At 37.1% G+C, this 288358-nt stretch overlaps 3 long non-coding RNA genes across 4 annotated transcripts; all 3 read right to left on the reverse strand.

The window, feature by feature from the left end:
• Positions 1-117657: 117657 nt before the first annotated feature.
• LOC118144283 (uncharacterized) lies at positions 117658-144073 on the reverse strand. The gene is made up of 6 exons (XR_004728929.3): positions 136489-144073; positions 134119-134277; positions 132821-132913; positions 131950-132046; positions 123974-124849; positions 117658-119195 (listed from the first exon to the last, which is right to left on the reverse strand). It is a non-coding gene; the product is annotated as an uncharacterized LOC118144283 (long non-coding RNA).
• A 1255-nt stretch (positions 144074-145328) lies between these two features.
• Positions 145329-173907, reverse strand: LOC118144285 (uncharacterized). 2 transcript variants are annotated; one of them, XR_013521956.1, is made up of 5 exons: positions 173749-173907; positions 159216-159465; positions 156955-157044; positions 154645-154767; positions 145329-145554 (listed from the first exon to the last, which is right to left on the reverse strand). It is a non-coding gene; the product is annotated as an uncharacterized LOC118144285 (long non-coding RNA). The 2 variants fall into 2 exon arrangements; XR_004728932.3 differs by having other exon boundaries at positions 159216-159333; positions 173749-173899.
• A 55-nt stretch (positions 173908-173962) lies between these two features.
• On the reverse strand, positions 173963-212534 carry LOC144577639 (uncharacterized). Its single transcript, XR_013521957.1, has 3 exons — positions 212260-212534; positions 190015-190079; positions 173963-174087 (listed from the first exon to the last, which is right to left on the reverse strand). It is a non-coding gene; the product is annotated as an uncharacterized LOC144577639 (long non-coding RNA).
• Positions 212535-288358: the final 75824 nt, after the last annotated feature.

A 288358-nucleotide genomic window follows, 5' to 3' on the forward strand; every position in this document is an offset into this window, starting at 1 on the left:
TGCCCAGGGATGGGTTTTAATGCCTGGAATCTATATATATGTTAGATTATATTGTAAAGAATTACCTTAAAACAAGGAGATTACCTTGAATTCTCTGAGTGGGCTCAACGTAACTGAAAAGATTCTTAAATAGAAAAGAAGCAGTCACAACTAAGAAATAGGCAAAAGCAATTGTCCCTGTGCTACGGAGTCCACCAGTCAAGTACCACATTGGTGGTTTGGCTATGTCCCCCCTCCCAAATCTTGTCCTGAATTGTAGTTCCTGTAATCCCCATGTGTCACAGGAGGGACCCAGTGAGAGTTAATTCAGTCATGGGGGTGGTAACCCCCCTACTGTTCTCATGATAGTGAGTGCATTCTCATGAGATCTAATGACTTTAAAGGTGTCTGACATTTCCCCTACTGGTACCCTTTCTCTCTCCTGCTGCACTGTGAGGAGGTATCTTCTGCCATGATTATAAGTTTCCTGAGGTCTCCCCAACGATGCAGAACTGTGAGTCAATTAAACCACTTTTCTTTATAAATTACCCAGTCTCAGGTATTCCTTCATGGCAGTGTGAGAATGCACTAATACAACATTCTTAAGATAGAATCCAGCAAGCTTGCCATCCTCTACACAAAACTACCTACATCATACTCCACCCCACCTCTCATATAGCTTTCCAGATATATGTTCAGTCATTCAGGCTGTCTCAGTCTGCTATGGTTGCCTTAAAAAAAAATGCCATAGACCAGGTCTAAGCAACAGAAATTTTTCTCACAGTTCCAAAACCGGAAGTCTGAGATCAGGAGGCCAGCATAGTCAGTTCTGGTGAGGCCTCTCCTCCTGGCTTGCAGGTGGCTGCCTTCTCTCTGTGCATTACATGTGGCCTTTCTTCAGTGTGTGTGCATGGAGAGAGAGAAAAAAATCTCTGTTATCTCTTTCTCTTTTTATAAGGCCACCAATTCTATCAAATCAGGACCCTTCCCTTTGTGACCTTACTAAAAGTGAATTACCGCCTAAAAGTCCCATCTTCAAATACAGTCACGTTGTGGGATAAGGCTTCAAGATAAAATTTAAGGCAACACAATTCAGCACATAGCACAGTCTCACTCTCATTAACATTCTTTCCCAGTCTCCCTGGCTATATATAAATATTTCCTCAGCTACAAGGCTTCCTGTTGTGTCCTGCTCCTCCTTAGGCACGCCTGCCTTGAATGACTGAATACTTGACCAAATAGAGAAATCAATCAACTTTGTTGTATTCCCCAGCTCAGAAGAGTGAACTAACTGAAACCCTGGAGTATGTAGCAAAAACGGGCCTTTCACCTGCAATTCTCATAAAGAAAGTGGATACATCATTCTAGACTTGTCAGTTGTAATAAAATACACTCCTCTCCAAGTTATTAGGAATCTCCTCTTAGAATATAAATTGGCTTTTGAATACAGAAATTTTGATCTCTTAACTTTTTTGAAATTAACGATAATAAATTTTGACTCCCAGACAACTTGATCAGGGAGTATGAATTATGTAATTTCCAAGATATTAGACCTTCTTCTTGATAGTTAAGTGGAACATCATTTTCTGGTAATCTCACAGTGAACATTACAAGAACATTTAACATGTCCTTATTATATGTGTTATAATAAAAATATTATTATATATGTACATATAAAAAACATGCAAAACATTTAAACCCAGCCCCTAAAGGAGCTGGAAATAGTAGGTCTTATGTTTGTTTTGCTCTTCCTAAAGAGAAATGAAAGATAACACATAGACATGTGAGAGCAATTTCAGATGATGCTTCCTGAAGCTTCACCATTAATTTATGAATCCAGCAAATATTTCTTAAACACTTACTTCAATAGAACTGGAATTATGAAAATTAGACAAGTGGGAAAACATTCATTCTTACTAAAAAACATAAATAAATAATCGACGATGTCATGAGCTATCAATCTAGTAGAGAGAGAACTGTAAACAGACAGGTACAAGATCAGAGGTATAAACACACTGTGACAAGCAGGGACAAATATCAACATTGGAGCAAGATACCTTCAGACTACTAGGGAAGCATTTTTTTTCAGAAGAGACAATCATTGAGTATTTCCCCTCTGCCTGTAAGTGAGGAGAGAAGTTTCTACCCAAGCTTATGTCTTTATCTAGATATATCTTAGCAATTTTCTGAGGAAAAATTGTTAACTGTATTAGTTAAATCTCAGAATATTCACTGGAACCAGCTTTCTAGTAGGGCAGAGTCTGAGTTGTGAAGGCAGAAGGACATGTTCATAGTCTACTCTTCTATTTCTTCCTTTCACTTCCTGCTCCTATGAGATAAGCATGAGAATGTAGCCACTCTCATCCATGCAACTATTCTGATGCTTCAGATATTCTAGATTACATAATAGGAGTAGAAAACCCCTCTTATGCTGGTCCTAAATCACATACAATATCACAGCTCACCAGAGATGATAGACAATGGGACAATAGAAGGTGATTTTCTGGTATAATTATAATTCCCCCTATGGCTATAATTCCTCGCTTATAAAGCTCCCTTACTTTCTAATAGGGAACTTCAAGGAGGAGGATGAGTGGGTGTTTGGATTCAGGAACCAAAACTGCATTTTCAAAACTTCATCATCAAAAACAGCTTGAGCTGAGTCTTAAATGATAAGCAGGATTTTCTAAGTGAGGGGTAGGAGGTGGGGGTGGGAGGTATCTGAAACAGGCAGCATAAGGAGAGCATTTGAGAGCAGAGCAAACAGCATCAGCAAAACTGTGATACAGCTGTAACATAGATAATGTACATGGAGGAGAATAAAGGATGGAAAGGCTGAATATGCCTGGGTCCAGGTCAGGAAAGCTTGGTGGTCATGCTAATATGGTTGGATTTTATTTTGTAGACTGTCAAAAAGCAATAGAAGGAAGTTAAGCATAAAGTATCAGTATCATTGAAAGGTGTCTTTGGAAGTAGAATGGATAATCACAAGGAGGATGAGAGCAGGTAGGAGACAATAAAATAATGCAGACAAAGGAGATAAATGGCAAAGGAGGGAAGAATGAAGTAAATATTTGAGTATCTTTGAGATCGATACCATTGTTCTAGGCACTTTATTTACTTTTATTTCCCCAAAATAACCCTGTGAAAATGTTGAGACTGAGACATTGTATGGTACTTAGCTCAAAGTCTCAATAGCCATAAAACAAGAGAGCCAGAATTTGAAGACATGTCTGTCTTATTTCAACTCTTACTCTCTTTTCACAACGAACTGTCTTATACACCAGAGAGAATTAAAAATCTATATTAATACAAAAGAAACTAATTAAATGTGGTGGAGGGAAGAAGAAGAGGGATGGGCCAGTTGATTCATCATTGAAACAATAAACGGAATAGAGGTTATCATAGAACAGCTCAGTGGAAATGCCCCGTAGAGTTGAATGTTCAATATATGGAACAGCAAAATGGCCTGTGCTAGAGGTATAGACTTGAATGTTGCCATCATACAGAATAACATTGCCCGAGGAAAAGAAGACAAAATAAGAAAATCCGAAGAGAATAACCATAAGGATGGTGGTGTATACATTAGAAACCAAATCAGTTTTGTGGGTTTTTGTGTTCTTTTGAGCATGTAAAATTTAATACAAAGATTCTTAAATTAGTATTGAAGTGCTAAAAATGTCAAAATGGAACACTGTGGTAAATATAGAGGTAGCAACGGCACAAACAGTTGCCAGCACTAGAGGTGAGAGGGCAGGAGAATTGGAGGTTATTAAAATATAGACACTTAGGCTGGGTGCAGTGGCTCATTCCTGTAATCCCAGCACTGCGGGAAGCCGAGGTGGATGGATCACCTTGTGTTGGGAGTTCAAGACCAGCCTGACCAAACTGGAGAACTCCCATCTCTACCACAAATACAAAATTAGCTGGGTGTAGTGGTGGGTGCCTGTAATCCTAGCTATTTAGGAGGCTGAGGCAGGAGAATCACTTGAGCCTGCGAGGCAAAGGTTGTAGTGAGCCGAGAATGCACCATTGTACTCCAGACTGGACAACAAGAGCAAAAGTCCATCTCAAAAACAAACAAACAAAAACAGAGAAGTTTAAAGAATGGGTCCTGAGGCAATATAATTTAGACCTGTGGTGAAGAGCATGCCAGGTATCTCCAAGACTATACTCACACTTAATGATTAGCTAGAAGGACTCACAAGACTAAGAAAAGTTCTTATACTAATAAATATCAAGTCTTAAGGTGAAACAATACAGGTTAAAATCAGCAAAGGGAAATGTATATGGGCAAAAATCTCAACAAAACTAGGTACAAGTTTACAAGAGTCCTCTCTAAGTGGAGTCGCACGGATGCACTTGATTCCCAGCAACAATATGTGATGTCACATGTGAGATGTTGACAACCAATGAAGCTTATCTTATTCATGTGTACAAGTTTTTATTGGGGGTATTTAGTGAGTTGGCCCCCAACCTTCTAAAAGTTATGTGCAAGTCTTAACAGTTAGTGCCTGTGTGTGATTTTGAAATAAGGGCTTTGCAAATATAATTAAGAATCTAAAGATAATATCACTCTCTGAAGATGGGGCCAAGGGTGTGCAGGACACAAGGTTAAAAGATAGTAGGTGTGTGGCTCCAAATTAGTTGGATTCCATAAGGTTGATTGGATCCTATCAACCAACTGAGAAGAATCCAGAAATAAAGATGGGATTATCCAGTAAAGATCTGTCAAGGAAGCTCATGTCTAATGTTGTCTAATATGTGGATCCTATTAGCATGTATGGTATCCTGAGAGTAACTAGTTTTTTATTTTACAGCTCATAGGCAGAAGGGATTTTCCTGTCTCAGTTGAGACTTTGGACTTGGACTTTTGAGTTAATGCTAGAATGAGTTAAGAGTTTGTGGGACTGTTGAGAAGCCATGATTGTGTTTTAAAATGTGAGAAGGACATGAGATTTGGGAGGGGCCAGGGGCAGATTGATATAATTTGGCTCTATGTCCCTACCCAAATCTCATGTTGAATTATAATTCCCAATGTTGTAGGTGGGCCAGGTGTGAGGTGATTGGACCATGAGGGATTGTTTCTTATGGTATAGCACCATCCTCCTAGTCCTGTATCATAATAGAGTTCTCATGACATCTCATTGTTTAAAAGTGTGTAGGACCTCCCTTTTCACTCTCATACTCCTGCTCCCGCCATGCAAGACATGTTTGCTTGCCCTTGGCGTTCTGCCATGATTGGAAGTTTCCAGAGGCCTCCCAAGAAGCAGAAGCCTGTACAGCCCACAGAACCATAAGCCAAGTAAATCTATTTTCTATATAAATTACCTAGTTCTCAGGTACATCTTTATAGCAGTGCAGAAACAGACTAATTAGTTTAGACACATTAGTTTATTTTTCTATTGCTATAATGATCCAAAGTAACCCTAATTATCATTATAAAATGAAAATTGCTTAGAGTGCTTTCTTTAGATTTCCCACATAACTTCAAGGCAGAAGTATAATGTGTTTATGTTCTTATATGACAGACTTGAATAACGCAGAAGTCCTTTAAATGATCAGAACAAAACTAAAGAAGAATATAAAAAGTTGTGACAAAGATTAAAAGCCAACCTAGCAGCAGAAATTCCCAAATTTATTAGAAGGTACTGGAGCACACTTTTTAAGGGAATGACAAATTGCCTTTAATTTTGTTATTTTATGTAATAGTTTAAGGCAATTGTTTTTGAAGTTTAGACAAACTGTGATTTACAGAGGTTAATATACTTCTAAAACACAATAAAAGTAGACAAAGGTATGAGCAGAAGGTGGAGAGACATGGGATAATATTCAGGGAAGAGTATCACCTTTTAATATTTCTATTTAGTCCATTTTTAAATTATATGCTTAAACAACCTATAATAAAAGAGAAACTACAGAAAAGCTTTGGAGAGCCTACTTTTAATTCTAGGCATTAAACTTAAAAATTGTGCATATTATGATGATGTCACTTTTACCTGGAGATTAATGAATTTCCATTCTTAAGTCAAGATACAGTCAAGAAGAAATAGATCAGTCAAGAAGAAATTCATAAATTTTAGATATAGTCAAGAAGAAAATCATAAATTTATATCTGTTTAATCCTATACTAGAGTGAGAAAGATATAATTTTTTAAGGTAGCAACGTGACCTCTAATTATTTAATCTGACCTGCCAGGGACAAGTGCGGTGGGACTAAAACCTATCATTAGATGACTGATTTGAAAGAAAACTACTGGAAGCAAAGTCAACACTACAATCAGCCACTGATAATGTGATTAAAATCCCAGCTTCCAAATATAGATTGTTAGAAATTAAAGATTATTTTAGTGCTTCTCTGATCTGGACCCCACCCCTGCATCATTGCCTATTCTTTTTCCCAAAAAGAATTAATCATCCTCAGCCATAGTAGCTTCCTTTCTTTTTCCAAATACATCTAGCATGGTGATCTAGTGGTTAGGATACAATGCTCTCTTTCAAACACATCTAGCAGGCCCCTGCCTCATGGCCTTTTCAAATATGATAAGATGCTTGGACCATGTGTAGATTCAGATCTTTGTGTAAATGTCACTTTTCTACATAGTACTCGCATTATTATCCTATATAAAATAGTTGCCCCACTTCTACACCCCTCCTGTTATTCTTTATCAATTATTATAGTTTTCTTCACATGTGTTAGCACTACCTAACCCATACCATAGGTTTGTTTATTCATTTGTCTTTCTCTATACCCTAAAATGAAAGTTCTAAGGGCTTTTTTGTTTTGTCCATTGTTTTATCCCTAGAACCTAAAACAGTGCCTAACCCTAAGAAGTCTTTCAATAAACATTTGCTGAAAATTGTTCACATCATCTCATTTTTTAAATCTGTTTCAGTCTTTTATTTTCCAAAGATCAAATGTAATGCCTTGATAAATATAACAAGGATAGCTAGCTTACCCTTATTAAGGTCTTGCTATGGGTGAAGTACCGGGCAAAGCACTTCGCAAATATCTCACTCCCCACAAGCCTGTGAAGGGAGGTATTAATAATACGTATTTGCATTATATAGAGTAGAAAACACAGCCATAGAGACATGATTCCATTCTTCAAGGCCACTCAAGGATCTCAGCCTAGTTCTGGCTGACTCTAACCTTTTGCTTTAGGCACTGATAACTGAATTAAATTCCATTATAAGTAAACACAAATACAATCAAGTAAAGGCTGTATCCTGTCCTACAGGTCTAAGTGATATTTCTTTATGTGCCTTTTCTTTTGTCAAGGCTTCTGCTAGTCTATACAGCATTTTGGTATGATTTGCAAGAAGCACCTTCTGAGTGGCCAAGGTAGAAAAAGGTGTGTGTATCCACTGGGCAGTCACAGCCCTAGGAATAGAAAATGCTTTTGTGAAAAGAAAAAGGTGTCCCTTTTCTCCTGGCTGATCTAGCGCTTCCCTAAAAAATATGGCTTGGGTAGTATCACACAGGTTGGATTTCAGCACCACTTGCCTCTAAGACTAATGCTTGTTTGCACAACACAGATGCACAACTTCCAACCACTTTCTTCTACCTTTCCTTCTTCTTTACTCTGCTGTGTCTACACTTTCCTTTCTGTTGTTCCTTGAACACTCCAAACCTACTCCCCTCTTAGGGCCTGCATGGTTGCTGTACCTTTGTTGAGGAAATTTCTTTCCCCAGATACTCTCCTAACTCACTAGTCTCTGTAAATGTCACTTCTCAAGGAAGGCTTCTGACCATCTTACATAAAAATAACACACCATGGCCATTTTTTTTGCATTGTGCTGCTACAATTTTTATATAAATTGTCACTGTTGCTTGATATTATGTGATAGGTATTTATTTAATTCTTTCATGGGAGGCATCCCCATGTTATTTTAGGTGTAAGGGCCCAGTTCCGTTAACACATTTTTTTCTTTGTAAACTTTAGTTAACTCATCTATACAGCTATCTGTGAAGTTAGGACTTCAATAACTGCAAATACATCATCTATGCCATAAGTTGACATCAGTTCTTGACTCAGTAACCTAGGAAGTGGAAACAAAATACAAATAACCTTGGGGTCATAAAAATAAATGTACCTGAATATCATAGGTACCTATATAATGTAGGATACGCTAACATTAAATTTTATATCAACATGGAAACACAAAATTGTAAAGTGTTCATCAATGACTTGTGGATCCCCTTCTCTTAACTTCCCAAGAAGAATGTATCGTATCTCAGTATTTTCATTCAGAGTTTTCATTCAGAATAAGAAAGGAAGTGATTGGAACATAGTAAGTGAACAATAAATATGAGTCCTTGGCTTTATTCCCTATATACTCCCAAACTCAAACACACATCACACACACACACACACACACACACACACAAACACACACACACACATACACACACACCCCTCATAATACATGTTTACATTTCAGTTGATCACAGGCCATATTTCAGGAAAGGCTGAAATAAAGGCAAATCCATAATTGCAAATCTGTACTAAAATAATTAAATAAAACCAGAAATGCTCTCAGTATGCTCAGATATTTTTATTCCTTAGCATTTATCCTAAGGTTACCAATTCTATTTCTTAGTCAACTAGGCAGTTGCCTTCACTTTGAAATTGTTGCTTCTAAGTTTGTCCAATGAGAACATAAAAAATAGGCTATTTGAAATATCATAAAATTTATTCTTTATGTCTTATGTAATAGTGGAAGAAATTTTAATGTAGTTAATAATATAAACAAAAATCAGACAATTCTGACAAATAAGTTTCTGCATAGCAAATTGTTATGTCCAGTATATCTAAATAGATAAAAACTACATTTTCATAATTTTGTAAGTGTAACAAATAGGACCAGAGTCTCTCTTTCAGATGAATGTAACCCTTTCATGGTTTAAATTATAAGAAAAAATATCCAGAATAAAGAGCCTTTCAGAAAGTTTCTAGAAAAATAGCAAATATTCTTCTAAGAGCCCCAAAATATTTTACAGCTTGTGATGGAAAGTGAAACGTTATTTCTCCTATGTTTTCTGCAATTGAAATCTCTTTGATTAGCTGATTCTGAAATAACTACCAATTACTCAAAACCATCAGGACCCTTTAATTATTTAGAACAAAATGGGTTGATGACCTCTGGTGTATACAGCATAGACTTTACATTTTCTGTAGTTTTTGCTATGATTTTAATGCATTACAAACTGCAAACATAAATTGTAAAAAGATGTCTTGGGGAAAAAGAGAAGAGATACATGGAAAGAAGCATGGTTCATAGAATACAATTACCAAATGTTTATTAACTCCCTGAACTAATACTAATTCTAAGAATAAAACTTATTCCTAGCATTAGTCATTTACAATGAATCTCCATGAGAATGTTCTCTTTGCCCTTAAAGTGAATTTTCATATTACGATATACATTATTGTCATGAATAGTTATGACAGACTTACAAATTTTATCTTGGTAGACAAGGATTGAAATCTACTATAAACAACATTTCAAAGGAGTTGTGACAACTAGGGGTGAAGATAGAGTGTCTTGGACCATGTACTACAGACATATATCAAAAAGAGTATTGCTACTCTTCCTTAGCAGGAACAACACAACTTTTTTGTTTCTGGATGGAATGCAAAGAAGAGTTACATTCCATTCTATACAATCAATAAATGAAGCTATTATTTTAATGATAGAAAATTATATATGTATTATATTTAATATATATTAAATATCAAGTTTTAATATATACAAAAGTTATATATTATATATTTAGAGATATATACATGTAATATAGTTATATTACATAACTATATAACATATAATGTTATATATAAACTTCTATAAGATACTCCAAAACATATAACATATTATTTTTATATATATATATATATAAAGTTTTATATATATATATATAAAAAAAAGTTTTATATATATATATATAAATTTCTATAACATAAGATACCCAAAAATACAGTGGCTTAAATATGATATTTATGTTTCTCTCACGTGGTAGTTCAGAACTGTGTAGATATGGCAAGGGAGTTTAGTTCCATAAGGCTATTCAGGAGACAATCACTCTATCTTGTGGCTCCACCATCATTATGAGCATTGTCGTTACCTGAAAAGTGGAAGCTGGCCACCTTCACATTCCCATTCTACCATATGGAAAGAGAAGAGAGAAGGTCCAGGAATAGAGGACCATCTTCTTTCAGCAGATTAATTAGAAGTTGTAGGCATCACTTATATATGTATATACTAAATATGGTCACATGGCCTCACCTAGCTGCAAAGTAGACTAGGAAATATTCATAGCTGAATGGCCATGTGTCTGTTTTAACTTGAAGGATCCTATTACCGAAAGGAAAGAGAAAATGGAAGCTGCTGATACACTATATTTATGATTCTATATATAATTGCATAACCTGTATAATTCCATATATGTGTGTGTACATGTGTTTTACATATATACACACAAATAGCTTTCGTGAAAACTATTTATATATATGTGTGTGTGTATATATACATATATACATGTATTTTCTATATATACATACTTATTTTCAATATATATTTTCAATATGTGTGTATATATACACATATTTTCAATATATATACATATTTATATATGTATATATGTGTATATGTGTACACACACATTTTCAATATATATGTGTGTGTATATATATACACACATATTTTTAATATATATACACATATCTATATATGTATATATGTGTGTATGTATATACACACACACACACACATTTTCAAGTCAAACTCAGGACTTTGCTAGTGAAATGTAACAAGGGCTTTACCTAGAAAAACAAAATTAGTTTTAAATAAAAAGACGTAAATGTTATTTTAAACTTAGAAAGTATAGATTTTACTTCATAAAGCACATTATGAATGTTTAAATCGTGAATAGATAGATAAAGGTTAAGAGATAGGCCTAAAATCCCTGAGAGGCCAAATGAGTCTACACCATTTAGTGAAGCTGCCTTTCACTGAGTCACACTGTAGAGTGGCAGACTTTGATGTTCTTGTCTGAACATGATATACCTACCGTGTGGGATTTTGTGAAAATTATCTATAACTGATTTACAAAAACACATCAATACAGGTATATGTATAATATATATCTACCCAATGCAATGCCGGGCACATACTAGGTTATCTTATAGATGGTAAAGACTGTTATTAGTATTATTTTCAGCAAATATTTATTTATGAATTATCAGTCATTGATACTTATGCTTTATCAGTCATTGATACTGATGATGACTAGACATAATAAATATTCCAGAATTCAAGAAGCACTCAGAATCTAGGGGTAAAGCTAATCAGGAGAGTAAACAATAATATGTAATAAAATCACAACATATTTAAGTTGTTTGTGTTATATTATCACAAGGAAAAGTTACCCAACTCCGTGAAATTGTGTGTATGTGTATGTTTATGTGTACATTTCACCAGCTCCATCAGTACCATACTGTTTTAAGTATTTATTTTAATACATTTTATTTTTTATTTGTAGTCAGAATATAAAAGTACTGAAATTAGTGGTAACACAATTGAGTCAAAGACTAAGATTATCAAGTTGTATTTAGTAGTAACCTTTAGCTTTAATAAGATTTTCACTATACTATATTAGGTCACTATGTGCTAACCGTAAAAGAAAACAACAAACTTAAAAATAGATGAAATGCTAGATGTATAGTATCAAAAATAGTGGCTAAAACGTGAACTCTCATGATAGAAGATAAACAGATTTTATCTAGAAATCGAAGGGTCCCTATGGAGAAATGCAGAGATAGCTATATTTATAGAGATTAACATTAAAATATACAAAGGAAAAAGAATGTCACACATTTATAGAAATTTAACAGAAATACAGCATATCATCAATTCCCTCTATCAAGAGAAAAGGGCTTATAGTCAACATTTTCTACCCAGATTTCCAGAATAGTTAATAAGCCACTCAAGTCAGCATCAAAATCACCTCCCCTATCTCCTACAAAAGTCTCTTCTAATTTTTTTGCAAAATCACTATCAGCGAGATGATCACTTAAGGCCAGGAGTTCAACATCAGCCTGGGCAATATAACAAGATCCATGTCTCTACAAAAAATAATTTTTAAAAAAAGTCATGCATGGTGGTGCATGCCTGTAGTCTAGTCATAGCTATTCTGGAAGCTGAAGTGGGGTGGTCGCTCATGTCTAGGAATATGAAGCTGCAGTGAGCTATGATGGCACCATTGCACTCATGATACAGGCAAGTTTTTTGGATGTGCTGCTGGATTCAGTTTGCCATTACTTTATTGAGGATTTCTTCAGGAATGTTCATCAGGGATACTGGCCTGAAGTTTTCTCTTTTTGTTGTGTCTCTTCCAAGTTTTGGTATCAGGATGATACTGGCTTCATAAAATGACTTAGGGAGGAGTCCTTCCTTTTCAATTGTTTGGAATAGTTTTAGAAGGAATGGTGCCAGCTTCTCGTTGTACCTCTGGTAGAATTCAGCTGTGAATCCTGTCTAGCCCTGGGCTTTTTTTGGTTGGTAGACTATTTTGGTGTGTCTTTGCAGTGGCTGGTATTACCTCAATTTCAGAACTTGTTATTGGTCTATTCAGAGATTTGACTTCTTCCTTGTTTAGTCTTGGGTGGGTGTATGTGTCCAGGAATTTATCCATTTCTTCTAGATTTTCTAGTTTATTTGCATAGAGGTGTTTATAGTATTATCTGCTGGTAGTTCATATTTCTGTGGGGTCAGTGGTGATATTCTCTTTATCATTTTTATTGTGCCTATTTGATTATTCTGTCTCTTCTTTACTGGTCTAACCAGCTGTCTACTGTGTTAATTTTTTTCAAAAAAAAAACAGCCCTTGGATTCATTTATTTTTTAGGACAGTTTTTCATTGTCACTATCTCCTTCAATTCTTCTCTGATCTTAGTTATTTCTTGTCTTCTGCTAGCTTTTGGATTTGTTTGCTCTTGCCTATCTAGCTCTTTTAATTGTGATGGTAGGATATCAATTTGAGATCTTTCCAGCTTTCTGATAGGGGCATTTTAGTACTATAAATTTCCTTCTTAATGCTGCTTTAGCTGTGTCCCAGAGATTCTGGTATGTTGTCTCTTTGTTCTCATTGATTTCAAAGAACTTCCTGATTTCTAACTTAATTTCATTTTTTATCCAGGAATCATTTGGAAGCAAGTTGTTCGATTTCCATGTAATTATGTGGTTTTGAGTGAATTTCTTAATCCTGAGTTCTAATTTGATTGCATTGTGGTCTGAGAGACTGTTTGTTCGGATTTCAGTTCTTCTGTATTTGCTAAGGAGTGTTTTACTTCCAATTATGTGATTGATTTTAGAATAAGTGCCATGTGGCACTGAGAAGAATGTATATTTGTTGATTTAGGGTGGACAGTTATGTAGATGTCTATTAGGTCCACTTGATCCAGAGCTGAGTTCAAGTCCTGAATATCCTTGTTAATTTTCTGTCTTGTTGACCCTGTCTAATATTGACAGTAGGATGTTAAAGTCTCCCACTATTATTGTGTAGGAGTCTAAGTCTCTTTCAGTTCCCTAAGAACTTGCTTTATGAATCTGGGTGTTCCTGTATTGGGTACATATATATTTAGACTAGTTAGCTCTTCTTGTTGCATTTATTCTCTTACCATTACATAACGCCCTTCTTTGTCTTTTTTGGTCTTCGTTAGTTTAAAGTCTGTTTGTCAGATACTAGGATCACAACCCCTGATTTTTTTTTCCATTTTCTTGGTAAATTTTCCTCCATCCTTTTATTCTGAGCCTATGTGTGTCTTTGCACCTGAAATGGGTCTCCTGGATACTGCACATTGATGGGTCTGATTTTATCCAATCTGCAAGTCTGTGTCTTTTAATTGGGGCATTTAGCCCACTTAAATTTAAGGTTAGCATTGTTATGTGTAAATTTGATCTCGTCATCATGATGCTTTCTGGTTATTTTGCATACTCGTTGATGCAGTTTCTTCATAGTGTCATTGGTATTTATATTTCGGTGTGTCTTTGCAGTGGCTGCTACTGGTTTTTCCTTTCCATATTTAGTGCTTCTTTCAGAAGCTCTTGCAAGGCAGGCCTAGTGATAATGAAATCCCTCAGCATTTGCTTGTCTGGAAGGAATTTTATTTCTCTTTTATGCATATGAAATTCTCTTTTATCTATGAAGCCTAGTTGGGCTGCATATGAAAGTTCTTTTCTTTCAGAATGTTGAACATTGGCCCCCAATCTCTTCTGGCTGTAGAGTTTCTGCTGAGAGGTCCACTGTTAGTCTGATGGGCTTCCCTTTGTAGGAGACCTGGCCTTTCTCTCAGGTTGCCCTTAATAGTTTTTACTTAATTTTTGCCTTGGTGAATCTGATGATGATGTGTCTTGTGGAGTATCTTAGTGGTGTTCTCTGTATTTTCTCAATTTGCATGTCGGCCTGTCTTGATAGGTTGGGGAAATTCTGGCTAATATCCTGAAGTATGTTTTCAGCTTGTTTTCTTCTCCTCATCTCCTTCAGGTACTCCAATCAATCACAGGTTCATTCTTTTTATAAAGTCCCATATTTCTTGGAGGCTTTGTTCATTCTTTTCTATTCTCATTTCTCTAGTCTTGCCTGCATGTCTTATTTGATCAAGGTGGTCTTCAAAAACTTAGATCCTTTCTTTCACTTGGTCTATTTGGTTATTGATACTTGTGTATACTTCATTAAGTTCTCATGCTGTGTTTTTCAGCTTCATAAGGTCATTTATGTTTCTCTCTAAACTGGTATTCCAGTGAGCAGCTCCTCTAACATTTTATCAAGGTTCTTAACTTCTTTGCATTGGGTTAGAACATGCTCTTTTAGCTCAGTGGTTTTTTTAATATCCATTTTCTGAAGCCTACTTCTGTCAATTCATCCATCTTATCCTCTGTCCAGTTCTGTGCCCTTGCTGGAGAGATGTTGTGATAATTTGAAGAAGAGGCACTTGGGCACTGGGTTTTCAGCGTTTTTTCATTAATTCTTTCTCATCTTCATTAGTTTGTCTAGTTTTGATTTTTGAGGCTGGTGACCCTTGGATGGGGTTTTTGTGGGGGCATTTTTTTGTTGTTGATGATGCTGCTGTCTATTTTTCAATGGTCAGGTCCCTCTTCCGTAGTGCTGCTGTGGTTTTCCGGGGGGTTTACTTCAGGCCCTGTTTACCTGGTTCACTCTCACTCCTGGAGATGTCATTCAAGGAGGCTGGAGAACAGCAAAGATGGGTGCCTGCTTCTTTTCTGGGATCACTGACCTCGAGGGGCACCAACTTGATGCCAGTAGGATCGCTTCTGATAGGCATCTGACAACCCCTATTGCAGGTTCTCTCCCCGTTGGGCGGAATAAGGAGCAGGACTCGTTTAATGAAGCACTTTGATTGTCCTTTGGTAGAGAGGATGGGCTTCACTGAGGGGAACCCACTTCTCTGGGCTGCCCAGATTCCTCAGAACTACCAGGAGGAAAGGGTAAATCTGCTGGTCCACAGAGACTGTAGCCACCTCCTCCCTTAGGGGCTCAGGCCAAGGGAGATCCGAGTTCTGTCTCTGAGCTCTGGCTACTGTTATTGGAATTCCTGCAGGGAAGTCCCACCCAGTGAGGAAGGATGAATCGGGGTCAGGTCTGAAGAGGCACTCTGGCCACAGTCTGCCAAGTTGGTGTGTTGGGCTGGTGTGTTGACATCTTGGGATCAAGCTGTCCAGCCTCCCTGGTTCCAGCAGGGGAAAAGCAAGGCCTGGAGCTATAGAGATGAATGCTGCCCTTCTTCCACCCAGAAAGCTTAGCAATTTAGGCAGTTATGAGTCCCAATGCTGGCTGCTACCTCTCCCTCAAGGCATTCTAATGGCTTAGACAGCAAGCAGCCACAGCTGTGGTGCTGGTTGCCCCTTTCCACAGGAGCTCAGTAGGCATAAGCAGATTCCAGCTGGGAGGCTGAGAGGCTGTTGAGAATCTGTATGGATCTGGGGTTGGAAAGCTAGGCCGCAGTGGCAGGGGTTCGCGAGTGGTATTTTCTGATCCATGGGTTGCACAGTTCTGTGGAAAAATCATGGTTTCCCCAACTGGGTAGCATGCTCATTCGTAGCCTCCCTTGGTTTGGGGGTGGGGGCTCCCCTGCCTCAGGTGGTTCTCAGGTGGGCTGCCTCACCACATTGCTCTTTCTTCCTCTTTGTGAATCACGCAGTCCTCCTAATCAGTTCTGATGAGAGAACCTGGATACCTTGGTCACCAGTGAAGGAATCATACACTTATTATAGTTCTTTTCGATGAGAGCCAGGGATTGCTGCTGTTTCTAGTAGGCCATCTTGGCCTCACCACCCTAAACATTTAAAATTAACGATCTCCTTGTTAAGCCCTCTTTGATGGCAAGCTTCAATTCCATTGCATTGTTTGTCAATCTCTGCCTTGATTCCTTGTTTTCTGTCAGGATTGTCTTGAGATTTATCCAGTTGTCTGCAATTTGCAGGGCTCCACAGCGGCGCTCAGGAGTCTCAGCTACTCTGTGGGCCTGGGGATCTGCTGTGCCTGACCAAGGCTGTCAGTCAGCAGCAGGCCCCACGCTTGAGGTTCGGGAGGGAAGGATGCTTGGTATCAGGAAGAAAGCCCACCTCCGGCCTAGACAGCCCCCACCTAGATATTTTATAATGAATTTTAGCACTTCGGAAATAGATATGCCTTTGCTGCTCGATTTTTTTAAATTTTACTTTCTTTTTTTTACATTAAAAAGGGAAATATTTTTGCATAAATATACATAAGTACACCTATGTTTTCAATATATATCTCACGTAGTTTTAATTAGTCTTAAACATTAAACCAGGCCCTAATGATAGAAGCATGAATGTAATCAACATAGTTCCAGCTTTCACAGAATTAATAACCAAAGGGTGGCATGAGATAGAAAACAATCAAACCTATAACAACTAGAGCTAATATCTACATAACTGAGTCCAGCTCCAGGCCAAAATCCTATGTGTGATCTTTGAAGCTCAACCATAGTCAATTATAAAGACTTTACCTGGCAGGCCTTGAGATTCTCCAGCTGCCCTTCCAACTCCGGACTTCATGCACAGTCATCAATCCACTTGTAGTCTCTGGAAGGAATTGCAGTAAATAATTCAGGCTCCTCCAGCTGGCAATGCTCTTACACATATCACATTCCTAACCAGGAGCCTCCATCCAGAGGCCACGACCTTTCTCGGATGTCTCTGCTGAGACCACGGCCTTTCTCAGGTGTCTCTGCTGAGACCGACTTATCTGGGGAGGCTTAAAGATACATTTCCTCACTCTGAGTCAGTATTCAATACTTTCCCTTTCCTAGTCTTTCCCTCTCTCCTTCCTTAATGCCCAGCTCCTATGTCTATCACATGGCAGAAGCCTTTCATTTGGGGCTCCCTCCATGGTGAGAAGATCCTCTGCACCCCACTCCACAAATCTGTTCTGATACATTGGAACCTCACTTACTGCTGCCCCATGAGGAAAAATGGGATATAGGAGCAAGTGGCATTGTTAGTTTCTTGCTTACACTATCACAATGTGAGTAAAGTTTTGACTTGTTACTTTCATTTTGGCTTGTGTCTTCACCTTGGCACCTGGCAGCTCTGCTATTTCCCAGCTCAGCTCTTGACAACATAATGCCTTGCTGACTATAGGCTTTTCACATGTACTAGGGAATCCCATCCTTACAACCACCACTGAGCAGTTAACTAGGCACAGAAAAGCTAAGTGGCTCCCCTGAGATCACCCAGCTAATAAGAAGCCAAGCCAGGGCATGAAGCCAAAAAGTCAAGCTCCAGGACCCACATGCTTAATAGTTATGCTCCGCCAACATTTGGCCATTACAAGAGTGATAGGTGCCACGTAGAAAGTGTTACAGAAAAAAATGAGCAGCATTACAGATAGTGGCCAAAGAATGGCTCTCTCAGGATGCAACATTTTAGCTAAGATGTGAGCAACATGAAGTAACCGAGGCTGGGAACATATGGAAGAAGAATATTGCAGGCAAAGGGAAGTACAAAAGGCTCTAGAATGAGCCTAGTGTACTCTGGAAACAGAAGCAGATGGGTGAGGCTGCAGCCTGGGAGAACATAATATGGGTAGGAAAGATTGTAGATCCTGGATTACAGAGGGTCCTAAAGAACATGGTAAGGAGTTTGATTTTATTCTAAGTGCAATAGAAAGTCACTGGTAAGTTTAAACAGGGGGGTGTCATAATATAATTTTTATTTTTGACAAGATTACATTGACTGCCATGAGGAAATTGATGAAATGTTTTAAAAAATTATTGTAGGGACATCAGTGAAATTGCCAGAAAGGAGAAAAAGGAGGATGCTCACATTAGGCAGAATAAATGCAACATTCAGAGGCAAAAAGCCAAGAAATAAACATGGGGAACTCGAGGCACAGGCCCTATGGAAATTTATGGCTAAATTATTGGTGCATGCTGGGGAGTAACTAGTGGGAAGGCTGAGAAATTCATCAGCATTCATCCAAATGTGAACCATGCTTTGATATGGAGCCTGATCGAAGAACAATGGAGGCCCACTGATATTTGAAAGAAAGTCAAATCTAGCTCTTATGAATGGACAGAGAAAATAAAAACATATAGCAACATACAGATTATATATTTAGATACCCAGAGCTACCCTGAAGGCAATTTCTTATAAATTGAACATTGCCACTCCTGGCCCAGAATACCTAAAGTCACCCAAAACAGTTAAGTAGATGAGCAGGTCTTCTCCATTCAGAGAACCATCTAATCCTGAGCTAGCTTGGCAGGATGTTAAGCATAGATGGGGTGTGTCATGAACCTGGCTGCCCTTAAGCTGAAAGTTTGGCTTTCCTGAGGCAAACGTCATACCCTTGTGCATATGGAATTTCAGGCTTATTCCCAATCCTTGCCATGTTTGCAAAGGCCCTATGATAAGGTCTCTATTTTGATTTCTTAATTATACTTGCTTCCCCCACTGGGATATAAATCTCTTCACAAATTTCAGAAAAAGGACTCTGGCCCTGATTTTCCTGAGGAATGAATTCTGCAGATAAAAATCCTCATTTTGTCTAAAGCTCTGTTTCAAAAACCAATGTGAAATCACAATGCTATCTCTTATTGCAAGTATCTATTCACTGTCTGCATGCTCTGTGTCTTAGTCTATTCAGGATGTCATTACAAAATACCATCAACTGGGTAGCTTCTAAGCAAAAGAAATTTGTTTCTCACAATTCTATAGGCTAGGAAGTCCGAGATCAAGACACTAACAAATTTAGTGTCTGGTGACTGCCTGTTTCCCGGTTCATAGATGATGCCTACTCGCTGGAACCTCACATGGTGGAAGGGGCTATCTTTCTCCCTGTGGCCTCCTTAATCCCATTCATGTGGACAGAGCCCTCATCACCCAATCATTCCCCAAAAGCCCCACTTCCAAATTCTATCAATTTGGAAATTAGGTTTCAACACATGAATTTCGAGGGGACATAGATTCAGACCATAGCACTCGTTACTTTGTACTCTTCAACCCCAAATCAACCTGTTTATATGCCCCTACATTCCTGGAAACAACCCAACATTTCCTCTCTCCCCATGAGCTACCTGTGAGTCCCAGCATTTTTAACAGCAATGCCCCTCAGTCCATTACATTAAGCTCACAGCTTTAGAGAATAAACTACTAAAGAAGGTCAAATCCTTTTCCCTTTAACCAAGAACGTACTCCATTTTCTGGTGGTTTGGTATCTAGATATCACAGACTTTATTGTTGGTAACTACTTTATTTGGCCTACTTAAAAATAAAACTATTATATAACCATAAGAAAAAAAAATAGACAAATCTAATTGAGGGACATTGTGCAAAATACTAGTGATCCTCAAAACTGTCTAGATTATGAAAAATAATGAGAATCTCAGAAATTGGTCACAAATAAGAGAAGCCTTAGAAAACATGGCAACTAATATAATAGCAGCACTAAGTGAGGGTCCAGTGGATCAGAACTGATTTGTGGAGTGGGGCACAGAGGATCTTCTCATTATTTCAGCAAAAATAATAAAAATCTCAGAAATTGGTCACAAATAAGAGAAGCCTTAGAAGACATGACAACTAATACAATGTGGTATCCTGGATGGGATCCTGGACCAGAAGAGAGACATTAAGAAAAAACTGAGGTGATCTGAATAAAGCGTGGAGTTTAAGAACAATTACCAATATTTGTTCATTAATTATTAAAAATATACTATACTAATATAAGATGTAAGTAATAGGAAAACTGGGTATGATGTATAGAAATTGTCTATAATAGTTTGCAAAAAATCTGTAAACCTAAAACTTTTTAAATTGTTATTAAAAATAACACTCGACAATGATTCTAATTCCAGAAATTATACTCCTTGCCATGCATTTCTTGAACTTCATTTTTAAATTAAATGTAACTCCCTCTTTTCTTTTTAAGAGATAAAAAGATTTCCTTTCTCCTGAGCATTTTGATGAGGTTATTTAAGGTCAGGTTATCTATAAATATTAGAACTGATCTCATTTGGAGTGAAAAGGAGAACACCGAAAACCATTTTTGTTAATTATTTATTCTGAAAGTTACTGATTGTTTCTTTTGCATATTGATTTACATGAGCCAAGCAAACATCTTGACCACTTTGTAAAGGTTTCATTATGCTTCCTTTCTGTATCTTCAAAATGCATCCTCTCAACCGACCCATTTTCTATCAGCTAAAAACTTTTAGAAGGAAGATAATGTCCTCACGTTCAGCAATGATGATAATGCAGCATATGGTAGACTTAGGAAAAATAGATGCTGCCGCATTAGTAGCTTTTTGACCTTGGACAAGCTCTGCAATTTAGTTTCCTCTATATTTCCTCTAAAGCAGTAATAATGGTAGTAACTAACACACATGTGTTACAAGAATTAAATTGAAAGCTGCATTTAGAATGCCTAGCATAGGACCTATCACATAATAAGGTCACAGTAAATAGTAGTGGAGGGAGAAAAAAAGTGCTATCTTTTTCTCACCCATCACAAGGTTCAGGCTGAGACCCCTAAAATAAAAGGCAGAGTAACAAAGAAAAGCATGGAAAATTATTTAATGTAAATTGTAGGTGACACAGGAGCCTTCATTAGGAAATAAAGACCCAAAGAAACAGGGAAACCGGGCTATTTTTATGCAAAGGTTGATGACAAGGGAACAGTTGTGGGAAGGATGATTGGACAACGAGAGTATAATCTAATGGTAATACACTGTGGGGGCTTTAATAATGTCTCTTGTTCAGATTCTTCTTGGCATATCTGTGTCTTCAAGATAAGAATACTTCTTTTCATTGGGTATGGGGGGCACCTCTAGATGAAAGTTTTATGACCTGCTTCAGGGTGTTAGTGGCAGCAAATCTGTACAGTTCTGCAACAACCTCAATTCTTGCCTCCTCAGAAGAAATAATTTGATCAAGGGGACGTAAGGCAGAGTGAGGGGCTGAGACAAGTTTTAGAGCAGGAATCAAAGTTTATTAAAGAGTTTCAGGGCAGGAATGAAAGGAAGTAAAGTACACTTACAAGAGGGCCAAGTAGGCAATTTGAGAGAGTCAAGTGCCCAGTTTGAGTTTTGGTTTGGGGTTTTATATGGTGGTATGCTTCCAGGGTCTTGTATTACTTCTCCCCTGATTCTCCCCTTGAGGTGGGCTGTCTGCATCCACAGTGGCTTGCCAGCACTTAGGAGGGACTGCATGCACAGCGTGTTCACTGGAGTTGTGCACATGCTCACTTGAGGCGTTCTTCCTTTGCCAGTTGAATGTCCCTAGAAGTGCATATACCAGCTAAGCTCCACCCTTTTGCCTCTTAGTGCACCGGCTTAAGCCCACTTGCCCCCCGCCTGAGATCTTATCAGAAAGCTGCTGATCACCAGTTTCAGCTGTTTTCTATCTATTCGGAGACTGCCTTTCCTTAGTACCAGCTGTGACCAACTTTTATTTTAGAGCGACATTGTAACAACCGCCTGACCATCACCTGTTGGTTGCCTGACCTTACTGGTTGTGGAGGGGATCCCTTTCTTTCCCTGCTCTTGTCTGCCAAGGGGGCATATTTTAGGGTAGTTTGTGCTAAACCCCATCAGTGGTTATTGTATTTAGGGCTATGAACCCACGTGTGACAGAGAATGCAAACCACCTTAGGTGAAGCATGTGAAACATACGTAAACCTCGGTCCTAAGACTGGGAATCAGAACAAAATGAGAAATTAGAGAAAAGACCAGACATTGGTCAGGCAGTGATGGTGATGCTGCAGAGTCAAGGACACATATGAAAGGATAGAGAAGCTGGGCTTTTGCTAGGGCTTTATATCTGTGCAATGCACAATAGATACTTCCGACTTATTACCTCTTCATATGTGTAAAGAGGTTGCAAAAGTTTTAAAAAATTTCATTATTTTTGAGATTCCATAGAGGCTAAAGCAACTCCAACTTGGATGCTAATCCACCATGTTGGCTTTTGATTAACCACATTTCTGGGAGGGCCTCTAGGATTTCCAGTTTATTTATAGTTCCTTGTATAATACCAGGTGATTACCATAAACCCTGTTCTTAGGTCAAACAACCTCAACATTATCATACTTCAGTTGTTTTACATACCTCTTCTGAACAACCCCTTCCCTGTGGTAGATAAGCACTGGTTCTGGGGGGTAATGGTATGGGTCTTCACCATCTTGTCTCACCACTGCTGGAGACATAAGCATGGCTCTTGTTTGTAAGTCTCTGTTAAGTGTTTTCTTCTAAGAAACTGGGTTTGTCAGGCTCTTTCTTCAGCCTCTCAACTTCTTCAAGTTTTTTTGTAGGTTTGCATAGACCTGCCCACTGTGAAACAGACCTAATCCAATATCTGGGGAAGAGAAAAACAAAAGAGAAGCAAAATGTCACTATCTTGCATACTAGCTCTCTCTGGAGGCCATGTGGAAAATAAATACTGTATAGGATTATTCAGCAAATAAGTAATTGTTGAATAAATGTTGCAAAAGAGGCAACCAACAGTGTATTTATGGAACACTGCATTGAAAATTTTATTGAACATTATATATGTGACATGCTTTCTACACATCTCATCTTGTTTATTGTTCACTACAAACAAGAGGTAGATTTGCACTGCCCTCATTATAGAAAGATGGACTTTACTCATTTAAGAGAGAGAGCACAAGAGATTCAGAAGCATTTCAATTAGCAAGTAATTAAACTAGAAAAAGTGATTGGATGCCAGATCTAACTCTAGATAGACATTGGAATACTTATTTATTGCACAGACACTAGAAGTATAATTGCATGCAGGATAGAACTCCTGCCCTCAAGGAGCCGACAGTTCTTTGGGGAATACAGATGGAGTAAGTGGCGTGTGGGTGCTATGGGATTGCACAGGCAGAAGTCCTCACCCAGAATTAAATATTTATCCGTTATGGCACATACTGAGCCTTTTAAGCACTTGTGGGAAATGTACTTTGCTCAATATATGAGCAAAGCAATCCTTTCAGCTAAAAACCTCCCATGTCTGAGGGAGATTTTTTTGCTGCAAGGATTGCATCTTGGGAGATGGACATGGGAGGTTTTCAGCTGCATGGGTTGCATCTTAACTGTGAGCTACACCACAGTGTAAGTAGGTTCAGTACACCTGCTTTAAGAAGAGTATGTGAGCCCAAATACCACTTAATACCATGTGACTTTCAGTATTCTGTGTCTCAGCTTTCTCATCTATTAAAGATAGATGCTAATAATCATACTACTCCTAGAAAAGTATCTCTACAAGGCACTTAGAATAGTGCCTGTCACATAAGTACTCAAATATATGTTTGACTTCTTCCTCTTGCCAGCCAGCATAATGCCTGGCAACAGCAGGCACTCAGTCAATGTTTCTGAGTCAAAGCAAAGGTTTTGGAAACTCAGAATATATTTTAGACAACCCTGTAAATAAACTCAGACCCAGTGGAATAAAAAGCCAATCTGGCACAAAATAACTAAAACCAATAAAGTAAAAATATATAAATATTCTCTTTTTCCAGAGCCAGAAGGTGAATGTGAAAATGAAGGCAACTGCCAGAGGCACATATGTGACAGAAGTTTATGATGATGCTATCAACCAGTCTTCCAATTTCTTTTTCTGTGGTTCCTTTCTATTGCCTCAACCATTATCATCTTACCTTATTCTCAGTGTTGGTAAAGCTGGAACATTCTCCTCTCTTGAGTAGGGATGGTGGGGGTAGTAGTTATTGGTCTCCACTGAAACAGATGATTTCTTTGGATACAGTCAAACAATTCTATACCAGTTAGCATATTATTTAGGTTTCTGTGAATATTTATCTATAATTAATTGTCGTTTAACCTCTCAGTAAAGGAGACTCTTGCTATTCATTGCAATAGTAGAGACCAAGAGAAGTAAAGTATGATGTGGGAATAGAACTAAAATCAGACATGTCTGAATTTGGGTGTTTCATAAGAACAGCAGAACACAGTCAGAAATCACTTATGAGATTACTTCTCAAACCTTATTCAAGAAGGACCTAGAAAATATGTTAATAAGCAGCACTGTGATAACAAACCAGGATTTTCCAAATGGACCTACAGGTAATAACAATAGAAGAACATTTTTCATATTTTATTTTTAATAGAACAAAAATTATTCCCTTTTCTAGAATGACCCAAACTCTAATTTTGTTTCTGTGGCTCATAAAAATAATTATAATGAATTCATTTAGCATGATTATGGGGTGTGGTACAGCTCTTCAGAAGGAATTTTGTTCTATCATAATTTTATTCCAGAGCACTATATCATTAAAGTGAACTGTTTATTAATGATATTTTTATTACAATTGTCAAGAAAATTATGGACAGGATTCCAAAATCATAAAACCTTGGAATTGTTTTTAAAACCTACTTTTTTAAAATGTACTATTCAAAGACTTTCAACTTCTTAAGAAAATAATGTATGATGGCTCTCATTTATCATGGGTATTTATTATTCCAAAATTATATAAATGCTCAGTTGAATCAAAGAGCAGCAGTAAAAGAATTTATATGAAAGATTAATTAGAACAGAATATTTTCCCTTTAGAACAATTCTAAAGGCGCTCAATGTGTTGGTGTTCATTTTAATTAGAATGTTCACTTTAAGAAAAGTAATAACTTTTTTCACAACTGTATCTACCCTGAGAAAAAGAATCCTTTCAAATCACAGTTCTTTGGGGATATTAAAGTCGGGTTTTTGACTTCCAAATGACTATGTGTAACCTAAACCACAAAAATATGTCTTGTTTTAAATTCCCATGGACAAAATTAGTATGAGTCTTGAACCACTGTTTCCTGTGGAAAATACTAGCCCACATTGGGAATAAATTTTCCCCTAAAACCTCATTGGTATTATGGAACAATTTTGACAATATTACTGCTAGTAAGTAAAATTTTTTTAAATTTTTGTTTATCATTATTTACCACTATGAAGGTCAATAAAGTTATCACCTTAAATTTTAAATGAAAATGTGTTCAAAAATATATTTCAATAATAGGCTAAGAGAAGTTTGTGACATTTATTTTTCATCATTATTTTTGTATTTCTTATGTCTTTCTAAGAGTATAGCTAACGGATGAATACAGTAGGTAGATTAAGTAAAACTTTAATAATGGAATGTTTCTCCCAAGGAGAGAAAGTTGGCCGAGAGCTTAAAAATATATATATGCTTATCAAGAAAGTCAAACCTTATTGATTTACACATTTATGACATGCCCAGAGTTCTTTTGTCTAATAGCACAAAAGGCCAGAATATAGCTAGAATTAATAAGAAAGAAATAAAGTATTTTAGCTGTCACAAAATTATTTTATCATACACAATCAAAGGATACCATTTCAGGACTTTTTTCATGATTTTTTATTCCATTTCAAACACAGCTCAAATCACATTGGTGTTATGTTTTCTGAGGTATAAAGAATCCCAATGGTGATGGGTGCCAGTTTTCCTGTTGTCCAGGATTGTAGAAAAGAGAAAATCTCTAGAAAAGGAATTCCAAACAACAATTATCAACAACAACAACAACAACAAAAAGGCAAAAGAAATTTGAGTACCCAAATTTTTCAGATCTTCTCAGTTCATGGGAACATCAGTCTTCTGAAGAATTGTATAATATGGTATTAGAACATGGTCAAGAGTCTTGTTTAAGAGTTTAAGAGTACATGAGATGATAGATATACTGATATGGCTGGATAAATTTCTATCTTACTTGACCCCATTGATGGTAACACTTGAAACTCAAAATAAAATAGTTCTTAAAACATAATTTGAATGCATGAGAATAAAAAACATAGGCAGATTGTGGAGGGAATCTGAAAGTTGAAAGAATGGATCGCAAGAAGTGAGCTGATGGTTTTTATGGCATACGGCATTAAAATGCCATAAAATTGCCAATAGAAAACCTTTAGTTTTTCTGACCTGAAGATTCAAATAAATCAATTAATCAAAAGGAAAATGAGGAGAAAATCCCAGAAAGAAGAGTTGTAGGGAGTAGGAATTTCAAATTTTGTATGTAAATCTTCCCAATTATCTGACCAATAAGCCATCCATGCATAGAGCAGATTCAAAGCATTCCAGGTAAAGGATTTCTTTTTTCTTTCTTTTTTTTTTTTTGAGATGGAGTCTCGCTCTGTCACCAGGCTGGAGTACAGTGTCGTGATCTCGGCTCACTGCAACCTCTGCCTCCCGGGTTCAAGCAATTCTCCTGCCTCAGCTTCCCGAGTAGCTGGGACTACAGGCGCATGCCACCACACCCAGCTAATTTTTGTATTTCTAGTAGAGACACAGTTTCGCCATGTTGGCCAGGATGGGCTCCATCTCTTGACCTCGTGATCTGCCCACCTCGGCCTCCCAAAGTGCTGGGGTTACAGGTGTGAGCCACCACACCTGGCCGGTAAAGGATTTTTAAAATAAACTGTGATATGAGGTTCCACCTACAAAATGAAGTTTGTATTTTAATTCCTAAAAAGTTAATTGCCCACTAAGACAAGAATAAAAATACTCTGAAAAAATATATAGTATAACAGAATCTATAGTCTTCATAATACAGAATCAAAATACCTATGATACAACCCAAAATTATTTGACATATGAAGATCCAGGAAAATGTGAAAAATCTCAAAATCTGAGTTGTCTCAAGAGGAAAGACAATCAAGACTACCATGAGATAAACAAATTTTTAGAATTACAAGGCAAGAAATTTTAAGAATTTCTTATAACTATGCTCATTGAGGTAAAAGAGAAATACTTGTAGTGACGAAACCTCTGTAGAGAAAGATAAACTATATCAAAGTGGAAATTCTAGATTGCAAAACACAAAAGCTAAAAGAAATATTAGCTAGATGGGATTAACAGCATAATGAGGATGACATAGAAAAGAATTCGTGAATGGAAATATAAATTAACAGAAAATATTTAACCTGAAGACTTCAAAGGAAAAAAAGAAAGAAAATTAGAAAGCTTAAGTGGTCTCTGGGACAATAACAGAATGTCAAATAGAATAAACACTTCAATTAAAAGGTGGAGATTATTAAAATAGATTTTAAAAGCATAACCAAATAAATACTGTCAACAAGAGATGTGCTTTAAATATAAAGACACGTAGGTCTAACATAGGCACCTGGCAAAAGATATTCCACGAAAATCCACTTATGATGGCTGATTTGTCCAAAATAATTTAGGGCAATATAAGCTTTAAGATAATATGGCCGGGCACGGTGGTTCACACCTGTAATCCCAGCACTTTGGGAGGCCGAGGCTGGGAGATCACGAGGTCAGGAGATTGAGAATGTCCTGGCCAACATGGTGAAACCCTGTCTCTACTAAAAATCCAAAAATTCGCTGGGTGTGGTGCTGCATGCCTGAAATCCCAGCTACTTGGAAGACTGAGGCATGAGAATCGCTTGAACCCAGGAGGCGAAGGAAACAGGGAGTCACCGAGATCATGCCACTGCACTCCAGCCTGGCAACAGTGGGTGAGACTCCATCAAAAGAAAAGAAAGAGAGAGAGAGAGAGAGAGGGAGGGAGGGAGGGAGGGAGGGATTCAGTTAGCGTTTGGAGTTAAATTTAACTGGAAATGTTTTTATTATAAAGACAGTAGGTCAAAAATCAATAACCTAGGATTTCAACATAAGAAGCTAGAAAAAAATAACAAATCCAAAATTTGATTATTTGGAAAGATTGACAAAATAATATACAATATAAAAAGACAGAAGACACATTACCAATGTAAAGAATGAAACGGGAACTATCAGTACATATTCTACAGAATTTAAAAGAAAAATAAGGGAGTAATACAAAATTTTTATACTAATATATTTTACAACCGAAATGAAGAGGCAAGTTCTCTGAAAAATACAACTCATCAAAATGATTAAAACATGAAACAGATGATCTGAGTATCCATATATCTATTTAAAAGATTTTTTTTAATCAAAATTTTTACCAAAAAGAAAGCTTCAATCTCAGGTACATTGAATGTTGAATTCTAGCAAACATTTTTACATTATGTATTACCAGTTTTATACAAACACTGTCAAAACATAAAGAAGATTTTAAAAAGGGTATTATTTAAAAGTTCTAAACCAATATCCCTCACAAATAGTTGCTACTTAGCAAAATTATAACAAATTGAATCCAGCAACGTATAAAAGGTTAATGCACCATGACCAAATAGAATTTATTCTAGAACTACAATGCCAGTTTAACATTCATCAACTTAAACTTACCACATTAATAGACTAGAAAAAAAGACACGATTATCTCAATAATGCCGAAAAAGTGTTTGACAAAATTCAACATACATTCATGATAAAGAGTCTCACTAAGCAAGGCATGAAGAAAGCTTTCTTCAAATTGATTTAAAAAAACAAAACATAACAACGGTAAAATATTGAATGCTTTTTTTTCTAAGTTTAGTAGCAGGGCAAAGAAATGCCTATTCTCATAAGTTATATCTGACATGGTATTAAAGGTTTTAATTCTTGCAATATGGCAATAAAATTAAATAAAGTCATAAATATTAGAATTTTTTAAACTGCCATTATATAAAGTTTTGCATAAAAAGAAAATCATACAGTTGGAATGCTCTCATATAAGGCTTGTCTATGATTCAGCATAAACTTTTGGGGATTGATTCATGCCCATATGTATATCAGTAATTTTTTTCTTTTTATTACTGAGAAGTATTCCATTGAATATACCCACAATTTGTTTGTCTATTATCTTACAGATGGATAACTTTTCCAAATGTTTTCTTGATTTAGCTATTTTTAGGTTTTGGGCTATTATAAATAAAGTTGATATGAACATTTTTAAACACATATTTTTGTGAAGACTTTTTTCATTTCCTTTGTGACGAACTTTCTGATCACAGGTTAAATGTGTGTCTAATTTTGTTTGAAACATTTTTCTAAAATTAGTTGTACTGTTTCATACCAAGAGTCTGTGAGTTCTACTTAATTAAAAGTTCACCAATTTTTGAAGTTGTCAGATTTCTCAATTTTAGCCATTCTTGTGAATTATATAAGGGTATCTCATTGTGGCTTTATTTTCCTCTGATGATTAAAAATTTAGAGAATTTTTTCATGTGTTTATTTTGAGTATTTACATTCTTTGATAAAATCCCAGTGAGCTTTTTTACCGAAACTGACAAATGATTGTATAATACAAATTTTATAAAGACCTAAAATTACCAAAGCAACCTTGAAAATGTAGCTAAATATATTTAATAATGTAACATAATATAAATAATAATAAATATAAGTAATGTGTGGTGGTAAAAAGCTAAAAATCTTGCCATTGGGTGAGTTGAGACTGGAGAATAAGTAGGAAAGGGAGTAAGGGAATATTCAAGATAATGATAATATTGTATAAGTTTATAGAAGTTTGAGTTGCACAAGTACATACATTAGTAGAAAATCAGCAAATGTACACTTGAGATTTGGGGATTTTGTTGCATATAAACTTTACCTCAAAAGAAAAATAAACTACTATAGGAGATGATAAATATGCTGACATATTTGTTGGGATGTATACTGATGTCTGTAATTTATTTTGAAATAAACCAAAATTAAAAAGCCTTAATTGTCAAAGTGATAGAGGAATAGATGAATAAATATATGTTAAAGTTCATATCATAAAATGTTAACAGCAGAATCTACACAAGTGGGGTGTAGTTGAATTCTTATAAAATTATTTAAACGTTGCTGTAGATGAGAAATTTAAAATATTTCTTGGAAAGCAAAGACATGAAATAGAATAACACATTTCTGAAATATTTCACATAAAAATAGAAAGAAAATATTAATTTTGGCACTTCAAACAGCCATTTTCCATCTCCTAAAATTCAACAATGTAGTATAACTTATTTTCTTTTATTGGTAACTAAGTAAAGCTGTTTTTCTTCATTCAAGAGAGAATATTTTCCAAAACAAATATTTCTTATTTTCTTACCTTCCCCTCATTGAAGCATTTTCTTAAATAGATTATATTCCAAGACTTATGTAACCTTACCTGCTGTCCTATAATGTGCTTATTGAAACATCATCTGCATATATTTTTAATGCTTATAGAATCTGGAGTGATTTCCCTTTTTTAAATGATTAATATTGGTTATTTGTGCCTACCATGTTTTTAAAAGTCTTACTTGGGTTTCAGCAATTTTGTTAATCTTTTCAAAAACCCAAATATTTTTATTTTTTACTGTCTATTGTATGTTTGCTTTTATTTCATCAATTTGTACTTTTAACATGATTATTTTATTTCTTTTGTTTTTTGGAAGGAGGGAAGTTATTTTTCTGTTCTTTCCCTGACTTTTTGAGACAGACACTTAGTTAATTGTCTTTTCTTTTTATATGTATCTGCATTTAGATTTATAAGTTATTGTCTAAGTTCTATCACTCATGGTTTTATGTCATACTCTCATTTCATTTGATTTGAGATATTCCCCTGTGATTTCCTCTTTGCCCAGTGGGTTTTGTTTTTTAAGCCTATGACTTGATTTCTAATTCTTCCACTGTGGTCAGAGTACATGCTTTGTTTTATTTTAGCACTTCAAAAGTTATTTATTACCCAGCTTTTCTTTTTTTATACCATAATTAATTTAACAAAGTCTAAAGTTAAATACTAGTTTAGTCCCCATGCCACACAATGTATTTTAACAAATGTCTGCAATGATTTAGAGCATTTAGAACACTTCCACAATCATATGATATTTCCAATTTTCTATATGTTGGTTTTACTAAAATATAATTGGTTATTTTCAAAAGCAAAATAAAGTTTTAACATAACTACTAAGAAATAGAAATATTATATATGTGTGTGTATATGTATATATTTAAACGTTGCTGTAGATGAGAAATTTAAAATATTTCTTGGAAAGCAAAGACATGAAATAGAATAACACACACACACACACATATATACTATGAGATAGATTATATATACATACACACAATGTGTGTGTGCGTGCGTGTGTGTGTGTGTGTGCGCATGTGTGCAGGTGTGGTCTGACCTATTAGGGAGAGAACATAACTCCCTGCATATGAAAGTGATACTGTTTTTCATTATTTTAGAGTTCTTTTCTTACTCTACAAACTAGAGATGACTCATATTTTTACAGCAATGTCTGTTAAGGTGTAATTCTAATTAGCAATTTTATTTGTTGATCATTAATTTTTGCATTTCTGACTGCCATTTTGTTGCACTTTTTTTTTCTTCTATGGTTATATTCTTCAAAATTACTTTATATAAGAAATTGGTAGTAAAGTCTCTCTATTTTTATTCATCTGAAGATTCAATATTTGCACTACCTTGTGGTAAACAAACATTTCTTGCAAGAACACAAAAATCACTAACCATAAGGAACAAGAATGATAAATTTAATTTCATGAAACTTAGAAACTTTATCAAATGTTTATCAAAAGACACCACTGAGTAAAAATATGAACAACAGAGTATATTCAAAAACATGTTTACAGTTCATGTAACCTACAGTAAATTAATATCCAAACTATTTTTTAAAAAGAGGAAAAGCTTACAAATCAGTAAAAGACTTTCCCAAAAGATGCAATAGCATTTCCCAAAAGAAGATGTCCAAATAAATATACATATAAGAGAAGCTGTGCAGCTTCATTTGGCATTAATGAAACAATTAAAATTACAAAGGGACACTACTGTACTTTAGAAGAATAGTGAAAAGTTTAAGGTAACAATACAAATGACTGGCAATGATTTGGAGCATTTAGAACACTTCCACAATCATATGACTTTTCCAATTTTCTCTATGTTGTTTTACTCAAATATAATTGATTATTTCCAAAAGCAAAATGAAATTTTAACATAAATACTAAAAAATAGAAATATTATGTGTATATATATGCTATAAGATAAATTTTAGATATATGCACATACATTGCGTGCGTGTGTGTGTGTGTGTGTGTGTGTGTGTGTTTATTCTGACTTATTAGAGAGAGGAAAGTAAAGACATTAAGAAAATGAGTCAACCAGACAACATGTGGAGGCAAAAAAGATAAATTTAGATCCATATTTCACTCCAAATACTATAAAATAAATTCCAATTGAATTAGAAATTTGATAGGGTTTTAAAAAACTTACAAATCTTTGAAGAAACAATATGTAATTTCTTCCATAACCGAAACTTGAAGGATACCTTTTAAACTATGTCCAACATCAGAAAAAAACATACAAAATAATATTGACTAAAAAAATTTACAAGTTATTTTTATCGCCCTTGGAGGAAAAATACCATAAACAAAGCAAATACAAAACAATTAATTGAGGAAAAATATTATCTGAAACTTGTGTGATAAATAAACAGCTAATTATCCATTTTTTAAAGTCAAAACCACATTGAGATATCATCTCACACCAGTTAGAATAGTGATCCCTTAAAAAAATCAGGAGACAGCAGATGCTGGAGAGGATGTGGAGAAATCAGAATGTTTTTACACTGTTGGTGGGAGTGTAAATTAGTTCAACCATTGTGGAAGACAGTGTGGCAACTCCTCAAGGATCTAGAAATAGAAATACCATTTGACCCAGAAATCCCATTACTGGGTATATACCCAAAGGATTATAAATCATTCTATTTTAAAGACACATGCACATGTATGTTTATTGCAGCACTGTTTACAACAGCAAAGATTTGGAACCAACCCAAATCCCCACCAATGATAGACTGGAAAGAAAATGTGGTATACATACACCATGGAATACTATGCAGCCATAAAAAAGGATGAGTTCATATCCTTTTCAGGGACATGGATAAAGCTGGAAACCATCATTCTCAGCAAACTGACACAACAGAAAACCAAATATAGCATGTTCTCACTCATACACGGGTACTGTGTGATGAGAACACATGGACACAGTGAAGGAAGCATCATACACCCGGGCCTGTTAAGGAGTGGGGTGCTAGGGGAGAGATAGCAGGGGGTAGGGGTTAGAGGAGTGATAGCATTAGGAGAAATACCTAATGTAGATGACTGGGTGATGGATGCAGCAAACCACCATGGCATGTGTATACCTATGTAACAAACCTGCATGTTCTGTACATGTACCCCAAAACTTAAAGTGTAACCCCCCAAAAAAATTAATTAATTAATATATACATGGGGAAAATATATGGCAAGGAAATTCAAAGAAGAAAAAATGAAAATGATTCTGAAACACCTGAGAAGGCAATCAACTACTGTGGTGGTTAATATGGAGAGTCAACTCGATTGGATTGAGGGATACAAAGTATTAATCCTGGGTGTGTTTTCATAGATGTTGCCAGAAGAGATTAACACTTGAGTCAGTGGGCTGGAGAAAGCAAATCCACCCTTAATCTGGTGGGCACAATTTAATCATCTTCCAGCAAATATAAAGCAAGGAAAAAAAAAGTGAAGAAGACAGATGGGCCAACCTTCCCAACCTACTTCTTTCTCCAATGTTGTATGCTTCCTGACCTTGAACATCAGATTTCAGGTTTTTCAATTTTGGGGCTCTGACTGACTCTCCTTCCTCTTCAGCTTGCAGACAAACTATTGTGGGACCTTGTGATCATGTAAGTTAATATTTAAGAAACTCCTCTTTAGTTCTATCCCTTTAAGAGAACCCTGACTAATGCAGATTTTGGTACCAGAGGTGGTTCTAGAGGAACAGAATATTAAGGATGGAGTTCTTTTGTTGATTTTTGGTTTCTGAAGTTGACTGCTTAATATGACTAGACCTAAAAATGCACAGGCCTTCACTTCTAATAGTATGGAGAACACTGATAGTCCTTGGCATGAACTGTTTAGAGAGTTAAGTAAAATAAATGCATTTGACACTCCTGATTCAATGCTCATGAGAGGCAAGGATTTTAGTGACTCTATACATATTACCTTTGACCATATGTGGAGAACCAGGGAACATAATGAAGCTGGTTGATTGCTCCTAAGTTAGGTGGACAAAGTGATAAAAGAAAATGATGCATTCATAGAGATTCTGTCCCCCAGCTTCAGAAACAGATATTGATCCTCAAATCTGCTAAGCTTGTCCTGCGTGCATCTTATCTCCAGTAGAGAAAGAGGTGAAATTTTGGAAATACAGACAAAAGCTCCTATAATGAGAGTGGCTGACCTGCAACGAAAGATGCATCCATAGCCTCACAAGGTGTCTACTATTAAAGTCAGGGCATTGATTGGAAAAGAATGGGCCCCTGCAACTTGGAATATGGATGTGTGGGAGGACCCTGATGAAGCTGGGAAAACTGAATTTGGAAACTCTGACAAATCTTTTTTGCCAGAAGGAACAGCTTCCCCATCACCAGTAGTGGCAACCTGCACTTCCTAACCCACACTGCTATCAGCCTTTCCACATTTGTCTGAAGAGATAAACCCTGTGTTGCCTGAGGCAACAGTGGTGGTCTCCCTGAGGCAGTTGCCAGGTAAGATAATGTTGATTAGAAGAGGTCTCTAACACCTCTGTTTGCTTCTAGACCTATAACTAAACTAAAGTCCCAGTGAGCTCCTAGAGGTGAGGTTGAGAGTGTGACCCATGAAGAGGTGCACTACACTTGAAAAGAACTTTTTTGAGTTCTCTATTTTACAGTAGTCTGGAGAACAGGCATGAGCATGGATATTAAGGGTATGGGATAATGGTGGAAGAAACACAGTTGGATAGGGCTGAACTTAATGATTTGGACCCACTAAGTAGGAGTTCTGCATTTACTATTGCAGCTCAGCCAGTTAAAAAAAGGTTCTAGGCTGGTCATGGGGGCTCAAGCCTGTAATACCACCACTTTGGGTGGCCAAGGCAGGTTGATCACCTGAGGTCGCGTGGTCGAGACCATCTTGACCAACATGGTGAAACCCTGTCTCTCCTAAAAGTACAAAATTAGCTGGGTGTGGTGGCACATGCCTGTGTTCTCAGCTACTTGGGAGGCTGAGGCAGGAGATTATCTTGAACCTGGGAGGTGGAGGTTGCAGAGAGCCGAGATCTTGTCATTGCACTCCAGCCTGAGCAACAAGAATGAAACTCTGTCTCAAAAAAAAAAAAAAAAAAAAAAAGAAAAGGTTCTAATAGTTTGTTTGCTTTGTTACCTGAAATATGGGTTAAAAGATGGCCCTCTGTGAGCGAGCTGGAAATGCCTGGTCTCCCTTAGTTTAATGTAGAGGAAAGAATCCAAAGGATTAGGGAGATTGGGATTGTGGAGTGGATTAGTCACTTTAGACCTCTGCATCCAAGCTGGGAGGATCCAGAAGACATACCCTTGACCAATGCCTTGTGAAGCAGATTTGCGAGGGAAGCACCTGCATCTTTGAAGAGCCCTGAAATTGCTTTTCTCTGTATGTCAGATCTAATAGTGGGAAATAGAGTCATTCAACTATAAAATTTAAATAATGGAAATAATTGGATCCCGAGGTGGCAGGGGCCAAGTGGCAGGACTCAGCTGTCAAAGGCAAGGTGGGCATAGCTACTGTAATGGACAGCAGAGGCAAAGCAGCAATCAGAATAGTCTGACTCATGTAGAGCTCTGGCATTGGCTAATTAATCATGGTGTTCCTAGGAGTGAAATTGATAGGAAGCCTACTGCTTTTCTACTCAATTTATACAAGCAGAAAACTTCTAGGTGGAATGGACAAAAGACTAATTTGAACTATAAAATCAGAATGACAGCCCCTCAATCAATTTCTAGACTTGAGCTAGTTTATAGACCAGAATGCTCTACATGAAGGGGAGGCTGGGCCCCTTGAGGAAGGACCCCACTACATTACATTGGCAATTTAGATTACATTGGTGACATTATGACAATTACTGACAATTCATGCAGTGAATCTTTCTCTTAAGAAGACCTCCAGCCTTTTACTAGAGTAACTGTGAATTGGGGAAAGGGAAATGATCAGACATTTTGGGGACTACTGGACACTGACACTGAGCTGACACTGATTTCAGGGGACCCAAAATGTCACTGTGGTCCCCCAGCTAAAGTAGAGGCTTATGAAGGTCAGGTGATAAATGGAGTTTTAGCTTAGGTCTGACTTACAGTGGGTCCAGTGGGCACCTGGACATATCCTGTGGTCATTTTCTCAGCCCCGAAATGCATACTTGGCATAGATATACAAAACAGCTGGCAGAACCCCCACATTGGCTCACTGACTGGTAGGGTGAGGGCTATGCTGGTGGGAAAGCCAAATGGAAGCTATTAGAGCTGCCTCTACCTAGAAAAATAGTAAATCAAAAATAATACCACATCACTGGAAGGATTGCAGAAATTAGTCCCACCATCAAGGACTTGAATGACACAGTGGTGGTGATTCCCACCACATCTCCATTCAACTCTCCCATTTAGCCTGTGCAGAAGACAGATGTATCTTGAAGAATGACAGTAGATTATCGTACGCTTAACCAAGTGTTGTATCCAATTGCAGCTGCTGTACCAGATGTGGTTTCATTGTTTAAGCAAATTAATGCATCTCCTGATACCTGGTATGCAGTCACTGACTAGGCAAAAGCCTTTTTATCCATTCCTGTACATTAGGTCTACCAGAACCAATTTGCATTTAGCTGGCAAGGCCAGCTGTATACCATCACTGTCCTACCTCAGAGGTATATCAAATCTCCAGCTTTCTGTCATAATCTTATTCAGAGAGACCTTGATCACTCTTTGCTTCTGCAAGATATCACACTGATCCACTACATTGATAAGATTATGCTGATTGGATCCAGTGAACAAGAAGTAGCAAAGACATTGGACTTTTTTGTGAGACATTTGCTTGCCAGAGGACAAGAAATAAATCTGACTAAAATTCAGGGAGCTTCTACATTGGTAAAATTTCTAGGGGTACAGTGGTGTGGGACCTGTCGAGATATTTCTTGTAAGGTAAAGGAAAAGTTGCTACTTTTAGCCCCTCCTACAACCAAGAAAGAGGCACAAAGCCTAGTGGGCCTATTTGGATTGGAGGCAACACATTCCTTATTTGGGTGGGTTACTCCTGCCCATTTATCCAGTGACCTGAAAGCCTGCCAGTTTTGAATGGGATCCAGGACAGGAGAAAGCTCTGCAACAGGTCCAGGCTGCTACACAAGCTGCTCTGTCACTTGGTCACATCACCCAGCAGATCTAATGATGCTTGAGATGTCAGTGGAAGATAAGGATGCTGTTTTTAGCCTTTGGCAGGCTCCCATAGGTGAATCATATGGAAACCTCTAGGATTTTAGAACAAGGTCCTGCCATCTTCTGGAGATAACTATGCTTCTTTTGAGAGACAGCTCTTGGCTCGTTACTGGCTTCAGGGGAAAGTGAATGTTTGACCATGGGTCAAGTCACCATGCAACCTGAACTGACTAACATGAAGTTGGTGCTTTCTAACACATCTAGCCATAAAGTGGGTCATACACAGCAGCATTCCATCATCAAATGGAAGTGACACATACATGATTGGGCTTGAGAAGGTCCTAAAGGCACAAGCAAGTTATGTGAGGAAGTGGCTCAAATGCTCCCGGTCTCCACTCCTGCCACCTTGCCTTTACACCTCCAGCCCGCATGGATGGCCTCATGGGGAGTTCCCTATGATCGGTTGCCAGAGGAATAGAAGACGAGGGCCTGGTTCACAGATGGTTCTGCACAATATGCAGGCACCACCAAAAGTGGACAGCTGCAGCACTACAGCCCCTTTCTAAGACATCCCTGAAGGAGAGCCGTGAAGGGAAATCTAAGTGGGCAGAACTTTGAACAGTGCACCTGGTTGGGCCCTTTGCATTGATGGAGAAATGACCAGATGTGCAATCATATACTGATTCATGGGCTGTAGCCAATGGTTTGGCTGGATGGTCAGAGACTTGGAAGAAGCATGACTGGAAAATTGGTGACAAAAAAATCTAGAAAAGAGGTATGTGAATGGATCTCTCTGAGTGGTCAATAACTGTAAAGATATTTATATTCCATATGAGTGCTCACCAACAGGTGACCTCAGTGGAGGAAGAGTTTAATATTCAAGTGGATGGGATGACTTGTTCTGTGTATACCACTCAACCTATTTCCCCAGCCACCCTTGTCATCACCTAATGGGCCCATGAACAAAGTGGCAATGGTGGCATGGATGGAGGTGATGCATGGGCTCAGCAACATGGACTTCCAATCAACAAGGCTAACCTAGCTGCTGCCCCTGCTGAGTGCCCAATTTGCCAGCAGAAGAGACCAACACTGAGCCCTTGATATGGCACCATTCCTCAGGGTAATCAGCCAGATCACTGGTGGCAAGTTGCTTATATTGTACCTCTTCCATCATGGAAAGGGCAGAGGTTGGTCCTCACTGGAATAGGCACTTACTCTGGTTATGGGTTTGCCTATCCTGCATGCAACACTTCTACCAAGACTACCATTCTTGGACTCACAGAATGCCTTATCCACCATCATGGTATTTCACACAGCTTTGCCTCTGACCAAAGCACTTACTTTATGCTAAAGAAGTGTGGCAGTGGGCTCATGCTCATGGAATTCACTGGTCTTACCATGTTCCCCATCATACTGAAGCAGCTGGATTAATAGAATGGTGGAATGGCCTTTTGAAGTCTCAATTACAATGCCAACTAGGTGACAATACTTTGTAGGGCTGGGGCAAAGTTCTCCTGAAGGCCATGTATGCTCTGAATCAGCATCCAATATATGGTACTATTTCTCCCATAGCCAGGATTCATGGGTCCAGGAATCAAAGGTTGGCAGTGAAAGTGGCACCACTCACCAGCACTCCTAGTGATCTGCTAGCAAACTTTTTGCTTACTGTTTCTGCGACATTACGTTCTGCTGGCCTAGAGGTCTTAGTTCCAGAGAGAGGAACACTGCCACCAGGAGACACAACAATTCCATTAAACTGGAAGTTAAGATTGCCACCTGAATACTTTGGGGTCCTCCTACCTTAAAGTCAACAAGATAAGAAGAGAGTTACAGTGTTGGCTGGGGTGATTGACCCAGACTATCAAGATGAAATCAGTCTACTACTCCATAACAGCGGTAAGGAAGAGTGTGCACTGAATATAGGAGATCCATTAGGGTGTCTCTTAGTATTACTGTGCCCTGTGATTAAAGTTGATAGAAAACTACAACAGTCCAATCCAGGCAGGACTACAAATGGTCCAGAAGCTTCAGGAATGAAAGTTTGAAAGAAAAAAACACCACCAGGAAAGAAAACAACAACAACAACAAAACCATGACCTGCTGAGGTGCTTGCTGAAGACAAAGGAAATACAAAATGGGTAATAGAAGAAGGTAGTCATCAATACCAGCTACGACCATGTGAAAAGCTGTAGAATCAAGGACTGTAATTGTCATAAGTATTTTTTCCATCTTTTATCAAAAACATGTTTGTGCATGTATACACTTGTACTAAGAAAATATCTTCATTTTATTTCCTTCACTTTTTTCCTTTATCATGTGACATAAGATTTATTGACTTCATATCAACATTTAAGTGTTGTTAACTTTATGTAACAGTATTTGGGTTGGGGGTTGGGGTCCCCAGTTAGGGACCAATAAATAAACTATCCTTCCCCAATTGGGAACACACTGTTACATAATCAGTGTGTTCCCAGTTGTATGAAAGATAGTTGTATTATGCTAAGCATAATTATGTTATGCTTATGTAACACTGATTATGTAACAGTGTGTTCCCAGTTGTATGAAAGATAGTTGTATTATGCTAAGCATAATTATGACCTCATTATTGTCTTTATTTGAAGATCATTATGTAAGATCTCAGGAAATATGTACAGTTTCAAGTTCACAAGGGGTAAACTTGTGATGGTTGATACTGAGTGTCAACTTGATTGAATTGAGGGATACAAAGTGTCAATCCTGGGTGTTTCTGCTGTTGGATGTTGCCAAAAGAGATTAACATTTGAGTCAGTGGGCTGGGGAAGGCAGATCCACCCTTAACCTGGTAGACACAATGTAATCACCTTCCAGGGGATGTAAAGCAGACAGATAAACATGAAGAAGAGAGACAGGCCTAGCCTCCCAGCCTATATCTTTCTCCCTTACTGGATTCTTCCTACCCTTGAACACTGGTCTCCAAGTTCTTCAGTTTTGGGACTCAGACTGATTCTTCTTGCTTCTTAGCTTGCAGTCTATTGAGAGACTTCGTGATCATGTAACTTAATAAACATATGTATATATATATATATATATATATATATATATATATATATATATATATCCTATTTGTTCTGTAAGAGAATCCTGACTAATACAATTATTAACCAAAAAAAACTAAGTTAAATTGTATACAAATTCCTACTTGTCACCATCAGATTGAAAAAATTCAAGTTTAAGAACATCTGTGTTGGTTATGGATCGTCAGTGTCATATCTTTCTGATAAGAATATAAAGCAATACAACTTTCATGAAGGAAAATTTGAAAACATTTAGCTTGCATAGCTAAAAATACTTCATTGTGCACTTTGATCCAGCAATCTTATTTCCAAGTAATAATCTAAATTGCCTTTAGCTAAAAGTAAAAAGAAAAACCTTTTACACACAATTATTGATTATGGCATTATTTGTAGTAACAAAATATTGGAAACAATTCAAATGTCTAGCAATAGAGAAATGGATGAATAAACTATAGTACATTTACACATTAACATTCTATACCACTATGAAAGGTAGGGAAGACTATTTTTATTGACACAACACGATCTTCAGGGTGTATTTTTAAGTGAAAATAGCAAAAAACTGAATAAGAGTAACATTAACTTTTTGAATAGAAAATAAAGAGTCACAAATGTGGATGTGCACAGCTGCTTATGTTGGCAAAAAGAAATCCTACTAAGGAAAGCTAAAACTAAAATGATTACAAGTAAGGGCTGGAAGAAATAAGAGAAGTCAGGAGAAAAGAAGACTTAAGATACCTATTGTATGCTTTTGTTTTAGAATACTAAAATGTTAATGTACTCCAAAATTAACATAAAAGAATAAAAGCAAACTCTAAGAATAAAAAACAAATGGAAATAAATTAATGTAACTGCATTATCAAGTTGATGTCATAGCCAAATAAGAAATAAAGAAGTTTCATGTAATTTGAGAGCACAGTAATTTGATTAAAGATTCTTGATAGAATAATTTTTATAAAGAAATAGAGCTTTAAAGAAATTTGAAACTTTACTATTTTTAGTATGGTTTATATGTAGTTGCACAAAGTTAATAAGTAATTATGCTAAGGTTAAGAATGTTATTAGGAGCTAAGATTTTCTGTGTAAGATTACTAGTGTAAAAAGATGGCTGACTAGAGACACTGGACACTCACCCTTCCCAGAAATAACCAAAATTATGAATACACAACCATATCTCAAATAGAATATCTAGGGGAAAACACTATAGTTCAATAGAGAAGTCATGGGGAACACCAAAGGCACAGGAGGAGAAAGAAGCAAGCAGCCAGCTCCTCCAACATCAGCCAAGAGCTCAGAGGGGCTAGGCACTTTAAGGGAAGCATAATTGAAAGTTAGCAGTCTGCATTTACACTGCAGACTAGAGAAGTCCAAACCATGAGTGTGCTCCTCTAACCACCTGAACTCTGCTGTAGAGAGCAAGAGATCAAAGCTGTATTCTAGGGACATGGATGACAATCCCACACCACAGCCACCACCAACACCAGTGCACACCACTTAGGACCCAGAGGGTCATTCCACAACTATTATTGCCATTACCCACAGCATGCTGACTCTCTAAGGACCAGGGAATCCACTTATATGTCCAGCCCACAGTTGCCAAAACTCGTATCCAAGCATGCCACCTGGAAACCCAAGAATTAGCCCACCTGGTCCTACTAACACTAGCACCATCACATGCCACACTGGGGCCCAATATCAGGCATACTCTGCCTATTGCTGCCACTGCTTCAACAAAGATGGGCAAACCTGGCATCTCTGTCCCAAGCAAAACTTCACCATGAATTACTTCAGCCCAAGAAAGATGCGCAACCCAACAAACCTGGCATCCCTGTCTCAAGTAAAACTTCACCATGTCCTCTACCTATACCATTGAGGAAATCACAGACACTACTGATGTTGTTTACAGATAAAGAAATTATAAGAAATTACACTACCAGTTGCACCCAGAATTAGTCAAAATGCCATACCTTATCAACACTACTGAGGCATCCTCAGGAGAAAATTCTCCTCTATAAAATCAAATTCAAAAAACTGAAAGAAGCAACTACTACACCAGATGTGCAGACATCAACAGAAGGACACAGGAGGCATGAAATTTGGGAAATACAACACCTCTAAATGAACACCACAATTCCCCAGAAACAGATTCAAATCAAGAAGAAATTCATGAAATCCCTAAAAAAGAAATTCAAAATTGTGTAACTAAAGGAGCTCAGGGAGAAACAAGAGAATTAAAAACAAATATATAAAGAAAACAAGATAACAATGCAGAACATTCAGGATATGAATGAGAAATTTACCAAAGACATAGATATCAAAAAAAAAAAACACACACACACACACAAAATTCTAGAAAGGAGGCATCCCTTGAATAAAATACAAAACACACACAAAACCTTCAACAATAGTCTAGGCCAAACAAAAGACACAATCTCAGAATTTGAAAACAGATTTTTAGATAACCCACCCAAACAAAAATAAAGAAAAAGTAATTTAAAAATTGAACAAATTCTTCACACTATTTGGAACACCATAAACCAACCAAGTATATATGTTTTCATCATCTCCAAAAGCTAGGAGAGAATGAAAAGCTTTTAAAACCTATTTAGTGAAATAATAAGTAGAAAAGTACCAAGTCTAGCAAGAGATTGAGACATTTAGATACAGAAGACCCAGCATTCCTAAACAGTACAACACAGAAAGGTCTTCTCCACTTCACATTATAGTCAAACTGCATAAAGTCAATGACAAAGAGAAAATTCTAAAAACAAGAATCTTTTTTCTAATAACAAGAATTTTGCAAGAGAAAAGCATCTACCCACCTATAAAGGAGCACCCATCAGATTAACAGTGGACTTCTTAGCAGAAAGCTTGTATGCCTGGAGAGAATGGGAAGATATAATAAAAGTGCTGAAAGAAGTAAACTGCCACCCAAAGATACTATATCCAAGAAAATTATCTATAATAAATGAAGGAGAAATAGTCTTTACCAGAAACACAAATGCTAAGAGAATTTATCACCATTAAACCTACCTTACAAGAAATGCTCAAGGGAGTCCTAAACCTGAAAGAGAAAGGGTACCAGTTACTATCATAAAAACATGTAACAATATAAAACTCACTAATAAAGCAAACACACAAATTAGGAACAGAAAAGACTCAAATGGTACCACCGCAGAAAATCAACAAGGACAAACAATAAGAGAAAAGGCAAGAAAAAGGAGTATAAAAAACAACCAGAAAATAATTAAGCCATATGATAGGAATAAAGCATAAGCATCAATATTAACCCTAAACAAACATGAATTATATTATTCACTGAAAAGATATAAACTGGTTGAATAAATTTTTAAATGACCCAATGGCTGGCTGCCTACAAGAAACTCACTTTGCTTGTAAAAACACATATAGACTCAAAGTAAAGGGATAGAAAAAAGATATTCTACACAATTGGAAACCAAATGTGAGCAGTGGTTTATATATTTATATCAGATATTTATATCTATACTTATATCAGATAAAATGGACTTTAAGTCAAAAACAGTTAAAACAAAAAACAAAAACCCAAAGAAGCTCACCATATAATAAATATAATGATAAAAATATCAATCTATCAAGAAAACACAACAATTCTAAGTACATAGGCCCTCAACACTGAAACCCATGCATTCATAAAGGAAATATTACTAGATCTAAAAAGTATATATACTCCAATACAATAATGTACAGACTTCATTCAACACCTGCTCTGAGCATTAAATAGATCATCCAGACAAAAAATTAGACTAAAAGTCTGTTAGTCTAATTTATACTAAAACTTATAGAACTTTATACCTATTGACCTAACAGATATTTACAGAATGTTTATCCAACACCTGCAGAATACACACTCTTTTTATGAGCACATAAAACATTCTCCAGGACTGAGCATATGTTAAGCCACAAAATAAGTCTCAGCAAATTTTTAAAAATTGAAATCATGTCGAGTATCTTTTCAACCATAATGAAATAAAACAAGAAACCAATTTTTAAAAAGGAACTTTGGAAACTATACAAATACATGAAAGTTAACATGATACTGAATGAAGAAGTTAAAGTGGAAATCCAAAAAATTCTTGCAATAAATTAAAATTTATGCAACAAATTAAAATTAAAAACCAAAATGCCAAAACTTGTGTATCTCAGCAAAAGCAGTGCTAAGAGAAAAGGTTATAGCAATAAGCACCTACATCTGAAAAATCAGAAAGACTTCAAATAAATAATGTAATAATGTACCTCAAGCAACAAGAAAAGCAGGAACCCAAATTAGCAGCAGAAAATTAAAGACCAGAGCAGAATTAAACAAAATAGAGACTTAAAAAATTAAAAAGAAGAACAAAATTAAAAATTTATTCTTCAAAAACATAGACAAGATAAATCACAAACTAGACTAAGTAAATAAAAGAGAAGACCCAAATAAATAAATTTTGAGACAAAAAAGGAGATATCAAAACTAATACTGCAGAAATACAAAAGATTTTCAGACTCCCTTTATGAAAAATAAAACATGGAAAATCAACAGGAAATAAATAAGATCCTGAAAATATGCAATCTACCAAGATTGAATCCGAAATAAATAGGGGAGCAAAACAGAACAATAATGAATAGTGAGATCAAATCTGTAATAAAATGTCTCACAACAAAGAAAAGCCCAGGATTGGATAGGTTCATAACAGAATTCTAATAAATGTATAACAAAGAACTATAATCAATCTGCCTCAAACTATTTCAAAAACTTAAAGTTCTTCCTAACTCATTCTTTGAGGCCAGCATTATTATGATACCAAAATCAGGAAAGGACATAACAACAAAAGCTACAGGCCAATATTCTTCATAAACATAGATGCAAAAGTCCTCAACAAAGTAGTAGCAAACCAAATTCAAAAGCACATCAAAAAGATAACACAACATGATCAACTTGAATTTTATTATTGATACAATGATGGTTCAACGTATACAAATCAATAAATGTGATACATAAACAGAATGAAAGACAAAAACCACACCATCATCTCAGTAGATACAGAAAATGCATTTGACAAAATTCAACGCTCTTTATGAAAAAAACTCTCAAACTAGGTATAGAAGGAGCACATCATAACATAATAACAAACTCACAGCTAACATCAGACTGAATGAGGAAAAGTTGGAAGCATTTCCTGTAAGAACTGAAACAATACAAGAATGTCCACTTTCACCAATTTTATTCAACATAGTAATGAAAGTCCTAGCCAGAGCAATCAGGCAAGAAAAAGAAATAAAATTTATCCAAATTAGAAAAGAGGAAGTCAAATTGTCTCTCTTTGAAGATAAGATGATCTGATATCTAGAAATACCAAAATATTCCACCAAAAAACACTTAGAAATGATAAACAAATTTAACATATAAAAATTAGTAGTATTTCTATTTACCAATAATAAAATAGCCAAAAAATAAATCAAGACAGAAATCTTATTTACAATGGCTACAAAAAATAAACTTAACCTAGAAGTAAATTTAACTAAGGATGTGTAAGACATCTGTAAGGAAAACTACAAAGCACTGATGAAAGAAATTAAAGAGAACACAAATTGAAAGACATTCCATGTTCATAGATTAGAAGAATTAACATTGTTAAAATGATCATAGTGCCCAAAGCAATCTACAGATTCAATGCAATTTCTATCAGTAAAAAAAGTCACTTTTCACAGAAATAGAAAAAACAGTTCTGAAGTTATATGGAATCAAAGCGAGTCTGAATAGCCAAAGTAACCCTGAGCAAAATGGACAAAGCTGAAGGCATCACACTATCTCACTTCACAATGTATTACAAGGCTTTAGTAACCAAAATAGCATGGTGTTTGCACAAAAGCAGACACATGAATATCTTATGTAGACAATCCTGTAGACTTCAGTATTTCCTTTATGTATGAGACAGAAAACAGTTTTAGAAATAGCCTCAGGAAGTAGTTCAAAAGATCATTCATAGTCCAAAAAGGAAAAAAAGTAGACACATAGTCCAGTGGAACAGAATAGGAAACCCAGAAATAAATCCACATATTTACAGTCAACTCATCTTCAATAAAACAGTCAAGAACATACATTAAGGAAAAACTGGATAACCTTATGCAGAAGAATGAAACTGAATCCCTGTCTCTCATCATATACAAAAATCAATTCAAGCTGGATTGATTTGACTTACTTGTAAAGACTTACAGTAAGACCTGACATTATAAAAATACTAGAAAAAAATATAAAGAAAACTCTTTAGGACATTAGTCTAGGCAATTTTTTGCAGGTAAGACTTCAAGAGTGAAAAAAAATAGACAAATTGGACTATATTAAACTAAAACAGGTTCTACACAGCAAAAGCGACAATCAACAGAGTTAAATGTCAATCTGTCAAATGGGAGAAGATATTTTTAAATAACTCCTCTGACAGGAGACTATATTCAGAATATACAAAGAACTCAAATATTTCACCAGAAAAAAAAATCCCATTAATAAATAAATATTCACATAACTAGAGAATTCTCAAAAAAAGACATACAAATGGCCAATAGATACGTTAAAGAAAAAGAAAAAAAAGCTCAACATCACTAACCATAAGTGATATGGTTTGGATCTGAGTCTCTGCCCAAATTTCATATGGAATTGTAATCCCCAGTGTTTGGAGGTGGGGCCTGATGAGAGGTTGAGGTGCTTGTATCACAGGAGCAGTTTGTCATGAATGGCTTAGCACCCTCCCCCAGTGCTGTTCCCATGATAGAATTCTCACAAGATGTGGTTGTTTAAAAGTGTGTGGCACCTCCTCTCTCTCTCTCCCTTGCTCCCCCTCCTGCCACGTTAAGACGTCTGCTCTTGCTTTGCCTTCCACCATGAGTAAAAGCTCCCTAAAGCCTCCCCAGAAGCAGAAGTCACTATACTTCTTACACAACCTGTGGAATTGTGAGCCAATTAACCTCTTTCTTTATAAATTACCCAATCTCACGTAGTTCTTTATAGCAATGTGAAAACTCGCTAATGCAATGAAGGAAATGCAAATCAAAACCACAGTGAGATCTCATCTCACCCTAGATAGAATGACCAGTATTAAAGAGACAAAAAATAACAGATGTTGGCAAGGATGCAGGAAAAAAAAAAAAAAAGGAAACTTATGAGCTGTTGGTAAAAGTGTAAATTAGCACAATGCTATGGAAAACAGCATGGATATTTCTCCGAAAGCTAACAGTAGAACTACCATATGATACAGCAACCTCACTGCTAGATATCTATTCAAAGGAAAAGAAAACAGTATATCAAAGAGATACCTATACTTACATGTTTATTGCAGCCCTATTCACAATGAAAAAGGTATGGCATCAACATAAAGTGCTCAACAACAGATAAACATATAACAAAAATGTGCTATATATTCATGATGGAATACTATTCAGCCATAAAAAAGAATGAAATCATGTCATTTGCAAAAATATGAATGAAACTGGAGGACATTGTGTTAAGTAAAATAAGCCAGGCAAAGAAATAAAAATACCAGACATATGTTTCCAAGACTGTGAGAGAACAAATTTCTATTATTTTAATCCACCCAGTTTGCAGTACTTTGTTATGGCACCTCTAAAATATCAATATCCTTGTTCTGATTCCTGACTCACAAAAGTAAAGATAATAAAGGTTTGCTGTTTCAAGATGCTATGCTGAGTTTTAGAATAAATTGTTATGCATCAATAGATAACTGATACACATATTGCTTTGAACTATATAAATGTGCGACAATTCTAAGAGTAAAAGGTCAGGGAATGACATGCAAATTTCAAAGTAGTGTTTACTTGTAGGAGGAAGGCAGACATGAGACAGATAGGAATATATTTTATTGCAGTGAAGATATGATAGTTCATTTTTGCTTTTATTATTTTTAATTGACACATAATCATATATATTTATGGGATATTTATGTGATATTTCAGTACATATGTATAATATGTAATGATCAAATCAGGATAATTAGGATATTCACCACCTCAAACATATATCATTTCTTTGTGTATGAAACATTCAAAATCTGCTCTTCACACTATTTGAAAAACATAATAAATTGTTAATTAATAAGCTGTAGAACAACATAACTTATTCCTCCTATTTAGTGGTACTTTCATATTTGCTAACTAACCTTTGGCTATTCTCTCTTCCCCATCCTTCCCCACATCTAGTAACCACTATTCTTCTACTCTACTTCTATGAGATCTACTTTATAAGCTTCCACATAAAAATAGGAACAGGAAATATTTCAGATAGGCTAATTCTTAAATGTTTTTTGGGTTCAAAAGTGTCCATCTTAATGTTATATTTTATAATATAGATATATATCAACATCATGTTGATTGTCAATATTAAATCACAAAAAAGCAACAGTGTTGTTTAGAAAAATTTAAAAATATAGTACAGAAAAAACAAATCCTCTCTAGCCACATGCTTTGTTTATAAAATAAAACTTGCCACATCTCAATTGGTTATTGTGTATTGATTCTGAGTACCACAGAAATTAGACACCATTTCTTATCTATAATGTGCCAGCCTGACTGAATTCCAGATCCTTTAAATATGATATCTGGAAGGATCACCAAGATGATAATAACCAATAGTTATTGTTATGGACTCAATGTTTGTGTCCATCTAAAATGCATGTGTTCAATCAAGCCCTAAACCCCAACGTGATGGCATTCGGAAATGGGGCTTTGGGAAATTAATTAGGACTAGATGAGGTTACAATGGTAGGACCCTGGTCTGATGGAATTGGTGCTTTTATAAGAAGAGACATCAAAGAGTTTCTCTCCCCACTTGCCTCTCTCCCTCTGCCCTCCCCAACCATGTGAGGATATGGTAAGATGACAGCCACCAGCAAACCAAGATGAGAGGCCTCATAATGAAATTACCTTGCCAGCATTTGATCTTGGACTTCCAGCCTCTAGAACTATAAAACAAAAATGTCCATTGTTTAAGCCACAGAGTCTGGGATATTTTGTTATGACAGCCTGAGCAGACTAAGGCAGTTATCCTTAGCCTAAACATTATAGGTGAAGACACTGACACGCAGAGCTGGATTTGGCCAAGGCAACATATTCACTGTCACTGGGACTCCAGATTAGATCCCTTATCAAAGCTGAAGTTCTCCATGGGGCCCTACCCTGAAACTAATATTCAACTTGATAGTGCCAGAAGCATGACATTTCCACCTTTACTATACTATTTTATCCTGAATTTTGGAAACATGAAACATCATTTTATACAACTGCAGAACAAGTATAGGAAGGTTCCTGGGTGGACTTGGATATTAAATGTACTTGGTTTTTTCTGACTTTTCCAACCAGGGCCAGCTTCATTGGCACACAAACAATGCAGCCCCACAGGGCCTAGAACTAGAAAGAATCTCTACACTTGGAGTTCAATACTCTGTAGTCACCATCTTCAAATTCATAATAATGATTTTCCGTTAAATTTGTGTTTGGTAAGTGAAATCCAGTAAGACAATGGAACATGCACGAGGGGCTTGGAGCCTTGACCACACAGTTTGGCCTTCTGCTCCCTCTCATCTTCCTGGAATAGGCTTTCAATCATCCACTTCCACACATCACTCTAGCAACTGCTGCCTATCTTTGCCTTTGTGGCGTCTTAGAGAGGGTTGAGGTCAGATATTCATGTCCTGAGCAGCAAATTGTAAGACATGATGTGTGTGACAGTCTATGCCTGCTATGCAAGTATCCCTGTGCTCCAGAAAATGTGATATTAGAGCATGTAAAAAACACAATGACAGACCAAGGAAGAGACCCAGAAAAAAAGAAAAAAGCTTTGTATTTTGAACAAGGAACCACACATTTCTATTCTGCACTTAAGATTCTATGAGTCTCTGATTCAGATTTTCTAGTGCTAAAGGAGAGATGGTTTTGTCACACAGAGGATATTCAATCCCAACACAACAGGTTGCATTCTAACTTCTGTTTTGAAAACTCTTTGCTTGTATACATGAGTTTCAGCTCTATCATTTGAAGCTTATACTGTCCAAATGGACAACCAGGAGGGCAGCTTGCCAAGATGAAGAACATTCTATCTATTTAATTAGTGCTGGTTGCCAAAGATTTCACACTCTCTGCCACTTCCAGACCAGGATAGTGTCCTTTCTAGCCTTCTTATTCTTGGATTGGAGCATGGACTTCTTTTAGCCAATAAGTAGAAGATTGAAATAAAGTGCCACTTACAGGATAAGTATGTGTCATTGTGATAGCTCTCTTTTCTCTGTCACAACAACCAGCAACACATAAGACCATGGCAAATTGTATTATTGTGAAAATAATTGTCTGTCTCTTACAGAGTCTCTCCTTAAAATTTCATTCCTATTAAGGGATAAGAAGCCCTCCCTAATGATATCAAGCTTCGGCTGAATGATAGCCTCAGATCAGTGAAATGTGAGTGGAAGTGATGTGTGCCGCTTCTGAGAAATAGCTTTAAGATCAACTGCTTTGTTCAGCCATTCTTTCTTTTCCTTCCAGGATACCAGCATGCCCTAGATTCAAGGTGCTCCTTTAGACGGGCCCTGGAATGAAGGCAAGATGAAGCAGATTATAGTTGGACAAAATAAGACAAGAAATACACTTTTGGGTTTTAAATTACTGAGATTTTTGAGGGTATTACTGCAGCATCCTTTAGTGTAAACTAACTGATACTAAGAGCGTGGTCATTCCATCCACCTGGATTTCTTCAGAGCAGAGTACAACTGGGGAGCCATGATGGATATGTAGCATAAGCAAGAATAAGTCCTTGTTATGTTAAATCACATGTGGTTGTTTACAACTTCTGCACAATCTAGCCTAAACTAATGGATATATAATCCATGATGTAAATGGTAATACTTCCATTTTAATAATGCTGCATTATGAGAGAGTAGAAATACACACATAAACATAATCATATGCAGGAGTTTCAAAACAAATGACTTGCTCTCATTCCACAGGAATTTTTCCAGTGATTTTAAATTGTGCAGCATAAGATATAGGTAATTTTCTTTTATAAATAAAGGTGGAGAAAAGAAAAGAAGAGGAAGGGTGGAGATGGCAGAGTACATCACATATAGTAAGAATAAGTAAATACTACTTTGTGAAATTTTGCTTTAATTGTACATATATAAACAAGTGTGTATGCATAACATTACAAGGCAAAGCATATTTCATACTGGGGATCATGGTAATGCTTGAAAACACTGGTCATGGATTAGGGTATATTTAGACTTTATGTCCGGGAAATAAAATTACAAATTAATAGTGTTTTTTTCCTTCTTCTGACTTGGTTTCATCTTCTAGACATTAGACAATGAATATGTACTAATTTTTGCCAAATAATAAATATATGTAATTTCATGTGCATCTTAAGCTTTTGATTACTACATTGTCACTTAGGTTCCTTCTCTCTTCTCCAACTTCCCCTCTCCACAATTTAAAGAGTAATGTTCTTGTTTTTCTTTTATGAATGAAATGCTGCAAAGCATATTATATATCTTTAGTCTGTCACTTCCCATGATTTTGCCCTCTGTCTGAGAGTATTTATACTCAAGTGAAAAGATTCAGAACTAGCTACCTAGAGTAACAGATCTCTAACCAGATGTGGTAACTCTACCTATTATGTTCAGATTAGTGGGAAAGAATACAGTGGAGTTATAGCTTATCTGCCTGCAATCATACACATCTTTCAACTGATATGTATGCAACAGTCCTAAAAAATTATAAAATTATCACTCTTGTCTGTTGCAACAATAACTTACTATCATTATTATCATCATCATCATCATCATTATTTTGCTTAGATTGGTAGGCTTAATTTTTATAAATTTGTTTATGGTTTTTAAAAAAAAACCTATTCTCATTTGTGTATAGTAATCAGCTGCTTGTTCTACTGCATTATCTGAAATCCAGATATGAAAAGATGCCGGCATATATTTTTTAAAAAGGGGGGGGTCTCCAAAAGAAACTAACTAGAAAAGCACTGACCCTCAACTACTTGGAAAAACAGATATGTTAGTCTGCATACTATCAAGATATGTTTTATGTCTAAATATTGGGTAAAAGAGCCAAGTGTCATATCATAGAGGCAAGAGAAATGAGAACAGAGATAGATGACTTTTTTTGCAGCACTATAAGCAGTGAAGTGGGTGGGTAATAAGCCGTGTATATTGGTTGTTCTACTCACAGCTAGGAAAATACACAGGGAAAACAAATCCAGATATACAATGTTGCAATGGAGGCATTCTATTGGACAAAACCATGCCTTCACAGCCTTTATTATTTTAACATACCTTCAAGAATGTTAAAAAAATTTCCCATGGAGATTACTTTTTCCTTTGTGGGGAGGGCATGAAATGTAGTAACTTACTGGTTCATAGTCATAGCTATAATTCATGAGAAATTCTTTTATGCACTTTTCATCTGCCTGTGTAATAATTCAGCACTGCATTTAACCAATCTCTCTCCTTCCCCACTTGGAGAAGATGCTTAAGTCTTAGATTTGCCTTTGAAGCTTTCAAGCAACTGATGTATTAAAAAGATATATTGAATGTTCTGTTCATCAGAACAATTTCAACTGCAAAAGACTGAAACTCAGCCTTACTCTAGATAGGGGCTCGGGGGAAGGCAGGCAGAAGGCATTTATTGGCTCTTGTACCTGTCAGTTTAGGTTTGACTTTGACTGACTGGATTTAGCATTTCAAACATGTCTCTTCTTTGGTTGCGGTTTCCACATAGCAGGCTGTGCATCTGAAAGATGACTTAGCATCCCAGGGGTGCCATCTGGCCAATTTAGCAGTACTCTTAAGGGTATTCTTTTTCCTTGATACTTTCTGCAACTGTAGCCTGGCTTAGGTGCCATGTGCTCTCAAATCAATTACTGTAGCCAAAGGTTATGATGCCGTCACTTACCAGGTCCATCAATCATCCTTTCTTTTTTCAATCTGGCAACAAATATTTTTTGTTGCATTTTTATGATGACAAATAATTTTCAAGTTTATTTCCTTGTTTGTTTAAATACAAAGCTAAACCACAAACAGGTACAATCAAGACACCAATAGCTTCAGGCCCTCCTGAAGAACATGTGCCAAGATTAGGGGCTAGTGATTACCAGAGGAAAATCCTGTTGATCTTATCAGAATAAGAGCAAATAATACTAGATGTTCTCCACAGTTACTTACAATGTTTGAGGCACTGTTTTAATCTCTGATTGTTCTATTCTACAATCAGCTTGATACTAGCATTCTTCTTCGGATGAAAATCAATGTGAATTTGGCCAGTAGCCCGAAGACCCTTAGAATCAAGAATTGGAATAGAACTTATTCTAGCTCAATTCCTTCTATTACCAATATTAGGACTGAGACCAACAGAGGTAAAGTGACTTAACCTAAGTTATAGACTTAATCTATCAGGGCTGGACCTAGGCTTCTAATCTTTTGACCTCCAATCCTCAATCTTCATCTTTATATTATGTGCAGTTAGCACAAAACCACTGGCTAATTTGAGGGGATGTATTGGAATGGAAGCAGCCAATTGAAATTTTCATAGAATTGATGAAGACTAGATGTGGGAGGAGATGGGACCTGGACAGCTCTAGGAGACCAGACAGCACAAAGCACATAAACCATCACGTAACAAGAATCATCTGGCTTATATATGGCCATTAAGACAAGTATATTTCAGACATTGTGTTGCCCCTGTATTACTTGCTCTGCATTCACAGTTCTTGAAGAAAGTTTCCAGCTGAGCAAAGTTAAATCATTTTCCTTCTCCTAGTTGTACCAGGAAAATGAAAGAATCTTGGCCTTTGGAATTCCAAGGGAGCTAAGTGGTTTACATCTGGATTTACCATTCTGTAAAAGCTACACAAATGCAAGTGGGGTGATTCCCCAAAGAAGCTGAGGTATATTGGGATAAGGCAAAGACACTAAGGGCCCTCAATTCAACATATAAATGTCCTTTAAAAGGAAGTGTATGAAGAAACAACAAAAATGTCTTTGGTATCATTATAGATCAAGAAATCAACACTGTCAACATAAAATAAGGAAGTAGCTTCCCAGGAACTGACAATGTACATGAAATGGACTGGCTTTGAATTCTTCCTCAAATTCCTTTCATTGGAATTCTAGGTTTGGCATTCAGCAATTCAAGTCTAAACAGAGAAGACCAGCAAAAGCAAAGGTTAAATAAAATCACCCTATGCACTCCTTTTATTCTTAGAAGTCTTAAAAGGTTTTGCTTCGGCTACTAGAAAATTTTATCGAGCCCCTCTTTTAGTTACACGGGCATACACATATGGAATTGATTGCAATGCAGCATTGGGCAAAAAAGGTAATTAGACTGATAACATATCCTCCCATCTTAATAAACAGTGCACTCAAGTACCGTATAAATCATTTTCACTCTATTTGCAGAGAAGATAGCACACATCAGGATTACGCTCACTTCATTACACTAGAGTGAATCTTTTTCTGTCCTTGATAATGACCATTTCAAGAAGAATTCTTTCTGGGGTGTGTGTGTGCATGCATGCACACGTGTGCTTCTTATAATAATTAAAGAGCTAAGTAATTAAGCAGCTGAATAAATAATAGAGAGAAAAGGAACAAAGCATTGTTAAGCCATCTGATAAAACTTACTACTGGTTAGTTTTCTGAAGTTGAATCATATTAATGTGTCACAAGCCACATGTTTTTAAATTCCTGTTGCATCACAGAAATTGGCATTCTGATGAAGGTATCATGCACCTTACACTGGTATATTCCTGAGGCATCTGAATGCTAGCAATTTCATAACCATAACCGCCTGAGGTTAATATCCTAAGCCAGTCTTTAAAGGCTTTTTTGCTTGCCTGTCAGCTGCCCACCTCAGGGAACAGGCAGTATCCCACACCCTGGCAACACAAGTGGATTTGTCAGCTCCAGCAAGTGCCACATTCAGCATTCTCTGCTGCAGCCTGTGTATGCACATTGTTCTTTGGAGAGCTTTGCTCTGGGTCTTCAATTCCTTGAAGGCAACCACATTTCCTTCCGATCATTACCAGACAAAATACTCAGATAGTGAACACAGCCTTCTGGAAATGCAGATATTTCACAGAATTAATACACCCCCAAAGGACGCCTTTTGAAGTAATGGGATACAAAATCCAAACTCTGAGTATTTAGCTGAAAAAGAGCTAAATATTGACCCTTTATTCATTAGGCCTCCAATTTTCATTCTGTGCTACTAAAATATAAACATGTTTAAAAAGTAAAATATTGTCTTCTATAGTTACCATCTGTAGGGTGTTTTTTTTTGTTTTGTTTTTTTTTTTTTTTTTTTTTTTTTTTTTGAGTTGGAGTTTCGCTCTTGTTACCCAGGCTGGAGTGCAATGGCGCGATCTCGGCTCACTGCAACCTCCACCCCCTGGGTTCAGGCAATTCTCCTGCCTCAGTCTCCCGAGTAGCTGGGATTACAGGCACGCGCCACCATGCCCAGCTAATTTTTTGTGATTTTTAGTAGAGACAGGGTTTCACCATGTTGACCAGGATGGTCTCGATCTGTTGACCTCGTGATCCACCCGCCTCGGCCTCCCAAAGTTCTGGGATTACAGGCTTGAGCCACCGCGCCCGGCCCCTGCAGGGTGTTTTAAGAAGAAATTTCAAAAACCCTATGAAGCAATCCAAGAAGAGAATGCATTGGGAAAACATGCATGGAACTTATTTACTTCAGGAGAAAAAGGCTCACTCAATTTTTTTTTAAGTTTTGGAAATTGCATAATTATTCCATTTAGCTCAACAGAAAAACTATTGTCCAGTATATATTTTTTAACTTTTATTATAAGTTTGGGGGTACATGTGCAAGTTTGTTACATCGGTAAACTTGTATTATGTGTGTTTGCTGTACAGATTATTTCATTACCCAGGTATTAAACCTAGTACCTACCAGTCATATTTCCTGATCATATCCTTCCTTCCACCTTCCATTCTTTGATAGGCCCCATTGTCTCTTGTTTCCTTCTATGTGTCCATGTGTTCTCATTATTTATCTCCCACTTATAAGTAAAAACATGTGGTATTTGGTTTCCTGTTCCTGCGTTAGTTTGCTAAAGATAATGGCCTCCAGCTCCATCCATGTTCCTGGAAAGGCCATGATCTCATTATTTTTAATGGCTTTATAGTATTCCATGATATGTACTATATTTTCTTTATCAAATCTATCTTTGATGAGAGTTTGGGTAGATTCTATATCTGTGCTATCGTGAACAGTGCTGCAAATGAACATAAACATCCATGTGTCTTTACGCTAGAACAATTCATGTTCCTTTGGGCATATACCCAGTAATGGGATTGCTGGGTTGAATGGTAGTTATATTTTTAGGTCTTTAAGGAATCACCACACTTTTCCACAATGGTTGAACCAATTTACAATCTCACCAACAGTGTATAAGCATTCCTTTTTCTCCACAATCTTGACAGCACCTGTTATTGTTAATTGTTTTACCTTTTAATTACAGACTTTCTGACTGATATGAGATGGCATCTCATTGTGATTTTGATTTGCATTTCTCTAATGATCAGTGATGTTGGGCTTTGTAAAATGGGCTTGTCAGCTGCGTATGCATCTTTTGAAAAGGGTCTGTTCATGTCCTTTATCACTTTTTAATGGGGTCCTTTCTTTTCTCTTGTAAATTTGTTTAAGCTCCTTATAAATGCTGGATATTAGGCCTTTGAGAGAAGCATGGTTTGCAAAAAAATGTCTTACATTCTGTAGGATATGTGTTGACTCTGTTGATAGTTTCTTTTGCTGTGCAGAAGCTCTTTAGTTCAATTAGATCCCATTTGTCAGTTTTTACTTTTGTTGCAATTGCTTGTGTCTTCTACATCATGAAATCTTGCCCATTTCTGTCTAAAATGGTATTGCCCAGGATGTCTTCCTGAGATATTATAATTTGGGGTTAACCATTTAAGTCTTTAATCCCTCTTGAGTTTATTTTTGCATATGGTGTAAGGAAGTAGTCAGGTTTCAATCTCCTGGGTATGGCTAGCCAGTTATCCCAGCACCATTTATTGAATAAGAAGTCCTCTTCCCATTGCTTGTTTTTGTCAGCAGCTTTGTCAAAGATAAGATGTTTCTAGGTGGGTGGCCTTCTGTCCGGGCTCTCTATTCTGTTCCATTAGTCTATGTGTCTGCTTTTTTACCACTACTATGCTGTTTTGGTTACTGTAACCCGGTAGCATAGTTCGAAGTTGGGTAGAATGATGCCTCCCACTTTGTTCTTTTTCCTTAGGATTACCTTGGCTATTCAAGCTCTTTTTTTGTTTCATACAAATTTTAAGATAGTTTTTTCTAGTTCTGTGAACAATGCCATTGGTAGTTGGATAGGAATAGCATTGAATATATAAATCGCTTTGGGCATTATGGCCATTTTAACGACATTGATTCCTCTTATCCATGAGTAGGTAATGTTTGTCCATTTGTTCTAATCATCTCTGATTTCTCTGAGCACTGTTTTGTAGATCTCCTTATAGAGATCATTTACCTCCCTTGTTAGCTGCATTCCTAGGTATTTTATTTGTTTTGTGGCATTTGTGAATGGAATTGCATTCTTGATTTGACTCTCAGCTTGACTATTCTTGGTGCATAGGAATGCTAGTTATTTTTGTATGTTGATTTTGTATCCTGAGAATTTGCTGAAGATGTTTATCAACTTGACGAGCTTTGAGGTGAAGTCTATGGGGTTTCCTAAAGAATCGCGTGTTCTGCAAACGGACATACTTTGACTCCCTCCCCTATTTGGATGCCCTTCATTTATTTGTCTTGCCTGATTGCTCTTGTCCAGTATATTTTTAAGAGAGTAATACCCAGTCTTTTTCTTCTTATTTCTTTAAAATCAACATACTTCAAAAAGTATTCCATATCTCCCCAACCCTGTTTGTTCTACTAACTTCTTGCCTAAGTTATAAAATCACCATCCTTCAGAAATCCAATATAAAAATCTCAAATCTATAAAATCATCAAAAAAATATTCCCCATCTCACTATCAAAAAGGTCATCAAGTTTTGTCAAATCTGCCTTGTTTATGTTCATCTCTCTCTTTCTATCTGTGGCTGCTGGTGCTTTAATAAAGGCTCTTCTCATATGTCTCCTGGATTATAGTAATATCCCCACCCCCAGAAAGTGTCATACTGTCTCCAGTCTCTCCCATCTACAACAGTTAATTCTCCACACTGCTTTCAGAAAGAGTTTTCCTAGAACACAGAAGCACATTCGTCACTCGCAGAGTGAAATCTCTACCAAAGTATTCACACCTTTTGGTTTCCCAGCCCCAGGCGATCTATCCAATGTTATATTCACCTTTCCACCCACTAAATATCCTTCATTAGGATGCAGTATTTCTTTCCTGAATATGCTATGTGTTTCTAAGCCTCTCTGTTTTTGCCTTGTAACAGGAAGGGTCTTAACAAAAAAGAAAAATTTGGACAGGGAAAGTTTAATATAAAGAATGATTAACTGTAACAGAGGATTTGAGTTATAAAGAATTCTCTAGAAAAAGGAAAAGTAAACTCCAAAGAATATAGAAATCGCATCTATAAGGAGTAACCATCACCTCCAGGACTGAGATAGAGCACACGAGGAAGCCCACCTCTGCCAAATGCTGAGATCCAGAATTTGTTGAAGAGGACATGGCAATGAATCAGGGATGGCAGAGAAGTCATCACACTAGAGAAATTCACTGGAAATTCACTCTCTGGGACTTGCTGCATAAGCCACTCAGAAGAACATGTCTCACCAGAGGCACTCTGCTATGAAATGACCACAGGGGATTGCTGTGGGGAGCTGCAGGTTTGTGGGAACTTTTGGCTACTATGCTCTACAGAAGCTAAAAGCTGCAGAAGCCATGAGAGCACCTGTTCAGCCAAGCTCGTGGAAATATAAAGCAAAATATTTTCCCTTTTGCAAAGTTTCTCTAGCATATACTATTGACAAAGCTTAACGTCATTCCATCTGACAATGGAAAATTATTAAGGCAACCATTTCATTGCTATAAGCCATGAATTGTCAGCAGGCTACAGTGTATGAATATAGACCCAAGAGGCGATAAGTCAGTAATGGGCACAGGCCTTTTTCTTTCTCTCAGCATGGAATACCCTTCCCTTATTGTCCATTTAAAGTGTTCCCTCTTCACTTTTTAAAGCCTTTTCCCACCATCACACTCTGATCCTAAACAAAATTAAACAATTATTTGGAATGTTGTGTATACCATTAAAGCAAACTGAATCAAAATTCATTTATGGGATTCTCCCCTGCTATTTATTATTTTCTGTGAGATTTTCAAGGACAGGAACTGTAATTTATGCATCTAGGTGCCACAGCCTCTCACACAAGACCCAAAATCAGAGCAGCACTCAATAAATTTTACAATTCAAAAGAAAATAAAGAAACTAGAAATTGCCAGACAATAAAAATAGTTTAAGTTGCTATTCATCGCGTTTTTTAGTTAGATGAAGATATAGATCTCATATATTTTTGTCTTTTATCAGCCAAGGCCCAGGGAGGTCAAGTCACTTATAAAATATTAGATAACTGGTCAGTGGCAAAGTAAAGACTGCAACTCAATTGACAGATAGGACAACAATTCCAGTGGTTTCTTCATCCTTTCATATTTTCTACTAGGAAATAAAATTCACAAACTATATTATAGTTAGATTTTTATTTCTCCATAATTGGTGATTTAAGTTGCCAGATTTCTATCAATAACTTATTCATCTTGTTGATATTCAAAAATGGGATCATGAAATAGAAAAACATAAAGATCACGTCTCTAAATACTCTATGCTGTGCTCTACAGATTGGCTCATCACTTTTTCCTCTGTAATTCTTCCCACACCTTTTCATCTGTCTTCATTAAGGTTCTCTATAGTTGAAATAATAGACACACATTAACTCTAGCTGAATTAACAGAGATAAAATAAGTCTCAATGCAGTGAAAATAAAATCTAAAAAAATTATAAAGACCATAATACTCTGTGTGTGTGTCTCTTCTCTTCTTTTCATCTACAATTCTTACATATTCTTCACTCTTCTCTTTACATCTAACCAACCTTCCTTGCCTCCATATGTTCATGGTAAAATAATAACAAAGTTGTTCTAAATCCCAAGTTAACATTTTCTAAAAGGACTAGGACCTGCCACTATCTGCCTGGGATTTTGAAATTGCAACTACAAATGTCAGGAAGACAAAATTGATTAGATCATTTTGGATTGGGATGTCAATTTCGATCCAATCAACTGTAGATGGTGGGCTAATGTGGAGATCTGCTCTGTCCACCCATCAACACACACATAAATGCAAACTAGGTGTCTCATTTGACAGAATAGAAAAAATATCAATCTCACAGAAGGAGGTGTGATCTAAGTCAGGAACTTCTGTGTTTACTCTATTTTACTATTGAAATCCTAGATAGTTTTCAGGCCCAGTTTAGTGCTTGAAAAGATCTCCAGTAACCAGTCTTGCCTGAATCTTGGAAACAAATTAGTTACTTCTGGTTGTTGTGCCTCTGTTATAAAATTCAATTCATTCTGTAAATTATTGTAAATTTTTACTTACATATCTATCTTTTCCAACCATTTGAGCTGTCTGTTTATTCCCCAAAGTACTTAGAACAATACCATTAGATAGTATGTGTGACACAGTATCAGTTGCGCACCGAAAGGGTCTCTGAGCACCTATGATCTACTCATTAATTACTTTAACAATTACTTAGTGAGCATATACTATATTCTACACACTGTGGTAAATAACATATACCTACATAGTAATGAACAAAACAGTTCACCTGTTTGAAGCTCATTCCCTACTGTAGGGTTTAAACAATCAAGAGGGCTTTAAGATGGCTTACTAACAGCATCTGACACTCACCTCCTCCACAAAGAAGAACAAAAATAGCAAGTAGCTAATCACACTTTAAATAGAGCATCTAAGAAAGAACACAATTCAAGAGAGATATGACAGGAAACACCTGAAGCACAGAAGAAGCAGGAGGCAAGGCAGCCAGCTCATTCAATATTGGCTGGAAGCCAGAAGAGGCTCCCCAGTGCAGGCCAAGGGTAAGTGAGAGATTCCAGGGGTCTGCCTTCCCACTGTGGACTCCTGCAACATTGCCACTAGAAAATCCCTTGAGGGTTCTGAGAATAGCATAAGGACATTCCTGGAGCCTACCTGATGGCATTGCTCCAGAAAGGGAGCTTATACCAGGTTCCACGTACCCTGAGTTCTAGGCAGCTGCAGCGTGTTACCATTTTGAGAGTCCACCCCCACCATGCTACATCCTGCCCTGGAGCTCACACATTCCTGGAGCCTCAGGATATCTCCCTATGTTCTTCCAGAGGTCCGCACAGCACACCACCAGTCAGACCCAGTAGAGCAGCGGGCTCCCCAGGACTCTAGCAAACACAATATTCTGCCTCATGAGGAATGGACAGTACAGTGTGCTGGGGAAGCTATCCCTGGGACAGAGGTAGCCAAATCACATACTCCCTGGACTCAGAGAACCACCTACCTGGGACTACTACCACAAAAAGCAACCCAAACCCACGCCTGCAGGAGTGATGCTGCACAAACACTCTGATAACAGGCTCTACTGTCTCCCACCTCAACTGCTGCTACTGCTGGGGACTAAAGTGCACATCACTAGCGGCAACCCACTATCCCCACTAGCAGGACTGCTGTCATGCACTGGCATGCACCCTGAGGACTAGTTTACCCACTGCTAATGCTTCCACTGGGGGCTAAAGAGCACACTCCAAAGAGCCTGAGAATTATCTACCCATGGCTACAGCCATGGTTAGCAACCCTGCTCACCTTCCCCAATTAGGAGGACTACAGGGAATTTTCATCCTCTCTGAGAACAGACCCCCCTGCATTCCATTAATGCTGCTGCAGCCACATAAGCCCTCTACAGAGGAGCCTGAGATCACCCTAATCTGCCCACCACAACTAGCATCCAAATGCACCGCCACTGGGCCTGAGGACAGGCCTGCTCAGCCTGATAGTGCTCTCCACCCAGTATCCAAGCACGTGGCACAAGGGCTTAGAGATTGCACTGCTCTGTCCACCACCACTGGCATCTGTGCATTCCTCCTGGGAACCTGAAGATGGGTCTACCCAACCAGCCACTACGGTCACAGCAAGCTACTGTCGCCCACATGTGCCACCTAGAGATTGGCACACTCAGCTAACTGCAGCCACTGCCAACACAAACACGTGCTGCTTCAGAGCCCAAGGGTTGACTCACCACCACTACTTTCATCTCTTTATGCCACACACATTGTGCAGGAGAAAAAAGACCTATCACCTGCCCAGCCCATCACTGCTACTGCCAGAATCCCAGAAAGTTAGAAGGCCATCAATTGGCCCATATGTACCCAATAAAACCAGCAATTCTGTATGATGACTAGAGGCCCAATGTCACACATGCATAGCCCACCACTGCCACCACTGGGGCCAAAAGACCAGCCCACTTTGCATCTCTATCCTCAGAAAACCCAACTACTGCCTCTGCCAACAACTGTAACACAAGCCACTAAGAAAATCATAAGCACCACTGACATTGTTTACAGCCAAAGAAATCATATGGAGACTATACTACTGCATGCACCCAGAATTAAAGATGAAATATCCTATTCAACGAACACCATAGATACAGCTTCAGGAAAAATATTTCCCATGAAAACTAAGCCTCAAAGTTTAGAGAACGAACTATGACACCAGATATCAATGTAGGGACTCAAGAAACACAAAAAAAAAACAAGGAGAATTACACTTCCATAGGAACACAATAATTATTCAGCAATGGATTGTAATGAAAAAAATAATTTTATGAAATCCCAGGAAAAGAATTTAAAATAATTATATTTAAAAATCTCTATGAGATGAAGAAAAACAAAACAGATAAACAATACAAAGAAATCAGATAAAAAATTCAGGATATGAATGAGAAATTTATCAGAGAGATAGATAACATTTAAGAAACCAGAAATAAGATATCTTAGAGATGAAGAATTCAGTGAATGAAACAAGAAACTAATTTAAGAGCTTCAGAATACACAACAGTAAGCAGAAGAAAGAATCTCAGAACTTGAAGACAGTCTTTGGAAATAACCCTATAAAACTAAAAACAAACAAATAAAAAGCACTCCAAACAAAAACGAAGAATAAAAATGCATAAAAAGGCCTATGTGACACATAGGACACTATAACATAACTAAATGTAAACTTTGGATGTTTCAGAAAGTAAAGAGATCAAAGGCTTGAAAAACGTATTTAATGAAATGATAACTGAAAACATACCAAGTCTTGCAAAAGATTTAAACATCCAGACACGGGAAGCTCAAAGATGTCCAAATAGATGCAACCCAAAAAGGTCTTTTCCCTGACACACTATAATCAAGCTGTCAAAAGTAGGTGAAGAGAGAATCATGAAAATAGCAAGAGAAACATGTCTAGTCATTTATAAGGGAAACTCCATAAGACTAAGAGCAGATTTCTTAGCAGAAACCTTCCAGCCCAGAAGAGAATAGAATACTATATTTAAAGTGCTGAATAAAAGGCCTACTAACCGAGAATACTATACCCAGAAACATTTATCCTTCGTAAATAAAAGAGAAATAAAGTCTTTCTCAGATAAGCAAAACCTAAGGTAATTCATTACTCCTAGACCAACCCTACAAGACATGCTTCAGTGAGTGCCACCCCTGAAAGTGAAAAGATAAATCCACTATTATGAAAATCCATAAAAGCATAAAATTTACTGGTAAAGAAAACATACAAAAGAAGAAGAGAAAGGACTTACCACCATAGAAAATGACCAAACCACAATGATAAGTAAGAGAGAAAGAAAGATACAAAGAATATACAAAACAACCATAAAACCAACAACAAAAGAATGGGAATAGGTACTCATCTACCAAAAATAACCTTGAATATAAATGAATTTTCCACTTAAAAAATATAGACTGACTGAATAGATTTTTTTAATGACCCAACTATATGCTCCCTATAAAAAATTCACTTCTCTATGAAGACACATATAGATTCAAAGTAAAAGGATGGAAAAAGGCACTCCACACAAATGGAAATTGAAAACAAACAGGAGTAGCTATACTTATATCAGATAAAACAGACTTGAAATCAAAAACAGTATAAAAAAAAGACAAAAGCTTATTACATAATAATAAAGTAATCAATTCATTAAGAGGACATAACAATTCTAAGTATATAATGCACTCAACACTGGAGCACCCATATTCAGAAAGCAAATATTACTGGATCTAAAGAAAGACATATACTTCAATACAGTAACAGTCAGTGACTTCCATACCACACTCTCAGCATTAGACAGATTATCTAGACAGAAAATAAAGAAACATTGGACTTAAATTGGACTTTAGATCAAATATACCTAATAATCATTTATAGAAAATTTTATCGAAAAGCTACAAATACATGTTCTTCCAATTAACATGTAGAACACTCTCTTCCAGGATTTATCATATGTTAGACCACAAACAAATCTCAAGTAAAAAAGAGAGAAGACACAAATAAACAAAATCAGAAACAAAAAAGAATATATAAAAATTGATACCACAGAAATACAAAATATTATTAGCAACTATTATGAAAAACTATACTCCAGTAAACTGGAAAACCTAGAGGAAATGAGTAAGTTCCTGTAAACATACAACCTACAAAGATTGAATTAGGAAAAAATAGAAAATCTGAATAGCTCAACAACTAGTAGCAAGATTGAATCAGTAATAAAGTCTCTCAACAAAGAAAAGCCCAGGACCAGATGGCTTCACTACCTAATTCTTCCATGCTTTTTAAGAAGTAAAACAAATTCTCCTCAAACTATTCCAAAATATTGAAGATGAGAAAATTCTCCCTAATTTATTGTATGAGGTTAACATCATCCTGATACCAAAACCAGAAATGGACACAACAACAACAACAGACTATAGGCCAGTATTACAGGCCTGATGAACAGATATGCAAAAAATCCTCAACAAATTATTAGCAAACCAAATCCAACATATGTCAAAAAGATAATACTCCATGATCAAGTGGGATGTCCTTGTTGATGCATGGATGGTTAAACATATGCAAATCAATAAATGTGGTATATCATATTAATAGAATGAAGGACAAAAACGATATGATCATCTCAATAGATACAGAAAAAGCACTTGGTAAAACCCCATATCATTTCCTGATTAAAAAAGAAACTCAACAAACTAGGTATAGAAGAAACATAATTCAACATAATAAAGGTAATATATAACAAACTCACACTTCACATCATACTAAACAGGGAAAAGCTAAAACGTTTTTCTCTAAGGACTGGAACAAGACAGAATGCCCACTTTCACCATTCCTATTCAACATAGTACCAGAGGTCCTAGCCCAAGCTAAGGCAAGAAAAAGAATTAAAGACATCCAAATTAGAAAATAGGAAATCAAATTGTTCCTCTTTTTAGCTGACATGATCTTATATTTAGAAGACTCCTAAAAGTACTCAAGGAAAACTCTTAGATCTGATTAACAAATTCAGTAAAGTTGCAGGATACGAAATTCACATGTAAGAATCAGTAGGGCTTCTATACACCAAAAATAAAATTGCTGAAAAATAAGAAAGCCATCACATTTACAAGAGCTACAAAATTCACCCATGAGTAAATTTAAAGAACTCTGCAAGGAAAACTACAAAATCCTGAAGAAAAATATTTGAAGATAACACAAACAAATGGAAATACATCCCATGCTTGTGGATAGAAAGAATTAATATTGGTGAAATGACCATACTGCCCAAAGCAATTTACAGATTCAATGCAATTCCTATCAAACACAAACATAATCCTTTACAGAAATAGAAAAAAACAATCCTAAATCTGTATGGAACCAAAAGTGAGTCTGAAAAGCCAAAGAAATACTGAGCAAAAAGAACAAAGCTAGAGCATCACACTACCTCACTTCAAAGTATATTACAAGGTCTGGTAAGCAATACAGTATGGGTACTAGTCAGTTCTTACACTGCAATAAAGAACTACCTGAGATGGGTATTATAAATAAAAGGAGTTCAATTGACTCAGAGTTCCATAGGAGGCATGGCTGGGGAGGACTCAGGAAACTTACAATGATGGTGGAAGGCAAAGGGGGAGCAAGCATATCTTACAATGATGGAGCAGAACAGAGGAAGATAGAGAGAGTGAAGCTGGAGGTGCTACACACTTTTAAACAACCATATCTCATGAGAACTCATTTTCTATCACAAGAACGGCAAAGGGGAAGTCCACCCTGTGATTAAATCACCTCCCGCCTGGCCCCTCCAACATGTGGGGATTACAATTTGACATAAGATTTGGGTGGGAACACAGAGCCAAACCATATCAGTACAATAGTGATATAAAAGGAACACAGAGACCAATGGAACAGAACAGAGAACCCAGATATAAATCCACATAGTTACAGCTAACTGATCTTCAACACAGCCACCAAGAATATACCTTGAGGAGTGGACATCCCCTTCAATAAATGATGCTAGGAAAACTGGATGACCATATACAGAAGAATGAAGCTGGACCCTTCTCTTCCCTTATGAAAAATCAACTCAAAATGAATTAAAAACCTAAAGGTAAGATCCAAAACTAAAACAACTAGAAAAACAAAACAGGAGAAAAACTATAGTCATTAGTTTAGTAAAGATGGGTACACCAATATTTTGCAAATCACCACTAAATAACCTACTCATATAACCAAATATCACCTGTTTCCCAAAAACCTATGGAAATAAAAAATTTAAAATATATAATAAAAATAAAAGATTTTATGGGAAATATTTCAAAAGCACAAGCCACAAAAACAAAATATAGACAAATTGGATGATATTAAACTAAAAAGCTTCTGCACAGTAAAGAAAACAATCACAGAATGAAGAGTCAGTCAATTGAAAGGGAGAAAATATCTGCAAACTATTCATCTGACAGGAGACTAATATCCACTATATACAAGAAACTCGAATCAGCATCAAGAAACACTAATAAACTTATTAGAAAGTGGGTAAAGAATGTGAATAAACAATTCTCAAAAGAAGACATACAAATGGCCAACAGGTACATGAAAAAATGCTCAATATCAGTAGTTATTAGAGAAATGCAAATTAAAAGTACAATGAGGTATCATCTTTCCCTAGTAAGAACGGTTATTAAAAACACAAAACAGATTCTGGTTAAGATATAGAGAAAAGGGCATTCCTTTGTACTGTTGATGGGAATGTAAATTAGTACCACCAGGATGGATTACAGGATGGAGATATTTTTAAAAACTAAAAAGATTACAGGATGGAGATATTTTTAAAAACTAAAAATAGAACTACCATACCCAGCAATTCCACTACTGGATATATATCAATGCAATTATTATATATGAAATAAGATATTGTATATATAAATTATTACTTCAAAGGGATACCTGCACCCCCATGGTTATTTCAGCACTATTCATAATAGCCAAAATATGGAGTCAACCTAAGTGTTCAACAATAAATGAAAAAATAAAGAAAACACAATTAAATACTACTTGGCAAAAAAAAAAAAAAAAAGAATGAAATCCTGTCATTTGCAGTAACATGGATGGAACTGGAGATCATTAAGTGAAATACACCAGGCACAGAAAGGCAAATATCACATGTTCTCACTCATATGTGGGAACTTAAATAGTTGATCTTCATGGAGGTAGAAAGTAGAATGATAGATACTAAAGGGTGGGAAGAATGTGTTGTGGTAGTCCAGGAGGGGGATGAGGAGAGTTTGGTTAATGGACAAAAATATATGCCTAAATAGAAGGAATAAGTTCCAATGTTCGAGAGAAGAGTTGGGTGACTATAAGTAACAACGTATTATGTATTTTAAAATAGCTAGAAAGAATTCTGAACATATAGAAATGATAAACACTTGAGATGAAGGATATCTTAAATACCCTGAGTTGATATTATACATTATATGCAGGTAACAAAATACCAAATGTACAACATGACAATGTACAAATATAATCCATACAATAGTAATTCCCCAAATAATAAATAATCATAAGTAAATATAAAGTTACAAATTATGGTTTTTCTCTTTGTTTTTTGAGACAGGGTCTCATTCTGTCGCCCAAGCTGGAGTGGAATGGCACAATCCAGGCTCACTGCAATGGTGACCTCCTGGGCTCTCACAGGTATGCACCACCATGTCTGGCTAATATTTGTATTTTTTGTAGAGATGGGGTTGTGTCATATTGTCCAGGCTGGTCTCAAACTCCTGTGCTCAAATGATCCATTTGCCCCAGGCTCCCAAAGTGCTAGGATTGCAGGCATGCACCTGGCATTATGATTCATTTTATTAAGAAAATATATAGTAACTTGTCATTACAACGAAGGGATCTAAGTTAGATTAAATGATCAGAGAAGTCCCCTGTGAGTAATGACATATAATTTCTGGTGTAAGGGATGACCAGAAATCTACAGTTGACTAGTGGCAGTGGGCAGAGCAGGACAGGTACTGGATGAAATGTTATCAGAAAAAGGAAAATATGCTTGAAGGCCCCAGATGGAAAGATATTTGGTCAGTGTGCCTACAAAGTTAACAGCAATCAGATAAGTGAAGCAAAGTTTAGCTGGACAGGTATGGCAAAATCAGCTTATATAGGACAATGCTTGGTATTTGATCCTGCAGGACATACGAGTGCTAATGGGAGCTTTAAACAGGCCAGAACTATGATTCATATTTGAATTCTTAAAGGTAAACTCTGAATTCAGATTGGAAAATGGATTGTAAATTGGACATACTACAAAAATAGAAGCAAAATGTGAGAAGTTCTATAAGGGAGGTGGCACATATATTCTGAGTCTCTGCAGAGATTTTTCTCCATTCACAATGACAAATTTCTCTTTCCACTTTCACCTTTAGGACTCCTATTATTCTGTTATGGTTTGAATTTTTGTCTCCTCTGAAGTTCATGTTGAAACTTAATTTCCAGTGTACCAGTGTTAAGAAATAAGGCCTTAAAGAGGTGATTAGGTCATGAACACTCTACCCTCATGAATAGATTAATCCAGTCATGGATTCATGAACTAATGGGTCCATGTATTAATGGATTGTCATGGGAATGTGTTAGTTATCCTAAGAGTGGGTTTTGTTGTGAAATAGATTTTGGTTCTCTGTCATATACCCCTCACCATGTGATGCCCTGCACCACCTCAGGACTCTGCAGAGTCCCCACAAGCAAGAAGGCCTTCACCAGATATGGTCCCTAGACCTGGGACTTCCTACCCTACAAAACTATAAGAAATGTATTTTTTAAACAATTACCCAGTCTGTTATATTCAATTATAGCAACAGAAAGTGGACTAAGACATACCATCAAAGACAGTTTTTTTCTCTTCCTTGTGACTGAACTGTGGATTTTTTTCCTTAGCATTCCTCTCTCTCTCCTACTTTTTCCTATGCCAATTGTCTGTCCTCTTAAATGACAACTTCCATATTGCTCTCTTTGACTTTGGAATTTCAGTCAACCTTAATTTGTTCAAAAAGTTTCTTATTGATTTACATACTTTTAATTTTTTATTTTATATATATATATATATACACACACATATATATACATATATATATACACACATATATATACATATATATATACACACACATATATATACATATATATATATAAATAGAATTACACTGCAGGTTCTGGGGTACATGTGAAGAACATGCAGGATTGTTGCGTAGGTACATACATGGCAATGTGGTTTGCTGCCTCCATCCCCATCAACTATATGTGGCATTTCTCCCCATATTATCCCTCTCCAACCCCCTACCCCACACTGTCCCTCCCCTAATCCCCCTCAATAGACCCCAGTGTGTCAGTGTGTGATGCTCCCCTCCCTGTGTCCATGTGTTCTCATTGTTCAACATCCACCTATGAGTGAGAACATGTGGTGTTTGATTTTCTGTTCTTGTGTCAGTTTGCTGATAATAATGGTTTCCAGGTTCATCCATGTCCCTACAAAGGACACAAACTCATTGTTTTTTATGGCTGCATAGTACTCCATGGTTTATATGTGCCACATCTTCCCTGTCCAGTCTATCATCAATGGGCATTTGTGTTGGTTCCAGGTCTTTGCTATTGTAAACAGTGCCGCAATGAATATATGTGTGCATGTGTCTTTATAATAGAATGATTTATAATCCTTTGGATATATACCCAGTAATGGGATTGCTGCGTCAAATGGAATTTAGGTCCTTGGGGACTTGCCATACTGTCTTCCACAATGGTTGAACTAATTTACACTCCCACCAACAGTGTAAAAGTGTTCCTATTTCTCCACATCCTATCCAGCATCTGTTGTCCCCAGATTTTTTAATGATTGCCATTCTAATGGACATGAGATGGTAGCTCAATGTGGTTTTGATTTGCATTTCTGTAATGGCCAGTGATGATGAGCATCTTTTCATATATTTGTTGGCCTCATATATGTCTTCTTTTGTAAAGTGTCTGTTCATATCCTTTGCCCACTTTTGAATGGGTTTGCTTTTTTTTTCTTATAAATCTGTTTTAGTTCTTTGTAGATTATGGATATTAGCCTTTTGTCACATGGGTAGATTGCAAAAATGTTTCCCATTCTGTTGGTTGCAGGTTCACTCTAATGACTGTTTCTTTTGCTGTGCAGAAGTTCTGGAGTTTAAATAGATCCTATTTGTCTATTTCAGCTTTTGTTGCCAGTGCTTTTGGTGTTTTAGTCATGAAGTCCTTGCCTATGCCTATGTCCTGAATGGTTCTGCCTAGTTTTCTCCTAGGGTTTTTATGGTGTCAGGTCTTATGTTTAAGTCTTTAATCCATCTGGAGTTAATTTTAGTATAAGGTGTCAGGAAGGGGTCAAGTTTCTGCTTTTTTCACCTGGCTAGCCAGTTTTCCCAACACCATTTATTAAACAGGGAATCCTTTTCCCATTGCTTGTTTTTGTCAGGTTTGTCAAAGATCAGTGGTGTTGCCTCCGAGGCCTCTGTTCTGTTCCATTGGTCTATATCTCTGTTTTGGTACCAGTATGATGTTGTTTTGATTACTGTAGTCTTGTAGTATAGTTTGAAGTCAGGTAGTGTGATGCCTCCAGCTTTGTTCTTTTTTGCTTAGAACTAACTTGGCTATGTGGGCTCTCTTTTGGTTCCATATGAAGTTTAAGGTGGCTTTTTCCAGTTCTGTGAAGAGGGTCATAGGTAGCTTGATGGGAATAGTGTTGAATCTATAAATTACTTTGGGCAGTATGGCCATTTTTACAATATTTATTCTTCCTAACATGGGACACTCAGCTAAGAGCATCAAGGGGGCACTGAGAGGCAAGGGGCAGGAATGGGCGGTGGCTCACCTCACTATGAATTATGGCAATGCCCAAGTACAGCTGGTCATTGGAATTATTTAGGGAACTTTTTCACTCTCATGATAACCCACTCGCATGATAATCCATTAATACATGAACCTATTAATCCATGAATTCATGAAAGATTAATCCGTTTATGAGGGCAGAGCCTTCATGACCTAATAACCTCTTAAAGGCCTTAGCTCTACTTCCAAAGATTTCTTAGCTCTACTATTTAAAGATTTCTTAGCTCTACTTCCAAAGATCCTTAATCAGCAGGCTGGTGGTGAGTCTCAGACACTTACAATTTTAAATACGTCATTTATGTATGAGAACCTTTATTGGACTATTGTCAAATTCATGTCATAGAAATTTGATTCTAAAATTGTTCTAACATTGTCAGATTTCCATAGGCCTATCCAAAGGCATTTTGCTTATGTAGATTTAGAATTCACAATCCAACCATTTTTCAAAGATTGTCTAAGGCTAGCAACATCCTTTTTCTCAGTGACAATAGCTCATTAGTTACATACCTGTCCCCAGTAAAAGAGAACTGTCCTTTAGATCTAAGATTACATCATGAATTTTTCCAGATCTTGCCACCACATTTTATTAACAATTTGATGCCAGTTGCACATAATCCCAGCAGGAGCAACAGCATTTTAATACTGTTTCATATGAGGGAAAAAAATGCCTGATTTCTTATTACTCACTCAATTATAAGGCAAATATCAGGTCATATGAGAGAAATGAAGGATTTAAGTTTATGTGATCTGCATACAAACAGAAAGCAAAAGCAAATTTAAAAACCCTGAGCTCCCAAACTCCCAGTCTTCTGTTTCTTGCCCAGAGCCATACTACCTCCCACATTGCACATGTTGTAAACTTTATGTGGCCCATCTGTTAAGGAGTTTGTTTTCCAAATTTGCAGGGGCTTGGCACTTCTGTACTGAGTACCAGAACTATATGTGACACCGATTTTTACCTTTTCAATCGTTTTAAATTGCATGGGGCTGGTGTTGGAAAGGGTCAGGGAAGCAGAAGAAATACAGAAGCAGTAAGGCAACAATTAAACATCATAGGTTGGGCAACCCTGTACTTAACATCCGCCATGATGACAGCAGTAGCAATGCTAAGGATATATTGAGTATTTAGGTTCAGTTGTGGGCTGAATGTGGGCACAGCTTGGCATTTGAAATCAGGCAAATTCAGACGATGATGTTTTCTCACAGTTAATGCAGAGACTATAGATAATAATTATGTTGCTGAGCCTACAGTGAATCTTTACGATGGATCCTCTATTAAACTGGCAAAATAAGAGGATAATGTCTCCAGCACTAACAAGTTGGCAGGGAAGTAACTGGCAACCCCTCCCACTAATGTTCCATCTGTGCGAACCTTCAGTAAGATCCAGGATATTGTTTCCCCACACAGGTTGTCCCCACAGTGTAATCAAGAGAGAGAGACCAAGCATAGATATCTTTATTGTTTTTGAAAATGACTGCCATTGGAGGGAGAGCTGAGGCTGGGATTGAGGGCTAATGCTGTTATGTCCTTCTAAGAAGTATCCATGCAGCGATGTGGACAGAAAAATAACCACTTCTAAGCACTGGCTTGTTGTCCAAGTGACATAAAAGTCACAGAACAAGAACAGTTTCTAACCAGGATTCATGTTAGAAAAACCTTTTGTTTCTTTTCCTGGAAACTTGGAAAATTGTTTTTGTTTAAAAATATCTTTTCTGTTGATTGCTAACACAGTGCATGTTACTTTCCCAGCCTTGATGCTCCTCCGGCATCCCCAGTCTCTGGATCAGATTTTGCTCTAAAAGCACCGGGGAGAAGAAAGGCTTGTGAATGCAAAGAAGGGTGCACAAACCAGCTGAGGCGAATCCTGACTCCAATCCTTGAAATGACGTCTGTCATCGTGCACTTCTCATGCCACCCAAGAAGTGTCCCCTGATGTTTCAGGCAGCTGTCACATCTGCCTCCTCTGAGCTCCTAGTCATTTGATATTTAAAATGTACTGCCTTGTGTTGGAATTATTGTACTTCATGGCTTATTTATTTCTTCTTTCATATAGTTCACCATGCCTGAATTAGGGCCTTGTTGGACATACTTTTGTATCATGACAAAATAAGCAAATTTGAAGCCACCTCTATTGAAGACCATGCACAGAGAAGCACCCTCATGTTACTCACTAACGTAAGGAGGCATATCACCTTACTCACCTCACCTCAGTGGTGGACTCTCCATGGAATAACAGATAATAATAACTAATATAATATTAATTTAAAATGCCAATGTGCTTTTATGCACTGGTTCTGGGCACTTTATGTCTTTAATACATTTAAATCTCACCATAGGAAGTAGCTATTGTTATCATCACCATTTTATAGATGAGAAGACAAAGGCACAAAAGAGTTTAAATTTTTTTAAGATCTTACAACTAGTAGGTGCTGGTGTTAGCATGTGAACTGTCTTCAAAACTCAAATTCTTAAGCACTCCACACACTGCCTCTGGATGGAAGTCCTAAACGTCCATGAAGGACATGAATCCTATTATATCATTTTTGCAGTATCTCTAAGATCTTGTACAAGACAGAAATTTAGAGGAGGCAAAGGAGGTTTTAATTATCTGCTTTTTCATGTGTTTTACTTCACAAAATTCACTTTGAATACATTTTAGGGGTTTGAAGAAGCCCAGGAAATTATTTCCTTCTATCTTCAATTCATACGCTTAACTCCTACCCAACATTTGTTCACTCCTTTCCTCCTCCTCTAAACAAAGCAGAAGCAAAGAAAAATATTAATGCTACAAGAGACATTTGCAATGATCTATGCAACCTTTTCTCTGGAAGGCTCCATCATTATTGGATTCACCTAAAACCTCCTATTCCTCCAAGCACTGTCTCAATGGAGTTTCTTTTTACCTGACAACAGCTTAGGTGCCTCCCACTGTCTCTTGTTCATAGCCACATCCTAGTGTCAAACAGTCTTTTTAGAAGAATGATGTTTAATTGCATTGGGATTTCTTCACCTAGACTGTAAACTCCATGAGAACAAAGACCAAGTATTTTATTTATGCAGTATTCCTAGTTCTGTACATTACAGTGGGCGCTTAAAATTTATGTTTTGAAGGAATTAATGAATTCAATACAAAGCCCTCATTTTACAGAGGAGGAAACTGCTGTGAAATTGGAAACATAAAGTGGCTGATCACAATCACATATCTAGTCAGTAGAAAAGCTGACCTCAAGTCAGCTGTGTTTTCCATTATGAGAGCTAAGTTGTCCTTTACAGCCTAAATCAAACCTGACTTTATTACTACCTGAAAACAATAGCCCAGCATTAATAGCTATTTTCTTTATATCTTATAATGCATATAATCTGTAGCACTCATTTAATTCTGGTGCATATGTCTATATTTTACTTTTCTCTACCTAGATTATAATTACTTTAAAGTTAGAAATGTACCCTACCTTTTCTTTTCCATTCATGATGCTTTGGTTGCTTGAGTGTTTGAGCTTGGAAAATTAGGAGTTGACCATCTTATTCACTTTTTCCACTCCTATCATCACCTCTAATTATAATCCCAAATACATCCTCAACTGCCAATCTTGCTTCCAGCTGTTTGAATAGTTCCATGTCTCCATGTCTCCCTTAGAACCTGAAAAACACTGGACCACTAGCAACTGTCACAAAACCAAAGGCCATTGAGACTGGGTTAAGTGGACTTACATTTTTTTCCCTTAGAAGATCTCTGTGAAACTGCAGGAAATAATTACTGTGCATGAAGACTGTTGTTTTTTGGTGTGCAATTTACAAAGGCTCATCACAGAGAATGTCTTGAGTGTTGGTGTCTGGAAATGTAAGCAGGCCTCAGAAGGCCTGGAGACAGATCAAAAATCTAAATAGATACTCTTTTTTCATTCTTTCTCTCTCTCTCTATTACTTTCTCTCTCAACCTACCTCTATCTTTCTCGCTTTCTCTCTCTCTCTCTCAAGGAACACATGATCTGTCTTTCTTCTATTTGGCTGCTTTATCATTCTCTCTCTCTCCCATCTGTTACCTTTGCCTCTTTATGTACATACTGGACATCCATTGCCTTACATATCCCAAGTATACAAGTCACAGGTATCTGTAGATCCCAATTCCAAGATCCTGAAAGAACCAATATGATTGCACCAACTTGGGTCAGGTGGCCTGTACACGGTCCACTCAGTAATGGCCAGGAGTCATCGTCACAAAGAATAGATATGAGTTTCTGCCATTTGACATGGCCTCTGCTAGACTTCATGGAGAAACATATAGGTGAGAAAGTGAAAGTGTTACCTTCAAAAATTTAATAATAGGTTGCAGAATAAGATCCAGAATTAGAGATTTTTAATAGTTTGTATTATCTTTCTTACTTACTATGAAAGAAGACAGAAAGTGCCATCATTATTTGATAGAAAAGTGGAGGAAAGACCATTATTTTTTTCTTCATTATTTTACCATTATACACACCTCAAAATATTGGAGCCCTTTGGTTTCTTATTCAAGCTAACCCCTTCACTGAGGATAGAGAAAATAGCGGAAAGATGTATAACTTCTTCAAGGTCCTTGTAATGTTAGACTGTAATATCCATCTTCTAGGGTCTACCATGATTGCTGGACCCTGTAGCACAACACCAACATTCCAAGCAACCAACTAAATAAAGGAAATAAGAAAGAAACATTCCCTTTTTTTTTTTTAATAGCACTTACCAGAGGCTCCACTTAATAATTCTTACTTATGTAATTGGTCAGAACTATTCATATGGCCCATAAAGATGCAAAATAGGTGGATATATATAATTCTTTTACTTGGGCTCAGCTGAGAATTAGGAATCCATTTGCTTATAAAAGAGAAGAGCAGAATGGGTCTATTTTAGGTCAGTAATCTGTACCACAGTCTTCAGCTCTTATCCTCAATCTATTTCTCTTGTCCATAGCTTCTGATCCTGGTGACAGTCTTTCTTGCCTCTTTCAAATCTTACCTTCCTTTGAATATTGTGATACTGAACTATGCCCACACTTTTTATTTCCTGGTTACTTTTTAACTTTACTTTCATTGATTTCTCAATTTCCTCCTGCCGTCTAAGGATAGATGTCCCAAACATTCTGTCATTTTCTCTTTGCATCTGCTTTCATCCACCCCCACCATTTAAACTACCAGCACTGTTTTCTAGCTTGCTTCCCCCCGCCCTCTCTCTCTCCGCACCCCCTAGCTCCATCCCTCAACTTCCATTTTACGTTACCTGCTGGTCATTTTTAATTAAAAGCCGAACATCTCCCAAAAATCTATTGAGGTCTAAGAAACAAATTTATACTCAAAATGTAATGCAGAGAAATTTCAACAGGAAACCTAGGATTTTCTATATATTACATAAGTTTATTCAATACCGACATCACACCCTGCAATTTTTCTTGGGTCCTACAATAATTATTAAAGTTAACTACTTGCACATGATTTGTTCTATGTCTCTGTTTCCTAGTATACTAGGTCTTGAGAACAATAAAAATATCTTTTGTTATAGCACTGTATCTGACTATGCCTTTTTGCTCTGATTCTCTGATCTCCAATGAACTTTCTAAATATAATTTGACTCTGCATAGTGCTTTGCACATAGTAATCATGAAGAATAGCAAATGGATAAGTAAATGAATGAAGATATCATTTGGTTGCCTTCCCAGAGTTCTCATAGGGTGAAATTACCTTGGTCCTCAATGTATTATCTTAGTTTTTAAGCAGACTAAGAATGAGTTTGTGCTCATTGGTGGAATCAACTCCCACACTCAAAAGGTCAATGTCTATTTACCAAATAATTGGAGTATGTAGAAGAGTTGTGTCAGCCTATGTAGTGTTGGAAAACCTACATGAGAAGTCAAATTATATTTAGAAAGTTCATTGGAGATCAGAGAATCAGAGCAAAAAGGCATAGTCAGGTAATTTAAAATTTATTGTAGTTGGGCCCAGATATGCTGACATCTCTACCTTCATAATAGGGGTAATTTTGACCATAGGGGCAAAACACTTGAAATATGTAACATACTTAGTTGCCCTTCCACAGTCCTTAAGAGAATAATAGCTCTGAATTGAAATTCCAGCTCTGTGTGATCTTGAGCAAGCTTCTTTTCTTCTCAGCTTTCTGTTTTCTCATGTGGAAAAAAATATATCAATACATGTTGTAAGAATTAGTAAGATAATCAGGTAAAATATTTAGCATAGTTCTGGCATTTACAGTGTACTCAATAAAGAATATTATTTCCACTCTCCAGGCTTTCATAAATAATCAATGTTTTTTAATCAACAGATTTTTCTGTTATTTAAATTTTTTTGACCTTCCAACTTTTATTTTAGCTTCAGTGGGTACATAAGCAGGTTTGTTACATGTGTAAATTGCACATCCCAGGGTTTTGGTGAACAGATTATTTCATCACCAAGGTAATAACCATAGTACTGAACAGGTCATTTTTCTACCTTTATCTTCCTCCCAAGTTTTACTTTCCCAGTGTCTATTGTTCTCTTCTTTGTGTTTATGAGTACTCAATGTTTAGCTCCCACTTATAGGTGAGAACAAACAGTATTTGGTTTTCTGTTCCTATGATAATTTGCTTAGGACAATGTCCTCCAGCTCCATCCATGTTGCTGTAAAGGACATGATCTTGTTCCTTTTCATGGCTTTGTAGTATTCCATCAAGAATATGTACCATATTTTTTTTATCCAGTTAGATATGTCAAGATATATCCCAGTCTTATAGGTCAGGAAACCCATTTTTATATCTCTTTTATGATTTATTGTGTGTTGATTTAATAGTTTAAGTCTCAGAGGCTCTTGGTATCCAAAGCTCAGATATCTCCAGTAATCATCAGCCTGTTGTTTAAAAAAGTAACTTTATAGTAATTTCCCCTTTCTCTATAGTTTTTCTGTTTTCAGTTTCATTATTCCATGGCCAACTGTGGTCCAAAAATATTAAATAGAAAATTCCAGAAATTAGCAATTCCCAACTCTTCAGTTGCTTATCTTTCTGAGTGGCATGATAAAATCTTGTGCTTACCTACTCCGTTCCACCCAGGATGTGAATCATCCCTTGCCCAGGATATCCATGCTGTCTGTGCCACTCACCAGTTAGTCATCAATATTATCTACTCCTGACATGCTACCATCAACACTGTCATGGCTTGATAATCCAGGATCACTGGAAGCAGATGATCATCTATCTGATATATGGTCAGAAGGTCAACATTGTAGTAGCCTAACACTGCATCACAATGCCTATGCCATTCACTTTACTTCATAACATCGTTCAGACATTTCATCATTTCGCATCATCACAAGAAGGATGAGTACAGTACAATTAGATATTTTTAGAGAGATATTCCATATTTTAGAGAGATATATAACTTTTATTACAGCATAGTATTATAATTATATTATACTATTATTGATAATCTCTTACTATGCCTAATCTCTTATTGTGTCTTATTATGCCAAAAGCATAAACTAAACTGTATCACAGGTATGTATATATAGGAAAATACATAGTATATATATGGTTTGGTACTATCCATGGTTTCAGGCATCCACTGGAGGTCTTGGAACATATCTTTTATGGATAAAGAGGAACTACTGTAATGATGATAATAATAATTACATTTCCTGATTTCTGTCTCCATTCACTAATGAAAGACCTTCAGCTCCCAAAAGAGCTCCTCTCCCACACACAGAAATATTACTGAGAGTCCCCAGGGTGAGTCTCACATGAGCTAAATGAATATTCCAATGGCAGTGAATGGTTTCCCTCCCTCTCTTTCTTCTTCTTGCTTTCTTTTATTGATGGGTTTTGCTTGCCCTCTTTCTATTAAAGATAAATGTAAGTCCTAGCAGCTTGTCCTCTTATTTCTTCTCTCCAAGTTCACTTTCACCAGTCTTTCCTCCCCTCTTCAGCCAAAACTCCCAAAATCCCACTTACCTATGAACTCATGAACCTCTGGTAGACAGAGAATAGGTTTCCTTGGCTACAAAATTATAATTCTTGCTTAGATTCATCTGGGACATCTGCTGACTTACTTATATTACTTTAACTTGTCAGGTCACATGTCACTGCAGTTTCTATCTTCCTCTAATTTCTATCATATAACTTCTCTTTCTATAATCCATAGAACAGTACCAGGCCAAAAAAAAAAAAAATCTCCCAGTAGTTGCATGTTCTCTCTTTCCTTTGTTTCTCACAATCAATACCAATTTCTGCAGATTTTACCTCCAGAATCTCTTTTATTTCTACTTACATCTTTGTCAGTTTTCACAGCTGCTAACCAAAATGAGTCATTAGCTACTCTTGCCTGTATTGCTAAGTTCTCTTCACTTGTCTCTTTGCCTTCTATCTCCTTACCTATCTCCTTACCTTTCATCTATTCAACAGTGTTCTGGTCTACAAAACTTGAACACTGGATGAAATCTTGCAGCTCTAAAAGTCACTGAATCCATGAAAACCAAGTCGAACTAACAAGATATTTTTGTACCAATGTATACCACTGTTTTCTTCCATTTTAGGTAAATCTGATGAACTGGGTCATTTTTTTATCAGTTCAGACTGAAAACAAATTGTTAGAAGCCAAGCTATACTCTTCTTTGAAAAACACAAGTAAATGTCCTAGACTTCAAATGTAGAAGTTGCAAAGAAGTACACCAATTGAAGGGGTTGCTACAGGACTACTTTTATCCTAACTAGAAAAAAAGTTAAGTCTGAAAAATATCTGGAATTATCCATAGAGAATTATGAGTAGCTGCTGTAGTGCAAGAGCAAGAGGAATGTTCATGCCACCCTCCTCGAAGCAATAAGCTCTAGAAGAACAGGGTGGGCTTTGCCTTGTATACCCAGCACACAGCATCTAGGACCTGATACAGAGTTGATAACAGATAATTATTTATTAAACATATAAACGAATGGATATATATTCAAAGTGCAATTCCAGTGCTCTATATGGTTTATAATTCTATGAAATTAGGAGTAGTATTTTGCTTATCTTTCTATACCTTGTAGGGCTCTGTACAGTGCTTTACACAGACAAAGCATTTGAACAGATTTAAATGATTGGTTTTTTACATATATGTAGATACACTCATGCATATCACCAAAGGAAGTAATTCTCTCAGTATGAGCAATGTACAACAGAATCTGAAAATGGAAGAAGCAGCCATAGAAGGATGGTGGAAAACCTACAAGGTAAAGAGCTTCTCAAATTCATTCCCAACCTGGCCAGAAACCCTTGAATGAGGTCCCTCAGGAGGAAGAAAAGCAATCTCTCTCCAAAGAGATTTCCGTTAAGAAAAGAGGTAGTACCACCTCCTTCCCAGCTTTGTGCACACTGGCTTCAAACTCCAATATTAATTTGGACCAAAAAAAAGCAGCTTTCCCTTCTCTCGAAGAGAATAGAAATATTGTTAATGAAAGAATATTCATTCACCACTAGCCGAGTACTTTGGAAAAGTTCAGACACATTTCAGAGCTCAAATGCCACATCTATCAAAGGGGCTGATGCTACCAGACCTGTCTTCCAAACAACCTTCTTTAGGAAATAGAACATTACATACATTAAAATGCTTTTGAAAACACAAAATGAGGTACATGTGAGGTGGCATTATTTGCTGCTGTTGGTGACCCTGGTGCAAACTATAAGAATACCTAAATATCAGTAATCACCTAAGCGCACATCCCTAAGGTGTGGCTGCTCAATATGATTGATTAAAAAGAGTGCATAAGAATAAAATTCCCTAAATGAATTTTCAGTTTGGGGCACAGTCCATTTCTATGATTCCAGGTGCAAGTTCAAAAGTATCTCAAGGAAGCCAAAAGATAATTAAAACTATTTTAATGAAGAAAAAAAAAGAAGGACCATTGGTATTAGATGTATAAAAGGGAAAAAAAATGGCAAGGAAAATGAGTTGTACATCTAGGACACTGGATATTTCCAACTATGTTAAATTAAACAAGGAATATGCCACTCTGGTTTTATTACTAAAAAAAAAAAAAACAACAACAACAAACTCAAAGTTTCTTCTTCCAAGATTAAGCTCTCAGTTCATTCACTTTATTTCATTCAACATTTTTCTTTATCTCTATTGGTGTTATCTATCCCTCTGTATTTTTATGTTTGATGATTTCACAATTCCACCATGGTTGTTTTATCTTCTATTGCTTAAAAACAAACAAATCCAAAAGCTCCTCTTTCTTTCATGCTGTCTTCTCTTATCTTTGCAGCAATTTTTCTATTTTCTTCTATTACCAATAATGTTTAATTTCCACTACTTTTGATCTTTACTTTTCTTCATCTAATTTACATGACTGCTCTGGTTTCTGCCTTATATTGATGTCTCTTCTGTCATTTAACCCTTCTCTCTCTCAATCCGAGCATTCTGTCCTCCTTTTTTATTATGATTTTAAAGCATGTGATGGAGGCTTTAAAATGTCACAGAAAGAGTTTGCTACCAGGATATTTGGAGTGAAGAAGAAGCCACAGCAAAAATCACTTATTAATTAGCGTATATCTGTCAGTTTGTGGGGGCCGATGGTGGACTCAAATCACTAGGTGGCAGTAGTTCAGATCTGACTCTGTTCAGATAGCTGTGTCCTTCTCCCTTCTTCCTTAATGTTTATGTCCTATATACCAACTTTTATTCAAAAACTCATGTGTTCCTCTGCAGCATCTACATTTGAAATCTAGGACATATCACATTAGTTCTCAAAAATAACATAACTTAACACTTAAGGATTTATGACTGCTGATTGCAGCCTAAACTGGGGAAGAAATGGTTTTGTTAATTTGCTTTCTTTTGTTGTTGTTGTTGTTATTTAAAAAGTAAATTTAAATATATTTATATGCAAATGTGCTGATGAATAAAATTCCACTTCAAACATTCAGTTTATAAAGTAGAATGCATTAATGAGCGTTTCATAGAAACAAGCCTTTAGATACTTCCAAACCTTGATTATTAGATAATCTGGGTATTTCATAGTGTGACCTATTAAATATATAATGCATACCTGCTACATTTTGCCTACCCTTCACCTTTTCCTTTTGAGAACTGACCTTGCTATAACATTTACTAGCTACAAGACTTTCAACACATTGTGAAAGCTCACTGTGCCTTAGTTTTTCCAACTTTAAACTGGGAATGTTAATGGTACATACCTAATAGGGGTACTGTGAAGTTTAAGTGAGTTAAATATGTAAAACATTTCGAATGGTATCTGGCATGAATTTCTCCATGTTAGCTATTCGTTCAAGATATCCTTAGATCACCTGTTATGTTTAAGCATTAGACTGGGGGATACAGATTCAAAAGGAACTTTCCCAAGTAAATTTTAAAGCAAAGATGCAGATAAGTAAGCACATTATTAACAATGCAATTTGGTAAGTGGGATTTGGGAGGAGAGGCACAGAATTCTATAGGATGAAAGATCAATTTACACCAGATTTGGGTATACAAAGGAGAGATGAAAACGCTCTCAGATGAAATTACATCTCAGTTAAAAATCTAAGGCTGAGAAGGTTTGAATGGATGTATTGGGGGAAAGAAGATTAGAAAAGGTGTTTCTGGGAGAGAAATGAGCACATATTCTTCCTACAGCCAGACTAAGAAGGTAATACCGGCATTATTCAGAAATTAGGCCATTTTTTCTTAATGCTCACAAGTATCTTTGAATAATTCATTTTGGGTCTCTATAAAGCAGAAGAAGCAAAGGAAGTATTTCAAAAGCCAAGAAGAAACTATTATAGACCGGCCTACTGAAGTGTGACTGTGAAGTAATGAAACAGATTTTTAAACAAAATGTGACATGAATCTTTTCTCTGATAATATGCTGATCTCCTCCCTATGAAATGCTACTAAATGTTTTTGAATAAGGAATGCATTCATGAATCATATTTTCTAGGAGTAGTGATGGGTTTATACTGAGTCATCAATTATTCTCTCCTTGGGAACAATTGTGTGAATTTGCAAATCAACTTGGTGTGGGATGGGAGAAGGGCACAATCTGGAGCCAGTCACAAGATGAATCTACTGAAAACAAAAGCAATAAAAGCTTGAATTAAGCTTTTTTTGAAAAAAAAAAAGTCCATTTACAATCAACTGACCTGAGGTTTTACTCACTAGAATGAGATCACCAGGGGTTGGCATTGGAGGGAATGAGTTCTCCACAATCTCTAGTCTCATATAAAGATGTAATCTTGATTTCTCAAATGGATAAAACAAACTTCCTACAGTATGCAAAACCTGAGCTGGCCTCTCCTTTTAACAGCAGACTGCAGAAACACAGAAGAATGAGTTTAAGAGTCTAGAAATTTAGTAGGAAAGCCACTTACAAATCCTTGTAAGAAACATGCTTATGCAAGGCAAAGAATTGTGGACACTTTGTGTGATTAAATTTATGAGAAGCCCCAGGGGTCTCTGTATGGATGCAAAGGGATTAAGTTGAGCACTTACTATAATTGATTTCTACCATTTAGTTAAGCAGTGATTCAAATGCAGCGGTATGGTTTGGTTGGCAAAAGGGTCATACACATTCCTAGCTAGGGGTATGTCCTTAATCTTCAATGTCTTTTTTTATCTTCCTGCTTATAAGCCTTTACCTTTTTGTATTATCCCTATCAAACTCCAGAGTTAACACTATCAGGTCTCAGAATTCCTACTCTCTACACACACACACACTCACACATGCGCCCACGCTCGCGCACACATACACACTCTTTCAGAATTCAGATTCAGAAATGAAGTATGAAGTATAATCAGGGACACTATGTAACTTTTCCCTGACCTAGAGCAAAGAAAAAGTTTATAAATATGGGCAGTTTGAAATAAACCTGAGAGTCACATTTGCCTGTCAGCAGGTTTACGTACTTCATCTTGAAGGTTAGCTATTGGCAACCACTTGAGAAATTTTCCTATACAAAGTTTATGAACTAAAGGTCTCACTCTTAAAGACAATCTTGTCTTTCAGTGATCTTAATCCAGTAATTACTCCCACACTTCCTCTTCTTTCTCCTATTTGAATTATGAAAACCCTTTCATCTCTTCTGAGTAACTTTTGCCATCTGGTTTTTCAGGGATTTCCTGGAATAGTGAGCAAGGAGATAGTGAAGCTGGGTGTTTGTTGTTGCTGTTGTTTTCCGTTTCCCCATCAAACCATCCAAAGTCATAAGACTCTGGTACAGTCCGCACAAAAGTCCTCTCACTTCATAAACCTGATCATAGTATCTCTACTTGAAAAAGAAACCTATCAACAACAATCATTACTTTCTTATGATAGTTTTTTGCTTCAAATCGGCTGCAATAACCACGTCTTTACTATCATGCCCCATAAAGTTCACATAGTATTAAATATACCACAGTGCCCACCCCCAGCACACCGGTATGTATAACCTATTATAGCATTCATTTTGTCCACTTTTGCCTCTTCTATTACTACTATTTCCTTATATCCTTTCTATTTAAAATAAATCCAATCAACTATTTCTGGGCTCTTCCCTATTTGGGTTACTGCCTTGCGATGCATAGATGAACCTCCCTTTCTTCTTAGGTGCCACTCAGATTGGCTTTTAACCTTTTTTTTTTTTTTTTTTCTGTTTCTCTGGACCCATTTTTATCCTCCACTCCACTCTCCTATCTTTGCTGGCTAACTAGTGGCCCCATCAGTGACTCCCTTTTCTCTTTTTCATCCTCTCAAGCCAGTCACTTAGCATGTAACCACAGGTTAGTCTTTTCCCATTCACTGCAGCCCCACACTAAAGCCTACTGAAAAACTTGCCCACTTAGGAAAAGAAAAAAAAGACTGAAAGGAAATCCCAAACAAGTCAAGAATATTAAAAGCAAAAAAAAAAAAAAAAGGTTAAAATAATTATTGAGTGAGGACTTTACAATGTCACCATCCAAGCATCTCTAAACCATTAGGTTTTGGAGTTGGGACATGAAAATTCAGAGATAAATGACTGACGCTCGTGTACATTTATTGTGTGTGTGGATATGGTGCTATACATTGGATATTAAAGGATAATCGATCTGCACCTAACATGTTGAAAGAGTTTTTCAATAATAGACAATCCACTATTTACAAGTTAACTCACTGCATGGGGAAATCAATGTCCATTCTCAAGCAATCTGCTGCCCTGGTTACAGCAGTTCCGGTTCAAAGGAGGCTTACATTTAGATGCTTGATCTTTCTGTCCCACTCTAGATTTTTGGAATGGTGCATTTTGTGATCATGAGTTTTCCCTTGATTCCATTTCCTTATGTCATTTAAGAACATGAGGCTTTTAGTATGACTCACTGAATAGCAAATATAGCATCTTAGTGAACTGCAATTTTTCCTAATCAGAACATAAACTTGCTCTGTAATATCAGGCTGAGTCAGGAAAGTAAAAAAAAAAGAAAGAAAGAAAAAAACAAAGAAAAATGGCCATTGAATCAGCTTAAGCTCTGAAAGAAAGGTGTCAAGGTACTTATTAAGAATCACACTATACTTCTTTAATATTCTCAGTATTATCAGGTAGTTATAACACTTCAATTTTTATCCCAGATCCTAAGTGAACTGAGACATAAATTGTCTTTAATCCCAAACCACCAAAGTCTGTTTTAAGTAGAAGCTAAGAGGCAGATACATTCTTCAACAGTCTTTATATATCCTGGTAGAAAGGAGGCACACAAGAAGAATAACCAGGGATTGTCCAGACACAGTGGCTCACGCCTGTAATCTCAACACTCTGGGAAACTGAGTTGAGGTCAGGAGTTCAAGAGACTAGCCTGGCCAACATGGTGAAACCCTATCTCTACTAAAAATACAAAAATCAGCTGGGCATGGTTACAGATGCCCATCTGTAATCCCAGCTACTCAGGAGGTTGAGGTAGGAGAATCTCTTGAACCCAGGAGGCAAAGGTTGCAGTGAGCCACGATCATGTCATTGGACTCCAGCTTGGGCGACAGAGTGAGACTCCATCTCAAAAGAATAAATTAAATAAACAATTAAATAACCAGGGATCAAATGTAAAGCAGGCTTCCAGCAAGTCAATAGTATCAGGAGAAGACCTAACCTGGGCAGCTATTCTGGGATTGAATTCCAAGAGCCAGTCCAGTCATCTTTTTTTTTTTTTTTTTCTCAGATTCCTCCTTTCTCTCCATTAGCAGGAAGGATTCTAAATGCTGATCAAGAAATTCCAGTCAGGATAAGCTCTGTCTTTAGCCATGGGAGAAAAGCTCAGCTTCTCTGGCTCCTTGCTTTGTGGCATTTGCCTAGTAGCAGGATTTCCAAGAATAACTACTGTCTGTGGTTTTCTAAAACCCTACTCCCTAGAGAAACCAGGGAGTGTAAACTTTTTTGGTCCCAAGGTGGTTTTAAGCATCAGCAAATGTTTGCCTTGAGTTTTAGCCAGCATCTTATTTTATCCAAATGAACTCTTGGATCTCAATTTATACAAACGAAAATGCCCACCAGACAGATCAGTAAGTTCCTATTCTGTAACACGAATAGGAACGGAAGTAATTAAGTGGAAGCTATGTGACCTCTAGAAAATCTTTGGTTGAGTGGCAGGTAGAGCAAGTTGGATTTAAAATACTATTTTGAGTCACAATTGATGTTGATTGCTAGTGAAGGGAGCTCTAGAAGTGTTAGAAACACACTTCTTTGACTAACTCACAGAGAATTTTAAGAAGGAAAACAGAGTGTCTCTAAAAATTCATTTGTAATAGAAAATGAAAAACAGAAGGACACTAAGGAAAAAATTCCTGACTTCATTCAGCCCTGCACACATAAATAATCTTTTCGAGGAAATGGTTTTTGTCTCTTGATTCAAAATTAGAATTCCAAATTAGATGGAACACTTATGAATGTCTTCACAAACTTGAGTTGTAAATAAGCCATATAACTTTTATTTCTTAATTTGCCAACTGAAGCCTTCACCTGTCATATTAACAGGAAGCTCACCAGAAAACCAGCATAGTAGCAGGAACATGCGTAGATGCTGGGACCAAACTGGCTCCATTTCTCTCCTCATTTACCAGTTCTATGATGTGGGGAAGCTTAGAAAGATTAACTCCCAATTTTACATAATGATTGTTAAGATGGGATTGTCTAAGCAGTCAGAGCATGGGGTTGGATTGATTCACTTCTGTTCACCTTTATTTGCCACATGGTACAGCTATGGACACATAGCCTTATAAACTGGACAGAGAAGGCTATTGACAAGTCCTAACAATCTGACAGATAAGGCAAGTCTCTACAGATACAGGTTCCTAAACAGGCCACCATGAAAACTTTAGGAGAATGACTCCCCTCCCTCCAAGGCTGTCTCTTTGATAGAAATGGTGTATTCATTTTCTGTGACTGCTGTAACAAATATATAGCTTTAAAACAACAGAAATATACTGTCTTGCAGTCCTGGAAGCCAGAAGTCTGAAATCAGTTTCACTAGACTGAGGTCAAGGTGCTGGCTGGTCTGTGTTCCTTCCAGAAGCTTTAAGGGAGACTCCCTTCCACACTTTTCCCAGCTTCTGATGGCTTCCAGAACTTTGGCTTGTGGCTGCTTCATTCCAGTATCTGCCTCTCTGGTTATATTACCTTCTCCTCGTGTGTGTGTGTGTGTGTGTGTGTGTGTGTGTGTGTGAATTCTCCATCTGATTCCCCCCTTTAGAAAGATACCTGTGATGGCATTTGATGCCCATCTGGATGATCCAGGATAATCTCCCCATCTTAAGATTCTTAATCACATCTTTTATTTTTTTCTTTTGAGATGGAGTTTCATTCTGTCGCCAGGCTGGAGTGCAGTGGTGCAGTCTCAGCTCTCTGGGTCAAGCGATTCTCCTGCCTCAGCCTCCCGAGTAGCTGGTACTACAGGCATGCACCACCACACCCAGCTAATTTTTGTATTTTTTTAGTAGAGACAGGGTTTCATCATGTTGGCCAGGATGGTCTCAATCTCTTGACCTTGTGATCCACCCGCCTCAGCCTCCCAAAGTGCTGGGATTACAGGTGTGAGCCACCACGCCCAGCCAATCACATCTTTAAGAAGCCTCTGTTTCCCCCATATAATTAACATTCGTAGGTTCCAGGCATGAGACATGGATTCTATTTTCCAGTCTGCCACTAATGGATTACACACCTTCACTTTGAAGACCTAAATCATCACCCTATTCTCTGCCCCCAGTGATCTGCACACTATCAGGGCCCAGCAGGTTTTTATTTTCAAATTTACATAACAAGATTTTTTTTTTAAATCATACTCCCTTTCTGAAAAAAATCAAAGCTATCATTCAGCATGTTCAGTGCAGTTTTTGCCTCAAAGCCTCAGACCAAACTCAGAAGGCATAAGATCATTATTCACTTTCCAAATGATAGACCTGTCTGCCTGTCCTACTACTTGCAGACACAATATTTACATCTCAGGAAAAATGATATCCGTCTGTAACATTATCTTTGTAAAATAGGAAGACTGTCCAGTGCTTCAAGAATTGTTAATCCCTCTAAGGACACCCAAGGTGATTCTCCAGCTTCTCTCTCACCAAAGCAAAGCAAATAAAAAGCAACATTGTCTATGCAATGCTGAAACAAATAAATACATAAATTCCAATCTGTGCTGTGAAGTGGTGTGAAAACCAGGGATCTGACTAAGGAGATTCCTCTTCTTGTTCCTCTAAAATATTTTACAGAAGTTTAGTCCTCTACCTTCATGGTCAATATTCTCTTTCCCCTAGGCTTACCCACTCAATTCATATTATGGTTGGCGGGTGTGGTTGTTAAGGATGTGGACTCAGGCCCCAGAGGCTACGGTTTGAAGCCATGTTCCAGCCTTCTCCTAGCTGCTTAGTCAAGGACAAGTAACTAAATCCCTTCTCTATACTTTTTTCTGATCTGTAAAATAAAAGTGTCTGCTTACTGTCTACTACGAAGAATAAATACATAAGTGCTTAGTATCTGCCTGACACATGCTCTACACATAATAGACATTACTATAATCATCCTCTTTTCCTTCCTCGTTCTTTTCATGTAGAAAGCTACCGTTTGTTCACACCACCCCTTCCACCACCCTATCCCCATTCAGTAAAAGCTTTGACACATAATTTAGAGGCTTCCTTTCTACTTCAAGGACTGGAATGGTGATAGACGATTTTCTCATCTTCTATGACGATTCATTTCCAAGCTCTAAATCTCCGGGGGGGAATTTAAGATTCAAGAACCTCCATTCCCCTCATATACGACCTGTTCAAGGCCTTAGGAACTACTCTTTGTCATTTGCATTTAAAATTTTTGTTTTGTTTTTTAAAGATGTTCTTCCCCTATTGGCATAGGCTTCAGACTTCACAAAATCTCAACCTATATCTGCTCTTTGCAGTGATCTTCGGCACCTCAGCCCCATTCTCCAGTGGCCACTCTGGAAATTAGCAGCAGCCTAATCTACCACTGCACTGAAATCACCTTACCCTGAACATAACACTCTAATCTTTGCAGATTTCTTCCCAGAATTCCTAAGGAATTAGTTTTTGACTATCATTTTGATCTTTATAAATTAATAGTTAATTTTTTAAAAAATTATAGAAACTATGTGATTATATATTTTTAATCCACAGTTAATCAAAAACTGAACTATTCTCCTATGTAAAATGTGCCCAACAAATTTGAAAACCTTGTACTGAAGTTACTAGCCAAGCCAAGGCACAAACCAAGCAGTCCTTATGAAACACAGATCATCAGCTTCAGACTTTTCTGTTTCATGTCAGGACTTTCCTTGCTATGTTGGTATTCATCAGAGATATACACAATGAAATATTTTCAGGAGCTCTCTAACCCCCAAAACATACCCAATTTTACCAATTACTGAGCGCTTTACTTCAGAGAAATAAAAATGTAATATAAATAACTTTATCTATGTTCTTGCTTTAGGCCCAAACCTAATATTCAGTGCCTTAACCATCAAAAATCTAAATTTAAATTTACTGAGTGAAATCAAAGATGATGATATTAATGAGCTCCAATGATCCGCTTGGAGTTTTTTTTTTATTATTGTTCTGGAATAATGTAAACATTAAGAGGGACTACACTGTAAGTGTAGCAGAATTCAGACTGTTGGATTTTATTCCCTCACCTACCGATTACCAGTTGTGAGACCATGGCCAATCTCTCCTTTCTTTAGTATCCTCATCTTTAGAGATACTGCAGAATCTACACAATCAGGTTGTTTTGAGGGTTAAATAAGTTAAAATGTGGAATAGTAAGCACTCAGTAAATGTTAGCTATTTTTATTATGAAATAACACTTTAAACAAGCAGGTCAACTATTGGAGTTCCATTAGAAATATTGCATTAAAATTTTTAATTTTAATGAAAAATTTGTGTGGGTTTTTAATATGATCATATTTTTATATAAGGCTTTACCTTCAATGTAGACTAGACCAGGATTCACTTCTGAAATCAAAGGTTATAAGAGCAGGATCTTATAATCTTGATATACAAACTTTAGTAATATAATCTAAGGAATGAGTTTCAGATAAATTGCCTTTAAAATATGCATTTGCATGTAGAGTATAAACCAGAAACTTCAAAGACTAAAGGCATACCTAAAACTCTGTTACTTATCTTGGAAGAATATTCTTAGGAAGAGTAATTCCCTCTTCAAATGTTTGTTAAAGACAACACAGTGATATAATTACACTATAAAATAATAATAATAAATGTACATTCTCATTAGCTTACAATCTGGTAAGAGAGAACAACTAAGTACACCTTTACAATGCTGTGAAAAGTGCTATGATAGATCAACATATAGGGTTTTAGAGTATTTAAGATTAAGCTTTCACTTAATTGTAAACAGTTCACCCTCTATAAGGCCATGTTGGCCATATTAAACAGTTTAGCCATTTGTTTTCATTATATTGTGTATATATGTGTGTGTGTATGTGTGTTTTCTGAAACAGGGTCTTACTGTTACCCAGCCTAGAGTACAGTGGTGCCATCTCAGCTCACTGCAGCCTCGACTTCCTGGGCTCAAGCGGTCCTCCCATCTATGCCTCCTGAGTAACTAAGACCACAGGCCATTTTCATTATTATCTTCATTTTAGACTTTAGTTATTAATAAGCTTATCTTTGTGCCATCATGACCTGAAGCCATGAAAATGTGTTCCATTCTATTCCTCAGATGACATTTTCGTGTCAAAAAATGTTAACATTACTGGTTTATTTGGTCCTTTAAAGAGGTTAAATACAGAGCTATTCTCTATTAGTTAATACAGGTATGTATCCTAGAGTCTCCTTAGACAGGAAATAATTAAGCCCACTTGTCATCCTTACCAAAATAGTGCCTGGGAAAAGAAGAAATCCCAGGAGAGGATAAGTGCAAATTTACTTCAGATATACAGCTAATCCAGCACCCAAGATAGGATTTGCATTTCAATCAATCAAAGCACAGGGACTTGCATTTTGACACCAAATGCAGAAAGTCAGAGAGCTACAGTTAGGCCTTGGAAGGCTGCTGATTTGGAAATGCCTTATGTGAGTCATTCCACTCTCTGGTGTAAAGAAATTGAGGACTTTTCCCAAGGTGCTAAAGGATGTGGAAGTCATTCTCCCACCCACTAGGTGTGGGTGCAATGACTGATGCATCACTGGGTGTGGCTGAGTTATGATGCAACATAAATAAAGTCCTAGCAATGCAATTGCTCGGAGTGAGCAAAATTCAGCCTCACTTCAGGATAACAGCAAGCAGCAGTTGCTCTCTCTGCCTCCCAAGAGCAGAAATAAAAGAGATTGTTAAAATGCACAAAGGAGGAGTGAACAATTTTCTCCCCCTTATGTTTAAGGAGGGGTCTAGAAGACAGAGATGTAAGTGAAATGAATTATACCTCTCAACCTCCTTCACTCTTATCTGGAGTGAATAGACTGCTTTGTCATACAGCTGCCTAAGGCTAATCCTCCACACTCCCATAATCTTCTCAGTCTACTGCCTGAGTACCTTTGAAGGCAAGATTTAAAATCCTATAAATAGAAACAGGATTACTGGTTGCAGACTGCTGAAAAACTTTCAGTGCTTCCTGGAAATTTCAAGGAAGGATGTATAAGGGCATGAGAAGAGGTGAATGGGGAGGGGAAATGTCAATTTTTAAGAGAAATAGTAAACTCTAACTTAACACAGGATTTCAATAAATCTGACTTTTCTTTTTGTGACCCTAAGAAATTTTTTGGATTTTCACAATTAAAAATTACTTGTAATCCCAGCACTTTGGGAAGCCAAAGTGGGAGGACTGTTTGAGGCCAGCAGTTTAAGACAAGCCTGGATAACATAGTGAGACCCTCTCTCTATGAAAAAACTTTTTTTTTTTAATTAGCTGGGTGTGGCAGCACGAACCTCAAGTTCCAGTTGCTCAGGAGGTTGAGGAGGGTAGATCACTGGAGCCCAGGAATTCAAAGCTGCCGTAAGCTATGATTGTACCACTGCACTCCAGCCTGGGTGACAGAGTGAGACTCTGCCTGTGGAAAGAAACAGGGAGGGAGGAAGGGAGGGAGGGAGGGAGGGAAGGAAGGAAGGAAGGAAGGGAGGGAGGGAGGGAGGGAGGGAAGGAAGGAAGGGAGAAAGAGAGGGAGGGAGGGAGAAAGGAGGGAGGGAGGGAGGGAGGGAGGGGGGAGGGAAGGAAGGGAAAGAGAGAAAGAGAAAAAGAAAGAAGAAAGAGAGAGAAAGGAGACAGAGCAAGAAGGAAGGAAGGAAGGAGAGAAAGGAGACAGAGCGAGAAAGAAAGAAAAAGAAAGAAAAGAAGAGGAAGGAAGAGAGGAAGGAAGGAAGGCAGGAATGAAGAGAGGGAGGGAGAGAGGGAAGGAGGGAGGGAAAGAAATTGCATTCAGTTACTTTGGGTTTTTATTTTTAAAATATTTGATTGTCTTCCACTGATTGAAATTCATCTCTTCTATAATCTCTGCATCACTGTTAAGGCTGGCCTAAGATATCCATCCACAAGCAACAGGAACACTTTTACACTGTTGGTAGGAGTGTAAATTAGCACAACCATTGTGGAAGACAGTGTGGCGATTCCTCAAGGATCTAGAACCAGAAATACCATTTGACCTAGCAATCCCATTACTGATAAATACCCAAAGGATTAGAAATCATTCTACTATAAAGACACATGCACACATATGTTTATCGCAGCACTACTTACAATACCAAAGACTTAGAACCAACCCAAATGCCCATTAATGATAGACTGGATAAAGAAAATGTGGCACATATACACCATGGAGTACTAGTCAGTCATAAAAAAGAATGGGTTTATGTCCTTTGCAGGGCCATGGATGAAGCTGGAAGCCATCATTCTCAGCAAACTAACATAGAAACAGAAAATCAAACACCGCATGTTCTCACTCATAAGTGAGAGTTGACCAATGAGAACACATGAACACAGAGAAGGAAACATCACACACTGGGGCTTGTCAGGGGTTGAGAGGGATGGGGAGTGAGAGCAGTAGTACAAATACTTAATGCACATGGGGCTTAAAACCTAGAAGATGGATTGATAGGTTTTAAGCCCCATGGTTGATGCGAACCACCATGGTACACATATACCTATGTGACAAACCTGTACATTCTGTACATGTATCCCAGAACTTCAAATAAAATAAAAAAAAAAAGACATCCATCCACAAATTCTATTAGCTCATTCTTGCCTGGGTTCTCTCGTCAGCAGCCCAATTCTGTCTACAGATGCACCACAGACAGGGATACTATTGCCTTGGAGTCAGGGTCCAGCAAAGTACCTACCAACAGGTCTCAGGCAGACATGTTGGTGGAACAGCTAAGCCTTATATACACTTTTAATAAATCGAGGTCCTCTAGATGAGCTCAGAGTAAGGACTAATAAATATATCTTAATAATTACATTTAAGACGAGATTTGGAATTGATAATGAAGGAGAATTTTGTGGTACCTGAGGTCTTAGGGCTGTTCACAAATATTCATTTTCATACTTTTTCCATTACATTAGGATGGTACTGCATCACCCTGAATTCAGGTGTGACTATATTATTTTCTTTGGCCAATAAATGGGAAGACCATGATATTTAACATCCAATAAATGGATGTTAAAAGTGTCATTTTCAAGTGGAAGCTTTAAGAGACACAGTGCACCTTGCCACATGTGCTTTTGCCTTTTCCATAGTAAACAGCAACATTCCAGATAATGACTGAACCAGCAAGCAAGGACAATAATGATGTGAGGGCAGAGATCAGTCAATTCTTCGTGGAAAGCAAGAAACCACTGTAGTTTTAAGAGAGCCATATCTGAGGGTTATATGTTTGCAGCATAATCTAACCTCTCTCAAGGAGTGTGTCCATAAAATGCTTCTTGGGTTCACTAAGTTGTAGAATATCATGGTCTTCCCATTTTTTTAATGTCCTGAAACTGTGGAAGTCTTCCGCTTTTAAACACATCTTTTAAGGAAGCTGGCTGTCACTGAATGTCTTCAGAGCAAGTTTACACATCTTGAAAGCAGTCAGGGGAAATGAAAGTTAAGTCTAAATGTAATGAAATCCTGGCAGAGTTAGAACAGAACTCAAAGTTCCACCTGTCCTCTAGCTTCTATTGTATAAATATTTTTGTAGGAAAAGGTTTGCAGACAAAATTAAGCACATTCTTCCTTCACTCCAATTCTTTGCTAGGGCAAAAGCAAATTTTTATTACACACCAAATGTTGGAAAATAAATTTATTCTTAGTTCACCCACACTAGCCTAAATATTATTATTAAACTGATAAATAAACATAAACACATTTGAAAACAGAAAAGGTACATAGGTAGAGGTTTCCAGCTCTACTTTAATGAGACTATATACCATAAACAATTTAATACTTCTAACCATGCTAAGATGACATCTTAATATCTAACAACTCTTCTTTTAATCCCAATGGGATTATTACTGAAATAATTTCCCTTGTGATTAATTGAAATAATTTTACTCCTTTGCAGTTTTTCTCCTGGGTCTATTTTATTTTAAAAATTCATCATATCCCAATTTCTTTCTCAAGGTGTTAATAGAGTAAAACAAAACGTCATTTGTTCATTTGCCAGGTATAAATGAACATTTGAGATTGGTAAATGACAGAAGTATTTATTTCTCCAGAAACAAAAGATTAACTCCAAAAGCCTTTTAAAAGTTGCATGACTTTTTGATAATCACCATTCTGACAGCTGTGAAATTATATCTCATTGTAGTTTTAATTTGCATTTCACTAATGATTAGCAATGTTGAACATCTTTTTATATACCTGTTGACTAAAGATAACAAATGTTGGCAAAGATTTAGAGAAAAGGGGACTGTTGTACGCTGTTGGTGGGAATGTAAATCAACACAGCCCTTATGGAAAACTGTATGGGCATTTCTCAAGAAACAAAAAATAGAATTATCATATGACCCAACAATTCCCTTTCTGGGTATTTACTCGAAAGATTTCAAGTCAGTTTGTTGGAGATATCTGCATTCTCATGTTCATTGCAGCACTAATCACAATGGCCAAATTATGGAATCGACCTAAGTGTTCATCAACGAAGAAATGGATATATAAAATGTGGTGTACTAGTCAACCTTAAAAAAGGAAAATTCTGTTCTCACTCAGAGGTGGGTATTGAACGACGAGAACATGTGGACCCAGGGAAAGGAGCATCACACACTGGAGGCAGTTGGGTGGGTAGGGGAGAGACAGCTGGGGCTGGGGAGGGAGGGGAGGGTGGGGAGAGAGGGGAGGGATAACATGGGGAGAAATGCCAGATACAGTATGCACCTAAAGTAAAATAAATAAATAAATAAGAAAGAAAATTCTGTCATTTGCAACAACATGGATGGAACCAGAGAAGATAATACTAAGTGAAGTAAGCCAGGCACAGAAAGACAGAGACATGCTCTCACTTATATGTGGAATCTAAAACAATCCACGTCACAAGCGAAGGATAGAATAGGAGTTACAGAGGCCAGGGATGGGGGTCAAAGGGTATGAAATCTCAGGCAGGGAATATAATAAGTTTTATGGTTTTTTTTTCTGTTCTATGCTAATAATAGAGTATTATCCATTTGAAACTTGCTAAGAGAATAGATTTCAAATGCTCTCACCATTAAAAAAAGTATAAAGTATTTGAGGTGATAGATATGTTAATTCACTTGATTAATTACATTTTACATTGTATCCATAAATCATAACCACTTTTACTCCATAAATTTATACAATTATACATTGGCAATTTACAATTTTAAAAAATTATTTTAAAAGTTGCATGATTTAAGTCCATAGCATTTGGACTTTATTCACTTCAGAAAGCTAGGAGTAACAACTCTTTATTTCATAAAGCTCTCCCTAGCAATTGGGCTAAGTATGAAACTTACTACTTTCAACATAGAAGTTTCTGTCTACTGCTTAGGGTAGAGATTCTCTCAGAAATGCTCAAAGAAAGGTAAAGACTGGAGACTTAGTAACACAGACTAGAACCAGCTATTTTGCAAAAGAAAAAATAATGAAGTCTGTGTCACTCTGTATGTCTCTTGTATACCAGTTTGCTAGTCTCTGTGGAGCATATCAGTCAAACATTTTTATAATAATGGGGACTTTTTTATGAGTCTGAAGGCAACCAGCAAGGTATTCCATTCATGTTTTCTTCAGCTAAGATTCCTAGAAAACATTGATGCAATCATTATTCTTAGCATCTATAACTTCTTTCCATATTTTCCAGTTTTTGAATGCCTGGTACCTATGTAATAGGTACTGTAGTAGTCTTCAATAATTTAGTGGTGGGTAGAATTTACATCAGCCCTGTCCTGCGGCAGCAAACACTGGAGTGTGAAAGACAACTAAAACAGCAACAATACAAAGGAGGAGAATGAAGGGTGTTTCAGGGTGACAAGAACATGCAGCATAAGCACCTCCTCTAATCCAGGAAGGAGAGCAGAGGTCATGCAAGAGAATTTCCAATGTTTCACCACCAGAAAGAAATTAGTCATACAAAAACATGCAAAACTATCTCAGGGTGTTAGAAGCTAGAGAAAGTAACACTGAGCACAAAATTATGACCAGAATCTTTGGAAATAAACGGGGGCTTTCACTGTGCAAAAGTGGCCAGTCCTGTCACAGTTTGGGCTCCATAGCTCTAAAAGTACAATAAATAAAGCCAAGGAATGGAGAGAAGCAAGCAGATGACCATCAGGTCAGAAAGAAAAGGATCAGAAAGAATTGCAGAAGCAACACAAATACACTATCCCAGAAGTCAGGTGACTCGGCCAACGTGCCAGTCCCTGTGATCAGTTTTCCAGTTTTCTCTCATTCAACTATCAGTACTAAGCTGTAAGGAAAATATCACATTACCCCATCTTAAAGATGAGTAAAAGTGAAGCTTAGATAGGATAAGTAAGCTCTTTCTGCCTTCCAATCCTGAGTTCTACACCACTAGGACTACTACCCCAATTAGAATTGTCCACTTGAATTTTATAACAAGGTTTTTAAAAAATCTCAATGGACAGGACAACCCCAGACCAATTAAATCAAGTTCTCTGCAGTAAACTTGAACATGAGTATTTTAAAAAGCTTTCCCAAGGAGATAAGTCACATTCAGTGTGGTATGGCCATAAACATGGACACGGGGATGGTAACATCACACACTGGGGCCTGTTGCGGAGTAGAAGAGCTAGGGGAGGGACAGCGGAAGGTGGGGGGATTGGGGAGGGATAATATTAGGAGAAATACCTAATGTAGATGACAAGGGGGATGGGTGCAGTAAACCACAATGGCATATGTATACTTATGTAACAATCCTGCATGATCTGCACATGTACCCCAGAACTTAAACTATAATTAAAAAAAAAAAAAAGCTTTCCAAGTGAAACATGTAACTGAAATTGAGATGCACTACAGCCTCTGCCACAAGTCACTAGATGATTTAAAAATATATGCATAATGTTTCCACTCAGGCCCTTATCAATAAACCAGAGAACTAAGACTAGATGACTCCACAGGTCCCTTCCAAGTCAAACCTTCCAAAGAATTAATGACAAGGAATTAAAATTCACTAAAATGAATGCTTCCCAAAGACTTGAAAATGAGTAAGGATATTTATGGTCTAAATAGGTTATTAATTACATAGATCTCATTTTGTCAATAGTTACAGTCTTGAGGTATATGTTTGAATCATCAAAATCTATGCCTTCCAGTATCATAATGAGTTCGCTATTGGAATCCAGTGAGTGAGTAAGATAATCACTCCAGTGTTATCTTTTGTGATGAATTAGAGAAGATGAAGAAAAATGAAAATTACTTCCAATTAGCGATCTTAAATGCTATATAAGGCATTGCAGTAAAAACTATGTAAAATTATAATGCTTGTTATTTTTAGAATTAAAATGTAGCCTATATGCTTTTTCTTCCCAGAATAGCTATTTAACATAGAGTTTTAGAAAGCTATTAAATTGATGCAGCTATGAAATGGAGTTGGATGTTTGAGGAGACAGAACTAGAAACTAGGCCCTCATAAAGAGAAAGTATCTGCTAAAACCAACAGAACATTTGATGGATTTAATGGAATGGTCCAAAGAAGAACTGAATGGAAAAGGAGAACAGATGAATTAATGTTAAGTGAGTCAGAAATGCACATGGATTTATATTTTGAAAATCAATACGTTAATGCCACCATGGGAACTCAATAAGCCCAACAAGAGAGAAATAAAAGAAAGTCATTTCTTGTTTTAAGAACTGAAGCAGAGACCAGACAAACTGAGAAGAATGCAGCAGTTTATGCAATTTTTACGTTTTCAGATTTATGGCAAGCTAGAAAGTCATGTTATGGTGCCATATTCTATTGCATTATGATGGGGCAGAAATATTTATAAGGAAATACAGGCTCCTTTAATTCTAATAAAACAACAATTGGTGTTTAGGCATAATCAAATAAAATCTTGCCAGTTAAAAAATAAATACCCACAATTGTTCATTTGGTCTATTCGTACGAAATGGGTTAAAAGGTGAACTGGATGGCTGGGCGCGGTGGCTCAAGCCTGTAATCCCAGCACTTTGGGAGGCCGAGTCAGGTGGATCACGAGGTCAAGAGATTGAGACCATCCTGGTTAACATGGTGAAACCCCGTCTCTACTAAAAATACAAAAAATTAGCTGGGCATGGTGGCGTGTGCCTGTAATCCAAGGAACTCAGGAGACTGCGGCAGGAGAATTGCCTGAACCCAGGAGGCGGAGGTTGCGGTGAGCCGAGATCGTGCCATTGCACTCCAGTCTGGGTAACAAGAGCGAAACTCCGTCTCAAAAAAAAAAAAAAAAAAAAGGTGAACTGGAATTTGGAATGCTTGTGGCTTAGTCATGGGCATTAATACTGAATCACTAATAAATAGCTTCTGGTGCTTTGCATGTTTCCCATGAATGTTATTTTCTCAGCCAGAAATTGGACATTGAAAAACATTAAGGAATCAACCACATTCTTCAATACCTCAACCCAAGTTTGTAGATTTGTATATTCCTCTTACCTCCTAAACAATAGTACACATATACAAAAATGGTGCATTCTGGCACAGAGCTCAGCTTATTTCACTTCAGATAGACTTCATGACTCAGTACAGTGATAGCTGTCTATAGACATTTTCACCAAGCCTTCAAGAGAGCAAGTGCACAGAAGAGGCATGAGATATAAATTACATAAACGAAGTCATTAAAGTGCAAGAATAGAAGAAGATAAAGAAAGATAGGGAAAGAGAACAGGAAGGAAAGGGAGAAGTAAAAAGGACATAGAAATAAAAGGAAAAATGTCGTTTGTTTTACAAAGCGTGGGAGGTGATGTTAGTGAAATACAAGCAGCCCTGAACTACATTTGGTAAGAATATAGTTCAATTCAACTAATATTTGTTGAGTATCAGCAAAGTGTCAGGCACTGTCTGAAGAACCAGGGATATAACAACATATAAGATCTGGTCCATTACTTAAGGAACTTACAGCTCTTTGGTGCAGGTGGACACTTACATGTGCATTCAAATATTCAATTGACAAACTATTTCTTTAGTGACTACTATTAGGGGCTTAGCATACAAAAATCAATGCAGCATTGTAAGTTCTATGATAGCAGTAAAAATAAAATACCATGAAAGCACAGAGAGAGTGATGGCTGCCATGATGAGATCACAGAAGGCTTCAGCAACTGTTGACATCAGAGGCCTGGCTACTAGGACTGCATCTCACACTTGCCAGCTGTGTGACTTTAGACAAGTTTCAAATCACCATCACTCATGGCAATATTATTAGAAACTGCAGATTTTTTTAATCCTATGAGAATTTTAATAATAGTGCCTGCCCATCCAAACCTCTGGAGGAGCAATCCTTCTCATTCCTCTACCCACAGGGGTGACTCTATCATATTTTTCAAACATAAGACAGTCTGCAATTGAGCAACCACTCTATGTAGATCACAATTTTAGAAAACCAGGGCTGAGGACCAAGGGCACATGTAAAAGAAACAGTATACCTGCTCTCTGCCCATCAACTATAGTGATGACAAGCCAAGAAACATAATTATGATGGACATTACTTAATGGGCACTCCCATAACTATTCACTCCCACAACTTTTTATGGTACATTCAAGTGAGAGAATTCAAATTTTGTCATTTTGTAGAGGCATAGACTGTTGAAACTGCTTAAATATTATCTAATCTAACTCTTTCCTTCATATTGAGAGAAAAAGAAGTTGAACGATATTCCTAAATCAAAGAACTAGTTAATAAAGTATCTAACATTAATGGCTACTCAACTCAGGCAAGTGAATGATCAGGTTTTTGACAGGGAGTTAAAAAGAAAAAGATGATATTCTGCTCCAGGGAAAATAGTATGATGATAATAGGATTAAGGAAAACTGTCTCTCAGGACAAAAGTAGGAGATGAGGAATCTAATTAAACACACACACACAAACTAGCCCTTGAACATTGAGAACCTACCTGCTTCTTAAAAATTCTAAAGAAGATAATGAGTCCAAGAGAAATAGTTCTCAGACTTATGCATTTTCATTTGAGAGTTAACTTTTCTACATTTACAGAAAAGCAACACAATTTCTTCTCTTTGCTTGACATGTTACCAGTTCATGACTAAATAATAAATAAATAGCTGCAGATAAGTAATTCTAAAGGGGCCCTAAAGGTACATCTTGGATGTTTATGTTAATAAGTCTAGTTTCAAAGTAGAACTGGCAATCTCAAAGGAAATTGTTCTGAGCAATTCAAATCTCCAGTCATTGTAACAGGCAGCTCCCCACAAGGGTTTTGCTAATCCTAGTCACGACCATATAATGCAAAATGGGATATGAGTATAACAATCTATATTGGCTGAACATTTCAAGGAACAGCTGTGACTCATGACACTGTATTTTGCCTATAAAAATTCAAACTAACTATTTATTGTCTCTAATCATACCAACTCTTATTAGAAAACTCTTCATCAGTTATCCGTCTTTCCTATCTTGCTACATATTTGCAACTTTTCACCAGAAGACCTTTGCTTATTCTGTATGTGATGGCTTTCTGTGCCAGGTATTTTAAATATACAGAGCTATAAGTATACATATAATTACATGGTCATAATTGAGTAATTACAACAATTACTATAACCTCATTTTACAACAGAGGAAAACTGAAATTCACTAATACTATGTAACTAGCCCCAGGTCACATAGTGAAAAAATGACAGAACTTATTTTCAATCCCAGGTCTCTCTGTCTTCAACATCAATGCTCTGACCTCTTTGTCACGTGACTTCTCATTGTCCTTCTAGTTGTTTATCTCTGTATAAACTCCATGCTGCCAATCAGTGCTTGTTTTAAGGTAAAGAATGCATTAAATCTTAGTAGCTTCAAACGCTTTGCAGTGTCTTTAAAGAAAGAATGCAGAATTCAGAAGAGACAGGAACCATCTATAATTAACAGACCAGAGGAATAGTTGTGTCACAGGGAACACAGATAGGTATCTCAATTAAAAAGAAAAATTATATTCTTTCTAAATGTTCATTCACAGTAGACACTTTGGGATGAATGCATTTAAAACTCTGCATAGAGTTTATACATCATGTTTCAAGAGACTTTCCTTTTATCTCTCTGATTCACTGGACATTTAATTATTCTAATAGTCTGACATCTATCTGGATTTACAAGTAATCTCTTAAGAGTTCCCATCAACTATTTGCTGTTCTCTAAAGCTTCCCATTTCTGGCTACTGAAAGAATACAGTTCAGCAGCTATGTTTATTTTAATCCTTCTCTCAACCTACAAAACCAAAGGTTAGTGACAAGAGGGTAAGTCACACTGCAGACTCCTTCATTTTCTGCTTGTACCCAAAACACGTGGTTTTTAAAAATGGTGGCAGGTTATACTTTTAGGACAGTACTGTAAAGGCCCCAGACATAATGTTGATTATTTTCCAAACTCATTTTCACCTAGTTTGCATGTGTTCTTCTTTCACCAAATGAGTTTAGAAATGGAATGAATTTATTCTGCTTGTTTTAAGAGGTGATCTTATCATCTAATACAAAAATATGACAAATTCTTTAGGGTGTTCTATTAGAATCTAGCTTAAATGAAAACAGGACACATTACTAGAAGCTTTGAAATCAGTGATCAGGAACTTCCTCTGCAGTATAAACCTAGTTAACTAAAACTAAACTACCCTCTGCCCAATTCTTCCAATCCCCATCCCATTTTCCTTAATCCTAGTCCTCAGCCTTGTCTTTTTCCTGCATGTCTACCATTATCTTTAGATTGCTGATGTTTGGAATGATCATCTGAGGACTCTGATACATCATAATATCAGAGTCATCAAGAAAGATCAAGTAGCACTTAATAACCGTATTTCAAATGATAAGAAAGCTAATACATTTTGTAATGTCAATTGAATAATAAGTACTAAAAAAAATAGCCATAGAACTCACTCTTAAATAACCAGAACTCTCAATAAACGGTATAACCCATTTACCAAGAAATCTGGTTAATCATATTTCCAGTGCATTTCATACTTTAATTCACAAGGTCAGGCATATCCTGCTGTCCCAGAAGTTAATTTTGGGTTGATTCATGTATAAACAGGTATTACAGGGAAACCAGGCCAAGTGTTCCTGCAGAAAGCCAGTGGATTTTTATGGCTGTTCTGCCCACATGAAGGGAGGCAGGAGGGGATAGAGAATAAAATGATGCATATAGACCTCTGGGGTCAAATGTCAAGTTCTACTGAGGTTTAGTTCACACTGCTCCACTTATACAACCTGACTACATCATAGCAAAGAGCACGATGCCATGAGCCAGATGTAAATACTCTATTTTGGAGCTGTCAGACATTTTTGGTGGTTCACCAGCCTGACCTTCAAAATCATGCTCGTGACATTTATTTCAAGCCTAAAAGTTTCATGCCAGAGAATTTAAACACTGTAAGCATAGAAGTGGTGAGCTCTTACATCAAAGTTCAAATCTCTGCTTAAAAACAAAAAACAAAAAAAAAACTTTGTCTTACCACTTAATTTTAAAATCTGTCATTTTATAATCAGGGAAAGGGAAAGAAAAAACAGAGAATGTTGCCTTTTTATTTCATGATATCAAATTATAACAATTGAAATTTAAAACTGAAGCTAAGACACTAAATTTTTTTATGTATAAATAGATTTTGAAAAATTAGTTAAGGTTTAGTTTTACAATGTTGACTGTTCCACATGAGGCAACTTTTTTTTCTTTTCCTGTGTGTGTTTTCTATTTATTTTGTGTTTTCAAAAGTACCTAAAAAACTTGGTCATAAAAGTAAAGTATACAGTGTGGATTTTTTTCTAAATACCTCAAGTGTTTTTGTAGCCAAAACTGTCTGCTGTCTTTCCTTTAGAGAACCACGAACCCTGAGTTACCCTCTAAGTAAGGCAGACAACTATCTTACTTCAGTGATGCCATTCCAGAAAATTAGGTTCTATTTTGTCAAAGTAACTAAATAATGCATTTGCAGAGGAAAAAAAAGACAATGCACCTATACCTCAAGTAATAGAGGGGTAGCTCTCCCATAGATTTCTCCAAATGTTTTATCCCTCTCCAGCTCGGATTACACTTCCAAACAGGTCAACGGTAAACAGGTGAAGACTTTCTAATGGTTCATATGTGCCAGTCTCTTTAAACAGCTATATCTAGAGGAAGAAATCTTGTCTTTATCTCCTTTTGTATCTCCCACAAAAAGCGCTCTACCAGGAAGTATTTAAGAAGTACTTGTTGAAGCATTGTTTCTTCAAAACCGCAAAGCCACACACACACTCACACACACACACACATACACACACGCGCGATACAAAGTTGCCCTACCGAGATAGAAGGGGGCTTGTTTTGTCATACAGCAAGGATGATCCATCTAAAAGAAGGAGGCTCAAGGGCTGAAAGTGAATCTAAGAGGTACTTCTCCAGGCACTAAGAAGCTGTCACAGCACTATCCATAGAGTGGAAAACAATGAAGTACTTGTTGACACTTGCACTTAACACCTGCTGGCCCACCCAGCTAAGTGGGCCAGCAGAGTAATGCAATTATCCAGGTGACTCATGGAAATAAGACATTTTTAGCTGAAATATCTAAGCAGCTTAAGCTAAAGTAGGTTGTTACCTAGGTCACTCAGGCAAAAGCAGGTTGTTTTGTTTAAATTTTCTGGTAGTAAAGGAAAAAGTGGAGGCAAACTGAACAAGAAGTTCAGCAAGAAGCTCTCTCAAAACCTCAGAATTGCTGCTTATGACATGCCAGGTAGGCTCCACGTGATACTAAAAGGAGAAGGAATTAACATTTTGTCTCTTATTCTACTGCATGCACACACAGACATAGTTTTAATTTGAAACCAGGAACATTTCATCTTTAGAGGAAATGACCTTTCATCATCAGTCATCAGTGAAAAGAACTCTCTTTTTATATATATATATATACAGGGTCTCACTCTCATATCCAGGCTGAAGTACAGTGGTATGATCATAGCTCACTGCAGCCTCAACCTCCAGGGCTCAAATGATCCTCCTGTCTCAGCCTCCCAAACAGCTGGGACTATAGGTGCAAACCACCATATCCAGCTAATTTTCTAATTTTTTTTTGTAGAGACAGAGACTTGGTACGTTACCTAGGTGGTATTGAACTCCTGGACTCAAGCATTCCTCCTGCCTCAGCCTTGCGAAATGCTGGGAATACCATCCTGAGTACTAAAATTCTGACTGTTCAAGCACTGAAAGGCACTTCAAAGACATTAGTTCATTTAACAATAGCTCCTGGCACAAAAACCATAGTAAAGTTTCTGGTCTTTGCAGAAAGAAACATTTAAGGTCTGTGTTGTTCATGCTGAATACATCTGATGCTCATTAGTCCTTACACATGCTACTGAAAGGGGGACTGACGTCTGCCACTGGGGGAGCTCCGTGCTGGCACAGAGCTCTCCCATCTTAGGGTCTGCCCAACCGGTTTCTCTACTTGTTCATGCTATTATTTCCTGCCAGAGCCAGGAACCATTTTGCTTTTCTGGCTCTCTAGAGCAGCATTGCTTGGATTTTTGCCTCAGTAGGACGCTCTATGTTTTATCTGCATGCTCTGCTCACTATAAGCTCTAAAACCACAGGCTGCGCCAAAGAAACCATCGTGATTTTCCAGACCATAGCAAGCTTGGCTTCAGTGAAAAGGGACAGAGAGTGATACAATAGGGTAGGGCAGTATGAATAAGATGCTCCAAGGAATAAGGACATTCTACCTCTAGAGACAGCTCTTGGCTGCAGATCGGTTCCACCTTTAACACCTTGATAGTTAGTGGTCCACAATATAGCCTCTGGAGTCAGGTTAGAGAGACATGGGATCCCACTTCTTTCATTTACTAGTGAAATTACTTTTTAAAGATTTCTTTAACCTCTCTAAACCTCAATTTTTTTATCTGTAATATCAGAATAACTATAAAAACAGCATTGGTTGGTTGTTGAGAAGATCAAATGAGATAATGTCTGTAAAGTACTAAGCATAGGGATGGCACATAATCTACTTTCTAAAATGGGGACTATTTGATCACTACCATCATCACTTCCTTCTCAGTACTTTAGGACAGGACTTGTCCCACTTACTGCTCTTCAAGAGTTGTATCTGTTCTCTGGAACATCACAAAAGGAAACCCAGGTGAATAGTTTGCCACTTTCTTTTGCAACCCCAAATTAGGTTCAGGGCATGATTGATATTTTCTAATATATTTAACTAGTAGTAATATTAAGAAAATCAGGAATAAAATTCCTTCAACCTATGAGCTGGTCTTCATCTTTTTGGTGTTTTTGATCCCTCTGACACAATCACAACCATCCATTACTGTGATTGTACAGCCAGACTTGGAAAGACTAAGAGACTAAAGGAAAGAGTCATCTTCAGAGACAATACAAAGGCAAGTTGTATAGAACATTTAATTAATGGATTAGCATCCTGGGGATTGGAGTTCAGGTATCAAGATGAGAAAAGAGGAAGAAGAGAAGGAGGAGGAGGAGGAAATTCTAGGTGGTGACAACCAAAAAGAAATTAGAACCCTGATGCCACTAGACATATTTCTTAAAACAAGAGGGAGACATGGTTGTCTGAAAAGCATCAATGAATCTAAAATGTAAGAGAATATTTTATAACAAGACTGTCCTAGAAAATCTGGACTTTGGTGTTACTACCATTGTGACAACAAATCCTTTACATATATTAGAGTTTGGATTGCCTGTGTTTAATCTAGTATGAAGTCCCTTTCTACAGGACCTCTCTATTCATTTGCATTGAGTCCCTACTGCACGTTGTCTGAACCAGGTGTTCATGTAATATTATTGGCCCTTAGAAATTTTGTTTCTCTTTTAGAACTGAAAAATCTGTGATTTATGTTTCTGATTTTTGTACATAGTGGCAAACACATTTTGATATTCACCTCAGTTACATCACAGTTACATATCAGGGTATTTTTAATTTAAAAATTATCAGGTTACATTTCTGTTATTGGGTATTTGGTCACTGATAAGAGATCTGCCACTTCTAAATTCCAATATGGCAGATAGCTAAATCCAGCAGATTTTCTATTTATATGATTTCAAGCTAAGAAGAATGTGGTCCTTCAATTACATACAATTTATCTTCTCTACTATCTGCAAAAGAAATTAGAATGAAAATTAAATTAAAAAACTATGTCTTCAATTTAAAAAAAAACCCTGAAGGAAAATTATTTCCATAATCAACAATAGAATGCTTATTAAAATTCCATTAAGCTGTACTATCATGTTGCTCCCCTGCTTAAAGCCTTTCAACTACTCCCCTTTCCTTTCTCCCAAGTTCATGATGCTCAGCATGATTTAATCCCTCCATATCTCTCCAAACTTACCTCTTGCCATTCTCTCCCTTGCTGCTTCTCTCTCTTTCTCCAGCCACACAAGGCTTCATTTGATTCTACCAAAGGACTAAATCCTGTTCTACCCCAGGCCCTTTGCATGTATAGATATCTTTACTTAGGTACTTACTTCTCAGCTCATCCCACCCCATATTTTTCCTTTACCCTGTTGCACAAGCTCCTAGATCCTGTGCTTACCGATTATAGATGTTCATAATCACAGTTAATCCACTGTTGGAGTGCTATCTCTCTCCCTGATAGACTCAGATTTTCAAGAAAGTAGATACTTTATCCTTCATTACTGTATCCTCTGCTCCTAACAAGAAGGCACATAATAGGTTCTCACTAAAAATCAATCAGCTGATGGAATAAATAATAGAAATTTTAGTGAAACCTAAAACATTATCATATTGCTAACATTTACAACTTCTTCCTTGCTTAATTGAAAGTATCAAAGCTCTTCTATGTAGCTGGAACTCTTTTATAGGTTCCTAAAGATAGCAAATGTCAATAGTCCTTTTTTTAAGTCCAAAAGGAAATGATTACTGTAACATATTCTAGTGGAGAGAACTACCTTGACTCAAATCTGCTTCATATGAAAGGATCCAGTACTTTTATTAAAATTTCTTGGCTCTCTGTCTGTCCATTTTAATTGGAATTCTCTCTACTTATTAACTGGAATTCTCTCTACTTACCTAACAAAGCCCATGAAAAATACAATACTTGCTTTTCAAAGTCAAATGTTTATTTTTTTATCTTTAAAAAGGAAAACACTGACATCTGAGAAACAAGTTTCTTATAAAATTCTTATCCATTTTCCCTCTTTCATTCTTTCTAGGTAGTGATGATGTCACAAATTCAACTCTAGTGTCTTATCAAGTTCTATAGCCAAAAACTAGAAATACATTGCAATTGCTCAAATTATAATGAACATCAGATAAAGCATTTGCTATTTCCTGTTCTCTATTTTGGGAGGCCATAAATGAGCATAGGCAGATCTACCCACTGCAAGCAACACAATTCATTCTGGAAGTATGACTATGGGGAGAATAGTCTTGCAGTTTCAGTAATGTAAGGGGTAGTCACTTAAATTATCTTCTTAACAATCCAAGTTGACCAGAATATCATGACCAGCCAATGTTCATCTTGTGAACAGCATTTTCCCTCCAAAATGTCTACTATACATTGGTGCTACTATTTGCCATCCATGTCTGGTTAACACTGAAATAGAAAGGCAAACCAATCATTTCTCTTGAGACCTTTTAAAACAACTTGCACAATAATTAGACAACTCTCAGATGGCCTTTCCTGAGATTTAAGACACAAGATTCTTTCATATAAATAAAATGGAAACACTATTTCCAACAGCCCAAAGAGAGGTTTGTTGATACTGGTTTCCTTCAGGCTGTCCTGTGATCAAATCAAGTCAACAGCACAGGTACTTCCCAGCCTCAAGAGATGGTTAGTTCAGGGAGCAACATCGTTTGCACAGGATCAATTGCCAAAGTGTGAGCTTCAGCTTGGATCCACTTCCCTTATGAAAGGAAATAATGGAAAGTCTCCTCACATTGGAGATTCAATTAAACCTGATTCAACTACTTAGACTGTGACTACCCAGAATGAAGTGAAACTGAAATATAGTTAATTTCACTAATGTAATCCCCTTTGCTCCTGGACCTCTATGCCTTCCTTCTTCCTAACACACACACTTTTACCTCATTAACTCATATTTAAAGACACGGCTCAGTCCTCTTTTTTGAGTCCACTTCCTACCCCCAATTCTGGTAGGATGGCTCTACTCAGTGTTCCATAGAACTGTGTTCACCACTATCCTATGACTTATAATTTGTTTTAAGTTACCTTTTTGTTTTTCCTTTTGCATTAAAAAGACTGTGAGCTGCTTAATGGCAGATATCTTATTTTATTTATTCTTATAGTTAAGCACCCAGTTTTGTTCCTGGCCAATAACTATTTGATACAAGAATGAATTAAGGAATCATACTAAAAGATTCACTTTGGAGTCTCAACACAGCTAATAAGGTAACTTTCTTAGAACTGAGGATATCTTTTTTCTGTTATGCTGAAACCCACAGCCTGAAAGTACAAACTGAGATTACTGACTCCACTTAACTTTTTGCAGATGCTGTAACTTCCTTCCAATTCTTCCATGGAAAGTGCTCCTCCCCAGTATCCACTCAGCCTGTCACATCAAGGAGGCAGAATGTGCTCTTCCTGCTTCCCCACAGCCATTTCCATGCTTCTGATCTATCATCGTCTTGTCACTTCCTTGAAACTCTCCATTCATTGGCATTGCTCTTATCCACTTTGTCTACCATCTACCAACATTCAGTGCAGCCTGTATATTCTGTCAGGACATTGTTAATTGGTTACGGTTGTATTAGTCCATTTCACTGTTCTAATAAAGACATACCCAAGACTGGGTGATTTATGAACAAAAAGAGGTGTAATGGACTCTCAGTTCCATGTGGCTATGGAGGCCTCACAATTATGGCAGAAGGTGAAGAGGAGCAAAGGTGCATTTTCCATGGTGGCAGGCAAGAGAACATGTGCAGGGAAACTGACCTTTATAAAACCAGCAGATCTCATGAAACTTGCTCACTATCACGAGAACAGAGTGAGAAAAGCCCACCTTTGTGATTCAGTTACCTCCCACCAGGTCTCTCCCATGACGTGTTGGGATTCTGGTAGCTAAAATAAGATAAGATTTGAGTGGACATGCAGCCAAACCATATCAATAGCTATTCTCTTCTGTAGTCTCTCCCATCATCTTAGGCAACTCCACTAATCAGACAGAAAAATCATCTAAGCACCAATTCCTTGACCTCCTCTGCTTCAGTGTCTTATATCCAAGCACTACATCTTGATTCTTTGGTTTACTTGCCTCTTCCTGTCTGTCTTCCCCTGCAAAGGAATGCTGATTAGGAAAGAAGGAAATGATTGTGTAGAGACAGGGGTTTCCCTGAGGCTAGGAATCCTAGGCAAAACATGAACCATGGAACAGAGGGAAAGTGGTAATTCATCTTGGGCAAGGAAGACCAAGAAAGTAAATATGGGTTCAAAATACCAAGTACAGTGAAAGAAGATAAAATTAGTCTGAGTGTAAAAATCTAGAACGATAACATAGAAGTAGTCATGGTTTTCAGCAATCCCTTAGTTGCCAAAAAGATCCTGTAATTGTCAGTTTTTCAACTTACTCTCACATTTGCTCTTTTCACCCTCATTCCCACCTCTGGAGACAAGCCTGACTCTGCCAGTCAGTCTTAAGACTTTTGTGATGTAGAATAAAAGGAAGGGTCTAATGAGCCAGGAGAAAGAACTGGGAAAAATTAGTAGGAGGAGTATGAATAGGGCTGCTCTTCTTGAGGGCTGGATTGACAGCAGGAAATGGTGGAGTGGGAAGTAGGAGGCTCCAGCAGGAAGCTGGAGAATTGAAAAGGAAAAAAAAAATTCAAAAATCAGATCCCTATATGTCTTCCAAGGAATGCAAATGGAATTCCTCAGTGTGTGTGTGTGTGTGTGTGTGTGTGTGTGTGTGTGTGTCTGTACTTCACTTTAGGTCTGAACCATGTAGGTCACAACCTCAATTAACTTACTCTGTAATCCAACATGGAGGGTTTTGGTCTCAGACAGCAGACCAGAATGAGTGAGGATTCAGGAGGCAGAGTATTCCATGGAGTGGCCAGCTCCTGAGTGAGCAGAGAGCTGAGAAGGCACAGAACCAAGTTGGGCAGACTCAACCTCCCACTACTGCTAGTTTGCAGAGTACTAATCCCTAACCTGGATCAACCCAACCATCTGTTTCTGTGGGCTTGCTCCCAAACTACCAAATGTAATTGGAGAAAATTGGCTGAAAAACAAATTTACAATTTTCAAGCTCAGCTGGACCATCCGTGTTGCTCAGCAATTCTTTTACTTACCCATGATTGGTTCCTTTTTCCATTTTCAATAGCAGCTTTGCCAATATCTTCTTCTTTTTCAGGACTCCAACCCACTTTCTCCATTCATTCATGCAATTCAACAACCATTTATTGAGCACTTACTATATAAGGGTTTGTAGACAATAAAAAATAGTCACAAATTCTTCATCAAAAAAGGCAGAGCCTATTTCCCTACTTCCCACATATGGCCAGTCTACCTGATTTCCTTTAACCAATACAGTGCATCAAAAATAATGCTGCACTACTTTCAAGCAAGGTCTCCAGAATGCCTGCAGCTTCCTCTCACCCTCTTGAAACCCTAATACCACCAGGTTCCAAAAGCCCCAATATTGGCTCCTTGAGGATGAAAGACAACAGAGATGAGACACACAGTCAACTCAGCTATCATAGCTAAACCCAGCCACCAGCCATCCCATCACCTAAATACAGCTACCTGAGGGAGCCCAGGTGCGACCTTAGCCCAGGCCACAGAATCCATTATTAGTGATTTATTATGCAGTACTTCACTCTGGCCTGTGAACTCCCCTAGTCCACTGGACATGAACTTCTGGATGTATGACTAGTCAATGTAACTTCTGCTATAACAGAAAAACACTGAAATCACAGTGCTTTTATATAACAGCAGTTTATTTCTTCCTCTTTTAAGTCTAATAAGCTGCTGACTGACTTTTCAAGATTGTTGCATTCCATCCTTTAGGAACACAGGTTTTTTTCCATTTGGTGTCTAAAGATTATCTTGTCTAAATCTTCAGAGTTCCTTCTATTAAGCCAGAAAATGGGAGATACTTAATGGGAGGTAGGCAATATGTGAGAGAAGAAGTAGAAGATTACATGAAAATTTGTTAAGGATCAAGAGTAAAATACCATACCTCTGCCCACATTCTCTCTTCTTGACAAGGGCATCTCAGAAATAATTCATATGCCTCAGAAGAAAAGAGAATTAGTTTTAGTGAATATAGCAGTCTCTGCAATTATCTACCCTTTGTCACCAAGTGGATATTTCACTCTTTTTTTTTTTTTTTTTTTTTTTTGAGACATTGTTTTGCTCTTATTACCCAGGCTAAAGTGCAATGGCACAATCTTGGCTCACCGCAACCTCTGCCTCCTGGGTTCAGGCAATTCTCCTGCCTCAGCCTCCTGAGTAGCTGGGATTACCGGCATGCGCCACCATGCCCAGCTAATTTTTTGTATTTTTTTTTTTTTTTTTTTTTTTTTAGTAGAGATGGGGTTTCACCTTGTTGACCAGGATGATCTCGATCTCTTGACCTCATGATCCACCCACCTCAGCCTCCCAAAGTGCTGGGATTACAGGCTTAAGCTACCATGCCCGGCCTATTTCACTCTTTATTTCAAACATTATCACTCTCCCCAAAAAAGACAACCTAGCAATTCATCCAGTCATTCTAATCAGCTCAAAGGTCAAGATGCCTGGGCCATATGCAGTATTTTCCCTTAGGTGTGAGAGGGGTTTTCATGGACCAGCAATTTATATACTAAAAAACAATCTCTGAATGGCGGAACAGGGAAAGAATTGTTTCACTAAAAATCCACATTTGGAAAAGGAAAGAGTGAAAAATATACAGCAGTCACCAGTTCCTAGCAATTCTGAAATTCTGCTGGGTGGGCAGAAAAGCCCTTTGCCCTGGAGTAAGGAAACATCCTAGATTAGACTGATTTTATTCTCTGAAAAGAACTCCCTTGTCCATTGTTCTCCATTGACCCTGGATCCACCATCTCTGGAAGATTCTTCCTTGTCCACCATTTTCCATGGCTATATATGAGATGGGCTTTTGGGGATATGCCTTCTTTGATAATTTTAGTCTTTTTAAGAACTTCCTGCTAGGGCAAACAGAGTTTGTATTCAGGTTTGAAAAAATCAAAGTCCTTTATTTTTTACTTTAATCTCATGAATTTTTAGCAGAACAATTCACACAAAAACTTAGTAAGCTTCTGATCTATTTGCTTTCAGTCTCTTCCAAATACTAGTAGCCTAACAATTCTTTCCTCCATATAATTCTTCAGCCTACATATTTCTTTGCATCTGTGTATTTCTTTGCTATCTCACTTTCTTGTTATTCTCTTTCATACATTAATGGCAGCTATCTTGAGCTTTTTTGAAACAAAAATTTCAGCATAAGCCTCAGGCTTTACTTTGAATGAAAAGCCTTATTGAACCTCTGTTGCCTAAAATCTCAGTTTTCTCTCTCACTGTTGAGGTACAAAAGCACTCAACGTTCCTAGCCCTTATAAGACCTCTGGTTTTTCCCCATTCCTTCTAACTCTGGTTTAAAAGCAGCCAATTCTTGCCTAATCTCATTTTTTTCTTGTAACACTTAGGGCAGCTAATAGTGGCCATACACATACACTCTCACTTTGACCCTTTTCGACAATTTCCTCTAGTAACAAAGTCAAGGTCCTTCCAACACCCTTTTCTGTCTCACTCTACTCCATGATTTACCAGGTTCATCAATCCTGTCTATGGTCCAGACCTCTGAGCTGCTCCCTGTTGCCCGGACATTCCATGTCCTTTCACATCACACCTTTGCCTTTGCCGATGTCTAGTGATTAAAAATTCTGACATAAGTTTAAGGTTCTGCTTAAATATACCTCCTCTAAAGTTGTCATAGCCGTATCTCATCTAGTAACTTCAGTCAAAATAAGTTTCTTCATCCTCTGTTGACCCAAAGCAATTCGTTTTTAATCCTAGTAGAATACAGAATAACATTGTTAGAGCTTACATATTTATTTTTGTCCCCCAACTTAACTCTTTACCATTAGTTACTAAACAAGAAGCATTTGAGGTTACATATGTTTATGTCCCTGGTATATAATATGGATAGTGAGAGCTCAGTTAATGTCTGGTAAAATTAAATAGATGAATAAAAAGTTAACAGTATTCTAGAAAATTGAATAATTCTTCCCACCCACATCTCATCGATCATCATGACCAAATCAAATATGCAACAATCTACCCTCATGGTTAATTAGGCCAAAACAACCAAGCCAGGATAGGACAATCAGATCATTTTGCAATGAGAAAACCATTCTAATTTTTTTCAGACTATTAAAAGAGAGAAATTCCTAACAATGCACAGATAGCCTAAAAGAGCAAATGCACTCTATCTCCAAAGAGTAGGCACTTTATTTTCTTGTTGCCATCAAGACAAGACTCATTATCTAATTTTGTGTATCTGTCTTAAAGTTATAAGTACAGTCCGTTACTTTAAAAGGACAATTTTTGGCAACTGTTTAGAACTTTTTTATTTAAATGCATGAAATCATGAAAATGTAATGCATTTTCAATGCATGAAATCATTGAGAAATGTGGAGAGGCATAGAAAAATGGATATCTTTAGATGATTCTGGTTGATAGTACTTTGGGTTCCTGTTCATAGCACAAAGTTCTTGAAGAACACAGAATCGCATTTTGTGATGGACAGTTATGTATGTAACATATTCCATTATGTATCTTTCATTTTCCACTCATATTTATCTTAATGATATATTGAATTTTAATAATTTAACATGAGATTTCTGGTTATGCTTTTCTATTTTTTCTTAGACCAATAACTTTTTAGAGCCAGAAGAAAGCTCAAAATCATACAGCCCAATCCCTTTATTTTGCGGAAACTCTAAAAGGTCAAGTAACTTGTCCAAAATTGAGTAATTTGAAAACAGTAAGATTAATAACCAGGTTTCCTGAATCTACTAAAAATGGAAGTGGCATGATAAAACTAACATTTACCAAAGCCATGTTAGGATTTGTTTGTTCTACTTTCAGCTCAGTTCAATTAAATTTTTTTCCATTTATAAGTCATTGGGGAGAAAATATAATACTGCTTTACTAAATTAGCTGAGGACTACGCATAACATATGTTTAACATAATTCTACCAAGGTATCTGTGACTTTTAAAATTCCTGTTCTTAGAGATTTATTTCATATTTCAACACTGCTAATACACACACACACACACACACACACACACACAATTTAGTAGCCCAGGTTAACTGGCAGATGCTTCTTTAACTAATATTCATGCCTAACCAACAGACTTACTCTGCCTGAATGCTTCAGATGCAGCACTTTTTTTCTTGGTGATTTAATCACTTCCTTCCATTTAATTACTTTGAGGATTAACTGTGTGCAAATGTATTCCAATAATAGGCCAATCTACAAAGAACAGGAAGCTTTCCTTATGGTCCCAAGGGAAATTTAGCACTTCCGATTGTAACTGCGTTACAGCTCTCATGTTTCTTTTAGCCCTTAAGCCATGTGTGTCACCTTGCCTCTTTGAGTGTAAAAAAATGTCACGGGTTGCACTGTTTACATGCTAGCATTTGTACACAATTTCTGGCAGAGTAAAGAGGGCTCTTCTTAATCCAGGCCATACAGGAAGCTATTTCTTTCCAAATCAAGTCATTAATGCTTAAACAAGCAAACACTACAGCCAAGACAAAAATCAGTTTGCAAAAATGGGATGCTTTTTTCCAAACACTCCAGTAGTCGTTGGGGAAGATGCTTTTACAATCTAATGCTTTAGAGTATTACAGTATTAGATTAGGTCAATCCTATTTTTCTAGTTGGATTTATTTTGAGAGTCAAGGTGATTAATAGTCTTGAATACTATCAGCAGTGTTTCTATCAGCAATGTTTTCACTACCAGAAGAAATGGTATTTCTTCTAAATAACAAGCATAGAAATCTGCTAGTGACCTTCATTTGACCTCTTGGCCACATGTGTCTGAGTATCTTCCAATGGTTGAATGCTCTATGAGGGTGGTTTCCAAATTTTGCTGCACATTAGAATTACTCAGGGAGCTGTTTAAAATCCCAATGTCTGGGTTGCACCCATCCCAATTAAATCAGAATATCTGAAGGGTGGGAGTCAGCATTATTTGTTAATAAACTAATGTGCAGAAAAGGTTGAGTGCCAGTGACTGTGACATTTCTGACTCATGTTGCTTTCCAGTAGGTAGACTCTAAGAGTAAAAGATAACAAGAATTTTTTTTCTCTGTTCTGATTTCCAGATTTGTAAAATCAAGAAATATTATAAATATATTTATTTGGGAGATATGTTTATTAAAACAGAGGAAACATTTACATCAATAGTCATGAAATGGTTTATATTCTTTGATCTATTTTAATTCAGAACTTTGAAAAAGATAATCAAAGATGCAAAGATGCATGCCCATAGCAATGTTAAATTTTAAAATATTTAAAGAAGTTATTAATATGTCATAATTTAATTACTTATAAAATGGCTGTGTGAAGAACTATATTTTTATTAAATGTGTTTCATTACACAGGAAAGCCCTCTAAATATAATGTTAAGTATAAAAACATAACATATATCTGTGTATATCATATATATGGACATATACACCTACACATACACATCTGTTTATATATCCTATCTATATATCATATATACATTACATTTGAAATTATCTACACAGAAAAATATATATAAATGCCTCAATGCAAAAGGACATATCTGTAAGGTCACACTTTAAATAAGAAAAAGGCTTTACTCTGTACAGGTTAGTGGTGCTGGGCAAAGTAAAGAGAGACTTTTTCTTTGTATTACATGTACTTCTTTATTGTTTGCATTATTATAATATATACATGAGATTATTAAAATATAAAATAAACAGAATTAAAACCAGCCAGAAAAGTAAACATACTTTAATACAGAGAAAAAGACCCAGCAAAATATAAATGTAAATGGCATCTCTGATTTATCAGACAAAAGTATGTTTTTGTTTTTATTATACTTTAAAACTTTTTTTTGTGATTTTACTAAGCATCTATTATTTTATGATGTGAGAAATAAAATGTATTGGCCCTAAAAATAGATTACTGGATAAACAGATCCTCATGTTTGAAAGGATTAATGACATTTCAAAGGGGCCCCTGCACTACTAGCCAGGCCAGGAACAATTTTGTTCCCCATTCAGGTTTTTCCACTAAGGAGTTTAAAAGCACATTAGAAAATATTATTCAAATCTTGATAATCCAATCATCATCTTTAGTCTATTTCAAAGGTGCCTTTTTCAGGGCCATTAGCCTGCATATTTCACAATTCTAAAAAAGGAAGAAAGGTTCACAGTGAAGAGACATCTGAACATTTCATTCTAATATTCCCACAGTTGAAGCATACAGATTCTTCACATGAGAAAATCATAACTAAGATAAGCACCTACCAAATAAGTAAAGTGTAAATTATACCAAAACTGTGCATATTAGCATAACTTTTATCAAGAACACTTGATTTTGAGGATTTTCAATAAGGCATGGTTTAAAGAGGTAAAGGTCCTTTTATTTATTTGTTAAAATTTACTTAAAATTTGAAGATACACTCTCTTGATATAATAATGGCTACTCTAATAAACAATTCAGAAAGTTTCAGTGGTTTAATGCCATAAAAATATGTCCTGTTCATACAATAATTCATTGTAGGTATTATTAGGATAGTCTTCTAGGGAGTGATTCATGTTCCCAGGCTCCTCCCATTCCATAGCCACACCATCTTCTGGGGCCTGGGAATCTTTCACTTCCAGCCAATAGATGGCAAAAGAGAAGATGGAGAAGGTTCACTGATGGACAGAGAAAACACATCACTTTTGCTCATATTTCTCAATGGACATAGAGTTGTATGTTTGTGTTCCCTTCCCCTAAATTTATATGTTGACATTCAAACCCCTAATATGAGAATATCAGGAGGCAGGATCTTTGGGAATTGATTAGGTCATGAAGGTACCACTCTCATAAATGCAATTAGTCACCTTATGAAACAGATCTCAGGGAAATCCCTCACCCTTTCCACTGTGTTAGGACACAGCTGCTTACAAACCAGGAAGTGGCCCTTCACCAGCCATGGAATCTGCCAGTCCCTTGATCCTGGACATTCCAGACTCCAGAACTGTGAATAATAGGTTTCTGTTTTGTTTTTTGTTTTGAGACAGAGTCTCACTCTTTTGCCCAGGCTAGAGTGCAGTGGTGTATTCTCAGTTCATTGCAACTTTTGCCTACTGGGTTCAAATGATTCTCACACCTCAGCCTCCCAAGTAGCTGGGATTACAGGTGTGCACCACCACACCCGACTAATTTTTGTATTATTAGTAGAGACAGGGTTTCATCATGTTGGCCAGGCTGGTCTTGAACTCCTGACCTCAAGTGATCTGCCAGCTTCAGTCTCCCAAAGTACTGGGATCACAGGCGTGACAGGCATGAGCCTCCATGTCCAGCCCATTTAACTAATATTTTGCAATCAATAATATGTGGTTATCAGGCAACCCATTTATTTGGCTTCCAAATCTCTATAATCACAATTATATATTGCCTTATAGAATTGTTATCTTTGTAATGATCACTCACCTTCCTGGTATTTTAATAAAGATAGCATTTACACTTAAGATTATAATAATCTCATTGGTCACTCCATGCCTGTAGAAGTAGGTCTTATAATTTCTTTCCTGCCCCTGTACTTCCTGTAAAGCAGTTAAACACTGCTTGTCGCAAAGCCCCAGTAAACACAAATGCCACCAGGGACTATTGCTGGGCAAGAGAGTAGAAATGGATCTGGTCTGACCTATTACTGCTACTGGAAAAGCATATGCCCTCCTGAGGGTGAGTCATACATTAGGACTAGTCTATTTTTATATCTTTAACTTTTATAGCCCAGATGAATCTGGTGTAACTTTATTATAATGATTTTAACCCTGTTGTTTAAGTCCATCATCATTCACTGTGGTTGAGATAGAAGTCCTTTGGTGGTATGGAAATATCTGAAAATACTGCCTTTGAATGAAGACCAAAATAAACATAAAATCGTTTTCTATTTCTGTAAGACATAAAACTGCTCTCTATTATCATATCCCACTTCATACCAGTGGCTAAGAAAATACAATACTTAGATGTTTCTTTGATCTACATTTGGCTTATGTCTTTTTGCCAGAGCTGCAGGCATTTCTCAATTGTGTTTAAGAGAGAAAGAGAGAGAGAATCTGTGATCTGTGAACTCACTCTTAAGTGATACAATCAAAGCTCTGGTGCTGTTTTATTTATATGCTCTTTTGTAAGAGATTTGATGCTTCTATTATTTAAGCCCTTGTCTGAGGCCATGTTATGGCCACTGTTTCTAAAATATTCTTAAAATTTCATCGTCATTAACAAATATGTAATAATCACTTATGTAAGGCACTATGTTAGGTAACAGGATAGCAATTGGATGTGGGGAGGCCCTGACAAAGAAAAGTAAAAACTGCAGCATTTTAACAACCCAAATTTTAGGGGTAACTGCCAACATGTAATCGAAACATTGTCCTGCTATTAACGTAAACTGCAGTTGCATAGAAACTTCATTCTCCAAGTTCAAGTCCATTATTCTATCTACTGCCTCCTTATTACCTGCCGTCAGTGTTGGTCTCCTTGATGGCATAGTTGCAGTGTTTAGCATTGAAATTATCCCTAACTTGAGTCATCTAGACCTCTCAATCTTACCCAAAAACTTTCCTCTTTGTTGTTTCATATCATATATAACTTCATCTATTTCATCTTATTGAAGCTGCTATAGGCATGCTTCCTCCTCTTTGGTTTTCTCACTACAGAATATACCATGTGAAGCTTTAGACTGCAGTTTTCTCACTACAGAATATACCATGTGGAGTTTTATTTTAATGTAAAGAGACCATTGGCTATGTACAGTGGCTCCCGCCTATAATCCCAGCAACTTGGGAAGCTGAGGCAGGCAGAACACTTGAGGTCAGGAGTTTGAGACCAACCTGGCCAACATGGTGAAACTTTGTCTCTACTATAAATACAAAAATTAGCCAGGCATCATGGCGCCTGCCTGTAGTCCCAGCTACTCAGAGGCTGACACACGAGAATCACTTGAACCCAGGAGGCAGAGGTTGCAGTGCACCAAGATAGTACCACTACACTCCAGCCTCAGCCACACTGTCTCCAAAAAAAAAAAAAAAAAAAATACCTTTTTTTGATCTATTTATAGGGACTACCATGAAAGTGCTATACAAATCTCTATTATCAATGTAAGAGTATTATCTGCTCACAATAAAACTAATAAATAATTCTAGAATATAAAATCAATTCTATTTTCATCAGGTAGAGCTATCCTTTATAGATTAATTTTCTGGGTAGGACATTTCCAGGGACTGCTTTTTATTGCTGATAAATATAGCTTGCTTATTTAAGCTCTTTACCTTGTTCTAACCATACTGAGAGATCTTCTGAAGCAAGAAGCTTTATAATGGCACAGGCAGGTAATGGGCTGAAAGCACTGGACAAACGCTTATTGGAGGCACCATGATCAGATAATAAAGCAACCACAGTAACTCAAGGTCAAATGATCCTTAATCTAAAAACAATCTCTAAATGACATAAGAACAGCTTTAACTATAACATCCACTGCATTTGAGGTCCTATTTCATCTAACTGCAGAGCAGAGTCCATAATATGAGAATCATAAACCAAGCAGGGCTGCAAATCCTCTTATGTTACCCACTAGAAATGGAGTGAATGGGGGAAACCATTGTTTTGAAATTTCACTTATGAAAAGAAATAAGAAAATAGTTCATAAGGTGATTGTTCTGTGTAAGCAGTGGTCAAATGATGTTATTTGATGGGAATTGTTTTCTCTGCTTGCTTCCTGAAGCCTCCATTTAACGTTTCTAGGAAACCATTCTGATGGAAAAGGTCAAATACATGCAAAAATGAAATTAGCCCATTAATCATATTTTATAACTGGATAACTTGAGCATTTTTATTCAAAGATAAGCTTTCTAATTCTACTCTATACCTTTAGCTCCTCAGAATTTAAAACAGAAATTAACTTCAATGACTCACATTTCTGTATGGAGTTTTATGTCTCAGAATATGTTATACTTAAATTTATTTGTATAACTAAATAGCTAAACGAAAGAAGCAATTATCTGAAAATGTTTTTAAAAACTGGAATTTTAACTTCAGTTTGCTAGAGACCAAAGAACTGCAGACTTATTTCTTCTCAAACTTTAATGTGAATACAGATTACCTGGGTAACTCGGTAAAATGCAGATATCAGTGTAGCAGTTTTGGCATAAGTCCTGAAAACCAGCATTTCTACCAGGCAACCAAGTAAAACCTATTCTCATCCAAGGTTCACACTCTAAACAGTAAGATTATAGAATTTTGTAGTATACCTGCAGGGTTTCTAAAGAGGGGACAAGTGAAATGACAGGACAACTGAAAAAGTAATGTTTTAGATCTATTTTCTTATTCTATACTTTCATTTGCATGCATATACATATCTAATGTTCTAAAAAGCAACTAAGGAGTATGGTTTGTCCTTTTGAATATGTAAAATGATACAAATGCAAAATGATCACTATTATGATTTGTATTAGGCTTTGTATCTAATATACCTCTTATTAATTCATGGACTACAAATTTAATCTTACTGTGATCAGTCAACAACGAAACCATTCTCAGATTGTTGAGGAAATGTAAATTTTAATATAACCAATCAAAACATTCAGTTAGGTTTCACTGAGTAGTTCATAAGTAATAGAATAAAAAGATTGTTTTACATCGGAAATGCATGAAAAGTAACATTTTCTTTGTTGAGCTAAAAAATTAGCATATTTACTTAAAATGCTGACTCAGACCTTGGACAGGCCATTGACTTCACTAAGGAGTTCAAACTATGTTAAAGCTTTTAATAAAACTCTGAGGGAAATTCCACTGCTACACAATGAAATTCCATTACGTATGACTTATTTTTGGCTCCCTAGTTGATAATAAAACATATTAAATGGTATTTCCCTTTATTTTTTTCCTGAGGCTCAGTTATTACACCACTATTTATGTATTCTTCAAGGAGAATGTTTAACTTAAAAGCGTTTTTAATTTTGTTCTTCAGGAAGTACTAAAATATGTAAATTTTGTTATTGTAATTATGTCACAGTATATTAAAAATTATGTATTGGCAATTATCCTGCTTAACAATTACCACAAATATTCTACTGTTTATGGTGTTGAAATGCCAAGGAAGAATTTTATGCAGAAAAGATTTACGTTTCTAAAGTCTTGAATGTAGTTAGTATCCAATATGTATTTCTGGGTGACCCTGATGCTTTGGTGGTTATTTGAGGACGACTGCAGTGGGTCTAGAAGACTATCAACTTTAAGAGAAAAAATAACATACATTAAAGAAAAAAGTCAGGCTCAGTACCCTTGCTCACTCCTGTAATCCCAGAACTATGAGAGTCCAAGGCAGGTAGATCACAAAGCCAGGAGTTCAAGACCAGCCTGGCCAACATGGCAAAATCCTGTCTCTACTAAAAACACAAAATTAGTTGGGTGTGGTGGCACTCACCTGTAGTCCCAGGTACTCAGGAGACTGAGGCAGGAGAATCACTTGAATCCAGGAGGTGGAGGCTACAGTGGGCCAAGATCATACCACTGCACTCTAACCTGGATGACAGAGCAAGACTCAGCCAACAGCAAAGAAAAAAGAAAAAAGTCGGGTTTAATATTTTTATTTATATCAAGGAGCTATTACAGAATAGACCCTTAATAAATATTTGATCATGGTATGAATTATAAAATTAACATTTACAGTAAGTTTTACAGTTAATTTCTCTCACAAAACCAGGTTTAACAGGTAAGAAACACACAGAAAATGTTACCAAGATCCCCTCAAGGAATGACTTTTTGTTTCTACTAGTGGGAGAGCTATCAGCAAGCATCCTTCGACAGACAGCCCCTTCAAGGATCACATCTCCCACATCCTTCCTAGGTGATCCTCATCCAATGATTAATGGAGGCAGGGGTATAAAGGTCCAGCATTTCAGATCAATGCAGGACAAACTTGGCCTTGATTTTTCCCTATGCCATTGTGATTTTCCCTCCTTTGTTTTCATAGGTGTTGACACCAAGAGCTTTCTCTAATAATTCTGCAAATTAACTTTCTGCTTGCCAAAAACTCAACCTGGCACCGTAGGTGTTATCTTACAGATAAGAAAACAAAGGTTCAAACCATGATGAGGCAGCTGGGCCAGCTCTTGTGCTGAGTCCTACTCAATGAAAACTCTAGGTCTTCTTTCATGGGACTTTTATCTCCATGTCTGTCTGAGCCTTGATATTGATTTTATCTGCACTTCAGGAGATGCGCTCTGCTAAGGCAGCTTGAGGTCCTCTTAATTATCTTCTAAATGTTTGATGTCAGTTCTTCTCTCCTCGTCTTCTTTACCTGCACCCCAGAAGGAGCAAAGGAAACTGGTAAACACTCAGCACTTTCTCCAGGCATTCTGCTCCAAAACTCTTATATCACATTCAGAATACCTTTGGTCCCAGGACCCTTGGCTGTAGGGAAAGCACAGGCCCTAAGACAGGCGAAGAGGTAAGGCAGAGTCAAAGGCAGGTATAAACCAAAGTTGGACCAAGGTTCACAACAAAGGAGCAGAGCTGGAGTAAGAGCAGGAGAAATATCTGGGCAGAAGCAAATGTGAGGGCAGGGCAAAGGCAGGAGCACATGGCAGAGACAGAGGTAAGAGAGGACAGAAATAGAACACCCCCTACCCCCACTTCTGGGTTTCTGCAGCTTCTCTATCTGAGCCTTCAGACCTATCAGGTCCTGGTTATGCTATGAAAAAGATCTACTCTTACTACTGTGAGCTATTTTACACTTCCCCAGTTACACTTCTTCAGCCCTTAGGGACAGGAAAGTCCTTAAAAGCCACACATGGAACCTGTTCTGTAGATGTGAATAAGTTGGAGCATGATGTAGCATATTTAGTCAAACTGGACACCAGTCACAACTCAAACATATTATAGGTCTCCATGGTAAGAATCATTATAGAAGAATTTTGCAAACTTACTCTATAGGCCCTGTTGTCCTAATGTCATTTGAAAATACACATTCCCAGTACAAATAAGAAAAATGAGAATTGTTTCTTTTGCATTGGTTGTAATAAGATTTGATTTATTTTCCTAACGAGAAGAATGTGTTCACTGGGGATACGTCTCTTGTTTTAGAGGATTTAAAATTGAAATAGTGGAAGGAAAAAAGAGGGAAAAGCCCAGGTAAAACTCTAAAGTATGAAACCAGTGTATAATGTACCTAGTAATTCACAGCAGAAAGTAAGAGGCAGTAGGACATAGCACTTAAATTCCTAGTGTTTGAATACCAATATACCAAAAATACAATTTGATGTTTGCACAAGAAAATGAACACTCCCTCATAAACATCATTGCATCTTGGCAAAATAGAATTCACAAGAAGCATCTTTCATGGAATGTACTACATTGTGCAAATGGAGTGGCACTCTGTGTCAAGAAGATATATACCTTTGCAAAAAACAAAATCAGCGATGGCAGAATGATAAAGAGCATCTGGATAGAGATGAAAGAAAATATTGCCAAAATGATATTATTATTGGTGATAGGGTTGGGATGTTTGGTAAAACAGCCATTCCAGGAAGAAAGAATGGGCAATCATGTCCTAGCATTGATTACAAAGCTGGCACCGATACAGAGGCAAGATACAGAAGTGATGAAGATTCTGCTTATCCAAATGTCTCCAGGAAGTCACAATCAGCTAAGAGCAAAGCATGGGGTACATCATACTTAAATCTTTATCTTTCAGAAGACAGAAAAAGTAATGAAGGGAGCTGCTTAGGACATAATTCTGGCCAGCAGAAAAAGTAGTCATTGGCAAAATGAAAATGGTAGAATCCTTTGCCAAGAAAGGGGTTACCAGTAACAGAATCTTACAGTCTGGAAGCTCTGAAGCCTGAGCAAAGCTATATATATGCTTCAAACTAAAAGAAGGTGGCTTTCCAGAGGTTCAGAAAGAAGATACACATGATCTCATAGCCAGAGAAGCAGAGACTGGAGAAGCAAAAGACTCTAGGCTTTTAAATACACAGATCTGAGAGTCTAATCATGGAAGATGAGGGAGAAACAGTAAAGAAACCACTTGGACAGCTCAACCAGCTCTTCAATAAACAGAATAATTTTAAAGATGCCATCTTCAAAGAATAGAAGAATCAAAACAGCGAAAACTAATACCAAGAGAATAAAGAAAATATTGCAAAATTACCAAGAAAGATGAAAATCGGTTTTTTGAAAGTATACAGAAAGCAACAGAAAGATTTGGGGACAGTAGTGTAAAGTCTGCAAAAGACAGGTAGAATGAAAAGCTTTTCATGTCCTTTCTCTGTTGTAGCAGACCACTGTTTCACAGTTCTGGATCCCTCCTGAATCTCATGAGGTCTAATGAACCACAATGCCCAGCCTGCCTGGCCATGGCCACGAGCATATAACCAAATATGCCAGTCACATTCTCCCCAGGATATTTGATTCATGGATACTGAGAGAGAGTTTCTCATCATTTTGGATTTGAATCAAAATCAGTAGTTATCTTCCCTACCAGGTCAAAAGCTCACTCACAGGAGGAATAAGAGCTCAAATATGGCAAGAAAACTGGGCTCCTGGGGACATCCTCTGAATCCCTGAATTCAGCCATGATTGAAATAAGCCTTACCCTTGAATCCCTCAGCTATGTAAGCCAAGGTATTCCTTTTTGTCCTAAAAGAGTTTAAGTTGGATTTCCTGCATTTTTAATCAAGAGAGATTTTATTAATATATTGGTTAAGAAGTTTAATTGTCAGATTGGAAATGGGAAAGCAAATACTGGGAGGAGGAAATTAAAGTTTAAGCTAGGTAAGAAGGTTGAAAAAAAATGCACATTTCAAAAGACTTTGATGACCAAAGAAGGCTCCATTCCACAAGACCAAAAGATGGCTCAGATGACATCCTGACATCAGTGAACTGCAAATAGTCATCTTTGAAGAACTATGGAGAACAGAAGTCTTGCTGGCAGGTAGAAAAAGGGCAAATACATGTTTCCATTTCAAAGAAGTCAAAGCAGTTCAATTTACTAAACTATATGCCAAAGACATTGGATAGATCCCTAGCAAAATGTTAGAGTATAAAAGGCTGGTAAACACTTATGATGTAAACAGATGATCACTAAGGACCAAATCATGCCGGGATTATATAATTTCCTTTATATCTATATTTACCAGAGAGGTTGCGGGAAATGTTTATTATGCCAGATACTGTGCAAGACATTGTTCTGATACAGTTGAGTATCATGTGTGGTGGCTGTAGTCATAGTTTGACTTGTTAATTTTAATATCTGCTGTTTATTGACAATTTAGTATGTTCCAGAATACAGATAGCTACATGCACGCATAATCAATACATAAATATACACACACCTAATATGCAGCTACACACATATACATACAAACAGAAGCATATACATATACATACACATATGTAAATATACACATAACACATATAATGTATGTGTATACATTTCAAGACTTTGATGACATATACATACAAACAGAAGCATATACATATACATACACTTATGTAAATATACACATAACACATATAATGTATGTTTATATTTACATATGTGTATGTATATGTATATGCTACACACAAAATATACACATATACATAAACATATTTATGTACATACAAACCATGCATAAACATTGGCATATACATAGAAACACATACACACTTGCACATACATGCACATAAACATATGTACACACAATACCAGAACAATAATCTAATGTGGCCAATAAATATCCCCATATTTTAAATTATTTATAAAATTAGAGGCAATTTGTTCAACGTCACACAGGTAATAACAGAAAAATAAGGATTTTAACCTAGAATTTTCTGATTCTTTAATATTCCTTGTCAATAAAGGGTGTCTTTGTGCACTCTTACCCAAAGAATGCTAACCAAAAGAAGAATGTCAAACTGAAGAAAGGTATGAAGTATCTTTGGCCTCTTTCAAAAAGTTGATTGACAGTAGAGAAATTATTACAATGAAATCTGAAAATAATTAAATTTTTATATAGCATCTGTAATATGTTATTGAAACAATTGAAATCTAAGCTGAATAAAATAAGAAAAAAATAGAGATAAAATGAATATTCAGACACAGACTACACATAACACAAGTACCTTAAGAAGAATTTTACTTGTCTGTGAGTTCAAGAAATTCACATGAGATGTTGCTGCTAAAAAAGTGAATTCATCCCTGGGCTGCATGAATAGAAGTCTGAAGTTCAGGATAAGGGAGATAAATATCCCTTTTTACCCCTGTGTGGACTAAATTAAGAGACTGGTGCTTGCCCAGACAGAACTGATTATGATGATGAAAAATCAAAATATCATCGGATAGATCAGAGAACAATCACCCCATGTCTGTGTCTACATGGCAGGTGTATGAGGATAATTCATTGCACATTTCTCCTATTATCCAGAGAGTTTTAAAAGACCAAGAATTAATGGAAAGAAGTTACCATGAGTCAGAAGTCAACACAATAAAATATAAGAGGTCTCTGTTAAGGCAGTGATTAAATGCAATGCCAGGCGAAGGAGTGATTAAATGTTGTAGGAAGATGATGCTTCCCTCATAAAGGAAGTCAGAGCCACACTTCAGTCCTAAAAGGAATCAAGTAAGTGGGCTCTGTATATAAATGTAGACAGAGCAGGTATCCAATGCCCTAAAGGGTTCCCCAACAGAACCCATTAAACCATCCCTGTGGAAGGAAGTGAAGCTACTGTCACAAGAAGTGCAAAGTTTTCAGGGAAAGAAAGAACTTGGATCCTGAGCTGTGGATCCCAAGAGTTGAAATTAGGGGAACCTAGAACCTAGAACCAAGAAGTGACTTTCACCTCAAAGGGAGCATTCATCAGAAGGATAAGAGAGAAACATTTATTGCTTTAAGCTCCCACATAGAAGTACATGTTTATGGGAAAAGGCTAGTGGTGGCATAATATATAGCTTAGGGACAATGCCTTTGAGCTATAGAAGCACCCAGGAGAATCTCCCCATTTAAGTTTGCTGAATGTTGCATTTGAAGAGTAATTAATGAACACCAGGGCAACTTCCTTGGCATCCAAGTGTGGCACACCTGTTGGACATGGGCTAACAAAGGCATAAACGAGATGAAGCAAACATCAATTCATCTTTGCAGAACAGTCTTCTGCAGGACACCATGTGGCAGACAGCAGCAAAGGCAGTAGGGAGCTGATTGCCATCTTCACTTCTATGTCTGACTCCCTGCCCTTCTTTGTACTGACTAGCCTTTAGAATTCCTAGCTAATTGGAATGGATGGTGATCATTTGGGGGTCAGTGATCAAACAGGAGATATTGCGCTTAAAGACAGGTGAGTGCAGCCAGGCAAGGTGGCTCATGCCTGTAATTTCAATATTTTGGGAGGCCGAGGCAGGCAGATCACCTGAGGTCAGGTGTTTGAGACCACCCTGGCTAACATGGTAAAATCCCATTTCTAATAAAAATACAAAAAATTAGCTGGGCGTGGTGGTGTGTGCCTGTAATCCCAGTTACTCAGGAGGCTGAGGCAGGAGAATCGCTTGAACCCAGGAGGCAGAGTTTGCAGTGAGCCAAGATTGCACCTTTGCACTCCAGCTTGGGCAACAAGAGGGAAATTCTATCTTAAAAAAAAAAAAAGAGAGAGATAGGTGAGTGCTAGGAGACTTCTTAAACTTTAATTTCTTAATCACAAAGAAATTGAAATTATAGGACTAAAGAAACAGAAATCAGTAAAAGGTTTTCACACAAATTTTATTTTCTTATTAATTCAATACCATCAACCATACTTAATATTACTCACACTGCTTTGAGACCTGTGCCTAACATCAGACAATTTTAGGTGTTCTAGGAGTCCTGAGTCTGGCCAGTGTTTCTTGCTCACTGGAGCTGATGAACAGGGGAGGGTGTTTGCAGTTGTTTTCATTCCCTAATGTTGCCGTAATGAACTAACAAAACCTTGTGGCTTAAAACAATGTAATTTAGTATCTTACAGTTCTGAAAATGAGAATTACTAAATGAATCTCACTGGGTTCAAATCAAGATGTCAGCAGAGTTGAACACCTTCTGGAGGCTCTAAAGGAGAATCCATTTTCATGCCTTGTCTAGCTTCTAGACACTGCCTGCATTTCTTGGCTCATGACCTCCTTGAAGCAAACTCATCACTCTGATCTCTGTGTTTGATGTCACATCTTCTCTCACCTGCCTTCTTCTTGCCCTTGTTAAATAAACTTCTAAATACATTGGGCCCACTAGAATAATACAGGATAAAGTCCCCATTTCAAGATCCTGGACTTAATCACATCTGCAAAGCATTTGCCATGAAATACACTCACAGATTCCAGGGATTTGGGTGTAAATATGCATGGGACATGGATGGGGGCATTAATTCTGCCTAACACAGTAGCCTGCTAACCCTTAGCAAGAATTCTGAGTTATAATACTGGAGGGAATTGAAAGGAGTGTCCTGGTTGGTTGGTTGGTTGGTTGGTAGGTTGGTGTTTTGTTTTATTTTGTTTTGTTACCTCTAGCAAAGCTAAAAGAAACAGTGATTTGAACATTTATTGAAATTTCCACAAAACTTAATCCATTAGACTTTGAAGAGGAGTAAATTTCAGGAAAATACTTAAAGACATACCCAACTAAATGAAGAAGTAGGGTACACATAGATAAAGAGATTGTTTTTAAAAAATTCTCCCTTTGCGGGGCACAGGGGCTTATTCCTGTAATCCCAGCACTTTGGGAGGCCAAGGTGGGTGGATCACATGGTCAAGAGATCGAGACGATCCTGGCCAACGTGGTGAAACCCCATCTTTAGTAAAAATAAATGCAAAAATTAGCTGGGTGTGGTGGTACACACCTGTAGTCCCAGCTACTCAGGAGGCTAAGGCAGGAGAATTGCTTGAACCCAGGAGGTGGAGGTTATACTGAGCAGAATTCTCGCCACTGCACTCCAGCCTGGTAACAGAGTGAGACCCCATCTCAAAAAAAAAAAAAAATTATCTCTTTCAGTATAGATGCACAACATCCTATTGGAAGATAACAATGACCTTTGGCTTATCTGGTTTTGGAAACAGTTTTAATTTTTTTTTTTTTTTTTTTTTTTGAGACGGAGTTTCGCTCTTGTTACCCAGGCTGGAGTGCAATGGCGCGGTCTTGGCTCACCGCAACCTCCGCCTCCTGGGTTCAGGCAATTCTCTTGCCTCAGCCTGCGGAGTAGCTGGGATTACAGGCACACGCCACCATGCCCAGCTAATTTTTTGTATCTTTAGTAGAGACGGGGTTTCACCATGTTGACCAGGATGGTCTCGATCTCTTGACCTTGTGATCCACCCGCCTCGGCCTCCCAAAGTGCTGGGATTACAGACTTGAGCCACTGCGCCCAGCCAACAGTTTTAATTTTGACATTTTCTATTACCATAATAGATTAACTTCTTTTGTCAGGGCATCAAGTGGATCAGGCCTTCTTAGAAGAATCTTCTCCAAATGTTCCTTACCAGTGCTCAAGAAGTTCGCTGGGGAAACAAAAAGGAAGTGGCCTTAATTGAAGCCTAACTTGGTGAAGTGAGTCAAAAAAATTATATGAAGACAGACTTTTAATTTAGTGCAGTTACCAGTAACACCTGCCTCTTTGACACATTTTTCATTTCTGTTCCTGCCAACACCAGGCAGTAGCCAATCCCAGATTTTGTTCACTTTATGATGAAGACAAAAGGCCAGTCAATAGTACCTATTTCTTTCTATGGCCTGACTTGCCTCTTAGAAGTTAGAGATATCAGATATCCCATGATATCCCATGATCAGATCAACCAAAGCCAGAAAGTTGGTAGACACTTTGACTAGCAGTCATAAGAACTGTGAAACCAGACTGTCTTCACCCATTTATGTTGCTTTAAAGGAATACCTGAAGTTGGGTAATTTACATAGAAAAGAGGTTTATTGGGCTTATAGTTTTGCAGGCTGTACAAGAAGCATGGTGCCAGCAGCAGCTTCTGGTGAGAGCCCCAAGCTCCTTTCATGCATGGTGGGAAGAAAAGGATAGCCAAAGGCATGTAGAGATCACATGGCAAAAGAGAAACCAAGAGAGAAGAGAGGAAAGTGTCAGGTTCTTTTCAATAACCAGCTTTTGTAGGAACTAATGAAGAACTCACTCATTCCCCACCAACCCCAGGAAGGGCATTAAAATATTCATAAAAGATTTGCCTCCATGACCCAAACACCACCCTTAGCCCCCACCTCCAATATTAGGAATCACATTTCAACATGAGGCCAGGCACAGTAGCTCATACCTGTAATCTCAGCACTTTGAGAGGCTGAGGCCAGAAGATTGCTTGTACTCAGGAGTTCGAGACCAGCCTCGGCAACACAGTAAAACCCCACCTCTACAACAAATAAAAAAAATTAGTCAGGCATGGTGGCATGTACCTGCGGTCCCAGCTACTCAGGAGGCTGAGGTGGGAGGATTGCTTGAGCCCAGGAGGTCAAGGCTGCAGTGAGCTGTGATCATGTCACTGCACTGCAGTCTAGCCTGGGTGACAGAGTAAGACCCTGTCTCAGACATAAATGAATAAATAAATAACATGAGGTCTGGAAGGGTCAAATATCCAAATCATAGCAGAAACACGTGAGGTTTTTATTTTGTAATCACTTATATGGGAGAAAAAAATCCTACATCTTCCCTAACCAGTGAAGGCCATTCATTAATCCCTCATCTGGACCAGCCTAGGCAACTCAGTATCATTAGCCATGGAGAATGAATGCCTAGCAATGTCAAAATAGATATATTTTTTAAACACATATCCTATTCTCAAGAAACTATTTCTTATTGTGTTGGTAGCAAAAAGTTGAGGCTGTTAACTTTCAATTTTGGTAGACATAAAGTGAGGAAGTCACCTGATATACCCCAAGAGAATGGCATAAATCTGCTAAATAGAGACATATAAAATTGCCACACAGCCATTTTCCTGTAATCCCAGCACTTTGGGAAGCCAAGGCAGGCGGATCACCTGACATCAGGAGTTTGAGAACAGCCTGACCAACTTGGAGAAACCCCATCTCTACTAAAAATACAAAATTAGCTAGGCATGGTGGCATATGCCTGTAGTCCCAGCTACTTGGGAGGCTGAGGCAGGAGAATCTCTTGAACCTTGGAAGTGGGGCGGAGGTTGTAGTGAGCTGAGATCAAGCCATTGCTCTCCAACCTGTGCGAAAGAGCAAGACTGTCTCAAAAACAACAACAAATGCCACACGTGAAATAAATCATGAAGCAGTGATTTCTAGGAGCTTTTATAATGCTTTTGTAATCTCTCCAAGTTTTTCTAATAGTATATATAAGATTGTATCATGTCAATGTAGTAGTTTTTTCCCAGCAGATATAAAACAATTAATTTGAGCATATTTTTATTTAAGAATAAATTTTGCAAATACAAGAAGAAGAATGTGATACCAATGTTAAATTAAACCCGGGCAACCTCCACCCCTGATTTTGCCTAATTGGTACACCCCATAGCATAGGTGAAATTATGACTGAACAAATCTGCACTTCTTGTGGAATCTAGACAAAAGGGAGTAAAACCTTACTCATCACCTCAGAGGAAGGAGGAGGATCAGAATCAGCTCTTCAGGCACATACTCTCTTCATTTTTGGCTGCTAAGTCCCATGAGTGACTACTGAGCTTCAGAAGGTATCAGATTTATCCATGATTTATTTAATAAATAGATATTAACAGATTACTCCCGTAAGAATCTGAAAGACACCCCCCAGTCCAAGACTTTAATTATTTATAGCACTCTGAAGATAAAACTTTACTTTTCAGTTATAGAACAATATTTTTGTCCCTATTTTTTATCCCTATCTTCCGACTTATAAATAGAAAAGAAGTATAATTTAGTTTTTAAATTGTTGATCTAGTTTTAAAATTAAAAAGAGATATACAAAAACATGCTGCTATATCTACTACTATTATATTATCTTAGGCAACTGACTTAGCTTTATTAAGCCTCAGTTTCCCAATCTATAAAATAGAGAAAATAATACCTCTTAGGATAGTTTTACAACTAAATGAGATGATCTATGCTTTCCACAGCATAAGCACCTGAATATAGTGGGTCTCAGTGAAGACTCTGATGAGCCTGTTTGAATCTAACCTCCCTTGTACTACTCATCAGCTATGACCTTGAACATGTTACTCCTCTTAAGTTTAATTTTTTTTGTCTGTAAAATATAGAAATAAAGAAACTTACTTCACATGGTTTTAATGAGAGTCAATTGACTATATTCATATGAAGTACTTTAAAAAGTGCCCAGAACATAGTTCTTATTACCATTCAGTTTAAGTGTCCAAACCCCAACTAAAAGTAGCTTAAACACAAAAGGGAATTGTAATTGGGAAATTTAAAAAGCAATTAGTCTTTAGGCACAGATGGCTCCAGGAGCTCAAAGTCAAGTTTCTGTCTTGCCATCTTTTGGCTCTGCTTGTTTCTACCTGGTTTCATTCTCAGACTGGCTTCTATCCTACCCTAATAGAAAAAGAGGGTTCTCTCAAATTATCCTGGAGGGAACCCAAAGAAAAACTCTGATTGGTTTTGTTTGGATCATATGCTCATTTCTGAACCAGTCACTATGACTAGAGAAAAGAATGGCACACTGATAGACTCATCATACCCACTCTTCGATCTTTGAGAAAAAGCCAGGTCTATTTCATCATATTTGCAATAAATGAACTCCTCATAAAAAAGAGGTATTCAAAGCTAAAGGGGGGAAAAGGTGCTAGACAAACACAAGTAACAAATATTCAGTTCAATGAACAACAAATGTTAGCCATGACTTTTATCATTATTAATATTGGTATTGTTCCATTATTTACATAATAGTGTATTCATCTGGATTCTCCAAAGCAGTAGAACCAGTTTCTTATAAAAATCTCTTTCTATAGAGAGAGATTTATTAACAGGAATTGGCTCATGTGATTATAGAGGGTGAAAAGTCCCAAGATCAGCAGGGTGAACTGGCAAACTAGAGACTGAGGATAACCAATGGTGGAGCCCCAGTCAGAAGGCTGGAGGGTTCAACCAGGAAGAAGCAATGTTTTTGTTTGAATTCAAAGGCAGGAAAATATCAATGTCTCAGTTCAAAGACAGACAGGAGGAATCCTCTCTTGTTAGGAAGAGGGTCAGCCTTTTTGTTCTATTCAGGCTGTTCTATCCAGCTAAATGGATGAAGCCCACCACATTAATAACCACAATAACATTATAAATCACCCAGCATGAGAGCAATCTGCCTTACTCAGTCCACCAATGCACATGTTAATCTCATCTAAAACACTGTCACAGAAACACCCAAATATTGGAGCACCCCATAGCCCAGTCAAATTGGCACATAAAATTAACCACCACAGATTAAAAAATAATAGGAGCCTAGGATAAAAAAGCAAATACTGAGCATTTAACACTAAGCTCCAAAGAAACATAGTAGCAGAATCTTCTGACATTTATGGTTTGAAGAAGTCCCCACATGTTTAATATGTCCCCCTCTTTTGAGCACTATTAAGTAGGCCCATCTATTAATGCCCAGTGAATTCAGAGACCATCACCCAAGCCCTCTTTAGACAGTCTTGATAAGCATTTAAACTTACTGAAATGCCAAATGAGAATCCGACTTATGCAAAAGTTATTCTAATGAGAAAAATATAAAACACTACCCAGGTACAAATTTACCACGAAAGCAATCAAATGTCATCAACAGATGGACATGATAACTATTTTCAAAATATGTATATAATAATCAATGTAAAATATATATAATAATCATCACCAAAGATACATAGTTATATTTTTGGAAATACGACAGAAGAGAAAATGGTGATAAAAGCTTTAAGATAATTTTTCTCAAGATTAAGCCAAATGTAAGATCTATGACAACGTTTTAGACCACCATGAAACTGAAGCAGTTACTTACCTTAAATGTAAAAATAGTAAGTCTATATATATGGTTCCTGGGTTCAAGAGTCAGCAGATTAGGTTTCAAACATTCTCTCCAACAAAGACTTGGTGTGCAAACCACCTACTTGGTGTCTTCCAAAGAAGTTCAGGGATGGAAAGAATTTTGGTCATATATTTAAGAGAGACTGCTGGCTTATTTTGAGCAGTGACAGATGTCTTCAAAACTAACATACAAACAAAGGCATTTCCTCTCAAATTGGTTGGCATGTCTGTTGACATTTTAGGCTGGGGAATTCTTTGTTGTAAGGCACTGGTCTGTGTATTATAAGACAATTTGCAACATCCCTGGTCTCAACTCACTAGACGCTAGTAGCAACTCTCTCCAGTTGTGACAACAAAAAAAATTTCCAGACATTGTTAAATGTTTTTGGGGGTCAAAATCACCCCAGTTTAGGGACCACTGATTTAGGTAACATGCCGGTTGTGACTATTTTAAAAAAGGCCCATGTTGCCCTTTTTTCTTGGTATTCTTTTTCTATGCTACCTGCTAACTTATAAAACATTTTGCTATCTTGCTTCAATAAATTACAATAGTTTTATTATCTGATTTTTTTTGAGGAAGCCAAAAGTCTAAGTATATTAAATAATTCTTTAGGTTTCACTTTTTATCTGTTAAAACACACACATACGCACACACACACTCACACACACACAGCATCCATGATGTATTACCACAGAAACATTGCCTTTTTGCACACAAAAAAATTGCAAATCACACACACAAGATCCAAGCTCAAAAACTTTGGAGTTTAGCAAACACCACATGTTCTCACTCATAAGTGAAAGTTGAACAATGAGAACATATGGACACTGGGAGGGGATCATCACACACGGGGGCCTGTTATGGGGGTGGGAAGCAAGGGGAGGGAGAGCATTAGGACAAATACCTAATGCATGCAGGGCTTAAAACCTAGATGACAGGTTGATAGGTGAAGCAAAACACCATGGCACATGTATACCTATGTAACAAACCTGTATGTCCTGCGCATGTATCCCAGAGTAAAATATTTTTTTAAAAATGCAAAAAATTTTAGAGTTTAGAAATCTTTAAATACTGATTAATTTAATGTAATTTGGAACTTGGCACTGGCTCATACCTGTAATCTCAGCACTTTGAGAGGACAGGCAGGAGGAGCACTCAAGGCCAGGGTTTCAAGACCAGCCTGGGCAAAATGGCAAGACCTCATCTCTACAAAAAATATTAAAAATTAGCTGGGCATGGTGGCAAGCAACTGTAGTCCTACCCACACAGAAGACTGGGATAGGAGGATTGCTTGAGCCCAGGAGTTCAAAGCTGCAATGAGCTATGATTACATCACTGTACTCCAACCTGGGCAACTGACAGAGATTGTATCTGTAAAAATTAATAGTAATAATAATTTATTTTATTTTAATTTAATAATATACATTAATTTTTTTAATTTTAAGAGACTTTAAAAAAATTTTAACTTACATCATTCCAAAAAATATAAAGCAAAAATATATATCTTTTTTAGAAACTATTTCTTGATAATATACTTTCTAAAACTTACAGAAAAATTATTTATAACATTTGCCATTTTTAGGTCTTGAATATCTGACTTAGAAGGAGATGATGTTGTACAACTTGCCACTGAATGAATTTAAGCCACAGTGAGTTATTTCACAATGCCTCTATCTACAGATAAGGTGTTATTTCTGATGACGCTACTTACCATAAACAATCCAGGAACCTGTTTGTTCATGTGATACACCAGCTTGGCAAGTAAGTAAGTTCTTCATTGTTTGTAGAATAAAATCAAAGCCTGCAATCCACTATTCCAAAGATTGGTTAGGTCTAAGAGATATTGCTAAGTGAAGGAAGCAATTTCCAAAATATTATATGTATGTATAGGTTTATTTTTTTTAAATAAATATATATATAATAATCAATGTAAAATATATATAATAATCATCACCAAAGATACAGTTATATTTTTGGAAATATAATGGAAGAGAAAATTGTGATAAAAGCTTTAAGATAATTTATCTCAAGATTAAGCCAAATGTCAAATCTATGACCACGTTTATCCTTTTATACCTATGCACACAAAAATGTGTGTGCATAGGTATAAAAGGATAAACATAAGCATATAAGGATACAAACCTCGCTGAACTTAGGAGCTAGAGAGAGAACACAATAATTTGGTGAAAATTCAGATTTGTTAGAAATGAGTATTCAAAGTTTTTTCATATGTATTTGCTATTTATATGTAATTCATTTAAAGCCAATCATTTCTTCTCTGCCATACTTATGGTAAAGAAATCTGCACCAATGCAAGTCGTCAAGAACTGTCAGATTGGTTTAATGTAGTTGGTTATAATAGCATTTAAATGTGGTTCCTACATACAAATTAAGAACACTTGCATTTAAAAAGGATATTAAAAATATTCACAGAAATATTCATAATGAATATCTCTGACTAAATCATGAGTGCACATTATGTTATTTTGCTTGTCTACATTTTGTTTTTTTAATGAATATGTATTGCTTTTATAATGAAGGACTAAAAATAAAGGAAAAGGATTTGAGGAGTGGGGAGTGAGATGAAAATGAAAAAGCAGTTGACTTTCAAGAATACTGAAAAGTATGTCAGAAAATGTTGTCTGAATAAGTGGTCTTAAAATGTGTCAGATTGGTTTTGAAATTTGTCTCGGAGATAGTAGTCAAGACCTGCGGGAGGAACTGAGTCATACTTTCACAGGAATCTCTTAGTAAAGGAGAGAGAATGAATTCCAGAAGATAAAAACAGATTGGTGGAAAATGGCTCCTGGGGATTTGTTCTCTTCTGAGTATGAGTTTTATTTCATTTCAAGATTTTTTATTGTATATGGACATGGGAATATACCTTCTTGTGATTAGAAAGATAATATATATGGGATTAAATTCAAGAATTCATTTCCCATTGGAATGAACTTCCTAAGAATTAAACCACCCTGTTCTGCCCTGTGCATAGCCTGGACTGTAAATACACAGGACAAAGGTGGGAAATTGTGTGTGTGGGTGTGTGTGCATGCGTGCGCACACACGCTTATGTGTGCAAACACCAGTAAAGCTTTATTTGGAAAATAATTGGTATCCCAGGGATATAAACAAAGCCCTTGACATTGTGCCTTCAGAATTGGAGTTGATGCTTTCCCAGGTTGTCTATTCTTTTGGTGCAAAGGCACAGCAGTCACCCCCTTCCTTGTTTTTAGGTCCCTCCCTTTCTTTTTTTTCACCTCCTCAGAGCCGGAAAACTATACCAAAAGCCATGATTTTTAAGACTGCATATAATATGTAAGCCTTCAAGCTCTTTAAAAGGAGGTTTTAATATGAGTTAATAAATGTATAGCACGTTCTTAATCTGCATTATTTCCCATTTTTTAATTGTTTCTTCTGAACACTCTTAGTTACAACAAGAATAAAAGGTGAAGCAATTCAGTCAAGGACATATGGAGGGCCATAAGGGTGCTAACAAAATTTAATTTGATCTTGGGCTGCTTTTAAAAGAAGTATAGATAATAGGTAAAACTGAGAGTTTTAACTGTTAAAGATGTTAAATTCCAAAGTGAGCTATTGGATGACTGAGCAAAAGCTTTTAATTAAGTGACTTTGAACTGTTTAAAGGCTCTGAACCCCATAAGAACGATATGAAGAGGTATAGGAGTAGCAACTAAGACTATATTTGTAAAGAAATGTTTTGGAGAGAGCTTCTTCAGTGCTGAGTCTCCCTTCTCCACCTTTACAGCAGGAAGTGGGTACTTCCCCCTTAGCTTCAAGCCTAAAGATCGGGGCTTCCGTTGGACGTGCAGAGAGCTTCACTTGTGTCCCCTGGATTGGGAGGCACATTGTGCTAATGCCAGAGGAGCTGGAGGGTCCATAGGTGAGATGCCTGAGGGCAGAGCCAGGAGAGAAATGCTGTTTCATTAGGATTCACCTGTACTGAATTCTGTCAAGATGAAAAGTGAGTGAGTGTTTCGTTGCAATCAGATATGAGCCAGGCATGTACAGGCACCCCATTGAGAGAGAGAGAGAGACTGGTTGAGGTCATTTTAAATGAAATTCTGCTCAAGAGGAATTCACTCAGAGAATAATAGACCTCTACAGGTGTCTAAATGGAATACCAGTCAAGTGTGAAACAGCCTACTTTTTACCTCTTTATCTCCTGACACCTACCTGTCCCGTCACTAGAATCTAAAGGGGTCAGAGCAGCTAGTGGGGATGATGGAGAAGGAGGTGAGCTAGAAACAGTAAGTCCACCAGGACATTCCCCAGAAGATAGGCTGCTTGCCTACAGTCAAGCCCTAGCTTGGGGAAGGAAGAGAACAGAGTTTTATCTTTGAATTAGGATCTAAGGGTTGATATTTTATCAAAGATGATATTTGGGGAATTAATGTGAACAGGGTATTCTATATTACCTAAGAGTGAGTAGAAAATTCAGGAACCTGGCAGATTTTTCATACAGAGGAGAGATGAATTTCTACAAATGAAACATTTTTAAAACAGATTGGAAGATTTTTTTAATAAATAAACAAGCTTGCATTTCGATTATATTCCATAAGGTTTGCTTGTTCAAAATCCTAAGAATAGGTTTCAAAATAAAGAAGGCTATGCTCATGTTCTTAGCAGTACTCAGAGCAGTGTAATTTTCTTTTGTATGTGATTTTCCTCGAGAGGCAGGTTGACACAGCAACCAAGATGGTGAAGGGATGGAAAAATCAATCCACAGAATGGGATGACTCACCAACTCAGGCGGTTTAGGTTAAAGAAACATCAAGTAAAAAACAATAGCTCCTAATTTTTATTTATAAGCTTGCATATAAAGAACAGATTTTGAAAATTATATGTTGTTCTTGAGGGTTGGATATGACCAGTGGAGAAATATGAGTGCAAAATAAGGAGACATGTATAATGCAAGTATGTAAAAACAAATTTTTCAGTTGTTCGGAATTGTCTTGCATTGCAACATATTTCTCATTCCTGGTTGTTCAAGCTGAGGCTGGATGACATTTTTTGTGGTTCTTGTTCAGAGGATCCATTAATCATTTGGCTCTAATCTAAACTGCCAAAGACTAATCTTTCATAAGGCAGTTTGCCAAATAATCAGTCCACCTGAATGGCCATTTTACTGAAAACCAATTTACCCAACACCAATTCGCCTCATATACTTATTTTGTTTAACAATGTCATTTTAGTTGACTGTATTTCATTTTACACTCATAAGAGAGCACTTTGAAATGTTTAACTGACTGTTACCCTAATTTTCTGGAGTCTGAGAGAGGGGAGACTGAGAAGCAGAAGGAGTGCATTCATATTTTCTTAAAGTAATCTTGAATATAATTATTTATTAAAATTGTGTTTTTTAAAAATACTACTATTTCTCCCAGCGCCTCATCCTCTCTCCTCTCTCCCTCTGTTTGTTAGTCTTTGGCCTCAGCACCAGGGCCTTGACACATAAACAAATGGAGCATTTACTGGATATATGAGTGTTAAATACAATAACCCTCTCTTCTAGTTTAGAACCAACTGAACGATAGATACTGGAGTCAGTCAATCAGAGATCAAAGTATCACCTTTATTCCTAGTAATCTGTATTGAAGGATATAGCCTAAATCTGGCCAAATGGCTACAAACTACAGGTTCATGCCTTCTTTCCAGCAGCAGCCGGAAATGAGATTTCTACAGTGCTGTTCCCACACTCACAAAATTATAAACATGTCAATTCCCATCCTGTAGAGCATTATAACAGGCAAAAACATCACCTCAGAACCCAGAACCTAAAAATGTCGGTGGTACCTGAGAGAAAGAGAATATACATGGAGAAAATGTCTTGGTTTATCCTGGTAGGATATCATTAGTTTAGGCCAGTGGTTTACAGCCCATAATTTGTGATTTTAAACTCTTGGAGAAATTTCCCATCAAGTGGTTATTTTAACTTTACTTGAAATCTTGCGGCTGCCTATTTGATTCAGGTTAAGAGCCAAAATCCTTACAAAGGCCTATAGAACTCCCTCATGCTAACACATCTCCAGTTTTATCTCCAGGTCTTTATGTTCAGGTATAGTTAGAATACCCACAGTTAGTACACCAATGACCTTGTGTATGTGTGCATGTATATATAATATATACAGATAATATACATGTATACATGTATTATATGTGTTGTATCATATAATATACATGTATATTATTTTAGCATTTATCTCATTCCATTGAAATTATTAGATTATACTTCTAATCTCTTATTAAATGATAAACTCCTCCCATCCAAGTACTAACCAGGCCTGACCCTGCTTTGCTTCTGAGATCAGACGAGATCGGGCACATTCAGGGTGGTATGGCCGTAGACTAAATGATAAACTCCTAAAATACAGGAACAATATTTTTAGGCCATCAAGTGTCTTAGCACCATATGAGGTACAAAGGTAGATAAATTAGTTAATGTATAAGTGAATGAATGAGTTGATGGATAAATGAATGAACTAGAATACTTTTGTACCACTGGTTATAAACGTCATCATCAAAGTACCCAGTGGAATCTATAATTGGAATCTATAATTTTCATCTGGACAATAAAAGACACAGTTGTCTAGAAACCCTGGGTCTTACTTATAATCAAACTGATCAAAGTCATTCATGCTTTTGAGTCAGTCCTTAACTGGGATGCCTGGTCAACCATGTCCCCTTAGCCCATCATACTGCCATCTGCTACCACCATCCTTCTAGTGTCACTAATCCATATTAAGTTCTTTTAATATTGCTATTGTGAGCCTTCAAATATTGAGCGGAGTTTGTAAAATGTAAAGTATTCTACCCTTTTAAGACATTCATCATATTGCTGCTACAGTGATGCAGTCACTAGACCCAATGGCTACTTGGTTGGACCACTCTCCTGTTTTGATCCAGAACAGATAGTAATTCATCACAACTGCTAACCATAGTGATCTCCAATTCACAACTCTCTTCTAGTAGATAGGCCATACCCAACTTAGCCACTGAGATCCACCAATAAGACTTGGTCCTTGCCATGTAAGATGGCATACCTTCTCAGTATATTCAGGAAAGTGGAAAGTAAATTCGTATAATTAGCAAACTAACATGACCATACCTTAACAACAAACCCCAAGCCCTATCTCCAGTATCAACTGTAAATTAGATTGGGGAAGCCAGTTATCTTTTACCATAAGTAATTCCTCTATGACAGAGGACCGATGACCTTTTGAGTCTCTTTCTATCTTTTTTCAGGGTTACAGTAGATATATGTGCTATAGAGACTGCATTTATATACCTCTGTATAGGTACATATATCACATATGTTCGTATGTGTATATACACATAAACATATATATATATACACAATACATGCATATATACACACACCTCAAGTAAAACATAAAATCCTGTTAGTTGGCATTTTTAATCTTCTTGTTTTTTTCACCAGATTTGTGCGCCTTATATGTTTTCTTTTTTATACTTCTTTTGAAAAATTGTGTGCCTTATTTAGATCGCAAAAATACTCTTCTGCAAGTCTTTTATTTATAAATGACTAATTTCTCTATTCATCCATTTGAAACTAATTTATTTTATCTTTATTTTCTCTATTCTTTCTTGAAACAAATGATTCAAAACTCTGTCAATTATATATATATATATATATATATATATATATATTTTTTTTTTTTTTTTAATCAAAAGCAGAAGTTTCTGACTTATACCACTTCCCATGGAGCTGTTGTAAAGGACATTATGGTCTATTATGACAGATATCATCTACATTTGTAAACTGCCAATATATTTATGGAATTATAGGCAGTTATTATTGGACTCACACAATCTAAATCTCCCCTTCATTTTCCATGGAAGCCAATGAAGCCCAGATAAGTCCATGAGTTTCCCAAGGCCACACAGTAGATATAGATAAAGCTACAACTGAAAGCCAGATATCCTAAGGACTCAATGTTTTTTCTAGTCCAACATGTTGCCTTCCTTAGTATAAACAAGTTCCCTTTTCAGAGTTAAATGACAGAAAGAGCATATTATTGGGGTTCTTTTATGGTACAGGTGGAGCTTTAAGTTAGGATGTATGTGACGAAACAGTAATATTAGGGGCAAAATTCAAAGGTCTCAGGCAATTGTTGTTTCAATAGACTTAAAAGGAAAAATGATTTCATTGAGCTAAATACTATAAAATGTAATTATAGTCCTTAGGAACAACTCAGCAGAACTGGAGCTATATTTTGCTGTCTTAGCTCACCAAAGCCCTGGAAGACGTTCAAGAAGAGGTTGTATAACAAGTGGCATACATCATTTCCTTTAGCTTCCAGCACTCAGTCATCAGAAAATGTGACCATTTTGGATTCATTAATAATGTGTTGATTGCCAAAGTTCAATTGATCATGTATCCATATGCATTGGCTAAAGCTAGGTATTAGTTATTTTTCTCTGTATATATCAGTAAATACTGAACATTTCTTTTACTGTAGCCTATATATTTCTGTCTTAGGGAGATAAAATTACTACTTTGAAAACCAGCTTTTCCAATTTAATCTAAATCTGACTTTTTGTCATCTTTATTTTTAGTTTATAAACTGCTTGAGAAGGGATTTTTTTTTTCCTTGGTTCCTGGCTGAAGTTAAAACTGAGATTATGGAAATACCTCAAGAGCAGTTATTTCTATCATACTGAAATGAGAAATTTGGTGATGTTTAGTTGAACATTCAAATGTTTCAGCTTTTACCCTTCACTATTAATAATACCTTCATCTGTCTTCTACACAGAAAAAATCTTTCTTTAACTTTGCATTTGAGAATTTCATTTTATTTCTTTATGGAATCTTTCTGGTGTGATTCAGAACATACTGAGGTCATGTCAGTTGCATTTCTGTTACACAGGAGGATGTTTCATTCCTAAAACATACCACGAGATCCACTGACATGTGTACGAGACTTGAAATGGGGCCATTTGTACTAAAGATCTCAATGATGGATGACTGGGCTCAGAGTCTGCTTCAAACTGCTGTTCCTGTACAAAAGAATATGGAAAGATTTCTTATAGTGTTAGGCTTTGGGACATATCTCCTCTCCTGTAAGTATTTACTTAATTTGATAATGATAGGTGGTGGACAAAAAATAAGTGGTCTCAATTTCTTTTCCCAATGTCTGTGTCTCCAAAATTAGCTTTTAAAAGCCTTCTGCTTTTTATTCCAAATGACTTTTCCTTCATTTTAACTAGTTTAAATTAGGATATGAGCAGCTGAAAAAATGAATTATAAATTATATAGCTTAATAAGGGGTTACCAGCATTGTGCCAAATTATTCAGTATCCTCTCATAAAGTGAGGTTGTGTCATTTCCTGTGTGGATGGAGATGGGTTAGGAAGGGGTTCCACAGTTTTGGTTTCACCCTCTATTTAATAATCTTTCCCTTTCATGGACATGTCCATATCCCATTGTCCACATAAATCTCACTATAGACTTTTGTAGATGGAGATTAGTCATAGTACAAAGAACAATCAAAGTTGCCTACATTTATTTTCTAATAGAATTTTGATTAAAAGACTGAGTCTTCCTGAAACTTAGCAATGCATTTTATGTAGACATCTCAGCTGAAATAAATACATTCAATTGTAAGTCTCAAATGCCTAGTGTGAATTCACAACCCACCATGACCCTTCACTTCCATTCTTTCCTTCCTTTACTACTTCCTGCAGTAGTGACAGACTCACATAATTTTCAAGCAGAACTAGTCCTTAGAGACTGACCATTTAGTCCAGTTCTTCACTTTATAGAAAAGGAAAGCAGAAGCCCACAGCATTTAAGAGATGCTCCTAAAATGACTCAACTAGCTAGTAGTAGACCTGGAATAGGTACCCAAGACTCTAGACTTCTACTCTACTACTATTCTTTTCCCCAACTCATGATCTCATTGCTCTGGCTTTGCAGCTGTTCATTCTCTTGGTAACATTTTCAGGTCTCTTGTCCATTGGCTTGTCCTTTCATCTTATCCACCTTGCAAAGCACCAGTTGTGCTTAACAATGCCCAACCTATTATTCTTAGAGAAAACTACCCAACTGGGCAAATTACTACTGCTTTCATGTCAGAGCCTCCCCCTCATCTGGTATAGTCATACCTAGATGTCATTCTGTAGTTCCATGTTTCCATGAGGAATGACTTTTCATAGTCAGCACTCATGTTCTGCACAGCAGTGATTCCAAACTTTCTCCACTTCTCTCAAACTCTGACCTGCAGGATACCTTGTATCTTACTTCCCAGAGAAAATACAAGTAATCCACCTTTTTGTCATCTAACCTACAAACGTGCTCTTGGCCCTTTTTTCTTTCTTAATTTTCATTTTTAAGTTCTAGGGGTGCAGACTAGGTATGTCTATTTTGGGGGTATATGAGATATTTTGATACAAGCATACAATGTGTAATTGCCACAGCAGGGTAAATGGGGTATCCATCACCTCAACCACTTTGTGTGTGAATGCTATGAACATTCTAATTATACTCTTTAGGAGGTGTTCTTTTACTAAATTTAATGAGATGTTTCCTATTTAAGCCTAATCCCTGTACTCATGCTGTGGATCATTCCCAAGGTATTTATTCCCTCTATCATTCCCAAGGCATTTATTCTGTAGTATTCCTTCTTTCCTCAATTTTCACGCTGCTGCCTCCACTACCTTCTTTCCACAATTACGTAAACATATTCAAGCATCTTCCTTTATCCACCAGCTCCTAGTAAGCTTCTCTTTTCATTGTCTTCCTTTGCCATACCCTTAAATCTCCATGTTCCTAGGAATCTGTCCTGGATAATTTACTTTACTCATCCATTCCCTGAACCAACTCATCCAATCCCATAGTTAGTAAATTCATATTTTTATGCTGACGATTTCCAGATCAGTATCCCCAAATCTGCTCTCTCCTCCCCATTCTTCCTCTCTCTCTGGACCTTCAGACATTTCCACTTATTAGTGGGAGGCCCAGAGAGGCCAGAGACATTTCAAAATCAACGTATCTAAAACCAAATGCATTATCTGCCCTCACAAACCTAGTTCTTCTCTTTCATTCCTTGTCCCATAAAAAGGCACCATCATCCCAGTTACTAACTAACTCCCAGTCACAAAGTATACTATAAAATATTTGACACAGCAGTTCAGAAAACAGCATTGATCCTGGCCCTACACTTCAATTGCTGCATAATCTTGAAGAAATTGCTTAAGATCTCTAAGTTTCAGTGTTGTCTTTCTATAAAAATGGATACCTTAATGGTAACTATTGAGAATTAAACAAAACAATGCAAACATGACATCCAGCACATAGTAAGTATTCTGTAATTATCATCTATCACTATAAATACTATGATTATTAGGAGTATTATCATAATCAGTATGTATCTAAAAACAAAGTCCACTTCTCTACATGCCTTCAGCAACAAGCCCAGCCCAGGTGCCTCCTCTGTCTTACTCAGAAGCTTCTAACCAATCTCCCTGGCTTCAGCTGTGCCCCTCCAATCTACTCTCCATATTGCACCTACAAGTGATATGCCAAACCTTTCAAGTCCTTTCTTTCTACAAAGGCAATGTCTTGTTATACTTGCTGCTAGGTTAAAGTTCTAATTTCTTGGAATGGTTTAAAAGTTTCTTTATCATCTAGCTCTTCTTTACCTATCCAACCTCATCTTTTGTTTTCTCCTCTCACTCTTCCTCACTGAACGCAAATGATATTTTAAAAATATCCCTTAAACTATTCAGGCCTCTCCCACAACAAGACCTTCACATATGAGTTTTTCTATCTGGAATACTCTGGGTAATCAACTGGCCTTGTTAACTCCTAATCATTTTTCATATTTCAGTTTTTACACCATCTTTTTCAAGAAAGCTTAGGAAACCTTTGCTCCACCTACTCTAATTGGCAACCTACTTATTCACTTAGAGAACAACCTAATCTTCCATCATAGTGCTTACCAAACAGCATCCTACCCATTTGTTTATTTGATGTTATTTGTTTTCTAGGTCTGCTCTAATAAAGTTCCACAAACCTGATGGGTTACAAAAATTCAGGAGGCCAGAAGACCAAAATCAAGGTTTTAGTAGAGCCTTGCTCCCTCTCAAAGCTTTTAGAAGAAAAATTCCTTCCTTGCCTCTTCTAGTTTCTGGTGGTTTCTGATGCTCCTTGGTTTGTGGCAGCATTACTGCAATCTTTGTCTCTGTCTTCACATGGCTTTCTTTTCTGCCTCTTCTCCTCTTCTTATAGAATACCCTAATTCTCAGATCTCATCTCAAGATCTTTATGTATAACTGCAAAGACCCTATTTCCAAATAAGATAACATTCTAAGACTCCTGGTATACATAAAGTGTGAGGAGACACTATTTAATCTATTATACTTGTCAATCATATTCACTAGACTATATTCTACATGAGGGCAGGGATTATATCCATGTTGGCCATCACTTAAAATCAGCTTGACACAGAATCTACATTTAAGAAGTAATTGTGGAATAAATTATATTATTTCTTCTCAGTATTTTTCCAGCTTTTTTTTTTACCATATTAGCGTCATATCCAACAACCTCAATGAATACCCCTACTTTGTCCATTAAAATTCATGTCTCAGCCTGAAAACTAAACAAGCCCCTCTACTGGAAATGAACAGACCCAGCACACAGAAAATAAGAACATGGTCAAATAATAATACTATCAATCAACTGGATATAATGGACATCTATAGATAATTTCATCAATAGCAGCAGAATAAGGCATCCTTCTCAAGCTCACATACAACGTCACCAAAATAGTCTACATTGTGAGCCATAAGCACACATCTTAACAATTGAAAAAACAGAAATCATACAACATCTGCTTTCAAACTACCATGATGAGAAACTCAATGCTTTCCCACTAAGATCAGAAAAAATGTAAGGATGTCTCCTCTCACCACTGCTTTTCAACATCATGCTGGAAAACCTAGCTAATGCAAAAACACAAGAAAAGGAAATCAAAAGTATACAGTTTGGGAAGGAGTAAACAAATATGTCTCTTTGGAGATGACATAATTATCTATGTAAAAAATCAAAAAATCAGCAAAAAAAGAAAAAAATTTTAAACCAATAAACAATTAGAGCATGTAGATACGATGTTCATGTATAAAAGTCAACTACTTTTCCATATACCAGCAATGGACAAGTGGAAATTTAAATTAAAAAACAATACCATTTTCATTAGAGCCCCCCGAATAAAATAAGAACATTATTGAAATATGAACAAGATTTATATGAGGAAAGCTTTATAACACTGATGAAAGAAAAGAATAACTAAATAAACAAAGATATATTGCATGTTCATTGGTACAAAGACTTAGTATTGTCAAGATGTTCATTTTTCTCAATTTGATCTATAAATCCAGTGAAATCTCCATAAAATTCCTACAAGTACTTTGTGGATATTGACCCAGAATAGCCAATACAATACTGAAGGAGAACAAAGTTGGAGACTGACATTACTCAACCTCAGGAATTACTATAAAGCTATAGACAGTATGGCATTGGTGAAAGAATAGAAAAATAGATCAGTGAAACAGAATAGACAGCCCATAAATAGACCCACATAAATATAGACCTTTGACAAAGAAGCAAAGGCCACATTCTGGAGAAAAGATAATCTTTTTACCAAATCATGCTGCAACAATTGAACATACACACACACACACACACACACACACACACAAACAAACATACACATATGAATTTAAACACAGACCTTACAGCCTTCCCAGAAGTAAACTACAATGGCACACAGTCTTAAATGTAAAATGCAAAACTATAAATCTCCTAGAAGACAGCATAGGAGAAAATCTAATTGACCTATAGTTTGAGATGACCTTTTAGACACAACACCTAAGGCACAATCCATGAGACAGAATTGTTGAATTGAATTTCATTGAAATTAAAAATTTATAATTTGCAAAAGACACTGTCAAGAAGACAAAAAGAGAAGCCACAGACTGGGAGAAAATATTTGCAAACAATGTATCTTCTGAAAGATGAAGCAGGGCACAATGGCTCATGCCTGTAATTTCAGCACTTTCAGAGGCTGAGGTGGATGGATCACTTGAGATCTGGAGTTTAAGACCAACCTGGTCAACATGGTGAAACCCTGTCTCCACTAAAAATACAAAAATTAGCCAGGCATTCAAAGACAATAGATGATAGACTAGCTTTAGAATAGCAAAAAAGGAAACCGCTTAACAGATTTTTCTAGTCTTTGATTTAAAACATATCTAAAACCTATAAATGCCAAAGTCTACAAGTCTAAATGCTCTACAAGTGGTTTTGTAGTTTCATTTATTTCCTTGGTGCACTGAGCTTATCTTCAAATTTAAGTAAATTCACTGGCAGCATCCTCACACATATACTGAAAGTTTGTTATCATTGATTTTTTAAAGCCCTTATTTTTTTCAAGTTGACATGAGTTCTGCCCAGATATCCATGCCTATATTCATGTATTTATGACATAATGTATTAACAGAGTTTTATCAGAAAAACAGAAAGTACTTCAGCCATTTGGGGCAGGAGGAAATTTAACAAAGAATTTGGTACTTACAAAACTGTTGGAAGGGAAAAAGCCAGAGAAAGTTACCAATAGCACAGGCTTGCCATTGGATTCAGGCAATCAGAAAACTGCTACTGTAACTCAGAGCAGGAATTCTACTTAAATGCCCCCAATTGAGACAAGCGATAATAATCAGAGGAACATCCAATTCAGACCCGTGATAATAATCAGGAGAACATCCAAAGGCCACTGCAAAACCTCATTTGTCAATGTCTGATTATCTGCCTGCCAATACACGTAAAGGAATAATATTATTTCTATCCGCTAGTATGCAATAAATACCTAACTGACTCATTGTGCATGAAAAAAGTGCTTATTTGTAGCATTTTCCAATTTCTGTGATATAAAAATTCCCACTATGGCTGATTCAAAGCTACTGAATGCATAGATGGAAAAAGGTGTCCACAATCAGTTCCTTTGAACTTGTATGAGCCAACTCAACACATCACTGTTTCTGATACTCTTCTGCCTTCCAAATATTATACGACTGTATCTCACTGATGGAACCTAATGCTAATTCATAAGCCTGCTGGCAATGGAGACTGGGAAACATATAGCTCTCAGATTTCCAGCCCCTGCAATGCAGGGTGGAGCAAAGGAGGAGGTGTCAAGTGTGCCAAGAGCCAACACAGCTAATGTCCAGATCACATAACATACAGATTGATGTTACATGCCATGTTCCCTGTTCCTGCAAATAAAAACAAATCAAACAAATCCTTGGTGATTTCATCTGCATTATGGCTCAATCTCCAAATGACGTCTGGCTCTATATGGGTTATTTGAAAATCACTGTTTAAGCAGGCACAACAATGCTAATTCAAGTTAACGTTGATTAAGCCATTATAATGTGCTAGGTATTGCTTTAAGCTTGGCATACATTACACCACTTAGTCTTCCCAACAATTTTATGTGATAGGTTTACTGTTATCCTAATTTTACAGACGAAAAACCTGAAAATTTATAAGGTTAAGTAAATGCCCAGATCACATAGCTACTAAGTAACAGCATGTTTCAAACTCAATTTGTCTGACTGCAAAGCTACAAACACAGTATTTTTTATGATTAGTTTCTGCTTCTCAGCACCATGTTTGGTTTTAGAGACCTGATAGCATTGAGAATGTCAAAGAATCAAGACACTGAATTGTTTTTAGGACTTCCTTGGATATTAGCAATTATCTGCTAATAGAAATACATAAGCAACTGTCCAGAAGAACAAAGTGGTGAAATTTGCAGTTCACAATAATTTAACCTTGAAGTGCCTCCTTTTCCTCAGTTTCTTTCATTGCCCCTGAAGTTTGGACTCTTCCATTCTTCTGGTTTAGATGAAATGGTGCCAGTGAGCTTCAAGTATAAGAAAGAATAAATAAACAATCTGTATAATTTTCAAAAGGGGAAGAAATGTGTGGGAGAAATAGGATCTGATCTTCCCTTTAGCAAATATAAATTTGCTACATTAAAGACTTTGTATGTTTCCAGGTCCAGTGACTGGTTTTAATGTATAAGTAGTGTTTTTATCCATTGCTTAGAATCACCTCTCCAATTGTTCATGTGCTTTGTCTTGCTTAATCCCTCTATGCTTTCATGTCACATTCACATACCTTGCATTCCCTTTTTTAGATTCTGTTTTAAAAGCAAGTAAACCTATCTCTTTATTACAAACCATTAAATGATAATTTAGCCAGAGTGGTTTTTACCTGCACAATTTTAAGCTAATTGCACGGCTGCATATTTGTCCAAACCAAAGCAATTGTGCTTCCGTTTTCTACCATCAATCTCCATTTTAAAAATGAATAAATTGAAGGGAATATTTGTTGGGGGAGGGGCTGTCCTTCGATGAGCAATGGGCCTGATTTCAGGAGCAGGTGCTGTCTGTGTAGGACACCATATCAGTTATGGCTATGCTTTTGCCAAGGCAGGCTGAATCCATGCCAACTCATTGCCTCAGATGCTTTCAGTGCTTGTCAAATACCAGAACATAAGATGTTTCTCAGCTATGTGATATCTAGTCAAAGCCAATTCAGAGCATCAGATGCACCAAAACATAGCAAGATATTGACGACTCTGAGGTTTTTATTTCTTCCACCAACTTTAACCTGATGATCAATTAACTCAGTTGTTTGGTTGACAGGATAAGAAAAAAAATCTCAGTAGCTGTTACATATTTTTTAAAAAGAAATGACAGTACTATACTGATTAATCTGCCTATTTATCAAGAGACTTTCAAAATTATAAAATTCAGAGATACTTTTCTCAAGCATTAGAGATGTTTTCTCAAGCATAAACAAGATGTTCTCTTCTGAAGGTATTTTCTTTAAGATCTGTTGGGTTTCCCTGATATTTGACATACCTGCTAAAGCAATTCTGTCAGCTATATATCTGGTTATGTCTAGTTGGTGTTAAACTACATTAGTTAAACCTGATTTGACAGTCATATTACAAATCACTGTGGAAGGTTGAACAAAAAAAGCATGGCTCATTGGGCAGGAAAGCCACTAAGAATGACAAAACTGAAAGTTGACTATCACTAGTGCAGATGACATCAACATTAATTTTGGTTGCTATTAATAAACACACTAAAAAATGCAATAGGTTTAATGACTATAAATGCTGTCTCCCATCTCAGCACAAACTGCTGTGTCTGGGAATAAATTAGTATTTATCATTTCCTGACTTCTGTTCTGGCCAGTGGCCAACAGAGGATGTACATCAAATTTAGAAGAGATGGGAGGTGGGACTTGGTTCCAAATTGATCTAAATGATGACAGCAAGCTTAAAAGCTGCCTCTCTCCTTTTAAGGTTCACTGTCTGTTTTCAAAAGTAAAAGAAAACATTCAAGAAAATAAAACAGGAAACTAGTCTACAACTTAGAGAGAATCTTGCTTGATTTGATTACTTTACAGCATTGTATTATCACCGATATTAAAGCAGAGCTGACCCTGCCAAGCCCTGGAATGCATAAAATGGAAATGAAGAGCAAAACTGTCTTTGCCACTCATCTGTTTCTGTCTTAGGAAATGTCTCCAGTTTATCTGCTTGCTGTCTCACGAAGAGGTTTTATGTGACCACATTACATAGCGCAGATGCCATGGAGGGACAGACCTGGATGTGTGCTGGCTTGACCTATCTCTTAGCAAATCCCAGATGCATTTCATCTTAATGAAACACCCACATGGATCTTCAAGCTCAGAAGTCACTTGCTTCCTAATCATGTTATGTGCTATTTGGAATTTTGAGGCAGCTTCCTGCAAAATGCCAAGTTACTACTGGCAGAGTCAGGAAAATGCATAGGTTAAGATCTTGATCATTGTCCTAGAAGCAATGTATAACTAATTAAATTTTTATGAAGGCCAGGCACAGTGGCTCATTCCTGTTATCCCAGCACTTTGGGAGGCCAATGCAGGTGAATAACCAGTGATCAGGAGTTTGAGACCAGCCTGGACAACATGCTGAAACCCTATCTCTACTAAAAATACAAAAATTAGCCAGGCATGGTGACACGTGCCTGTAGTCCCAGCTGCTTGGGAGGATGAGTCAGGAGAATCGCCTGAACCCAGGAGGTCAAGGTTGTAGTAAGCCAAGATCACACCACCGCACTTCAGCCTGGGAGACAAAGCAAGGATTCCATCTAAAAAACAAAAATTATACAAAGGGTATATATTCCAATAGCTACCTTGAACAAGGAGATATATTCTAAGGAGTTTATGAGAGGAATATACTACTATTAGAATTATAATATCATAATTACTATTAAATATTTATTACATAATTTCATTCTTTAAAACAATATGAAGTAGATGGCAGAAATTTGAGGTAGGTGATAACTTCTCTCACATACATGACCCATACATGTACATGTATTTATATTAATACACACACACTCTCTCAAATGTGTGGACACTATTGGTTTCCTAGGGCTGTAGTAACAAAATCCATGAACTGGGCAGCTTTAAACAACAGAAGTGTGTTCTTATTCTCTCCCAGTTACAGAGGCTAGAAGTCTGAAATCAGGTTGTTCACAGCGTCACAATCCCTCTGAAGGTTCTAAGAAATCATCTGCCTTTGACTCTTCCTACTTTCTGGTGGCTGAGATGGGCTACCTCAGCATTCCCTGGCTGGCAGGTGCATCATTACAATCTCTGCCTTCATCTTTACACTGTGATCTTCCTTGTGTGTGTCTTTGTCCTGTGTGTCTTTTCCCCCTTTTATAAGTATACCAGTAATTAGGTTAGAGCCCATCCTAATCCAGTATGACCTCATCTTAATAGATCTGCAAAGACCATTTCCAAATAAGGTGATATTCAAAGGTATCAGCGTTCAGGACTTTACTATATCTCTTTGGGGGACACCAGTCAACCCATGACACACATGAAAAAGAAAAGCAATAACAGCACCCATACAAAATTCAACCAAAAAGAAAATTATTGTAAAAATATATGACAAAATTGTCTATACTTTTATAGGTAGGGAATAAACTTAACAACATAAAAGGAAATCAGATCATGTAAACAATTCAGAATTCTATGAATTTTAAAACATATCAAGTGCTACAGAAAAGTTTCTGATATTAATACCAGAGACAATAAATCTCAGACTTAAGAATATGCATAACAGTCAGGTGCAATGGCTCATGCCTGCAATCCCAGCACTTTTGACAGGGCAAGGAGTTCAAAACTAGCCTGGCCCACATGGCAAAACCCGTCTCTACTAAAATTACAAAAATTAGGCAGGCGTGGTGGCACACATCTATAATCCTAGCTACTCAGAAGGCTGAACCATAAGAAGTGCTTGAACCTGGGAGGTGGAGGTTGCAGTGAGCCGAGATCACGCCACTGTACTCCAGCCTGAGTGACAGAGTGAGACTTCATCTCAAAAAAAAAAAAAAAAAAAGAATATGCATAAGACGATTTCCTTAAAGGCAAAAATGTGATTATACACAAAATAAAACATCATTTTCCTAGTTGCATATACATCCTTTATTTAAAATAAAACATCATTTTCCTAGTTGCATATACATCCTTTATTTTAAAATATAGAATTATAAAACAATAATAAACATGGAGAAAATATATTTTATAAGTCACTGAAGTCCAAAGGTCATATTTAAATATTAGCGGCAGGTGATCATCAAGGAAGTCTAACTTTATTGGAAATTACTAGGTCCATTGAGAAGCACTACAAATATATAGTGCAATGATTCCCCAGTGAAGGAGGCGCTTCCATAATTTGGGGAAATTTTTAGAAGGACACAGGAAAAGCACTGTAACATTCAGAATGGCAGTGTCTGAACAGATACAATGCCCTGAGAAGGGTCCAGGCTCTGTGAAAACACAGTTTCAGTTAAGATCACAGAGAAAATTTTTCTACAGATGCATAATTCCAGTGATACAGTCAAAATCAGTAGCAAAATAAGATTTGATTTCTAGGGATTCACTTGAGAGCGAAATGTGCTGGAATAATTTGGAAAGTAAATGATACTGCATTTTAAAAAGATATCATCATTATTTCAAATCTTCTTCTCATTTTTCCAAATGGTAGTGTTTTATTTCAGGTGCTTATCTTTTGGGTTCCATTCTTAAATCTGGCAACTAAGTTCCCTGTTTTCATGTGCACCATTTCCTTAGCCCACTTTAAAGCAAAATCAAACTGTTTTCTAAAATCTTACTTCTTAGGCTTGATTTTTTATGAAACTTTCTCACAGGATTTATAAAGTTATGGTAGGCAGAAAAAAAATAGCCCCTCAAATATATATATGCCCTTCCTAATCCTCAGAACCTGTGACTATCACTTTACATGAAAAAAGAGTAAGAATTACCTTATATAGCAGAAGACCTGATTAAGAATGATGAACGAGGAACATTATTCTGTATTATCTGGATTGGTCCTAAGTGCAATCACATGGAACCTTATAAGAGAGAAGCAGAGGGAGATTAGACACAGACACTCAGAGAAGACGACTGAAGACAGAGCAGAGAGTGGTGCAGCCACAAACAAAGAAATGCCAACAGCCACCAGAGAGAGAAGTAGAGGATTCTCCCCATCCCTGCTCTAGAGGAAGAACATCTCACTTTTAGACTTCTGGCCTCTAGAACTGTAAGAGTAAAATTATTCTTTAAACCACTAGATTTATGGTCATTTGTTACAGCAGCAAAATTTATACAATGGGTAAAAGCACAGGAAACAGAACAAAAAGACGTAAAAAACAGTGCCCCTCCAGAAAAAAATGAATATATCTTTATAGTGACACCTATCATTTACCAAGCACCTGCTGGATAGGTGCCAGAGAAGGATTTACATGCTTTAAACATATCATCCTAATGCTTACCAAAACCCAGCAATGTAAACGTGATTATCCCCATTTTGCAGATGAGAACATTGACAGGCCCAAGGCCATACACAGTAAGTATGCAGAATTCCCCAGATTCAACCCAGATGCATTTGACTCTAAACTTTCCACAGTTCCTGCAATACTCTGCTGCATCCCATACTTCTCTGTTTAGCCTCCCCTTTCTGTCCCTGTCAGCCCTCTCTCCATCCAATTGCAGAGCATACTTGCAACTGTTTATTTTACTCTTAACCAGCTGCAAATGTTTCCTTCCACATGCCCAGGAGCCAACCAATTGGGTTCCTGGCATTTGTAGGAAACACAAATCATAAAAATAAACCGTTAGGCAATATGCCTCAAATACTATGGCCTGTAATCTTTTTTTTTAATATCTTGGATTCCTCTATCTGGGTCCTAAGCTATCTAGACAGGTTGCTTGCTCCCCTACCCCACACTAACCCCAATTTACCCCAGATTGGACACATTTCCAGCAACTCCCTGGTTTCCAGGGTTACAAACTTGTTTAGGTAAAAACTGAGTTTGAGATTACCAACAGGATCTTATCAATCCTGCTAAGCTCTCTTTCTCCCAGCTTCATCTACTCCCCTGTATCCTTTCCACTGGTCCATCCATCCCTGATCCACTGTAATGGGGCCTCACAGTGTTTTCCTAGGTCAGGGAATCAGTAACAAAATCTCATTATCTCTGAGACTTATACATTTATATATACACACACACCCCATGGCTTTAGCAGGTATTTATTTCTTGAGTCACAAAAAGATAGGTGTACAGGAATAAAAATGTTAATTTCTCTATAGTTAAAATAACCTAGGACACAAGCCCCTTTTGCTTTTAATGATGTGAAAGGAATACTGCTCCTCCCCATCCTCACCCTGATGCCTTTCTCCTTTCTGCTATGAGAGATCTAAATTCTCAGGGCTTATGTATCAGCCTGACTTGGGGGCAGGAGTTTCTGGTCTGAGAGTCCTCCTCTGGCTTGTCCTGTGTAGTTTAACCTCCAGATCCTAGGTTTTAGCCCACTTCTGCTGCATGCAGGAGACAGATGGTAATAGGGCTCTGTCTCCAGACTCAAGCATCCAACAGACTTTGCTCAAGAAACTCAGCTGTCTTGCTGCTCTGCTCCACATCAGCCTTTGCTAACTGCTGATCCTCTGAGACCCTCTAGCCTGGATCTCAACCATTGAGGTCCCACCTCCCAATCACCCTGCTAACCCCTGGCAGACAGACAAATCTCACAGCTTTCAATTATAGTTTAAATAACCTCAGGCACAATGTTTCAAGCTTCCTAGATACATCCAGGGAGGAAGGGATTTGAGGGTGAGGCAGAGGAAGGGGTGACTCAGACCCTTTTGTATGAAGTAGCACATCACTCTCTCCATCTACTAAGGCAGCCCCACATGGATATAAACTCTGGGAGGTGTCTCCTTCCAGAATTCCAGACAAGAAGCAGAGCAGCATGCCAGTCCCTCATTTTCTCAGAACCCTTCACCCATCTGGCGGTCTTAGGGGGTCTCCTACTTCAGGCTTCAATTGCAGGGGGACTTGGAGGAGGACCCTCTCTAGCATCCATACTCAGGCTTTTCATTGAAAATCCTCCCAGAGCTTCTTCCTTAATTAAGCCTAGCAAGCATTCAAAAGTCCTCTCTATGAGGGAAGGAAAGCTGCCCCAAAGGCACGGTGAATCCTCCATATTCTCTGGTTCAACGTATAAACTCAGCACATCCACCTACCTGGCTTTGCTCTTGGTTTATCATGTGAAGTTTTGAAATTTCAGTGAAACATTTTTTCTTCCAAGTGCCTCCTCAAAGTATTTTGGCTTTTAGAGTATTCTGTGTCTGTGGTGGTGGGCTTCAAAAAAGGAGACAAAACTTGAGGCCAAGTGAGAACTACTTTGTCCATGTGGTTGGATCTGAATTTCTTCAAAAGCAGTAAATGCATTGCTCCAGTGGATGGAGGAACTTGGCATATAATTAGAAATTACTGGCAACAAAAGATGCATCAGTGTGTTTTTTACAGGCACTATTTTGCAACATTATGTAAACACTATAATCTAGGCTTAGAATATGGTTTATAATTTTATATATTATTATTGTAATGGTGTTATTTAGCAATATATCTGGAAAATAGTGCTTACATTTCTTTGTTTAGTTTTGAAATCAAAACAACAAATTTATTTGCTCATTTTTATTTCAAAGTTGAACAGGTTGAAGTAGTTTATACATTTAAAGTCTGATGTGATATGGAATATCAGGAATAATAATGGGACTCACAAAATGCATGTGTATTTTGCAGATTACTCTATTATTTTTACACTTTGTCACATTTTATTGTTGAAACATTATAACAATACTTGAGTACAAAATTTTAGAGTTACTCTTGGCTTCACCATCCTAAGGGGCTAAGAGGATATGCTATAAATTATTAAACTAATTTCATCTTATTGGATATTAACTTAATTTTTTAAAATTATACATAGCTTTGGATGATGCTGCAATAAATAACTTTGCATGCACATAGTTTCTTTATTACATTACTTACTTATCAATCAAATGCCAAGATTTCAATTACTGAGCCAAAGGGCAGAGTTGGCACTAATCAACGTGTCTTCACAAAGCACAAAGGTTACCTCAGTGCCTTTCCCTGCTAAACTCAATGCCCTTTAATGCTACCCATGAGTTTTTTATGAAGCTAAGATTACTGCAATAAAACAAGTTTTTATAAAAGTCTTTACTTTTTTCACAGCAAAGTGACCTTTTTATGTTTACACAATATATCATAAAACAACCTCAGAAGTTCAATAGATCTAAACTCAGTAACCTATAATGTTATTTGCTATCATTTTTTTTCTGTTTCAGGGTTTAGGTGAACTTACTGACACATAGTATGAGTCAAAGTGCAATATGAGACAAGTTTTGCATGTGGCTTCACATGTAGATAAGGCATTAGTATGAAAATAAGTACACCTTAAAACAAGTAGCAAATTATAAAATGAGATTGCTTCTATAATTTATCATATTGAGCTTATAGCATTGTGGTTAATATTAGACCTGAATAACCAAGGAAAGCTCTGATAAGGAGGGGCTGCGGGGGGGAAAGAGAGAAAGAAAGAGAGAGAGAGAGAGAGAGAGAGAGAGAGAGAGAGACAGAGAGACTGACTTCAAATAGAAAGAGTTCTTAGAAATTTGAAGCCTGGTTCTTTATATCAAGGCCTTCCTAGAACTTCAAGAATATTTTTAAGCTTAATTTCATTATGCAAAACTATTTCATGCATATCTAAATCTGTTGATAAGATGTAAAGACCAGTGTTACAATGTCTTTAACACTGTTATTTCAGAAATATATTTGTTGGTTCATAGTAGTCTATGAGGAACAAAGCAGATCAAACTAGCAAGTTATTTAATTGCTACAATTACTACACATACTATAGATTTCAGTAGTTGAGAGACATGTAGATATACTAAACGTTATGAAAGATGTATTTTATGCCCAGTAGAATTAATTCTAGGAAACTGAGCGCAAGAAAACCGAGTTAACATCCGAGTTCTACTACAAAGGATGAGACCTTTCCTCTCTCTGGACTTCAGTTTGGACATCTACAACATAAGGGAAAGGGCTGTGCAAGACCTTTCCAAGCCTTGTAATATTATCATTCCACACAAAGGGCAGCAGCAGCAGCACTACTCCAGCATGAAAGGATTCAATGACAGTAACCAATGAAACAGGTAATTATAACACAAACCTCTTCACAGTTAACTAAATGAGCAATATACACAGACATCCTTTTATCTCCCTCTTAAAGTATGATCAGCATCAGATGTAGCTAAATATTCACAGCATACAAATCTGTATCTTATTTTTATACTCAGTGACCAGCAAATTATTGGATGGCAATACTACCCGACCCAAGCATTACTTTATAGCCCTTTAGGAGTTTTTTTTCTTTTTTCTGAGTCTGCTTGCTAGGGAAAGAAAGTTGTTTTTTAACAAAACTCAGGAATGGAACTCTACAGACAAAAATTAAATTAAATTAAAAATTGATTGCAAAATCATAAGATCACATCATTTGCTTTCCTCACCCTTTTTGTTTCATTTCTGGTTCTTCCTCCTTTGTGAAGCCTTTTCTGATGTTCCCAAGTCAGAAGTGAGATCTCTCCCCCTCCACCCCCACACCTCTCTTCTATAGTTCTACCTTCTTCAAGGACCTTATCATAACTTCAAAGCACATAGCTCGCTCTCTGTCTCTTTTGATAGCAGTGAGTAAATACTTGTCCTAATGTCTCCTACTAGATTTTAAAGTTTTTTTCTGAGGATAAATTTTCTTCTTTTATTATTCACATATTGCCCATAATACATAGTATCTTAGCAGTACTATGTTACTTGTTGACTCGATTCAATGATTTCTTATTTAGTTCCATGTTATTTTACTTCCTATAATACTATTTATATGATTGAGGCCAATATCAAGCCATCCTGATAGGTCTAAGTGGTGTGATTATACAGGAGCCTACAATAAAAACATATTTTTCATTTGATTCTCATTGAACAGCTGGACAAACATAAGCTGTGGTTTCGAAGTCATGGGAACCATAAAAACACTTGTGCCGATTCACAAAGAGTTTACATTCCTAGTACTCCTTACAGATTGTCCCCTCAAAGAAGCACAGGAATTCTAGGTTCTATATAGCTCTACGAGGCTGGAAAAGTGCATATGCCCTGATCTGCTGCTCTCACAAAAACGATTTTGTCTACCCTGAAGTTTAGGATCTAACCTTTTTAGGCCTCACTGCCCTGCGATATCTGGATGAGCAGGTACCTTGGAGGCACTATTCCCATGAAGAATAGCCCCCAAAAGACCTCAAGGACTACCGAGAGATTAAAGATAGAATAAGGGCCACTAGTCTCTAATCATAATGACTCTCATAGGAATGTATTTTCCTGACATAAGTCAGCATGTATCAAAATCATAAAGCATTTTAAGTCATTATACTTAGCCTCACAGAGAGATCCAAGATGGCTGATCGCTGACAGCTCGGGATTGTAGCTCCCAGTGAAAATCGAAGACGCCACACTTTCAGATGAATTTTTGTCACTCACAGACCAGATTCCCAGTGGAGGAGCCCAACAAGTCACCAGCAAGACTCTTGTGGCCGGCACAGCGGTTTTGCCAGTGCCTCAGCGCAGCAGCTCTTGGTGCAGAGTAAACAGGACTGGTTCCCCTTCTGACTGACGTTTGGAGCTCCGGGGAGGCAGAGTCGCCTATTACGGACTCAAGAAGGAAGCCAGACTGGAGATTCCTGGGCTGAAAAGCACCATGAATCTTAACGCCACTGTTTGGCTGGCACAGTGGGTTGCTCAGATTCCGGTGCTGGGAATCAATAAATTGGACATCCACTCAGAAACCTAATTAGAAAGGTGGTAATTGTAAAGATGACAGATGGATAAATTTATAATGAAGGTAAGAAACCAGTCTAAAAAGGCTGAGAATCAGAACGCCTCTCCCTCTACAGGGAATTACAGTTCCTCATCAGCAATTGAACAAGGCCTGATGGAGAGACTGTGTTCCATTAACAGAGATAGGCTTCAGAAGGTGGATGATAAGAAACTTCTGAGAGTTAAAAGAACTTGTTCTAACCCAATATAAAGAAACTAAGAACTTTGAAAAAAGATTTGATGAAATGCTAACAAGAATAGATAGTATAGAGAGGAATATAAATGAATTAATGGAGCTGAAAAACACAACACGAGGACTTAGTGAAATATGCACGTTTTAATAACCGAATTGATCAAGCAGAAGAAAGGATATCAGAGGTCGAAGACCAACTTAATGAAATAAAACAAGAAGACAAGATTAGAGAAAAAATGATAAAAAGGAATGAGCAAAGTCTCCAAGAAATATGGTATATGTGAAAAGACCTAATTTACATTTGATAGGTGTACCTGAATGTGACGAAGAGAATGAATCCAAGCTGGAAAATACTCTTCAGGATATTATTCAGAAAAACTTTCCCAACCTAGCAAAACAGGACAATATTCAACCCCAGGTAATACAGAGAACACCACAAAGATATTCCTCAAGAAGAGCAACCCCAAGGCACATAATCATTAGATTCACCAGGGTTGAAACGAAGGAGAAAATACTAAGGGCAGCCAGAGAGAAAGGTCACGTTACCCACAAAGGGAAGCCTATCAGACTTACAGCAGATCTCTCAGCAGAAACCCTACAAACCAGAAGAGAGTGGGGGCCAATATTCAACATCCTTAAAGAAAAAAACTTTCAGCCCAGAATTTCATATCCAGCCAAACTAAGCTTCAGAACTGAAGGAAAAATAAAATCTTTTATGAACAAGCAAGTACTCAGAGATTTTATTACCACCAGGCCTGCTTTACAAGAGCTTCTGAAAGAAGCATTACACATAGAAAGGAACAACCAGTATTAGCCTTCTAAAAATATACCAAAAAGTAAACAGCATCAACATAATGAAGAATTTACATCAATGAATGGACAAAACAGCCAGTTAACATCAAATGGCAGTAATCCTAAATTTAAATTGATTAAATCCCCCAATCAAAAGATACAGCCAAAACCAAATGGTATGCTACATCCAGACACATTTCACATGCAAGGATACACAAAGACTCATAACAAAGGGATGGAGAAAGATTTACCAGCCAAATGGAGAGCAAAAATAAATAAATAAAAAGCAGGAGTTGCAATTCTCACATCTGATAAAATAGATTTTAAAGCAACAAAGATATAGTGGTAAAAGGATCAATGCAACAATAAGAGCTAACAATCCTAACACCCAGATACATAAGACCTATAAAGAGACTTAGACTCCCTAGACTCCCACACCATAATAGTGGGAGACTTCAACATCAAAATTAGATAGATCAACAAGACAGAAAATTAATAAGGATATCCAGGACTTGAACTCATATCCGGAACAAGTAAACTTAATAAACATTTATAGAGCTCTCCACTTTAAATACACAAAATATACATTCTTGTCAGTACCACATCACACCTACTCATAGGTTTAAATGAAATATTAATCGGCCATTATTAAGCACAATTATTGGCATAAAAGAGGTTTTTAATACCCATTTTTAGAATAAAGCAACATTCCCATTCTCTCTCCCTCTTTTTCTTCCTCTTTCTTCCTCTCCTTCACTCCTTTTTTTCTTTCCTTTTCTCTTTCCTTAAAAAAAAAAAATTATACTTAGCCTCTAGCTATAGTGTTACACAAGACTGGATTAAGATATTTTGCATAAATAACTCCAATAAAGTGACTGACTTAAAATGCCCAATTTTTGTTTTGCCGATAAAAGCATATAATTAGCCAATAAGAACAAAATAACATTTACTATCAAATAGAAAATGTTATGTTCAAAAATACTTGTAAAACTCTATGGCTTTATATAAATAATAACTCACCCTGAGTTAAATAACTCACCCAAAATGTTGGCTTGCCACATTTTGCCCAAAAGTTAATCCAGTAAAAGTTTTTGGATTGTTCAAAAACAATTCAACCTACTGTGCAATATTTCCTGAGTTGCGAGTGGAGAAAATGCTAGGAAGGTTAGTGCCATATAGTCCATGTACTAATGGAGTTAAAATACAGATAACAGCAAAGTTCTTTACCATGTATTTGTTGCCAAGCAGCTTGATGGTTCTATTTTCTATGGTTCACCTAGATCACACTGGGGGGCTATGCTTCTTCTTTTGAATCTTAAAAGCAATATGTAGTTATCTATAAAGGTTAGATAGTGCTGGTTAAATAAGCAAATGTAACATAGCTCAGAAAATAGAAAGAAAATCGAATTAAAACTAAGCCACAAAACACTTGTAAATATTGAGAAATGTCTCTGATACCTAACTTTATCTACAAATTCTCTTAACCTTCAAACTTCAGCTCAAGCTTACATCTTCTACACATCCCTCCTGATATCTTCTCTCCAAATTCCTACCCCACTTAGACTCTCAAAATTATGCAACTTAGAAAAATTAGACAGATGTGATATCATTTGTTCTTCCTTCCTCTGTTTTGTCCTGTCTCCACCTCCAACAGAGATGTAACTCTCTTGAAGGGAAGCAAGCAGTGACTCTTTAGTATGTCCTCCAAAGTGACTAATAGTGTATTTACCACAGAGTGAGTATTCAGTTGAATTCAACAAATTACAAAGATGATACATAACTTAAGATTCCTGATGAGAGCTCTCGTTTTGGTAAAATGTACTCCCAATTATCTCAGTTACTGATATTTTTCAATATTGAAAAAGCGTATGCTCAAGGGATACCTATATATTTGGCATAAATACTAGTATTCATGTGACTTTAATGACTACCTAAGGTCTATGCCACCTAAGATGGCATAGACCTAAATATAAGGGGTGGGAGAGAGATATAATTACAAGCTTCAGGTGATTTTATGCCTTTTCTTGTGTGCAGCTGCTATTATAAATCTACTTATCATTGACGTATCATTTTACATTCTGGCAGCAATGATTATTTCTAATTATATATGGGAAAATAAATTGCAATATGTGTTTAATACAAACAGTCTGTCATTTGGGTAGTCTTGTAAAATGGTTAATCATTTTTAAAACTAACAGGAACTAATTAAGGGGCAAAAATATCCTATGAAAAGACAACCTTCTTTTTCCATAATCTTTACTTAAAATTTAATCTAAAGGTCAGAAAAGTGGTCTCAAGACACATATTAGTATTTTTAACAAATAATAGTTTCTCCTTGGAACATAAAGAATTCTTTTGAATCAGATGACACATGACCCTACACTTGCTTAAATAGCTCTGCAGATAAGAATCTTTTCCTTGTGAGGCTCATCTCTCATATTCGACCCCTTACTTCTGCCCCATGGTAGGACAAGGCAAAAGAATCCAACATTTTAGCTGCAGCTCGGCCATTTTCTAGCTGACAAGAGGGAGATTCAGTTCAAAGCGAAAGCTTAGTATTTTGTCCCAAATCTCTTCTGTAAATGTGATTATTCTGGTTTTTCCCAGGCATAACTCTGCCTTGCAAATAAAAACTATTCCATCAGACAGGTCCAATGTAATTAAATAGATTAAAAAGCAAACAAACCTATATTCTGCAATCAACCCGATAGAAAGAACTATTTACCCTGGGTGATTTGGACACGGGCTATTTACAAAACAGGCTTAGATAGTATTGTTTCTTAGCCAAATGCTATCACTTAATAAATTTAGAAAAAAATCAAAGGGAACACAAAAGTAACAATCATATCTATGAGCCCTCAAAATATTTCCAGACTTGTACAAATCTACTTGTGGTCACATGGCAGCTATGTGTTTACAAATGCGTCTTTTGTAAGAAAATGTTAGGGTTTCCATCAATTATTGCAACATTTCTTTTATAAAATAAGATTTCCAGCTGGTAAAATTCCGGGAAGAACTGCCAGTCTTGAGAATCTCTCAGTGACTCTTGTGTCAATTGCCGAGGCCATTCACACCTCTCCAATACTTTAAACATCATGAAAGTCAAGTATTTAACATTATGAGACTCTGTATTGGAAAATAATGCGAATCCACAGCCATCCCATTGAACTGGAAGCTACTATATATATTAACCTATACCTGCTATGGATTGATGCCTCTCCACACCCATCTTGGAGAGCACCAAAGAAATGTTTAAGGGTGAGTAAATTTTCTAAGATTTCAGAAGAGTGAACCTGCAGACAGAGGCTAATCAGGGAAGAACAAATGAAGGAAACCCGAGTGTAAGATAGGTGAAAGCACCCAAGATGGGGTGAGAATGACCACAAGTTGTGCTAAAATGAGGGAAATTATAACAGCTGTTTCCAGAATCTGATCACAAGGCAGCATTTCTCCAACGTGTAGATGACATTTTACATCCCAAGAACAACTGAGAAGAAAGTAGAGGAGGATGTTCTAGTGATGTTAATTCAAGATCCTGAGGCTTTAGGGACCTGATAGTCCCAATGACCACTGACCTATTATTATAAGCCCAAAATGCAGAAACAGGGACTACATTCTTCATCTTCCATAAGTTGACACAGCTATTCATCTTCAGTAAGAAGGAGGTCATAAGGAAACCTGATTTTATGAGCAAGAGGAGTCTAGAAATAAACACCCACAATTTGCCATTAGCCATTATGAATAAGGCAGCAAAATTAATTTATTTTAATGTTATACCCAAGAGGCACTTGTTTTCATTTCTACGTGATTACAAAAATGCTGGCTGTCCCCTGAGGACAGAAGTCCTTTTTTAGACTTCAAGAACAGACAACCCAATTTTCTCTGAGTTTGTTTTTTCCCCTTTGAGAATGCACTTAATTTGTTAATGCAGGAGTGCATTTGTCACCAATAAAATTCATCTTCACTCTATAAACAGATGCCTGAAATTAGTCCTGATAGAGGGAAAGCTAGAGGGAGTGTACTTGGTTGCACGTTATGATAATATAATTCAATGATTTAATTTGTGATAAGCTTTTTTCTGTCCAACAATTGCATGAACAACACTAAAGGATCCTGAAAGACTATGATTTTATTCATTTCTACCAAGCATTGGCTTTTACAATTATAGATCAAAAAAGCAAATTCTGTTTTTGAATAGAGGCTTCACTGCTCTATTAAAAAGGGCCAAAAAGCTGTCAGAGTATATTGCTTTCAACATTGTTATTTATCAAAAAGAGTAAAATTGTGACTATTTGGAAGACATTATTTTAAGTGTTTTAAAAGAAGAAAAATGGATGGGACATGACTGCTGCCCTCAAGTTATGCACCACCTAATAGGGACACCTACATTGACATAAAATAACTGCCTACAAGGCAGTGTAGGGACATGTTATGAGTGAGTTTGGTTAGAATGCTTTTGTCTGCAAATAACAGAAACCCAAATTAAACTAACTTAATGATAAAGAAATTTAGTAAATGCAAAAGAGGAATTACAGACTTGGGGCAGCTGCAGGAACTCAATCATGTCCATTCCTCCCATTTCTCCAAGCTGCCCATCAGGGCATTGTTCATCCTATGGCTGGTTACCTTGTCCTGAAATGGCTGCCAGCAGCAATCAGAGCAACATGCTTTGCTGTTCACATCCAGCAGGAGAGAAAGGCTGAGTTCTTTTTCCCAAATCCGTTTCCTTGTATGGCACAGGCCCATACTGAGCTCATGTCTGACAAGGTGGATGAGATTACCTTGATTGATTTAGATGGATCCAAAGGGTGGGATGGAGGTTGGAGAACCAGTCACAACGTCCACCAAAGTGTGGGAAACAAAATCCTGAAGCAGATCCTGTAATTGCCCAAACTGGGTAGCTTCTTTGGGGGTTGGTGGGTGATCCTGAGGTTCAGAACTTCCAGCAATAGGCAACGCCTAGTTTGGGAAAAATGTTTTTAAAGCCTCTGAGGGATGATTCATTGAGCCTTCATGACATTTCTAAATTTGGATAAGAGGAATACCTCAGTATTCTCTCTTTCTCCTAAAGTCAGATAATCATTCTAAAGTGGTTGCCAAGCATTTTTCCAACTGATATTTCTAGCTCCTTCCAAAACAGTCTGTCACTAAACTCACCCACTCTACATAGGAGGAGGAGGAGGAGGAGAAGTTGCAGTGATATTACTTTATATAGAGACGTGAATTCTTCAGTTTTGTCAGCTTTTGAAGGGTAATAAAGTGCTTTCAATCTTCTTATGCCTCTTGTTTGTGGGCACCCTGCCCCATTCTGAGTCCACACCTGGTTCTCGCACTTAATTGCGAGACTACGTTTTTCTTTTTAATGTTTACAATATGTCATGTCCTGTTACAAGCTCATTACAGTTGTTATAAGCTCACTGCATGAAAATGTTTATTCAATTTTTATAACAGTTCCCAAAATAAGAATTATTACCATCCCCAGTTTACAGGTTAGAAAAACTGCACCACAGAGACAGTGAATAACCCAAGATCACACAGCAGTCAGTGGCAAAGCTGGGATTTGAATCTAACTAATAAAGGTTACAAGTCTGAATTCTTATCCAAAATACCACAGTTGCATCTGCAGCCAGTGGATGAGGAGTACAGCTGGACACAAGAAATCTAAAAAAGGTCATGTGAGGGAGTTTGAACATTGTCCTAAGAACAGTGGGTATAACCTGAAGGGCAATCAGAAAACTTAAATGATCAATATTCAAATGAGTCAACAAAGAAGAAGAGGATCCCATTTCTGAGAAAGTTGAAGGAGAAAAGGAATTAACATTTACTAAACACCTACTGTACACAGTACAGGTACCTGATGCCTTGGGCATGCGATATCATTTAGTAAGAACTTTCCAGGGCTTAGCTCTCCCTGTTATACAGCTCAGAGAAGCTAAGGTATCCCACTTATGGTCTCAGGGAAGACCTGGTATTTGAACCTATACCTGATTCCAAAACATATACATATATATATATATATATATATATATATATATATATATTTTTTTTTTTTTTTTTTGAGATGAAGTTTTGCTCCTTTTACCCAGGCTGCAGTGCAGTGGTGCAATCTCGGCTCACCGCAACCTCCACCTCCTGGGTTCAAGCAATTCTCCTGCCTCGGCCTCCTGAGTAGCTGGGATTACAGGCACGCACTACCATGCCCAGCTAATTTTTGTATTTTTAGTAGAGACAGGGTTTCACCACGTTGACCAGGGTAATCTCAATCTCTTGACCTCGTGATCCACCCACCTCGGCCTCCCAAAGTGCTGGGATTATAGGCGTGAGCCACCGTGCCCGGCCATATATATATTTTTTCTATTGTCTACTATAAAGATTCCAGAGATCCTCCAAGTCAAAGACTAAAAAGGAGAAACAATGGCTACTTACAAATCTTCATTTATCCTATGAAGTAATATTTCCTTTAATACTAATAATTGTGTATGACAGAACTAAATATCACTCTAACAAATTTCTATTCTCTCAGATCTTTTAATTAAAGACACCAGGGAATAATAACCTGAATATATGAGCAAAGCTATTAAGAAGGAATACACACACACACACACACACACACACACACACACACACACACACCATCTGATATCCAGCCAGGATAGACAGAAGAGAATATAAAGTTTCCTGGGGCTTCATTGAGTGATGCTTAGTGCATCACTTTTTTTCCGTATTTGCAAAGTCCACCAATTCTAAAGGAAATGATGTCCAGTTCTGCTTCTGACAGAGTGACCTTGCAGACTGAAGCTCCAGCAGGAGAGGAAGCTTCAGGAGAAGAATGCTCATTATTTGGTAAGGCTAAGACTTTGTGTGGTATGTTCACATGAATATCTTATGGCTGTGCAGCCTTATGAACAGATGCCTGGACATGGCTGACATACAGCATCATACACTGAATCATAGTCCACCTTCCTGGGAGAAAATGGAATATTTGCTCATTTCACATTTCACCAAGACAGACTCTTCAACTATTTATAAGTTGAATAGAAATTTTCACTACTCCAACTGACACAACCAGCTCTACCTAGTAGCTGATAAAAGAGATCCAACCAGAGCTTTTAGGAAGTTGGCTCTGGCAAAAGCCAGGAGTGGCAGGGAAAGAGACAAGGTCTACACCAAGTGGACTTCTCCTCCAATAGATGCTGCTCTCTTCCTCCTCATTCAGTCTTCTCCACTACCACATTTGAGACCCTACATTTACAGCTTATCTAGAATATGTTTTGTTAATAACTTGGCAAACATACCTGTAGATAGATGCTTGTCTCTCATCAATACTTATTAAGGATTCACTGAAATTGACATTGATCAATATCACAGTGTCTTGATTCTGAAATAAAGGCTATTACCTCTAATTCAGTCCTATTCAATTCAAAACAGATGTATTGAGGACCTTCCATGTACTGGTTCTGGCAATTTAAAGATTAATAAAGTTAAGTTCTTACCCTCCACATTTTAAAACTTGGAGGGGAGTAGACACATCAAGAGAAAAATATTGACTAGGATAATTGCTCTGCCAAAGGAAAGCTCAGGGGCTACTAGCAAGCAGAGGAGGACACTTAACCCAGATTGGAGGATTATTTTATTAACAACACATGCAGATTCAATGCTGCATGCATTTCTCATTTTATTTAATCCTCAAAACAATTCTCCCCATGAGGCTAGTCCTATTATTAGCCTAATTTTTTAGGTAAGGAGACCCGGTTCAGAGACATAAGTGATTTACTCAATCTGACATAATAAGTTGCAGATATAAAAGTCAAACAGCCCAGTCTAACAACAAAACCAGTCACTTGCTTATGGTAGTGTATTGCATCTCACTGGCAATTTACAAAGTTTAATGTTCATTACCATATTTATTTATTATTCCAAAAATACTTGCTAATTGTCTACTGTATTGATGACATACAAGACAGGATACAACTCTACTGGGGTGGTCCTAAATGTCTGGTGCTTGCCTTTGAAGATCATCAAAAACAAAGAGTTTGAAGGAGATACATCGTCAGTTATTCCAGAAATATTTATAGTGCAGTGTTACAGACCAGAACATGCTTGGTTCTGAGAATATGAATTGGTCTAAAACAAAATGTCTGTGTCCGCATGGAATTTATAGCCTAGAAAAATGTGCAAAGAAATACACATTGCATTGAAGGTAGTAAGAGCTTTAAAGAAACATAAAGTAAAGGATTAGAAAGCATGGATGAAGGATTGAAAGTAGCACTCAGCATTTTGAACTGAAAGCTCCTCTGAGAATCTGAGGAAAAACCTGAATAAGGAGAAGAAACGAGTTACATGATAATCTATGTGAAGAGCGTGTATAGACAGGCAGAAGCAACAGCAAATACCACAGCTCCAAGACAGGAACTTGTTTAGAGTTTACCAAGAATGGTAAGAGGCCAGATTACAGTGAGAGGTTGAAAGCAATACAAGACAGGTGAAAAATCAAAGGATAGATCATCCAGGACCTTGTTGGCTATGTAGGGAGTTCCATTTTCTTGTCAAGTCAAAGGGAAACCACTCGAGAACTTTGAATAGGAGGAATGACATGTTCTGATTAACTTTTTAACTTCACTCTGGTTGCCATATGGAGAACCGATTATAGGGGCACATGAGTAGAAACAGGAAGACCAATTAGATGTCTATTATACAAGCCTAAATTTAAGATGATGGTGGGTTAAACGAAAGAGGAAATGCAGAGGTTGTCAGATTGGGGATATATTTTTCATACTAGTGCTGACAGACTAGATTAGATGTGGGCTGTGAGGAAAAGATGAGGAGCAAATGCACTTGAATTCCTGGAACAGTGCCTAACACAGAGCTCATACTCAACATGTGGAAATTCCATCCCTTTCTCTTGAAACTCAACATGGTTTACTTGGGGAAAATAAGTCACACACGTAACTATACACAGGCTCTATAAGAGTGGCCCCAACATAAGTCAAACTTCAGGGATACAACCCAGTCATGAGAAAGTAGACAAGAATCTACCTCACTTGTTTTAATCAAACTAGTAAGTATCCTCTATTTGTTTCAAATAAATGAAGTGGAAGAATTCCTAAAAGAATTCTGGTTATAGCAAGTGTGAGGAACTCCTATTCTTGGTGAAAGTGCCTGTTGCTATTCCAGGTAGAACATAGTTCTATCTATGGTAAAACTCACATTGCTTTCTAAGATAAGTCTTCACAGAATTCCCTGAGACTAGGCTAGATCTTCTTATTAGAGCCTTTCAACGCTCCTGTACCTTTCCAGTATGGCTCTTTTCAGTTTAAAATTTGATACGCATTTATGTAATATTTGATTAATATCTGCTCCTCCCTCACCTACCATCTCATTCTTCTTAACTTTGAAACAGTTTGCCTAGAAAAAAAAAAGCATATGGCATTCAAAACTTTCCGTTGGAAAAATGAAACATATGTTTAAAATACATTTTATTCACAAAGAGAGCAAAAGACCTATGAAGAAAAAATGGAACGACATTTTATAAAGCATAGGCACTTAATTCCATTTTTAAAATTCTATTTATAATCACTAGCTATCTTTATAGCAATACATGGCATTCACTTCAAAAGAACCAAAACTGGCATGGGGAAACTACTTCTGAAGAGCCATCTTGAACTTTAGGCCATGATAAAAGTTTGTTTTCTGACCAGGCGCAGTGGCTTACACCTGTAATCCCAGCACTTTGGGAGGCCAACGCAGGTGGATTACCTGAAGTCAGGAATTTGAGAACAACCTGGCCAACACAGTAAAACTCCATCTCTACTAAAAATATAAAATATTAGCCAGGCATGGTGACATACCTGTAATTCTGACTTGGGAGGCTGAGGTAAGAGAATTGCTTGAACCCAGGAAGCAGAGGTTGCAGTTAGCTGGGATGGTGTCACTGCACTACAGCCTGAGCAGCAGAGCAGACTATCTCAAAAACAAAAGAAAAAAAAGGTGTGAGATACATTTAGGATTGATATCAATTCAGAACAATTGGCCTATATAGCCAGATGACATGTCTCTTACCTGGATTATGGTAAATCACTTTCACCAGAGAGGCCAGGGTGATACTTTTGGACTAGAAGCCACTTTGCTGTATCTCTCTCCATCTCACTCAGAATAAATTCCAACATCCTTACAATGGTCTTCAATGCCTTTATCATTTAGGGCCATTGAAAAAAGAAATAGGTGACATAATTAAACTGGTCATCAAGGAAAATTTAAGCTTTAGTCCATTCATGCTACTGTAACAAATTAACATAGACAGGATAGCTTGTAAACAACATAAACTCATTTCTTCAGCTTTGGAGACTGGGGCTGGAAAGTCTAAGATCAAGGAGCCAGCAGATTCAGTGTCTGGTGAGGGCTCACTCTCCTCTGCTTCATAGATGTTGTCCTCTTGCAGCATCTTCACATGACAAAGGGAAAAACGAGTTTTCTGAGATGTCTTCTATAAAGACAAACTAATTCCATTTACGATAGTTTCACCCTTATGAACTTATAGGCTCCCAAAGCCTCCACCTCTTCATATTTTTGCGTTGAGGACTATGTTTCAACCTGTGCACTTTAGGGGGACACAAACATTCAAACCATAACAGAACGTTTACAAAGGTGAGGGTGAGCATTTTTAAAAATCATGTATCCATGGTGTGCTACTCTGATGCTAACAACAGTATGAAGCTTTTATGGATGGCAAAGAGAAATGAATGAATCTGGGTCTGGGGAAGCAAATGAGAAACATTCAGCATAAAGCCCTAAGTGATCTGCCCTCGTCTCTTCTGTGTTCCTTCCATGGCCATCACCCTAGTACCTTGATATATCTTGAACACACTCCAGGCACTGTACCACTTGGGAACCTTTACATTTGCTGTTCCCTCTGCTTAGAACACTTTTTCTCTAAATATCCACACAGCACACTAACTTACTTACTTCAAGCTCAAATATCACCTTTCCAACGCAACCTATTTGAAAATCCTATTTAAAATCATAAAAGTCTCCTTTAACATCACAATCCCCTTAACCCTCTTCTACCTTTTTCACATTTTATTTACCACACTATATTATATAGATATATAATTTTATATCTATGTTACATCTATTGTCAAGTATCAGCATCCCCTTCTCCCTCAAAAAACATAAGACCCAAGGAAGTGATCTTTTTTTAATTGATGTAGTCCAAGTACCTAAAATTAGTGCTGAATGCATAAACAGAGGAAAATAATCACCTAATATGCAGTATTCAAATGTTCTCATGTGGAATTTTGTTTATAAATACAGGTAGAAATAGATATATTAAAACCAAACAGTCCTGCTCCCTATCCCATTTTCAAAAGGTTAAGTCTGACCAAACGTTGAATGAATTTCTATCCCACCATAAGAAGTTTCTCATAAAACCATACCTGAGTGGGAGCTCATTCTTTTACATTCATCAAACTATATCCATAAATGACAGTGAGCCAAAGACTATGTTCCCCTGAATCTGAGTTCTTTCATCATAGATGTAATGAACATCTGAAACTTCTGCTATACTCTATAAAACCTCTAAGAATCCTCAGGAAGGAATATGGCAAAGTCACTATCAGCAGGGGCTTAATTGTTCTGCAGGAGAAATAAAATCACGTACAGTGTGCAGCTGTATATCTTGGAAATGTCTCAAAGAAAGTCATGGACTTGTACAACTGGAAGAGCTTAAAGAGCTCTCACTTTATAGGCAAGAAGACTAAAGTCTCAAGAAGGCCAGGGGCTTGGTTATAGTCACACTACACAGCAAGCAAGAGGCCTGCGTGAAATGTGGAAACCTACCTGGGTCCAGCCTGGACCAGGACTCTCCAGCCTTATGGGGAAGTAAAACTTTAAAAATTGAGAGACCAAAGACCTTTGAAATGATTCTATTTATGCATGTTTTCAATCTATATTTAACTAGAATGGAAAGACTTGGAACCAAAAGAAAATGTTTATCCATATAAATATATGAGAAAGGTATATTACACCAAACATATATGATTAAAAATGATGGCTCTAAAAATTCTTTTATATGGACAAATATGTGTATAATAGATTTGTGGGGGTAATAAAACTGAGTACTGCAGAACTATAGTGAGGAAAACTACTTTCCAATCAGGCTTCCTACGAATTTAAACAAGGATAGAAGTAGATAATGATCTCATCTTCCCCATCAGATCTTCCCCCACAAAGCGGGGAACTCTGGAGCTTATGCAGATGTACAAATCCTCTAGAGTTCTTAAAATGAAGGCGTATTTTTATAGTGTCATCGGTAGCCATAAAAGCTTTGCCAACAGTATTTATGTGCATCATGATAACATGTTTAAATGTTAGTTCAGCCTCCAATAGGAAAGTACAAGTAGGTAGTGTTTAAAAGCAGAGAACTGGTCTTTTTAAAATATCTAATTTCTTCGCAAGCCAAAGGAAGAGCCTCTCTTTAAGAGATAATGTCACAATATTACATTTGAAGTCACCCAAAATGACAAAGGGAAGACCTTCCTAAGGAACCGTGAACCTCATAATAGGAAGGAATTTCCTTTAAATTCTCCACTAAAGGAATATTTTTAAAGTCTATTAGGTATATCCTTGAAACAAGAAAGTCTCTTCAGATGTCTAGTTTTTGTACCCTCCAGGCTATTGTGCCATTCAGCTCCTTTTATCAAATTCACAGAGGTCATGGCTTCTGAGAGGTGATATGGTTAGATAAAGAGCCACTTCTGTAGATCTTTGCCTTCATATGTTTCCACCTCAGGCAGCTCTTTCACAAGCTCACTCCTTGTATAAAAATCTATAGAATCAACCCAGAAAATACAAGGTTGCTTGAAATTGGACATTTTCTTCCTTTCTTCTAATACAAACCAAATTACTTTATATGTGTGTGAACCTCAAGAACTATGACTGTGCTCATCAGTTAGACAATTTGATCTTAGTAAGTTTCTAGGTAGGCAAGGAAGTCATGAGAAGAATAGACGTCTTTGGCATGAGTGCATAGAATTCAGGCAACTCCAAATTTCACTTCATTTGGTGTGAATAGGAGGAGAAAGTATAAGATCAAATATTGGTCCAGAGAAATGAGAATATTTTCCCTGCATTTAGAGAATTAAAGATTCACTCTAGCATGGTAGAAGAATGCATAGACCCCAATATTTGATTGTACACTGACCCTTATAAAATAAATGTGGATTTTTTGCAGATACTTTTCAGATTTTTCTGTCACTTTGATTTGTGTTATGATGCCTAAGTTTTGACAGTGTAAAAGAGCCTTCAATTCAGAATGCTTTAAACTGTTATGAAAAACTTTTATACATTCTTCCATAAAAGGTTTTATTAGATGCATGCAATATTTTGGTAAGCATTTATAGAAAGAATCACCACAGAAAGTAAGGAGCAGCACTACTGAACCAAAGGAAAGAAAAATGTTAATTCATGGAAATAGTAAATGCAGTCCACTAGCGAAACTATGATAATTAAAATATATGTTCCATGCAGGCAAGGACAATGTCTGCAGTATTCATCATTGTGTTTCTAATGCCTAGCACATTTGACACATTATAGTGGCTCAATAAACAATGCTTAAAAAGGAAGTGAACAGTACAATGGATGAATGAACAGTCTTTCCAATCCAAATGTAATATCCCTAGAAAATAGAAGACCAATTCATCAAAAAGCATTTCTAGCTAGATGAGACTCTTTAGGAGCAACCCTTTCCCTTTGCTCTTAATATGCTTTCGTCAAACAGCTACATAGGCCATAATTAGTTTTCATGAATTCTTACACTCACAAGATAATAATTGGTAACTGATTATAAATTGAGAAGTTGGCTTTCTGAAAGGTTAGTCATATAATCTGTGTGGGCTGAAGGAACTAGCTTTCCTAGGGTTTCTTCAGAAAGATATCACCATATAGGTTATAATACCCAAGGATACTTCCCATTTTTCAGATAGCAACATATGAGGCCTGTGGTAAACAGCCAGCCCACTGTACAACATCATATAAAAAGTATTTTTTTCAGCTTGTAGATACTACTTTCAGCGTGAAAAGTATGTTTTCCATGAGCTCCATGCCCTGATACATTTAGGTAACTTTGGGTACTTCTTATTTCTTTAAATTTTCACAGTAGAAGAACTCAATGAATGTATATTTTATCATCAGTAAGACATGTTGAAACATTACTTTTATTTCATCACTACAATTTCTCCCGGTAGTCAACACTGACCAAAGGAAGAAAAAAAGGAAGATGAATTTTATTCACAAGTTATTGTTAAAATCTACTCTATTTTCACACATGCATGCATGCAAATATTTGTTCTTTCTTTCAACTAGTATATATGATGGGCACTTAGTTTCTGTGCTGTTCTTAAGCATATTGATGTGAAGAAGATATTAGTTAATGACAGTTTACTTAATAAATTCTAGCTAACTGTATTAGTTTGCTAGGGCTGCCACCATAAAATGCCACAGGCCTAGTGGCTTAAACAACAGAAATGTATTCGCCCACAGTGCTGGAGACTAGAAGTCTAAGATCAAGGTGCTAACCAGGTTGGTTTTCTCTGTTCTTGGCTTGCAGACAGATGCCTTCTTGCTGCCTCTTCATATGGCCCTTTGGTATACATGCATCTCTTCTGTGTATCCAAATTTTATTTTCTTATAAGGACACCAGCTGATTGAATTAGGGCTGACCCTAGTGGTCTCATTTTAATTTACTTACCTCTTTAAAGGCTTTATCTCTAAATACAGTCACATTCTGAAGTACTGGGTTTTAGGGCTCCACTATAGGAATTTGAAAGGGGCATATTTCAGCCTGCAACACTAAATTAATGCTACAGTAACCCAAGACAATGTAAAGTATTTATTGGAGATGTAGGCTTGAAAAAGTGACAGAGGTACAAAGTACGATCATATCTGTATGAGTTAGGTAGAAGAGAGGTTAGAAAATCATTAAGGTAGATGAATGATTGGTGTTGGAGGAAAGTGATCAATAAAGGCAACATTATCTCTGCTTTAAAAATATCATGGTGATCCCTGGAGGAACACCAGATCACCAAATGTGGTAGGTTTCCATCTTGGTCTTGTAAAAGCTAGAATATTTCTCAAGTAGAGGTGGACTTAACACAAAGAAAATGAAGTTCAACTTCCACACCCCTCAAGACTCATTCCAAGCAGTTGATCCGATCTTATAGTTTTGTGTTATTTTCTTTTAAGGGGGCTTTGGTGCCACGAAACCTGAATCTGTTCCTGATTGCAAGTATTTTCAGCTATTTTCAGAAGGAAAGGTTTGGGACATTTCTTGGGCTGAATGCTTAAAACTGGGTATTTACTTGGAGCAAATAATACCTCACATATTCTATAAAATATAATGCCTTAGTAACAGCTCTTTATTGAAAGAGCAGTTACTACAATCTGTCCTATGAATGTATATCTTCAACCAATATTCAAACCACAGGTGCTCAGAAATGTCTAGGTAATTCACATAGTCATCTGTGTGTGTGCAACATGCTCTGTCACACACAAACACACATAAACACATTTATTTTTATTTCTGCATTCAGATCTGGGCTGCTAATATGTATAATTAATTATAAAAGGGTGTATGTTTAATAACTGAAATAGAAAAAATATTCCTTAGCATGTTTCTAATTTCTTTTCTTGTGAAATCTTCTTTCTTTCACTTCTCCTACATGTTGGGATTAACTCTTGTGAGTTTCCTAGGTGTGCATATATCTAAGCCAAGACAGTGTAACATTTTTTTTTATTTTGACATTAGCCACAGAACGATTCTTCTACTTTATCTAAAACAAAGAGACAAACAAAACCCATGTAAACATCTTAAATGATGCAAAATGATATTGCACAGTGAAATTTTCCAAAGGCATATTCATGGTAAGTTTCATGCTTTTTCCCTTTAGATTTTCTGCATTTTATTTTTAAGTTTTACACATAGCTCTTCTTGAGAAGAGCCTTGCAATTGAAGACATAAAGGTGACTCCTTGGAAAGCAAAAGAAGGAAGTAAGATGAGATTGGTGAAGCAAGACAGTTCAATTTGCCTAACAAAGCAAAATTCCCAAACTGGGTTACTCTTAAAGCATTGTAATCAGCCATGTTTCTTAAAATGCCTGGGTTATATCAAGCCCCACTCACACTATGGTAATTATCAGCTGCCACCACACAGAAGTGCTGCATTCTCCACAAATTTTTTTTTTCTTTTTCAAAATGTCAGCTTGTAACCTGAAGGAAAATTACAAACCCTACTTTTTAAGGAATGTTTAAAATAAACTTACAAAAGCACCAAGCCTTTTATAATTACTGTCCTGCTTAAAGGGAGAAATATCCCAGGTGGTATTTTATCTCTGCAGCATCTATTTCTAAAGGTTAGCCTCAGTGGAAGGAGCAGGAGTGCTTTATATAGCAAACCAATGATAGTTTTTAGAAGAAGCTAAAACTTCTTTGAAAAGCTTTGTGACTTTATTCTAGATAAACATAAACTACCCTAAGGATTATCGCCAGTAGTGATACTTTAATAAAATATTATTATATAGAAAAAATACTTGATCATCTTTTGCATGATGCTGATATAATGCATAGAGGTTTACTCTCTCTTATTTAATAGGAATATAAAGCCTGTATCAAGTGGAGGGTTTTATGTTAATGGCAACATTTCCAATTAAATTGACCATATAAATCATTTTGACACGCCATCATTCTTTAGTTCAACAACTGCTTTTACACCATATACCTTAGAGCCTTAGTATCTTTCAGCTTGTAAAAGAAAAATGAAATATTGGTCAAAAACATAATGGGCAGAACTCTACTGAGAAAACTTTTCCAGCAAAACAAAATCCACATGAATTCAAGGCACACAAGGTTTACAAGAATTCTTGAAGCCCAGAATTCTAAGAAGACTTTTAAATGATGAAAGCAAATCACTGAGAAATCCATAGACTCTCTTTTCTTCATACTTTTCAATGTAGGCCTAGGATAGACTGAGGACTTTGACACAAAAGGTTCAGTTGTGATTGTGGCTCAGCAGCAAATAATCTAGGTGATGCTGAGCAAATTTCTGGCCTCAGTTTCCAGAAATAAAGTTCCTTAAGTTTCTTCCAACTCCAACTTTCTGCAACAAGTCCCATAAGAGATGAAGAAAAACTAGGTCACTCCATGAATTCAATGCAGTTCAGGACACAATTTCCAGCAATAACTTCCTCTTATTCCTTATAAAATATACACGACTGCTATGTTTGTCCTCCTGTTTATATATCCCAAAAGCAGAAAGAGAGGGCAAGGCAGAACTTGGTTTAGATCCCATCGGCAATCCCTCATAGCTGTGTGACCTTGGACAATGTACTTCTACAATTCCAGTTTCTTCATTTGTAAAAACAGGATAATATTCTCTACTTTGTAAGGCTGGGATGATTATAGATGATATTTTTAATCCAACTTTCATGATGCCTGCAACCTAGTAATCACTCAGTAACTAATAGTTATTACATGTATATGTATATGTGTACATATATACATATACACATGCATTCATTTGTATATAATACACATTCTACCAGACTTGGAGAATATTGCCCAGCTCCAGCCAGATATAGAAGTCAGTAATTCTCGTGTCATTAAACCAAATTTGGAAATGGACATTGCTGTGGGCCCATTTATAGTGATATGATCAGACTGCCACGCTAGAATAACAATGTAATGTCATAAATTCTTTGTTATCCTTTTCACTACCACTAGCAGGATCCCAGAATGAGTACTTTCTGTCTAATCAGGGTAATTTACCATCTCTAGCAGGTAAAATGGACCACAACTAGGGGAACTAGTCTGCCATTCCAGTTTGGGTAATAGATATGCAATTATGTTATTTTTCTAGAACAAACCAGAACAGCACAAGGTCTAATACAATTTTTAATGCATCTGCTCCAATTTCACTGCATGAACTCACCATTTCAGAATATTTAATTTAGCCAAATAATATAATCAAAGCATGCAAAATACCTTCATATCTCAAATACAAGCCTGCCTTTAGATCTCCTACATTCTAAGAAAACTTTTCTTCACCTTTGCAGCTTCTCAGACTAAATTATTTAATTACCTTGCCCTTTAGTTTCTTTAATTCTCCCAGACTCTTTCAGAGCAGTCCATGCTCACTACCCTCAGTTCCTGAATATTCCTTAGTGTTATAATTTGGTATCCCATACAACTGTTCTAAAATTTTCCTTGTGATGATTAGTAATGATACCTTATGGCCAAACCCAACAGACCTTAACTGCTGCTCAAGCAGTCCCAGGATTTGAAATTGCTATCACCTTGAATTCCTGTCCCTCTGTGGCTGCAGGACACCAGGAACTTTCTGCCTTCCCTTCTCCCTCTCAGTTCTTGTTTTCCCCTTCCAACCCCAAATTAGAGAATTCTCAAGACTCAGTCTTTGTCCTTCTTCTACGGTCCTTCAAAGGTAATTTTATATATCCCAACATTTTTAACTATAAATCTGTGCAGGTGACTCCCAAATATAAATCCAGCCCTAATCACTGTTTGAGACTCTCCACCTGGGAATCTCAACATGTCAACCTTAGTGAGTTCAAAGATAATTCCTTGTTTCCATCATGAACCTGTGCTTAACACTGTGTCCCCAGATTCTTTCAATATCATCGCCTTCTCCAAGGTCTCCCATGCTAGAAGTCTCTGTGATCTTTCAACCTCTTTCAAATTGGTTTTTCTACAGAAATACTACCTTCATAATATTTCTAATGTATGTTTGCATCCTTGTCTTCCCACAGAAGATGCCCTAAATTATATGTAATACAGATTTGAGAGACAACAGATCACCCAATTCTTGTCACTTTCCGCTCCAGCTTCTCTGACAAATTAATCTTGGGTTAAACATCAGAAAACACATCTCTGGTCACTTTCATTTTCTTGCTCACTTTTGGTAGCACCCCATTTCTTATAGATGAAAAGCTAATTATTAAAATAACTGATTATTAAACAATCGGTTAGTGTTAAGTAAAACATCAAAAACTATACTGTGCATCAATTATCTTACTAACTCTTTGATGTGATTTTTACAGTTATTTATCTGATTGTATTGATTAATACATACCTCGTCAATCAGATCATAAACTCCATGAGGTCAAGGACTTGAAATACAGGTACTGACTGAATAAATGAATGAAGCCATTTTTTAGTCATCACCACTGAAAGTATTCTTTTCTTTTTTCCCCTCTGAAATCACATAGCAATCTCTTATGTCCTTTAGCTTATTGTATACTGTATTATAATTACTTATGCCCATGTTAAATTTAGGGAATGACTGCAAACAAATTTTAGCAATGTGACTTTAATTCCTGCTAAGGAACTATACTAGAATATTTCAGGATTAACAATATATCTCATCTTCCTGCCAGCAAGATTTCCTATCCTCTATGATCTCTCTTACACATCTTTCTTAAAGTCCAGTCCCTTTTTAAAAAATCAAAATTGAATTAATAAGTGGGTGCTCTCTTCTTAGAACTTTCAAGGGAATTTGTTCAACCAAGTTTTTTTAATTCAGCATTTATCGAATAGAACAAAATAGGTTATAAAAATACCAAGGTGTGTTAGACAGGAATCTTGATTTCAATTGACTTATGGATTGGTAAAGAGAATAAAGCATGTGCTTATGTGGTTGTAATTCCAAGGTTGCATAAGAAATATGCAGCTAAATTGTGATGGGAGCTCAAGGTAGGAATCTATTGATTTCAGTTGACAGGATCCCAAAAGCCTTCATAGATCCTTTATATTTGACATGGTTTATGAAAGATGAGTAGAATTTAGGTGTCCAGGGATGAGAATAACTATGTATTCCAAGAGAAATAGCATTAACAAAAATATAAAACTCTTAAAACTCACAGGATGTATTCAAGAAACTGTAGGTGGTAGAATTTATTTGTAATGATTAATTACATTATGACTAACATTCTTTTTGAAATGTGTAAGTATAGTGCTATAAAATAATTATCTATGCAGAGTTCATTGGGTGGTTGGGTTTCTATATTGGTAAAATGACATTTTTACTATGATAACACCACGTTCCAAATACTTGTCACTGACCATTGTTTTTGTTTTTAGCAAGTCTACCCTCTGTAACAGAATAAGGCTTAGGGATTTGGTAATCTCAAATTGTATTGAGCCACAAGGGGACTGAGTTTGCAGAAATATTTAGCTCTTAGATACAAATTCGTAAGTCTGGGCATTGTAGACAACTTAAGTAATTGGAATCCCTCTAAGTCAATTTTTAGTGCAAATCTTGTTTTTAAAATAGTCTGAGAAAACTTGACTTTGGGGCTAAACATCTCTGGTTGATATTTTGTTTTGTTTTCCCTATTGGGTGAGTTGTTATTTTAGTTGATTTTGGTTTAAGTTTCTTCCCCTTGGATGTGTGCTATAAATCAGTCTTATGGCAGTTTGCATTCCGATGATGCCTTATCTTGGCTGTACAACTGTTATCTCATCTAAATCCCACAGCTGTGTCATTTCCTAACGACCACCATCCCTGCAAGACAGCTGTTGCTCTTAATTGGCAGGAATGAAACAGATGAGCATTAAGAAACTAGCCCAGATGATGTGCTACACAAAGAATTTACATTTTTTCCAAACTATTTGAAACTAAAAAAGAAATTTACACTTTTTTTCTGAACTGTTTGAAACTAGAAAAGGCAGGGCAGGAGGCTCCATCATAAATATGTTGATGGAGTATTTCTTGGTCTCCCACCCAGAATTTTACTACTGAGACTGCATAAAATAGAGCTGCCTCTTGGCCAGTCAAAACTAGAGTCCCACCCACAAAAACATTGAAAAGCAATTTTGAAATATCTCACAAAGTTTCCTGATGAGCTGACAAAGAAGAATTCTGTCATAAATCAGGGAGGCTTCTCAAAATCTACTTTTTCCATTTCACCTTCCATAGCACACAGATCGCAGCAGCTACCTCAATATCTAGTAACTTGCTACTCAAAAGTGTGGTTCACAGACCAGCAGCATTGGCATCATTTGGGAACCTGTTAAAAACATGCTCTCAAGCCCCACTTCAGAACTATGGATTCAGAATCTGTATGTTAGCAAAGTCTCTAGGTGCTTTATATGCAATTTATTTATATTTGATTTAAAAACACTGTTTCTGTCTATTAATCTCCTGCTTTAGTATACTGCATGTAAGAATCACCTGAAGGCATTGTTATAATGAAGATTCCTGGGCTGCACTCCAAAAGTTAGTAAGTCAAGTATTTGGATACCACCGGCTTCGATAACCAGAACCTCCAGTTGACCACACTTTTGATCTTAGGCCATGAAAACTAAAATCTCATTAATTCACCCTGCTCTGTTTCTTCTCAATCCATCCCTTCCCTATTTTCTTTCTATACTTTTAAATGTAACTCAATCTAGCATATCACAACTTGTATTTGTTGGTTATCAGCTTATAATTATCTCCTGATTAATCTCCCTATAACTACTCTTAACCCTGGAACTCTTTTAGATAAGTCTCTGTTAAACTTAAAACTTATCAAAAATATAGGAGCCAAAGAAAAAGTGGTAACTAATTTCTTAGAGAAGAGTAATGGAACACTTTAATTGTTCTAGCCTCCCTTCTGCTATGGCTATTGAATCGAGGTAAAAGTTAAAAGGTCAATTCAGAGTTAAGCAAGTAGGGGAGATAGAAGCAAAGAGAAATAAGAGAATGGTGATTAACACACCCTTGAGTCTATGACAAAAAGTGTAAATATATGCACAGAGGTAATGTGGTTTCAGAAGAAAGACCACTGGACTTGGAGTCATGGGATGTAAACTGAAATTCTTTGTCCAATCCTGACAACCACCATGGCTATTAGTATATATTCACCTCTTTTGACTTCAAGTTCTTGTCTATAAAATGCAAATATATATATATATACTACCTTTCTCACAAGGCATTTGATGAAACAAAATTCTAAATAAAATATTAACTGCATAAACATTTGCTGAACAAATTAAGCTGGTGCTATAGAGAAGAAGGAATGAATAAACCATAGTCCTACTTTCAGGGAGCTCACTGTCTAGTAATGGATACAAATACACAGACAACAATTAATGTTGCATTTAAAGTACTTGTAAAATGCTAAGAGAACCCTAAAGAATGAACCAATTATTTAAAAGGAGGAAGGGATACTCATGACAAATTGGCAAGTTAGCTTTTAGGTATCACGTTTATATTCTCTGTACAATTTTCATATGAGGGTTAATCCAGCTGGAATGATGATGATAAACAATGTTTATAATTAGTACCACAAAGATTGTTATGGTATTTAGTTTTTTTAAAAAATGTGTCCTAATAAGCAGGAAGTGCTACAATCTGACAAGAGAAGAATAAGACAAAATCAGAGTGCCTAGGAGGTATTATCCCATTCCATAGCACTCAGAGATGTGTATATTATTAAATATTTAGTTTAGCATTCACTCTAGCTTTATTCCAAAGTAAGAAAATACTAAGCTGTTCATTAGAATATAAATTCTCATTATAAGCAAAGGGAATATCTATATTGTTCACTGCTAAATGTTACCTGATAGATCAATGGAGCTGAATAGCATTTGTCAAGTGACTGAATGAAGTATTAAGTAAGGTCTGCATGGAGCTAATAATTGGCTAGTTACATATGCATACATGTTGCTGTCTATGTGAACAGCATATTTGAAGCCAATAAATGGCATTCTAAGTTTAAAATATGGAATGACTTTTACAAATTGTGAACATTTCCAAATATAATTTGTACCTAAAACAATGACTCTTCATGTAGCTATTATTTAAAAGTAAAGGCAGCCGGAACTTTAGGCTCCCTTGCTAAAGGTATTTAGTTAGCCATTGTGTATTTAATTGCCTTAATGTACATCTCCTTCAATTTTTTTTTTCCAGAAGTACTGGTAATACATCGAGTTAAGTAACATTTCAAAGATGGATTTCTGTGACTTTTCAGCTTAACACATTCTCTAAGTAATCATTTTTTCTTTTAATATATTGCATTATATAACTTCCAGAGACATCTCTTGTCTACAGAACGAAGGTGTTGGACAAGATGATGATAGAGACATTTTTCTCCAGCTCTAATATTCTATGAATCCTGTAGCCTCCTCTACTTTTAAAGAAATTATATTATTAAAAGGCTTTGGAGAGCAAATAACTTAAGTAGACAGTACAGTAATTATGCAATTGTTTTCTCTTAATTTTATGTAGCAATTTCATTTTAAAAAAATAAGAAATTACAAAACAGTTTTTCTTTAAAAGTAAAAGATATAATGATTATTTTGGTTGAGAGAGATCATTGCATATAATGGCAAAAATAAAATATAAATGAGAATACCTATAATCAGTATCACAGATGCTCCCCTTTATTTACTATTAAAAAGAAACTTCTCTTTCAATCCCAATTTAAAAAATACTTTACTTCATATGACTTCTCACAACTTGACTGTTCTCAAAAGCCCAAGGATACATATGTAAGGAAATTGTCATAAAAGGCAGTTATTATTTCTTCTTTTCAGAAACAATTAACCTAGAAATCTTGTTACAAGAGATTTTCAGAAAAAAGTCAAATAACCACAATAATACCCCGACACACACACAAATACATACACACATTCAAAATAGCTAATGAAAAATAATATTTCTAAAAATCTTCTACATGAACTCAGTAGATAAATTATTTTCCATATATATATATATATATATATATATATATGTGGAAAAAATATATATGGAAAAATAATTTAGGGCAAGAGAGTAGGCCCCAGTCCTCAGCAAAGTTCTTACATCTGAGGTAGCAAGCATAGAATGTGGTTGACTTTCCGCAAAGATGGCCACCAACAACTGCTCCCATTCCCGTCCAGTACATTTCCCTCTCCCCATGAATCTGGATTAACCATGTGTGACTTGATTAATTTGAACAGAATGGGAGAAAAGTGGCAGTTCTGGCCTTAAGAGGCCTAGCAGTGTCCACGTTTACCCTCCTCTTGGATCCTGAGTCACCTCATAAGAAGTCAATCATCCTACTAGCAAGAAAGACTACATGGAGAGGGAGCCCTGAGGATTTGAGGATAAGAGGACCACTTAAACCCCAGACTTTTTGTTAACACCAACTGAAGCCACATTGGATCTTCCAGCCCCACCAGAACCACCCCAGCCAAATCACAGAATGGAGGAGCTGCCCCACCAAGCCCTGCTCAAATAGCAGAATCACAAGCAAATAACTGAAATGCCGCATTCCTAAAATAACAAATACAAAAACTGAATCAGTAGATAACTAAATTAGCATATATTTCAATTGCTTGTTCAATTAAATATATTGAACCAATATATCCCAATTCTTGGGCTATTGGCTGGGAACACAGGATGGAACAGAATGCCTGCTTTCAAAGGTCTCATCATACCATGGTAGTGGCACTCACATAAACAAATCTCTGGCAGGGAGTGTGACAGGAGCTGCATCAGAGGCACACACGGTTCTGTGGGAGGGTGTGGACCCAACTTTCCCTCCTAAAAGTTGATCTGGGGCATGGTCCAGGGAAGAGGAGGTGACACTTCAGCCATATTTTAAAATCTGAGTAGGAGTTTTCCAAGCCAGGATGTGTGGCTGAGAAAGAGGAACATTCCAGAAAATCAGATTTCATCTGTACAAAAATGTCAGCCCCTTCTTACAGCCTCAACTACATGTTGAACATCACCTGCTAAGAGTTTTATCTTTTACCTAAGTCAGACAGATAGGAGAAAGAGGAATTTTTTGTAGTAAAAATGTTTGTTGTTTACCCATTTTGCCTCCAACTTCGTAACCTGTAAGTGGCTGAGAGAAAGGAATTCATGTGACAAGCATAGAAACTGCTAAAAACAAGAACATATGTGTTCGCTCTTTCTCTCTCTCATCTTGCTATAGACAAATGCTAAACAAAGAAGCTTGTTTTCTTTATGTTTGTTCAAAAGCAGTTCTCAAGGTTCTTAATGAGAGATCTAGAATCATTTTGCTGCTTTTTATGGAAGGAAAAAAGGAGAAATTTTTTATTGGCATTTGTGATGTTAAAGGTCAAACACATAAAACAATTTCTAAACATTTATTTATAGCTTATATTCAGTACAAGGTGAGCTGGCAGATGAGGAAAACTAGAACTGGGTAAGCTAGTTGATCTCATAGGTGGCTGGAATGTTTATAGACATTTGTTTCCACTTACGTATTAAATCTTAGTGGATTTGCAACTACAAAGTTCAAGTTTTTAAAGACATCTGCAATCTAGAAGCTACTAAAAAATGTAGGTATCAGAACCCAAACTTGGGTATGAGTATGTTTTTTCTCTTCTCTTCATGCCATACCATGCCTACTTCCTTTTTTCTTGGAGTTGAGACATGAGGATCATGTGAGGTTAGAAAATGCCTCAACCTGCCATATGCTACTTGGATTAGAGCCGTGGCTCTTGAAGGGAGCACACAGTTTGAGGTCTCACACTGAACACTTTATACACATCACCTCATATCAGACTCAAAAACTCTCTTGGTTAGGTATGAGTATCCCCATTGTACAGATAAAGAAACAAACAGTAGGAAAGATGATTCTAAATGTTTCCCAGAGATGCTGATCATCACATCTGCCTGATTCCATATTACATGCTTTTACACTCATGCCACAGTTTCTCCCTAAGGTCTTGTGAGATTCATTTTACTCCTAGAATACAGGTTAAATCACTGCACTCAAAAAAAAGAGAAATATTTTTAACAAAGTTAGAAACGTTGACATAAAAGAATGTGGAACATTTGACCTGTGCTTTAAGATAACTAGAGTATGTGATGAAAATAATCAAAAGCATACAATATAGAAGAGGTAAGGAATCAGGTAGAAATAGCATGACTTTGGGACCTTGTAGAACTGTGTTTGAATCCCAGTTTGGGCTCTTGCTATTTTGCGACCTTGAGCAATTTATTCAGGTTCTCTGAACTACAGTTTCCTGAGTTATAAAACAAAAATATTAATACTTGCTACATCCCCCAGGTTATGAAGAGTGCTAAATCGTGTAATTTGTGTAAAAGCACCTAGCACAGCAGTGCCTCATTTGCAGTAGTCAGAAATGGCAGCTTCTTTCCTTTGCTACAGAAACCTGGAAAAGAAAGAATAAAATCGTTAAATATCACCTGCAAGCAGAGACCTCTGGTTTGAAAGATAGGAAAGCAATGAAAACTCAGGAACTCTTTTCTGCAGCCATCAAAATATTTTCCAGCAATGGCTGAAGAAGGAGTTTGATCTCAGTTTTACTAAGACCATATTTGGAACATCACGTTGAAGGCAATAAGCGAGTGTGTTAATGGATAAGGGAGGGAGATGGGTGAGACTGGTTCAAGCGAGAAGACTGAGAGGAACACCGAGGTCTGGTCAAAACTCTGGGCAGAAAAAAGAAAAATGTGCAAGTTAAAACAGCACATTTCCCTCATCAGCCAGAGTGGGGATCAGCTGTGTCATTGATACCACCCAGCAGGGCCAAGCAGCTGCCCAGTTCCCAGACAAGCCATCAGTCAGTTGATTAGAAAACAAATATTCATTAGGTATCTGCTATGGGTCAGGCTGTGTGTGGGCACTGAGGAATCCTGATGAGCAAACCAGGTTAAATACACCTGTGATGATATGTATTTCTGTTCACTGAGTAAGTGGAGGTGAGTCATGAGAAGCTGGGTAACCTATGACATTGATCCCTGAAATATGACATTCTCCCTGCAATTTCTTGCACACAAGCTAGAATGAAGAAAATACTTTAAGAGATAACAGATTTTGAGCACTTATTGTGTGTCAGGCATTATAATCAGTGCTTTATATCTACTCTCCTATTTAATTCCCCCAAGCCTGTCAGGTAGATGCTATTATTTCCCATTTTATAGATGCTTAGAGATACGCAGTGACTTGCTAAAGCCTCAAGATATTATAGTCCTGGAACTAAGACTGATCTCAGAAATACACAACTCCAGAGCCTGAACTCATGGTGGAGGACCTAACACTGGCTTCAACACTCTGATCAGATTTTTCTACTTTAATTGCATCTGTTCCCCATAAAGAATTCCTTATCTTTTTACTCAGAAATCAAGAGTTAGCTATACTTCTTGCTTAACATGTTGGCCAGTGACCATATGGTATAGCAGAATCTGTGCTCTTTCTCTCAAGTTAATTTATGAAAGTCTTTTGGCAAGGTCAGCATGCCTTTTGAATGTACAAACTGCTCTTTTGCTACGCATTTGTAAATTATTCTAGTTATCTTTAGAATACTTAAAATTACTCTCTGGTGTTTATATAATCAGCAAGAGATAATCAGATGATCTCTCTTTTTTTTAACAATGAGCCACTTCCTGTTCATTATACTTATGTTTATTTATGGCATAAAACCCATTTTCTCTGTAGAAGGTCACCTGTGGTTTGATGTGGAGCATTTCTTTCCTCCTATTTAAACGACTTTACCAGTTTTTGGCATTTGTATGACTGTTGATTAATTATGGCCCTGTCTCAATCATTTTAGAGAAAAGAATAGCCTATGCTATGGTTCCTTTTACCCGCAAGTGGGTTATTCATAGCTGCAAAAATGCAAAACTTTTTAAATTCTTGCATATTCAGAGGCTTCTAACAGATAATCCATACCTATGCTATGTACACCCACCCATCTCAGAGGAAAGCCAAATGTTTAAAGACAGAAGCCACCTGACACAAGAGACCCAAACAGTTAATGGTCTTGAGTCACATATAAAATTTGCAGTTCCACTTCTTTGGGGACCAGAGCCTTCTGAAATACCGGTCCAAATGCCCCCAGGCTGCCTCCTAACCTTCATGTACTAAACTTGTTGACTATTCCACAGGAAAAGCAATTACTTCCTTTATTAAGCGAAACAAAGAGACCATGCCTTTCATTCTACTTGCACCTAATATAAGAAGTTGAAAAACTGCAGACACCTTCTATTCCAATGTGAAAGAGCTTATCGCCCACTGCATAAGATTTTGCTGAGGTGTGATGCCCTGTATCTGTTTCTTTCTCCGTAAGAAGAGCACCTTGAGTTAGTTTGTTTTTTTCAAGTATAAGATGCTTCCTAATTCAGCCAATGTGCTTCAAGAGGGAACTGATCTCTCTCTGCTTTGGTGATGGACCTTGAATGGCTTCAGCTAAACAAGACAGCCTATTCCCATGTTCATAGTGATTAAGTTAGATATGGAACTGGTACCCAATGCAGAGCAATAATAAGTAAGGAAATAATTAGATGGAGACCACTAAAAAGAAGATCCCTTGCTCTTCCATTGACATACTCTTTAAATGTGCATATATAGGGCCTCCAGAAGCATTGACAGCCATCCTACATTGAAAGAACCCAGCTATCCCTCAATATAATTTGCCTTAGAGTCACATAACCTTTGTTATTTTAGCAGTTCAAGTCGTGTTTCCTGTTATTTGCAACCAGAAGATTCCCAAGAATACGTCTATCACCTTGACCACGATTACACAGTAACCGTGCAATCATAGTATGTTATGGAACTTCTTTGTGCACTTTCTTCATTTAGTACCCCTCCTATAGCCATAACTTTTTGCTTACTCTTTCCTGAGTTCCATAAGCAAATATAATGAATTATACCCAGAAGTTTATTAGGGAAGTTTAGAATTTTCAGTATGCTAAAAACATCATCTTGTTTTTTTTTATTGTCTTCATGTAGTTGGTTTCAGGATGATTATATTCATATTTCAAGGCTCTCTATAAACCTGCCAGTATTAAGTAGAGATCTTGTCAGCTTCTAGGCAGAAGTAGAGAGAAAGAATGGCTTCCTGATTTTTGCTCTTCCTTTCTAGTTCTGCACCCCTTTTTGTCTATTCTCAGAAATATCAGCTTTGCATACACTTCTGCCAATGAGACTATCCTAATCTGAAATTATAGGGTCCTCTCTTTTTTATGTTTTCCTTATTTTCAGAGCCAGGACCTGGAGGGGACTGGTAAGGACCAGCCAGGGCATCTACTCCACACTTGCTTCCCAGATTGCTTTGAGGTAGCAACGCAACTTTTTTATTATCTAACTCTAGAAAATTTCACAGGCTTCGTTCTCAGGAATAATTTCTACATTGCCAACTACTTTATGTCCTTTTCTCCTATTAAAAAAAGTTCCTTCTCTCTCAGTTGAATGAACTTTCACTTTTTTCATTTTTTAATCACCCTTATCGGTGTCATTTTATCACCTTTCACGATGTGATCATTGGATGTGTCTATCCACTACCATGACTCTAAGCTTTTTCACCATGACTTTTCTCAGGGATTTCAAGTTTAAGTTAACTCCTGGTCCTGTTTCACACTGATGCTTTTGTAGAACTTTAGGACCTCAGACTGTTGAGAGAGATAATAAGGATTGTAGTTAGAGCACAGCAAAAACTGAGTTTTTGGTTTTTGTATTTTTATTGTGTGGTTTTTTTTGTTTTTTTTGAGATGGAGTCATTCCATCACCAGGCTGAAGTGCAGTGGTGCCATCTTGGCTCACTGCAACTCCTCCAGGTTCAAGCGATTCTCCTACCTCCCAAGTAGCTGGGATTATAGGCGCATGCCACCATGCTCAGCTAATTTTTGTATTTTTAGTAGAGACATTTTTAGTATTTTTGTATTTTTAGTAGAGACAGGGTTTCACCATACTGGCCAGGCTTATCTCGAACTCCTCATGATCCGCCCGCCTCGGCCTCCCAAAGTGCTGGAATTCCAGGCATGAGCCACCACACCCAGTCAAGATTGAGTTTGATGCCGGGAAAATAAATACACACATGCTACCGTCTTCATATAACTCAACTAAGTGGCTTTGATGGCAGTGGCCTTCGCAATTTTTACATAGTTGACCTTTGACAGTTTACTTTTCCTCTTAAAAATAGGGTGGTGGGAGGGCAGAGATAATCAACAATCATGTTTGCTCTTATAACATTCTCAGGATCCTAGCCATATGTAATTTAACAAAGAATCATAGAAATGTCTTGCTGAACTACAGAGACATGGCATCTGAAGGTGGGGGTTGGGAGGGACAGCACAGAGAAACTGCCACTCAAGACAAATTTCGTACAAGACAGGTCAAATGACACACACTCCAGAAATACTTACTTAACAAAGAAAAGTTTTTGAGCATCAGCAGATGGCCCATGTCTTTTTTAGAGATATTCTCAAATACCATATATCACATTGTAGTAAGAAATGTAGTTGTCTTGATGGCAGGATACCTTCTAGGGAAAGAATTCTCTCCTGGTTGATGTACTTAATAGGAAACCAAATAAAAATAATTCCACTCACACTTCATAGCTTGGGAAGGCTTTTAATGATAACCAGTCTCTCCCAGAAATAGCTCAAGACCCACTGTCATGTTTCCAAATTACTCCTTACTTTTATTTTATGTCACTCATTTGTTCAATGTTTGTGCCCCCAGCGAGCACGTAAGCCCAGTGAATACGGTCATCACTACATTTCCTAGTCAGTCTGCCATGCCCAGTGCTGCATTCACAATGGCTAACCATAGTACCTGGCTCACAGAGGATGCCTAATCTTCATTTGAAAGAGGAACAGGTGAAAGGAAGGAAGAAAAGGAGGAATGAAGGGGAAGGATTGGTTTATGGCTTGGTGTATTAGCTATTTGTTGCTAAATACCCCCAAAACACACCACTTTAAACAGCACACATCTATATAGTTTCTATGAGTTACAAATCTAGATGTGGTTTAACTAGGTTTTCCAGCTCAAGAGAATGTCTCACAAAGTATCGGTCAGGGCCATGTCATCTCAAGATTCAGCTGGGGCAGGATACACTTCCAAGGTCACTCAGTAGTTGTTGGCAGCATCCAATTACTTGAAGCTTGTTTAACTATGAGCCTCAGTGACTTGTTGGCTGTTGACCAAAGGCTTCTCACCATCACATCCTGGCCACATGGACAACTCAGTGCAACTCACGACATGGCAGCTGGGTTCATCAGAGTGAGTGAGATACCCAGAGAGTACAAGATAGATGAAAGTCATAATTTTTCATAACCTAATCTCAGAAGTGATAATCCCATCACTCTTGCTATAGTCTATTTGTTAAAAGCCTGCTATTAGGTCCAGCCTATACTCAAGGGGAGGAGATTGAGAATACACGGAGCATGAATGCCAAGACATGGAAAAAATTGGGGGGCCATCTAAGAAAGGCAGCTTAGCACACATAAGCATGCAATCAAAACAAGAGGAGTTGATTAAAAGAGTCACCTGTTAATAGAATTGGGCTAAAATAAACTATTGTTATCTTTCTCCACAATAGGGAAAACTACTTTCAATATGGCCATAATAATAAATCGATTTGGAAAATGTATTTTAAATAAATTATTGCATATTCAAATGCCACCTGATATACCAGTATCCTTTGGATGTGATTTTAACAAATGAGACTTATATTCTTAGATAAGCCTCTTCTATTTTGTCCAAAAAATTGAAATCATCAGACTTTGCAACTGAAGGAAATCTGGAAAGAAAATACCTACTCCAGTAGGAAGCAAGCATGCTACATTCTCCATATTTCTCCTGTCCCACAGGACATGCTGTGTGGGCTGTAAGAGAAAAACATGTAAACTTAGGCTAAGTCCTGAACAAAACAAGGAAAGTATTTGTGGGTGGCTCAAAATGGGTGAGTTTGTTTCCATGAATGGCTAGGTGTGCCACAGTCTTGACCAGCAAGTACATGCTAAGGGATCCATCTATAGCTCTGTAAGTCTAATTCTTGCATTCTAAATAAGAAACCAGGATATTATCATATACACTCTAGTCTTAAAACCTTTTAAAATCATTGTTCCTTTTGATCCTCTCTGGTATCAGTTATATATTTGGATGGGGCTAAAACAAGCAGTTCTATAGAAGTCTGTAAAGCTTTCTGATGGTGCACCTCTTTAATTATTAAGCTACTTCAGAGGTCATAAGCCAGAGAGAAAAGAATTAGAGCTGATTACTGTGTGTCCCTGCGGCCCTGAAAATCCTCTGGCTGCTGTAGAGGTGCTTGCAGCATTCTAAAAGCTTTAACATAATCCAACCATCCTCCCAAATTCCAAGTTGCTTTTATCCAGTCACATTCAGATGTCAGTCTATAATCCTATGTCACTGCAAAGAGAAAAGGCATGATCTGCGATCTGCTTTTTAAAGCTCAAACAAAACCTCTAACCTGGTAATACATGTAGAGCGTAAGGATTATGAACTGCCAGAAAGCAAAATCCAACACGCCAAGTAAGCTCTCATGATTTTCACAAACACATTCTGTTTACAAAGGCTAAATTGTATCCGAATAGTTAATGCCACACTATCCATGAGACTTCATCATGGTATGTACCACAGCAAAGAAAACATTATTATTTTACTAACAGCTTTGATTTTTAAGGGTTTGTCTTATCCATGATTATTGCTCTATGCAACAACATGAATTCACTGAACATCCTTTTATATATACTCTGCACTCAGAGGAGCAATTTCATGGATAAATCACAAGGTGACAGCCAAACCATTAAGTTAATGACTCAGGGTGAAGTTCCTACAGGGTGAAAACATCTGTAAACAGCTGGGCAACAGCAGTGCCATCAGCCTTCCAGATGAGAAGTACCATTTTCAAGAAGTGATTTGAGCAGAGTCTATTCTATGGAAAACAATCTTTCAGGTACTAAGGTTCTCTGCACTTAAACTTAAGTGCTAGAAATCTATTTCCAATGAAGTATGCACTTATTGTCTTCTTCTGTTTTTTCTCTCATACCAAAGACCCAGGGTGTATTAAAAATAAATTTTAAAAAACATAAAGGACTCCTTGATTACATTAAGTAATGAACATTTAAATTTTGAGTCCCAAAATAATATTTTAGAAGGAGGCCTGTCCACCACTCTCTAACTTCATTCTTTCCCCTATTTCATAATTTCTCCTATCCACCCTATGCAAATTATCCTTGTCTTGGATTCAAAAAACTGACCATCCATAGGCACACAAACCAAGTCAGGAAAACTCATGTAGTATACCATGGCTAAAGTAATCTATAGCTATTTAGGAATTATTGCCAAGTAAAATCTTAAGTGTAGAAAATTGGATAGGATTTATTCACAATTTCTAAGTCTCAGTTTGTTGATCCATAAATGGGAACAGTAACACTAACCTTTTACAGCTGTTAAGATAAGTTAATAACAACTTTGAAGCTGGGTGCAGTGGCTCATACCTGTAATCCCAGCACCTTGGGATGCCAAGGTGAGTGGATCACCTGAGGTCAGGAGTTTGAGATCAGCCTGGCCAACATGGTGAAACCCCATCTCTACTGAAAATACAAAAATTAGCCAGGTGTGGTCACAGGTGCCTGTAACCTCAGCCACTCGGGAGGTTGAGGCAGAGGTTGCAGTGAGCCAAGATTGTAGCACTGCACTCCAGCCTGGGCAGCAGAGTGAGACTCCATCTCAGAAGAAGAAGAAGAAAGAAGAAAGAAAAAGGAAAAAGGAAGAAAGAGGAGGAGGAAGAGAAGAAGAGCAACAACAACAATAACTCTGTACAGCACATGACACTCAGTTATCTCCTTCCTCTCTCCATACCCACACTACAAAACAAAATGGCAGACTCACAGGCACTGCTATCAGGCACTGCTGAATAGAATCTTTGTGCTGTCGCTTACTAGCTTGGCAGACTTGAACATTTATTTAACCTCTCTGGACTTTGATATTTTAATTATAGTGGTGGAAAACTATTTTTACCCAGTTCGGTTTAGGGGAAAATCAGAGTTCAAGCAAGTAAGAAACTTACCCTCTGACTGCCACGTAGAAGATGTTCAATGAAAGCAGCCCCTCTTTATTACCACATGGTTGGTATAGAAATTCTGAAGTCATAGAGGCAGCACTTCAGCTGTCCCCAACATTATTTCATTCTTTTTTGTTCACATGACACTCAGCAGTTCAGGGAAACTAACAGAATGAGCATGCCTGAACATATACCTCAGCATGGGTCAAAGAAATGTGTGAAACCTCTAAATCTGAGAGCATCATACCTGGGATGACAAAGTGCAGATAGTAAAGGCTTTTCAGACAGCAGTGATGCATGCTCTTCACCATTAAAGGAATATGTTTTGATGCTTCTATTTGTTTCAGCATCCCACAAATAATTACTGACAACTTATTATGTACTCAGCATTATACTATAGGTTGTTTTTGTTTCTGTTTTTTGCTTTAAGAGACAGGGCCTTGCTATGTCACTTAGGCTGGAGTACAGTGTGTGATCATAGCTCACTGCAGCCTCAAAATCCTGAGCTCAAAGGATCCTCCTGCCTCAGCCTCCTGAGTAGCTAGGATTATAGGCAGCATCACTCCTATGTGTTCTTCTCAAGAAAAGGTGACACTGGCATCTGTATCAAAGCAGATCTCTCTCTTTCACTCTAGCAAGCAATCATGGCTGTGGCAAGGTAATTATAGAATACTCATGGCACATCCTGGTTGGAATTATTTTGAAACAATTACTTTTAGCTACAAATGCCCAAATATTAGCTCCATGCCTCAGCCTGAGTGCCTCAATGCTCAACAGATATGACATTCTTAACATGTCTAAATAGACATAGATGACACTCATATAATTCTTATGTTTAACATAGAATGACCTTTCATTCTCATGTTATTCTTATGTCATGACATAGATATGACATGTCTAAATGCACAATAGATATGACATCCTTAACGTATCAAAAAAGCTTAGAGAACACCCTGGAGTCTGCCTGCATTGCCAAGGGAGTAAGACAAGCTCAAATATTAGAATATTCTGTCTACTTAGCAACAGTGGGAAAAGAATAGAGAATCTTGGGCTAGTATAATATAATTAAGGTCTCTGAGTTACTATTCAAAGCCCTTAAATTTTACAAATGGATTTCAAAATGGTGCTCTTTAGAATTCCAAAGTGTTCATGAAAAGGGTTCTGAGGCCCACTCAAGGCTCCCAAATGTGTGCTAGCATATCTTACATCTTGGTTTCCTCATGTGAGGGATGGGAATAATAAGCTTGTTATAACAATCAAAATGAATGCTCTTTATAATTAATCCAGTCCAATAAAACCACACAATTGTATTGCTCTTGTAATTATCCATTGACACAGAAAGAAAACTGCTAGAACCAGTTGTACAACTCAAGCACAGAGCCTTGAATGCCAGACTTAAGGAGTTAGCTCTTGTTCAATCAGTAAATGGTAGTTTTTTGCTTTGTTTTATTTTTAGCAGAGTATTGTATTCTTTTGGCTGAGATTTTAGAAAGATTAGCAATAGGGCAGAAACAGGAATGGTGGGAATAGAGGGGTATGGAGGCTGAGAGATTAGGAATAAGGCCTTTAAAAAAATATTGTTTTAACATCTCTAGAGAAGCCAACCCCTAATGTAGCTTGTGACTGTGATACTTCGATATATGCCAAATTCACATGCAACTTACTGAGCCACTTCATTAGTATCCCCACATGCCATAGCCCTCATTAATCAGAAATGAACTTCAGCCTCGGTGCCAGTGACCAAATGGCCAACAGAAGGGGCAGAGTAACTGTGGTGAGGGTGGGCAGCTACCTGGAGGTGCAGCACAACTGCCGAGAAGCGACAGCCGTGCCATCCAACCTGGTGTGCTGCAAGCAGAAAAGGAACAGCATCTTTGGAGCAAATGAAGCTTGCAGACTGTGAGGAGAACAGGCAGTGACACAAGCAGGAGGCACAACAAGGGACAGCAGAGAGTCACTTAAGGGCTGGGTGTCCAGCAGGGAGGAAGCGGAGGGCAGAGTGTGTTTTGGTCTTCTCAGTGACACTTATCCACATGGATGGGCACACCATCTGGGGCAGCATTTTTTTTTATGGTGGTGGCATTTTGTTCTTTTTGCTTTTTTAAATATAAGAAGCAAAGATCCATATACGGTATAGATACAGATATAGACATAGAAACACACATACATATCACAAATTTAAAGATCCATATACGGTATAGACACAGATATAGACATAGAAACACACATACATATCACAAATTTTACCATTCAAAAACACAACTTTCATCCCTCCACTGAGCCCTGCAAAGAGTTTTCTCGAATTTCTAGCTGATTCCTTTCCCAAGGAATCATCTGCTTTCATAATTTGGTGGAACATTTTCAGATCACAATGTATCCTTTTGTTTTAAGGACCACTTCATTACTGATATCAATGAGGCGGCATGTTTTCACTTTCTGTGCTTGAAAGAAGCTGAATTTTTAATCAAGAAAAAAATGGAAAAGCAGGACACCTTTAAAATACAGAATTCCTTTCCTGCTTAGTTTCTGACATTTCCTCACCCACCTTTGGAACTGTTCTTTGCGTGGGTGGGTGGGGGTGGGCAGGAGACTTAGCAATGACCAGGTTTGTAAAAACCAAATAAATATGTGCTCCTGTTGAATCAGAAAATCAAAATGGCATTTTTTACACTCTTCTGCTCACTTATGCTGAAATACTGTACCAGCCTTATGCCAATCTTTGGCAGATAGACATGACATTTCCTTTGCCACACAGACTGTAGTGACTCTGCCAAATTATCTAAGGTTTTTAGTAGTATCAGAACATTCAACACATCATTTCCCTGGCCTTTATTATGTGGTAGTAACTTTGAATATTCATAAAATATTTATGTTACTGTATATGTTTTCTAGGTCTATAGATTTATCAATAGAAAGATACCAGAAAAAAATCTCCAGTGCCTCATTTCTTTAGAGAAATGTCTCTCTTTAAAAATCAAATAACAAATGAAAGCAAACCTTGGTAGAATAATCTAATTACACTGTCTTAATCCATTTGTGTGCTATAAAAAATACCATAAGCTGGGTGGCTTGTAAAGAACAAAAATTTGTTTCTCACAGTTCTGGAGACTGAAAAGTCTCAGATCAAGATGATGGCAAGTTTGGTGTCTGATGGAGGTCCATATCCCCATAAATAGCAACTTCTCCTTTTGTCTTCACAGGCTGAAAGAGATGAAGTCGCTCTCTGGGGTCTGTCTTAGAAGAACATTAATCTTAATCCTGAAGGCTCTGCCATTATGATCTAATCACCCTCAAAGGCCCTACCTTCTAATGCCATCATTTTAGGGGGTAAGATTTCAATATATTAATTTCAGGAAAAACACAGCCCCTCAGATCATAAAACGTATATAATCCAGATGTCTCCCTTGTCAGTCCTGAGTGACCTTAGGAACATGGTTAATGCCTTTATGTTTGACCAACCGTGATGGTTACTGATTTATCTTGACTATTTGATCAAGTCCTTGGTTTTGCCTCACAGGACATGCTCACAAATTTACCAGGAAACTGTTTTAGTCAGTGATATCAAAACCTGCTTTTCAGCCTTCTAATCATTTGTCATGATGAGATAGAAACCAAAAACCTAAATTCTAATTATCCGTTTTTCAAAAATATTTTGAAGATGCTCCATTTCAGTCTCAGGGGCAACTCTGTTATCATCATCACTGTTACCATGAACAATGATAATAACTGTGCACCTGCTACCACTCTGAAGAAGCAAATGTATTTGTTGATAGCTTCGTTTCTCTTGGGCTATTCATTCATTAATTTATTTAACAAATAAGCATTGATTGAATCAAAGTTGTGTACCAGGCATTGTTGTAAATGCTAGGGGTACAGAGACTAATAAGTTGCCATACTTCCCTTGAGTTGCTTATAGTGTAGGGAGAAAGATATCAAGGAAATCTATGAAAATGTATACCATAGGCCAGGCGCGGTGGCTCACGCCTGTAATCCCAGCACTTTGGGAGGCCGAGGCAGGTGGATCACAAGGTCAAGAGATCGAGACCATCCTGGTCAACATGGTGAAACCCCATCTCTACTAAAAATATAAAAAGTTAGCTGGGCACGGTGGCACGTGCCTGTAATCCCAGCTACTCAGGAGGCTGAGGCAGGAGAATTGCCTGAACCCAGGAGGCGGAGGTTGTGGTGAGCCGAGATTACGCCATTGCACTCCAGTCTGGGTAACAAGAGCGAAACTCCGTCTCAAAAAAAAAAAAAAGAAAAAGAAAATGTATACCATAAATCAATAATATAAAACATATAAATCCAAAGTGCTCCATTTAGACAGACGGCGTATGTAGCTGTCTATAACTGCTAGGAAGCCTTGACAGCCTCATATTCCAGGTGGGACTTAAAGGATGCATAAGGCAACAGAACCTCTATTCTTTCATTCAACAAGTTTTTATTCAGTGCCTACCACATTCCAGGAGCTGTGCTAAACACCAGGGTTCTGCAGTGAAAAAATGAAAACTTTCTGCTTTTATGAAACTTCTGTTATACAGGGAGGAGACTAATTTAAAACAATAACTAAATAGGTCAAATAAATGGTTTTTCAGATGATTATAAATATTATGTTTATGAAGATTTTAAGAAATGAAGAGAAGGGGTCAAGACTGTCAGGCAGGGGTTGAGCATGGTGGCTCATGCCTAGAATCCCAGCACTTTTGGAGGCTAAGGCAGGAGGATTGCTTGAGGTCAGGAGTATGAGACCAACCTGGGCAACACAGTGATACCCCCATCTCTACAAAACTAATTTAAACAGCAGTCAGGCATGGTGGTACACCTGTAGTCCTAGCTACTTGGGAGGCTGAAGCAGGAAGATCATTGGAACTCATGCATTCAAGGCTGCAGGAGCTGTGATCGCACCACTGCACTCCAGCCTGAGTGACAGAGCAAGACCCTGTCTCAAAAAAGAAATGTGTGTCAGGCAGGGGTGAAAGAGGTTGCAGTTTTAAATATGGTAGCCAAAGAAGCCTTTTCTGAGATAATGACATCTGAGCAGAATCCCAAAGGAAGTAAAGGAACAATTCATGCAGGTATCGAGGAAAAGAACCTTCAAAGCAGAGAACATTATGTGCAAAATCCCTGAGGCTGGGACATGGCTCTCATTTTTGAGAAACAGCAAGGAAGCCAGCATGGCTCACGCAGTGTGAAAGGAGATCATGGGGCTTATACTGAAAGTTGAGTAGGACACCTTGGAATTTACTCTAAGGACTCAAGCTTTCACTCTGGATTCTTTAGGAAACCGGTGGAAGCTTGGAGTAGAGTGGAGTCCATGTGCTTTCCATATTGAAGGTATTGAGAATAGACTACCAAGGAGCAAGGGTGGAAGTGAGGGGCCCAGTCAGGAGGCTACTGAAATAATGCAGGCTGGAGATGAGCCTTGCTTCAGGAAGGCAGCAGTGAAGGCAGTGAGACTTGGCCAGCTTCTATATATGTTTTGAAGGTAGAACATACAGAATTGTTGATAGAGAGGAGGAGGGCTACGAGAATAAGAGATTCAGACATGTCTTCAGTGGTTTTAGCCAGAACTAGAAGGATGGAATTGCCTCTTTTAGAGCCCACTCAATTATAAGAGTGAGAGAAAATTTTGTGAGAAAAATATCTATGTGTTAGGGTCTGCACAGAGAAAAGAGGGTAACTCAACAACACTATCTATCATGACCCCTTGCACCACAAAGAGGCTTTTCTCCAAAATTTAATAAGAACAAAAACTCTATCCCCACCAAAGAAAGAAACAAAATGAAAGATCTATGTTTCTGATCAGGGGCTCAGTGATTCAGGCCCAAGAGACAGAAAATGCCCAGTGATGTCAGGAATTAGACGCAATCCTCCCTCCCTAAATTTCCAGATGATTCCAAACTAAAAGGTAAAAACTAAATCCCGAGCTTAGACTACAATCCTGCAATAAATTGGAGAAGTGGTCATACCTCAAATAAAGCTAGTAGGGAATGTCTAAAAAGAAAAAAGCAATGTAGATAAAGTTAATTATATTAGGAATGCCTAAAATAGAAGCGTGAAAGAAAAAGTTCTCAAAGTAGATAATAATAATAAGAGGTATATGCAAAACAGTATTGTGCATGAAAAAGAAAATACCCTGAACTACTAAGTGAAAAGTCTGGGTTTTTTTTCTAACATTGACAATGGGGCAAATTAGTGAACTCGTAACTCCCAAAGATATTTTCACCCCCGGGGAATGTACTAATGTGCTAAAGAGTAAAAGTTTAATATTGCATTTAAAATGTCATTTAAACTCTGCTGAGGATAAGAGGTTTTTCTTTAAAATAAAAAAATACAAGTAGACTATATTATTCAATAGAAAAATAATTATTAGATTTTTTTTCCCATTCATTCATTATTTACTTATTTATTGAGTACTTACTAGGCGCCAGCAACTATTCTAAGCAATGGGCCCCCAGCAGTGAACAAGATAGTCACACTCTGATGCTATGGAGCTTATTATTTTACAGTGAAGACAGACATTGGACAAGTAATTGTGGGGCAAAGCATGAACTTCCAACAAATCTCTTACTTGTGGCAGGCCCCAGACCATCATGGGTGGAGAGTACATATTTATTCTTTTCTAACACCAGGAGTGTTTTGAGGAAATGTCTGATGAAAACTAACTCAAGCTAGGAATCGCAGTTTGGAATGGGAAAAGTATTTAGAACTGTGTTCATTGGGTTTGCTATAAAGCAGCTCCCAAGAGTGGATTAAATGTACAAGCATTTTATTAGGGGAAATGCCTACAAGAAAAAAATAGAGAGGAAGTTGGAGGAGGCTGGCAGAATCGTTGGATTATGATGCAATCTGACCCCAGTAAAAGAGCCAGACTGGGTGAAAGGTTGAGTGGAACCACCCTAGACTGCCACGCAGCCTAGTGAAGATTTGCCCCTAAGCCAAAGGTGAACTGCCTTATTATTCCTGCTGCCCTCAGTTCCTGGCTGGAAGCTGCCTATGGGAGGCCTGGCCTCTGTGAAAAGTGGAGACAGTTGTGCTAAAGTGGAGAGCACAGCAGCTGTGTCTTTGGCCAATGCTTCTGGGGGTCTTTGGTCAATTATACCACTTACAGTAGGAGGTCTTTGGGGTGCATTGTCATGGCTGCTGAAACAATTTTTTTTCTTAATAAGCATAGTATTTGGAATCAGAAATAACCTTAATTGACTCCAGTTTCAGCCACTTAATAATTTCGAGACATTGGGCAAATTAGTTACAAGTTGATTATAAATGTTAAAATGAAATAATAGCTGTAATGTGTACCATACAGTGCCTAGAACATAAAAGATGATCCATAAAGGTTAGGCCTGTCTTCTTTTCCCTTTAGCTGTAAAACACACTCATTTGTTCCATATGCATTTGTGAGGAACTACTTTATTTGAAGTAAGGAAACAGTGATTATACAAAGGGCCCAAGATATAGTCTCTGCTCTCTAAGTTGACTTATTAAAAAAACGTGGAAGCATAAACACAAAATGTAATGAGAAGAAAGCAGGCTCTTCAAACAGAAGAAAGGAACATTTTCATTTTACCACATAAATTATTACTGAAGTTGACAACTTAAAAATTCGTAAAGACAATTCTACCTTCTCAACTGTGATTTTCTGATACTTGGATGAATATGTAGGTATACAATGTGGGTTTATAATGCAACTCTGGCAAGATCCTTAATGAAACACTGATGATGCATCCTCATTTACCCAGCCCCTTGCTATATGGATATCTGGCTTTTCCAGGCCATTATGTTGTGCCTGCCAGCCATCCTATCTGAATTATCTGTAAGTTATACTGGAGAAGATGCTGTGTGTCCTTTACCCCTCAGAATGCTTCCTGAAAGCCCTTTCAAGATCCTTTTATTGTCAGGCAAGAGCACTTGCCTTATTGCTCCAGGCATATGAATTTGTGCTTAGCACATCCAGATGGTACCCAATCAAAATCAATTTAGATGGCTTGATTATACTTCAGTGATGTAAGAACTTTCTTTCCAATAATATAGATAACTCAGTGAATATTCTAGGAAAATATTTGTAATAATAATCAATCAAATAAGGCTCATTTGGAGCTTAGAGAGAATGTCTCAATTTTGAGGAGGGTTATAGACTTGCTGTACGACACCAGGAGAATCATTGGCCCTATCTTAGCCTGTACAGTCTATGCATCCTAGACAGTAGGGGAAGCAGGAGTGGAGAAAAACGGCTGTCATTTACTGAACCCCTCAAATGTGCTGAGTACTAAGATAGGAGTTTTGCAGTCATCACCTGAATTAATCAACAAACAACCCTTTGAGGGAGAATATTCATTCCTTTATGCATTCACTCAGTAAATCCTCATTATGAGCTTACTCTGTGCTAGTCACTATATGAGGTGCAGGGTAGAAGACACAGTGAAGTGAATAAAGTTGCTCACCGCTGTGTATATGATCATGGTTTTACAGTTGAAGATGCTTAAAACAGAGATAAGCTACACTGGTGGTTAGTGGGCTGAGATTCCTAATTAAGTCCTTCTGACTCCAAAACCCAGGACTTTTTCCTCCACACCCAACGATGCTTCCCAAACATTTTATCATAATAATGAAAGTCTCCCTTACCTGCAAAGCTTTCTGAACAACTTTTTTCCTAATTATCCCCATGAAATAAATGCTATATTTTATAACAGGGGTTTCATCTTTGGAGGGTCGCAAACCATTTTGGTATCTAAGGTATTTTCACCCTGCTCCCAAAGTTCATTTTTTCACCTGGTTCAATGTGCTATTCCCCTGCTGAGATGCAAGTTCTATACCATTTCCTTTACATCATGATAGATGCTATTTTTTAGGCTCTATGAGCACTGCAGTAAATTTTTTTTTAATTGCATGAGATATTATCCCTACCTTCAATCACACCATCAGGCTTACAAAACCCCTAGCCGCAGGATCCCATATTCCAATTCTTGGTATATTTAGAATTACTAAACATGAATAACAAAGAGAAAATGAGCTACCTATTCAGTAAACAAGAAAAGGTTTTGCCAGCACAGTTTACTGAGTAACCATGTAGTGATCTCTGAATTTGGAGCCTTTAAAACTAAGGTGGATTCTTACTTCTCGAGGAAAGCCAGGCGAATGGATCTGTTAGCAGCCACCCCAATGGGTTTTCATTGCCTCCTCTCTGTATCTTTTATATCATCACTATCACCTAGAAGACCTTATTGAAATTCATTTGGCTCATGACTCAGCTCATCATAAATAATATAGACTCCTCTCGTATCGCTCACCTCCTCCACATTAATGACACAGAATGGGCACCATTAGGGGCTCTTCTTTTATTCAGAAGAAAGGATTTTGATAAATCCATTGCTTACAGGCAGAAGAAAAAAAAGCAATTCAAAACCACATTTTGAAATTAAACCTTCTGTGGTCTGAACAAGCATGATTGTCAGTTCTTTTATGCATTTCTAACGTTGCCACAATCAATATTTTAAAAGGAGCTTCACCAGTGACATATTTAGAAACAGAAATCTTATTCTTTCCCGGTTTCCACATTCCATTGCTCAGCAATGTGAAGGGAGCCCCGTGGAAGCAGCGGTGGCCCTGCCAGGGGAAACTGGGGATATGACTGTAAGGGCTTACACTTGAGCCTCTTCAAGTCCTTTCTGCCACTCACCTCCGGAGAGACGCCGAGCTTGCAGAGGAAATTGGTCTCCTCTCTGCCCCTCCACCAAGCTCATGCCTAGCACCCGCAGGATAACCGCAGTTATTTATAGATAATCCCCTCTTGGAAAGGTCAGATTTTATGATGTGTTTATGACCCTCTCTGGGCAAATATGTTCACTTGCATTGAATTATCTGGGGTGGGGCAGGAGGGAACTAGTTTTAAGCAGATTCATTTCCAAACCTCTGTGCCTAGTACAGGCAAAGGAAATTTGGCTCTGTAGCCAGCACCACAAACTAAGAAGGAGCTGACACTTTAAGACCCACTTTTGCACCATCTTCTTTTTTCCTGTTTTAGAGAGATTTATCTGTCTCCAACCACTGATTTTTATTCACACAAAAAGATCCTGAGAGATGACTCTTGGCACTCCAGTCACTTGCCAAATCTTTGTTAGACAATGAAGAAGTCTAGGGTCACAAATCAGCTAACAAATATGTATCCGGCACGGGCTGCCATTTCCCGTTGGCCAGTGCTTTCTCAGGCTGAGTTGAGAACCAGCCTATGGGACTAACTAACCCTGTATTGGTTCCTAGATGCCATGCCTTTGACTTCAACCTTCACCTCCAGGCAGATGACTTCCACACGTCTATCTCCATCCCCATCTCTAGCCCGAGCTCCAGGGCCACATTTCCAACTCATCCCTCAATGTTTGGGGAGTATCAGAATCTTTATATTTAAAACTAAATCTGAAAATTCACACCCCAAAAAGCAAATCTGCCTACTTTTATTTCTATAAATGGCATCATCATTCCTCTAAGTCATCTAAGCTCAAGAACTTGGAGTCTTCTTTAAATTCTCCTTTAATAGGTTTTCTAACCCTGCTTTCCTCCTGCTCAGCGAATGCTTTTCTTTCCCTCCTCTCCCCTCACATTTACCCTCTGATTTCTGTGTTGTTGCAGGACAGTAGTCAAAGACCTTCCCTTGTGCTCTGGTTCCAGTTCCTCTCCCATCTCCCCCAGGGCTTCACCCCATTCATTACCCTCATTTCTTTACATTCTCCCTCTCCTACAAGCTCCCCATTAAACAGAGCTTCTAAGTATCTATCCTGCTCTTTCATTTATTCTCAGAACCCCTTCAAATTCTCTAAAATTAGAAATAATACCTTCCTCACATGGGTGTGAGGAGGATAACCCCAGATAGCCAGTTTGAAGTGTCTGGCTCATTAGTGGCCCTTAAATTCACTCATTCAACACAAATCTTATTAATTTCCAAACACTTAGCTAGGCACTAGAAATAATAATCAATAACATTATTGGCCTTCACTACTTGCCAGCCACTATGTGCTTTTCACACATTAAATCATTTAATAGCCACAACAAATGGTTACAATTACTACTAATTATAGAAGGAGTTACAATTATTAGGCCTAGGCATCTTGAAACCAAGACATCAAGAGGGCAAGGTCAAAAAGGGATCAATAATGGTGACTAGTGTTCTCACCACCAAAAAGATATGTTAATTATCTCAATTAGCATATGTTAACTATCTCAATTTAGCCATTCCACAATATATGCATCTTGCAAAATATGCTGTATAGGATAAATATATAAAATCTGTCAATTGAAAATAAATAACTAAAAAAATTTAAACAGATTATTAAACCCAGGCAAATCTTAACCACTGAACCGTATTTCCTGTAAGAGTATCACAGTTTCTGGCCTCTTGTGTTCTATCCACAGTTAATAAGTGCTCTAATTCAAGGCATCCTGGGGCATGATGGGAGCATGAAGGAAGGATAAATATTTGTTGAGAGAGTCAGCAAAGCTAAGCTTTGAAAAACAAATGTTAGTTTTCTCTTTTGGCCTCTTCCTCATTCACCTGACTCTGATCTTATTGCCAGAGTAACCCAAGTACAGCTCCTGCTCAAACCCTTCAGGTTTCCAATGTCTATCCAATAGTTTAAGCTCCAAAAGTTGGCGTCCCTGTCTTCTCTCCACCTGCTGTCCAGATCCCCATCTTTGCTTCTGCATCCTCCCATCAATCCTTTGTTCTCAAGTCCACTGTTCTTCAAAACCCAAATGATTCCTCTTACTGTAAGCTTTCATTAAAATTCCAGCTAAACATTATCCTCTCCCTTCCCTGAAATTTCTTGACCTCATATTCAAACTGGTATTAAATATTTTTGTGTACACATATTATCTGTTCTACTGGATGTGATGCTCCTTGAGGACAAAGACAGTTTCTTTTGCATCTTTGTGCAAGACACAATGCTAACATTATTTTAAATGCAGATCCAGAAACTGGAGAAGCCTGCAAGATCCCTTTGTTTCCCACACCTCTACCCTTCTCTCCAACCCAATCATTCACCAAATTCTAACCTCTCTTCCTCCTAAGTAGTTCCTGCTTCAGCGTTAGTTCAAGGTATTATATTCTATTACTTCAATTCATGCACTATTTAAATTGGCAAACTTTTACTACAAAAGACCAGATGGTAAATATTTTTGACTTTGCGGGCCTGCATTACAGCTACAGTCAGCTCTCCATATCCACAGGTTCTGCATTTGTGTATCAAACAAACCTGGGGTAGAAAATATTTTTAAAAATTAAAAAAAAGAGAAGAAATAATTCAATTATTTCTGAAAATATCCTATCACCGAGTGACATCTTAGCCATGCTCACATCATGGCACAACACATCACCAGGTCTTTGCGGTGATGCTAGTATAAACAAACCTCCTGTGCTGCCACATAAAAGTATAGCACATACAACCCTTGTACGGTACATAACACTTCATAATGATATTAAACAACTATGTTACTGGTTTATGTATTCACTATAATTTTAATCTTTATTTTAGAGTGTATTCCTTTTACTTGATTTTTTAAAAGTCAGCTGTAGAAACAGTCTCAGGAAGGTGCTTGAGGAAGTATTGCAGAAGGCATTGTTTTCATGGGAGGTGACAGCTCCACGTGTTACTAACCCTAAAGACTTTCTGGAGGGACAAAACGTGAAGACAGAAGACAGTGATTTGGATAATCCTGACCCCATCTAGGCTGAGGATAATGTGTATGTTTGTATTTTAGATTTGAGCAAAAACTTTCAAAAGTAAAAATAAATAAACATAGAACAAACCTTATAGAGTAAGGATATAAAGAAAAAAATATTTTTGTACAGCTATCCAACACATATCCAAAGCTAAGTGTTATTATAAGGGTCAAAAAATTTAAATTATTTTAAATGCACAAAGTTAAAAGGTTGTAATTAATTTACATATATGCTAAATTTATAAATTCAGCATAGCCTAAGTGTACAGTGTTTCTAAAGTCTACAGTAGTGTACAGTGATATCTTAGGCCTTTACATTCACCCTCCACTTACTCACTAATTTCACCCAGAGCAACTTCCAGTCCTGTAAGCTCCATCTATAGTAAATGCACTATATCATTTTTTACTTTTTATACTGTATTTTTACTGTACCTTTTCTATGCTTAGATATATTTAGATACACAAATACTTATTATATTAAATTGCTACAGTATTCAGTACTGTCACATGCTGTACAGGAGCAATAGGCTATACCACATAGCCTAGGTGTTTAGTAGGCTATGTCATCTAGGTTTTTGTGTATACCATGATGTTCACACAAGAACGAAATAGTCTTTCTCAAAACATATTCCTATTGCTAAGTGATGTATGACAGCACAAAAACTATTTACATAGTATTTACATTCTGTTAGGTATTATAAGTAATCTAGAGATGATTTGAAGTATATAGACGGATGTGAATCCATTATATCCAAATACTATGCCATTTTATACAAGAGACTTGAACATTGCAGATTTTGGTATTCATGGGAATCCTGGAACCAACTGTATTCGATTATTTTCTGGTAGAATAAAAACAGCCACAGAAAACATATAAACCAATGTGTGTTTCTGTGTTCCAATAAAACCTTATTTACACAAACAGATAGTTGTGGGCCAGATTTGACCCTTGAAGTAGCTTATCAAACCCTAATTTAAGTAGATACTGGTCCCAGCATTGGCATTTGAATCCAGCATCTAGGCTAAGTCAAAGTAATGTTTCTAACTGCAAATCTGATCATGTTCCCCAAAGACCCATATGAACTGACCTCTGCCTTTGTTACAAGTCTCATTTCCTTCCATTCCCTCCCCGACCATCCACCTCCATTTTCCCTGTTATCCATCTGAAAAATACCTACTCATCTAGAACTCTTCCAGAAATTCTTCCTTACTCGCCACCCCCGAAGCTAGTTACAGACTCTTTTTCTCTGTCCTATACTTAGTATAAGCTTCTTTTGATTTGAGAGTCTCACAAATTGGAATTGCAATATTTGTTTGGTTTTTGGGTTTTTTTTGTTTTTGTTTGAGACAGAGTCTCCTCATGTTGCTCAGGCTGCAGTGTAGTGGTGTAATCTTGGCTCACTGCAAACTCTGCCTCCTGGGTTCAAGTGATTCCCCTGCCTCAGCCTCCTGAGTAGCTGGTATTACAGGTGCCCACTACCATACCCACTAATTTTTCTGTGTGTGCATTTTTTTTAGTGGAGACAAGGTTTCACCATGTTGGCCAGGCTAGTCTCGAACTCCTGAACTCAAGTGATCCACCTGTCTCATTCTCCCAAAGTGCTGGGATTATAGCCATGAGCCACTACACCCAGTTTGAAATTGTAATATTTATTTACATGATAGTCCCACCTGCTATAAAGGGAACTCTTTGCAAAGAGCAAAGACTATCTCATTTACCTCTATATCCTTCAGTTCCTGGAATATTTTGAGCATTCAACAAATGTTTTCCTGCTTGTACAATGGTTGTTCCCAACAGAGAAACACAGCCACTTACCAAGACCCAAAGACATGTTTGTCTCAGTGTTGGTCAGATAACATCAGGCCAAGAAGTCAGGGAGTGACGGAAGATAAAAGGCAGTAGCTGAGGATTCTGTTCAGGAAGTAGAGAAGAGGTTCATTGTGGAATACTCAGAACAGTGTGAGGCAATAATTGCCTTTTCATTCGTTTTCACAAAGAATGGAAAATCTCAAGTCTTGCCAAGTGGCCTTGCAGATATTTCCTCATCCAGATTAACTACTCAGCAAATTGTGGGTAGGCACTAAAAAAGACCAGCTTGAATGGGGGATGGCAAGCAGATCATGTTTGTGGACTCCAAGTTTACAATGAGAGGGAGGGGGTGGAGTCAAGGAAAGGACAATGAGTTCGTGAAAACAAAACAGAATAGGAGAAAAGCATTTTGTTCCTGTCTAAAAGCTGTAATTTTCTCCATGTTCATCCATAAAAGGACAAGGAAAAGGCAATGAGTCTCTCTCTCTCTCTCTCTCTCGTGTGTGTGTGTATGTGTGTGTGTGTGTGTGTATGTGTGTGTGTGTGTGTGTGTGTGTGTGTGTGTGTGTGTGGTGGTGATGAATCATTTGGATAAGGGCATGATAGCATGACCTTGGGAGCAAGATCAAGTCTCTTTATGTATGAGATGGATATATCACAATCTGATCACAGATGTATTCCTCTTTTCTTTGAGAAATGCCTGTAAAGAGAAAAAGAATAGCCAGGGGCAAGATCAGAGGACCCACAGTGAAAACAGTCAAAACCAACTTGTAAATCATAAGCCCACAGCCCCTGAGACAGGTTCATTTGAAGGTTTCTATCCATAGAAGTTACATTTTTGGACAGCTTTTCTTTTTTAAGTTATGAATTCTATGTATCTCTAAAATCTAAATGTCAAAACTTAAAATCAAACTCCAACACTGCTCTTAGATTACAGAAGGAAAAAAAAGTCAGAAAAACAAAAAGTCATGTCTATCTTTGGGTATGCCTTTTTTTCTTACGAGTTGTTTGGTTTGTAGGGCATGGGATGTCCAAATTCTGAAGCACCTTCTCTCTGGAACACTGTGAAGGGCAAGCTCAGCAGATGGCTCATCAGTTTGACCAGAACAGAGAATCGTATGGAGAATTCAAACCAAAGGAAAGCATACTCAACAGGCTGACATATCCTGACTGACTTTGCATAGTGGTTAAATTACCCAGAAGACTCTTTAATCTCTCTCCTAAATGCTATAAAATAGTGTTAAATAACCCAGAAGACTCTTTAATCTCCTAAATACTATAAAAACAGAACTCTGTCACCATTTTATCCAGCTTCAAAGGGGAGATCTCTCACTTAAATAAGCAACACCTATTTCTTAATCTCTACTGAAAGCCAGGGAATATGGTCAAAATGACAGGTAACTGACACGTGAAAAACTCTTGGGTATGGCCCATCTTTACTGTTAGATTCCACCAGAAGAGATATAAATCTGGAATGCATTCTTTGAGGATTACTGCAGAATTGAAGAAGCAAGCTTCACATGAAAAGAAGTGAGGAAAAGGGAGAGACCAGTACACAAGACTGTAAACATCTATCTAATGGTACTGTGATTAAGAGAAGGCTAGTTATCAGAGCTGATTTTTTTCTTCTCCCTGATTAATTAACCTCTAAGGGACCTGAAGTTCATTTACAGTAACCTCAATGAACCTTTGTTTGCTCATCTGTAAATTAGAGCCGTTTATTTCTGTATCTCATTCACAAGCTTAAGGAGAGAATCAAACCATAAATATGCATGAAAGAACACTGAAACCTATAAGACACCACAAAAGTGACATACATTTGGAAATTTACATTGTTTTTATTACTACTGATACATTCTAAGGAGCAAATTGTTCCTGTAAACAAGAAAAGGCAGGTGTCTTCTAGGCCTCTAACCTCAGTGATATCAGGAATAAGTTTCTTGTATACTTGAATAGGCAAGTATAGGCATAAATATTCAAATAGTTTATCTATTACATAAAGGTGATTTGTAAGATAACTTCCAACTTTGAGATTCCATCAGAATTCCTGAGATCAAGGTTCCCTGAAACATCTTGTTCCCATTAGGTGGCCAGTCTACTTGCAATAATGTTTTTTAAAAAAATTTGAGTAGGAATAATTCCCTTTAATAACATACATCGATCACTTACTGGAATGAAGATGGGAGAACATACATTACTGAAGCTTAATTACCTGTGACTTCCTGAAGCATCTTAACTGCCACCTTTTAGGTTGAAATTCTAAACTCTTTTGGCTTCCTTCTCCCACTGTTTCCTCTCTGGTCACTCTTCTTCAGTCTCTTTCTCTGGCTCCTTTTCCATAAATATTCCTTAATTATTGGCATTCCTCAAGCTTCGTTTGGCCTTCTCCTTTCTCACCCCAAATGTTATCATTGGATTACCATGACTACAGATATGTGATGAAGACAACCAATAGGATGGTAACTATCAAATTGTTTATTATCAACCAAATCGTCTCTAAATCAGCCTTGTGTTTCCAACTGTCCACTGCACACAGGGATCCTACTATCTGGCACTGCCTAAGTTTGAAGCCTTGTCTCCTGCTGTTGCCTACACGTAACCTAAGATTCAGATAGGAATCATGTTTTAGTGAGAAAACCTGAATATGAGCTCCAGACTAACCCAGATTCAAATCCTAGCTCCACTATTTACTTGCTGTGCCAAAACAGACAAATTTCCCATTCTATATGAACCTCGTATTTTTAACCTATAAATTTTTTTGAGAATAAGAGACTATATGTTAATCTAGCTAAGCTTGTAACACAACTAAGTTGTCCAACAGATGTTCATTCCTTTCTCTTCCTCTTCAGAAACGTTGCACTATTTAGATTTTCTTAATCATGTCATGATTTATTTTCTACCTAACTGTGTTATTGCACGTGCTGTTCCCTTTGCCTAGAAGGCCCTCTCTTCACCTCTCCAACCCTCATGCCTGCCAGGTAAACTATTACACAACTTTTAAGAATGTAATTATCAGGAAATATTTCCTCAACAAGACCACACTGCAGTCAGAGCCAGGTACTCCTTCCTCCAGGCCTTGGAAGCATTTTACTTTTGTGTCTATCACTTTATATCATAAATGTTTATTTATACTTGTCTCCCCAACTAAGCTGTGAGCTCATTGAGAGTTCTAAATAATCCAAATTGAGCAAAAGAATGTCATAATTCCAAAGATATTTCAAACCACTGAGTTAATACAAGCAACCTAAATACATAATAAATATTGTATTAATTAAACTAAATTTTGTAGAGACAAATTACTTAATTTCCATATTAGGTACTGGGAACAAAAGTAAACCCAGATATTGTCCCCACCCTCTGCTGTTGAGAGTGAGTCTAATGTGTACAAATTTAAATTTTCACATAAAATAAAACTTTAATCTGTATTTGTATTTTTTTGCAGAAAGTGATGCAAATGTTTCATGAATTTTAAGTTCCTCTTTAGATCCACTATGTTCATCACCAAGACTTGTACTATTTGTGTATGCCGTCACATTTTTTGAAACATGTAATTAAAAAGCCAATAAGGAAATTTATTGTTTCAAATTAATGAATGCATAGTGAAGAACAAACATAACAGCTTCTCAAGAAAGTCAGTAATATGATTGAGGACGTATATTCTTTTCTTCTCTCCAATTTTGTGATTGCAAGATAACTGCCAATGATAAACCAGGCTACACATTTCTCTTTGTCACATCTAAAGGGAAATAAAACATGTCTCTTCCCCAACGATGGAACAAATGTCCTTCCTCAATCTGATTTGGCCAGAAGGGCTCACATTTTCAACCCTGAGCCATTAACTGGTTCCAGAGGAAAGTCATGAAATAATTGGCTTAGTTCTGGGTTTTTAAGCAGTCGCTAGCAAGGGGACTAGGATTCTACCACTGGATACAGGGAATCGAAGTTCACCTGGAAGCTGACTAAAGCCACATACTGGGGGAGGGTAGAAAAGATGTTGGGAAGTCAAAGGCAACATCCACGTGCTACACTGTTGTAATTAAGTCACAAGAGAAAAGGGTGGTGAATTTTAGAATACACAGAAGCCCAGGAAAAATTATTGTGTTTTAACAGTTTATTAATCGTTCTTTATCATGGAGAAAAATGAACTGCATTTATTTTATTTGATTAATTCATTTAGTATTTCTTCCTTACAATAAAATACATTTACAGAGTGAATGTATCTTCCCCCCAGCCAATTCACAAGTTGAAGCTCTGCCCTCTAATGTGATAATATTCAGAGGTAGAGTTGTGGAGAGGTAATTAGCTTTAGATGAGGTCATGAGGGTGGGGGGACCAAGATGGGATCTGTGCCCTGTTGTTTAAGTGATCAAATCTATGGTATTTTGTTACAGCAGCCAGAACATACTAACACATAGAATGTGTGAACTTTTCCTTTTCTTTTTTTTTTAAACTAAAATAGACTTTGAGTATTCAACAGCACTTTGGCTACAGGGTTATCTCTTTATTAATTATGTCAAGTACCTAAGCCACTTATCCTAATTTTAAAAACAAACATCACAATGTCCCACCCAGCTGTTATAGCTTATTCACTGGAAACACTTTTTCAAAAACTTCAAAAAAAAATTCTTTCTTCACTAGAAAGGGTCCTATTTTTTTGCAACCTTCTCTCCTCTATTGTCAATACATTGAACATTTAAAAAATATGATTAATCAGTTGCTTTGATTTCTCAGGAATACTGCTAGTGAAAGAAAAACTGTACTTTTAAAGAAATTAGTGAATTAAATGATAGAATCAAAAAAAAAAAAATTTACTCCTAACATGAAGAACTAGCCTTTTCCCTACCCCAACACACAGCCCCCTTTACCTCCTTTACCACCAAATAGGCCTGCGCATGCGCTCTCTCTCTCTCTCTCTCTCTCTCTCTCTCTGTCTCTCTCTCCCTCCCTCCCCTAGAAGTGAGAAGGGAATGTAACATTAGAAAAAACAAGGTATTGGTTCTCCAAATTAGATGTTTAGCATGGCATTTTACTGGGCAAATGTGTATGCAATTCTCAGTTCTTCCTTGGCAGAAGAGGCGTGCAACATCAGGACAGTCTCAGTTACCTGATTTGACACATGGCTGAGGTCCCAGGGTTACAGGGTTAGAGACTTAGAATAAAGAGGAGATCAATTATCTCAAGAGTTTCTCTTTTCTATCACGTCTTTGGAAATTTGCTGTTAAATATAGGCTGAGATCTTCACTCTCATAAAGACTTCGATAAATGTCCTAGAGTTTATTTTTTAACTTTCATTTTCCTTTGACTATTTAATTGTCATCAGTTATCAGTTCTCACTGTTCCCTTGAACAATCCTTCTGTTTGTCAAAAAGAACTTTTACTGATAAGGTCAAAGGGTGCCAGGTTTCAGGTTTCTGGCTGAGGGCTATCACTCACTTGTTCCACTTTCTGCTATTCATGCTCTACCTTGATCCAGGCTAGTATGTCAAGGAAGGGGTCATCTCAGCTTTTTCACATCTTGAATGTAAAAGAGGCAGACCTAGCTGTGATTTTCATTCTGCAGGGTTCTAGCAAGGCTACCACCGTTATAGAAGGAACACAGAGCTATGTTTTTGAGAGGGAGATTTCAACCTATGGAGAGTGCTTATCTTTCTTCTCCCTTAGGAAGAAGGAATGTTTCCTCCCACTGTTAATATCACATGAGGTTGGAAAGACTTTCCTATTCCAAGCCCCCACCTCTTACCTCCAGTGTACAAAGTCATTAATTATAAAATTGAATGTCCTCAGAGAAGGTAATATCAAGCTAAGAAAAGTCTGCCAATGTGTGTCAAAGGACATCACTCCACTTCAACACACCCAGCCTAGTACTTCACAGAAGCAATATAGGATATACCTTACAGGAGTTTGTTGTTAAGGGTTAAAAGAGCAAATGTATGTACAGCACTCAGAACAATGTCTGGCATGAAGTGCTCAGCTATTATTATTATGATTATGATGGAGATTGAGGCAGCCTCATGTTGCAGAAAGAATGATGTTCTGAAGAGCAAGAGATTTGGGTTTGAGTCCTGATGCTTCTGCACACTATGTGATATTGGACAAGTCACTCAAGCTCTGAGTCTCAAACTCTTCCTGTGAAAACAAGATTAATTTACCTCCCATGCAGGTTTCTCAAGGGATGATAGGATTTCATGCAATAAAGAATAAAGGTTTTTAGAGCCTTTCATGAGTCATGAAACATACAAATCATAAGGATTATGGACTGCTTGCACATAAGGACAGAGACAACATATAGAATCTGGACAGATGCCTATTACAGAATAGGCACTGATATGTGTTCCACAGATCGGAGTCACCAGGGTAGAATCACCATTATGGCTGTCGTTATCGCCTCTCACTCAAATGTGTTCTTCCTTCACCAATATATTCTCATTCCTTCAATCAAGGCTGACACATAGCTACTAACGTGGCAAAGGCTGAACTCATGGGTAAACAGTGACACCTCAAGCGTTTCCTTATTTGAACACTTGTTTCATATTTACTACTTGAACACAGTACTCATAATGCCATGTGGCACATTTCAAAGCAACAAAGTAAATTTTCAAAACAATTTCCCATGTATTGTTTTATTTGATCCTCACTGCAACCCCGTAAGGTAGGTATTTTTATTATCACTCTTACTTTACAGGTGAGGGAACTGACAAAAAAAAAAACACTAAGCCCAACAGCAAAATGGCTCCTGGTGGCCTACGCAATAAAGTTGAAATCATTTCACAGCATAGCATCACGGTGAAAAAAATACACTGTAAAACCACATTCCCTGAAATTCAAATTCTAGCTCTGCCAGGTACTTCTGTGTGACCCAGGGCAAGTTAATCTCTCAGTGCCTTGGTTTCCTAATCTATAATATGGAGGCACTTACCTCTAAGGTAGCTGAAAGAATTCAGTCAGTATACAAAAATCATTTAGAAAAGCAAAGCACACTAAATCAATGTTAGTTATTATCGTAATTTAGTCTGACATTCAGTATTGTTGGCAGTCTAAACTGAGCCTATCTTTTCAGATGCTTCTCTTCTGCCTTTGGATATATTCTGTTGTCCAGCCATCCTCATCCACGGAAGACCCAACAGAATCATAGATGCTTGAGAAATGTTCTTTGAAAAATAAATGAAGAAAAAAAGACAGGAAGGAAAGCAAGCTATGTCATACCTTTATCACTTTTATGCCCTACCCTCTTTATCAAAGGCAATACTGGCTTTTTAGTTTCTTCAAGGAGGGTATAGTATAATGACCTTTATAGAGTCAGCAAATCCAAGATGTTTTTTGTGTCTAGTCTGATTTGCTATTTCTGAATTACTTCTGCTGATCTATACATTGCCACCATAAAGGTTTCTTTTCCCCATCATAAACCAACTTTGAATATTTTGCAAGAAGTTCGTACACATTGCAATATGATGAGATGCCATTAATTTTTTTTTTTAAAGATTGGAGGTTTCAGTGGGACAAGAGAATCACAAGGAATCAGGTGTTCAGAGGAATGCATTGAGTAGAGGTGAGGAACTAGGATGTTGAAAAGTAAAAAAAGGAGGGAAGGAAAGGAAGAAAGAGGAATAAAAAGAGGGAGAGAGAACAGGAATGTTGCTTCATTCTAAAAATGGGTGTTAATAATGGCCGATCAATATTTTGTGTATTTAAAATGGAGAACTCTATCAATATTTATTGAGTTTACTTGTTCCGGATCTGAGTTGAAGTCCTGGAAATCCTTATTAATTTTCTGTCCCGTTGAGTCTAAATCTCGTTATGGGTCTTATGTATCTGGGTATTAAGATCTCTTATTGTTGCATTGATCCTTTTACCACTGTATCTTTGTTGCTTTGAAATCTATTTTATCAAATGTGAGAATTGCAACTCCTGCTTTTTGTTTATTTATTTATTTTTGCTCTCCATTTGGTTGGTAAATTTTTCTCCAACCCTTTGTTTTGAGTCTTTGTGTATCTCTGGATATACCATTAGGTTTTGGCTGTATCTTTTGACTGGGGGATTTAGTCGATTTAAATTTAGGGTTACTGCCATTTGATGTTAACTGGCTATTTTATCCATTCGTTGATGTAAATTCTTCTTTATGTTGATGCTCTTTACTTTTTGGTATATTTTTAGAAAGGATCATACTGGTTGTTCCTTTCTATGTATAATGCTTCTTTCAGAAGTTCTTGTAAAGCAGGCCTGGTGGTAATAAAATCTCTGAGTACTTTGCTTGTTCATAAAAGATTTTATTTTTCCTTCAATTGTGAAGCTTAGTATGGCAGGATATGAGATTCTAGGCTGAAAGTTCTGTTCTTTAAGTATGTTGAATATTGGCCCCCACTCTCTTCTAGCTTGTAGGGTTTCCACTGAGAGATCTGCTGTAAGTCTAATAGGCTTCCCTTTATGGGTAACCTGGCCTTTCTCTCTGGCTGCCCTTAGTATTTTCTCCTTCATTGTGATCCTGATGAATCTAATGATTATGTGCCTTGGGGTTGCTCGAGAGATCCAAGATGGCTGATCACTAACGGCTCAGAATTGTAGCTCCCAGTGAAAGCTCAAAGAACGAGAGGATGCCACACTTTCAGATGAATTTTCATCTCTCACGGACCAGCAGATTTCTAGTGGAGGAGCCCCACGGGTCGCCAGCGCAACTCTTGTGGCTGGCGCAGCAGTTTTGCCGACACCTTGGCGCGGCAGCTCTTCATGCAGAGTAAATGGGACTGGTTCCCTTACTGACCGGTGTTTGGAGCTCCGGGAAGGCAGAGCCGCTTGTTGTAGACTCAAGAAGGAAGCCAGACCAGAGATTCCCGGGCAGAAGAGCACCATCAGTCTTATCGCTGCTATTTTGGCCGGCGCAGTGGGTTGCTTGAATCCCAGCACTGGGAATCAATAAATTGGATGTCGACTCAGAAACCTAATTAGAAAGGCGGTAATTGTAAAGATGACAGATGGATAAATTTATAATAAAGGGAAAAAACCAGCCTAAGAAGGCTGAGCATACCCAAAATCAGAACCCCTCTCCCTCTACAGGGGATTGCAGTTCCTCATCAGCAACGGAACAAGCCCTGATGGAAAAGGACTGTGTTCCATTATCTGAAGTAGGCTTCAGAAGGTGGATGATAAGAAACTTCTGGGAATTAAAAGAACTTGTTCTAACCCAATGTAAAGAAACTAAGAACTTTGAAAAAAAGTTTGACGAAATGCTGAAAAGAATAGGCAATATAGAGAGGAATATAAATGAACTAACAGAATTGAAAAATACAACACAAGAACTTAGTGAAATATACACAAGTTTAAATAGCAGAATGGATCAAGCAGAAGAAAGGATATCAGAGGTCGAAGACCAACTTAATGAAATAAAATGACAAGACAAGAATAGAGAAAAAAGGATGAAAAGGAATGAGCAAAGTCTCCAAGAAATATGGGACTATGCCATTAAATTTTATTTAATTTCTATTCTTGGCATATATCTATAAACAGAAATTATAGCACTTAAAATATTTTCAAAAGTTTTCAAGCCCAGAAAAGAATTTCATTCCATCTCCCTGCAGGGTTTAGGGTCATTGTGCTGTTCAGGGCTGAAAAACAAGGGAGGAAGAATAAAATTCCTGAACACTGTAATTCACCTACTCCTTCTGCCAATTTTTTTTTTTAATTTATAGCCCTTGAAAAAACTGATTTTGATCATATCCTTTAAAACAAGTTTATAAAATTTTTATCATTATTTATTCTTCCTTAGTATAATCCCTGCCATTTATGTAACATAAAACAAGTATGTCAATAAATAATGTTAATAGTGTTTTAATTTTTTGTTTTATTTTATTTTTATTGCATTTTAAGTTTTGGGGCACATGTGAAGAACATGCAAGATAGTTGCATAGGTACACATGTAGCAGTGTGATTTGCTGCCTTCCTCCCATTCACCTATATCTGGTATTTCTCCCCGTGCTACCGCTCCCCAACTCCCCACCCCCCACTGTACCTCCCCTATTCCCCCCAACAGACCCCAGTGTGTAGTGCTCCCCTCCCTGTGTCCATGTGTTCTCACTGTTCAACACCCACCTATGAGTGAGAACATGTGGCATTTCATTTTCTGTTCCTGTGTTAGTTTGCTGAGAATGATGGTCTCCAGGTTCATCCATTTCCCTACAAAGGACACAAACTCATTGTTTTTGATGGCTGCATAGTATTCCATGGTGTATATATGCCACATTTTCCCTGTCCAGTCTATCATTGATGGGCATTTGGGTTGGTTCCAGGTCTTTGCTATTGTAAACAGTGCTGCAATGAACATTCATGTGCATGTGTCCTTATAGTAGAACAATTTATACTCCTCTGGATATATACCCAGTAATGGGATCGCTGGGTCAAATGGAATTTCTATTTCTAGGTCCTTGAGGAATCGCCACACTGTCTTCCACAATGGTTGAACTAATTTACACTCCCACCAGCAGTGTAAAAGTGTTCCTATTTCTCCACATCCTTACCAGCATCTGTTGTCTCCAGATTAGTTTTTAAATAAGATGAATGAGTATTCGATATTTTTGCACAGTGATTTTTAATAGCATGCTTATATGTTGTGTTTATTGATAGAAAACCTGAATATCCATTTGAATCTTTAAACATATGTATTGAGAATATTAATGAGAAGCTTATATGATCGTACTGTTTTCACAGTATCTCAGATCCAGGCCTAGGTTTGGTTTGTGCCTCTTTTTTAGTTTGATATTACATGACCCAAGGAAGAAAATGTCTCAATAGGTAGAAAGAAAGGGAGAATTTCTATGTTTTATTCATTTCTTCTCCCATATGTCAGATGGCATTTGTTTCTACTTTACTACCTGAAACAAATTTGGGTACATGCACAATACTCAAGACAGCATCCTAGAAATTAGTTGAAGGAAATCAATATAATTTTTTTTTTATTTTTGGGGGGTGGCGAAGTTAGTATTTCTTATACCACAGCTAAGAAAAGTAAATATTCTGGGCTCAAGGCTTGGACTTAAGACTATGTTACTATGTCACCATGTTTCATTATTTCTAATATATTTTATTTTATGGTTATTTTTTATAATTTTCAATCCAAGCCACAGGAGTGGGGTCTTACTACCATCAAAAACTTGGGAGTTTTCTCCATAGCAAAATTTTCAGCTCATATTTTTTTCTCTTTACTGTCTATGATTTTTTCATTCCTAAACCAAAATTTCAGTAATAGAGCTACCCAATATTTTGTGCCTATTTTCCAAAATGTGACATATTTGGTCCTATAAAAAGACATTTTATTTATTCAAAGTGCTTATTTTAAATGTTCTTTAGTTCAAGGTGGTATTTTTATCAGGCATTCTGCAGAGAAATTAAGTAAAATGTGATCGTGTTCCTACGGCAAAGGAGAAATTCTCCACTGTTGGCAGAATTGAAATTGTGAGTGTAAAATCATGATTGTATGATGACTGGTCACTCCATTGTTATCCCAGTAGAGGGGCAGAACAGTTCTTTTTCATAGTCACTTCATTTATTGGCTAGTTAACACAGTCATAAAAATCCTTTGGCAAGGAACTGATTTTCTTCCTTTAAAATTAGTCAAGAATCTATGGTTAAGTGGGCAAAGGGGAGGAGAAAGGGTCACTTCCTGGATGCCTGTCTGGTTAAACTGGTCAGGCAGTCTTATTTTTACATTGGCAACCAGAGTGTGAAGGTAATGAAGTATCATGGTTCCCACCCATGGCAGAGAGAGTTTGGACTTTTCCTCAAAAGCTCTGTGCATTATCTGCAGGATACATTCAGTCATCTGAATTCAATCAGAAGTTCAGTTCCCAAGTGTTGGAATTATCACTATATATGAGGTGGAAGGTTTAGATGAAATTTTTCTAAAAAGTCAGCTTAAAATTGAATGTAATTTTTATTTTAAATATTTCTCATCCTCAGAAGTGTAGCAGCTTCCTAAATTATAAAACAGAAGGATCACACTAAGAGACTCAAAGAGATCACATCACAAATTTAAAAACAAAAACAAACAAAAGAAGCTCAAGAACAAAGACTCTTGAGTCTTGAGTTGAGAGCCACCTTTACAGGGCAGATAGGTAAATGGCTACTAGAAGATATTAGAGCTAGAATTTCCACTCTTCATTTCCATTAGTAGATACTAATGTGGAACCTGCTAATTTACATACTAGTTTACACATACTCCTAACACAGACAGTATGTGTGAAGGCTCATCTGTCTCATTCTTGTGAGTTTTTCATGTGTAACAGAGGGAGCTGCTCTCTTCCAGCCACAGATCTCTCAAGATGCACAAAAGTGCCCCATTCCCCCACCACCCCTATATTTCAGATAACCAAACACCTTCTATAGCCCATCGGGGATCTAGTTGTCATTAAGTGTTATTTCTAGGGTGCTATCTAAGTTTGTCATCCATGGAATGATGGTTCACAGGGGCTTCCAGAAACAGTAGAATTCCAGGTCAGAGTAGGATTCTGCTCTTATGCTGGGACAGCCAGAACTGCTGGTATGTCTCCAAGATGTGGTATTAAAGATGGATTTTCTGGCCATTTTCTGGGTGTGGTGGCTCAAGCCTGTAATCCCAGCACTTTGGGAGGCCAAGGCGGGTGGATCACGAGGTCAAGAGATCGAGACCATCCTGGTCAACATGGTGAAACCCCGTCTTTACTAAAAATACAAAAAATTAGCTGGGCATGGTGGCACGTGCCTGTAATCCCAGCTACTCAGGAGGCTGAGGCAGGAGAATTGCCTGAACCCAGGAGGTGGAGGTTGAGGTGAGCTAAGATCACACCATTGCACTCTAGCCTGGGTAACGAGCGAAACTCCTTTTCAATTAAAAAAAAAAAAAAGATGGATTTTCTAAACACATTGCTCTAGGCATTCATAAGAGGAACTTCAACACAGCCCTTTTCTGAAGTTAGTGATTCTGGAACTTTTGAAACCACTGAGAATATCAGAATTAACTTAGGGATGGTACTCAAGTATTAGAAGTGTCCCAGTAACTGAGCTCTGCCCTTCTTTTCCTTCTCTCCCCAACTCCCTCACATCTTTCAACAACAACAAAAAAACAAAATTGACCAAAAACTTTCAATTCTCCTCACTTTCCAGCTCCTCTCTTTCATTCCAACACAAAAGAGATCATGCTATTTCTCTTCACCAATATTAGAACTTAAGGGTTTCTGAGGATGTAACCAGGCCATAGAACATCAAAGACCTGTAAATTATTTAGAAAAGCAAGAAGGCATGCCTGCCATTTCTTTCTGGCCAATAACTCCCTTTTCATCTACCTCCTATGATGAAAGACACTCAGGGAGACTTCTGGGTGCAGAAATGAAAACAAAACTCTAGTTAAGGTCTCAGCAAGTCATCCTCCTAGCTTTTTGATAAGATGCATGTGTCAGGGAAGGAGGGTCGCATCTAAAGAAAATGAAAATCCTCTCATTTCTCAAAGAGTAGGAAAGCATAAAGGAAATAGGAGAGGAGAGATGGAGGGAAAAAGGGAAGGTAAAATAGAAAGGAAGATAGAGAGGTAGAAAAAAGATGAGAAGGAAAGAAAAAGAAAGAAGGGCTCTCAAGGGAGGAAAAAGAAAAGGTGAAAAGAAGCATAAAATTTTAATTATGTGATAAAATATTTGAAAAAGAACCTCTCCAAGTTACTGACATTTTTATGGTGGTAATATGATGGACAAGGCTTGTCATAAAACGTTAAGGTGACACTATAAGTTTCAAAATAATAAAAGGGTGCCCTTGCTGAAGCATGTGATAAGCCCCATACCCCATGAGCTGTAAAAGGGTACATTAAACCTGGTCACCCTGCCCAGGTAGTATAGGATTACACACCCAGGACTGTTCTAGTGATGATGAGGTTGTTGAAACCCTGCCAGCTGACTTTTGAACATGGTGCCTATGTAACCTAATTCCTTACTCATTAAACAATCTACTCCCTCATAAGTAGTTTGTGCCCATTATGTTGATGGGACCCATATAGGATTGTCTCTGTCTTCACACTTTAGTTTGCAAAGTCCCTAATGACAACATGGATTCCTACCACACAAGAAAGCAAAGCAAATGTATTGTACTCCCAATTGAGAAAGGTAGCAAATCAACCTTGCTTAACTAAAATCTTGCTCATCGAAGATTAAGTTATCATTTTTAGGGTGATGATCATGAATATTAATTTCCCTAGCAGGACTGACTAGGAATCCCCTAGTTCTCTAATGGGAAATTGGCAATTCTCCAAACCAGCAAAAACCTACGTGGTCAGCTGTAACAGTTTGCCAGGGACTGAGGAATTGCATAGAATGTGGGACTTGTAGTACTAAAGCTGGGAAAGTCCCAGGCAAATCAGACAAGCTCGTCACCTCTAGGGAAACTCCCAACACTCACCATTCTCTTTTTGCCTTCCTCAGACTTGCAGCTCACAGGCTATCCTCAGCAATTCTCTAGGATTGAGCTTCTACTTTGATTTTCACAAACATCTATTTATGTAACCTGACCCTCCACTGGACACAAGGGCAGAGAGATGTCTCACTCATTTTTATGTCCCAACATCCAGCTTAGAAGAGCTTGCTAAACTGAGATAGCCAAACAACTGAGTTGATCTTATGGTGAATGTCAACTGAATGGGGATTGTGAAATCCTTAGGCAAAACTATTTTCTGAACAGTGTACACACACCCTGCCTCCCTAAATTAAACTTAGCTTGGACAGGATGAGAATATCTTTTAAAGCTTCACCTTCTCACATTAAACTATGGGTTTTCTAAAGACACTGTTATACACTGGCAAAGAGTGCAGTTCAGACATCAGACTAACCCGGGTTCAAACCAGGCTCCACAATTCACCACCTCTGTGACCTTAAACAAGTCATCTAACATCTCTGTACATTACTTTCCTTACATGTGTCTCTCATTGTGCTCTTGGGAAGACCAAATGAGATGCCTATACGTTGACTGCCTAGCTCTTAGCTTTATGGTAAGAACCAACATATGGTAGTTATCATTATTCTACTTGGAGTTTTCTTTCTAAGCACCAAGGGAGTAAAGATGGGACTAATTGGAAAACAATACATGTAATAAGATCTCCCAAGCTTTTTTAACCCAGAGGCTCTACCATCATGAATTTTTTATTTTTTACACCAAATGCACACTCTTATAATTATGATAATCTGCCTATGCCTATAATGAGCACAGTACTATAATCTAAGGCAAAAATCACCAGCAACTCTACTATGTACATGGCAGCGAAGAAGGAAGTCCTCATCTCCCACCCCCACCCCATTTTATTACTTAAACTTCCCATTATGTGAGTCATTCACCCAATTTTTACTGAACTTTTCACAAACCAGAAAGCCACTGGACTTGGTCCAACCACTATAAAATTTTACTGCTCTCCTTGTTATTGCATAATAATTCCTAAGAGTTAACGTTTTACTTTTCTTCTAAAATAAGGGATTTGCTTAAAGCAAGAAATCTCATTATTACTACAAATGATACTAAACTCAGGACTTTATTACTCTACTAAGAAGTGATAAATTGGCCAGGCGCGGTGGCTCAAGCCCGTAATCCCAGCACTTTGGGAGGCCAAGGCGGGTGGATCACGAGGTCAAGAGATCGAGACCATCCTGGTCAATGTGGTGAAACCCCCGTCTCTACTAAAAATACAAAAAATTAGCTGGGCATGGTGGCGCGTGCCTGTAATCCCAGCTACTCAGGAGGCTGAGGCAGGAGAATTGCCTGAACCCAGGAGGCAGAGGTTGTGGTAAGCCGAGATCGCACCATTGCACTCCAGCCTGGGTAACAAGAGTGAAACTCCGACTCAAAAAAAAAAAAAAAAGAAGTGATAAATTATCAAAGCAAGGTTTACAGTTATGAGTGAAGTAGAAGTTATTGGTATAATATTATATTTCCTCTTTCTCCTCCTCCTCTTCCTCCTCTTTCTTATTTCTAATTACATATTTGGGAATATATCATTCTCTGGGGATGCAAATTAGAAACGACACAGAAATAATACTTATTCAATAATAAGTGCTCAAAGTGCTTTATAATGTTGTTTCTTCCAAAATGCTCTATTTAAGTCTGTTTATAAGATGCTGCCACAATTGGTATTTCTGATAAAATGCCACATATACATTCCCCAGAACAACACATTCTGCAGAAGCATGCACTAAAAATAATACAGCTTATATAAAATAGTTAAGAGAAAATCACTCAACACATGCAATCTCGAGAATTCTGAGAAGGCGGTGCTAACGGTATAGTTTTTGAAGCCCCCAAGTAAATCTTTCTTCAAAATAAAAGCAAATAAGATTCCAAAACATATACAACAAAATCAAGTGACAAGATATCCACTGAATTGTAAAATTCAAACAGGAGAAGACAAACCACCATATATATTCGCAATCCTATGACAAAAGGAAGTCTGTAAGAAAAAAATCCGTAATAGTATATAATTATATTTTCTGTGACAATATAGATATATCACAACTATAAAAATGGCAGAATGGGGATACTATCAGAAAAATAGAATAATCTTGATGATCTTACAGTTACTAAAAGAAACTAAATCCAATTATTTTAATACTGATTAAATTGATGCAGAATGCTAGCTAATATCAATCTATCTCATAGAATGGACTCTATAGACAACAATGGCAGGGCAGAACAGGAATGGTAAATTTTTTTAATGTTAGTATAAAAATTAAAGCAAAAGAGCAAACCTTTATTACTACCAAAAATATGTACTTTAAATATATAAGAAACAAGTAAAATGAACCACTGACAGAAAGACACATTCCTCTGTGAAAAGGGCAGAGCAGAGCAAATTGTGTAGTATATGCCATATTTTAATTTAATTGTTTTAGACAACCTTAAGAACCAGAATTCTCAGCATGGAAAAAAAGAAGACATAAGTGTAAGATAGAAGAAATTAAATTAAAAAGCAAATGTTCCTAAATTTGAACTGGAAGTATCAGTAGGAATCATAATATAGCTTATCTATTTAAAAAATATATTTCTTAAAAAACATATATGTATATGTATATATACAAAAATGCACACACATACATACATACATAATATATGTACATCCAGAGCATTCCTAGATCTGGATTATAATCTACAATACCATTCTCAAAAGACTAAAAGGACTGGGGCAGAAAATATACAAGATGAGTCTGCAGCATGTGTCATACCACATAGCAAGGAAACTATCATAGACTATAAGATACATATCAGCAGAATGCAAGAGTCAACTTGAAGAAGCTCCTGTTCCATTTCACAAAAACTGGGACAATTGAGCATTCATAATTTTACAAAAGGCAAGAAGTTTAATTAATAAAAATATTTGAATTCATGGAGCATAATTACACTTACAAAAAATATATACTTGATCACTACTGGTTAAAAAAAGGCCAAAAAAAAAAAAATCAAGCCTTTATCCATGTTTTTATAGGTGAATTGAACTACTATATAATCAATAAGAAAAATTTCACTTACAAAAATGATTCAGGTAATAAAAAGAAATTATAGAATTAGAATATCACAATTTTGCAAATCATAGTGAATTAATGGTTCATGAATTGAGCATCAGTAGCTGCTGAGATCACCAAAAGAGCCAACTAAACATAACATGGCTCATGATAGAAAAGTACAGAATCAGGCCAGGTGCAGTGGTTCATACCAGTAATCCCAGCACTTTGGGAGGCAGTGGCAGGGATCACTTGAGGCCAGGAGTTCAAGACCAGCCTAGACAACATAGCAAGATCTCGTCTATACTAAAAATTTTAAAATTAGTTTAGCATGGTGATGAATGCCTGTAGTCCCAGTTACTCAGGAGACTGGGGCAAGAGGAACTTTTGAGTTCAGGAGTTTGATGTTACAGTGAGCTATGACTGCACCATTCTAAGGGGAGAGGGGAGGGGAAGAGAGGGGAGGGGAGAGGAATGAGGTGAAGGGAGGGGAGTTAGTTCATAGCATCACTATGAAGTAGTCATATCAAAAACAAAAAAGGATCTAACCTGAATTTAAACAAGTGCATATGTACAACTACCAACTTGCAAGAAATACAAAAGATGTAGAAACTTGCTAATATACCCTGCAGGCATACAATCAGCACAGTCAAGACTGTGGGAAACATTGCAAGACAAATAACCCAGTTTGTTCTACAAAGAAACCAGAAGAGGGAAAAAAGAATGGAGGGAGAATCTGCAATTTAGAAAACATTTAAAAGACATATCAACCAATCATATTGTGTGGCTTTGACTTGGATTTTAATTTTTTAAAAAATAATAAATTATGACACTGATAATATAATTGAAAATCTGAACAGTTACTGGATATATTTTATGATATTAAAGAATTATTTTAATTTTTGGCTTTGATGATGGTATTGTGATTATAATAAAAACAAAAAGCCTTTATCTTTGAAAGATAGATATTTAGAACTTAGGCATAAAATCATATCATGTCCAGGACTTGCTTCAAAATAATATGGAAGGTGAAGTACATAGGGACTTAAATGAAAATTTATTGTCTATTCATGGATAATTGTTGACCCTAGGTGATAAGTAATGGCGGTCCATTATAGAATTCTAAAAACTTTTTATTTTCATAGTCGGTTTTATTTTAATATGTCAAGGCTATCTTATTGTGTGTGGGTGTGTGTTTTTTAATATACTTTAAGTTCTGGGGTACATGTGCAGAATGTGCAGGTTACATAGGTTTACATGTGCCAAGGTGATTTGCTGCACCCCATCAACTCATCAGCTACATTAGGTATTTCTCCTAATGCTGTCCCTCCCCTAGCTCTCCCACCCCTAGATAGCCTCTGTGTGTGATGTTCCTCTCCCTGTGCTCATGTGTTCTCATTATTCAACTTCCACTTATGAGTGAGAACATGCAGTGTTTGGTTTTCTGTTCTTGTGTTACTTTGCTGAGAATGATGGTTTACAGCTTCATCCATATTCCTGCAAAGGACATGAACTCATCCTTTTGTATGGCTGCATAATATTCCATGGTGTATATGTGCCACATTTTCTTTATCCAGTCTATCACTGGTGGGCATTTGGGTTGGTTCCAGGTCTTTGCTATTGTGAACGGTGCTGCAATAAACATATGTGTGCATGTGTCTTTATAGTAGAATGATTTATAATCCTTTGGGTATATGCTCAGTAATGGGATTGCTGGATCAAATGGAATTTCTATTTCTAAGTTTTTGAGGAATCACTACACTGTCTTCCACAATGGTTGAACTAATTTACATTCCCACAAACAGTGTAAAAGTGTTCCTATTTCTCCACATCCTCTCCAGCATCTGTTGTTTTCTGACTTTTTAATCATCACCATTCTAAACGGCATGAGACAAATTCTACCAACTTTTATGTAAGTTTAAAATTTCTCACAATGAAAGGTTTTTTTTTTAATGAGGTACACTTTGATATGTATTATCTAGGTATATGTCTTCCAAGTTCCAAATCCTACAAATACCTGAAAATATAAATTTGTCACAACACTATTTGCCCTTGCTAAAACACAGACATCTGTGCCAAATTGTATAATATTATTAATTTAAAAGAAAAAGAATCATACAAAGTAATATTTCTATAGTTGGTCTCTGAACTTCAGGGGAAAAAGAGTGGTTTTACCCATTATTAGCTGTGACAGATAAACTCACCTCATCTTTTTGAAGGCAGTCTGTCCTGGAAAGATAATTTAGCAAATAACTCCAGAATTTATATAATGGGCCATTCCCACCTGTATCCTCTTAAAGAATGTTTCTGCCCCTTTTACCCTAGAGCTTCCATGACCTTAAGCTTCCTTGGGAAAACTATGGCAATTTGGTCTTTGTGGCTGAGGACACTGCTTCAACAATGGAACTGGCATCAGCAAGGTTTCCATGACATCTGAGTGAGAAGAACTTAAGGGCAGTGGGTGGTGTTTGTGCCAGGCCAGATGGGTACTCTCAGGAAGCCTCATGTTGTCTCTTCTGCCTGTGGTGCCAAGAACCGGGGGAAGGTGATGCAACAAATGCCCTGAGATAGAGCCACAGGCAAGAAGCTCAGCAGGGTCACCTGGTCTGCTTCTATCAGCCAGAGAAATGCTGAGAGCCCAGAAACCCTTTCCAAAGGTCTCTAAAACATGCGTCCATATATATAAAGCATTCATATAAGGAGAATCTCTTTTTAAAAGGCATATTTTCTTAAACTGATTTTATTTCCATAGTTTCATTTACAACTCAATGATATTCTGGAGGGGAAATAAAATCCTGTGTTTTCTGTATTTGAGTTTACAGACCAGAAAAATACAGAGAATATTTAGCTTACTCTGTAAGTGATTTTTACAGCAAAACCATGTCAATAAAACACTGCCAGGGTTGCATTGTTCAAAGGCACTTTTTTCATTACCATCATCACCATCATCATCATCATCATCATCATCGTCAGAAATACTATTCACTTAGCACTAACTACATGCTAGGCCAAAATATATTGTTCATGGGGAGATATATTCTTCCACAGTGTTTTCACTTCCACTTGTTTGCAGGGAAAAAAGGCCTCGCTGACTGTAAATAAATGAAAGTAAAATTATAGTATTACCTTCAATAAATTATTTAAATTTAAAAATAAATTTTTCTCAAGCTTTGGTACCATAATGCTTACAAGTTATTTGGAAACTAGTGCATCTCGCTGTATTGTAATTAATGTTTGCATGTCCGTCATTTGCCTCCATGATTCTGTACTTCAATAAGGATAGAGACCATCTCTATCTAACACAGACTTGTAGACTCAGAATCTCACACAGAGCAGGGGCTCAATTCATATTTTTCAAATGAGTAATTAAAATGAATAAAAGAACAATAGAGCTCACAACTAATCACATACAAATTGCACAAGACATATATTCAGTTATTCCATAGTACTAGAAATAGTTTATTTATTATCTCATTTAATCCTTATGAAAACTCCTACAAGGAAGATACTATTATTTCTGTATTACAGATAAGGAATTTAGGTCTGAGAGGGCCTATGGGACTGACCCAAGGTCATGTAGTGAAACAGTAAAGAGTCCCACTCATCAGGGCTGACAGATTCCAGAACTCTGGGTCTTTCCACTGCCCCAAACTCCTCCCTCTGAGTGTTAGGTTGTCTCCCCAAGGGTGAAGAAAAATGGAGACTGGTGAAAGATTCCTGCATTTATGAATTGGGTAAGGTGACCTCACAGTCACATCCCAGAGCAAGGACACTGCTCCCTCAAGAAGAGCAGCTGCCATCAAAGCCTAATTTTAAGAAAAATGTTAAAATGTGTTCATATTCAAACATGTCTGCCTGAGTGTGGCTTTGGGCTGTGTCCTTTACTTTGTTCTAAATGGATATTTTTTTCTCTCTTTTTAGTCAAATTTCTGAAAAACCAGAATATTGTATTCTGTATCAAATCTCATCATGGCTGCACATTAAAAAGTATATCTCAAAGTTTCTTATATAAAATATAGAAAGGCAAGATTACAAGATTAAATATTTCTATATTATGCCCTTGAGTGGGGAGAAACAGTTTATTCATTTCCTCCTTCTTCTCCCAGGACTTGGTAGTAACCCTCTTTTAAGTTCACAGCTTTTCTAGAATTCAAATTGTCCGCAGAGCCAACCTCAGGATTATCTATCCTTCACAGGAAACATTTGGCAGAAGTAGACTCATTTTCAGTGGGATGAAGGGAAAAGAAAAGAAATAGTAATGATTTAGTCCCTTGTTGATAAGATTTTTTTTAAAGCAACTTGCTTTTTACTAGTGATTAATGTTTCCAAGATATTTTTGTTCAAGAAATATTTTTAAGGCTTTAAATGCAGATATAAGGTTATAAAAATATCCAGAAATCATTCTCATCAGTTGGTAAATTATTTGTTACCTACACCCAAAACAATTTTCTAATCTTGGATTTGAAAATTAGAAATTCACTACAAACCAAATACCAATTTGTTCTGAAGTACATGGGTACCTTTAAACATTTTAATTGAAAAAGTTTATTTTCACAAATAGAAGTCATCAGCAAAATTTTATTTTCAGTCAGATAAAGATATATTTTTAAGGTTTATTTACAAATTGGGGAGATGTTTGTCCCCGACTGAAGAATGAGGAAAGGGTTTCTGTACATAACAAATATAATGTTATGCCTTTTATTTTTTAATGAATGAAATAGCCTCAGAATCATGCTTGGGCTATCAAATATATTCTGACATTTATTGTATAGCAATTGGACAGTTAAATGAGCATCCAAAAAAAGTACCAGAATGTTACCAAAAATGTTCCTCTTATCAAAACAACTCCACAAACTATCATCGTCACCTGGTAATCATATTATTTTCTAATTATTAAACTTGTACAGTTATCAAAGGACCCCTTTGAGTATTTATGTGCTCTTTGTGCTTCTTTTATAACCTTCTTTCAATCTCTAGCCCTCCGTGAAGCACTTTATCAGATAATAAGAAAATCACTCTCCCACACAAAATAATAACTTTTTTAAAAAGGCAAAGTTAATGATCCTTATTTGCTCTATCAGATCCTTTATACTAGAACTATATTTTGTCTGTTTTGCACAGTACTGTGCCAGGCACACAGGGGAGCTGAAGAGACAGTAGTTGATGGTAATTATCTTACAACCTTGTTTGTTCACAAGGGATATTTGCTGAAGATTAAAAATAAATTCACAGCTAACTGACTGTCAGCCATAGCTATACTGCTTGGGACTTCCAAACTACCAACTGGAAAGAGAATGACTGAGCAAATCTTGCCAAGGGCCAACCCAAAGATTAAAAACAGCCTCCCTACTTGCCTACAGCACAACTCATCAGATGAAAGGTAACTTCAGTGGTTCTACAATTCCCTAAACGGCCCGCTTTGGGAAATAAACCTTTAATTACAAGTGCTATAGCTGGGCTCCCTAAGATGCCCCTTTCAAGCCACCAATGAGCAATTATCTACTGAGCACTACCTATGTACCTGGTGCTTGTAGACTCTGACTATAAAATGATAACTAAGATACTCACAACTCTTTCCTTTGTGGTATGCAACCCCAGCAAGGAAGGAGTACAGTTAGAAACTTTAAGTAGTGAGGGAAAGATAAGGAAGAGAGTAATGATGCATTCCAATGGCAAAGACACCTCAACTTTTATTTCTTTGTCACACCTACCTCAAGTTGAAGGCAGGAATCTTCACAGTTCTATACCTCATGCAGCCAGGAAAGCTTAAACACCTTGCACCTCAGACAATCCAGGAAACCTTAAAAATTGTCTGTCCCAATGAACCACAACCCACAATGGTATAAGAACATCAACAAAATATGAACAACAATGGTAAAATACAGTCAACTCACTGCTGAGTCATGTGCATCATCAATCCAGAAGCACAGTTAAGACAAGGCTGGTTTATTTAAGGGCTTAGTTCTACCTTGGAAATGGCACTAATCTTGGCAGAATAGCAGTTGAGCTTTTCCTCTCTCCTTTTCCCTATCTATCTACTCCCCCGCCCCAACCCTGAATCTTCTTTTTCTTTCCCCACCTTGGCTTCCTATCTGCATCTACCTTCTTTCTTTCATAAAGCCTGAGTTTATAGATGATGTTTGTATGATAGGCATTGTTAATGTCCACCAATATCTAATTCTTCACTTTGGGTGAGAGAGGAGATTACATTTCCATGTTCCTTTGAAGTTAGGTGCTGCATGTGACTCATTCTGCCCAAAGACATGTGAATGACACTCCAGACTAAGGCTTCCATGGCTTGTGCTTGACTTGCCAGCTCTTTCTCATCCCCTGCTGGGGTGAACCCTGAAACTTGGGGTCATTAGATAGCAGTGTCATAAAATGACAGTCTCCTTCGGCCTTACTCCCTATGGGACAGTGATAAGCAAAGCTCTTCCTGACACCATGAACGAGAAATAACCTGAAATTTTAGAGCTATCGCAGTATAGCCTGCACTATTCTAACAAATACAAGTAAAAGGAGAAAGATACTGAGCAGCACATGCAGTCATAGGATGTCAGCAACAGGATTCCTTTAGCACACGCTTATTGAATTGTCATGTAAGTGAAAAGATCCAACATGGCAAGATGGAGAAAAGATAAAGTTGTTTCCCTCAGAGAGGTCAGAAAAGAAAAGAAAATCAACAAATGTAAAAACAATTATGGTAGAAATTTACGTATATATTTTTTAAATCCGCCAAATACGGTAAGGAAATGTTTGGAAAATCTTTGTTTAAAGGGTGTGCAACTGGAAGCTAGGAGTCCAGTCCTGCCATGTTTTTGTAAGTCATGACCATTGTTATCATCATCAATCTATTTATTATTATAAAGCATGGGTGACTTTAGGCAAGACACTGAATTTTTGTTTGCATTTTTTGAATACAGGGAAAATACTATTTCTCTTTTTTAGATTACTGAAATGTGATTAATACCCCAGAGGATAGAATGTCTATATACTCTGAGTTCCTAAGACAAAACAACATCCAGGTAGAGTGCTTAGTGAAAAGTCCCTGGCTGGGGTTTCAATACTTATGTACAACTGAGCAAAAGTCACTCCCCTGAGGCTTGGACTTTTTATATCTCAGCCAAAGGTGTCTATTGAGCTTTCACTGTGTGCCAGCTACCATGCCAGGCTCTAGAGATGGGCCAGTGAACAAGGCATTGTGCTTGTCTCACTCTACAAGCTGGCAGAGAATGTGAACATTAAACTTTAAGTATTATGATCATTAATTGCATAATTACAAATGTTCTAAGAACTCGACAGGATTCCACTGGACCATATGACTGAGAAACCTAAGTGGCTTGTCAGGGATGGCTGATAAACTGAGTTTAGAAGAATCTGTAAAATTAGTATCACAATATACTTTTAAGGTGGCTATAATAGTTTTTAAAAATAAATGAAAACTTTTTGGCAAATAGTTGGTTCTCAATAGATGTTATTGAACCATGTCATAGAAATCTGTGCTTAGTAATCAAAGGTAAAGTACTAAAAGGAAAGAAAAAGGATGCAGCTTTTACCACATATTAATCCATATCCTACTACTATCATTCTCACAATCAATATTAACACATAGCACTGAGCTGTTTCATAATTGTATTTTCATGTTTCCCCTGACAACTCTTAATTCAACCACTGGGGAAGCCCCTGTCTTCCTGTCTGCCTTGTTTTGGTTTTGTTTCGTGTACCTTTCCTGGCAACGGGGTCCATTTAGTTCAGTGGTTACCATAGAAGCCTGCTTGTTCTGAAGGGCAGTAAGTGTTCTAGGGAAGTCAGCAAACTACAGGAAGGGAAAGACGAAACGTCTTTTGTCCAGATTATGAGTCAACCAGTAAAATCAATTCACTCTATTCCAAATTTCTTCTAGGTGGGGTCCAGTCTGGGATGCAAGTGGAAGCTTAAGGGTTGTATTACTTCAGTATCTGTGTTCTACAAAATCATTTTTATCTTTAAAGATTGTAAACAGTATGAATAAGTCTGTTGATTTTATCATGTTATTTTATTTGATGACTAACTTTCTTTTATTGCTTCATAAAATGAACCTCATGGAATTTTTTCTTACTTCCCATTGCATGAGGAATAAAAAAGAATTGCTTAAGTGTGTTTGATGATCATTGTAAATGGCATATAGAACAGGACTGAAAACATAGACCTGCTCAATAGTGGGCATAGATAGAGAAAAAGAGATTGAATATTTATATTCATGAATGACAGCAAGGTTTTCAAGATAGACCTATAAAAAGAAAAAAAAAGTTACTCATCAGTGTATAATCCAGAGCTGAAGTTTGGCTAACATGGATTTCAATTGAGTAAATCATTTCATTCATTTAGACAAAAGCGAAAACTAACATATTCTTTGTCAGACACCTATTATTTCATTTACCCCTCCCAATAACCCTTTGAAGTAATATTGTTATTGTCATTTTTTGAATAAGGAAATTGAAATTAAAGTCACAGAGAGAAACAGTAAGTGTTATTTAAAAGGGTCCTTCGTCCATTAAGAACAGACTAATAGGAATTTTATTATTTCAGTTGTTTATGAAGTAAACTAAAATTTAGATAGTTCCTAGCAACTTAGCCAAAGTATGATTTTTAAAAACATGGAGAAGAGGACAACTGTGCCATTCATTGCACCATAAAATCAGCATGTAGAGACAAGGGTACAAAAACAAGGGCCTTTGCTCTCCTGTTTGTTGAAAAGGAAGTGTCATTATATTGGTAAAAAACAGTCCTGTCCTTTCATTCAATGGAAAGAAATCAGAAAGTACTCTGGAACAGGCTTGGGCTCAGTGGAAAAATCATGTCCCAGTACAAAAGTAATGGCTGTTGTAGATTAATAAGCATTTACAGCTTTTTATCTTGGTTGAACTGCTATCTTCCAGACTATAAAAGATAACTTGGGTTTGTTGCAGAGCTTTTTAAAGACAACACTCTGCCTCTTAGGAAATCCATCTCCCTGTGCTTTGCTCAGGAGTTGGAAGTCATTCTGTCAATATCTTGGAAATAACATTTCTGTAAAGCAGACCTGCTTTTAGCCCTGAGTTACATCTTCCACCAATGAAATATTTGCCTTTCCTAAATAGCAGGTGGGTTTAAAAGTGACAGGATATCTCTGCAGAGAATTTCTGAGCTTTCCATTACTTTAACATAAACATGTTTTAGGAAAAGGCAGAACTGCTACATCCAAATCAATTTGACACTTATTAGGAAAATGCAAAATCTTTGGAACAAAACAGCCTATAAAGCATTAAGGTTAAAACTTTCTACATCATGAAATGGCCTTAACACAGGTGACCTGAAAGCCACATGTTAAATTATTCACTGAGATTCTTAAAATATATTTCATTACCAACCATTTTATTCTCAAGAGAAGAGTTTTTAGGCTCTACTCATTCTTGGCTTTGTAATTGAAAGACTGAGAAAAATTAAATTTGGGAAAACTGCATAAGATAATATTTCATAAAACAAAATGCTTTTCATTTCTAGAATAGCATTATAGCATCAGCTATCATTATTCCTATTAGCAATGAGTATATATGAATGGATTTCATCTTGGAGATTCTCAGAGCAAAAAATTTACCAGCTTTTCTCTATATACAACAAGATTTTACCCACACTAATAATTGGAGACTTCATAAACTGTAAGGCACTTAACCTATCACGGTATAGCTGGGGAGATACTAAGATCAAATGTAATTATTCAACAGGCAGAATCAAAAGGCTCTATGCCTATACACACTTGGTAAACAGCTAGGATATAAACTGCCAGCCCCAGGATTTAATGTTTCCCCGTATCTTGAATACTCTACACACTTTGCTCTGAATCATTGTTTCAAAAAAAAAAAAAAATCCAATGATTCATTCTCCTCTCATCTTGGTAGAAAGCATTTCCCCAGAGTGGTCCTTTATTTTTCCTTCCACTCTCAGTCAGCATGGAGTAAGAGAAAAGGTCAGGAGCCTGTTTGCTAATCCTTTCTCTGCCACAAATCACAAATCACCTCTAAGACCTGGTGTAAGTAACTTCTCATCTGGGCCTTCCTGCCTTCCTTCATCTGTAGAGTGTGGGGGTTGAGCAGGAAGATTTTGAAAGCCACTTCTAACTTGAAGATTCTGTGATAATATAAAGCTGTTCCCAGGTGTCTGGCAAAACTCCTAGTTTCTGTCTCTCTAGTTTCCTGATGTACAGTTAAATTATGGGTCCCTCAACTAAATTTCAATAAAAAAGGCTCTTATCCAGGGTTAATTGCAAGTTTTGAAGGGGGAAGGGAAGAGTCCACATGAAGAGTTGCTGAGAGCCCAGTGATTGTTACCAGGACTAGAATCAGCATATCTGTTTTGCCAAAATTCTTCTCTGAGGTCACACAGGCCAATCCTCTTAATAAAAGAAGCAGGTTCAGCTAGAATCTTCCCACCCATTCTAACAATGACAGGAATTTCAAGACATTGTTCAGTTGCTGTCATAGGAAATTGAAGTTTTTAGATTGAAGCTGGTATTACTAGCATCTCTTGCTAAGAGGCAAAACCAGAAACAATAAACTTTTATCCAGGAAAGAAAAAAGTGTTTATTTAAACCCTTGAGGTATCAATTGCTTTCTCTCAATATGTCCAGCCGCAGGGCCATCGTAAGAGGTTGGTAGGCTGAGCCCTTCCTGCTCTGGAGTTTCATCCCACATCATACCAAACATATTAAAATATACACATACCCAATCTTATCCTAAAGATAACATTTTTCTTTAAACTGCAAAAGGATTTTCATAATTTTGTTTTTGAAGTTTGAGGGTTTCTCTTATTTTGTAGCCTATAATTTTTCCAGATTTTAAACATTTCATAAGCTTTTAAAAGTTTCATGTCTATAGTGCCCAGTAAATTAAAATCTCCCCTATTAGCCTAACATTCAACATTCTGAAAATACACCAGAGCATCAGAACTGGCCCACATAGTGAGAGTCACAATCAATGAAGCATCTTCCAGATACCCCACAAGCCAGTTACATTCCCTGAAGCCAAACTATATTCTGGAGACTTCAACGTCAAGTAGGCTGGGTTCCAATTTGACACCAGGATCCTTAACCTCCGGAAAGACCAAATTCAGGAAAAGAAACAAAAGTAAATAAATTTCCCTTCAGAATATATGTTTGAGAACCATTCAAATATGGACTTGATACCTTTCTGGAAGCTGATTCTTCCTATCTCATTATACACTGACCTTTGAAATGGAGCTTTGCCCTGTATACTGTAGCTGTACTGAATGGTGCTTTAGTTTCCTGTGATGGGAGTTTTCAGGCAAAGCAACCTGGCACCAGGGAAGGTGGGGATTGTAAACCAGAAACCTTGTACTGTACTTGGTATTGGAAAAACAATCAGTCTGCCAGAACAGACATCTTCTGTATTCCGACACCTAATATGTAATCTAGAAAACATTCCAATTGTTCTCACTCATTTTTTTCCATGACAAAACTGTTGCCTCAAGAAGAGGAAAAAAAATCCCTGATAATCTTGATTACATTTCGGGGTCAAAGATCCATTTAGGACAGCTATTCTTATCCAAAGTCATTTTCAACATCAAGAATGTGTTTCAGGAAGGCTCTCTTTGAATGTTTCAAAGCAAAATCACCTGAGTCTTAATGCAATGGACTAAGTCAATAAAACCTATTGAAAATTGAGAGGGCAAACTTGTTTAAGAATATGCAGTTTAGAATCACATGTATGAGAAATTTCTTCTTCTTAACATGTCGCAGCTCCCTGATGAATGCTACATTTTCCCCAGACCTTTCATGGCTGAGTCTTGGTTAGCACCCCAAAATGTACTATGGTGCTTAGAGACCTGCCCAAAGTAAGTGAATACTCTACCCAAAACCAGTACACATGCCTGAGAGAGGAAGAGATTATGTGAAATCCACACTTTCCTGGAATATCTGAAATATATGATCTCCATGCCAGAGAAGAGCACTTTATGAAATGACATTTAGGAAACAAATGGCAAAATGTTCTCCACAGTCACATTCAATTTCTACTGATAAATCTGCCTTCTTCCTTTATCCAGGATGAGAGGGGTGAGGGTACTGGAAACCAGCATTGTCAGCATATGCAACTCTTCTCTTCCAAGGAAAGAACAGCACAAATTGCAAAAAAGAGAGACTTGTGGACACACTAAACAAATTTCAGTTTTTCCACATCTACACATTCTTGAGATGAAAATCATAGCATATCAATCCAGTTCTATATTTCAGAAATGTGCTACTTGGCCTTTTCCTGAGTTGTGTTTTTATTCAATTGAAACTAGTACCAGGTAAAATAGTAGCTCTTATCCCTGATTTAATAGCAAATGGATAGTAGCCTACATATTTGTTTTGTATGTTATTTTAAAAATATTTATTCTCATACAGTCCTGTGTGGGTATCACTGACTATGTGACATATTAATTGCATCACGTCTTTTCTAATAATTGTGCATTGGTTTAGACAAAATTCCTGGTAAAAGAAAACATTGTGGTTAGGGTATTAAAGTTTTCAAGTAGGATTTGACAAAAAGCAGGTAATAATATTCTCCAAGAGGAGGATTATGCTGGAAGAAAATTGAGTTAAGTGGCTTATTAGGATTCTTATTGAATTTTAAGAACTTTCTGATTTGTTTCGCTCTTAGAAGCGATCCGTGTACTGTCCTTTGAAAGCATATTATGTAGTCTGTAACCATATCTGCCATGATTAACATTTTTGAGAGAGTTTAACTTTTAAGTGAACTTGGGAGACTTACCACTGAGACTGTTTTGGAAAACCAGTTAAGTATTTCATAAGCTTATAAAATTATAAAAATTTTAGCTATTTTCGGCGCGAGTGGCTCACGCCTGTAATCCCAGCACTTTGGGAGGCCAAGGCGGGCGAATCACGAGATCAAGAGATAGAGACCATTCTGGACAATATGGTGAAACCATAACTAAAAATACAAAAATTAGCTGGGTGTGGTGGCACACACCTGTCGTCCCAGCTACTCAGGAGGCTGAGGCAGGAGAATTGCTTGAACCTGGGAGGCAGAGTTTGCAGTGAGCCGAGACTGTGCCACTGTACTCCAGCATGGCATCTGGTGACGTAGTGAGACTCTGTCTCAAAAAAAAAATTTTTTAGCTATTTTCTCTGGCTTCCGATTAGAAGTATGTAGAGAACCCTATCATTTTAATTAATATTTTTCTTACTAATTTAGTAATTGAAGCCCAAAGTTATGAAATGACTTGCTTCACTACTACTTACTGGCAAGAAACCTAACATCTGATATTTTGATTTATTTCAATAATTTGTTTTAATTTAGTTAGATCTTTGGAAGACACCTAAATGTCTTTTAGTGCAGCTATTCATGTTTGTCCTCGAACAAGGTATTTGAGAATCTTGAAATTAATCATGCATTCATTCATTCAAAAGATATTATTGAAAGAATACTATATACAAGAGATTTTAAGTGAGTAAGGGAGAAGAACGGTACAAAGTACCTAACTCTCAAGAAGGCTTTGGTCTTGCAGAAACTAGATTATGCCTTGACAATTCTCAAGACTTATTTGCCCAGTAGAAACAGTGCCTAAGGCCTACAATATTGTTAGGGGCTATGAATTGTTTTAATTTTAATATCTCTTCAAATCAGAAGAAAAATTGAATATATTCAGCCTAGATTATAATTGTCTTTACACCAACACAGTCATAAAATATAGCTGTTACTAACTTTTTTTATGGAAAAAGGGTCCCACAAAGGGAAAAGTAGTTGGTGCCCATTAAAGTCATATTGTGGCTCTGAAAACAATACTCCAAATATCTACTCCCAAAATTTTACTATAAAACATTCAGAAAGCTGAATTTTCAGAAACAGTCTCAGAAAGCTGAACATATCATTTACTCAAGTTACCATCTTAGAGGCCTTATAAATCTACCACCTATCTCCACTTCTGAATAGAACTCTTGGGAATTTTGCTTCATGCTAAAATTTCCTTCACAGAGGTCAGGGGACAAAGATAGCTCGGGTGATTCTCCCGCAGAGAATGGTTTTCTGATCTTTGGAACCAAACAGACTTTCTACACAGACCTCGTAGAAGTAAAACTCCATGGCCTCAAGTTTATGCCATTTTATGACCCTGGCAAAGCCTTCCAAACAGACTAATTTAAGATTTTCCAAACTATATGACATTAATAGATGTTGCTGTGGAAAAAAATTGTATGACCAGATAATTTTGGGGCATGCTATATATAATATACCCTGCTCTTATCATTGAGCATAATAAATGTTATCAGATGTCCTAAGGAAAAGAAACCTTGGTTAACTTTAGTTCGTCATTTTCCAAACTTGTTTGGACACAGGGCTCCCGTTCAAGAAAGTTTATTAACATTTCACAGGAAACCAGTGTGTCATGGAGCACAATTTGGAAAACATTAGTCTACACAAGGCATAAGTAAACTTTTTATATAAAGAGGCATATCATAAATATTTTAGGCTTTATGAGCCAGATAGTCCCTGTCACAATTACTCAAATCTGAAGTTGTGGCAGGAAAGCAGCCACAGACATTACATAAACAAATGGGTGTAGCTGTGTATTCCAGTACAACTTTACTTAGAACACAAGCAGTGGGCTGAATTTAGCCCAAGGGCTCCAGTGTGCTAACCGTTGGTCTACATTTTCCAATAACCCTTTTTGGAGTAGCTACAGCTATACCAAAAATGTTACAAAATCATCTTTCTACATGTTAATATTCAAAAACAATCAATTCAACCTAAAGGTTTTTTTGTAAAGCATCTTTTTGGCCTGAAACTAATGTCAACTCCCATAAATGGCTACTCTTTCCATCAAAGCTCGTAAACGTGTTTGCCAAAAATAAACAGTGGATATCATTGGATGTGGGACCACAACAGATTTTTGTTCTCTTCATTGTACTTTTCTGTAACAGTTTTGTAATTAGAAACTAACATAGTGGAAGTGAGGTAGAAGATGGGACTCAACTCCAGGGACAGGGTTCAGACACCTGAGACAGGGTTCAGACCAAATTGAGGACTAGCTAAAACATTACGAAAGCACCTCCCCATAACACAGGCCCACCAGTGTGACATGTCAGTTTACCACTGCCATGGCAACACCCTGAAATTACTGCTCCTTTCCATGGCAATAACCTGACACAACCTGTAAGTTATCACCTTTTTCCTAGAATTTTCTGCATAAACCACCCTTAATTTGCATAGAATTAGAAGTGGATATAGATATGAGCTGCTGCTTCAGGCACACTGCCTATGGAGCAGCCCTGCTCCACAAGGAGCAGCACCTCTGCTGCAACTGGGCACTGATGCTTCAATGAAAGTTGCTGTGTTAGGCCACCAGCTCACCCTTTAATTCTTTCCAGGGTGAAGCCAAGAACCCTCCTGTGCTAAACCCCAATTTGGGGGCTTCCTTGTCATGCAAGAGATTGTTTTTTTAAAATAATCTTCCTATGGTTCAGTATTTTTAAAACCCTTCTCCATAAGCTCTTTATACTTGCATGGCACTGGGCAGTTCCCACAGCCTCATTTATTTATTTATTTATTTACAGTATTTCAACTCCTTCTCCCAGCTCCCCTTCTAAGTAAAACAGGACAAATAGAGGTTCCGCTTTCAGTTTTCCCCAGTCTCATCTCCAAGTTCTAATTCTCTCTCATGACTTAAATTCTCACCTCTATAAGGCTATTTCCTAAATATCCATTCCCAGTCCTAATTCATCTCCTCTTATCATAATCACCTTGGAATTTATTTAAGATGCAAAACCCTGGCTGGCTCCACCTGAGACCTAATTAATCAAAACATTCAAGGATATAGAACCTGGGTGTATTTCAAAAAATTCCATAGGAATTTAGATGTGTACTCCTCGTTTGTTAAAAAATAATAATAAACACTTCTTTTGAGAGATTTAATCATATCATACCTCTTTTTTTGGTTTGCCTTCTGTACCATATTTTAAAAGCAAGGAATATGGTTTATATTTATCTTTTTACACATTTTATAACTAGTGTAAAAAGATGGATTTCATTTTGGCCAGTAAAGATGCAAGATAGATTTTATTTCGGCCAGCAAAACAAATATGTGGTAAACTTAAAAGATATATCTGCATTTACTCTCTGTTTTCTTACCTTTTGCTTACTCCCTAATCTACTACATTTGGGTTTCTTTTTCCTGCCATACCACTGCCATTCTTACCAAGGTCACCAACAGCACTTCGGCTCTTTGGTTGCTAATACAAGAAACACATAAGCACTCATCATTTATGTTCTGTCTCCAGCTTTTGACACTGATGACCATTCCCTTGTTGTTGAAATGCTGCTACGTCATATCTACTTAAATGTCCCATAAATACTACTGGTGCATACTCCAAACTGAACACATCTTTATGGCTTCAAACGTGCATTTTCTGCTTTGTCCCCCTCTCTTGGAATGGTGCCATCATGCAGCTAGCTTCCCCCCCAAAAATACCCAAGTATCAGCCTGAAGTCACTCTTTTGCTTATTCCATTTGCCTTATACAATTATCAACACTTACCCACAATTCCAAAACAAAAGATTCTTAAAATTCAAACATTTTCTATAGCTCACTTGGTATCAAAACCTCTCTAAAGTGATTGAGGATTACTAACAGTCTTAATAGATCTCATTTATTGTGAATATGTATACTTTTACTGTACAAATATTGATGTCTTTATTATTGCCCAGCCCTCCCTGAGGTTATAATATAATATACTTTAGGGCCGGGCGCGGTGGCTCAAGCCTGTAATCCCAGCACTTTGGGAGGCCGAGGCGGGTGGATCACGAGGTCAACAGATCGAGACCATCCTGGTCAACATGGTGAAACCCCGTCTCTACTAAAAATCACAAAAAATTAGCTGGGCACGGTGGCGCGTGCCTGTAATCCCAGCTACTCAGGAGGCTGAGGCAGGAGAATTGCCTGAACCCAGGGGGTGGAGGTTGCGGTGAGCCGAGATAGCGCCATTGCACTCCAGCCTGGGTAACAAGAGCGAAACTCCGTCTCAAAAAAAAATAAATATATATATATATATACTTTATATACATCACATAACCTTTCTAGGAATGTCAAAAAGATTTCTAAACCCAAAAATACTCCATCTCAGCAAGTCTTGGAGATTGTAGACTTGTACCTCCTAAATCCTAACTAACTCTCAAGCTCTTCCAATTGTATCCATCTCCTTAGAGAGGGCAACTAGTTAGTATCTCTTTCCTGGAATGTGGCAACAACACCCTGGCTTCCATTGTCCAAAATCTTGCCTCCTCCATTCCTTTATCCACTTGCAGCCAGAATAACCAAAAAAGGTTAATCTTCTCTCCCACTTTGCTTCTATCATACAGTCCAAAGGCAGAACATGACCTACAAAGCCCCAGATACTCTGGCCTTGCCTAACTCTTCAACCTTATTGCTCATCACATTCTCTTCCCAATTCAGCCACATCAAGCACTTTTAAGTGCCTCCATGTCTTTCTTTCATGTTCAGCCTTGAGGAATGGACTCCTAATTATTTGTTGAATCAATGAATAAGTTCTTACTTTCAGGGCTACTAAGAGAGAACTTGATAGCTATTTTCTCTGAGCAGGGTCCTGCTATTTTTTAATTCTTCTCCTTTTTGTGTGAGAAATGGGAGGTGGAGGCAGCAATGGCTATAAGTAATAGTATAAGTTAATAAATATAATGGTATAGGGCTACAAGGCATAGTGGCTCACTCCTATAACCCAAGCACTTTAGGAGGTCAAGATGGGAAGATTGCTTAAGCCTAGGAGTTTGAGATCAGCCTGGGAAGCATAGCGAAATGCCATCTCCATCAAAAGAAAAAATAAAAATAAAAAAAATTAGCTGGGTATGGTGGCACACACCTGTAGTCTCAGCTATCTGGGATGTTGAGGTGAAAGGATCTCCTAAGACCGGGGAGATCGAGGCTGCAGTGAGCAATGATGTGGCACTGCACTCCAGCGTGGACAACAGAGTGAGACTCCGCCTCTAAATAATTAAATTAAATTAAAATATTGCTGTGGACACAAGCAACCTAAATGTTATGACCAGACACAAATTAGGTCCTATTGCCCTAATAACATTTCAAAAGTATTTCCTGGAATTTGAGCCGTTTTCTGCTAGGTGCTTCTTTAGCTGACGTTCAACATTGGCAGCAGTTGTATCTCTAGTTGAAATTATTAAACATCCAGCATGTCCACAACACTTGCTATACTTTGTATAAATTATCACTAATCCTTATAATAAACATATACAGTGGACATAATTATCTCAGTTTCAAGGATAAAGAAACTGAGTCTCCTAGAGTTTGAGTGATTTTCCCAAGGTCACAATTTTAACAGGTGACAGAAATACACTTCATCTGCAAATCCTTTTCTGTCCTCCACACTAAGGATGAGCCGTACTGCTAAGCAAGCCTGAAGAGATGATGCATCATGGGAGACAGGAAAAGGAAAGCAGTTAGGGAGGCAAATAGGACAGTCAGAGTAAACTGGAAAGTAGGAGGAAGGAGAAAAAAGCATAGAACTTATGAACTCCTTAATTATTAATATATCTGGCTAGATTATAAATTCTATCAAGGAAGTATCCAAATTCTTTTACTTACTTCTTTATCTCTTTTACTGCCTGGGATAAGACTGGAAACAGAGAAGGTACTTAATGAATACCTAGGAACTAACCACTTATTAATAAGATGTTGACTAAGTATTGCCAACATTAATCACTGCCTTCTTCTCCCCACCCTTAAGATAGAATGTAGATCAGAGCAAGGTGTGGCAGGTGTAGTGACGCTTATCAGGAGAAGGAATTGCAATGCCTATAAATACTTCCCCATTAAACTCTCTGACCTAAGATAATATTGAAAAAATACTAGTTGACAATGAGCCAAAGTCCTGAGTCTGACTTTCAAGGGACTGAGCTGATCAGGAACAAGTTGGGATTTCCATCAATGAACTATTTAGACACTGGTTCTCATATTTACAAATATTTACTAAGTACTCTGTAGCCAGGTAACGGATAGACACTATGCATGGAGATATCCAAACCTCCAGATATATCCAATTGGTATAAATATGCCTTAAAATGGTATTTTTTTTTTGTTTGCCTAAAAAGCCCAAACAAATATCTATGGAGACGGGAAAGATTCTTGGAATAATTGTATTATCCTTGACTTAATACATCAAAGAAGCATTGTAAGCACTCACTTTTGTGCGTAGATGATGGTGTATCTGGATTTTGGTTCTGGGCAGAAAGTCTGCTTTGTCTCACTTCTCCAAGGAAATACCTCCTGTTTCTTCACAAAGCCTCAGTGAGGACCTAGGGCTTCTGTCCTAGTGTGTACATGCACACTTACATGTGTTGATTTTTAGAGGACATAGAACAAGATGAGTCCCAGAAAAATTCAAAACTAAAGAAATCATGTGAAAAAGAAAAAAAATTGTAAAATTTGGAGGAATTGGAGAGAAGTTACAGTTCTATTAAGCTGGTGCCTCTGATGTGCTTAAATCAGAATTTTTGCAGGACTGTGGAATCTGCAGGAACTCCCCATATTCCCAGTGGTCAGTAGAAATTAGAGTACTTTACATCTTATTCAGGGGACAGAGACAAAATTCAAAGAGAAAACATCATAAATGCTAAGATATGGAAGATTACAGGAAACTGGTCCAGTAGTTTCTACTTTGAATTCTACTACTATCAAAGACACCAGGAAAGCTTTTTAAAAATTTGAAGCTGAGGGTTCATGCTAAATACCTAGATTTCCCAAAGGGTAGCAGCTGGGAATCTGATCGCTCAAGCTCGCCAGGTGATTCTGAAGTAGTCCGCCTATTGGTTTTTGTAGCAATATTTGGAAACCCTGATCTAGTCTTACCCATTCATTTTATAGTCGAGGCAACTGAGGCTTGTGGAACTTAAATGTGGGGTTTGAAAATAGTCTTTCATCAGATTTATTTCTGAAAACACCACCAAAATAACAGTAAAAAGTTTTTAAAAAGCATAGATAAAAAGGACAGCAGAGGAAATTTGTCAACAAAATGATGCAGTCTGGAAATTAGAGGGGAGAGTGCTAATTTAGCAGGGCAAAGAAAGTTGAAACAAGGAGAGAGAGAATTTTGGATATCAAAATGCAAAAATGCAATTACATTCATTGTACATGGCTTTATGCCACAGAAACTCTGAAAAATCTCAAGAATTGAGGTACCAGATAGCTAAAGCCAATGAGTGAGACATAAGACTAAAAACAGAAATATACTTTAAAGTCTCTATAAGGAGCAGTTATATCTCCACATTACCTCTTTTACTTTAATAGACAATTTATTTCTTTTTAATCAAGTAGAAGACTGTATTAGTACATTTTCATGCTGTTGATATAGACTTACCAAAGACAATTTACAAAAGAAAGAAGTTTATTGGACTTACAGTTCCACATGGCTGGGGAGGCCTCACAATCATGGCCAAAGGCAAGGAAGAGCAAGTCACATCTTATGTGGATGGCAGCAGGCAAAGAGAGAGTTTGTGCAGAGAAACTCTTGATTTTGAAACCATCAGATCTCGTGAGACCCATTCACTATCATGAGAACAGCACAGGCAAGACCTGTCCCCATGATTCCATCATCTCCCACCAGTCCCTACCACAACAAGTGGGAATTATTAGAGCTACAAGATGAGATTTGTGTGAGGACACAGAGCTAAACCATGTCAAAGACTGAAGTTTTAGTTTCTAAACAAATGAACCCAAGGCTCTGGACTCAGTAATACCAGTCACAGATAAGAACAGGCAGAAGGCACTATATTGAAAATGAGAATTAAATGAAAAACCTTTATGCTGAATGGTAAGCCTCTCTGCCCCTTTAAATTAAGAAGCTACAAATCAGGAAAGTGGATTCACCTCTGGAGAGACAGACTAGCCCAACAGCAAAGAACTACAGATATTGGCATTTGGGGTTTACCCAGTAGAACTACTACGTCCCAACTCAATCACTTTACAGTCAAATCTACCACCAATCAGAACGTTCTGTCCATAAAATCAGAGCTTCCAATTTCTCATTGCCTCGTTTTTAAATGTAAAATAGGATCACCAGATACCTAGGGAAAATCACTTGCATAACAATAGGCCAAAAACAATTCAACCAAAAACCAAAAAAAAAAAAAAAAAAAGAAATTCTGAAAACAAAGAAAATCTCAACAATTATAATTAGCATCCTCAGATAATTAATATATTTAATCCCTGAGTCAGATTATAGCATTATTAAATAGACAGAATCAGAGAATATAAAAGACTCATTGGAAATTAAAAATACAATAGAAATTAAAAATTCCACAGAGTATTAGAATATAGTACTGAGGAAATCTACAAAGTTGAATAAAGTGATAATAAGATAAAGAAGATAAGAAAATCATAATATTAGTTCAGGAAAGCGAGCATTTGACTAGAAGCAGCATTAGGATGAAAGCACAGAGAAAATGTAAGGAAGAAATTATTAGTATAGCCCCCTCAAAAAAAATGTATAAGTGAAGACATCAGTTTTCTGACAGAGCTAATAAGTCCCAAGAATAATGAATGAAAAATACTTATATAGATGTATATTATCATAAATTTTGGAATACACAGTTTTTGAAAAAGGAAACGTAAATTCACATGATCAGAATCATACTTAAAATGGCATCAGCTTTCCCGATAACACTGGAAGCTAGATGTTAATGGAGCAATTCTCCTTAAAATTAAGAAGAAAATTACTTCTGAGAATTTTGTGAGAAAATGAGGGTTTGTCTCAGGATGCTGGCTGCATAGCAGGTCTGGAGAACGAATTTACAATTTAAACAAGAGTAAGGTGGGCAACTGGGGGGGTGCTTCGGTAAATAATAGTAATAAGACATAAGCTTACTAATGCGTTAGAAGATACTGAACAGAGGTAACCAGAGTTGAGGTTACTATGTGATAGGTATATAGAAAAACTGAGCAAATGAAAACGTTAGCAAATTAAGTCCAACAAAATTAAAGTCGTTCAAAAAAGAAAATCACAGTGTACTAAGTGGCTCAGTTAAGAATAACATGTACATAGTCTTCATAAATAAGGAATATTTATTTTACTGTAAAATAGAGCCTTTTCTTCTTTTTGAGACAGAGCCTGACTCTGTCACCCAGGTTGGAGTCCAATGCGTGATCTCGGCTCACTGCAACCTCTGCCTCCTGGGTTGAAGCCATTCTCCTGCCTCAGCCTCCAAATGTGTGCCACTACGCCCAGTTAATTTATTTTTTTCTTCAGTTGAGACAAGGTTTTGCCATGTTGGCCAGGCAGGTCTTAAACTCCTGATCTCAGGCGATCCACCCACCTCAGCCTCCCAAAGTGCTGCAATTACAGGTATAAGCCACTGTGCCAAGCCAATAGAGCTTTTTAGAAGGGAAAAACTTTAGTACAGGTTGGAGAGGTAAACTCAGAAGGATATGACAGAGATTACACCCTTGAAAATATATTCCTTATCACATGGTCAGAAATAACAACGTATATGCCAAAACTTCCAGATGAGACATCCAAAGGCCTGCTACCTTTTCTCTTCTAGATACACAAACTAGGGAAAGCCATATGATTACCTAACTCCTTAAATACATAAATAGAACACCTGCCAAGCGTCAGTTTTCTCATCTATAAAATGAAGACACTCACATTAATCCCCTAAAGTCTGTTTTTCCCATTCTGGAAGTGGAATTGAAGGAAGTTCTTTTAGTGAGAGAGCCTTTACAATAGAGACACTGGTCCATAAATTGTTTTTTAAAGTAAATATGCAAACTTTAGCCTGCTCTCTTACAGAGACTTTGTTGGGAAAAAAGTGATCCCTATTCAAAGAGAGTTTGTATACATTTTCTCCCCGTTCCAGGCTCAGTTCATTGTACAGCAAAGTGGGAGAAAGGTATGTTTTGGGTTTGTTTCTGTCCCCCCAAAAAAGATATGTTGAAGTCCTACCTCCCAGAATCTGTGAATGTGACCTTTACTGGAAATAGGCTCTTTATAGCTTTGATCAAATTAAGATGAGGTCACTAGGGTGGGTCATAGCTCAATATGACTGTGTCCTTGTAAGAAGAGGGAAATTTGGACACACAGAGAGAAGGATGGCAGATGAAGACAACCACAGCAGGAGAAGAATACAGCACCTGCAAACCAAGGAACAGTGAGGACTGGCAATCACCGCCAGAAGCTAGGAGAGCCAGGGATGGGTGCTAACCAGGGTCCCAGAGGTAGCTGACATCCTGAGTTCAGATTTCCAGCCTTCAGAACTGTGAGACAGTGAGATTCTGTTGTTTCAAGTCACCTAGTTCGTGGCACTTTGTTATGGCAGCCTAGTTATGGCAGCCCCAGGAAACTATGTCAGTGATGTCTTCCAGATCCTCAATAAAACCAAGTCCCTCTTGTCCACTTTCATCTGTGTATCTTAGCAGGCACCATAGCAGTGGTGCAGTTTGGGGACATGTCCTTCTGATGCCCAGAGAAAGACACATCAACCTTCCCAGAGTACAGTCCTGACACCTGGAGGGGGCAGTTGGCAGGCACCTTATTCCCTGATCACCACAAAGGTGGCCAAGCATTCCAAAGGTGGGCTGTCAGGAACAAAGTAACTCTCTCATCTATTAAAAGAAAAATAAAACAAAACACAGAATTAAAAGCTGTAATACCCACCTATTTAAAATACAATAATTGTGGTACTGTTATCTAAAAATTAAAGCCCTGAATTATACTCATCTCATCAGTTAGCTTTGTCTTTAGAAAACTATAAGCTTCACATACCTTATGGGACAATTTGGTGACTAAAAGTTTATTACAAAGTGGCATTTGTTTGGGATGACCAAGGCCTCATAAGAGAGATTGTGCCAGGAATGCCTTTCTAAGATATTGCCTTGCAGTGTTCCTCTAAAGATAAAATATCAAAATAGCAAAAAGCATTACTCTCAATATGGGCATTGTTGCTGGTTTCTTATCAGCATGGTTTTGAAAAATAAGTTTTTTTTTTAAATCCTCATTAGTTCACCGGTGGAAATTAAATAATAGTGCCACGAGAAAAGCAATGTATATTCTGACTGCCAGATATGCAAATAGAGTGTGTGAAAAACTGTCCCCATTAGCTCCCTGTCTGCCTGGAGAACCAGGCCTTGCGTGTGACATGCCTTACAGATTAATTGGGGACAGCTGCTTGTTTGAAGAGTCTAGCAGCTATTCAGAGGAACCGACCAGCCAAATCTATCCTATTTGATTATGAATAAAAATGCAGAGCTTAAGTCTTCTCAAGGAAAAAAAAAAAAAAAAGCATGTTTTGAAGGTGGGAGGAAAAAAATCTGGATTCTTCCCAACAGTTGATGCTGACATTTAATATAGTCAAGAATATTAAATTGTCTCATTCACACTGCTTCCTAAGCCTTATATTACAAATAGGTAAGCTAGGCACTTAATAAAATGTAGTTTCCAAACCAGCTGGGGAACTCAATGATTCTAAAATATTCTAGGATTATCATTTACTTCCCTGTCCCTGTAGAATCTTCTGATTAAGTGAGGAGGCCCAGAAATACAGACATGAAAGGAGGATTTTATTTTTAGTTGTTGCCTTTGGCAAAAGTTCTCTACCTAAAGGAAGGGAATTTATTCTGAAAAAAAAAAAAAATGGAGTTTTCTTCCCTGCCACATAAAGAAATAAAAATAGCAAAGGCCTCATAAGTTACCATTCTGCAGTGTTGGGATGTCTAGTTGTGGAGCTGATGGTTAGGTGAGGGCTGTTATAAAGTCACTCTGCAGGCAAGAGTTCCCTGCCTACTTCCTAACACTAAAATGACAACTGGGAACAGGCGAACAGACCTTTGGGCAAAAACACATATTCTTTTCCCATGAACAAGTACAGGTTTCAGAGAAGGCCAGAAATGACTAGACTTCCTCATCATTATCATACACCTCCCTTCCAGCAGCAAAATTCTCAATGTCAGGAAGTAGTCACACATCTCTCACACCATTTGTAAAGGATGTCAGAAGTGAATGTATTCCACATGCGTAAAAGCTTGGGCAGCTTTCTCCTCACCCTCCTGTCACCCTGCCAGTGAGCCTGCTGAAAGAGGCTCATGATGGGTCAAGATTGGTGACATGGTTGCAGCCATCCTATGTCCACAGTTTGATCTAATCAACTTAAAGCAAAAGAAGTTTAAACAGTTCAACACACTGGAACTCAGCACCCCCATTTTTGCCTTTTCTCAAATCCTGATGGTTGCTTTGTCTGCTAGGCTGAATTCTAAGATGTCCCCAGCCCAGATGCCACATTACCTACTCCCCAGGACTGTGAAGATGATGATGATGTTTCATGCCCCTGATTGTGTTACTTTACATGAAGAAAAAGTGATTTTGCAATGCAATTAAGGGTACTAATCAGTTCCTTTAAAATAAGAAGATTATTCAAGTGAACCTATTCTAATCACATGAGCCCTTTTAATCTATCCAGTAGCAGAAGAGGAATCCAAACAAAGTGTGAGAGGAATTTGATGGAAAGGAAAGGAGGTTTGCATTTTCCCATTGCTGAGCAGAGGGAACCATAGAGCAGGACCTAAACTCAAACTCAAGGAGCTGAGGGAACATCCCTCAGCTGTATGTTACCATACAGATAACATTCAGTATGAAAATGGGAACCACAGTCATACAAGCACAAGAACCTGGATCCCACCAACAAGCTGAATAAGCCTAGAAGCACACTCTTCCCCAGAGCTGCCACAAGGAGCCCAGTCTGATTGATACTTTTAGGCCTTGTGAGATCCTAGGTAGAGGACTCAGCATGGACTTCTGATCTACAGAACTGTGGGTATTTTTTCAAGCTGCTAAATTTGCAATAATTTGCTACTCAGTAATAGAAAATATATCCCTGCACCAGAGACATTTTCCTTGTGGCCTGTCCAGTTTCCCAATTCCTCTGAGGTAAGGGTCCTACCTTCCTCTTACTAGATCCTCCTGCCTCTTCACCAAAATTTCCAGCCCAGTGACTGGGTACCCGCTACTTGTTCAAAAGATTCCCCATGTCTTGAAGGATTAGATTATGGGCCTACCTAGATTCCTGAACACCCTGGCCTCTGACTTACATACTCTGAGGATGCCTGGTCACTGGGCTCCCCTGCCTTCTCCTATTATGTGTCCACATCCAATGCCTATTATCCATATATATTTATGAAAAGAGCACGGACTTAAAAGCAGCCAATATTTTTCATCTCAACTGTATCACTTCCTACTTATGTGATATTAGGAAAGTAAACTTCCAGGGACTCATCTGTCACATTGTCAAATGGAGATACTACCATATAGTGTGTAGCATTTTGTGCAGATTAATCCTACTGCGCAACAAGTATATTGCAACTTACTGTCATTACTATCACTTTTCATATTCATCTATACAGTGAAATCATGTGTCCTTCCTGTTGAAATGGGCATCCCCCGCAGAGCATTCAAGCCAGGGCTTGTCCTACAATTTCTGCTTTGGGGGGGTGGCATAGTTCCAAGTCCTCATCACTCCCAGTTGGCAAGCCATGCTAACCTAACCATGACCCAGAATAGGATTCTTCATTCATTCATTCATTCATTCATTCAATAAATAGTAATCGGGGCCCTGCCTTCTACAGTACTTCCTAAGTACTGTATAAGACACAAGAATGTATTAGTGAGGAAACAGATAAGACTTCAGAGTTTACATTCTAGTGTGAGCCTTGAATAATAAAGTCATTCCATTAGACATGTGAATGTATCGCCATTTTGAAGTTATCTCAGGACCTTGAGAGTCATAACAACAAACATCATTGCCCCAAAAATCTGTGGGAATGTGATCAACATTATCCTTGCATGAAAGAACAACAAGCATCGTGTTTCAAAGCTGATAGCTAAGATTTAATACTCCTTCTGCCAGAGAAAAGAATAAAAGTGGTAACTTTTAGGTGGTAATGAAATGCTCATGTTATGCTTCAGTGAGTGAATGAAAAAAAAATTTCTTCATTTCAGAGATTTGGGTAATGAGTCCATAAAGAGAAAGCAAGGCTGCGGCCGAGCAAGGCTGAGAGTATTGTAGATAAACAACTTTCTGGTTGGATCTAAGACTAATTGCTTAAAAAAAAGTTATATATATGTATAATCTTAACTTCCCATTGGAAGCAAGCCCTGACTCTCTCTGGAGGCTATTTTGTAACCCCAAGGAGCTTATTCCAGAGAATCACCAAATTTATCTCAACAGCAGTTCATCACAGTGGGTGTCAAGGCTGAACAGCAGAACTGCATGAAAAGCCTGTCTGTATTGGACCCATCCAACACCATGGGTTTTATTAAAGAGAGTCCTTCACTGAGGTGTTGGCTGAATATCATCAATGTTACCATTTACAGTTTGTGTTGCAAAGAAGTAAATAAAAAGTGAGGCTAAAAGGAAAACAGAGTTCTCATTGAGTTGGCTTCTATTTACCAGTAATCACACCAAGTGTTTTTTGGATTGGCAAAACCGAGCTCTGTATTTTTATACTGGTAACATTTTCCAGTGGGCTCTACCAGAAGGTATCTGAGCACCTTGTGTTGTGAAATTCAGAGAAATGGAAAACATTAAAACAAATAAGCCTTGTCTTCCAGTACAGCCTGCTGGAAAAGAAATTCTACCTTTCCAAGGGCATCAGCCTAAATGAGGCCTCAGTTCTTAGATTCCTTAATCAGTCGCCTTAGAAACCATGAGAATGTGGTGAGTGCCTCCAGTCTGCAAGGTAATACTGTGATAGGTTTAATCACCTGTTACTGTTCAAGCACATACTTGAGTGGAGGTGAAACTGTTATTCTTTGTGGCTGATGGGCTGCATTTTGTAGATCCTTTTGGCGCTGAAATAAAAGTCTATCTCCTGTATCAGGAGGAATGTTAGGTTCTCTAGTATTAAGAAATCTTGTAGCCAGCCTTTGGTGATTTATCTCAGCTGGAAAGCACTCCTGGAAAAAAAAAAAGTGGAATTCAGTCCTGTTGTACAAATTATTTATTCAATTCCTACTATGTGCAAGGCACATAGTGAAAACCGGTAGCAAATTATATTCACTCTCATTTCTGAAGAACACCAGGAATTTACAAAATAAAATATGATATGCCATGATATAAATATTAGAATGGTGAGAGAAAAATGTTCTTCCTATCATTTAATTAATCTTACCAGATAAATGTAGACTTTGGGTTTATATTTCTTTAATTTACAAAAATTAAAGAATTATCACATCTTAATATTAATTATTGAAAACCTCCAAAACATTATCCAAATATATAAAATTGAAAGTAAAGATCACAGTGTGGGTTCTAAAATTAGTATCAATTTCTGCTAAGGAAATTAGATTTAATTCTTAACTAACATAGTTAAATGGAGGTCCTGGTAATTCTCTAAATTCTCTTCTGTGTATCTTTCTCTAGGTCTATTCCAACCCTATAATTGTATCTTCTTCTATCAGGGAATTTAATTCCAAGCTCTTAGAGACTGTTGTTTTTTGCTATTGTTGTTTTTCTTTTTTTTCCCATGTTCTTGCTCAAAGTTGACTCTTTAGATACTGCTTTTTTCCTTCTTCTCCCTCTGTTTTCCTTCTCCCCCTTTCCACTTCTCATCTAGAAAACAAATGTTAAATATCTATTTTTATATTTCTCCTTACTCATAGACACATGCAGGTGTGAAGGGATCATTATCATTATTTGTTTTATGAAAATGATATTATATGCAATAATTACATCTTGCTTTTTTTTCACTTAACAGTACAGAATATCCATTCAAGTTAGATGATACGGGTCTAACTTATTCTTTTCATATATTTATAATACTTTATGTTACAAATATACCACAGTTTATTCATCCATTCTTCTGTTAATGGTTATTCACTTTGTTTTGGTTATTGGTTATTCACTTTGTTTTCCAGTGTTGTGTCGCTAGAAACAGAGATGCAATAAACATCCTGTATATACTAGCACTTTTTTTCTATAGTGCAGAATCATAGGAATAGAACTGCTATGTCAAATGATGTGTTTATTTTTATTTTTAGAAATACCACCAGGTTGTTTGTCAAAAAGTACATTCTTCCAACCATGCACAAGGATATTCTTTTTCACAAATTCCCACCTTTAGTAGGTATAAATATTCCTTTAAAATTTTTCAAACTGATGTGTAAAAAGAATAATTTTGTTTTCCCTTTCATCTGTATTTTCCTAACTAGTAAAAAAATTAGACACCTTCTTACTTGTTTATTGTTCATCTGGACTTACTTCTCTGTTAATTAACTATTCAAATTTTTCATTCCGTTTTCTGTGGTATGTTTATCTGATTGTTATTAATTTGCAAGCTCTCATTGTATATTATAGGTAATGGCACTTTGACTGTCATTTGTGTTGCAAGTATTTTCTCAACTGTTGCTTTTTACATATCGCCCCCTGAATTTTCTTATTCTATTTTTTACAAGTAATGATTTAATCTATCCAGAATTGGCACAGCCAAAGGTAAGGGACTATTTTTTTTTTTTTTCAGATAAAAGCTGGTTTTTATCAGCACCATTTATGAACAAACAGTCTTTCCCATTGAATTTTAAAATATGATGTCTATCTTTCTGCCCTGATCAGTTTGTCAATTTCCATGCTAGTTGCTTCCCCATTTGGCTTAAGGTAATTTTATAGAATGGTTTATTATCTATTATGCATAAACCATCCTCACTATTCCTGTTTTTTATATTTTATTGGTGATGCTGAATATTTATTCTTCAATATTATTTTTTAAATCATCTTGTCAAATTTCCCCCCTAAGTACACTCTAGGTTTTTAATTAGCATTATATTAAATTTGTATATTAATTTTGGAAACATGGACATTTTTACAATTTTAACTGTTCTCATCTAAAATATGGTATCTTGATCTATTTGGTTAGAAGTTTTATATATTTACATGAAAATGTATTGGTTTTTTTCATGTGGGTCCTATATATTTCTTGATAAATTTATTTCTAAGTATGTCATAGCTGTATTTTTTTAGAAAATAAGTGGTTATTGCACCCCGCCACAAAACTGTTGCTTTTTAAATATTTCTATCATCAACTCTGAAAAATACATTTTTAACATCTTAGAAAATGGGACATATTCTATAATGGTTACATCTTAAGCCTAACTTTTTTTTCCTTCTTAGTAGTACATAAAGTAACAGATATCTTAAAATACATAACATCTTAGGTTCTTTGAAATATTATATACCCAATCAATTTACCACATTTTCCTCTTCTAATCCATAGTAGTGGAATTTTTCTAGGTTTGCTAAGTACAGAAGTATATCATCTGCAATATGATGTAATTTTATCAATTTTCCAAATTTATACCAATTATTTTACTTTCTTATTGAAGGTAAATATTGCTGTCTTCTTTTCATATTATGTAATGGTTATTACAAACAATTTTAATTATTTGCTGTTGATTTTTGATACGTTTTAATCATAGATAAGTAATTTTTTCCTTTTTCCCATTTTACATAGTTTTTATTAGGAATGCCTGACAAATCTTAACAAATTCCTTCTAAGACTCTTTGTTGATGAAACATGATTTTTCTCTCACACCATAGAAAATCATGCTAATAATTTTCCTAATATTCACCCATTCTTGCACTCCTGTTATTAGTCCTACTTAGTGATAGTGTATAGTTTCCATTTTTGATTATTTATTTTGAATATATATATATCCATTTGATATTTATTTTGAAACTTCTTTGTTTTTCCTTTAATCAGGCTTATGAGAGATTCGTCCATTTTACAGTCTTATCAAATAGCCAGGTTCCAGGTTTATTTGGTCTTTCTAGCTTCCATTTATTTTCTTTTGTCCATAGGTTTTAGATTTTATATTTATTAATACATTCTGATTTATATTATGGGTCCTTAAATTTCTTAGGATGAGTAAAAAGAACCCTCATTTTTTAGCCATCTCTTAATAATGATACCACTTAGAGCTATAAATTACATCTCAGTCTACTGTTTCCTACATTTTACTATGTTCATACATTTTGACTTATATAGCCATTTGTGAACATGGAGTATAAAGTCTTCACATTTAGTTTTAAGATTTTTGTGTTTGTTTTTGTTTGGCTATGAACATGATCAATTTTTATGAACATGCAAGAGATATTTAATTAGTTTCCATTTTTGATACAATGCTGGGTATCAAAAAAATTCAAATACATTTCATATTTGAATTTTTGCAACTATACTAACATAAAGTTGGACGGAGTGATTTATCTGTACTATCCTTATTAAGCATTAAGATTATGCTAGCTTTTTATGAAGTTTAAATACTTAGCTCACATGATATCTAAGGATTTGATCAAACTCAGCCACAAAGTCATCTGGTCCTATTAATTTCTTTAATAGTTTATTTTTATTCATTTTTTTCAGTATTTTGCATAGCATTTAGTATACAAAAGTTGTTCTTCTTTTAGATCAATTTTAGTGAATTACATTTGTTATAACATTCATTTTGTGAATTACATTTGTTATAACATTCAGTTTCAAAATAAATAATAAAAGATTCGAAAGAAGAGAAAAATGACAATAACAGATGTGGAAAAGAGTAAAGGAGCTGAGAAAAACTTCATAAAACTCTATTGTAAAACAATTAATAATATAGAGAAAATGAATGTTATAACAAATGTAATTTGTGTTTGTTTTTGTTTGGCTATGAACATGATCAACAGTTAAAATTGTATTTAAAAAATAATACTACCTACTTGAAGGATGTAAAATTCTGTATTTGGTTAGTAGTCAATTTTATTGATTACAATATTTATTTCTTCTTTGTCATTACTTTTGTTTTCTCCACTTAATCTGATTTTGAATATGTATAATGGAATCTCTCATTTTTTTGCTTTATAGTTTTTCTTTATACATTTAGTAAATATGCTATTTAGTGACTTCAGGTTAAAAGAAGTAACTGGGGCTGGGCACTGTGGCTCATGCCTGTAATTCCAGCACTTTGGGAGGCCGAGGCAAGTGGATCATGAGGTCAGGAGATTGAGACCATCCTGGCCAACATGGTGAAACCCCATCTCTACTAAAAATACAAAAAATTAGCCAGGCATGGTGGTGTCTGCCTGTGGTCCGGCTACTCAGGAGACTGAGGCAGGGGAATCCCTTGAACCCAGGAGGTAGAAATTGCAATAAGCCCAGATTGTGCCACTACACTCCAGCCTGACAACAGGGTGAGACTCTTTCTCAAAACAAAGGAACCAAAAAAAGTAACTGAATGAAAAAGTAACTGCATTGGGACTGACCAAGGGCAGGAGTAGGGGTTTTGATCACCATTTGACTACCAACCAAGGATTATATTAACCCACAGAAAATATTATACTGAGTAGTACAGAGCAAGTTCAGCAAATATGCCCCCTTCTATCTGAGCAATATGAGTAGACAAGAATTTGATTATCTGTCTGATTGTTTTTACAACTGCCTGTGCTGCTGGGGAGGCAGTGTGTTTAATAGTTTAGACTGGGGACTCTTAAGGTGAGCTGTATACTCTTGAGTCAGGCTGTAGCTCTTGAAAGAACTTTGTTCTGCTCTGTTTTCACACCTGGTAAATAGGAGATGACTATAACACAGTCTACTTTATAGCATTGTTGTGATAATTCAGTGATGGGATTCATGTGAAGCTCAGAGTCACACATGTATCAAACACTCAAAACAATCTATTACTATTATACTAAGTTCTTGAGGCTCTCCTAGAACCATATACATACACAGGCTTTGAAAAGAACATGATATTATATGCAAATGTAAGTCAGCAATAGCATTATTAAAGCAGATGAGAGCAATGCAAATGTTCCAGAAATATAATTATAGAGAGTAAAATTAAATGAAATAACATGTAAAACAATGCCAAAAATTAGGTGCAAGTAAAATATGATAAGTTCTTCAAGGTTAAGGATTATGTTCCATTCTGTTGACATAGATCCACAGTTTTAAGCACAGAGATAGGCACACTGTAGATTAAATCAAGCTATTTTTTGATTCTCTGTGAATAGGTACTGTTCTCAAATTCTTGGATTAAATTAAATAAAAATTCTAATTTGTTGTATCATGTCTCCTTCCTACAAAAGGGACACCTCTAAAATGTCTTACAAAAATACTTTAAAAAATATCACTGGAGTAGTATCAGTCAAGGTTCATCATTCAGAACCTCAAAAAATAATAAATCAAAAACCATGAAACTTGAAAAGCTTTCAAAAACTTTAAAACTCTACCTCCATTTTCTCATACAGATAATAGGCTTATATTTTTAAAATATTAGATATCTCAATTTCTTTGGTACTTTGAATCTCTATGAGTCAATAACTTTGTAGCATTATGCAAAGTAGTCTAAGGAGATTTAAAAAAAAACTGGGTGTTATAACTCTTGCCTTGAATGAGTTTCCGTCTAGCTTCTGATTCACAGCATATACTTAAAAACCTTTCTAAACCAATATATAAAGAGTACGGTCTAATATTATGCAAATTGAGTACCTGAGCACTGAGGGGAAGAAAATTGAAGAAGCTATCAATGTGAGATAAAATTCACCATTGGTCATCTAAACTCTCCAGCACCACTAGTTCTCCAATGTTAGAATGCTAAAATCACCAGATTCACCTATTAAAATGCAGATTTCAATTTCTAACTCCAGAGATTCTCATTCAGTAGGCCCATGACACCATCCAGGAATCAGGATTTTAATTAAATTCATAATCAGAAAAATGACATAATGTCTGTTTTTCTTCTCCTATAATAGTGAAACACAAAATAAAGCTTGACATGCAAAGACAAGACATGCTCTTACTTCATGGTGACCTCCTTACCAGGAAAGAGGAGGTAAGGCAATTTATGAATCTTTTAGCTCTAGGAGGCATATGTTTGTAAGAATTCAAGCCATGTGAATCACATAACATATTTAAAATGTACTAAAGATCTGTATGATCTAGATTTTTCACCTCTTTTTATCATAGAGAAGTCTGTGTGTATAGTAGAAGTAGACTACAGTATAATGACATAATGTTCCTAATAACATTAAATATTGTCATCATCACAAATAAATTAAAAATCTACTGGACAAATAGAAAATATTTGCCAATGATATCACATTAAAGGACAATATAGGCCAGGTGTGGCAGCTCAGGCCTGTAATCCCAGCTTTGTAATCCCACTTTGGGAGGCCCAGGTGGGTGGATCACCTGAGGTCAGGAATTTGAGACCAACCTGGCCAACATGGCAAAACCCCGTCTCTACCAAAAATACAAAAATTAGCTGGCTGTGGTGGTAGGCGCCTGTAATCCCAGCTGCTTAGGAAGTTGAGGCAGGAGAATTGCATGAACCAGGAGGCGGAGGTTGCAGTGAGCCAAGATCAGGCCACTGCGCTCTAGCCTAGACAACAGAGCAAGAATCTGCCTCAAAAAAAAGACAGTATAATTAATACATAGAAAGCACATATAAATAAAAAAAAAGCTTTAAACATCTAATAGGAAAAGATGGAAAAGGACTATAAGACAATTTACAGTATAACATGTATAATTGACTCAAGTCAGGAAACTCTTCAACTTCACTAATGTTTAAAGGGAAGCAAGTTATGAACAAGAATTTCAATTAGGAAAGATTGTTTTTAATGAAAATAACTATTAAAATATTATGAAAACATGGACATTCTCATTCAGTCCTGTTATTGATTTTTTTAATTTTCTGCAAAACAGTTTGTAATACATATCAAGAACCTTTAAAATTCTGATTTAGTTGGTAATTAATTCTTGTTTACAAGAAAATGCCAAGGAAATAGTAAGAAATTCTGATAAGAATCATTTCTAGAAATGTTCATTACAGCATTATTATTAAAGCAATAATTTAAAAACCATCTACATATAAAAATTAGAAAGTGATTGCATGAATTATGGTCTATTCATATTATAAAATAGTATACAACCATTAAAACTTGTTTGTTTAAAAAAAATTAAATAACATAAGAAAATGTTTAATATAAAATGTTAAGTAGGAAAAGAAGGATTAAAATTACATATTTGGAAAATATCCCAAATATTTATTTTTTGTATGTCTGTATAACTAGAAAAAATATGCTGAAATATCGAGTGTTGTTTCTAGGTAATGAGATTATATGTAATTTCGATTTTTCTCCTTATAATTTTTTATGCTCCATAAATATTCTAAAAGAAGAGCTTATTTTTTAAGCTCTCCTTTTAAGAGCTTAAAAAAGTTGATACCATAGCATGTCAAAGATTAATAGAATAGAATCTGTTTCCAAAATCAATTAAGCACATCATTTCCAACTAAAGGCAATTGAAAAGCAATTGTTCACAGGTATATGTAATTGGAACAAGGGCTAAATCGAGTCAAAGCACTATATTAGGAGCAATATAATCAGTTGTGAATACCTCCATACGCTATTGATATTTATGTATTCGGGAAAACTTCAAGCAACAATTCTTTAAAGCTAATTTGTTTCTCTTAAGAACTAAGGAATAATTGATATCTGAGCAAGTTGGAGGCCACCCAAGGAGAGAATTCAGTGCCAACAAGGAAATCAAATTACTTGATTCATGAAATTGTTTTTTATTAAGCTTCTCCTGTAGCCCAGATTGTCACTTGGAGGCTGGGAGAGCAACCACCTCCATAGTATTTAAAAGCCTAGCTGAAAGTAAAAATCCCAAAAGAGATTTCGAATCTTCAGGCAAGGAAGATATGGAAAGATTCCACTGGTTTCTAAACCCTGTTACTATTCAGAAGCACCTACAGAGCTTGTTAAGCCTAGTTTCCTAGTGATTCAGAAGATGGAAGGAAGGTTCGGGAATGTGATTTGAAAAATATGTCCCTGGTAATTCTAATGAAGTCCAAGTCCTGAGACCAGCATCTGAGAACTGCTGATATAGAACCAACAAGGTATTTAGGCCCGAAGAAGTAAAGATCAATTACATAATTTAGTTAGTAACAGAGCAAGAAATGCATTTGGATGCCTTGGCCAAAAATCAATGCTTTATCTATTATATTTTATATTCCTAAATCACTCTCCCAACAACAGAACAATAATAATATAGGTTAAGTACAGGTACAGGCACAGGACCAGAAAGCCTTCATACCTAAAAGTTTCAATCTTACAGTGAAAATTAGAGGGACCCACCTAAACTACATAAGGAATTTGTGTGGCTCTTACAAAAATTCTAAATTTCAGAATATTTTCTATAGTAGCTTAGATAATGCAAAACCCAGCTGGAAAACTAAGTAGCAGATATAGTGAGACTTTACTAGTTCACACTTTATTATTTTTTTTTTAAGATTACTCACCAGAAATCAGTGCATATTTGTTGTGTGATGTTACAACTATCAAATAAACAAATGTTGATTCCTCAGCTCTTTTACCCTTGGACTTTTTCACTAGCTGAGATTTTGAAATGGGAATTATTAAAAGAAATAGTCATACATAGGAACTTTCACATCTGCAAGTAGAGGGATATTCTCTTTTTACTAGGCATCTACTATGTGCCAAGCACATTTAGTTAATCTGCATAAACCTTGTCAAGCAATCATTATTAGTAGTCATTTTACAGATCAAGAAATATGAGGAATAAAAATCAGAGTAAATATTTTATTCAAGGGCACAAAGCCAGAAAGTAGCCAAGTGGGAATTTGAATTCAGAACTGACAGTAATCTCAGGCTCTTTCTGCTTCTCCCTAACTTTCCCTTTCCCTTCACAACCAAAATGACTTTGTCAATAGAGGATATCTGAATGAAAGAGACAGATGTAAATGTTACTCTCTCTGTACTTTAACAATAACTGTAATTCTTGATTCACTATGTTCTTCCCCAAGAGAAATTAAAAAACACACTCTGCTTATTCTTTTTTAAGTTGTTATTCTATAACTTATAGGGAGACATTACAGATCTACAATCATCTCTTTAGTATTTTAGTCCCTGAGTGACAATCTAAATTGAGCACTTGTTCTTTTTAAAAGGCCATTGATTGCAGGGTTGAATAGGCTTTGTTATATCAGAGTGGTCTAAATTTTTGAAATAACCCTGTGGGTCACTGTATTCTCTCAAGTGACACAACCTTTTCCAGGGAGTTGTTCTCCCTGGAACACCCTGTGGAGCTCCCTGTGCTCCTAGGACATTTTCCTCTTGAAAATTAATCTAGTTTGAAACAGGAAGAGGGCCAATGGCACAGTGGCTGTAACCAAGAGAGTATGAAATGTGCACAGTGCCAATATGTGTTGTCTTATCAGACTATTGCCTCTTCCCAATTTAAAGCCGCAGCATGTTCTAATTAAAATGTAGGAAAAGAGTAGAAGAACAATTGTTTCATCAAGAAGACAATTTCTAACACATAGGATTACTATTTATAATTATTAGCTTCATTATCGTCACCACCATTCATAAAACATCTGAGTTCTAGAGAAGAGTTCTAAAGCATATTTCTTTGCAAGAGCAAGAGTCACTTCACATTAACACCAGATTCTACAGATTTTGAATTTGTTACTAACGGGCTATTTTTACTGGAACTAAAGACAATAAGCTGCCTGAGTGTGGTGTGAAATATCTATAGATATGCGTCCCCTGGGCCCTCTCAAGTTTTTCTCATTGGTCCTTACTAGGTCCCTGTGAAACAGAAAGAAGGGTGCTGTCTTCAGTCATCAGATTAAAAAAAAAACAAAAAGAAATAAAAATGATGGTGAGTTTAACTCTCCACTGACATAATATACTAGCCCATCCAGAGGAATTCAGGTGTTGACATAGGAATACAATGAGAATTTACTCCAAAACTAAGTATGTAGTAAATAGAGTGTGGGGATGAGGTGGAATAGGAAGAGACAATCCAGGAGATGTCACCTATTCTCCCCCCACAGCCTTGACTTTCCCATTCCACTTTCCCAAAAAAGGAATGAGGGAATTCTGAAGAGCCAAAGCTCAATGGAGGATTCATGGAGAAAAAGTTCTATTTCCTAGTTTGGTGTAATATTAACAAAACAGACTGTCTTTTGGGTAAACTAGTATATGTCCTCCAATTAGGCATAACTCAGGTGGGCTTAATTTCCCATTTCCAGCTATTTTCTCTATATATTTCCATTCTTAAGAATGAATCTATTTCCACTGCTTAAGTTCTCATGTCTACTAATCCAAACTCTGTATCTCCAACACTAATTTTTCAGTCAGCTGTGTGCCATATTTCCAGGACATTTCCACCAGAGCATCCTGCTTTAATTCTAAGTGTCCAAAAATCAAACTAAGGGACATTCCCACCTGAATAAACTTTTTGCTTTAAGTTCAGCTTCGTTGTTTTCCACCACGTTTTTCATATCACTCAAGCTTAAACCTTAGACCAGTCTTTTCTCCCCCTCTAATAATCAGTACCATCTTTTCTTGTTATGATCTCTAGTGTTCATTTCTACATTGCCATTCCCTCAAATCTAGGGTTTTATTTTTGTACAGACTTAGAGTTTCCAACAAATTTTCAGCCTCTCTCTGTCTCTGTCACAATTAATTCTCTGACACTAAAGCTAAGTCTTTATAGAAACTCCAGTAACACACCATTTGCTTAAAAATCTATGCTTTTTCACTGTAGCTTTTCTAATCAAGCCCAAAGTCCTTAGCCCAGCATTTGATATGGTCCATTCATTATCTGAACCCAGCTTGCCTATCCAACCAGTATCTCCAACAGGTAAGACCCCATTAGAACATAATTCCTGAATCCATATCTTTTGCTTTAGTCAAAGAATTCACCCTAATGCCACCTTCTCCCCCTAAGCACACCAAGTATGCTCATTCTAGACTTAGCACTTATCTGTGAGCCCCTATTCAGAATGTTTGACTTCCCATTATCTAGGTGCTACAGCTTTCTGGACTCAATTTCAATTTCAACTTTGCAGTGAAGCATTTCCTGGTAACTTCACAACAGAATTCTTATCCACTTTTCTAAATGTCCACAACATAAATCATATGAATCTAATTATACACTATCACTTTTCAATAATTTTTTTTCTGCTACTTTGTGTTATAAAGTTGCCTCCCCCTGCATTGCAAATAGTTGGAGGATCATGACAATGAGAAGTGTTTTCATTTATTTGTTTCTTTAGTAAAAGGCGGAGAATAAAACAGTTATAAAACTGCACACTGTGTTTGATGTTGAGTCCTAATTATCACTATTTAAAATCTTTTTATAATTTTAAGGGTCTTAAATGTGTAACTGCATTTCTATGGCCCTATGTAAGGCCTGAGGTCATTTAGTTGAAGACAAGTTGAAACAGAGTCACAAATTCTCCCTTAAGTATGTCAGTTTTGTTCAGGTCTTTGTGTACTTTCCCTGTGCTGAGTTCTGCACCAGCAGACCCTGAGGCAAGGATTTACATGCAAGTGATATGAAGAAAGTGCTGCAAAGAGACTAGTAGAGAGGAGGGCCAGTGGGACAGGTAAGAAGAAATCAATCAAGGGTGCAATTTGAGGAAAAGTCCCAGCCTCAGCCTAATCCCAGAAGAGCTCTGGAGGTGAATTCCTCATGCACCAGTCATTGACTACAGACTGATCTAGTGGTACATCAGTTCCCAAGCACTTCCATCCCCTGTGCACTGCCAAACTCCTCCAGGAGCCCAAAGACAGATTTGCAGCAAACACACTGAGGCTGGAGGAGGAACCCAGAAACAGTAAATAGACTCCCAGGACACCTGGGTAGAGGGCAGACAGTGTATTTATCAAGATCTTCCTGATCTTGATAAATAAGCATGTGGCTCCTGAACATGTGTTGCAAACCTACCAGCACATTGGTCCTATGTTGATTAAGAAATTCCACCCAGTATTTCAAGAGTCACTTCTTCATTTGGTACAGAAAGGCAGTCTGCTACGTACAGCAAAAGGTACCTTGAAGAAGTGTTCTGCTTCGTGTCAATAGCTTAGTAATTATTATAATTGTGAAGTAATGTAAGCATTGTGGAAGAATGGTGATAATGTAACTATAAATCATCCTGTGGACTATAAAATTCTCTGCATTTAGAGCATTGAATTTTATTACATAAGTGTTTAATGGGTACTTCTGCATTAAACAGTTGATATAGATGTTAAGCTAAAAAGCTAGAATTTATTCTGAGATGTATTTGAGGTTTTGTCAATGTGAGTTCTTAATTTTCCATTTTGTAGCTCACAAATAATTTCATTGAATGTAATTGTATGTGCCTAATAAACCCTTTAAATGCTAGAATTTCATTTGATGTTTAGATTCTGAAAGCCCTTTGTTTTAAAGGGAAGTGATTTTCTAAATTTGGTAGCAGCTTGAAAAAAAGCACCAAAAATGTAAAATTGCATGGTTCTTTTTTTACTAATTTAATTTTTTGTAAAGTTATGTGCTAGCAAAATGTTTTGACTTGCTATTTTTTTTCTGTTAGCTTGGTAATATATGACTTAGACTAAGTGTTTATATGTGATATAATCTATGTGTACATGTGACTGAACTGCTAATGGGCAAAAATTGTTGGTTCTTCTGATCCTGAGCATACATCAAGTTCATCCTGTGATTATTTTTTATTATGAGCTATTGCTGATGTGATGCTATCACTTAGATGCACTGCCAGTATAAAGGTTAACTGAGAAAGAACAACCCTTTCTCTTGGTTCAGTGCCAGACTGGTTGGTTAGCTTTCATTGTTTCTTAGTGCTCTAGCCATGCCACACTGTGGCACTATCAGAAAACCGTTTATATTCTTCCTTCTTCCCTGTCCCTATTCACTTTGTACTTATTTTATTTTAGCAGGTTATATGGTAGTTATTTGTAACCTGTTTTCCTTTGTTTTCTTTACTTGTGTCAGGCTCCACGTCGTTTTGTGATGAGCAGTGATTTAGAAGTGGCAGACATTAGAAGGGACTCCAGCAAGCTACTCTAGGGTAAGGGCCATATTCTCTATTTATTTTTTACTAGTACCACAAGAGGATGCCTTCTAACTGTTCTTTGGCCATGATAGCAGCAATGAATCCATTCATGTAAAATGCAATATGCCTGTTAGTTTGGGGGACCCAAGGCTCAGTAGAGGTTTAGTATGATGCCTTCCCTCTCTTCTCTAAGCTGCGAAGAAACTAATTTCTCACACAGTGTGACAGCTTATAACCTATGTTCTGCTGCTATCTCCTATAGGGGAGAGCAGACTTTTTGTTTTCTTAGTACATTTGCTGGTAGGCCAAGTGGGGATGGACTTGGAATTAGTGTTCAGATTCACGGATTGTACATATGTGCTCTTCAGTAGAGGATTTTCTATAATCCTAAAATGAAGGGAAAGCTATATAATTTATCAGTACTTCCAAAAAAGAGACACTAAAGTCATGGCAGCATTTGGCCAAATTAATTTTAAAACTGAGCAAGTCATGAATTTTCATATAAATCAAAGAAATTAAATTTTTCTTTATAAAAGCTTCCATTTTTTGAAAAGTTGGATCAGTTGTAAGACATTTTATCTTTAACCTTGTATGATATAATTCTACATTGAGAAATAAACACCTGGCATTAAATAGCACTTGGAGTCAAAAGATCTGGTTTTACGGTTCATCTTTACCAATCCTTTGCTGTGGATCTCTTTAAAGATCCTGAAACCTTTGAGCGTCAGTTACCTAACTTGGAAATTGACAAAAATACCTACCTCACAGAGTTGTTTTGAGGATTCAATGAGATAATGTATGTTGAAAGCACACTGTGAATTGCAAAGTGCTACACAAATGTTAGTTGTTGCTGCTGCTGCTGTATCTGAGATGTCTTAATTTTTTTTCCTCAAAAATAGTCTAATAAACTTCCAGAGCTTTTCTGTTAAAGTCTAATAGCTGGTAAAATGTTGAATAAACAGTTTATTATAATATAAGAAAAGAATTAATATGTAAATACAAAATTTTGATATTTCAAAAGCACCGTTGTATCAATATTAGAAACTAAAATGATGGCATAGGAAAACATAGCTGGAAAAGAAAAAAATACCTAGAAGGGCAAATATTAACAGAATCAAACTTTATCAGAGAATAAAATGGCCTCAGATTCTTACTTTGACATTTCTGACTGAATTTTATACCTTTTCAATAGACACTTCTAAGGAGTTTTGCACAGATTTGAGGAATCTCAAAGACTGGGCAATGCCTATATCTGAGTTTAAGTTAGCCAGAACACAGTTACCCATAATGCCATTTTCTTCTTCCTTCCAACTTTTATTTTAGGTTCAGGGAATATATGTGCAGGTTTGTTACATGAGTAAGTAACATGTCATGGGGGTTTGGTGTACAGATTATTTGGTGTACAGATTATTTCATCACCCAGGTAATAACCACAGTACCTGATTAGTTTTCCTGTCTTCACTCTCTCCCATTCTCCACCCTCAAGCATATCCCCAGTGTTTCCTTCTTTGTGTCCATGTGAAATGCTACATTTTAAATATAGGTGGATTTAGACATAAGGATATTTGGTAGACAGTGGAAATATGTGCCAGGAATTTTGAAAAGTTGAAAATACAGATTTGTGCCATCACTAAAAGGTGATGATAGAAGCTAAAAAAGTAAGATGAGCAAAGGACAAACAAAACTGAAGAGAAAAACAGGGAATGCAATCATGGGTAGTATTTGGAAGACAATTGGGAGAGGCTACTTAGGGGTGGGAAGATTTAAAAAAGTAAAGCATCCCTGAAACCAAGAAATGTAGCTGATGTTGGGAAATGTAAGGGAAGAAAATGACCAAATATTTCCATTGTAAAAAAGTTGAGCTATAAAACAACCCTATTTTCTATCAATTTTCACAGCTCAAGAATCAGTCCTAGAAGAGATAAAAATGATTTTTTCATTTTACATCATTGAGAATTAAAATTACTCAAAGAAATATATTGCATTTTATCTGGCTAACTTCCTCCAGAGAATACAATTCTTGTTCAAAATGTATTCAAATTACCCCTTTATCACCAATGACAAAATTTCAAATTCTATAACCTTTGGTCCACCCAGGAAAGAATTAGACCTTTTGAGTTACTAAGCAATTGTGATTTGAGTCAAGTAACCAAGCTGGAAAACACAAACTGGAGTTAGAAAATATAAGAAATTATATGAAGATCCAGAGGTGTGCAACAGTTGACAAGCCATGTTTAAGTACAGGAAGGAATGAAGACTTGAGAAAGAAGGGAAAATTTCACAGGTTAAAGCATACAAGCAGTCCAGCACATGACTGACATTCACGGCCTTGGGATCATGGTATCCTATTGCTCTTGCTTGATCTATGCCTCACTCAAGGGCTTACCAACTTTTCTACAGAGTCTTGACCTAATTGTCCTATATCTTTAGCATCTTTAGATGCTAAAACTTCCAGAAGCCTTTAAATTTAAGCATTCAATTTATTACTCATCTTCAGATCACTAATATTTGTTCCTGCCTCATTCTTTTTCCTAGCAGCTCATACCCTGATCCAAAATTCATGTTATACTTATCTTTTCTTTTTAGCACTTTATAGATTGTGCTATTAGCTATTTTCAGAAATCTGATTAAACCTTAGACCCTAAATTTAAAGTTCAATTTTTTTTTATCATCACCACTAAATTATTCCATGGTATAAAAGTAACCCAAATTTTCAACATGAAATACATTTGTGATCCTGGTTATTTGCAGTTTGAGAAATCATTTTCACTGCTCATTGACTTCTGTCATATAGGTGGCACTTGTATTATTTTAAGCACCTATACACATCCCTGTTACTAAAGTGATGAAAATAAATATACTTAATAAATGTTTGAAGGACTTTTATAACATCATTCCAGAAACAACTGTTCAATGCCTCTAGGTTCTGTGTTCACACCATGTGGAGTAGGCTATAGTATACTTGAGAGTTGAATTGTGCCATTGATTTCATATAGTTTTTGTACATGTGAACTGATCTTTCCAAAACTTTAGGGTCATTTTATTCTCCTTGTCATTCAATGTTTTCAAGGATTCATCAGCAATAGCTTTGCATAATTTGCTCTCTCTCTTTTGAGAAGAAAAAGAAAAATTTGGACTTGTCTGTGTTGCCATCCTAAAATAAATAGAAAATTAATTCTATGTGAATCTGATAATATGTGTTAGGAAAATAATTCTTAAAGTATTTATATTATTGACTGTTTTGGTAAGGACTATGTATTAATATTTTATAAGGCATATTGACATGTTACTGATTTATATGACAATCCCTTGTTACTTGGCATCATAGAAACGTTCTTTGTGTAAGGTAAGGAATAAGGAGGAGTATGATAACAGAGCCTGTTCAATAAGCTAAAACTTCAGTTATCAATTTATAGAAGTAAAGTGATTCAGATCAACAGCAAATCCCTGCTAATTTTCTTCTCTTGCTCACTAACAGTCTCACATACTCACCACCATATATTCCACCTTTGCATATGTGACAAATTCAGGAGAGTTTAATATAATTTTACAAACATGGATTGAATTCATTGTATCTGTGCATTGTTCTTTGTACTATGAGAAGGCAGAGATAGTTGGTACAGCCTCTACCCTCAATAGCTTATAATCTTATAAGGGCAGATGGAGAGCTAACTATAACACCAAGCAGAATAAAATAAATCTTTACACAGATGTAGAAACAAAATAAAAAAACAGAAACAGACTAATTCTTATTGAGAAAAGGAATTACTGTAGGCTGTTTGATCATTGAAGAGTACTTGCTTTTCTAATAGGAACCTTCAATATAAATTTTTCTATAAGTCATGGCAATTCACCAAAACAACACAACTGATTTTATATATTTCACCTGGCATGTCACTGATCTCTGAATTCATTAATTCAACAAATAAATATTAAGCATCTATTATGTGACAGGTCTGTTACTGGGAATACAATGATGGAAATGACTTAGTCTTTTTTTTTTATTTTTTTGAGATGTAGTCTCACTCTGTCACCCAGGCTGGAGTGTGGTAGAGGCAATCTCAGCCCACTGCAACCTCCATCTCACGGGTTCTAGCCATGCTCCCTGCCTCAGCCTCCTGAGTAGCTAGGATTACAGGTTCCTGCCACCACACCTGCCTAATTTTTGTATTTTTTTAGTAGAGATGAGGTTTCACCATGTTGGTCAGGCTAGTCTTGAACTCCTGACCTCAGGTGATCCTTCTGCCTCAGCCTTTCAAAGTGCTGGGTTTACAGGCATGAGCCACTGTGCCCAGCCTCAGTCTTGTCCTCAAATGGATTATATTCTAATGGATAGAAAAAGACATGAAAATTAATAAATCTTATAAATCTTAGAGGTTTTGGAGTAGAACATAACCAAGGTATAAAAGGAACAAAAATATATACAACAGTCAATTCTTTTCCCTAAGAGTATGAAATTAAACACCAATTATCAGGAAAATGCAAATTAAAAACCACAATGAAATACCACCTTACTCCTGAAAGAATGGCCATAATAAAAAAATCAAAAAATAAATGTTAGCATGATGTGGTGAAAAGGGAACACTTTTACCCTGCTGATGGGAAGTAAACTGGTACAACCACTATAGAAAACAATATGGAGATTCCTTAAAGAACTAAAAGTAGAACTACCATTCAATCCAGCAATTTTGCTACTGTGCTTCTACCCAAGGGAAAAGAAGTTATATGAAAAAGACACATGTACACACATGTTTATAGTACCACAATTCACTATTGCAAAAATAAGAAACAAACCTAAATGCCCATCAACCAATGAGTGGATAAAGAAAATGTGGCAACTATACACCATGGAATACTTCTTAGCCATAAAAACTGAACAAAATAATGGCCTTTATAGCAACTCCAATGGAGTTGGAAGCCATTGTTCTAAGTGAAGCAACTCAGGAATGGAAAACCAAATATCGTATGTTCTCTCTTAAAAGTAAGAGCTAAGCTATGAGGACATGAAAGCATAAGAATCATATAAAAAACTTCGTGGATTTTCAGGGAGGGTGGGAGTGGGTGAAAAATAAAAGACTACATCTTGGATACAGTGTACACTCTTCAGGTGATGAATGTACCAAAATCTCAGAAATCTCCCCTAAAGAATTTATCCATGTAACTAAAAAGCACCCATTCCTCAAAAACTATTAAAATTAAATTTTTTAAAGCTGAAAGGTAATAGAGACTGTTTGTTGCTTTCCCTTTGGTTGACTACCAAAAGTTCCAAACCAGCAACACAATGATCACACAAAATCAAAGGTACATGAACACAAGCTGCTCCTGATGCATTTCTAGTTCCTCAGGAAGTGTCCTTGAAGTTCATTGCACTTGGTGGAAAAAAACCGTGAGGTCAAAGGATTCAGAACCCCAGTTTCTCAGACATTCAAGCTTGTAGGCTGTGGAAGGGACTGTGTCATCAACCACAAGCCCACCTATTTAGCAGAAAAGAAATTCTTGCTGGACCACAACTATATACCTCCTAACTATAGTATCAGGCCTATAACAGACTTGTCCCTGGCCTACCAAGAAAGGGTTCATAGAAACACACACACACACACACACACACACATTTATTGCCATCACCACTAAAACTTGGCCAGAATTTTTTTAATTAAAATATAAAAACAAAAAGTACACACCACAAAGAGAAAATGGAGACAACAGTATATAAGGCTTATCAGCAAAATTTTGGAAAATAGAGAGTATGATGCTATTGTTTGAATGTGCCCTCCAAAATTCACGTGTCAGAAACTTGATCCCCAGTGCAACAGTGGTGGGTGCTGGCACCTAATAAAAGACAACTGGGTCACCATGACTCTGCCCTCAGGAATGGATGAATATGGTTATCTCAGGAGCTGGTCAGTTACCACAACAGCAGGTGATTTATAAAAGCTAGCCTGGACCCTCCTGCTCTGTCTCTGATGCCTGCTTCCATCTTCTGTCATGAGATGACCCTGGCCAGATGCTGGTGCCATTCTCTTGGACTTTCCAGCCTCCAGACCCATAAACAGAATAAATTTCCATTGTTTGCAATTTACCCAGCTTATGGTGTTCTGTTATGACAACAGAAAATGCGAAAACAGATGGATATGTGCTAGCTGACATTTTAGAAAAGAGAAATCAAAATGCTCATGAAGAATAATATCAATGAGTAGGCCACACCCAGAAAAAACTCAGGAAAGTAGGTATCAGCACTCAGGAATCAGCAAGCCCAATGTGAGAATGAGGTACCACACTGAATACAGAGGAATTTCACATTGGGATGACAAGATTCCCCAGCCCCCTTTCTCTGATAACCTCCCAGTGTGCTCGTAGCAGGGCTTATACAGCCAAGATATCTCCTTTTATCCCCAGGATATAAAAATAGAGTATTCCTCTGTAGGAAAAACAGCAAACCAAAGAGGAAACATCCTAAAGACACTGATGTTTGGACAGGTCCAGTCACCCTACAGCAAAGCTCTTCATTCAACAAACACCAACCACCACCCCCGCCCAAACACACACCCTAACAAATATACAATCACAGAGCCTCTCATCAATTTTTTGCAGTGTCTCACTTTTAGACAGGAATAAACATTCAAAACTTAACAGATATGTGTGGAAAACCTCTAACATAAGCAGAGAAACCAAAATGGATCAACAGGAAAGGGGATCTATAGGAAAAAGAAGTAATGCAAGGAACATGGGGTAAAACCTAAATCAGCAAACCAAAATGAAACTGTTTCTCATATTCTCATAAAGATAGTCCATCCATAAATTATGAACAGATTGATTAATTTATTTAAACAGAGCATTCAGAGGGCAGGGAAAAGCTCTTGGGAATTAAAAATACAATTTTAGGAGAATGTCTTAAAGTCAATAAATGTTTAGAAGTGCATATTAAGGAAATCTAGTAAACAAACTAAATAACAAAGACTGAAAAAATAGAAAAATAAAGACAAGAAGATTAAGGTAGCAATCCAGGGGATCTGATATCCAAAAAGGAGGAGTTCAAGAAAAAATGAATAGAGAAAAAGGAGTGGAAGAAAGTATCAAGGGAATCATAAATTTCCCCACTTCTAAAGGAAATTAGTTTCTACATTGAAAGAGTTCACAATATCGCAGCAAAATGAATGAAAGAAGTCTCACGCCGCCGGGATGTATCACAGTGATATTTTGTATCATAAGGGATAAAACCTTAAAAGCTTTCAGGGAAATAAAGGGGAAAAAAACCAAAAACTACAACAACAACAAAATTTCAGGCCACCTACAAAGAATCAGAAATGAAAATGGCATCAGACTTCCCATCTGCATCTCTAAAAGTAAGAAGATAGGGGAGCTATGCTTTTAAGGTTTGGAAGGGAAAAGAAGTACCACTTGAAATTCTATAGTCAGACAATTATTTATTTATTAATCAAGTGTGAGGGTAAGTAAAAGCATGTGAGAGAGTATATTCCAGGTGGACAGAGCAGTGAATGCAAAACCTTGATGCCTGAAGCAGTGTGGCTCATTGTAGACTTAATTCCTGGATAGGGGAGGCAAGGTCATATGAAATAAGGCCTTCAGCCATGCCAAAAAGCTATCCATTTTCCTAACTAGCCTAAGGGGAGTCACTGAGGAACTTCAAGAAGGAAAGCAACATCATCAGATTTCTATTTGGGAACTTTAGTCTGGTAACAATGGAAAAACTGGGAAAAGAGGAGAGGTATGTGGGTGTAGGGGAAAAGTATATCTAGACAGCTGGGCACGGTGGCTCACACCTGTAATCCCAGCACTTTGGGAGGCTGTGGCGTGTGGATCATGAGGTCAGGAGTTTGAGACCAGCCTGGCCAAGATGTTGAAACCCTGTCTCTACTAAAAATACAAAACTCCAGGTGTGGTGGCAGGCACCTGTAATCCTAGCTACTGAAGAGGCTGAGGCAGGAGAATCGCTTGAACCAGGAGGCAGATGTTGCAGTGAGCTGAGATTGTGCCATCACACTCCAGCCTGGGTGACAGAGTGAGAATTCATCTCAAAAAAATAAAAAGACAAAAAAAAAAAGAGAGAAAACTATATATATCTAGACAAGAGTTGATGTGGGCCTGACCTAAGACAATAGCAAAGGGGAAGGAGATATAACAACTGACTTCCATCCAAGCAGTTTCAGAGTTAGAATCATCATTAGGTGTCTAATTAGATGTGTTCCCTTCCAATCTCTGTCTACCTGTGTAATTTTACATAGTTATAGCCATAATAGAGATACAATTTTATACTCAGCTCCTTGCACTTAAAATATTTTTAAGTATGCATTTCTGTTATTCTATAGTCTTTATAATTATTGCTTTGGTGACTGCACAATATTAAATCAGGCGATACATTTTTATTTTACTTATCATCTCCACCATTGTCAAACATTAGGCAGTTCCAATTCTTTGACTATTTCGCTGGATAATGCTACAATGAGAATCTTTGTGCACATAGCTTTTCTTTTTTTCCTGCATTTTATCTTTTCGGATGTTAGGAAACAGTACTTTTGCTTTAGTGCCAATGTAGTACAATGACTCAAAAATGTAAGAGAATTTTATGGGTGTCTTTTGTTTGCACAGTCTCTGGAACTTTTTTTATGCCAAACTGATATCCCTCCTGGGTTCCTTTCTGCTCACTGCCAATGCCACCACATAACAAATGATGGCACTGCATTCCACAGACCCAGGCTCTTTCACCCACCTCTGCCACCATGTCCTGCTCTAGACAAGTTTCTTCCCATCCCTCAGCCCTTCAAATTGATGACACAGCTGAATAATGCACTTGGTTTGGTTCTGGTGCTTGGAGCTGGGGGGTGTGTGAACAGCATACTGGTCTACAATTACCCCAACTCTAGTTGCATGTAGCCAGTCATCAATCCTAACCTGCACCTATGCCTAAGACATCCTACCCTGTGCAGGTTCAGCTACCTGGAATGCAATATATTTAAGAGGAGGAATCAGAAAATGAAAACAGTGAGGCTAGTTCAAAATGTTAGGACCACTTATTTAAAACTGCCTTTCCTACATTTTCCTCACCATAGTGGTTCAGAGGATGGACTCCACAGTCAGATTTGAAGATGTGTCCTCCAAAGAATTTTGCTTAGCCTCTGTGTGATTCAATTTTCTCATCTCCAATATGGGGGTAAATATATATAAGTGCTTGGAGTGTGACACAAAGGAAGGTTTTCATGAAGATTTACTGTGAGCATTTTCCTTTCAATTCTGCAGAAATTAATATAATTAGCAAGGTCTCCCAACATGCAATAGAAAATAATAACAACACGCAATAGAAATAATAACTAGATATGTAGAGCGCATATGAGAGATGTCATTCTAAGGACTTTACACATGTTGTCTATTTAATGTCTCAATGCCACCTGGTGCAGATGCTATGACTCCCATTTTAAAGATGAGTAAACTGAGGCACAGGGTGTTAATCACCTGCCTGATAGCTCACAGTAGGGTCAAGATCCTGGAACTCAAACCTAGGAATATGATTTCAAGGATACACTCCTAATCACTAGCCATACAGCCTCTCTGAATAAAGCAGCAAAAATTTAGTGGCTCATGGAGAGGAAAGTGGCTAACAAAGTACCTAATTTTTTAACGATTAGATTGCTCTGTTGCTGCTCCAAGGGAAAATTCAGTCGAGTTCCAGGGCACTAAAAACTATTTACAGCCTTCTACCTCCCACTTTACTTACTGCTTTGAACCACATCCAAATTGAATTCAGCACTTATGATCTTTCTTCTAATGCCATTGCGAGTTAATGGTTCTTTTAAGCTACATCTTATCTCTCAGCTATTGTCTTTGTGGCTGTTCCTAATTCTTAAAGTGTCAGATCAAGGGATATGAGACTTCAGTAATTCCTTCAGAGTTTAAGATTAATGAGAAGAAAAAACATGTCCCATGTCAGTTAAATGATAATATTCCATAGCTCTGTTTTAAATTTTAGGATGCAGAAATTTGCTTCTAAATAAAGGGGGAAAAAAAGAAAAAACACTTTGTCTTGTGCTCATTATGCAGATCAGAAACAGTAAGGAAACAGCTGTATACTTAGACGATGCGTGTCCAGGCAGGACCTCTTAAAATTAAAAAATAATTGATAGCAATATTCTTTATATTTGAACATATTGTTACCAAATCACCATTGGTAAGGGATATGCTGTGAGAGTGTTCAGTTTCTCATACTGATCATGTGAAAAAAGTAGAAAATGCTATCATGTGGAGAGGACAAATGATCGAGATAAATTTGGAGGGCATGCTGCCTTTGAAGACAGCATCTCAGAAGTTCAAGAATATACTGGAAGTAGGGAAGGAGAGAAGAGAGAAGATGAAAAGGTAAGGAAAGGTCAGATGATAAAAGGTCTTTAAAGCAATCTAACATGCTAAAGAATGTGACTAGTTTTTTCCCGTAGACAAGAAGAAACCACTAAATAATTTGATGCTTGGGTGACCAGCATTTTTTTTTAAATAGGTTTCTGATTAAGAAGATATTTCTGGTTTCCTAGGTAGGATGGAGGGATGGGTAGAGACAGAATGAGATTAGATGCCAAAAGAGGGTAGGGGCTGTCTGCAAATAGTACAATAGGCTAGGGAAAGGATGCCGCAGAGAGGCCCTGCCCTCCAGCAGCAGCAACAGAAATGGAAGGGTGGGAGATAAACTTGAGAAAGATCTGGAAGGCAGAAAGGACAAGGACTAGTAGAAGGTTACATATGCTTTTTGAGAAGTTGGGGGTATTCTAGGAGAATTTTTTTTTATGTTTAAACATAAAAAGACTCATGATCCGTTTTTAATAAAACACTCATGCTGCCCCTCAAAAACATTCTCATGTGTGCCTCTAGCGGAACATGCTGTATCCTACCACACTTAAAAACCACTTATCTATAGTTCATCCCTATCAGTCAGGAAAAACTTTCTCAAGTTTTATTTCTGTAATGTGTGTTAAAAACAATAAAAAATGGTAGTCAAATATAAAATTACATTTAATGTAAATTATAACTATTCACTCTGCAGAGTAATCAAGACAGACTACTCTCCTGCTTCTGCAGGAGCTACCCCAGCACATGACTCTAGTAGGTTAACAAGAATTAACTTATTTCTTAACCTACTAGATTCATGTGCTGGGGTAGCTCCTGGGCTTCTGGTTTGGGAGAAAGCTCAACTTAAATAAAATGTTGAATACAAGAGAAGAGGTTTAGGAAACCAAATACTGTAAAGTGAAGCAATACAATTCACTAAACTATAAAGCATTGGAGATAAGAGACCATTTCTTAGCCCTGAATGACCTAAAACGGTAGGTAAGTGGCCTCTAACTTGGAAGCAGATGGAGAGACTGGGAAAGGCAGAGTTAGAGCTGAGGAGACAGGCCATAAGGGACACAGTACTTTGGAGATAATAATGGCATAAGTCATAATCATTTTAAACTTTTACTCCTGATTCATTTGGTAAAACTAATGATAGGTATCAATTTTTCTATAAATACATATGTGCACAATATGCACATACAGTCTCTGGGAGATTCATCAACACCCTGTAGTCTTACCTGGATATTTTAAGGGATTGTAGAGCCAAATCAAGAATCTCTGTACCAGTGATAGTTGAACCTTGGCTTAGGTCAACAAACTCCAGGAGCAAATAGGAAGAGAACGAAGGTAAGAACAGAGCCCTGGGGAAACCAAAGCTTAAGAAACAGACAGAGGGAGATGATCTCCCAAAGATGAGCACAACAGTCATAGAGGTATCAAGAAACGGATGTGAGTGCTTTAATTAAATGAAGAAATGAGATTTCTTCAAGGAGGAAATGGGGTCAAAAATTGCAGAAAGACGAAGTAGGATTATTAGTAGACAGCACTTGGATTTGGGCACTTGTGAAGGCTTGTTCTTTGTTGCCCAGTTTTTATCCTTCTGCCTTCTAGTAAGAGAATTTCAGATTTTCTCTGTTCCCAGGGAGATTTTCTGCTTTACTCATTCTCAGCCATATGAATTGTGTAAGATTGACCACAGCACTAGGTCCATAGGGCTGCATCTCCCTGCCATGAGTAATGGGTTCAAAGATGGGCACATAAAGTTAAAATGGTCGAGGTGAATCTTAGGATTTCATTGGAAATCCTGGGACACAGATGTTCCAGATTGTAAAAAAGCAAGCAAATGGCCATGGGTGTTGATGGCAGCCTTCTGAAGACAGAAAGCCAGCAAGAAACCAGGTCATCAGTCACCTCGATACATTACCAAATCAAGCATTTTCTAAAGCTAGATCTACCTCTGGACTTTTCAATTTCATAAGCCCATTTAAATAAGATCTGCTGATAGTTTTAACAGAAAGCATCCTAGCTGATAACACTTCTTTGCAAAAACTGTCTCAGTAAAATGATGGTGACAGGAAAAAAGAAATCTCTCGGCTAAGAAACTCTTGGGAGATACAATGCTTCAGCCACCCAAAATACAAGCATTATTCCTGTAGCAGATTTGTTGTGGCCATTTAAAACATAATAGTACTGTCTTTACTTTGTTTTAAATTCCTTTCCTCATATGGGCTTTTGGGAACATCAAAGAACAATGTATTATTTCTTTTTTATTCCTTTTCTAGGACACAGGTGATAGAAGAACAGCTTAAGTGGTTCTTTCCCCAATTTATTAACATAGCTTGGTCAGCCAGCATTGAATTTTATCCACCACTTTTCATTTCTTCTTATGCAATGTTATACAGTGTGTCCCTGTCGACTTTACTTTAGATTTTCCAACACAGGTAGACATTCTAGTGGAAGTTTCCTATCCAAACCTCAGCTCTCCCCTGGACCAATGAAACTGCATGCACACCAGTCTGCCTCTTTATTTTCATTCTTGCCAACTTTCAGTTGCTGTCTGCACAAGTAGAGTGATCATTCTTTAAAATGTAAAGAGGTCATATTCAGAATTGCCCAGTTGCTTTCCACTGAACTTAAAATATTTAATAGGATTCTTTTGAGAATCAAATTAGGTTATACTTGTAAAGAGCCAGGAGTGGTGGCTATGCCTGCAATCCCAGCACTTTGGGATCCTGAGGTGGGAGGATCACTTGAGCCAAGGAGTTCAAGGCTGCAGTGAGCTCTGATCACAACACTGCACTCCACAGTCTGGGCAACAGAGATACCTTGTCTCCAAAAAAAAAAAAAAAAGAAAGAAAGAAAAAGAAATGAGAGCGAGAGCTTAGAACAATGCCCAGCATGCTTAAAAAAAGTGTTAGTCTCATTATTACCTGCTGTCTCCTCTGCCTGAAGTAACCTTCTCCCACCTTGTCTGCTTAATAGCATACATTTTTTTTAAGACTCAATTCAGTATCTCCTCCCCTTTCCTTAGCAAAGCTAAGGAAGTTCTCCTCTGTGCTCCCACAGACCTTAGTTTGTAGCTCTGTAATGAAACTTCCTTAATGGAAGTGCAATTATCTGTTTGCTGGTCAGCATCAGGAAGCTCTGAAGAATTTTGTGTACCCACACAATGTCTATCATTACATAACCAATGTGTTCTATGAATAAGTGGAATTACGTTCACTACTGTCTCTTTGTCCACAGCTTCTAGATCCCAAATACTAGCAAAGTTTCTTGTCTTCTTACAAAGCCCATATTTGTTTATTGTAATGGATTGCTGACCACTTTTCTGCCCTCTGTTATGATTTCCGACAACTAGACAGATAGAAAGATAAGCTGCTTACCTGTCAGTAATAGTAATATTTGTTCTCTTCGGCACCTATTGTGCCGAAGAGACCCCAAAGGAATGTGGATCTCCTGGACATGAGTAACTGGAAGGCAGTATACCTGAAGGAATGTGGCTCTGCCAGGATTTGGATAATGCACTTAATATCACTAATCAGTTTCTTCACCTCTAAAACCACTCTCAGAGTTGTTATGCAATTCACATGGAATAACAGAGATAAGAACTCTTTATAAACACCAAAGGACTATATAACACATCAGCCATACTGAAACTTGACTGCCTAGTGCTGTACTGTCCAATATGGTGGACACTCACTACATGTGCTACGGAGTACTTGAAATGTGGCTAGTCCAAAATAAGATGTGCAGTATGTGTAAAATTCATTACAGAGCTCAACGACTTAGTATGAGAAAACAAATGCAAAATGTTTTATTCATAATTTTTAAGAAGGCTACCTGTAATCCCAATACTTTGAGAGGCTCAGGTGGGCAGATCACCTGAAGTCAGGAGTCAGAGAAAAGCCTGGCTAACATGGCAAAACCCTGTCTCTACTAAAAAATATCAAAATTAGGTAGGCAGGGTGACAGGTGCCTGTAGTCCCAGCTATTTGGGAGGCTGCTGTGGAAGAATCGCTTGATTCAAAAAGCAAATGGAATGATGATGCAAAAGAGATAAAATCAGTTACTCTGTGGTTTGAGCAGTAAAGGGTAAAATGTGAGGCCATTCTGGTGAAAGGTAGGGCCTCATCAGCTGTCACCGCAATTCTACTTTAGAGGAATTCTAATCTTTTAATTAAAATGTAAGCAGAGAAGCATGACTACAGAGGAGCTGATGGCATCTCAATGACCTAAAAGAAATGCATGCTTTTAGTCTTCTCTGTTATGACATTATTACCTGAGCCACTGAGGGGAGGAGGAGATTAAGCGTGGCAGGAGATGAGTATGTGTTTTGGGTGTTTTGGGTTTGTTTTGGTGTGTATATATGTGATTTCTTACAACTGGGCTGTTTTATTCATTAATTCATTTACTCAATAAATATTTACTGACATCCTCTATATACCAGGGCACTGTTCTAAGCCTAGGAGACACAGTACTGAACAAAGTCCCCATCGCAAGGACTTTACATTCTAGTGGAAATTCCATGGAGAGAGTCATTTACCTATGCCTATAATCTAAATTTCTCTTAATATCCTGCTCCAGTGGCCTGCATTTCTCACCTTCTATCAGATTCGTCCCAACATTGGGGCCATATGAATTAACATGGCATACACATAGAATCCATTTTTAGAATTCACAGGGAACTGTGGATGAGGGAGATTTAAATCTGGAATCTCCTTCCCAACTGGCAAAGCCTTCAGAGTTTTATAATAACTCTTACTGAAAGGAATACTCTGTCCTTTTCTCAGGGCTGATAAGAAAGGGTAGCCTTTGTTACCTTTGGGTAAACAGCAAATGCTTTGTTCTTTCTCATCCTCCCTCCTCTCTTATTCACTCTAATTGCTCTTTTTGGTGCCTGCCTCCCTGGGAGGGAGGAGGAGGCAACAGAGTGCTAGAGGATTGTTAGGCTGTTGTGATGCCTCAGTGTGAAAAGGCATGCTATATGTCAGACAGAAGTCCACTTAAGGAGATCAAGTCCTGATCCTGTCTTGAGCTAACTGGGTGACATTGGGCAAGCTACTAAATGTCCTTGGGCCTGATTTTCTCTACTGTAAAGTGAAGGTACTGGAGTAGAAAAATCTCTAAGACTCTTCTCAGTCTTATTAGGCCTAAATAATTTATGTAGCACAAGAATAAGTGAAGACAGAGAAATTAGAAAGTAGAGAACTAGGCCAAGTTGGAATTTGTGGGCCATATTTAATATTTATTGATAGCAATGGAAGATCAGGAGGAAGAGAGAAAACCGGTATGCCCTCCAAAAAGCAACTTAAATAAGGTCATCCAGTGAATAGAAGAACAGAATTTTTCTACAGCATCTCTTGGCTTTATGTTTTAGTAAGACTTGACCTATTACACTTGGCAATTTCTTAAATGGAAGTTTCATATATGTATTAGTCCATTTTCATACTGCTATAAAGAACTGCCCAAGACTGAGTAATTTTTAAAGAAAAGAGGTTTAATTGACTTGTAGTTTAGCATGGCTGGAGAGGCCTCAGGAAACTTACAATCAGGGCAGAAGGCAAAGGGGAAGCAAGGCATCTTCTTCATAAGGAGGCAGGAAGGAGTTCAAGTGAAGGGGGAAGAGCTCCTTATAAAACCACCAGCTCTTATGAGAATTCACTCACTATCCCAAGAATAGCATGGAGGAACCCACCCCCCATGATTCAGTTACCTCCTGCTTCTCTCCCTTGACACATGGGGATTATAGGGATTACAATTCAAGATGAGATTATCAATACCTACAGTAGTCCTCCCCTATATATTGTTATAACCATTCTACTTTATTACTATTGTCATTAATCTCTTACTGAGCCTAATTTATAAATTTAATTTTATGACATATGTATAGAAAAAAATATAGTATATGTAGGACTCAGTACCATCTTCTATTTCAGGTGTCCACTGGAGGTCTTGGAATTGTTTTCCTACAGAAAAGAGGGAATGACTGAATACAGATTTGTCTACAGCTGTAGCCAACTGTTTTATTGGAAGTAACAGAATTTCTAAGCCTATTTTCTATCAACCAATATAAACCCTGAATCTGGTATTTTCTAAAAACAGCTTTTTGCCCTGAAACCACAGGCCTAAGCTAATATTGCTGTCCTTAAACACAAAATGCACACATACTGAGGGACATTTACCCTGGAAATTTTTAGGGAGTGACCTAAAGACTGGATTTTAAAAAATGGTTGGAAAATATCTTCTACATTTTTCCTTTGCCTCCACCCCCAAATTGGAAAATATTCACACGGGGAACCCTTAGAAACCAAAAAAACAGTTTTTTCAAAAAGCCTAATTTTTCCAGTCCTTCACATTTCTAATAATGGTGGGCCTGGCAGTTTCCACAAATGTTTTCCAAACACTACACAGACCACATAACTGATATAAATAGAACTATGTCTAAATAACTTATGAAAATAGCACTCGGGACCCCTGAGGAGGCCATCTGGGAGATGATCCTTGCCTAATGAGCCTGTGACTTCAGGCAGGCACAGCTTCACCCATTTCCATCCAAACCCTTTTGGAGAGATTGGATGACGCTTTCTTTTCTTGGCGAGGGCAGGGGTGGTGGTGATAGAATTCGAAGTGTGTGTAGCTCGGTGGGGAAAGGGCAGGTTGATGAATGGAGAATGACAAAGAAGATGCATATGTCTAAGTTCCAAAAAGTAAACCATGGTAATAAAAAACAAGGACAGCTTTTGCAGCTGAATTCCTCTGCTGCTGAAAACATTTAATTCAGTGAACCTTTCTCCCCAAATTCTCCGTAAATACTTCACATTAAACTCGTAGCATTTATTAAAGTATCCTGTATTTACTTAATCATCAGCTCTGTTTATTAGGCACATTCCTGATGGAATTTACTGAGCATTTTGCTTGCCACCCCTGTTTATCATTTCTAGCCAGCAGCTGATTGATGAGAAAATAAACCTGGAGCCTAAAGTGGGTGCAGGGGAAATGAGGGGTAGCCTTGTGGGCCAATGAGGATAAGGCCGAGGAGAACCCTGGAAAAGGCAGCTGAAATTGGAGTTGCTCTCTTAGCATGGATTTAAATGGCAAAATCAATGGAGTCATTCAAAGCTAAAAGAAACCATTTGAAACATCTTTAACAACTGAATCATTGATTTAACCATTTCATACTTTTTTATTCATTTTGCTACTTTTCAAATTCTGGGAATCTATCATGAAACAATTCCATCAGATAAATGTAAATATTAAAATTCCTCTAAGAATGCTCAGTACTCAAAATATCATTAAACAAAATCATTTAGAATCACTCTTGTTAAATGTTTGTGAAAATTAGGTA

The sequence above is a fragment of the Callithrix jacchus genome, chromosome 9 (genome assembly GCF_049354715.1).
Source record: "Callithrix jacchus isolate 240 chromosome 9, calJac240_pri, whole genome shotgun sequence".
Lineage (NCBI taxonomy): Eukaryota > Metazoa > Chordata > Mammalia > Primates > Cebidae > Callithrix > Callithrix jacchus.